The 288,358-nt window shown below is 38.6% G+C and overlaps 1 protein-coding gene across 3 annotated transcripts; it reads left to right on the top strand.

The window, feature by feature from the left end:
* The first annotated feature begins 48,955 nt into the window (after positions 1-48,955).
* On the top strand, positions 48,956-214,541 carry LOC130682132 (probable ubiquitin carboxyl-terminal hydrolase FAF-X). Of its 3 annotated transcripts, none has more exons than XM_057496272.1 (45): positions 48,956-49,051; positions 58,440-58,585; positions 60,298-60,377; positions 62,361-62,473; positions 63,776-63,994; positions 71,393-71,508; positions 71,672-71,923; positions 71,998-72,136; positions 73,948-74,100; positions 84,513-84,617; positions 94,867-95,073; positions 97,377-97,512; positions 99,075-99,224; positions 104,056-104,143; positions 106,243-106,585; positions 107,824-107,919; positions 108,392-108,603; positions 110,078-110,318; positions 110,649-110,798; positions 111,601-111,721; positions 122,148-122,278; positions 122,498-122,756; positions 134,858-134,877; positions 135,411-135,536; positions 136,520-136,648; positions 138,052-138,221; positions 167,014-167,122; positions 167,621-167,767; positions 168,558-168,704; positions 169,396-169,618; positions 171,599-171,819; positions 173,640-173,830; positions 195,480-195,653; positions 198,074-198,215; positions 199,064-199,802; positions 200,200-200,323; positions 200,933-201,158; positions 201,626-201,755; positions 209,164-209,349; positions 209,761-209,981; positions 210,070-210,158; positions 212,305-212,461; positions 212,584-212,799; positions 213,195-213,290; positions 214,268-214,541. In XM_057496272.1, the coding sequence occupies exons 1-45, from the start codon at positions 48,956-48,958 to the stop codon at positions 214,406-214,408; spliced, it is 7,677 nt and encodes a 2,558-aa protein (XP_057352255.1). In that variant the 3' UTR covers positions 214,409-214,541. The 3 variants fall into 3 exon arrangements, with proteins under 3 accessions (XP_057352255.1, XP_057352257.1, XP_057352254.1); XM_057496274.1 differs by having other exon boundaries at positions 97,377-97,513; positions 99,091-99,224; XM_057496271.1 differs by lacking the exon at positions 134,858-134,877 and having other exon boundaries at positions 97,377-97,513; positions 99,091-99,224; positions 122,498-122,776.
* The last annotated feature ends 73,817 nt before the right edge of the window (positions 214,542-288,358 follow it).

Genomic DNA, 288,358 nt, shown 5'->3' with positions numbered 1-288,358 from the left:
CTCTACCTCAAAAAGACCTCATGTCCCACATCAGGAAACCACCATTGTTGATACTCTCATTGACAGACCCACTGTAAATATCACCCACTGTACCAACACTGAGAAAAATATGTCTCTGTCTGTTCTGGTTCTGAGACTTTCCCTCATTTTCATAACCTCAGGTTATTAAGAGTCCAGAGATTTCCTGCATCATCATGTGCAGACCTGTCTTCTCCCTGATCTCATAGGGACGCTCTCAATGTTTCACCATTGCAGTAACTGTAGGTTTGTTGTGTATGGCCATTAGCTCAGTTATGTTCTGTCTGTACCCAGTTTGTTGAGGGTTTATATCATGAGTATATATTTTATTTCATCACATGCTCTTTCTGCATCTATTATGTGATGCTTTTTATCTTTAATTCTATTAATGTCATGCATCATATACTGATCTGCGCATGTCGAACCATCCTGACCTCTTTGTGATAAGTGTCAGTTTGTCATGGGGTGTAACGTTTAAAGTGTCCTTCAATTGCATTTACTACGATTTTTAGAATTTTTAAATCTATTTTCATCAGGAATATTGTCCTATAGTTTTGTTTTCCTGTAGAGTCTTACCTATATTCATTGCAGGGTAATACTGGACCCTTAGAATAAATTTGGAAGTGTTCTGCACTCTTCAATTTTCAGAAGATTTTGAGAATGATGATTGGCTTTAATTATTCTTTACCAGTTTGGTAGAGCTCATCACTGCTGCCGTGTGGTCCTGCGCACTTGTGTGCAGTCAGCATGCTTACAAACTGTCCTTAGAGTGGTGTACATTTAGCAATGTGGTGGAGACTCTTGTATATATTTCCTTAGGTTTATATTAATGAGCTTCTCACTTTGGGAATATTCATGTCAGCGGTATTTTGTTTGGAAATTCAGTCTCCATTTGCTCTTGGCTGAGGTGCAGCCATGTGACTGATGTGTGTGCAGTAGCTCGGTGTCTGCTCAACTCACCACGATGGCTCTTCACGGCCAGGTGTCTGTTCTTGCTGATTTTTTTGTTTTCTTTCCATAGACAGTCGTGTCCTCTGTGAAGAAATACAGGTGTTTCTCTTCTTTCCCAGTATTCATACCTTTCATTCCCTTTCCTTGGTTCGGTGCACAGCTGGAACCCCCAGTATGATGTGGAGGAGTGCTGTGGCAGGACATCCTTGCCCTTTTCCTCATCTTACCAGGAAAGCTCCATGTTTCTCACCTCTAAGGGTAATGTTATCTGTAGGTTTCTTGTCGATATTATTTAGCTGTTTTGGAAGGACATCCCCATCTTTTCCTGGATTACTGAGAGTTTTTATCGTGATGGTGTTGGATTGCACTGTTTTTCTGCATCTGTAGCTCTGGTCATGCAGTTTTCCTTTACAAAGGCTGTTGTGATGGATCACATTGACTTATCGATCGTCAGCCAGGATTGTATACCTGGGATAAATCCCCCTTGTCCAGGATGTATAATTTTTCCATATGATGTTGGTCTCAATTTACAAGTATTGGTTGAGGAATTTGGTGTCTCTGTTCATGAGGTATGTTCGTAGTGTTCTTCTGGTAGCCTTGTCTGGTTTTGATGTTAAGATAATGCCATCCCAATATGATGAGTTGAGAATTCCCTCTGTTTCTAATGTGTGAGAGATACAGTAAAATACTGGCTTATTTCTTCCTTGTTTGATCTTGTTTGATGTTGGAAGGCGTTAGTCTTAAGGAAGCAGTCTGTTCATCAATGTTTGGAAGTCTGTGGGCAGAGTAATCCTGATATTATTTCACTGTTGCCTTTAGTGTCCATGGGACATCTAGAGGGATGTCCTCTCTTTCATTTCTGCTATTGGTAATTTGTGTGCACACTTTTAGCCTGGCTAGAGGCATATTGATTTCACTGACATGTTCAAAAAAATCAACTTTTGGCTTTATGGTTTCCTATTTTCAATTTCATTTACTTCTACTTGATATATTACTACTATTTACTTTGGATTTAATTTGCCATTCTGTTACTAAGTATCCTAAGGTGGGAACTTTGATTAGTGATTTGAGATCTTTCTTTTTCTCTAATGTGCATTTAATCAGTGCTGTACATTTTGCTCAAATCCCTGGTTTTACTGGATGCCACAAATTTTATAATCACATCTTCAGTTTAATTCAGTGTGTGGTGTTTTTTAATTTCTTTAGATTTCTGCTTTGGCTCATGTGTTACTTAGAAGTATGTTGTTAACATCGTTTAATTTGGGATTTTCCCATTACCTGTCTGTTATTAATTTCTAGTTTGATTCCATCCTATGTGGGGAGTGACCCTGCAGCCAGCATCCATTCCATTTTCCCTTATGCAGGGGCCTTTTTGGTATGTGTGAAATGCAGCATGTGTTTCACACACATTTTTTCACTGAAAAATTGCTCAACAGATGATGCGAAATTCCACCATTCTTAGAAATGCCCATTATCCATGTAACTTTATACTGTAAACCATGCACTGTATGTGTGCAAAATAAATTCCCTAAATGAATACTGTTTTAGGTAATACAGACAAATGTCATTCTTAGAAACAACTTTTACACATGTTCATTATAAAATGTTTTTAGGATTGTCAGTGTGGTGAATATATACTTTCAATGAAATAACATTTTCATTATCACATGTACAGCCAGAATTCTGAGAAATATCTCTTATATATAAACATCTCCACAGAGTGCTCTAAATGTAACACAGGTGAATAACATACTTTCACCAAAATACAATTCTCTGGGTTCAAAGTAATTTTGTTAATTTTGTTACATGTGATAAAGGAGCCATGGGAATTCAATGGGGGAAACGACAGCCTCTTCAACAGCTGATGTTGGCAAAACTGGGCAGCTCGATATGTAAGAAAATGAAACTGAATCATTGTCTAACTCCATACACAAAATAAATTCATAATGGAGTCAAGACTTGAGTGTAAGTCATGAAATCATAAAATTCTTAGAAGAAAACATAGGCAAAATTCTCTCAACTATAAATATGAGCAACTTCTTCATGAACATGTCCCCCCGGGCAAGGGAAACAAAAGTAAAAATGAACAAGTTGGATTATATCAAACTAAAAACCTCTGTACATCAAAGGACGCCATCAGTAGAACACAGAAGCATTCTACAGTATTGGAGAATATATTCATAAATGACATACGTGATAAGGGGCAGACATTCAAAATTTACAAAGAGCTCATGAAGCTCAACAAACAGAAAAAAAATAAGCCACTTAAATAATGGTCAGAGGAGCTGAAAGACAGTTCTCCAAAGGAGAAATTCAGGTTGCCAACAGGCACATGAAAAGATGCTCTACATCACTAGTCGTCAGAGAAATGCAAATTAAAACCGCAATGAGGTATCACCTCACACCAGTAAGGATGGCCAGCATCCAAAAAAGAAACAACAACAAATGCTGGTGGCAAGGAGGTGGAGAACGGGGAACCCTCCCACACTGCTTATGGGAATGGAAATTAGTTCCACCACTGTGGAAAGCAGTGTGGAGGTTCCTTAAAAATTTCAAAATGGGGGAGGGGCGGAAGATGGCGTGAGTAGAGAAGCGGAAATCTCCTCCCAAAACCACATATATCTATGAAAATATAACAAAGACAACCCTTCCTAGAATAAAGACCAGAGGTCACAGGACAATATCAGGACCACATCCGCACCTGAGAGAACCCAGCGCCTTGCGAAGGGGGTAAGATAGAAGCCCTGGCCAGGGGGGAGCTGAGCGCCCATCCCCCCAGCTCCCGGCAGGAGAAGAGCAGGCAGAGCGGGAGGGAGACGGAGCCCAGGACTGCCAAACACCCAGCCCCCGCCATCCAGGCCCAGACACAGTACGTGCCCAGGGGGCCATGGATACTAAGAATACAGGGCAGCAAGAACAGTGAGCGGGCACCGGAGGCTGGGCGCCAGAGGTCATAAGAAAAGCACGCAACCAATTTTATTTTTTCTCTTTTGTTTTGGCAAGCGCTTTTTGGTAGTCTAAAAGGGATAGGGACCCCAATACCAGGGAAACAGGGCAGCAGCACCAGTGATCAGAGGCCTGAGGCTGGCACTAGAGAATAAAGAAAAACGAGAGGCCACCTTTTTTTTTAATTAAAAAAAATTTTTTTTTTTTGGTCGTCTTTGTTTTGTTTTGGCGGTGCTTTTGGAAGTCTTAAAGGGGCAAGGCAGGACACTTAATCCAGAGGTAGGGTATCCGGAGATCTCTGGGCACCCTAACCCCTGGGCTGCAGGGAGCAGGGAGGCCCCTTACAGAGATAAACAGCCTCCCAGCCGCTCCCGATCCAACGCGACTCCACCACATTGGAGGAGATGCCTGAGCCAGGCCACGCCCACAGCAACAGCGGAGATTAACTCCATAGCAGCCGGGCAGGAAGCAGAAACCCTGTCTGCGCGCAGCTGCGCAGCACAAGCCACTAGAGGTCGCTGTTCTCCCAGGAGAGGAGGGCCACAAACCAACAAGAAGGGAAGTTCTTCCAGCCGTCACTCGTCCCAGTTCTGCAGACTATTCCTATCACCATGAAAAGGCAAAGATACAGGCAGACAAAGATCACAGAGACAACACCAGAGAAGGAGACAGACCTAACCAGTCTTCCTGAAAAAGAATTCAAAATAAGTATCATAAACATGCTGACAGAGACGCAGAGAAATACGCAAGAGAAATGGGATGAAGTCTGGAGGGAGATCACAGATGCCAGAAAGGAGATCGCAGAAATGAAACAAACTCTGGAAGGGTTTATAAGCAGAATGGATAGGATGCAAGAGGCCATTGATGGAATTGAAATCAGAACAGGAACGCATAGAAGCTGACAGAGAGAGAGACAAAAGCTTCTCCAGGAATGAAACAATATTAAGAGAACTGTGTGACCAATCCAAAAGGAACAATATCCATATTATAGGGGTCCCAGAAAAAGAAGAGAGAGGAAAAGAGATGGAAAGTATCTTAGAAGAAATAATTCCTGAAAACTTCCCCAAACTGGGGGAGGAAATAATCGAACAGACCACGGAAATACACAGAACCCCCAACAGAAAGGATCCAAGGAGGACAACACCAAGACACATAATAATTAAAATGTTAAAGATCAAGGACAAGGAAAGAGTGTTAAAGGCAGCTAGAAACAAAAATGTCACCTATAAAGGAAAACCCATCAGGCTAACATCAGATTTTTCAACAGAAACCCTACAGGCCAGAAGAGAATGGCATGATATATTTAATGCAATGAAAGAGAAGGGCCTTGAACCAAGGATTCTGTATCCAGTACGATTATCATTCAATTATGATGGTTGGATTAAACAATTCACAGACAAACAAAAGCTGAGGGAATTTGCTTTCCACAAACCACCTCTACAGAACATCTTACAGGGACTGCTCTAGATGGGAGCACTCCTAGAAAGAGCACAGCACAAAACACCCAACATATGAAGAATCGAGGAGGAGGAACAAGAAGGGAGAGAAGAAAAGAATCTGCAGACAGTGTATATAACAGCTCAATAAGCGATCTAAGTTAGGCAGTAAGATACTAAAGAGGCTAACCTTGAACCTTTGGTAACCACGAATTTAAAGCCTGCAATGGCAATAAGTACATATCTTTCAATAGTCACCCTAAATGTTAATGGGTTGAATGCACCAATCAAAAGACACAGAGTAACAGAATGGATAAAAAAGCAAGACCCATCTATATGCTGCTTACAAGAAACTCACCTCAAACCCAAAGACATGAACGGACTAAAAGTCAATTGATGGAAAAACATATTTCAAGTAAACAACAGTGAGAAGAAAATAGGGGTTGCAGTACTAATATCAGACAAAATAGACTTCAAAACTAAGAAAGTAACAAGAGATAAAGGACACTACATAATGATAAAGGGCTCAATCCAACAAAAGGATATAACCATTCTAAATATATATGCACCCAACACAGGAGCACCAGCAAATGTGAAACAAATGCTAACAGAACTAAAGGGGGACATAGACTGCAATGCATTCATTCTAGGAGACTTCAACACACCACTCACCCCAAAGGATAGATCCACCAGGCAGAAAATAAGTAAGGACACGGAAACACTGAACAACACAGTAGAGCAGATGGAACTAATAGACATCTACAGAACTCTACATCCAAAAGCAAAAGGATATACATTCTTCTCCATTGCACATGGAACATTCTCCAGAATAGACCACATACAAGCCCACAAAAAGAGCCTCAGAAAATTCCAAATATTGAAATCCTACCAACAAACTACTCAGACCACAAAGGCATAAAACTAGAAATAAACTGTACAAAGAAAGCAAAGAGGCTCATAAACATATGGAGGCTTAACAACATGCTCCTAAATAATCAATGGAGCAATGACCAAATCAAAACGGAGATCCAGCAATATATGGAAACAAATGACAACAACAACACTAAGCCCCAACTTCTGTGGGACACAGCAAAAGCAGTCTTAAGAGGAAAGTATATAGCAATCCAAGCATATTTAAAAAAGGAAAAGTAACCCTAAATGAATGGTCTAATATCACAATTATCGAAATTGGAAAAAGAAGAACAGATGAGGCCTAAGGTCAGCAGAAGGAGGGACATAATAAAGATCAGAGAAGAAATAAATAAAATTGAGAAGAATAAAACAATAGCAAAAATCAATGAAACCAAGAGCTGGTTCTTCGAGAAAATAAACAAAATAGATAAGCCTCTAGCCAGACTTATTAAGAGGAAAAGAGAGTCAACACAAATCAACAGTATCAGAAATGAGAAAGGAAAAATCACGACGGACCCCACAGAAATACAAAGAATGATTAGAGAATACTAAGGAAACCTATGTGCTAACAAGCTGGGAAACCTAGGAGAAATGGACAACTTCCTAGAAAAATACAACCTTCCAAGATTGACCCAGAAAGAAACAGAAAATCTAAACAGACCACTTACCAGCAACGAAATTGAAGCAGTAATCAAAAAACTACCAAAGAACAAAACCCTCTGGCCAGATGGATTTACCTCGGAATTTTATCAGACGTACAGGGAAGACATAAAACCCATTCTCCTTAAAGCTTTCCAAAAAATAGAGGAGGAGGGGATACTCCCAAACTACTTCTATTAAGCTAACATCACCCTAATACCAAAACCAGGCAAAGACCCCACCAAAAAAGAAAACCACAGACCAATATCCCTGATGAAGATAGATGCAAAAATACTCAACAAAATATTAGCAAACCAAATTCAAAAATACATCAAAAGGATCATACACCATGACCAAGTGGGATTCATCCCAGGTATGCAAGGATGGTACAACATTCGAAAGTCCATCAACATCATCCACCACATCAACAAAAAGAAAGACAAAAACCACATGAACATCTCCATACGTGCTGAAAAAGCATTTGACAAAGTTCAACATCCATTCATGATAAAAACTCTCAGCAAAATGGGAATAGAGGGCAAGTACCTCAACATAATAAAGGCCATCTATGATAAACCTACAGCCAACGTTATATTGAACAGCGAGAAGCGGAAATCATTTCTTCTGAGATCGGGATCTAGACAGGAATGCCCACTCTCTCCACTGTTATTTAGCATATTACTGGAAATCCTGGCGACGGCAAATCTGACAAAACAAAGAAATACAAGGAATCTAGATTGGTAAAAAAGAAGTTAAACTGTCACTAATTGCAGATGACATGATACTGTACATAAAGAACCCTAAGACTCCACCCCAAAACTACTAGAACTGATATCGGAATACAGCAAAGTTGCAGGATACAATATCAACACACAGAAATCTGTGGCTTTCCTATATACTAACAGTGAACCAACAGAAAGAGAAATCAGGAAAACAACTCCATTCACAATTGCATTAAAAAAAAAATACCTAGGAATAAACCTAACCAAAGAAGTGAAAGACTTATACTCTGAAAACTACAAGTCACTCTTAAGAGAAATTAAAGAGGATACTAACAGATGGAAACTTATCTCATGCTCATGGCTAGGAAGAATTAATATCGTCAAAATGGCCATCCTGCCCAAAGCAATATACAGATTTGATGCAATCCCTATGAAACTACCAGCAATGTTCTTCAATGAACTGGAACAAATAATTCAAAAATTCATATGGAAACACCAAAGACCCCGAATAGCCAAAGCACTCCTGAGAAAGAAAAATAAAGTAGAGGGGATCTCACTCCCCAACTTCAAGCTCTACTATAAAGCCATAGTAATCAAGACAATTTGGTACTGGCACAAGAGCAGAGCCACAGACCAATGGAACAGACTAGAGAATCCAGACATTAACCCAGACATATACGGTCAATTAATATTTGATAAAGGAGCCATGGACATACAAAGGCAAAATGAGAGTCTCTTCAACAGATGGTGCTGGCAAAGCTCGACAGCTACATGTAGGAGAATGAAACTGGTCCATTGTCTAACCCCATATACAAAAGTAAACTCCAAATAGATCAAAGACCTGAATGTAAGTCATGAAACCATTAAACTCTTGGAAGAAAACATAGGCAAAAACCTCTTAGACATAAACATGAGTGACCTCTTCTTGAACATATCTCCCCGGGCAAGGAAAACAACAGCAAAAATGAGTAAGTGGGACTATATTAAGCTGAAAAGCTTCTGTACAGCAAAATACATCATCAATAGAACAAAAAGGATCCCAACAGTATGGGAGAATATATTTCAAAATGACACATCCGATAAAGGCTTGACGTCCAGTATATATAAAGAGCTCACACGCCTCTACAAACAAAAAACAAATAACCCAATTAAAAAATGGGCAGAGGAACTGAACAGACAGTTCTACAGAAAAGAAATACAGATGGCCAACAGACACATGAAAAGATGCTCCACATCACTAATTATCAGAGAAATGCAAATTAAAACTACAATGAGGTATCATCTCACACCAGTAAGGATGGCTGCCATCCAAAAGACAAACAACAACAAATGTTGGCGTGTCTGTGGAGAAAGGGCAGCCCTCCTACACTGCTGTGGGAATGTAAGTTAGTTCAGCCATTGTGGAAAGCAGTATGGAGGTACATCAGAATGCTCAAAACCGACTTATCATTTGACCCAGGAATTGCACTCCTAGGAATTTACCCTAAGAATGCAGCAATCAAGTTTGAGTAACACCAATGAACCCCTTTGTATATTGCAGCACTATTTACAATAGACAAGAATTGGAAGCAACCTAAATGTCCATCGATAGATGAATGGATAAAGAAGATGTGGTACATATACACAATGGAATACTACTCAGCCACAAGAAAAGTGCAAATCCTACCATTTGCAGCAACATGGATGGAGCTGGAGGGTATTATGCTCAGTGAACAAGCCAAGCGGAGAAAGAGAAATACCAAATGATTTCACTTATCTGTGGAATATAAGAACAAAGGAAAAACTGAAGGAACAAAATAGCAGCAGAATCACAGAACTCAAGAATGGACTAACAGGTACCAAAGGGAAAGGGACTGGGGAGGATGGGTGGGTAGGGAGGGATAAGGGGGGGAGAAGTAGGGGGGTGTTAAGATTAGCATGCTTGGGGGTAGGAGAAAAGGGAGGGCTGTACAACACAGAGAAGGCAAGTAGTGATTCTACAACATTTTGCTATGCTGATGGACAGAGACAGTAAAGGGGTTAATAGGGGAGACCTGGTATAGGGGAGAGCCTAGTAAACATAATATTCGTCATGTAAGTGTAGATTAGTGATACCAAAAACAACAAAACAAAACAAAAAGGCAGTTCCTGTGTGGTAACCTCCAATGAGTTCTACACAAGAGTATAAAGGGCATATAAAAGTGTAGCCAAAAGGTCTGTTTGTGTTTATACAGAGGATCAAAGCCTAATTCGGCTACCCCGAAAATGAACTAAGATACAATATGAAAAAGAACTTCGAACTTCAGCACTCTTGGGAAGACTCATGCCAGAAGGTGATCATCAAAAAACCCCAACAAAGATCCACACACTGCTACAGCTGCACTCATCCCACCAGCTCCTGGACTTGCCATGGGAATGAAGGAGATATCTAAGCTGGCCTGTGCATACAGTAAAACAACAAATTTGACTGGATCTATACTCAATCAAGAATTAGGAGAAGTGCAAATTGTAGCACTTCAAAATCTTACAACTACAGACTATTTACTGTTAAAAGAACATAAGGGATGTAAACATTCCCTAGAAATGGGTTGTTTTAATTTGTCCGATTTCTCTCAGACGGTTCAACTTCCGTTGAACAATATCCACCATATCATAGATTAGTTTTCACAAATGCCTAAGGTGTCTAACTGGTTTTCTTGGTTTCACTGGAGATGGCTAGTAATTACAGATATGCTTTGGTTATGTAACTATACTCCTATTATGTTAATGTGTGTGTGCAATTTAAGTAGTAGCTTAAAACCTATACATACTGAAGTTACTCTACAAGAAGATATGTCAAAGAAGTAATCAATCTTCCCATGTTTTCTTCCGCCTGCTACTTCTATAGCTTTCCTTCTTCCTTCCTAATTACAACCCTTAAATAGAATTCGTGCCTCATATCAAATTTACCGAGTATCATAATTCTTCCAAGTGGTAAAGGTGCCTCAAGACAAATGCTGGGCATAGAAGCTACAGGGCATAAATATGCAAAGAAATAAAAAGCTAACAATTTCAAACAATGAGGCTTCTCTCTCACTTACCAAGTCTACACTTCCCTGCATGGCCCCGGAAGATGACTGGTTAGCCAGAGACGGGTAAGATTCCTCAAGGGAGGAACAACCTAAGACAGGCACAGTCGCAGGGGGGTCATCAGGTGAGAAATTGGGGATCAACAGAGGTGAGGCTTAAAACCTCACCCCCCCTGTTCTGAGAGAAATCTTCTGCATACATGGATGTTTTATTGCCCTGGTCTAGCTTGGATTAACACATAGTCTACAGGCACACACCTGATCATCTACATTTGCTCTCTTACAACACTAAACTATGTTTTCTACCTTTATCTTGTATCTACCTACCACTTCAGCATTTTATTAAAAATAATAATAATAATAAAGAGAGAAATGTGGTATCCACATATAAATCATGTATAAAAACCAAATGAGTATTCATATTTGAACTGACTGTTTATAGTTCATAATGCATGAGCAAAACTGAAAGTTTCTGTGATGACTGCCCTTGTATTGTTCACTATGTAACTTATTCATTATGTAAGAATTTGTTCTCCATGTAAGATCTTGTTTGTTATGCCTCAGAAGATTGGAGACTGATGAAAATTAGGCTTGGGGTGGATTAATGATTGTGCATTGAGCATTGACTCCCCTATACAGAATTTTATTGTCGTTAACAGCCATTTGATCAATAAATATGAGAGATGCCCTCACAAAAAAAAAAAAAAATGGACAGACTTCCAATGGTAAAATAAATAAGTAACCGGGATGTAATGTATAGCATCAGGAATATAGTCAAGATATTGTAACAGCATGGTAGGGGGATAGCTGGAACCTAGAATTATGTATATAAATGTTTTATCCCTGTGTTGTACACCTGAAACTAATGTAATGTAATACTGTGCGTCAACTACCCTTCAATAAAAAATAATTACAAAAAAAAAAAAATCCAGGCAGAGGTCTGCAGAGAGACATTAGAAGAGTCAGATCTCAGGTTAACTCCTAAATGTAAGAAGCCACATTGCTTATGGGCATTTCTCACCCACCCCCCATTATCTATTAATTCTTCAGGTTCTACTCACTTTATGCATTAAACAGGATTTTTTTCTCATCCAGGGTATGAAGTAATGAATCAGTTATAGGCTTAAGCTTTTTCAGATTCAAGCCTTTAAAACATCTTCCTCCATCAGAGGTGGTGGGTGACTTGGTCTCATGATATCTGTGTGGTATAGTTCATATAGATCTGTTGTTAATCACAAGATAATATAATTGCCCATTTGCTATCCTTCATTTAAATAAAAATGTATCTTATTGAAAAAAAATTTCAAAATAGAAATACCATTTGACACAGGCATTCCACTCCTAGGAATTTACCCTAAGAATGCAGGAGCCCATTTTGACAAAGACATATGCACGCTTATGCTTTCTGCAGCACTATTTACAATAGCCAAGAAATGGAAGCAACCTAAATGTCCATCAGTAGATGAATAAATAAAGAAGATATGGTACATATACATATGGAATATTATTCAGCCATAAGAAGGAAACCTTTTGCAACAACATGGATAGAGCTAGAGGGTATTATGGTCAGTGAAATAAGCCAGGCAGAGAAAGACAAGTATCAAATAATTTCACTCATCTGTGTAATATAAGAACAGAAAAACCCTGAAGGAACAAAACGTCAGCAGACTCACAGAACCCAAGAATGGACTAACAGTTACCAAAGGGAAAGGGACTGGGGAGGATGGGTAGGAAGGGAAGAAGAAGAGGAAAATTGGGCATTATGATTAGCCCACATAACATATGGGGCACGGGAGAGGTAGTATATACAGAGAAGTCAAGTAGTGTGATTCTATAGCATCTTACTATGCTGATGGACAGTGACTGTAATCAGGTACGTGCTGGGGACTTGATAATTTGGGGAATCTAGTAACCACAATGGTGTTCATGTAAGTGTATATTAATGACACCAAAAATATATATACTTTCTTTACTCCTAGAAGCATTTATTTTATGTGCCAAATTATGCAATGTAGTGTATCCAACAAAAGAGGTGAGGGCTCCTGGCAGTGAAATAGCGTGGAGTTTATGTGCATACTCAACCAGCATTCTTCACATTAGCTTTTGTACCTGAGTTTCAGAGTATAAAAAAGCTTCATGAGTCAGGAAAACAGTCTTTCTCCTGACATAACACTGTTTACCTATAAAACCTTTGTTATTAGAAACAACTTCTATACATAGCATTTCTAGAGTGTATTGCATGCAGCACATGGTTATCACAGATTAAGTAATATAATGAACAGCCCTGTTCTTTTTACATTTATACATGTAGCTTTGTATTTGTACTAAATTCATCCCATTGTGACACATACACATATATAAGTAACATTGCTAGAAATCTCTCTTCTCACTGTGTCTTTATGTTGTACTGAATGTAGTCCAGTGTGGTGAGCACATCTTCCTCAGAAGTAATATCTGGATAGAAGACAATGCTATTACCCTTAGAAACATCCTTCAGACACGTGACTGCACCGTGGATTCCACATGCCACACACCGGTGAACACATGCTTCCAGTTATAGAACTCTTCAGTTATTCACATGTACACTTATTATCCTTAGAGATACCTTTCATACCTGTATCTTCTCAGCATATTAAATGCAGCACATTGTGTTGAACATATTTATCCACTGAAGTAACCCTCCATGTACACTCTTAGAAACACAGATGCAGTACTCTTAGAAATGTCTTTCATTCACATACTTTTTCATAATGTCTTAAATGTGGCATGATGTGAATATATTCATTCCTGGAATAACACCATAATTATGAGGAAAGCTACCATACATAGAAATGAATGGCTTTTTTGTACATATGACATTTTAAAGCATGTTATATGGAGCACTGTGTTGTGAACATGGCCTCACTGAAATACCAGGGCACATACTCATACATTAAGTCTAGCTTTCAGGAATATCTTCAATGCACATGTTATTACATAGTATGTTAAATGCAACACTGTGGTGAACAAAATCTTCCACTAAACTGCATTACCCAGGAACCATTAAATTATATTACTCTTACACACATATTTACGCATGTGGCTACACATAGAATATAACATGAAGCAATGCATGGAGAATGTATGCTTGCAATTAAATAACAGGTTACAAAGTCAGACCATTTAATACAGTCTGTGAGCCATCCTTATGTGGTTGCCTTTAGATAGCATTGTTACTTCGGCATTCATAGGGGAACACATTCCTCCACTGTGAGGACCCAGAACCAGTCACACACATAGCTGCATCTTAGAGACATCATTTATGTAAGTACCTTTAAAAAGATATACTAAATGTGGCACAATGTGGTAAATAAATTCATTCACTGAGGTAACCTTATCCAGAATTCTAAAACATGGATAATTCTATATCTTCAAGCAAAATTATGTATCCTTTTGAACCATCTTTTATGCATATGTTTACGTATTTAATTCCATGAATCAAAACAGTCTTTCACTGACGTAACATTATGTGGATGCCACAAAATTCTTTCTACCTTGAAAATATCTTTTATACCTGAGACTACAGAGAGTACTTCGTCCACTGCAAGCTGGAGTACACATGCCTACAGTGAAAATCGCTGTGCTCAGTCACACTTTCAGAGAGCATTCATAGCAGCATCTTTAATACACAGGATGTTACAGAGTTTCTTAAGTGCATCTCAGTGTGATGAACATATTCATTCACTGAAATTACTGTATTTGCATATGCCAGCACTGTTCTTAGAAGCATCTTTGTATATGTGATTTTTTAAAATGTACTAAATATAGTGTATTTTACTGAACATATCATTTCAGTGAAGTAATATTACTAATGGACATACTATTTTATAACTCTTAGAAACATCTTTGCATATGTGAGTTTTTGTTCCTTTTCAAGAACCTTTTACGCTTAATCCACTAGTTCAGTGAAAGTGAATGCACACATCCACATAGTCTGAAATAAGTATTAGAAACCCCTTTTATACATGTGTATTTAGGGTGCCTTCCAAATGTAGTAGCACTGAAGCCAACACCCACTGTTTCACATATCTTTCCAGAAACACCTGTCATGCCTGGGCATTTCCAGAGAGCATGAACTGCACACACTGCTTCCAAGACACTCATCTACTAAGTTAATCTTGTCCTTCCTTACCTATGTAGGCTTCCTTTTCAGAAATAGGTTTTATGAGTTATCACAAAATGTATTAAAGCATCAGTGTGCTGTAACATGTCTGAAACCCTTGTCTGAAGTACTATGAGATATCACAAAAATCTATGACAATTAGAAGCAACTTTTACACATTGCTAATGTGTAATGAACATTCTTTCAATGATATACTGTACATAAGTCACACATTCCTAAAACCCTTAGGAGACATTTATCCTTGTGCCTTTACAGAGCATGTGAAATCATTCGTGTGAGGGGAATGTGCTTATTTACTAAAATCCCAGGATGCTCACTCACCTGTGTAATCTGTATTCTAAGAAACATCATTTTGACATGTGCTTGTACAGAATATGTTACAAGCAACACAGTGTTTTGAAGACACTCATTCACTGAAGATAAACTAGCTGTTCTCAGGCAAAACTTCCATCCTCAGAGGTGTCTGTGATGTGTGTGCCATTACAGAGCATATTGAACAGCACCTAGTGGCACATGCATCATTTCACTGCAACAATGTGACCTGAACACATCAGTTTCATACATGTGACTTTTCATAGTGTGGTCTGGGAACCACAGGAAGGCTCTCACATTTTAGTTATGAAACCAACTATCATAAATACAAAAAACTGTAATTCTTAAAAAATTGTCTATATGTGTATTTTTACAGACTAGAGAACAAAAAACAATGTGTTACATACATTGATTCACTGCAGTAACACTATACTTCTTCACATATACAAGCAGTTTTCTTAGAAACTTGCATTCTGATGTGCCTTTCCAGAAGGTGTCAGCTGCAGCACAATGTTCTTGGCACATCCGCTCACTGCAGTGACACTGTATTTATAAACATAGACATTAGCACTCTAACAATTAACATAGACATCGAGTACTCCAATAAACATGGTGTGTTCCCAAGCCTTTACAGCATGTGTGAAATGCAGCCCATTCAGTGAACACTTATGCCTGTGAAATAACACTAACCAGCAGCAACAGGCTTCCACCACTCTCAGGTTTACTGCTCACTCACTGGGTTTTCAGAATGAATTTCCTGCTGCAGTGTGTGTGCAGTGCCACCTCTTATGACAGGACTGTACTTAGAGGCACTGTGAGATGCTTACACAGATTGTGTGTCACGTGTACCTTTACGGAGGGCATTCATTATGGCACAGTGTGGGGGATGTACACCTCCAGGCAGACCAGGCACATGGAAGGAAGTTCTAGTAACATAAACACCTTTTGTGCATATGACTCCAAAGAGTGTATCCCATGCCTCAGTGCAGTGTGAACACATTCTCTCTGTGAAGTAACTACATTTACTCATAAGCTCAACCAATATTCTGAGAATCATTATTACATGTGTCTGTATCCTACGGATTATCTGTAGTAGTTTGCTAAACCCATTCATTCACTGTCATACCTAGTGCTTATTTATATATATAACCTGCATTTTTAGAATCATCTTGCATGCATGTTGCTTCCCAGTGTGCTGAATACAGCATTGCATGGTGAACACATTCTCTCACAGAAAAAATACTGCTTTGAACTAATGAAATTTTATCTCTTAAACTCTTTGAATATGTCATTTTACACAGTGTATTCCATGCACCACGGTGTGTAAACATTATTCAAATGTAATAATAGTTTACATAAGAACTTACAACTAGCATTGCTAGAATCTTCTTTTCCACCTCTGTTCACCGAACCTATTCCATTCATAGGAGTAACTTTTTCACATTTGCTTTTATAAAATGTATTAAATGCAGTGCAGTGTATACCTTCATTCACAAAGTTACAATATATGTTCATACGAACTGCTGTTATTTTGCGAAGCATCTTTCATACAAGTGCCATTAAGGTGTGTCTTACATATTTATTTTTATTAGGGTATCACTATAATACACTCTCATGAAGGTTTCATGTGGTTACTACATTCACCCATAGTACCAAGTCCACCCCAAACCCCATTGCAGTCACTGTCCATCAGCGTAGTAAGATGCCACAGATTCATTACTTGTCTAATCTGTGCTACACTGCCTTCCCCATGATCCCCACCACACCATGTGTACTAATCATAACATCCCTCAATCTCCTTCTCTCTCCCACCCCACCCACTGTCCCCCACCCCTCCACTTTGGTAACCGCTACTCCTTTCTTGGAGTCTGTGACTCTGATGCTGTTCTGTTCCTTCAGTTTTGCTTTGTTGTTTTATTACACAAATGAGGGAAATCACTTGGTATTTGTCTTTTTCTGCCTGACCTATTTCATGGATCATAATGACCTCTAGGTCCATCCACATTGTTGCAAATGGTAGGATTTGTTTTCATCTTTTGGCTAAACAATATTCCATTGTGTATATGTACCACATATTCTTTATCTGCTCATCTACTGATGGACACGGGTTGCTTCCATATCTTGGCTATTGTAAATAGTGCTGTGATAAACATAGGGGTGCACATGTCTTTTCGAATCTGGGCTCTTGCTTCCTTTGGGTAAGTTCTTAGGAGTGGAATTCCTGGGTCGAATAATATTTCTATATTTAGTTTTCTGAGGAAAATCCATATTGCTTTTCACAATGGTTGAATTAATTTACTTTCCCACCAGCAGTGAAGGAGGGTACCCCTTTGTCTGCATCCTTACCAGGGTTTGTTGTTCCTTGTCTTTTGGATGGTGGTGATACTTACTGGTGTGAGGAGATATCTCATTGTGATTTTAATTTACATTTCCCTGATGATGAGCGATGTGGTGCATCTTTTCATGTGCCTGTTGGCCATCTGAGATTCTTCTTTAGAGAAGTGTCTATTCATATACTCCACCCATTTTTTATCATGATATATGCTTTTTGGGTGTTGAGACATGTGAGTTCATTATATATTTTTTATGTTAGCCTCTTGTCAGATATGTCATTTTTCAATACATTCCCCCACACTGTAGGATGCATTTTTCTTCTGCTTATGGTGTCCTTTACTGTACAGAAGATTTTTAGCTTGATGCAGTTACATGTTCATTTTTTATTTTGTTTCCCTTGCCTGAGGAGATGCATTCAGGAAAAACTTACTCATGTCTATATTCAAGAGATTTTTGCCTATGTTTTCTTCGGAGAGTTTTATGGTTTCATGAGTTACTTTCAGGTCTTTGATCCATTTTGAATTTATTTTGTATATGGGGTTAGACAATAAACCAGTTTCATTCTCGTTCATCTAGCTGTCCACTTTTGCCAACACCAGTTGCTGAAGAGGCTGTCATTTCTCTATTGTATGTCCATGGCTCCTTTATTGTATATCAATTGTCCATAGAAGCCTGGGTTTATATATGGGCTCACCATTCCATTCCATTGATCTATGGCTCCGTTCTGGTGCCAGTACCAACTTGTCTTGATTACTGTGGCTTTGAAGTAGAGTTTGAAGTTGAGGTGTGTAAAAACACCCAGCTTTATTTGTCCTTCTCAGGATTGTTGTGGCTATTTTGGGTATTTTGTGGTTCCATATGAATTGTAGAACTATTTGGTCTAGTTTATTGAAAAATGCGGCTGGTATTTTTGATAGGGATTACCTTGAATCTGTATATTGCTTTAGGCAGGATGTCCGTTTTGACAATATTGATTCTTCCTATCTATGAGCATGGGCTCTATTTCATTTCTTGATGTCTTCTTTAATTTTTCTCATGCCTATCTTGTAGTTGTCAGGGTATAGGTATTTCACCTCCTTACTTAGGTTTATTCCTAGGCATTGTATTCTTTTTGATTGAATTGTTTTCCTGATTTCTCTTTCTGCTAGTTCATCCTATAGGAATGCAACAGGTTTCTAGTTCATCATATAGGAATGCAACAGGTTTCTGTGTATTAATTTTATATCCTGCAACATTGCCAAACTCAGTTCCTGTACATAGTAGTTTTGTGGTGGATTCTTTAGCCAGTATGCTTTACTGGCCTTATTGTCTTTCTACCCCACTCATATCTGTGTTCCTGACTGACAATTCTACTCTCATTTTCCTAAGATATTTGTTTGCCAACATCCGTTCAGGCTGTGGACACAGTGTAGTTAGGGGGGTGTTGTTTATTTTCCTTGGTTCATGTCCCCAACAAAACAAATAATTGAAGGGCAGAGACACAGTAGGGAAGCAGAGTAAAAGTTTTATTTAAATTACGCAGTTCAGATGAGAAAAAGTATGGGAGACCTCAGAGAGAGGTGCACCATGAAAGGTTGAGAGAAAGTTTTATTGAAGGTTATGCACTTAGAAAGTGCAGGCAACCTCAGAGAGAGGTGTGCTGAGAGGTTAGGTGTTGTTCCCTTTTAAGGATTTTTCAGGAATGTGACAAAGGGCTAGGGGTGTGGACCTGCCAAGTGGTCTCAAGGTGTTTATCTCTGATGAGAGACATTAAATCTCTTCTCTTCTATTATCAGTCTTCTATGCAATTTGGCAAAATTAAGGTAACAAAAGAAATTTACTGATCCAGTTTCTCCCCAGGATAGCAGCTTCCTTCTGGGGGTATATCAATCAAGACCACCACCTGCCCTGCCCCCACGATGGCCTGAGTTATTGTCTGTTTGCTAAAGAATATGTGAAGAATGTTACTCATTAACTTCCTGAGTTTCAAAATGCAATCTTACCTTTAAGATGGAATCTTTCCTGTGTGTACTATGCTGTTTAGAGCTGGGCTTGTTGCTAAATTAATCATGATGCTCATCTCCTGCCCAGGTCGGAAATTTCTTGATTAGCTGACAGAGGAGGAGAAAAACAGAATGCAGGTTAAGTTACAGAATAAGCTGGGCTTCTTATCAGGCTAAAGTAAATCTTCCTTTTAGGCAGGAAATTAGATATGAGTGGAGTGGAAGAGAATAAGGCCAGTAAAGCCCACTACAAGGGACTCGTAGTCAACCAAAAAAGACCCAGAGTTAATAAATTATCAGTTAAAGCTCAAAAGGTTGGTAACAACTTGCCTGGGAATGTTTGAATATTCCCAGATAAAGGAGGGTAACTCAGCATAGCCCATGTCTTTATTGTGTTAATCATTGCTGGCCCAGCTCACATTTTTAACTTTACCTGTATGCTGTTTTTCCTACTTGAGCCCTTATCAGGTAATTTGCAACCTGGGCAGCTAATTTAGCAAGCAGGCCCAGCTGTGAACAACATTGTAAAAGGCAGGAAGGATTCTATATTAAAGACAGGCCCATGTCTTCCTTGTGTCATTTAAATCATGCCATATTAAGATCTAGCTTCCTACTGCAGACCGTAGTCTCCCCAGGGCTTTCTGATGATGGTGGAGTTTTTGTTCATGGAGTCAAAGAATGAACTTTTCAAATACTCAAAGTAGGAAAGCAAGTTACAGGCTTTGTTTAGAGATAAAGAAGAGGAGAGAGCTCCTGGCTTTCACCAGGCGGGAACAAGTGAGTCCAGGGTGATGCATTGTCTAGGGAATTTATAGGCAGTTGAGACATTTATAGGCAGTTGAGAGAAAAAGGACCTACCAGATGGTCCCATAATGTTTATTTTTTAGGAGATACTGGTTCTTATCGGGATTATTTTGCAAAGTTAGCTTAACACAAGAAATGTCCTGCTCTAATTCTTTCACAGAACAGCAGCTTTTTGATCTGGGTGCATATCAATTAAGACTGCCTGCCATAGTGACTCTGTAGCATCTTACTACAATAATGGGGTATATAGTGGGGATTTGCTAATGGGGGAAATCCAGTAATCACAGTGTTGCTCATGTGATTGTATATTAATGATGCCAAGAAAAAGGACTGCGTGGTTTGCTTCCAAGATGCAATGAGTTTTTGTTTGTTTGATTAAAATGCAATCTCTAAGAGAGAATTTTTCCTAAATAAGCTGGGCCATTGAGCAGGCTAAAGTAAATCTTTGCACATGTTCTAAGTGACGCAGTGAAAACATAGGCTATGCTGAGATGCTTTCTTTTATCTGAGGAGTATCCAAACTTCTAGGCCTAGTTGCGCCTGGCTTTTTAGTTTTAAGTAATCTCACTGAAGAATGCTTTTATTCCTAGTTTGATATTTTTACTTTAGAGAATTAATGCATCTCTGGCTTTGCTTAATTGTTTAAAATGGGGTTTTGGTAGGGGTCTTCTTCTGGAGACCCTCACCCTACTCTGTCTAAACCCATAGCCTGTCTCACTGGGGTATATTAGACTGATTAGATGCCTTACATGTCTCAACCTTCTTTCCAGTCCATTCCAGAATTCTCTGAGCTGAAGTGAACCTTTATCCAGTGCACTGGCCACAGGCCCTTTTTCTGACTGCTCAATAGTGAAACTCCAGGGGCAGCTTAGATCCAGTCACATCCTTATGCCCCATGTCCCCATTACTGCCAAGGGTGAGGAAGAGCTATGTGCTTGCTCTGCACAAAGAGCATTAGGACAATTCCCTGTGCCCCTTTCCCACACTGCATAGGGCAGCCCCTTATCAGGACTCCACTACTTGTTATTGGCCCATAACCTCACTCTGGATGGGACCCAGACCTGCTGAGGAGCTCAGGGCACAAATGGGGTGGTGAGTTACCACAGGTAAGCCTTATTCCCAGGCATGGCTGTGGTGAGAGAGAGGCCCAGGTCAAGCCTCTGCACCCCCTTTGAGAAAGGGACCAGGCGTTTAGACAGAGTAGAGTGAGGGCCTCCTAAAAAAGCAACACAAGGTTGAGTGTTTGCTAAGTTCATTTTTCAGCCTTTGCTGTTATTATTCACACCTGGGCCAATACAGATGGTCAGAGCAATGTAACAATGTGCAAAGACACCCCCTACCAAAACTCTGTGTTAAACATTAAGCTCTACCACCATTCTTTAGAGAGATCACTTCATATACCCCATATAAAGGAAAGCATTACAGCATACCCCATGTTTTATTAGTGTGTTAATCATGCCTTTGTGACATTCACTTTAGCATGCTTAAAGACCCAGATCTGAATGCTGTTTTTCCTCCTTCAGACCTAATGAAGTAATTTGCATCCTGGGCAACGTATACAGCAGGAAAGCCCAGCCACAAACAATATAGTAAAAGCTAGAAAGATTCCATCTTAAAGATGATTGCCTTTTAAAACCCAAGAAGTTAAGTACTGTTCTTAAACTCTTTAGCAAACAGACAATAACTCAACCTACCTTGAGGGCAGGGCAGGTAGTCTTGATTGCTATGCTCCCAGACCAAGAAGCTGCTATTCTGAGAAAGAATCTGCAGTAAATTTCATAATGTAAATTTTCAGAATTACCTGGAAGACTGATGAGAAAAGAGACTTAATGTCTCATCAAGGGTGAACATTCTAGGACCACTTAACAAGTCCACACCCCTAGCCCCTTATCATATTCCTAAAATCGTCAACTACCTGTAAATCCCCTAGAAAATGCACAAGTACTGGCTCCCTTGATCCCTCCTGGCATGAGCCAGGATCTCTTTTCTTCTCACTTTATCTCTAAATAGAAGGCTGTCCCTGGCTCTCCTACTTTGAGTGTTTCCTAAGTTCATTGTTCAGTTCTGCAAACAAGAACCCCAGCATCATCTTTAGGCTCTCTCTGCACTGGCTGCCTTGGGTGGGGGCACCACAGTCCTGATTATCTGGGAGAGGAGACTGAATGGGGGGAGGACACACAGAACCAACATTTGTTAATTTGTTACAGGGTGTGTGTGTGGGGAGAGTGTGTTAGAGAAGAAACAGACCATGGAGGCAGGCCTGCAGCATGGCACACCAGGGGAGGGCCACCCTCCAGCAGCACAGCCTGAGTGCCAGAGCCTTAGAATAAATCTGGCCAAGGAACAGGCACATGCAGGACTCACCCAAAGTTAAGGGAGAACTTTTAATTCTTCAACGAACAGTGACCATGACAACACCCAAGGGAGGGGTGATAGTCCTCTTTTGGATGAATGGCCACAGAAGTACATCAACTCCAAACGTGTAGCATGGGCTCTGTGAGGGTGGGAAAGTCTCAGCTGTGGAGCTGTGACTGCACTCCAGGATCAAGGTTAGGCTGTGGCACCACACTGCTACTCCTGTGGGCATGCTCCCAGAAGATAGCGGGGTAGTTTCTGAAAAAAGAACATGACAGACTAAATGACGTAATTTGGAATACGGCCTGTCTCATGACAAGGGGTCATTGTGAGTAGTTTTTCTTAATATCATTGACAGAACCTGGTCCACTGTCATCATCAGTCATTGTGACCATCAGCCTCATCATAGTCCCCATGGATGACTGGGGCCCCCAAAGCCAGGGGACTACTGAACAGGCTCCTCCTGGGGTTGAAAGGCTCAGGGTCAAAGATTGAAAGTCTGCCTCCTCCTTCCTGGGCTCCCACCAGGCTCCCCATGGGCTCAGTGATAGAAAATGGAGAGAGGCCCCTCCTGTATTCACAAGACTGCTGAGGAACAGAAATGGGCCAGTGAGAACAGAGTGCACACATGGGGAACACCATGAGCGTTTGCTGTTATTATTCACACCTGGACCAATACTGACGGTCTGCAACTGGTAAGTGGACCAAAGGGCAAGATTCCAAGGTGCTTTGGGCACATCAGTGAGCTGTTCTATGGCAACCTCAGCCATTTCTTTGCACCTGTTGTCTGTAATATAGGTCCCTCCACTTGAATATGTCATAATCCCTTTCTTAAATTTAATTTAAATTTTTATTGAAGTATCATTGATACACAACCTTCTACTGTTTTCTAGTACAAAACACAGTGGTTCAACAATTTATCCACATTATTAAAACTTCACCCACACTAGAGCAGTTGCTGTCTGAAGATGTCACAGAATAATTGGATATATTCCTCATATTTCACTTTCATCCTCATGACTAATATATTATTATTGATATTTTCGTTCCCCTTTATCCACCTCACCCTCCCCAGCCATTCACCCGAATGGCTCCTCCATGGTAACCACCAGTTATTTTTCAGTGTCTGTGAGTCTACTGTTGCTCACATTTGCTTGGTTTTTCTTGGAAGATTTCACAAATAAGTGAAATCATGCAGTATTTGTATTTCTACACTTGGTATGTTTCACTTAGTATAATACCCTCTAGGTCCATGTATGTTTTTGCAAATGGGTGGATTTCTTTCTTATGGCTGAATAATATTCCATTGTGTATGCCTAGCATGTGTTTATCTATTCATCTACTGATGAACACAGGTTCCTTCCATAACTTGGCTATGGTAAATAATGCTGCAATAAACATAGGGTGCATCTATCTTTTTGCATCAAGGACTTTGTTTTCTTAAGGTGAAGTCCTACAAGTGGAACTACTGGGTTTTATGGTATTTCTATTTTTTGGTTTTTGAGTAACGTCCACACTGCTTTTCACAGTGGCTTCACCAATTTACATTCCCACCAACAGTGTAGGAGGGTTCCCTTTTCTCCACGTCCTCACCCACATTTGTAATTTCATGTCTTTTAGATAGTGGCCATTCTGAGTGGTGTGGGGTGCTATCTCACTGTGGTTTTGATTTGCATTTCCTTGATGATTAGTGATGTGATACGTTTTTTCATATGCCTGATGGTCATGTGTATTTCTTTGTAAAAATATCTGTTCATGTCCTGTAGAAGTTTTAACCCAATAAGTGATAATAAACTTAAGATAGAAGCAGCAATACAAAGCCAATGTCACCTTATCTTCTACAGATAATGCGTTGAGAATTTCATGATGCAATATGTTGAGCACAATAAAAAATAAAGCAGCCACAACACCACAATGAGGGCAAAAGCAAGAGGTCAACAGCAGCCTGAGACCCTGTTGGATCCTGTCATCTCCAGACTTCTCAGGGCAGGGATCTGCTGGAGAATGTTGAAATGAGAAAGATGACTGTTGAGAAAGTGAAGGTTCCTATGGCCAGGATTCTCACCTGACCCTGGTCAGCCATGTCACTGCGCATGTGAGGGCAATATGTTGTTATTGAGTCCATAGAAACAGCTCTGCCCAGTGATCTGGGATGCAGGCTGCAGGTGAGCAGGGCAGAGGCTGGAGTGGTGGCAGCACGAAGGACAGAGACTGAGATGGCTGCAGGGGAAGAGAGGCCCAGAGTCAGAGACCAGGTTGCTGCATGCAGACTTGGTCTGAGAGGATGGGATTCTAAGATTTGACTTGCCACCTTGGGAACAAAGTTGGGTATAAGCTCTTTCACCCCAAAAGTGTTCCATTGTCCTTATTCAGTCTCACTAAATCCATAGTGAACTTACCCGGGGCTGAAACCCTTTGGCATGACAATGACCTACTGGTCTCTCATCCCCAATTTACGGTAGAAGCCAGAAGTCTGCATTATTGACAGTTTACGAGTTGGCCCCCATGATATCCAATCCCTTTTGCCACTCCCTTGGCTATGATATGCTTCCTGGCAAAAGGGGTGTTACAGGTGTAACTAGAGTTACCAATCAGTTGACCTAAGAATGATGTGACGTGGGTGAATCTAATCAAATCATGAGCTCCCTTAAAAGCAACATATCTGTCAGGAATCAGATGGGGAAGACAGTGAGCATTCAAGTGTGAGGTGGACTCGTCCTTGGATGAAATAATGAACAAAAGTAAGACACAGAGTGGGAACTATGAATTGTGAAGTAAAGACAACTTTCCGGAATTGAAGGGGCCAAAAAAGAATTCCTTGATGAATACATTCCTTACAGTAATAGGCTACAAGAGTAAAGGAAAATTGGAACACAAGGGAGTATTTTAAAGATTTGGTGGTTTCAAAAGTATTTTTTGTGTTTGTTTTTATATGAACTGGGTTCCAGGACATCTGTTGAGAAGGTAGGTGGGGGAATCTTGGTGCTGTGAATATCTGTAATGATTTGGCAGATGACCACAGAGTTGACTACGGGAAAAGTTATGCAAGTCATGGGTCCTCAGAGTACAGACAGGATGCAGAACCTTGTTTTCAAACTGTGTACTAATGAATAGCATGCTTTCAGGTTTTTCAGACATTGCAGAACCATAAAAACATCTCATGATGTGTAGTAACTGTAATTCCAACATCCCTATCTAGTGAACTACAACCACACTAATGTGCTTGTGTACTGTCAGTTACTGATTGAACTGTTAAAGGAAATTCCAGTAGTTGTCAGAGAAACATAAGGCCTGAAAGTACAAAATACTTGTTATCTGATAATTCATGGAAAAGGTTTGGTCATGCATGATGTAAGTTCTAAGAAGCAGGACACTGTCTAATCTTCACACTGATATATTCTAACTGTACAAAGGCAGAAGAGTTTTGTGGAATTAGTGAATTATTTCCGTGGATTAACTGGGTTTGACCATTACTTGTAATTTTTTTTGTTTTGTTATCATTAACCTACAATTACATGAAGAACATTATGTTTACTAAGCTCTCTTGTACCACAAGTCCCCCCCGCAAACCCCATTACAGTCACTGTCCATCAGCATAGTAATATGCTGTAGAATTACTATTTGTCTTACCTGTGTTCCAAAGCCCTCCCCTTTCCACCTGCCCCCACATTATACACGCTAATCATAATACCCCTTTCCTTTTTCCCCACCCTTATCCCTCCCTACCCTGCCATTCCCACAGTCTCTATAACATTGGTAACTCTTAGTCCATTCTTGGTTTCTGTGATTCTGCTGCTGTTTTGTTCCTTCAGTTTTTCTTTTCTTCTTATACTCCACAGATGAGTGAAATCATTTGGTATTTGTCTTTCTCTGCTTGACTTATTTCACTGAGCATAATAACCTCTAGTTCCATCCATGTTGTAACAAATGGTAGGATTTGTTTTCTTCTTCTGGCTGAATAATATTCCATTGTGTATATGTACCACCTCTTCTTTATCCATTCATCTACTGATGGACACTTAGTTGCTTCCATTTCTTGGCTATTGTAAATTCTTCTGCGATAAACATAGGGGTGCATCTGTCTTTTTCAAACTGGAGTGCTGCATTATTAGGGTAAATTCTAGAAGTGGAATTCCTGGGTAAAATTGTAAGTCTGTTTTGAGCATTTTGAGGAACCTCCATATTGCTTTCCACAATCGTTGAACTTATTTACATTTCCACCAGCAGTGTAGGAGGGTACCCCGTTCTCCACAACCCTACCAACATTTGTTGTTGTTTGTCTTTTGGATGGTAGCCTTCCTTACTGGTGTGAGGTGATATCTCATTGTGGTTTTAATTCACATTTTTCTGATAACTAGCGATGTGGAGCATCTTTTCATGTGTCTGTTGGCCATCTGAATTTCTTCTTTGGAGAACTGTCTGTCCAGCTCCACTGCCCATTTTTAAATTGGATTGTTTGCTTTTTGTTTGCTGAGGTGCGTGAGCTCTTTATATATTTTGGATGTCAAGCCTTCACCGGATGTGAAATTTACGAATATATTCTCCCATATTGTAGGATACCTTTTTGTTCTACTGATGGTGTCCTTGGCTGTATAGAAGCTTTTCAGCTTGATATAGTCACACTTGTTCGTTTTTGCTTTCCTTTTCCTTGCCTGGGGAGATATGTTCATGAAGTAGTGACTCACGTTTATGTCCAGGAGATTTTTGCCTAAGTTTTTTTCTAAGAGTTTTATTGTTTCATGACTTACATGCAGGTCTTTGATCCACCTTGAATTTACTTTTGTGTATGGGGTTAGACAGTGATCCAGTTTCACTATCTTACATGTAGCTATCCAGTTTTGCCAGCACCAGCTGTTAAAGAGACTGTCGTTTCACCATTGTATGTCCATGGCTCCTTTATTGTATATTGATTGACCATACATGTTTGAGCTAATGTCTGGAGTCTCTATTCTGTTCCACTTGTCTGTGGCTCTGTTCTTGTGGCAGTACCAAATTATCTTGATTACTGTGACTTTGTAGTAGAGCTTGAAGTTTTGGAGCGAGATCCCCCCACTTTATTCTTCCCTCTCAGGATTGCTTTGGCTGTTCGGGGTCTTTGGTGTTTCCATATGAATTTTGGAACTATTCGTTCCAGTTCTTTGAAGAATGTTGTTTGTAATTTGATAGGGACTGTATCAAATCTGTATATTGCTTGGCAGGATGGCCGTTTTGACAATATTACTTCTTCCTAGCCAAGAGCATGGGATGAGTTTCCATTTGTTAGTGTCCCCTATAATTTCTCTTAACAGTGTCTTATAGTTTTCAGGGTACAGGTCTTTCACTTCTTTGGTTAGGTTCACTCCTAGGTATTTTATTCCTTTTGATGCAATTGTGAATGAAATTGTTTTCCTGATTTCTCTTTCTATTGGCTCATTGTTAGTGTATAGGAAAGCCAAAGGTTTCGGTGTGTTAATTTTGTATCCTGCAACTTTACTGTATTCCGGTATCAGTTCTAGTAGTTTTGGGGTGGAGTCTTTAGGGTTTTTTATGTACAATATCATGTCATCTGCAAATAGTGACAGTTTCACTTCTTCTTTACCAATCTGGATTACTTGTATTTCTTTGTTTTGTCTAATTGCCGTGGCTAGGACCTCCAGTACTATGTTAAATAACAGTGGGGAGAGTGGGCATCCCTGTCTTGTTCCTGACCTTAGAGGAAAAACTTTCAACTTCTCACTATTCAGTATGATGTTGGCTGTGGGTTTATCATAGATGGCCTTTATTATGTTGAGGTACTTGCCCTCTATTCCCACTTTGCTGAGAGTTTTTATCATGAATGGATGTTGAATTTTGTCGAATGCTTTTTCAGCATCTATGCAGATGATCATGTGGTTTTTGTCTTTCTTTTTGTTGATGTGGTAGATGATGTTGATGGATTTTCGAATGTTGTACCATCCTTTTATCCCTGGGATGAATCCCACTTGGTCGTGGTATAAGATCCTTTTCATATATTTTTGAATTTGGTTTGCTAATATTTTATTGAGTATTTTTGCATCTACGTTCATTGGGAATATTGGTCTGTAATTTTCTTTCTTGGTGGGGTCTTTGCCTCGTTTTGGTATTAGGGTGATGTTAGCTTCATAGAATGTATTTGGGAGTATTTTCCTCCTCTTCTATTTTTTGGAAAACGTTTAGGAGAATGGGTTTTACATGTTCTCTGTATGTGTGATAAAATTCCGAAGTAAATCCATCTGGTCCGTGTGAATTTTTCTTTGGTAGTTTTTTGATTACCGTTTCAATTTCTTTGCTGTTAATTGGTTTGTTTAAATTTTGTGTTTCTTCCTTGGTCCGTTTTGGAAGGTTGTATTTTTCTAGGAAGTTGTCCATTTCTTCTAGGTGTTCCAGCTTCTTAGCATATAGGTTTCCATAGTAGTCTCTAATAATTATTTGTATTTCTGTTGGGTCCGTCCTTGTGTTTCTTTTCTCATTTCTGATTCTGTTGATGTGTGCTGATTCTCTTTTTCTCTTTATATGTCTGGCTAGAGGCTTATCTATTTTGTTTATTTTCTCAAAGAACCAGCTCTTGGTTTCATTGATTTTTTTTTCTATTTTATTCTTCTCAATTTCATTTATTTCTTCTCTGATCTTTATTATGGCCCTTCCTTCTACTGACTTTAGGCCTCATTTGTTCTTCTTTTTCCAATTTTGATATTGTGACATTAGAGTATTCATTTGGGTTTCCTCTTCCTTCTTTAAATATGTCTGATTGCTATATACTTTCCTCTTAAGACTGCTTTCACTGTGTCCCACAGAAGTTGGGACTTTGTGTTGTTGTTGTCATTTGTTTCCATATATTGCTGGATCTCCATTTTAATTTGCTCATTGATCCATTGACTATTTAGAAGCGTGTTGTTAAGCCTCCATGTGTTTGTGAGCCTTTTTGCTTTCTTTGTACAATTTATTTCTAGTTTTTTACCTTTGTGGTCTTAAAAGTTGGTTGGTAGGATTTCAATCTTTTTGAATTTTACTAAGTCTCTTTTTGTGGCCTAGTATGTGGTCTATTCTGGAGAATGTTCCATGTGCACTTGAGAAGAATGTGTATCCTGTTGGTCTTGGATGTAGAGTTCTATAGATGTTTGTTAGGTCCATCTGTTCTAGTGTGGATTGTTCAGTGCCTCTGTGTCCTTACTTATTTTCTGTCTGGTGGATCTGTCCTTTGGAGTGAATGGTGTGTTGAAGTCTCCTAAAATGAGTGCATTTCAGTCTATTTCCTCCTTTAGTTCTGTTAGTATTTTTGTCACATATGCTGGTGCTCCTGTGTTGGGTTCTTATATATTTATAATGGTTATATCCTTTTTTTCTTGGATTGAGCCCTTTATAATTATGTAATGTCCTTTTTACCTCTTGTTGCTTTCTTTGTTTTGAAGTCTATTTTGCCTGATACTGGTACTGCACCATCTTTTTTCTACCTGTCGTGCATGAAATATCTTTTTCCAGCCCTTGACTTTTAGTCCGTGCATGTCTGGGTTTGAGATGAATCTCTTGTAAGCTGCATATAGATGGGTCTTGTTATTTATCCATTCAGTGACTCTATGTCTTTCGATTGGTGCATTCAGTCCATTTACATTTAGGGTGATTATCAATAGGTATGTACTTATTGCCATTTTAGGCTTTAGATTCGTGGTTACCTAAGGTTCCAGGTACTTTCCTTACTATCTAATAGCCTCACTTAACTCACTTAGTATGCTGTTACAAACAATCTAACGGTTCTTTTCTATTTCTCCTCCTTTTACTTCCTCCTACATTCTTTTTATACTAGGTATCAAATTCTGCACTTTTTGTCTATCCCTTGATTGGCGTTGGGGTTAGTCAATTTAATTTTGCATTTGCCTCGCAATCAGCTGCTCCACCTTCCATACCATGATTTTACTACCTCTGGTGACAGCTGTCCACCCCTAGGAACACTTCCATCTATAGTATTTCCTCCAAAGTAGGCTGCAGAGATGGTTTGTGGGAGGTAAACTCTCTCAGATTTTACTTATCTGGAAATTGTTTAATCCCTCCTTCAAATTTAAATGATAATCTTGCCGGATAAAGTAAGGTTGGTTCCAGGCCCTTCTGCTTCATGGCATTTAATACATCATGCCACTCCCTTCTGGCCTGTAAGGTTTCTGCTGAGAAGTCTGATGTTAGTCTGATGGGCTTTCCTCTGTATGTGATCTTATTTCTGCCTCTGGCTGCTTTTAACAGTCTGCCCTTATCCTTGATCTTTCCCATTTTAATTACTATGTGTCTTGCTGTTGTCTTCCTTGGGTCCCCTGTGTTGGGGGATCTGTGGATCTCCATGGCCTGACAGATTATGTCCTTCCCCAGATTGGGGAAGTTTTCAGCAACTACCTTCTCAAAGACACTTTCTGTCCCTTTCTCTCTCTCTTTTCTTCTTCTGTTATCCCTTTAATGCGAATATTGTTCCGCTTGGATTGGTCACACAGGTCTCTCCATGTTCTTTCATTTTTAGAGATCCTTTTTTCTCTCTGTGTCTCAACTTCGTTGTATTCCTCTTCACTAGTTTCTATTTCATTTATTGTCTCCTCCACCATATGCAACCTGCTTTTACTACCCTCCATCATTTGGATGGATTGGATCTCTGACCTGAATTCATTCCTGAGTTCTTGGATATCTTTCCGTCCCTCCATTAGGATGTTGATTATTTTTATTTTGAAATCCCATGCAAGAAGAGTCATGTGGACCATATCATTTAAATCTTTCTCTGGAGTTGTATTAACAATTTACTCTGGACAAGGTTCCTTTGGCATGTCATGTTTGTATATGGTGTCCAGAAGCTCTATTCTGGAGCCGCTGAGCTCCTGAAGCAATGTCAGGTGTCGCAGGGGAGACGTACTGGTGCCTGGGGGTAGGAAAGAGCTGTTCCCCACCTCCTGGCTCCTGTGCCTGTCTCCACTGCCTGAGCCAGTGGGCAGGTCACACAGGTATAAGTTTTTGTCCCAGAGCAGCCAAATATGGATCCCTGCTTTCCACAAGCAGCCGGAATCCCAGTCTCCCCAGGAACTCTGTCTGTATTAACTTTCCTACCCAGTAGTCATGCGAGTCTCATGAAAGCACCATGAAATGTAAGTTTGTGCTCCCAGAGCAGATCTCCGGAGCTAGGTATTCAGCAGTCCCAAGCCTTCCACTCCCTCCCTGCTCCGTTTGTCTTCCTCCCATCGGAGAGCTGGTGTTGGGGAGGGGCTTGGGTCCCGCGGAGCCACAGCTCTGGTACGTTACCCTGTTCGCTGAGGTCTGCTCCTTTTTCGAGGTGTGTGCAGTGTGATGCTGTCCTCTTTCCTATTGCTCTCTCAGGATTAGTTGCGCCAATTAAATTTTTAATTGTATCCAGCTTTAGGAGGAAGCCTCTGTCTCTCCTGTCATGCCACCATCTTTAATCCCAGAACCGATTACTTCTAAGATTTAAGTTTATGTTATATTCTTAGCTTATGGTAGCTTAATAAAAAGTTTGGTGCTTAGTCCAACAGATCTCAGCTACATGGGAGAAAGCTGATTTCAGACAGGAAGAGGAGATTCACCAGGGAAAACTGACCCAGTTGAAAGGGGAGCGCACATATGTGGCTGATGGAGTGGGGGCCTGTGAACTCAACCAGAGGGGATACCAAAGTCTGCTGACAAGGAAAGGCTCATGTGCCATCTACCAGCTCTGGGCTTAGAAGGGTATCCAGCAGGGAGGGGTGAGTCAGTGCAGAGACTTAAAGTTCAACATAGGCAGGGCACAGGTGTGGACATGGAGCCCAGCCTTCCACACCCGGGATCCCACCTGCCAACTCCGCGGCCACATCCCTGAAGGCTGCCGTGTCAGTCAGTGATTGCACCCAGGACTAGGGTCCGGATTGCTTCCCAGGCCCACGTGAGGCTGGGGACTGTTCTAAGTCTTCTCTGGCACCCTAGACAGGCTAATGCTGTCCTGGAAGACACTGAGAGGATGGCCTGTCAGTCCCAGCATGCACAGCATGTTCTGAGTCCTCCAGGGAGCCCTGAAACCTGTCGTCATTTACCTGTCTTACCTCCTGTGTGGCAGAGAACATGGAAAATGACACCCTCCAACGTTCTGGGATCCAAGATGTGAGAACCCAGATTTTTCCAGGTCCTTGAAGGTCCCAAATGAGCACGTAAGAGAAGGTCAGCCCGGCTGAGGGGGCTGAGATGGTGCCAGATGCTTAATGTCTGTCACAAAAATGGCTTCTGCATGCCTAAGGAGAGGGCATTGGTTTGCAGGCCTATCTTCCTTGCAAGGAGCCCCATACCTTGGCCAGCTGGAGCTCTGAATCCTGGTGGGTGTGGAGCTGCTGTTGGTTCCCAGAGCCCTGGGTTCCTGTGGCCTGAAAATGGAGGTGTCCACTCTCCAGGTGTGCATGTGAGACCCCTAATCAATCCGGAGCCCTACCATGCTATGCTCTTCCATCTGATTATCTCTGACTGCTTGGAATACATGATGCAAACTTTGAGCTCTGACTTCCAAGTGCCAAGGACACCTGCCTCCTCTGAGGGGGATAAGGACCCTATTTCCCCATCCCCTTAGGTTCATTATCTTCATTATGATTATTACTATTTATGTCATTAGGAACATTATTACTGAGTATCATTTGTATTACTGTTGTTGACATTTTAGATAATTTTTAGTGTTGTTTCATAACACTGAATAGTTTCTCCAGTCCAAAAGGGGGTCCAACTTATTGCATGTGATTATGGATGGTTCTCCTACAGATATACAGAGCCATTCCCAGACTCCCACTGTGCTGTTGCTACATTACCAAACAGCATCTTGAAATACCCACCATAAGCATGGATGTGCCAGTCCTGGCAGAAGAGCCTCAGGAGGGTGCTCCTGACCTGCCAGATTATGGAAACCTGAACGTCTCCATGGGGCCAGGAACTGCTTGTGTGGCCTGGTAGATGTAGTATGTCATTGTACTGCCACAGCCACCACGGAGTGATCTAAGTGATCTCAGGCCCACACGCCACTGTTGCCTGTCTGAAAAAGCTGATGAAGGAACAGGCAGCCTCCCAAACCTAAGGTGAATATTCTAGGGCACCTTATGGATGTGGGCATCTAGGACCCTTGCTGGAAGTGGACACAGACTACTTCTAGGTCCGCTTGAGATGCTGGGTTTGTTCTATGTCCCCTTGGGTGCCTAAGAAAGGCTGGTGTCATCCTGGTAGTCATGGAGAGGGACAGCCCCTGCCTGAGCCAGTGTGGAACATTCTCAATCATCCAGGAAGACTGGAAAATTCATTTTGCTGCCCTGTGTTGCTCTTTGCTGGCCAGAGAATAAGGACACCATTCAACATGCCAGGACCTGAATATGGGTAAAGAGATAACTGGGCTTTGAGGAACCTGTGTAGAATAAGTATCAGAAGGGTAACCACATGCTGATAGGTGAGAAAATGGGGTCCCCATGCCCATCCAGGTGGGAAGTTAGTGCACCCAGCAGGGGTTTCTGGACAAGGGGCCGTGACTTCCTTGCAAAGGGCTCTTCCCCACAGCCACCTGGCAGAATTCCTGAAATATGGGGGCTGTTTTGAAGCAAGTGGGACTAGGATAAAACATCGCAGTCTCTGCCCTTTGGCCTCTCCTCCCAAGCTGGGCACAGGTTTATCCCCAAGTTCAACCATACCTTCCTCCAGGTTTATTTTATTTTTTCTTGCTACCCATCTTTGTCTGCAGAGAACACATTTCATGATGAAAACCTAGGACACTTTGTACAACTTCCCTATGAGGCCTGATCACAGTATCTTGTTATTGATTTAGGAGTCTGTACACTAATCTCACGCTTCTCAAAACAATCTCATTATATTCTGAGTTTGACAGGGTACTGGTGAACTGCTGTCCCAGCCATCTCCCCATTGTGGGTCTTGAGCATGGAGAATCAGGCCCTCCAAAGTCCTCAGGCTGAGATATGCATACTGGTGCTGGATCTTCAGGGTTCCTGGGTGATCAGTGTCAAAAATGGAAACCAGGCAAAGAGGGCTGAGATGGAGCTGGGAGTTTAATGCACATCCTACGTGGGGCTTCTGCTCTGTGTGTGTGGCTCTGCATCCTTTCATCCTTGCATGGATCACAGTCACAACAGCCAGCTCTTTAACTGTGGAAAGCAGGTGAGTATTAAGCAATGGGAAAGCTTCTGACTGGAAGGCCCCTCTACCTTCACCCTGTAGGATTCCCTTCTGGGTGTTGGTCAACCAGTTCCCCATTCTCCCATGCTGTCCCCTGCGTTTATTGGCTTCCATGCTGCTGCTCATATTTGTCTTCTAGATCATATTTCATTATGCGATCCTGGACTCTGAATGCAACTCCATGAGATCCACTATCTACCTTGTCAGTCACAGAGGGAAGTCTGTTCTCGTTCTATCATCTATATTCTTATGCTCTATCCCCTTATGTTTATCATTAGTAGTAGTAGTAATATCTGATGGCCATCAGTATTATTGTTACTAATCATTACTTTTGATATTACGTTTATTACTATGAGTTGTTTCTGTGGCTATTGCCTCACAACATTGTGTAGATTTGCTCTGTGCAGATAGAGTATATGATTTACTGTAGATTATTATGGAGGTTTCTTCAAGGGACATACATACATGTGTCCACCCCAAGCCTACTGAAAATTTCGCATGTCACTCAGGAGCCTGGGAACCACCACTGGTGCCACTTGAGTCTCAAGGAGGTGATCTTAGGCCAACCTGGATTCTGGATATATTATACGTTGACTCAGAGTACTTTTAAAAACTGGTATTTTACTGGAAAACCTGGAGTGACCAGTCAGCCTGTAGCATTGTTACAGAAAATACTGATAAAAAGGCCTGGACTGGATCACCGACGGAAAAACCAAGCGGCACTTGGAGGTCTTTGAGTGTTGAGGCTTTATTTCACACTGGCATGCTCAGAGGGGAGCAAAAGCCCCACCGAAAAAGAAAACTACAGACCAATAACCGTGATGAACATACATGCAAAAATTCTCAACAAAATATTAGCAAACCGAATTAAAAAATACATCAGGAGTTCCATACACCATGATCAACAGGGGTACATCTCACGGACGCACGGACAGTACAACATTCGAAAATCTATCGACAACATCCACCCCGTCAACAAAAAGAAGGACAAAAACCACCTGATCATCTGCTCAGATGCTGAGAAAGCATTTGACCAAGTTTAACATCCATTCATGATAAAAACTCTCAACGAAATGGTTAGAGAGGGCGAGTAGCTCAACATAATACAGTACATATATGACAAACCCATAGAAAACATCATACTTAGTGAGAGGCTGAAAGCATTACACCTAAGACCGGGAACAAGACAGGGATGCTCACTCTCCCCACTGCTATTCAATACAGTGCTGGAGTTCCCAGCAGTGGCAATGAGACAAAACAAAGAAATTAAAGGTATCCTGATTGGTAAAGACAAAAGAGAAACTTTCACTGTTTGCAGATGACATGATATTGCACATAAAAACCCAGAAGACTCCATTCCAAAACTAGTAGAACTAATATCTGATTTCAGCACAGTTGCAGGTTACAAAATTAATCCACAGAAATCTGTTGTTTTCCTCTACACTAATGATGAACTAGCCGAAAGAGAATCAGGAAAACAATTCCATTCACAAATGCAGCCAAAGGGATAAAATACCTAGGAATAAACATAACCAAGCAAGCAAAAGACCTATACACTGAAAAGTACAAGACACTCTTAAGAGAAATTAAAGAGGACACAAACGAGTGGAAACTCATCCCATGCTCCTGGCTAGGAAGAGTGAATATCATCTAAATGGACATCCTGCCTAAAGCAATATACAGATTCAATGCAATCCCTATCAAAATACCAACAGCCTCCTTCAACGAACTGGAACAAGTAGGGTTAAAATTCATAGGCAGACACCAAAGACCCCGAACAGTAGAGGCAATCCAGAAAAGGAAGAGTAAACTGCGAGGGATCTCGCTTCCCAACTTCAAGTCCCACTACCAATCCACAGTAATCAAGACAATATGGCACTGGTACAAGAACAGACCCACAGACCAGTGGAAAGGGATACAGAGTCCAGACGTTAACCCAAACGCATATGGTCAACTAATGTATGATAAAGGAGCCATGGAGATACAATGGGGAAATAGCCTCTTCAACAGACAGTGTTGGCAAAACTGCCCAGTTACATGCAAGAGAATGAAACTGGATCATTGTGTAACCCCATACACAATAGTAAACTTGAAATGGATCAGAGACCTGTATGTAAGTAGGTGAAACCATAAAACCTTTAAGAAAACACAGGCAAAAATCTCTTGGACGTGTACATGAGCAACTTCTTTGTGAACATGTCTCCCTGGGCAACGTTAACAAAAGTAAACATGAACAAGTGGGACTATACCAAGCCGAAAAGCTTCTGTTCAGCAAGGACAAGATCAATAGAACAAAAAGGCAACCTACGGTATGGGAGAATATGTTCATGAATGACAGACCCGATAAAAGGTTGACATCCAAAATACATAAAGAGCTCACGTGCCTCAACACCCAAAAAGCAAACAATCCAATTAAAACTGGGCACAGGATCTGAACAGACCCTTCTCCAAAGAAGAAATTCAGAGGGCCAACAGGCACATGAAAAGATGCTCCACATCGCTAATCATCAGAGAAATGCAAACTAAAGCTCCAGTGAGATATCACCTCACCCCAGTAAGGATGGCCACCATCCAAGAGGCAAACAACAACAAATGCCGGCGAGGGTGCGGAGAAAGGGGAACCCTCCTACACTGTTATTCGTAATGTAAATTAGTTCAACAGCTGTGGAAAGCAGTATGGAGGTTCCTCAAAAAACGAAAAGTAGAAATAACACTGGACCCAGGAATTCCACTCCTATGAATTTACCCTAAGAATGCAGCATCCCAGTTTGTAAAGACATACGACCCCCTATGTTTATCGCAGCACTACTTACAATAGCCAAGAAAGGGAAGCAACGGAAGTGTCCATCAGCAGATGAATGCATGAAGAAGATGTGGTACATGGTACATGTACACAATTAAATATTATTCAGCCGTAAGAAGAAAATATATTCTACCGTTTGCAACAGCATGAATGTAGCTAGAGGGTATTCTGCTCAGTGTAATAAGCCAGGCGGAAAAAGAGAAGTATCAAATGATTTCACTTTGATAAGAACAAAGAAAAAAACTGAAGGAACAAAACAGCAGCTGACTCACAGAACTCAAGAATGGACTGACAGTTGCCAAGGGAAAGGGACTGGGGAGGAAGGGTCGGAAGGGACGGATAAGGGCAAAAAGAGGGCCATTACTATTAGCAGACATAACGTAGGGTGGCACATGTGGAGGGCTGTACAGCACAGAGAAGACTAGTGATTCTATAGCATCTTACTACGCTGATGGACAGTCAGTGTACTGGGCTATGTGGTGGGGACTTGATGGGGGGCAGTCTAGTAAACATAATGTTTCACATGTAACTGTAGATTAATGAAAGCAAAATAAAAAAAGACTTAGAAGACATCAAAAAATCATTGCACTCATTTATTCAGCGGTTATACTGTTTAATGTAAACAGGAAAAATATTCAGAAAACCATTATGTATTATAATAGCAAAAAAAACTATAAAGTTGTTTATACTGAGTTGCTATGCTGTCCTTAAAACTGAAATTAGAAAAATAAGAAGACTTCCGTTTTTCACTTAGCATTCTTGTCATCTTTGGCACTTAAATTACCCTTTTTAAAACACGGCAGGAAAATCAAGAATGGCAATATATATAAGGACATCTCATTAACGTCCGTTTCATTAGCAAACGTGCCATTGTGCTTGGATGGATGCCCGTATGTTTACACAAAAGACGAACACATATAGTAACAAACTGAATCCTGCAATATATAAAAAACATTCTACATCATGATAAAGTGTTATTTGTTGCAGGAATGCATATGTTTTAACATATGAAAATCAACCAACGAAATATACCATGTTATCAGATAGTATAAAACCCACACACGGTCGGCTCCAGATGTTTCGCCAATGGATAACAGGCTTTCCTCTTATTCGCTAGGAAGATGACCTGACCTTCTCGATCCTGAACAGTCGACCACTTCCTCCCACCTTGGAACTCCAAAGAAGGGCCTCAAAAAGGCAGGAAAGGGCGGTGTGTAGAGTTGCGTCCATTCACGCGGCAGGGCAGTTAAATGAGGACGCACTCAGCATCTGCTCTCCAGGGCCACCTTTTCTCTCTCCTTCCCCCATTCAGGAAACATTTAAGGCCGGGTGACATTATCATACCGGTTCGTCAGCCAGGCAGATTCCCAAAGCATCAAAACCAGCGATGTAAGTTGAGCTGTCAAAAATGTCGCTGTTTCAATCGTCGCGATTAATCTTTTTCACGAAATACATACTCATCTGAGTTGCCGCTTTACTTGTTCCGGCAGATTCTCAGTCTCAATACTTCTCTTTTTCCTTATTGTCCCCAGTCCTCGATCTAGCTCAATCCCTAAATTGCTCCAGAACCGAAAGAGGATTAGAGAGACAAGATCTTCCTCAGCCCTGCTACCGGTAGGTGCCCCACAGCCAAGCATACCTTGGGCTACCTTTACCGCATGATCTTCCCCGCCTCTGTCCAAGTCCTTCTGGATCAAGGAGACTCAGTCAGGGCTCAGCTTCCGGCTTCGGGCGCAAATTCCTTCTCCTTTACGGGATAGTGAAGAGGTGGGGGAGGGTAGAGGGATAAAGGAAGAAGAGGCTGAGGGGGAAAGGGGCTGGGCTAGAGTAAGGGGGAGGGCCTAGGGGCGGGATTTGAAGGAGGCGGAAGTGCTCTAGGGTGTGGGTGGCGCTGGGGCTGCTGGGAGTCGGGGCTGCTGGGAGTCCGCGCCGCTGCAGTTGCCCCTGCGCTCGGTGTTTTTTTTTTTTTTTTTTTTCCGCGTTTGCCTGATTCGCCATGTTGGGGAGGACACCCTAGGGGACTGCTAGAACACCAGTCTCCCGGCGCCGAGCACTTTCGGGGCCCTCTTAAGGCCAGGCCTTTCCACCCTCAACTGTCTTCTAGACCTTTCTGGAGATTATCCAAGGTTCTGCCTCTTCCTGAAGGGAGGTGACCTCCTCAGCGCCTGGTGTTGGTGTCGGCGTCGGGAGCTAGGGGTGACTCGGCAAAGACACCTGGCCCGGAACGCCAAGCAGGAGAAGATAAAGCCACAGGTCCAGGAGGGCCACGAGGGTTGACGCGGCCCTTGGAGTCCATATAAGCTCACCGAGAGTCCCAAAACCGACGGAACAAAAGAGGTAAGGAGGACGGAGTGGGCGCGCTTCCTTTTTCCCTTCGCCCGCAGCCGCCAGCCTGGCCTGTGACGACCGGTATCTTGCCGGACTTGAAACGGAGAGTGGCCTTTGTGTCCCTCCTTTGCGTATTCAGCTTTTGGTGTAAAGGCATGATTGCTATGAAACGAGTAGCAACACCTGAGAGACGTTAGCATGTCGAGGGGCTTATGTTCCATTCTACCGCCAGGCCAAGAACTGGTCGCCCCTCACATCGCCCTCTCCACTCCTCAGCGCACAAATAGGTGTCAGCTATCGATCTCAGGAGCACGTCCGTGCTTTGAATTACAGCGAAAATGCCTGACGGTTCTGTCACCCTGCCATCTCCCGCGAGCCACTGCCTGTGCGTGAGGGTTAACCGCTCCAGTTTACGAGCCTTGCCTCACAGCCTTCCTGGGGCCCTAGGCGCGTCTCCTTGCTTTTGACAACAAATGGCATCACTGAGGTGTAATTTCGAACAGAGCTAGGCCCTAGGTATTCCTGGTTATCGGGTTTGACTTTTGACCACCCTCCTGCGATAGACTGAGAGACTGCACAATTGTTTTTCCCTTCCATATCTCAGCAAAATGCTGAGGGCTAGGGAGCAGTTAAAGGTGATTTTAATGTCGATTCCATACTAGCTTTTACCTGTTTTTCTGTGATTCTGTAGAAGTACTAGCGTCTGTGTTGGTAAAATCTCATTCTTGTGAGGTGAGGCACTGCGTTTGGTAAGTATTTTTCATTATAATGTGTTAATTTAGAGATGAGCAGATATTTTAATTACTTGGAATTCTGTGGAAACTAGAATTTACATAGGGATTTTAATAATAAAATAATTTTTGTTCTGTGGACTTCCGTTATAATGGACTTGAATATTCCACTTGTGCATTTTCCCCAACTCGTGTTTGAATAATTTCTTAAGATACTTTTCGAACTCAGTTTCACAAATTGTAGGTGTAGGCTAAATATTTGTGCTATAGTTTTTAAAGGGGATGCTTTGGACAATTTTCTTACGGTCAAAAATTTTTTTAATGCACATAATTCACTATTTTGGCTTTTGGGGTGTTTGGTTAAGAAACTTGGAAATGTTTTCTTGGGAGTTAATACTAGGATTATTCCTAAGAACTACTTAATGATAAGGTGGATATCTTAAGCCATATTTTAAAATTAAAACAATAAATCACTACAATTTTTTTTGCCTCTACTAGCAACTGCCATTTTATCATCCGCAGATGAAGACAGTTTAAAGACTTGTTTACCAAGGGGCCAGAATTTGTTTTTTCAATTTGAAAACTAGTGTTTGAAACTTAGATGTCCCCTCGTTTGTGAAAATCTAGCTTAAGGTATTTGCAACTAGTGTTTCAAGGGGCAACATCGACTATATTTTAACTTCACTGATTTAAAGATAGGGTGTTTAGAGTTCTTCCCTTTTCCTATACAAGTTTTGTTTAAACTATGATTAGCTCCTTTTGTTGGTTGGCTCTAATCATATCTGATATGTCTTTAAAACTTGGAAATAATTTCTATAGCAACTAAGCAGAAAAACTTTAAGAATCCTAAATTACTGAAGAAATTATTTCAAGAGATTTTCCCTTAAGATTTTGCATCGGTGGTTTTTCTCCTAGGGACTGGAAATGCATTTTCAGTGTATCAGAAAGACACTTTTCATGAATCTCTCTTAAGAAATATCCTTTGGCGAGGTATTTATAATGCACCACTGATTTTAAAACTGGATGTTTGTGATGAAATTTCAGTGCACACCCTTCTTTGAGCTTTTTAATCTTTTTACATTTGTTTTAGCATTTTAATATGGAAACCACCCTTTCCTCAAGCCAAATTTAAGAAAATTACTTCAAACACAGACTTTCTGATGTGTGTGCATTAAAAGGATTTTATTTTAAACTGGAAATACAGTTAAGTATTCTGGTTAACAGTTGGTAATATTTCACAGCTTTGAGGTGTAATTTTTACATGTAGAAAAATTTACTCACTTTATATACACAGTTAAACAATTTTTAGTAAATTTAGCATTGTGAAAACAGTATCCCAATGCAGTTTTTTAATATTTACATCACTCGAGTTACTTCTGCTGCTTTGTTGTGATTTCAAGGACTTTCGCTCTAGGCCCAGGCAATTGTAATCTGTTTTCTGCCTCTTTAGGTCTTCTATCCTGACAGTTTCACAGAAATAAAATGATCACGGAGTCTTTCTATTTGGCTTCTTTCACTTAAATAATTTTCTTGAGGTTCATTCATACTGTAATGTGGATCCATAAAACTGTTGGTTTTCCTGTTACTCTTTCTGACTTTTGGGTTATACCATTCTAAGGTGAACAGTGTTGTTCAGTGGTTTTATTTTGCACATACTATTGATGGAGCGCACACTTTGCTGTGCTTATTGGCTGTTGCGCATCTTTGAAGAAATGTCTGTTTAGATAACCCATTTTTAAAGTTAGTCTTTTTAATTTTTTAATTGTATTTATTTTGGTAACATTAATCTACAGTTACGTGAGGAACATTATGTCTACTAGACTACCCTCTTCACCATGTCCCCCCACCCAAACCCCATTACAGATAGTGTCCATCAGCGTAGTGAGATGCTGTAGAATCCCGACTTGTTTTCTCTGTTGCACAGCCCATCCTGTGCCACCTGTGCCACATTATACATGCTAATCACAATGCGGGCTTTCTTCCCACCCCCCCTTATTCCTCCATTCCCACCTAACCACCCCAGTCCCTTTCCCTTTTTTCCCTTTGGTAACTTTTAGTCCATTCCTGGGTTCTATGAGTCTGCTGCTGTTTTGTTTCTTCAGTTTTTTCTTTGTTCTTACACTCCACGTATGAGTGAAATCATTTGATTCTTGTCTTTCCCTGCCTGGCTTTTTTCACTGAGCATAATACCCTCTAGCTCCATCCATGTTGTTGCAAATTGTAGCATTTGTTTTCTTCTTATCGCTGAATAATATTCCATTTTGTATATGTACCGCCTCTTCTTTATCCATTCATCTAGTGATGGACACTTAGGTTGCTTCCATATCTTGGCTATTGTAAATAGTGCTGCGATAAACATACAGATTCCACTGTCTTTTTCAAACTGGGCTGCTGCATTCTTAGGGTAAATTCCTAGAAGTGGAATTCCTTGGTCAAATGGTATGTCTGCTTTGAGCTTTTTGGGGAACCTCCATACTGCTTTCCACAGTGATCAAACTATTACATTCCTACCAGCAGTGTAGGATGGTTCCCGTTTCTCCACAACCTCGCCAACATTTGTTGTTGTTTGTCTTTTGGATGATGTTGGCATTCCTTACTGGTGTGAGGTGATACCTTATTGTGGTTTTAATTTGCATTTCTCTGGTGACTAGCGATGTGGAGCATCTTTTCATGTGTCTGTTGGCCATCTGCACTTCTTCTTTGGAGAATTGTATGTTCAGCTCCTCTGCCCATTTTTTAATTGGATTATTTGCTTTTTGTTTCTTGAGGTGCATGACCTGTTTATGTATTTTGGATGTCATCCCTTTATCGGATTGGTCATTTATAGATATATTCTCCAGTGCTGTAGGGTACCTTTTTGTTCTATTGATGGTGTCCTTTGCTGTACAGAAGCTCGTCAACTTGATATAGTCCCACTTGTTCATTTTTGCTTTTGTTTCCCTTGCCCAGGGTGATATGTTCATGAAGAAGTTGCTCATGTTTATGTCCAAAAGATTTTTTCCTATGTTCTTTTCTAGGAGTTTTACGGTTTCATGACTTACATTCAGGTCTTTGGTCCATTTCGAGTTTGCTTTTGTGTATGGGGTTAGACAGTGATCCAGTTTCACTCTCTTACATGTAGCTATCCAGTTTTGCCAGCACCAGCTGTTAAAGAGACTGTCGTTTCGCCATTGTATGTCCATGGCTCCTTTATTGTATATTGATTGACCATACATGTTTGAGCTAATGTCTGGAGTCTCTATTCTGTTCCACTTGTCTGTGGCTCTGTTCTTGTGGCAGTACCAAATTATCTTGATTACTGTGACTTTGTAGTAGAGCTTGAAGTTTTGGAGCGAGATCCCCCCACTTTATTCTTCCCTCTCAGGATTGCTTTGGCTGTTCGGGGTCTTTGGTGTTTCCATATGAATTTTGGAACTATTCGTTCCAGTTCTTTGAAGAATGTTGTTTGTAATTTGATAGGGACTGTATCAAATCTGTATATTGCTTGGCAGGATGGCCGTTTTGACAATATTACTTCTTCCTAGCCAAGAGCATGGGATGAGTTTCCATTTGTTAGTGTCCCCTATAATTTCTCTTAACAGTGTCTTATAGTTTTCAGGGTACAGGTCTTTCACTTCTTTGGTTAGGTTCACTCCTAGGTATTTTACTCCTTTTGATGCAATTGTGAATGAAATTGTTTTCCTGATTTCTCTTTCTATTGGCTCATTGTTAGTGTATAGGAAAGCCAAAGGTTTCGGTGTGTTAATTTTGTATCCTGCAACTTTACTGTATTCCGGTTATCAGTTCTAGTAGTTTTGGGGTGGAGTCTTTAGGGTTTTTTATGTACAATATCATGTCATCTGCAAATAGTGACAGTTTCACTTCTTCTTTACCAATCTGGATTACTTGTATTTCTTTGTTTTGTCTAATTGCCGTGGCTAGGACCTCCAGTACTATGTTGAATAACAGTGCGGAGAGTGGGCATCCCTGTCTTGTTCCTGACCTTAGAGGAAAACCTTTCAGCTTCTCGCTGTTTGGTATCATGTTGGCTGTGGGCTTATCATATATGGCCTTTATTATGTTGAGGTACTTGTCATGTATACCCATTTTTGCTGAGAGTTTTTATCATGAATGGGTGTTGAATTTTGTCGAATGCTTTTTCAGCGTCTGGAGATGTTCATGTGGTTTTTGTCTTTCTTTTTGTTTCTGTGGTGGATGATGTTGATGAATTTTCGAATGTTCTGCCAACCTTGCATCCCAGGGATGAATCCCACTTGGTCATGGTATATGATCCTTTGATGTATTTTTGAATTCAGTTTGCTTTTATTTTGTTGAGTATTTTTGCATCTACGTTCATCAGGAATATTGGTCTGTAATTTTCTTTTTTGGTGGGGTCTTTGCCTGGTTGTGGTATTCGGTGAAGTTGGCTTCATAGAATGAGTTTGGGAGTATTCCGCCGTCTTGTATTTGTTGTAAATCTTTAAGGAGAATGGGTATTATGTCTTCTCTGTACGTCTGATCAAATTCCGATGTAAGTCCATCTGCCCCGGGGGTTTTGTTCCTTGGTAGTTTTTTGATTACTGCTTCAATTTCTATGCTGGTAATTGGTTTGTTTAGATTTTGTGTTTCTTCCATGGTCATTTTGGGAGGTTGCATTTTTGTAGGAAGTTGTCCATTTCCTCTAGGTTTTCCAGCGTGTTAGAATATAGGTTTTCATGGTATTCTCTAATAATTCTTTCTATATCTGTGGGGTCTGTCGTGATTTTTTCTTCTCGTTTCTGTTTCTGTTGACGTGTGTTGATTCTCTTTTTCTCTTAATAAGTCTGTCTAGAGGCTTATATATTTTGTTTATACTCTCAGAGAACCAGCTCTTGGTTTCATTGATTTTTTTTTTCTATTTTTTCTCCTCAATTTTATTTATTTATTTATTTCTTCTCTGATTTTTATTATGTCCCTCCTTCTACTGACTTTAGGCCTCATTTGTTCTTCTTTTTCCAATTTCCATGATTGTGACATTATACTATTCATTTGGGATTGTTCTCCCTTCTTTAAATATGCCTGGATTACTATATAGTTTCCTCTTAAGACTGCTTTTTGCTGTGTGCCACAGAAGTTGGAGCTTTGTGTTGTTGTTGTCCTTTGTTTCCATATATTGCTTGATCTCTATTTTAATTTTGTCATTGATCCATTCATTATTTAAGAGCATATTGTTAAGCCTTCATGTGTTCGTGGTCCTTTTGTTTTCTTTGTACAATTTATTTCTAGTGTTATTCCTTTGTGGTCTCAAAAGTTGGTTGGTAGAATTTCAGTCTTTTTGAATTAACTGAGGCTCTTTTTGTGTCCGAGTTTGTGGTCTGTTCTGGAGAATGTTCCATGTGCACTTGAGAAGAATGTGTATCTGGTTGCTTTTGGATGTAGAGGTCTATAGATGTCTATTAGGTCCATCTGTTCTTGTGTGTTGTTCAGTGCCTCTGTGTCCTTATTTTTAGTTTAGTGGATCTATCCTTTGGAATGAGTGGTGTGTTGAAGTCTCCTAAAATGAATGCATTGCATTCTGTTTCCTCCTTAAGTTCTCTTAGTATTTGTTTCACATATGCTTGTGCTCCTGTGTTGGGTGCATATATATTTGTAATGGTTATATCCTCTTGTTGGACTGAGCCCTTTATCATTCTGTAATGTCCTTCTTTATCGCTTGTTACTTTCTTTGTTTTGAAGTTTATTTTGTCTGATACTAGTAGTGCAACACCTGCTTTTTTCTCTGTATTGTTTACATGAAATATCTTTTTCCATCCCTTGACTTTTAGTCTGTGCATGTCTTTGGGTTTGAGGTGGATCTCTTGTAAGCAGCATATGGATGGGTCTTGCTTTTTTTCCATTCTGTTACTCTGTGTCTTTTGATTGGTGTATTCATTCATTTATATTTAGGGTGATTATTGAAAGATATATACTTCTTTCCATTGCAGGCTTTAGGTTCGTGGTTAGGAAAGGTTCAAGGGTCGCTTTTTTACTATCTTACTGCCTAAATTAACTCGCTTATTGAGCTTTTATAGGTACTGTCTGGTGATTCTTTATTTCTCTCCCTTCTTATTCCTCCTTCTCCATTCTTTATATGTTGGGTGTTTCATTTTGTGCTGTTTTGTGTTTCCTTTAACTGCTTTTGTGGGTAGTTGATTTTATTTTTTCCTTTATTTAGTATTTGGTTGGTCTGCTTTCTTTGCTGTGATTTTATTTTGTCTGGTGACATCCCTTTAGCCTTAGGAATGCTCCCATCTTGAGCAGTCCCTCTAAAATACCCCATAGAGGTGGTTTGTGGGAGGCAAATTCCCTCAACTTTTCTTATCTGGGAATTGTTTAATCCCTCCTTCATATTTAAATGATAATCGTGCTGGATACAGTATTCCTGGTTCAAGGCCCTTCTGTTTCATTGCATTAAATATATCATGCCATTCTCTTCTGGCCGGTAAGGTTTCTGTTGAGAAGTCTGATGATAGCCTGATGGGTTTTCCTTTGTAGGTGACCTTTTACCTCTCTCTAGCTGCCTTTAAAACTCTGTCCTTGTCCTTGATCTTTGCCATTTTAATTATTATATGTCTTGGTGTTGTCCTCCTTGGGTCCCTTCTGTTGGGAGTTCTGTGCACTTCTGTGGTCTGAACGATTATTTCCTCCCCCAGTTTGGAGAAGTTTTCAGGAATTATTTTTTCAAAGACACTTTATCCCTTTTTCTCTCTCTTCTTCTTCTGGTACCCCTAAAATGCGGATATTGTTCCTTTAGGATTGGTCACCCAGTTCTCTTAATATTGTTTGATTCCTCGAGATCCTTTTATCTCTCTCTGCGTCAGCTTCTATGTGTTCCTGTTCTCTGGTTTCTATTCAGTCAATGGCCTCTTGCATCTTATCCATTCTGCTTATAAATCCTTCCATAGATTGTTTTATTTCTGTAGTTTCCCTCCCTACTTTGTTGGTTAGCTCTTGTATTTTTCTCTGCGGCTGCATCAGCATGGTTATGACCGTTATTTTGAATTCTTTTTCAGGGAGATTGGTTAGGTCTCTCTCCCAAGATTCCTTCTCAGGGGAGGATGTCTGGGTTAGTCTGGTCTGTATCAAATTCTTCTGCCTTTTCATGGCGATAGAGGTAGTTGTGGGGAGCTGGCACGTGTGTCGGCTGGGAGAACGACCCTTCTTACTGGTTTGTGGCCTTCCTCTCCTGGGAGAACCGCAACCCCTAGCGGCTTGTGCTGGGCAGCTGTGCGCAGATGGGACTTCAAATTCTTGCCGGGCCGCTGTGAAAGTAGCTCTGCCCTGCTGCTGTGGTCATGGCCTGTCTCAGGCTGCTGCTCCACTATGGCAGAGCCGTGTCAGATGGCAAATGGGCGGGAGGCTGTTTATCGCCGGGAGGGGCCTCCGAGCCGCGCTGCCACCCAGGGCGTTAGGGCTCCTGGAGTTCCCTGGGATTCCCAGCTGCTGGGCTAAGTGTCCCGGGATGCTTCCGTCCAGCTGTGGGTTCCCTGTCCCTTTAAGACTTTATAAAAGCACTCGCTTTTCTCTGTCCCAGGGGCGCCGGCTGCAGGGACCCGCTCACAGGTTTTACTGTCCTGTTTCCTTGGCATCCAGCATGCGGTGTGTGTCTGCACTCCCTATGCAGTTGGCTAGGGTTGGCTATTTAGCAGTCCCGGGCTCCCTCTCCCTCCCCGCTCCGACTCCTCTCTCCTGCCGGGAGCTGGGGTGAGGGGTGCTCAGGTCCACTGGGCCGGGGCTTGTATCTTACACCCTCCGTGAGGCGCTGGGTTTTCGCAGGTGTGGATGTAGCCTGGCTGTTGTTCTGTATCTTCTGGTCTCTCTTTTATGGATAGTTGTGTTTGTTGTATTTTCAAAAATATATATGGTTTTGGGAGGGGATTTCCGCTGCTCTCCTCATGCCGCCATCTTGGCTCCTCCCCTCTGTGTAGTTTTTATGTTTTCTTGTTTATTATGTTGTAAGTGCTGGTACAATGATGTGACTATTAAGTTGAGTAATAGTACTAAAATTTTGCCTTTTCAATTTAGATTTCATTTTTATAGTCATCTGTTACTGACTGTAAAGACTGCTATTAACTACACATTAAAATTAGAATGATTCATTATTTACCTTCTTGATGGTTAAAACAAGTATACCTTCTTTCCTTCTACTTTTAGGTCATGAGATCGTCTGTGTGAGCGGTCTGTCATTGAATTGGAGTTTTTTAAAGCTGACATACAGCTGGGACTTATCTCCTATAAGTGGACTACAAATTCTTCTCTTACAACAACTACGTAAAGAGACAAAATAGCAAAGATCTGTCCTCCGACAAGTATGACCGCCACCCCTCATGGACATCCTGGAGGAGGGAGTGACAGCCATGGCCAGGCTCCTGATGGGCAGTCTCAGCCCCCCTTTCAACAGAATCAGGTAGGATGTTTAGGCTACATTGTTCTGGGCACTATGGAAAGCTAAGCAGTGCCATCTGTACTGAATAATTTGTAAAGAAATCGTAAAAGCTATTATTTTAAATTAAACTTTAAGAAAAGTTGCTGATATTTAGTAATAGGAATGCTATTATATATGCTTTAGAATATACTTATATATTTTTTTGTATGTAAGGCCCTGTGTATATCTAAGGGCAAAGGCATTAACTAAGTCAGTCATTTTACCCTTTAGTGATAAGTGTAGGCTCTAAGCAGTTGTTGTTCAAACCCCATCTTTGAACCACGTTAACCTTATAGTGCAGTTAAGTAATGTTTCCAATCCTTCATTTTCCTTCTTTGAAATGAGAGTAAATGAAGTAATGTTTATTGAAAGCTTGACATACTTTAATATCAAAGGTTTGTGCTGGTCTACATTCAAAGAATTGTCTTTTGTCTGGAAATAATTTGTCATAAGTGGAAAAGTATTTGTAAAAGTCTAAACATTTTTTCATTTTTTATTTCTGATGTTGGTAATTGTATTTCCTTTCTCTTGCCTAGTTTTACTGCCTTTCATTAAACTGTAAAGTAAAATTTTGCAAAGCATTGGGTTTTGTTTTTTGCCCCATTTGTATATATTGTTATTTTCATTTGTTCATCTTGTTTTCTTTGGGTTTACTTTACTGGTCCTTTTCTGATTTCTTAATATGGAAATTTATATAGTTACTGTCAACTTGTCTTTCAGTTCTTCTGTTTTCTGAAACATGCCGTTCTTAGACTATAAATTTTCTGAAACTCATTCCCATGATTTTAGATGTATTGACACCTACTGTAATTCACTAAGCATGTTTTAAGATTTTTTGTGGTGGTTTGATGTGAGAATAGTTTTAGAAACATGCTGCTTCATTTTCAAGTATTTAGAGGTTTTCTCATTAACTTCTCGTTATTTTTTGTAGCTTGATTCCTCTGTGTGTAGAGAGTATGTTCTCAATGATGTCACTGCTTGGGGGGTTTATTGAGGCTTTGTGTGTTCCCTGGCATGTGGTCCATTTCAATTCTATGAGTACTTCACAAGTACTGTTAATGCTATACTCTATGCTTTAGTGTTCATTATACACGTCCAGTACTTCCAGTTTGCTCATTATGCTCTTTCGATGTTCTGTATAGCCTTTTCTTTGTTGTTTTGTTGGTCAGCTGGTTTTCCTACGAGTTGAGAAGTCTGTTAATTTCTACCTGGGATTATGCCATTTTACCTTTTTTTTGCTCTGTCAATTTCATCTAGAAATATATGCTAGATATAGTTTGAGCTTGTAAGATGCATACAGTGATTTTTCCTACTCCTAAGTGAACAATTTGTACAAAATAACAAAAGCAGTGGTTATAGTATCGCATATACATAAAAGCTGGTTATAGTTTACAGGTAAATGAAAGAAGTGACAGGAATGATAGAAAGGAGCAAAGGAAGGAAGTTTGGAATAATTTGTTGTTATATGCTACCCATGAAGCTGTGTAGTGTGTATGTATACATACATAGATGCCTTTGGAACCATATATATATTTCTCTCTATATATATTTATTTAGTATGTATTTTATATATATATATAACATATATCATATATTTTACTGAAATAAAGTTGATACATAACCTCATATTTGTTTCAGGTATACAACACAGTAGTTCAGGTACCCACATATTAAATCCTAACTGCACTAAGTGTGGTTACTATGTGTCAACACAGAAAGTTGTTACAGAATCGCTGACTACATTCTCCATGCTGCACTTCCACCCGTGACCAACTTATATTATGATTGAGTGTTATCCCCCTCATTTTCCCACTCACCTGCCCCAACCCCTACCCCATGGTAATCTCAAATCACTTCTTAGTGTCTATAAATCTACTGTTCTTTTTTTGTCTTAAGAATTCACAAATAAGTAAAATCATACATCTAATGCTTTTCCTTTCTGGATTAAAGTTCAAGTCCTGACCTACATAATTTTTCTTATATCTGAAGAACTTTTTTTTGCAAGGCAGATCTACTGACAAAAAAATTACCTCAATTTTTGCTTGTGTATAGTATATAATACACTTCCCTTTGAAGTATAAGTTTTCAGGATAGGGAATTTTGAATTGGTTGTGATTTTCTCTCAGCCCTGTTGCATTTTCTTGTTTGTGTGGTTTCTGAGGAAAAGTCTGCTATAATTGCTACCCTTGCTTCTTGATAGGTCCTGTGCTTTTATCCCACTTCCCTGCAGTTTGAATATGATGCCTAAATGTCGTTTTTTGACATCTACCTTGCTTGGTGTTCTGTAAGCTTCCTGGAACTGTGCTTTGGTGTCTGCCATTAATTTGGGAGGAATTCTCAGTTCTATCTACTTCCAGTATTGTCTCTTCTTCTCTTTGCATCCTGACCATATGTTTTATAGTTGGCCTAGAGTTCTTGGGCATTTTAAAAAAATTAAGTATCATTGCTACACAACCTTGTGCTCAGGTTTCACATGAGGAACATTGTGGTTACTACATTCCCCGTATTATCAAGTCCCCAGCACATACCCCACTAGAGTCACTGTTCCATCAGGGTAGTAAGATGCTGTAAGTAGAGGCACTATGTGTTTTCTCTGTGCTATACTACCTTCTCCGTGCCACCCCTATTTATGTGTGCTAATCATAATGCCCCTTAATCCCCATATACATCCCTCCCCACCCGCCCCCCTGAGCCCCTTTCCCTTTGATAAATGTTAGTCCATTCTTTGGTTCTGTGAGTCTGCCGCTGTTTTGTTTCTTCAGTTTTTGCTTTGTTCTTATGCTTCACAGATAAGTGAAATGATTTTGTACTGGTCTTTCTCCACCTAGTTTATTTCACTGAGCTGAGCATAATACCCTGTAGCTCCATCCATGGTGCTGCAAATGGTAGGATTTGTTTTCTTCTTAACGGCTGAAAAATATTCCATCGTGTATATGTATCCATTCCCTCTACTGATGGACACTTAGGTTTCATCTTTATCTTGGCTATTGTCAATAGTGCTGCAATAAATATAGGGGTGCACATGTCTTTTTGAATCTGCAAAGTTGTTTTCTTTGGGTAAATTCCTAGCAGTGGACTTCCTAGGTCAACTGGTAGTTCTATATTTAGTTTTTTGAGGAACGTCCATACTACTTACCATCATGTTTCAACTAATTTACATTCCCACCAGCAGTGTGGGAGGGTTCACCTTTCTCCACATCCTCACCAGGATTTGTGGTTGTCTGTCTTTTGGATGTTGGCCATCCTAACTGGTGTAAGGTGATCGCTCATTGTGTTTTGAATTTGCGTATCTCTGATGATTAGCAATGTGGACCATCTCTTCATGTGCCTGTTGGCCATCTGAATCTCCTCTTTGGAGAATTGTCTGTTCATATCCTCCACCCATCTTTTAATTGGTCTATTTGCTTTTTGGGTGTTGACGTGTGTGAGTTCTTTACATATTTTGGATGGTAACCTTACCTTGTCAGATAGGTCATTTATGAATATATTCTCCGATGCTGTAGGATGCCTTTTTGTTCTGTTGGTGGTGTCCTTTCCTGTATAGAAGCTTTTCAGCTTGATTTAGTGTCACTTATTCATTTTTGCTTTTGTTTCCCGTGCCCGGGGAGATATGTTCATGAAGAAGTTGCTCATATATATATAGATTTTTGCCTATGTTTGTTTCTAAGAGGTTTATGGTTTGTTTGATCCATTCTGAATTTACTTCTGTGTATGGGGTTAGACAATGATCCAATTTAATTGTCTTACATTTAGCTGTCCATTTTTGCCAACACCAGCTGTTGAAGAGGCCGTCATTTCCCCATTGTATGTCCATGGCTCCTTTATCGTATAGTAGTTGACCATACATGTTTGAGTTAATAGCTGGACTCTCTGTTCTGTTCCACTGGTCTGCTCTTATGCCAGTACCACTTTGTCTTGTGTACTGTGGCTTTGTAGTAGAGCGTGAAGTTGGAAAGCAAGATCTCCCACACTCATTCTTCCTTTGCAGGATTGCTTTGGTTAGGTTTATTCCTAGGTATTTTAATATTTTGATGTAATTGTGAATAGAATTGTTTTCCTGATTTCTTCTGGTGGTTTGTCATTAGAGCATAGGAAAGCAGCAGGTTTCTGTGTATTAGTTTTGTATCCTGCAACTTTGCTGAATTCAGATATTAGTTGTAGTTTTGGAGTGGAGCCTTAAGGGTTTTTTATGTATAATATGTCGTCTGCAAATAGTGACAGTTTGACTTCTTCTTTACCCATCTGGATGCGTTTTATTTCTTTGTTTTATCTGATTGCTGTGGCTAGGACCTCCCAGTACGACGTTGACTAGCAGTGGGGAGAGTGGGCTTCCCTGTCTTGTTCCCGATCTTAGAGGAAATCGTTCAGCTTCTCGCTGTTAAGTACAGTGTTGGCTGTGGGCTTGTCATATATGGCGTCTGTTATGTTGAGGTACTTGGCCTCTATATCCATTTTGTTGTGAATATTTATCATGAGTGAATCAGTGTCTGGAGATGGTCATGTGGATTTGTCCTTTTTGTTAATGTGGTGAATGATGTTGATAGATTTGCAATGTTGTACCGTCCTTGCATCCCTGAGATGAATCCCACTAGATCATGGTGTACGATCCTCTTGATGTATTTTTGAATTTGAATTGCTAATATTTTGGGGAGTATTTTTGAATCTATGTTCATCATGGCTATTGGTCTGTAATTTTCTTTTATGGTCGGGTCTTTGCCTGGTTTTGGTGTTTGAGTGATGCTGGCTGACTTCATAGAATGAGTTTGGAAGTAGTGCGTCCCTCTTCTATTTTTTGGAAAACTTTGTGGAGAATGGGTATTATGTTTTCTCCATGTGTCTGATAAAATTCACGGGTAAATCCATCTGGCCCGGGTGTTTTGTTGTTGAGTCGTTTTTTGATTACCAATTTAATTTCTTTGCTGTTAATTGGTCTGTTTAGATGATCTGTTTCTTCCTTGGTCAGTCTTGGAAGGTTGTACTTTTCCAGGATGTTGTCCATTTCTTCCAGTTTCTCCAGCTTGTTATCATATAGATTTTCATTGTATTGTCTAATAATTTTTTGTATTTCTGGGGGGTCCGTCATGACTTTTCCATTCTCGTTTATGATTCTGTTGATGTATATAGATTCTCTTTTTATCTTAATAAGTCTGGCTAGGGGTTTTTCTATTTTGTTTATTTTCTAAAGGAACCAGCTCTTGCTTTCATTTATTTTTTCTATTGTTTTATTCCCTCTATTTTATTTATTTCTTCTCTGATCTTTTCTGTGTACCTCCTTCTGCTGAGTTTCGGCCTCATTCGTTCTTCTTTTTCCAATTTCAGTAATTGTTCCTTTAGACTATTCATTTGGGATTGTTCTTCCTGCTTTAAATAGGCCTGGTTTACTATATACTTTCCTCTTAATACTGCCTTCACTTTGTCTCTCAGAAGTTGGGGCTTTGTGCTGTGTTTGCCATTTGTCTCCATGTATTGCTTGATCTGTTTTAATTTGGTCGTTAATCCATTAATTACTTAGAAGCATGTTGTCATGCGTCCATGTGTGTTTGTTTTCTTTTTAAGGTTTATTTCTGGTCTTAGCTATAGCTTTGTCATCTGAGAAGTTGGCTGGTAGAATTTCAATCTTTAGGAATTTACTGAGGCTCTTTTTGTGGCCTAGTATGTAGTCTATTCTGGAAAATGTTCCATGTGCACTTGAGAAGAATGTGTATCCTGCTGCTTTTGGGTGTACTGTTCTGCAGATGTCTGTTAGGTCTGTCTGTTCTAATGTGTTGTTCAGTGCCTGTGTGTCGTTACGCATTTTCTGTCTTGTAGATCTGCCCTTTGAAGAGAGTGGTGTGTTGAAGTCTCCTAGATTGAGTGCATTGCATTCTATTTCCTCCTTAAGTTCTGTTACTATTTGTTTCCTCTATGTCGGTTCTCCGGTATTGGGTGCATATATATTTGTAATGGTTGTATCCTGTTGTTAGACTGACCCCTTTTTTCATTATGAAATGTGCTTCTTTGTCTCTTGTTACTTTCTTTGTTTTGAAATCTATTTTGTCTTTTACAAGTACTGCATCACCAGCTTTTCTCTCCGTGTTGTTTGCATGAAGTATCTTTTTCCATCCCTTCACTTTCTGTCCATGTATGTGTTTGGTTTTGAGGTGAGTCTCTTTGAGCGGCATATAGATGGGTGTTGCTATTTTATGCATTCTGTTATTGCTCTGTGTCTTTTGATTGGTCCATCCAGTCCATTTACCTTTAGGGTCATTATCCAAAAATATGTTCTTACTGCCATTGCAGGCCTTCTATGTGTGGTTAGCCAGTGTTCAAGTGTATCTTCTTTACTATCTAACCGTCTAACTTAACTCACTTATTAAGCTATTGTAAACATAGTGTAATGATTCCTTAATCGATGTCTCCCTTCTTATTGTTCCTTCTCCATTCTTTATATATTAGGTGTTTTAATCTGTACTCTTCTGTGTTTCCTTTAACTGCTTATGTGAGGAGTTGATTTTATTTTTTCCTGTAGTTAGTATTTGGTTGGTCTGATTTTTCGTGTGATTTTATTTTCTCTGGTGACATCTGTTTAGATTTATGAGTGCTTCCATCTAGAGCATTGCCTTTAAAATGTCCTGTAAAGGTGGTTTGTTTGAAGCAAATTCCCTCAACGTTTGCTTGTCTGGGTATTATTTAATCTCTCCTTCATACTTAAATGACAGTCATGCTGGATACAGTATTCTTGGTTCATGGCCCTTCTGTTTCATTGTGTTGCATATACCATGCCATTCCCTTCTGACCTGTAAGGTTTCTGTTGAGAAGTGTGATGATAGCCTGATGGGTTTTCCTTTGTAGATGACCTTTTCTCTCTCTGGCTGCCTTTAATACTCTGTCCTTGTCTTTGATCTTTGTCATTTTAATTATGATATGTCTTGTTGTTGTCCTCCTTTTGTCCCTTGTGTTGGGAGTTCTGTGGGCTTCCATGGTCTGAGAGACTATTTCCTCCCCCAGTTTGGTGAAGTTTTCAGCAGTTATTTCTTCAAAGACAGTTTCTATCCCTTTTTCTCTCTCTTCTACTTCTGGTACCCCTACAATGCGAATATTGTTCCATTTGGATTGGTCACACATTTTTCTTAATAGTTTTTCATTTCTGGAGATCCTTTTATCTCTTTCTGCCTCAGCTTCTCTGTATTCCTGTTCCCTGATTTCTATTCCATTAGCAGTCTCCGCACCTCATCCAGTCTGCTCTTCAGTCATTCCAGGGATTGTTTCATTTCTGTAATCTCCCTCCGGACTTCATCCCTTAGCTGTTACATATTTCTCTGCAGGTCCATCAGTACGGTTATCACCTTTATTTTGAATTCTTTTTCAGGAATATTGGTGATACATATCTCCCCAGGCCCTCTCTCAGTGGTTGTCTGGGTGATTCTTGACTGTACCAGATTCTTCCTCCTTTTCATGGTGCTAGAGTTAGTCGTAGGCTGGTAGCGCATATGTCAGGTGGGGGAACAGAGTCCGTTCCTGCTTGCTGTTCGCCTTGCCCTTCTGCATTGACTGTGTAGGTTACCCGCACACTGGGAGCAGCCTCTTGGTTAATGTCCTTCACGACTCCTTGTGGGGCAGCCCTCGGGATAGCCCAGAGCCCTGTGGGAGTCGCAGGTGTACTGGGTGTGCTCTCCTGCACGATCGGCACCCCTTCGTGCTTTCTGAACCTTGTTCTCGTTTGCTCTGTGTGTGCCGGGTAGGTGCACACTGGCGGCAGCCTCTTTCTGTGGCTCGGTTAACTGCGTGCTGGGAGGAGAATCTGGGCTCTTGCTGTGGGTGGGACTGCTCTCAGCCTGCTCAGCTGCTGTGTTTGGGCACCGCCAGCTGGGGAGAACAAATGGCAGGCTGCTTATTGCCATGAGGGGCTTCAGAGCTGCATTGCCACCAAGGGGGTTAGGGCATATGAAGGTCCTTAGGATTCCCAGCCTGCTGGGCTTAGTGTGCCAGTATGCTTCTGTCCAGAGGTTAAGCCCTTCTCCCTTTAAGACTTTCAAAAAGTACTTGCTTTTCTTTTGTCCTAGAGGAGCTGGCTGTGGGGACATGCTCACAGGTTTTATTTTTCCATTTCCCTAATATCCAGCACACCATGCCATGTGTGTCTTTTCTCCCAGTGCGTATTACTAGGGCTGGTTATTTAGCAGTCCTGTGCTTCCACTTCCTCCCCACTGTGACTCCTTTCCTCCTGCCAGTGAGCTGGACTCGGGGAGTGCTCAGGTCCTGCCGGGTTGTGGCTTTGTAGCTTACCTTTTCGTGAGATGCTGAGTTCTTACACATGTAGATGTTGTCTGCCTGTTGTACTATGTCTTCTGGTCTCTCTTTTAGGCATAGTTGTATTTGTTCTATTTTCAAATATATACATGGTTTTGGGAGGAGATTTCCATTGCCCTTCTCAAGCCTCCATGTTGGCTCATCCGTTCCCTGTTTTCTTTTGAATACTGATGTGTGGGGTTTATCTGTCCTCTTGATTTCATTTTTTTTTGAACTCTTGGATTATGAAATAGTTGTTTCTTTACCTTTGTACTCTTTAGGTATATATTTGTTAATGCTTGTAGTTATTACTTTAGGAATGATAACATGTTTTATGTAACCTATTAAGCAAGTTTTGTCACTTAACAATAAAGTAACTTAGGTTGTTACTGTGTGATATAACAATTACTTCACAGTTACTGTTCAATAAGAATGTAGGAGTGACTTTTGAGTGGTTCAGGCAGAGTGTCTCTTATGTTGTGTTTAGCATGTCAGCCACGGTTACAGTACTCCGATGGCTTGACTCTGGCGTTGGGGAATACATTTCCACAATTGCTCACTCACATAGCAGGAATGTCACTTCCTCACCACATGGGCCCGTGAGTAGGGTTTCTTTAGAATCTCTCAGGCATGGAACTTCATTTCTTCCTGAAAGATTTCTCTAAGGAGAAAGAAGGCATGGTTATTCTTACGGTTTAGCCTCAGAAATTCATGCATCATTTCCAAAGTTTTGTGTAAATATTTGTGGTTAAGAAGTTTCATTGCCTGTCAACAATGATTCAGTTTTAAAAAGGTTCATTACAGCTTTTATTTGTACTAAACATTGTAAAAACTAATGTTCTCTAATTTCAACTTACTTAAATTCATGCAGTATGATTAGGCCATTATTTTTTAGAAGATTCTTAAATCACAAGTATAAAAATGTGAAAAAATAATCACAGATTGGCCAAAATCTTAAGTATTCTGATCCCACCTTATTAAATATTTACAGCTACATACAGACAGTTATAGATTTGTAATATTTTCACTTAACTGTGTTGGTATCTGAATTGAGAAACGTACATATGTTATAGACTTAAGTCCAGAATATTTAATTTTTAAGATATTATCATCTGATTCCTCCAATGAGAATTCCTCAGCAACTCCTCCAGATGAACAGGGTCAAGGTGATGCTCCACCACAGCATGAAGATAAAGAACCTGCATTTCCACATACTGACCTGGCAGAGTTGGATGACATGATCAACAGGTAAATTTGACGGGAAAAACAAACTACGACCAGCATTTTAACTGGTACTGGAAGAGAAAAAGAGTGGACTGCAGTGTCAAAATAGTCTTACTGTCCATTAAATAGCCTTAACATTTTAGTCATTACCAAGTACCTCATAATTTATCGGTCTTAGTGCATGCATTTGTATGGGTTTTTAACAACTGGGTAATAATGAATAAAGCTTGAAAATGTTCTTTAATATTTTAGTTGGTATGTTTCTGGCTTAGAAGTACAGACAGGAATTTCCTTTTAAGCATTTATGAAATGTGTTTCTTCTTGATACACATAGATTGCTTGAGTTGCTAGATGACTTTCCTTATATTGTCCATTTTAAACAGCAGAGATATTTCAACAGTTTATTTTTCTTTTATTTTGTCTGGTGGTTGCTGATTTGTTCATAAGAGTTTACTTCTGATTAGAACTGAGTTACAAAAAATTCCTAATGCCAGGAAAATAAAGATGCTTTTTAGTGTAACTGAAAAGAACAAAAAAATGTACCAATTTATATCTAGCAGATGGCTTGTAATAAGTATTTTTTTATCAAAATGATGCAGGTGATAAAGGGATGCAGGCAGATAAGAATTCAGGACCCCAGTCATTTCAAGGCCTTTTTAAGTTTCAAGAAGCTTCAGGGCCCTTGTAAGTTGCAGAAAGCTCCAGTCCAACTCAGCCAGCCATTCAGAAGTACACTTAGATACATGGACCTCAACTCTAATTGATTTGCCCTGTACTAATAAAGCATCGTACTTTCAGCCAATCAAGAATGAGTTGTAATGTCATTATTTCAATGTTTTGTTTGGTCCAGGGAGGGGGGAAGTTCTCCTCTCAGGAGGCAGTATAAAACCACAGCCACTACAGCACTAACATCATCCTCCCTTGACGACTGTCCTGAGTAGCAGGAATGTTCTGTTTACTCATTGAAAGAGCTTTGCTCGTTGCTGCTCCATACTCTTTTCCCTGCTGGCTCCATTCTTTGTCTCCTCCAAGATATGTTCCTGGGGAAAACATCATCTCAGCCAGTAACACAAATACAGTATTTGGGATTTCTGCTGTCCTTTAGTAAATAATTAAGGGACAGATGGAAGGAAGTTCTTTCTGGGATAGTGGGTTAATTTCGGGTACATTCCTAGATGCCTGACATTTTCATGAAGCTAGGGAAAATACTGGCTTCTGCGTTGCTTTTTGATCTAGGGGTGTACTTACAAGGCCATAAGTGCTTGGGACTCTAGAAATCATGTAATCTGTAAGAAAAATTGTTAACTGTTCTATAAAGGTGATTTTTGAGGGAGAAATCAGCCATTTGTCTCTCTCTTTTGTGTTTCTGAAGATAATCACAAGAAAAAAGGGTCATTGTGTTGTGCCTTACCAGTAAAACAACCTCAGAGGAACACTTTCTTTCTTACTAACAATGGGTTTACATCTAATTGGTTTTTGATTAGTTTTAGTTGTCTATGAAAGTTCTTAAATGAAGTCTTCCCTTATTGTTGTATTAAAATTATATGTGGGTTCAATAAATACCTTAGGTTCACAAAGCAGATTTAAGAAGGTTTTTTACTTTTATAGTGAATATATATTATCAGAGATTTTTACATACTTTCCTAGCAAAAGTAATTGTAGTATGTAAGTTGTTTATAGTATTTCATTTTGTGCACAATGAATATGGCATCTTTTCATTTCATAAAAATTCTTATGCCTAGTTGGATGGTTCCAGTTTGGCCCAAAGGGGAATTAGAAGTGCTTTTAGAAGCTGCTATTGATCTTAGTAAGAAAGGTGAGTTTATATTTTACTGTGTGATCCGTAATGTATTCAAGTGTGTATACTTCCACATTGTTCTTGATAGCTTTGTTTTTCTCTGTTACCCAATTCTTGTGTCTTCTTAGACTGCACTTTCTCACTAAACTTCCTGGAAGGACTTTATAATATGTAGAGCAAAGACTCATAGAAACCTTTGGACAGCCCTTAATGACACCTGAGTCCTTTAAAATGTTATGCAGAATTTTGTATGTGTATTCATAATCCTACGGATAGGATCTATTGTGTCATTGTATTTTCAAAGGGGTAGTTACTTAAAAGTTAAAAACATTTTTTAAATATAAAAGACTTTGAAAATCTGTTGCATGAAATAGTGTAAGTAGTATACATTCAAGTATATATTTTACAAATTAAAAAATACTATATGACCATATGGCTTGACATTATTAACTGTTTTTTTGTACTTAAGTCATTTGTAATTGAGAAAAACTAATTAGCAAAAATTTCAGACAAAGCATTTAAACTTGACATTTGAATGATTGACTGGAAAGTCATGAATCAAAGTGCATGCTAATAGAAACCCCATCTGTTATATTTAAATGGAAATTGGTGTTTCATTAGTATCATTTTTATAATAGACTAACAATTTTGATGTTAAAAACTTTTTTTCTGGAAGAGAGAAAAGTTTTGAAAATGAATTTTTTAGTTTTGTTTTGGGGTTTTGTTCTTGTTTAGCAACCAATAAAGAAAATCTAGTATTACTGCTACCAAGAATGAACTTTTATATTGGAATAGATCATCTTTAAATGACTTGTTCTAATGTTAGGTTCAGCTGAATTCTTGCAAATCACTAATTTTGATAATAGTATTTGGTTAAAGATTTGAAGGCTTAAAGAAAGGGCTGAAGCATTTTCTGGGCCATTTAAAAATGAATGGAAGTGGAGTAGCCACAGGTACATGTATTGTCAGTGTCCTTAATCAGTTTTTAACATCTATCTTTGGTTTCCTGTGAAGTCTGTCTTACTCTTTGGCCAAGGTAATAATTTTATTTAACAGTAATTATCCTACCATCATCTAAAGAGTGTTTACCTTTTATTTACCTATTAAAATATTTTTTCTGATTATACGTTTCTCAACACTCAAATTTCTTTTGTTAGTTTGAGCATTTATTCCTTAATTGAAGGGTTTAGGTATTTAGCGTGTTCTAGGTCCTAACAGTACAAGATGAACAAACATTAAAATGCTACTTTGCTAGAATTGCATTCAGAATATGCAGAGGATTATTCCCTTATTTATTTATTTTTTTGTAATCATGGTTACTGTGAGGCAGAAGTCCTGGGTTTAAGTGACATATCAATAACTATATAAACAAAACCAAAATATACTTTTTTATGCAAATTTGATATTTCCTGGGTATTTTTGAGGAGATAAGAAGGTTTTTTTTTAGATGAAGACATATGAGTGTACTACTTTCCTTAAATCAGATGAAATTAAAAAGAAGTAAAGATGCTTAGGTGCCAAGTGAAAGGACTTATTTAGGAAAGCAAGACCAGATTCTTTAAAATACTTTAATAATCAGATAATTTACAACAAGATGAATTTTTTAAAGTCACTTATACAAAGCTTTTATTTCAGTGAGTAAAATGCTGTGATATGTTTGATTCTGTGTAGTAATTGTTGTGTTTAAAGTCCAGTATCATGTTTCGAAGCATATCGGTTAATCATTATATTACCGGATTTGACATAGATTCATACAACTCAGTGTTTCTAAAATTCACTGGATATAGTATTACATTTTTCTGAATTCCACATTTTCAGTGTAAATAAATTACCCTTTAGCCCTTTATGATAATGCGTCTTCTTGTTTCAAAATCTACTGTGCTGTATGTGTGTTGGAAACCTGAAACAATTTTTAACAATGTATTATCTTTAATTATACAATTGGTCAGAGAAATGTTGTCTTCACATTAAGTGTATTGTAATTTTTCCATCTTGTCTTAGGTCTTGATGTTAAAAGCGAAGCATGTCAACGTTTTTTCCGAGATGGACTGACAGTATCTTTCACTAAAATCCTTATGGATGAGACAGTGAGTGACTGGAAGTTTGAAGTTCATGTGAGTCTTTTTAATTATGTTGGAGACAAAGAGTTACATGGTGATCCATGTGGATTTGTGTCTGGAAAGCATTACTCTTAAGTCCTTTGATAACGTTTGACAAAATTGAAGGCCTTTGAGAGCTGTATTTTAGAGTGAGCATGAGATTTGAAGTTATGAAACCTCATTTTAATGCTGTCACCTGAATCCCAAGTTCCTGTGACCTTATGCAAAACAGAGTATATCTTCTAATGTATCAGGTTATTGATTGTGGAAGTATGCAGTTTTATGTAGTGGTAAGAAACATTCCCAAGATGGGGAATATAATAGAAGACTTCAGTATAGCTGAGGTACCAAAGGAAATGATTTCATTGCAATGCAGTATGTAAATAAACACAGCATGAATGACAGAGAATCTTGGCAACCTTGTCCTTGTCAGTTTGTAGAAAAGGAAAGTTTTCCTTGGAAAACTAGTACTCCCCAAAGTTTCTGATCTGAATTCAGACTACAGTTTTAATGATAAAAAAAAAATCAAAACAGAACTTAAAATGTTCTCAGATTGGTAGTATTTTCAAGTGACGGGCTGTAGAAAATACAAGTACTCTCAAGGAAATTTCTTTGGTCTGGGACAAAAGTAATGCATTGATCCCGTGATACCTTCATATTGCAAAGATTTTGAAAACAAACAAACAAAAGTACTGTGAGAATCATTGAATTTCTGTAATTACTCCAAACCTCTGGTCCTAATTTATAAAGTGGAATTAGTCAAAAGTTACGAAGCAAACTTCCACTTGTTTGTGGACTGCAGCATTAGAAAATGTAAATGGGACCTTTCCTACAAATGACAATGGCATATAAAACCCAACATTTCCGATTTGGTAAGTGATAGACGGCTTTGGACGTGATCTGTGACTTTTGAGGTTTGGATGACGTATCTCCCAATTTGGGATAATTGACTACTTTAAATGTTTAAATTTTAGAATGAACTGTCTCCATGGTACAAATTTCAAGAGAAGAGAATGGTGATTTGCATGTGTCCTGTAGACATAAGACTGAAATAGACATCCAGTAAAGTCTGCTTCATTGCAGCCATTCTTAGATAGCTTTTGAAATTAGGTGTAATACAACTGTGAAATAAGTAAATACTTACTTTCAAAGATACATCAGTTTGATCACAATATCTGTGAAATAAATGAAGCAGAATTCAGGCTACCAGGATAGAAACGTGGAGACAGATCATTACTAATAAGAATTGAAATGTTTTTGTTTAGGAAATTGGATTGTTTTTTCTTCTAACTCACCTTCCTCCCCTTAACGTAACAGAGGTGTATTATTAACAATGCTCATCGCCTAGTGGAACTTTGTGTGACCAAGTTGTCCCAAGACTCGTTTCCACTTCTGGAACTTCTCTCCATGGCCTTAAATCCTCATTGCAAATTCCATGTCTACAACGGTACACGTCTAAGTGAATCAGTTTCCCCAGGTGCTCAGTTGCCTGAAGACGAACTGTTTGCTCATTCCTCAGATCCACGATCACCAAAAGTATGTTGGTTTGTTCTCAGAATTAAATAGTAAAATGACTTTGTCTAAAAACTTTAGTGACATGAACCATCTTTTAACACGATAAGCACACAACGCTGTTGTATGTAGGTTTCTGTTTACAGACACATTATGTAAGTATTGTTCATTCATTAACGATGAACTCCTGGCCACTACCACTGTAACTCCTACCTGAACAAAGATTAGTATGTGTTGATTGGTTGTTGAATATGTTTGTTGGGATCTAACTTTGTATTTCACCTAGACGCAGTGATTCAGTATTTGTTCCTTCTGTGTTTAGAGTGACTTTAGAGAATATAATTACTGCAAATAAGGAGCATCAGTTGTTTGTACATATATATTTAACAGCAGGAAGCAGATTTATTTACAGACTGTAAACAGATTTTTAAATTTTATTCTTTGCTTTCATTACATACTATTGTTATTTTGATTTTTTTATTAGAAACCCTTAGTGCTGATCAAGATCTTAGTCTTGGGTCAAGTAAATAATCTCAGTCTGTTATTAACCCAAAGGATAATTAATTGCATGGAAGCAAGGCTTAAGAAAACGGGAACCAAGGGTACAGACCAAACTAAAAAACGAGCCAGAAGCACTGAGTAGCAGACCAGGCTATGGAAAAGGCTCCTGGTTCTATGTACATTCCTTCTACTGTTTTGCTGGCTTAATTTATCATGCTACTGAAGTTTTAATAGTAAAGTCTATTTTATTTTTATACTCATTTTGGTTAAATATTTTAAACACATGGAAAAATGTAAACCAACAGTAGAAACAGAAAGCAGAACATAACTTTAGTGTGTGTGCATGCTAATGAATACCAAAAACACTGTTCTCTGTGTTTAGAAACCTCTCCTTTCTTTTTCCTTCCTAATATTCTCTGCTTAACACTTCAGTAGTGTGAATAGATTGGGTTAATGCAAGCATCTTTGTCTTAATTCTGATCTTCAAGGGAAAGTTTTCAATTTTTTAATCATTGACTTTGATGTTGGCTGTGGGTTTGTGAGGTGCCCTTAATTGTGTCAAGGTAGATTCTTTTTATTCTTGTTTTTTATTATGTTAGGTTGTTGAATTTTGCCCAGTCCTTTTTCTGCATCAGTTGAGATGATCATATCAAATTTTCTTTCCTTTATTCTGTTAATGTGGTATATTAATTTGATTTTTTAAAATTGAAACCTGGCATCCCAGTGGACATATATCCCACGTACTTGTGTGTATACTTACTTTGCTGATGAGTTTGGTTGCCAGTATATTGTTGAGGGATTTTTACATCAAATATTCAGCATAGATACAGTCTTTAGTTTCCATTTGTCTTTGGTACTAGAGAAATGCCGGCCTCTTAAAGTGAGTTTGGACATGTTCCTTCCTCTTCTGCTTTTGGAAAGATTGAGGATTGGTGTATATGTTCTTTAATATTTGGTAGAACTCTACAATGAAACCAACCATCTGGTACTTGATTTTCTTTTGCTGGTTTTGTTTGCTGATTCAATCGCCTTATTAATTATAGGTCTTTTCAGATTTTCTGTTCCTGATACAGTTGTAGCATAGGTGGGTTGTTCTTGAAATGTGTCAGTTTCATCTAGGTTATCCATATGTTGACATAAATTTTTTATAATTATTACTAATATTTCTTATAAATCTATGATGGGTCTTCTCTTTCGTTTACAGTTTTAGTTACTTGAGTCTTGCTCTCTTCTTTTTCCTGTAGCTGACCTAAGGGCTTCTCATCTCACAGGTAAATTTTATGAAACAGTTCTTGATTTTACTGATTTTTTTCTCTCTCTCTGTTGTTTTTCTCTTTCTCTGTTTTGTTTATCCTTGTTCTAGTGTCTTCTTGCCAAAATACTAGTTTTGAGATTAATTGGATAGGATAATTTTTTTCTTGCTTCCTAGGAGAAGTTAGGTTGTCAAACTGAGAGCTTTCTTTAAAAATAAGAAATGTTTTAAACTATAAATTTTTCTCTTACAACTGATTCTTCTTTTCACTAGTTGGATGAGTTGTTCTCTATTTATTTTGGGTTTTCCAGGTTTTCTTCTATTAATTGATGTCCAGCTTCATTGTATTGTGATGGGAAAATAGGCTATGATTTAAATCCTTTGAAAAGACTTGTTCCCACACAGTGTTCTGTGTGCCCTTATAAAAGTGTGTGTTCTCCCATTGTTGGGCAAAGTGTTCTGTGTATCTAAGCAAGATTCAGTTGTTCTTTATTATTATATAAAACTATGTTCCTCCACCCCCAAAAAAACATAGTGCTTTCATTTTTTTCTTTATTGAAGTATCGTTAATATACACTTACATTGCTTTCAGATATATACAGCACAGTGATTCAGCAATCCCTACATTATTAAGCCTCTCCCACTCTCTGGTGCAGTTACTATTGGTCAACATAGAAAGATGTTACCGAATCATTGACTATATTGTCCCTGTGACCAGCTTATATTATGATTGAAATTTTCTGTTTGCACTTTATCCCCCACACCCATTGTAACCACCCATTCAAACCCCTTCCCCATGGTAACCACTAGTCACTTTTGAGTTTCTGTGAGTCTACTGTGGTTTTGTTAATTCTCTTCTACTTTATTATTATGATGAAATCGTATGGAATTTGTCTTTCTCCACCTGGCCTATTCGACTTAACATAATACCCTCTAGGTCTATCCGTGTTGTTGCAAATGGCAGAACTTTTCTTAATGGCTGAATAATATTCCATTGTGTATATTTATGTGCCACATCTTCCTTACCCATTTATGTGTTGGTGGACATTTTGGTTACTTCCATTTCTTGACTATTGTAAACAATGCCACGATCAACATAGAGGTGACATATCTTCAAATTAGAGATTTTGTTTTCTTTGGGTACTTTCCTACACACGGAATTACTATTTCTAGTGTTTGTTTCTTGAGGAATCCCCATATTGCTTCCCACAACAGTTGTACCACCTGTTGACATTTCCACCAAGAGTGAAGGAGGTTCCCATTTTTCCACATAATCGCCAACACTTGTTACTTCTTGTCTTTTGGAGAGTGCCCGTTCTAATTGGTGTAAGGTGATATCTCATTGTGGTTTTTATTAGCGTTTCCCATATGTTTAGTGATGTGGAGCATCTTTTTCTTGTGCCTGTTGGTGAAGTGCCAGCTCGGTTCTTCAACCAGTTTTTTGATCAGGGTATTTGTTTTTTGGTTGTTGAAGCATGTGAATAATGTGTTAGTCCCTTATTGGATGAAACATTTATGAATATAGTCTCTCCGTACTGTAGGTTGCCTTTTCTACTAATGGTGTCCTTTGCTGTATAGAAGCTTTTTAGTTTGATATGTTGTCCCATTTATTCATTTTTTCTTTTGTTTCCCTTGCCTGAGGAGGTGTGCTCAGAAAAAAGTTGGTCATGTGTATATTCAAGAGATTTTTACCTATGATTTCTTGTATGAGTGTTATAGTTTCATGACTTATATCCAGGTCTCTGATCCATTTCGAGATTAGTTTTGTGTATGAGTTAGACAGTAATCAGGTTTCATCCTCCTACATGTAGTTCTCCAGTTTTGCCAACACCAGTTGTTGAAGAGGCTGCCATTTCCCTATTATCTATCAAAGGCTCCTTTATCATTTATTTATTGGGCATGTATGTGTGGATTTATATGTGGACTCTCTATTCTGTCCCATTGATCTATGGGTCTGTTCTTGTGCCAGTACCAAATTGTCTTAATTACTGTGGCTTTGTAGTAGAGCTTGAAATTGGGGAGTGTAATCCCTCCCCCCAAATTTATTCTTTCTCCTCAGGATTCTTTTGGCTATTTGGGGTCTTTTGTGGTTCCCTGTGAATTTTAGAACTAGTTTGTTATATTTGTTGAAGAATTCTGTTGGTATTTTGATGGTGATTACATTGAATCTGAGATTGCTTTAGGCAGGATGGCCATCTTGACAATATTAATTCTTCTTATCCATGAGCATGGGATGCATTTCCATTTACTGCTATTTAAAGAAGTTTAATTTCTCTCAAGAGTGTCTTATAGTTATCAGGGTGTAGGTCTTTAACCTCCTTGGTTAGGTTTATTCCTAGGTATTTTATTGATGCTGCTGTAAATGGAGTTGATTTCCTGATTTCTTTTTCTGCTCGTTCATTGTTAGTAGTACACAGGAGTGCAGCAGATTTCTGTGTATTAATTTTGTATCCTGCAACTTTGCTGAATTCAGTTAATTCTAGTAGTTTTGGAATAGAGTCTTTAGGGTTTTTTATGTACGCTGTCATGTCATCTGCAGACAGTGACAGTTAAACTTCTTGATCTGTCCCTTGGAGTGAGTGGTGTGTTGAAGTCTCCTAGAATGAATGCATTGCATTCTATTTCACAGGACCTTTAATTCTGTTAGTATTTGTCTGACATACGTAGATACTCCTGCGATGGGTGCATAGATGTTTATCATGGTTACATCCTGTTGTTGGACTGCCCCCTTTATCATTATGTAATGACCTTCTTTGTCTCTTGCTACGGTCTTGGTTTTGAAGTCAATTTTGTCTGATACAAGTACTGCAACTACTGCTTTTTCCTCCCTATTCGTTGCATGAAATACCTTTTGCCATCCCTTCACTTTCAGTCTGTATGGCTTTGAGTTTGAAGTGAGTCTCTTGTAGGCAGCATATAGACAGGTCTTTTTTTTTTTCTCTATTCAGTGACTTAGTGTCTATTGATTGGTGCATTCAGAACATTTACAGTTACGGTGATTATTAGTAGGTATGTACTCTTTGCCATTGCAGGCTTTAAATTCATGGTTATCAAAGGTTCAGGGGTAGCCTCTTTAATATGTAACAGTCTAACAACTTAACTTGCTTATTATGCCATAACAAACACAGTCTAAAAGTTGTTTTTCTTTTTCTCCCTTCTCTTTCTTCCTCCTCTACACTTTATGTATTAGGATTCTGTACACTCTGTGTGTAACCTTTGACCAGCTTTGTGGGCAGTTGATTTAATTTTGCATTGGCTTAGTAATTAATGATCTACTGCCATTACTGTGGTTTTATTTTCCCTGGTAACAGCTATTTAGCCTTAGCGGTACTTCCATCTAGAGCAGTGCCTCCAAAATACACTGTAGAGATGGTTTGTAGGAGGTACATTCCCTCAACTTCTGCTAATCTAAAGATTGCTGGATCCCTGCTTCAAATTTAAATGATAATCTTGCCAGGTAGAGTATTCTTGGTTAGAGGCTTGGCTGTTTTATTGCCTTAAATATGCGATGCCATTCCCTTCTGGCCTGAAAAGTTTCTATTGAGAAGCCTGATGATGGCCTGATGGATTTTCCTTTGTATGTGATCTTTTGTCTCTCTCTGGCTGCGTTTAATACTCTGTCCTTATTCTTGATCGTTGCCATTTTAATTATATGCTTTGGTGTTGTCTTCCTTGGGTGCCTTGGTTGGGACATCTGTGCACTCCCATGGCCTGAGAGACTGTTCTTCCCCAGACTGGAGAGTTTTTAAGCAGTTATTTCCTCAAAGTTATTCTTTTGGTACCCCTGAAATGCGAATATTACTTGATTGGTCGCACAGATCTCTTCGTATTCTTTCATTCCGAGAGGTCCCTTCTTTCTGTTTTTGGATTCATTGTTTTCCTGTTCTCTGATTTCTATTTCATTTACCATTTTCTCTGCCTCATCTGATCTTCTTTTCAACCCCATTGTATGTTTGATTTCAGATACTGTATTTTTTCAAAGTTTCTGTGTCTTCCTTGACGTGTTGCCTGAGGTCTTGAGTATTTTTCTGTAGCTCTGTGTGCATGTTGATGATTTTTATTTTGAAAACTTTACCAAGAATATTCGTGATTTCAGTTTCATTTATCCCTCTTTCTGGTGTTTGCGGGATTTTGGTTTGTACAAGGATCTTTTGCCACTTCATATTTCTGACAAATAATAGGGAAGAAAAACTATGTATATGCCCTGTCCTCTAGTGTCCCGAAGCTCTAGTCTGTGGAGCTGCCCAGGATCTGGAGTGTTGGCCGGGCTTGAGGTGATCAAGCCAGTGCCTGCCGGGAGGTAAGAGCTCTTTTCTGCTTCCCAGCTGCGGTGCCTGCCTGCACTGCCAGGGCCAGTGGGAAGAGCACTCTGGGAGCATCTTTGCGTTATACCCCTGTAGCTGTTAAGGCCTCCGGCTGGCCTGGCATGACGGCAGGGGCTACAGGTTCGCAAACCAAAGCCCAGAGGAAGGAGCATCAGGCTGTGTATCAGAGTGGGGGCCTCAGCACTGCATTGCCAGCCAGGCGGATGGAGCTGGTGAAGCTCCTAAAAGTCCCCAACCTGCTGGGCTGAGTGTGCTGGGACTATTTTGTTCACTTCTCCTTTCTCCTGTACAGTAAGCTCTGTGCAATCATTGCCCCTTTAGCAGCCCTCCCGCTGTTGGGACATCTTTCTAAGTGCCTGCCTTTCTTTTGCTTCAGAGTGGTCTGTTTGGGTACCTGTTCTCCACAAGTGGCTAGAATCTCAGTGTCTCTAAGTATTCCACCTCTGTTTGCTTTCCAACCCCACTAAATCTCCAGAGCTCCTTGTGATGGGTGTTCACGCTCCCAGGAGAGATCTCCAGGGGTGGATATTTAGCAGTCCTGGGCTTCTACTCCCTGCCCCATTTTTTTTTTCCTCCCACCTGTGAGCTGGGGTGGGGGATGGGCTTGGATCCTGCCATATAACAACTTTGCTACTTTACCTTTCCTTAAGGTCCCCTTTTTTTCCCCAGTTGGAGGGCCATCAGTTGCAGTCTTTGTTCTGATCTCTCTTTTCAGAATTAGTTGTTATTTGCTGTATTTCTGTGTTACATGTGGTTTTACAGGGAGGTTTTTGCCTAACTTCTCTCACCACCTTTTCCCCTTTCTCAGATAAAGGCTTCCTTCCCTTCAATTCTTTTTGTTTTTAAGGGTGGAAATTATTTCTGCTTAAGATTGGTAATAAAATGCTTATGTTCCCTTTTTTTCTTTTTATTTCCTCCTAAAACCTGGCTTTTTAGAAGATAAGACTTAAAACATCTTTTAGGGGCACCTATGTATTCGATTTTTATTTTTATATACCTTTAAAATTCACTTACATTCTTACACATGGAAACATGTTCAACTGAACACCCTTTCCTAATTTCTTTTCAGCAGATATACAGGGTAAATAACAAATAGTATCCGTGTCCCTATGAACTACTATGTATTTGCAACCTGTGTTGCTTCTGGCTTAAGGGAAAGAAAGAAAATACACTAGGAAAACAATAAATCTTTGAAAATATATGTTTGTTTTGTACTCTATTTAAACATTCTTTCAAACAGTTTACTGAACTTCCTTTTTTTGACTGACTTCAAACACATTTCAATAGCACGTTTGAAATTTTTTTCTGATGGAAAGAACTAACTTATCATTACCTGCATTACAGGGTTGGCTAGTGGACCTCATCAATAAATTTGGCACATTAAATGGATTCCAGATTTTGCATGATCGTTTTATTAGTGGAGCAACATTAAATGTTCAAATAATTGCAGCTCTTATTAAGTAAGTTATTTTAAAAGTAGTAATCATTGTAGTGTAAAGATTTTACTGCTTTAAAAACTGACTCAGTTTTCTAGTTCCTTCTTATTTTTAACTGGTAAGTTAATGTTTATTTAAGCATTGAACTTGTGGATATTGCAAAAGTTGTGTGTTTTTCCTTATTTAGACCATTTGGACAGTGCTGTGAGTTTCTCAGTCAGCGTACAGTGAAAAAGTACTTCATTCCAGTTATAGAAAGAGTTCCACAGTTTTTAGAAAATTTAACTGATGAAGAACTGAAAAAAGAAGCAAAGAATAAAACCAAAAATGATGCCCTTTCAGTGATTATTAAGTCTCTGAGGAATTTAGCTTCAAGGATTCCAGGAGAAGAGGAAACTGTAAAAAATTTAGATATTTTTAGGTTGAGAATGATACTCAGGTAAGATGCTCTCCCTTTAAATAATCATTTGCTTGATTTCTCATAGTAATACTTCTTCCAAATTTCTCTTGCAGACAGTTGGAGATATGTTCTTTTAATGGAAAGATGAATGCCCTGGATGAAATTAACAAGGTCATATCTAGTGTGATATATTACAGTGGCCGACATTGTAATCCTGAGGAGGAAGAGTGGCTGACTGCTGAGAGAATGGCAGTAAGCTCCTTTGCTTTTTTTATAAGTAAGAATCTATTGAAGGAAAATTAGTACCAGTTAATTCTAGGAGCAACAATAACAAAAACTTTAAAATTGGAAGATTGATTCATGACCATTATATCCTAAAACTTACCTTGTAATAGTAGTAAAAAATGATTTGTTTGAAGTGATACAGTAATGCCCTGCGTCTTCAGTAACTATATCATCCTAAGTACAGATGGTCATTGTTCTTCTAGTTTAGTGTTTTGTTAGATATTAAATAAATAAGAGGTAATATTTATAGGGATTAAATCTGGAATCTGGTGAATGAATTGGCATGATGGTAATATGCCAATTTAGAAGTTTTAAATTGGAGGTTATACTAAAGAAGTAATGTTTTATATAATACTAAGAACTTCTCAAACCATTTACATTTTGATATTGAAAGGAAATTATTTACCATATAGATCATTATACATGTTGGTGTTGAAAAATGTATAACATACGGTAGTAGGTTACTCAGTAATTTCTTTCTCGTGTGTCTTGTATGCCAGCCTTGTGGGTGCCTCTATGAAGAATAATTTCTGCCTTAATGGAGTCTTCAGTTTAATGGTGGAAATGACCAAACATAAAAAGCATTTTGAGGAAACTCGGTTGATACTGAGAAAATAGTCAATAACCTACACCTAGGCTCTGACTCAGTGTTGGTGGTCAGGGTTACATGTATGCAGTTTGCCCACTTTGTGGAATGTCAGGCAAAGAACTACTCAAAAATGCCTGCTAGTCCTTGACAGAAAATAGTGTTCAGACAATTTTTAACCAATTTGTATTGTTGTGGCTTTTTTACAAAAGAATCTCGTAGGACAGATTCACATACAACATGGTTCTCTACAGATAGTTTGAGATGTTACTGCAGTAATATGGGGACATGTTTGTATCTGAAAAATTAACTTTTGTGTAACAGTTTATTGTAATGTTTATTTATTTTTGCATTAAAAAATAAGCACATCAAATTGGTTTATAATTTATAAAATATAGCACATCATAGGAGCATTAATGTGCAAATTAGAATTCTGTGTAATTACTGTAAATTGAATGCTTTTCTCTAAAACAACATTTAAACACATAGTTGTCCCTAGAATAATGCTGGATTTCGCTTTTGATTGCAGAACTTAATTTTGAATAGCCCTTCTCAATAACAAACACATATGTTAGGTTATGATTAACACATACTTTAAGTGTTTTTTCAAATTATCACAGGTCTCTAGAATATTTTCAGCATGTTAATTGAAAAAAATCTGCATATCAGTGGATGCAGTTAGTTCAAATCCGTGTTGTTCATGGGTTAACTATATTTTAGTTATAATGTATGAACATAAATGTAATTTGAGCTTTTGAATTTCCATTGATGTTTCTTAGAAGTCTGAATTACTCAGTTTTCTATTCATTGAGATGTATTTGACGTAATAGCACTATATTAGTTACTCAACATAAGGTGTGCAGCGACGGTTTGATTTTCATACATTTTCATATGATTACCACAAGTTTAGTTAATAACATTCATTATCTCATAGATACAAAAAGAGAAAAATGTTTTTTCCTTGTGATGAGAGAAGTGTAAGAATCTGTTGTATTAAAGATTTTCAAATATTTCATACAGCAGTGTTAACTACAGTGAGCAATCTGTACTTTACATTCTCACTACTTATTTATCTTATAACAGGAAGTTCGTACCTTTTAACACATTTATTCAATTCCCCCATCCTCATAGTTTGCGTTTTATAAAAGCTTTTCAGTTTCTGTTATGAAACAAATTTTTATATTATATTTAGGAATGGATACAACAGAACAATATTTTATCCATAGTTTTGCGAGATAGTCTTCATCAGCCTCAGTATGTAGAAAAGCTAGAGAAGATTCTGCGTTTTGTGACAAAAGAAAAGGCTCTTACCTTGCAGGATCTTGATAATATCTGGGCCACACAGGTAAGGAATTTAAGAGGATAGCTATTTTATTGTTGTAAGGAAAATACTAAAAGTTTACTCCCTATAGTAGTCATTACGCAGTAGTCTGTTAATTTGTATTACTTTAGTTTAAACTCTTGATCTATACAGAAATCCTGCCAATAATTGAAATACAGTTTTGCTGGAGTCCAGCTCCAGTGAGTCCAGGAGTCCCTGAAGGATGGACGGCATCGGTGACTAACGGAAATAAATGACACAGGCACTAGCAAAAGCTGAGCCTGGCCTTTACTGACAAGTAGCACTTTGATCATATACTCTTTGATTACATAAAGTACAGATATTAATCATTTAATTGACACACAGCACGGTGACATGCGTTTGGAGACTGAGATTACATCATGTGGCAGGTCTTAGCAGTTAACTTGTTTCTGCGTAAGCTTTGTTCTTAGTTATTGTGGCCAGAAAATCTTAACAAAGATCAGGTAGGTGCCAGACTCTTGGTTTCTTCACAGATGACTACCTAAAGGTCACTATTCTCTTATTTTTATGTAGGGCCTTCATTCTTCTGTACATATACTCCCATTCTTCATCTCTGGTAGGAAAGAAGGAGGCTCTTTCTAAAAGAACACGACTTTTTTTGGCAGGCAGGGACAAAGTTTATGGACTGTGTGTCTCAGACCCATTTTCAGTAAGACCTACAGTGGAGATTTTTCTGATGTGGAGTTAGGTGATGCGCTGTTCTCATTTGTTTTGTAGCTTGCCAGGTTGTTCTCTGGCTGGCTCACCACAGAATATCATTTGTTCTCTGTACCCAGCTGTTGCCATTAATCTTTGAATATGTTATTTGGAGGCCACATAGGGGTGGGGGAAGGAACCTCAACCCAGGTAAATTTCCCATATCTTTTTCCCATAAACTTGGGTTCAGTTCTCGTGGGGTCTCACTTTCCCATCATCGGGGGTAGTCACAGGGACAGTAGTGGTTTTTTCCTATTTCCTTTAGGGCCAGTACCTAAAATTTTCAGGGAGAATTAGATATGGCCTCTTCCCTGAAGGGGCAGTTTGAATTAAAACCATAATAAACAAATTTATTAGGAGAGGGACATTTTCAGCAGGAGGGATATTGGGTTGCTCCTCTGGGAAGGCCACTGTGCAGTCCCTTCCATCCGACTTCTTGGACTGTGTCATCAGACTGGCGGTTCGGACCGCCTCCCAGTACAGTTTATGTAACAATTATATTAGTTTGAGATGAACACCTTAGAGATTCATCAGTTATCTGCATTACTCAATGCTCACAGTGTTAAGTGTAGCTTTTACCCCACAAAGATACTGTAATATTATTGGCTACGTAGTACTTAACGCTAATACCTTCATCATGATTAATTTTATAACTGGAAGGTTGCACCTCTTTTTTTGATTGAAGTTCATTCATAATAAAGTTTTGAGTCAGTTTCTGGTGTACTGTATAGTAATTTGATAGTTAAATACATTATTAAATGGTCGTTCCCAATAAGTGAGTTGATATCTGTCAACATAGATACTGCAGTATTATTGACTATATTCTGTGTGCTGAGTGTTCATCCTCATCACTCAAATACATTGTAATTGAGATGATGGAGATTTTGTGTCTCTCTATCCCCTTCACCTCTTTCACCCAACACCATTTATTCAAGAGACTGATGGTCTTTTCCTTTCTGAATACACTTGTCATATATTAATTGACCACATTACTGTTGATTTATATCTGGACTCTCCGTTTGCCTGTAAACGTATTCTTGTCCCAGTAGAAAAGTGTATTCATTACTCTAGTTTTGTGGAAGAGTTTGAAATCAGGAAGCGTGACACCTCCGACTTTGTTCTTCTTCTCCAAGGTTTCATTGGCTATTCAGGGATTTTTGTAGTTCCATGCAAATTTAGGATTATTTCCTCTAGTTTCATGAAAAATACCATTGGTATTTTGATAAGGATTGTGTTGGAAATACTGCTTTGGGCAGGACTTTTACAGTATTCTTTCTGTGCACATGGACTAGCTTTCCATTTATTTGTGTTGTCTTCATTTTCTTACATCAGTGTTTTATAACTTCATAACTTTTAGCTTCATGGGTAGACTTATTACTAGGTATTTAATTCTTTTGGATGCATTGATATTTGGGATTTTAATTTCTCTTTCTGCTATTTTGTCATTTGTATATAGAAACTCAACAGATTTCTATATGTTAATTGTGTATCCTGTGACATTACTGAAATTATTTATTAATAAGCTAGTAGTTTTATGGTAGGGTTGGGGTATTTACAAGCTTCAGTATACAGAGTAATGTCATCTGCAAATATTGACAGTTTTACTTTTTCCTTATCTATTTGGATGCCTTTAATATCTTCTTGTCTAATTGACATGGCTACAGTTCCAGTACTATGTTGAATAAAAGTGGTGAGAGTGGGCATCCTTGTCCTCGATATGTGGATATCGAACCCTCCAGCATGCCTTGGATAACCTGTACATGATGGTGGTAGATGACCTTCTTAATGTATTTTTTTTTTGCTATCATTAATCTACAATTACATGAGGAACATTCTGTTTACTAGGCTCCCTTCTTCACCAAGTTGCCCCACACAAACCCCATTACAGTCACTGTCCATCAGCGTAGTAAGATGCTGTAGAACCACTACTTGTTGCACAGCCCTCCCCGTGCCCTGACCGTCACATTATACATGCTATTCGTAATGCCCCCTGTCTTTCCCCTCCCAGTCATTCCTCTCTTCCTACCCACACTCCCCAGTCCCTTTCCCTTTGGTAACTGTTAGTCAATTCTTGGGTTCTGTGTTTCTGCTGTTGTTTTGTTCCTTCTTTTTTTCTTTGGTCTTAAACTCCACAGATGAGTGAAATGTTTTGATACTTGTCTTTCTCTGCCTGGCTTATTTCACTGAGCATAATACCCTCCAGCTCCATCCATGTTGTTGCAAATGGCAGGATTTGTTTTCTTGTTATGGCTGTATAATATTGCATTGTGTATATGTACCACATCTTTATCCGTTCATCTACTGGTGGAAACTTAGGTTGCTTCCATTTCTTCACTGTTGTAAATAGAGCTCTGATAAAAATAGGGGTGCATATGTCTTTTTCAGACTGGGCTGCTACATTCTTAGGATAAATTCCTAAGAGTGGAATTTCTGGGTCAAAGGGTATTTCTATTTTGAATCTTTTTGAGTTATCTCCATACTGCCTTCCACAATGGTTGAACTAAATTACATTGCCAGCAGCAGTGCAGGACGGTTCCCCTTTCTCCACAACCTCGCCAACATTCGTTGTTGTTGGTTTTTAGGATGGTAGTCATCGTAACTGGTGTGAGGTGATGATATTTCATTGTGGTTTTAATTTGCATTTCTCTGGTGACTAGCGATGTGGAGCATCTTTTCACGTGTCTGTTGGCCCTCTGAGTTTCTGCTTTGGAGACCTGTTCAGATCCTCTGCCCATTTTTTATTGGATTATTTGCTTTTCGTTGTGGTGCGTGAGCTCATTATATCTTTTGGATGTCAACCCTTTATCAGATCTGTCATTTATGAATATATTTTCCCATACTTCTCAGCTTGATATAGTCCCACTTGTTCATTTTTGCTTTTGTTTCCCTTTCCGGGGAGATATGTTCATGAAAAAGTTGCTCACTTTTATGCCCAAGAGATTTCTGCCTGTGTTTTTTTCTTAGAGTTCTATGGTTTTATGGCTTACATTCAGGTCTTTAATCCATTCCGAATTTACTTTTATGTATGGGGTTAGACAGTGATCCAGTTTCATTCCCTTACATGTAGCTGTTCAGCTTTGCCAACACCAGCTGTTGAAGAGGCTGTCATCTCCCCATTGTATGTCCATGGCTCCTTTATCTTATATTAATTGACAATGTATGTTTGGGGTAATCTCTGTAGTCTGTATCCCGTTCCATTTGGGAAGCAAGATCCCCCCCCACACACACTTATTTTTTCTTCTCAGGATTGCTTTGGCTATCTGGGGACTTTTGTGCTTCCATATGAATTTTAGAACTATTTGTTCCAGTTCGTTGAAGAAGGCTGTTGGTTTTTTGATAGGGATTGCATTGAATCTGTATGTTGCTTTAGGCAGGATGGCCATTTTGACAATATTAATCTTTCCTAGACAAGTGCATGGGATGAGGTTCCATTGTTAATTTCTCTGAAGAGTGTCCTGTAGTTTTCATGCTATAGGTCTTTCACTTCCTTGGTTAAGTTTATACCTAGGTAAATTTTTTCTTTTTGATGCAATTGTGAATGGAATTGTTTTCCTGATTTCTGTTTCTGCTATTTCATTATTAGTGTATAGGAAAGCAACAGATTATTTTGTGTCCTGCAACTTTGCTGAATTCAGATATTAGTTGTAGTAGTTCTGGAGTGGAGTTTTTAGGGGTTTTTATTTACAATATCATGTCATCTGCAAATAGTGACAGTTTGTCTCCTTCTTTCCCAATCTGGATTCTTTGTATTTCTTTGTTTTGTCTGATTGTTATGGCCAGGACCTCCAGTACTGTGTTGAATGTCAGTGGGTAAAGTGGGCATCCCTGTGTTGTTGCCCATCTTAGAGGAAAAACTTTCAGCTTTTCACTGTTAAGTATGATGTTGGCTGTGGGCTTATCATATATGGCTTTTATTGTGTTGAGGAACTTGCCCTGTTATACCGATTTTCTTGAGAGTTTTTGTCGTGAATGGATGTTGAGTTTTGTCAAATGCTCTTTCAGCTTCTATCAAAATGATCATGCTTTTTATCCTTCTTTTTGTTTCTGTGGTGGATGATGTTGATAGACTTTCGAACGTTGTACCATCCTTGCATCCCTGAGATGATTCCCACTTGGTCGTGCTGTATGATCCTCTCGATGTATTTTTGAATTCTATTTGGTAATATTTTGTTGAGTATTTTTGCAGGTATGTTCATTGGGGATATGGTGTATAATTTTCTTCTTCTTTGCGGTGTTTGCTTGGTTGTGTGATTAGAGTGATTCGGTCTTCACAGACTGAGTTTGGAAGTATTCTGTCCTCTTCTATTTTTGGGAAAACTTTAAGGGGAATGGGTATTATGACTTCTCTGCATGTCTGATAAACTTGCGAGGTAAATCTATCTGGCCCAGGGGTTTTGTTCTTGGGTCGTTTTTTTGATGGCTGTTTCAATTTCTTTGCTGGTAAGTGGTCTGTTTAGACTTTCTCTTTCTTCCTTGGTCAGTCTTGGAAGGTTGTATTTTTCTAGGAAGTTGTCCATTTTTCTAGCTTTTCCAGCTTGTTAACATATAGATAGATTCTCATAGTATCCTCTAATGATTCTTTGTATTTCTGTGGGATCCGTCATGATTTTTCCTTTCTTGTTTCTGATTCTGTTTATATGTGTAGATTCTCTTTTTCTCTTAATAAGGCTGGCTAGGGGCTTACCTATTTTGTTTATTTTCTCAAAGAACCAGCCTTGGTTTCATTGATTTTTTTTCCTATTGTTTTTATTCTTCTCAATTTTATTTATTTCTTCTCTGATCTTTATTATGTCACTCCTTCTGCTGACTTTGGGCCTCATTTGTTCTTCTTTTTCCAATTTTAATAATTGTTACTTTCAACTATTCATTTGGGATTGTTTTTCCTTCTTTAAAGTGGCCTGGATTGCTATATTATTTCCTCTTAGAACTGCCTTCTGTTTGTCCCACAGAAATTGAGGCTTTGTGCTGTTTTTTGTCATTTGTCTCCATACATTACTTGATCTCTATTTTAATTTGGTCATTGATCCAGTGATTACTTAGGAGCATGTTGTTAAGCCTTCATGTGTTTGTGAGCCTTTTTGTTTTCTTTGTGCAGTTTATTTCTAGTTGTATACCTTTGTTGTCTGACAAGTTGGTTGTTAGAATTTCAGTCTTTTTTAATGTACTTTGGCTCTTTTTGTGGCCTAGTATGTGGTCTATTCTGGTAAATGTTCCATGAGAAGAATGTGTATCCTGCTGCTTTTGAGTGTAGCGTTCTGTAGACGTCTGTTAGGTCTATCAGCTGTTCTAGTGTGTTGTTCAGCACCTCTGTGTCCTACTTATTTTCTGTCTGGTGGAACTGTCCTTTGGAGTGAGTGGTGTGTTGAAGTCTCCTCAAATGAATGCATTGCATTCTATTTCCTCCCTTAATTCTGTTAGTATTTGTTTCACATATGTTTGTGGTCCTCTATTGGGTGCATGTATGTTTATAATGGTTATATCCTCTTGATGGAGTGCCCCCTTTATCATTACGTAATGTCCTTCTTTATCTCTTGTTACTTTCTTTGTTTTGAGGTCTATTTTGTGTGATACTGTACTGCAATACCTGTTTTGTTCTCCCTGTTGTTTGTATGAAATATCTTCTTCCATCCCTTGACTTTTAGTCTGTGTATGTCTTTGGGTTTTCAGGGGAGTCTCATAAGCAGTATGTAGATGGGTCTGGCTGTTTTATCCATTCTCTTACTCTTTGTCTTTTGATTGGTGCACTCAGTCAATTAATATTTAGGGTCATTACTGAAAGACATGTACTTATAGCCATTGTAGGCTTTAGATCTGTGGTTACCAAAGGTTCAAGGGTAGCTTCTTTGCTATCTACCTGTCTGCCTTAACTTGCTTATTAAGCTGTTATAGACATAGTCTGATGGTTCTTGATTCCTCTCCCTTCTTACTCCTCATCCTCCATTCTTTATGTGTTAGGTGTTTTATTCTGTACTCTATTGTATTTCCTTTGCCTGCATTTGTGAGTCGATGATTTTATCTTTTGCCTTTACTTAGTATTTGTTTGGTGTACTTTCTTTGCTGTGATTTTATTTTCTCTGGTGACATCTTGTTAGCCTTAGGAGTGCTTCCATCGAGAGCAGTCCCTTTAAAATATCCTGTAGACGTGGTTTCAGCAGGCAGATTCCCTCAGCTTTTTCTTGTCTGGGAATTGTTTAATCCGTCCTTCATATTTAAATGATAATCGTGCTGGATACAGTATTCTTGACTCTAGGCCATTCTGTTTCATTACACTACATGTATCATGCCATTCTCTTCTGGCCGGTAAGGTTTCTGTTGAAAAGTCTGATGATGGCCTGATGGGTTTTCCTTTGTAGGTGACCTTTTTTCTCTCTCTGGCTGCCTTTAATACTCTGTCCTTGTCCTTGATCTTTGCCATTTTAATTATTATGTGTCTTGGTGTTGTCTCTCTTGGGTCCCTTGTTTTGGGAGTTCTCTGTGCTTCCATGCTCTCAGAGACTATTTTGTCTCCCAGTTTGGGGAAGTTCTCAGCAATTATTTCTTCAAAGACACTTTATTTCCCTTTTCTCTCTCTGCGTCTTTGGGTACCCCTTTAATGCAAACATTGTTCCGTTTGGCTTGATCACACAGGTCTCTTAATGTTCTTTCATTCCTGGAGATCCTTTTATCTCTCTCAGCCTCACCTTCTCTGTCTTCCTGTCCTCTGATTTCTATTCCATTAATGGCCTCTTGCACCTCATTCACTCTACTCTGAAGTCCTCCCAGAGATTCTTTTATTTCCGTATTCTACCTCCTAACGTGATCCTTTAGCTCCTGCATATTTCTCTACAGCTCCATCAGCATGGTTATGACCTTTATTTTGAATTCTTCTTCAGGAAGATTTGTTAAATCTATGTCCCCAGGCTCCCTCTCAGGGGTCGTCTTGGTAATTCTGGACTGGATCAAATTATTCTGCCTTTTCATGGCGGTTGAGGTAGTCATAGGCAGTTGGCGTGTTTGTGAGCTGGGAGAACAACGTCCCTTTCTGCGTCTTGCCGTCCTCCGCTGCCTGTGCCAGTTACCCGCACACGGGAAGCAGCTTCCAGTTTTATTTCCTGAGCCGCTGTGGGCGGGGCAGCTTTCAGTGCAGCCGTGATCCCCGCGGGGAGAGGCAGGCCCGCTGGGTGTGCTCTCCTGCAAGAACGGCGACCCTTCGCATCCTGTCCCGGCTTCCTCTGTGCTGGGCTGCCAAGCACAGGTGTGGCCTCTGAGTCTGGCTCGGGCAGCTGCAGGGGAGGGTCTGGGCATTTTCTGTGGGCGCGGCTGCTCCCAAGCCGCGCTCCTGCTGTGGTGCAGCCGCGCAGGGGGGTAATGGTCAGGAGGGTCTTTATCAGCATGAGGGGCTACAGAGCTTCACTGCCACCCAGGGGTTTAGGGCGCCTGGAGTTCCCTGGGATTCCCAGCTGGTGGTCTGAGTGCTGGGATGCTTCTGTCCAGCTGTGAGGCCCCTGTTTGTTTAAGACTTTCAAAAAGCACTCGCTTTTCTTTTGTCCCAGTGGCGCCAGCTGTGGGGACCTGCTCGCAGCTTTTCCTCTTTCGTTTTGCTAATACCCAGAACACCATTCAGTGTGTGTCTGCCCTCCCAATGTGGCTGACTAGGGCTGGGTGTTTAGCAGGCCTTGTCTTCCACCCCCTTCCCGCTCCGACTCCTCTCCTTCCGCCGGTGGGCTGGCGTGGGGAGAGCGCTCGTGTCCCGCCGGGCCGCGACTTGTGTCTTACCCCTTTCATGAGGTGCTGAGTTCTCGCAGATGTAGATGTAGCCTGACTGTGGTACTGTATCTTCTCGTCTCTCTTTTAGGATTAGTTATATTTGTTGTATTTTCAAAAACGTGTACGGTTTTTGGGAGGAGATTTCTGCTGCCCTATTCACGCTGCCTTCTTGGCTTCGACACTCATTTGGTTCTTTTTTATCTTGTTGTTTTGTTTCAAGCCTATTCTTTATCTCCTCATTCAGATTTCACTGTCTGTGTTTGGTTCTGAGTTAATAGAAAGCATCTCCAGTTGCAGGATAGTCCTCGTGCAGGGAAGGTCCCCTGAGTAAACTGCGGGTGCCTAGTGGTTTTAACTGTCTGGCTGTAGGCCTACTGAGCATGAGATGGGGGTGTCCTGATGTCAGGACTCTCAGTGCTTGTTGGAGGAGAACATGGTTGGAGGGGTCCAATCAGAGGGCTTCCTTAGTAGCTCCTGATGGAGTTCACTCTTTCAGGCCCAGGTACAGTCTCCCAGAAAGCCCTGCCTCTAGCTACTATTTCCTTGCATTGGGTGGAGCAGTGGCATGGCCATGTTCTCCATGGGTTTGTGGTGACTGGCCCACTCTGCTAGTGCAATCTCAAGTCCAGGTATGGCCTCCAGGGAAGCCTCACTTCTGTGGCTACTGGCTTTAGAGTTTTCATTCATCAGCATTGAGCACACAGAGGTAAGTGGCTCTAGGGAAGCCTCGCTTCTGCAGTTACCGTGGCAGCGCCCACAGTGCAGCCCTGGCAAGATGCACTCTCCACTGCGTCTGGGTGTGGGTAGGGTCTGGGAAACCACCTAGACTGAATCTTGAAACTGTGCATGCCCCAGCCCTACTCCCCCACACCACTTTTGATGTGGGGAAGCAGTGCTAACAGTGACACTCACCAGATCTGATCCAGAGAGAATTTCACGCATTCTTCCACCAAACAGCAGGTGCTTTTCGTTCACTGGATTGGGGTTTTTTTTGCTTATCCTCTAGATGAACTTGAAATGTGACATCTTTCTGTGCCTCAGGACAGGGTTTGTGCCCAGTCCTCTGCGGGTCATTGCCATGGGGTGAGGTTCCCTGCGTTACCATGTGTTCCTCTCTCCCGCTGTTTGTATTTGATTTTTCTGCCCCTGTTGTGGTGAAGCTGCTCACTTAGCCAGTCCTCCATACTTCCTGAAATTGAACCGCTCTGTATGTAGGTGAAGATTCAGTGTGAAGGTAGAAGAAGTAGATTCAAGGTCTCTCTGTGACACTATCTTCCCAGAAATCACTACAAAGAGTATTTTTAAGTGAAATGAATTTCCTCCATCCTGACACTCATCGTTAAAGGCTTAAGGAATGTATGTAGTATATATAGATTATAGCAATTACAAAGTGGTTATTTTTCTATTACAGTCCTGGAGTGAGAATACTGCTGTATTATAAATACTTACAGATTTTAACTTTTCACATGAACAGATAACCTTTGTTTTCAGAACTGCTAATGCATATTTATTTATCTTAATGGCAGGTGTTTTGGTGCATTGCTGATGAACTATGATTAAGCTATAGGTTAAAAAGCTTTTTATTTTTTTAAGTAAAACCAATTAAATATTCTTGCCCTTATTTAACAGTTTTAAGTGTTCAGCTTATGTCAGTGCATTATTTTGCCTTATTGTCTCTTAATTTTTAAAAAAGGAGTCTATAATAAACTCTTACCTGAATTCTTAAAGTACATTGCTCTTCATATGAAGAAATTGAGTATATAAGGAGTAGAAGAGACAGCTCTGAAGCATTAAAAATACTAGAAATTCTGTTAAAATCTCACATGAAAGAGTTACAAATACTTCATTAATTAGTAGACATTAACACAGTAAAGCTCCTATTGGTTTTATTGGAATTCAAGTGTTACACTATTTGTTTGCCTTTACTTATCGTGGTTTTGTTTTTTCAATAGGCAGGGAAACATGAAGCCATTGTGAAGAATGTACATGACCTACTGTCAAAGTTGGCTGGGAATTTTTCTCCAGAACAACTTGATCATCTTTTTGATTGCTTTAAGGTTGTAGTTTTAAATAATGAAGAAATACCATATAATTTTAAGTAGAATTCATTAAGCAGACATATCGTGTGTTTAGTTAAACCAATAATCTCTCGTGAAGACTTGGTTGTTGTGTATTACCAGCACAAAGACAGAATCATAAACATTTTTCATTCAGGTTACTTTAAATTCTTACGGCAATGATTCATTTTTACTTTTGATTAAAATAAACTGTAGAAAAACATGGAAATGTTTCTTTTAGTGGAAAGGAACATCTGATACAAATACAGAGTGAGGCAGAATGGTCTTTGGGGTAATGTACTCAGGCATATAGAGGCCAGAGTCAGAAAAAAGTCCAAGAGTCTCTGAGGTCACATTTGCATTGATATAAGGGGCCAATAGCCTTTTCTTTTTTTAAATTTTAACTCTTTTTTAACTCTCTCTGATTGTTAAGATTTGGACAATTTGTGGATCAAGAACATAAAATTATATGTCATTGCTCATGAATCTCTGTAACCGTAGGCATTAGAATCACTATGATTTTTGTTGAAATAACAATTACATTGCTGTTGGCAATTTAAGTTTGTGCAGTCACATGAGAAAAGTTTGGCATTATCTCTTAGCATGTATGTTCTTGTGTCCTATTACAAAACTGTTAGATTTCTGAATATATACCTTGATGAACTTACATTATATGTACCAGAGTACATGTTCAGTAGTTTCTATCGGTGAGTTTTTTGTATGAACCCCAAAATGAAAGGAACTCAGATGTCTGTAAGTAATGATATAGTGTAATGTAATAATGGAATGCTACCAACCATGAAAATTAATACTGAATAGCAACTCAGCAAATGAAAGAATCTTAGTACATGTGATGAAATCTGTACATATATTTTAATCCACTGGGGTTTATGATAGGTAGGCAAGGAAATCAGTATTGGAAGTTATTGTGTAACTCTAAATGTTAATTTCTGAGATAACTTCTGAAATGGTGTATCAGTAATGGCCATAAGGACAGAAGGAGTGAGTGGTGGCAAGTCCTCCTCTTTGTATGTCAGAAATTCTCAAGATGGTATAAGTATAACCTTAATAAAAATTCCATTATCTGTTCATGCCCTTTTGTCTTACCAATTGTTGAACACGTATTATTAAGTAAGCATCATATTTTTTTGATATCGTTAATGTACAATTACTTGAACATTATGGTTGCTAGACTCCCCCTATTATCAAGTCCCCCCCACATACCCCATTACAGTCACTGTCCATCAGCGTAGTAGGATGCTAGAGAATCACTACTTGTCTTCTCTGTATATACTGCCTTTCCCTTGTCCCCCCTGCTACATTATGTGTAAGCATTTTATTTTTAAGTGTTGATAAATCTGGTGATTCATACTACCAAATAAATGTTTTATTGTGTAGATACGACACATCTTACCCATTCATCAGCTGATCAATATTTGGGTATTTTCCATTTTTTGGTAATTATAAAGAATGGTGTGAATGTTACTGTACACATTTTTGTGTGGACATAGGTCCTCAGTTCTCTTGGAGATATAATAGTAGAATTGCTAGATCATGTAGTAACTAAACAGAATATTTTTGAGGAATTGCTAAGCTCTTTTCCAAGCTGTTGGTCTCATTTTACATTCCCAACAGTGTATGACGGTTTCAGTTTTTTCTCATCATTGACAATGCTTGTTATTGTCGTTTTTATTTTTACCATCCTCATGAAGTAGAACAGCTACCTCATTGTAGTTTAGATTTGCTTTTCGTTAAAGGCTGGTGATGTTAAATATATTATGTGTTTATTAGTTATTTGAAAGTCATCTCTGACAAATTCCAGTCCAAATCATTTAGTTATTTCTTTTTATTTTTTATTCAAAACAATCCTTTATACATTCTGTATACAAATCCCTTATATCATGATTTGCGATATTATCCTTTACAGGTTAGGTTACAAAGTGTCTTTCCACTTTCTTTATGTTCTTTTCATTACATAAGTTAAAACTTCTTTTTCAGGTGAATTTCACGTAACATAAACTTAACCATTTTAAAATGTACAATTCAGTATAATTTAGTACATTCAGTGTTGTGTGAGCACTCTTCTTTTGTCAAGTTCTAAAATGTTTTCATCACCCCAGCCATTTATCTTTCCACCCTTTCTTTTCCTGCTCATGGAAAAAAAGCAATCTGCTTTCCATCACTGAAAATAGAACGTTTTCATTTTCATGAAAACGAATTAAATTTCTTTTCAATCTGTATTTTTTTGGTCACTTGTGCTTTAGTTTCATATTTAAGATGCCATTGCCTATAGCTTCACAGACTTTAAAAGGTGTTTTCTAATAAGTGGTTTTAGCTTTTACATTTAGGTCTATATTCCATTTTTAATTAATTTCTTGGATATGTCATGTGAATATCCTTTTGCATGTGAATATATTCAGGTATCCCAGCAACATTTGTTTAAACAGACTATTCTTACAAGAACTTCCCATCTAAAGTCAGTTAATCATAGTTACAAGGGTTTTATTTCTGGGTTTTTTTGTTATGTTTTTTCTGTTTTTTCTTATTCTATTTTAACACTAATCTCTGTGTTATGATTTTAGCACCACACTGATTCAGTTACATAACTGTAGAACGTTTTCAAGGTAGGAAGTGTTTCTTCTCTTTATTCAAGTTTATTCTCATGAATAAAACATTAAAAGAAACGAGTAAATGATTTTGGATAGGAACTTTTTCAGAGATGACACTCAAACTTTTCCTTTTTAAGTCCATTTTGCCTAGTGTAGGTCTTTTGACTTTGTATTTTTTTAAATTAGCTTGTCAACTTCTGCACAGAGGTTAGGTGGGATATTTAGAATAAGATTTTTGGCAATTAGCTTGCATTGTATTGCCATTGTAGTAATAGTAGTCTTCCAGCTCATGAATATGCACAATTTTTGCATTTATTTAGAGGTGTTTTTCCATTTACTTAGGACTTCAATTTCTTTCAGCAATGCCTTTTTAGAATTCACCCCATTTTTGTTAAATTTCTAGTGAAGTAATTTACTGTTTTTGATGTTACCTGTAAGTGGAAGTAGTTTCTTCAGTCTTAAACTGTTCTTACTCTGTATATAGAAAACACACCCCTTACAAAGAAATATTGTTGATTTTTTAAAAATTCATTTTGTGTCCTGCAACCATTATATTTACTACTTCTGATAGATTTTTTTTGAATGGATTCCCTAGATTTTCAATGTGCAAGATCAAATCATTAGCGAATAGAAAGTTTTACTCCCTCCTTTCCAGTCTGGGCACCCTTTTGTTTTCCCTTGCCTGATTATCCTGACTAGAACATAATAGCACATTGTTGAAAGAAGTAGCAAAGTGGGCGTTCTTGATGTTAGTCAGAAAGCTGACAGTCTTTTGCCGTTAGTTATAATGTTAGTTGTGGGGGCTTTGTAGATGTCATTTATCAGATTTAGGAAATTCCCTTCTGTACCTAATTTATTATTTTAATCATGAAAAAGTGTTGCATTTAGTCAGTTGCCTTTCTGTATCTACTGTGATGTATGGACTTTTTGTCTTTGTCCTATGTTTACATTGATCTTTGTATATTCAAAGTGTTACACTTCTGGAATAAATCTTACTTGTTGTGATGCATAATCCTCTTCTGTGTTGGTGGATTTAATTTGTGAGTAATTTATTGAGGGCATATTTAGATTTTTAAGAAACTGTCAAACTGTTCAGCAGAGTAGCTATAATATCCCACCCATATTATGAATGATCCATTTTCTCCACATCTTTCTGAGAATTTGAGGTTGTCGCCCTTTTTTTCTTTATTCTCATAGATGAGTTAGAAATGTCATAGTTAAATTATATTTCCTTAATGGCCAGTATGTTAAAATACTTCCTTACTGTGTGCTGAATCTTTAGTGAAATACTTCTGCATGTCATTTTCCTGTTTTCTAATTGGGTTGCTTGTTTACTCACTGTTGAATTTACAGAGGTCTTATTCTATTCCAAGGCCTAGTTGTTCATTAGATACCTGGTATGCAAATATTTTTTCGCAGTCCTTAGGTTGTGTTTTCATCCTCAAGATCTTTTTCCAGCAAAAGTTCTTAATTTTAAGGAAGTTTAATTTATATCCCCTTACGTTATGTTAGAGGATCACACTTCTGGTGTCACAACTAAGAATTTACAGCCTTCCTGTAAATACCAAAGAATTTCCCCTATGTTGTTTTTCCTGAAAGTATTGCCGTTTTACAGTTTAATATGATTGATTATGAACTGGTTTTGTTTATATGTAAGACTTAGGTTGCAGTTCATTTTGTTAGTCCCCTATGTATCTGTAGTTGTTATAGTACCATTTAGTGAAAAGCTTTCATTGCACCTGTGTTTATTTACCTGTGCACCTTTGTCAAATGTTAACTGAGCGTGTTTGTATGGAACTATTTCTGGGTTCTTTGTTTTGTTTCATTCGTCTGTCTCCATACCACGTGGGTCCTGTACAATGTTAAAGGGAAGTAGGTAAAGCAGACGTCTTTTTTGTCTTAGGGAGATTGAAAGCATTGGTGTTTCACTATTGAAAATAATGTTAGCTGTATTTTTTTATGGATGCCTTTCATCAGATTGAGGAAGTTCCCATCCATTTGTATTTTATGAGAGTTTTTGTCATGAGCGGTTTTGTCAGATTTCTTTTTTCTACATTGATAGAAGTGATTGTATCATTTTTTTATTTTCGCTGCTAATGCAGTGGATTGTACTAATTGTTTTTCAATTATGGAATCAGTATTGCATCCCTGGAATAAGCCACTCTTGGTCATGCTGCATTATTTTTATATGTTGTTGAATTCTGTTTACTAACATTTTGTTATGGACTTTTACATGTGTATTCATGAGAGGCACAGTCTGTAGTTTTCTTTTTTTGTGTTTAAGTGAAGAAGTGTTTTTTTCCTCTTACATTTCTGGGAGAAATTATGAGCAACAGTGTTACTTCTTTAAGTGTCAAGTAGAATTTTTCAGTAGAGCTACCTGTTACTGGTGATTTTGTTTCCGGGAGTTTTAAAATCATGCATTTAATTTCCTTAGTAGTGCTAGTTCTACAGTTGTCTTGTATTGGTTGATATGTCGTAACTGTGTTTTCCAGTGATGTGATTGATTTCATGTAAATTGACAGTTACAGTTGTTGGGTTCTTTCCAGCACTCACTCCCTATTATCTTACCATATCTGCCAAAGTCTATAGGGGCATATCTCTTGTTTCATTCTTGATTTTGTTACTTGTGTTATCTCTGTTTTTTACTTTGTTTTTTACCTTTGTTCACCATGCTAGAAGTTTGTCAGATTATTGATCCTTTCAGAGAACCAAGTCTTTATTTCATTAGTTTTCTCAATTTTTATTTTCAACTCTATTCGTTTTTGTTCTCCTCTTTTACATTTCCTTCCTACTTCTTGTTTCAGGTTTTATTTTGTTCTTTTCCAGTGTTCTTAAAGTGGCTTTGATTATTCATTTAAGCATTTCCTGTGTTCTCATATATGGATTTAATTCTATATGTTTCCCCCTTGCCACTGCTTTCATAATTGCATATATTTTATGTAAATTTTGCTGCATTTGATTTTCACTTATAGTTTATTATGTTTTTAAACTCTATTAAGGCATCTCTTGAACAACACAGAACTATGTTAGTTTCAAGTATTAGAATATTTTTCTGTCATCTTTTCGTTTATTGAGTTATAGTTTGATTCCAGTGTGGATGGAGACACAGTTTTACTTCCATTCTGTTAAGTTTGTTAGTGTTTGTTTTATCACCCAGGATATCATCTGTCTTGGTATGTTTCCTGTGGGTACTTTGAAAAGAAGTTGTATTCTACTATGGATGAGTGCAGTGTTTCTGTATATGTCAAGTAAATCCTGTTGGTGGATGGGTTTTTTAGTTCTTAAGTATTTTTGCTGATATTCTGTCTAGTAGTTGTGTCAGTCACTTAGAAAGGGAAGTTAATTTTCTGCCTCTCATTATGAATTTGCCTGTCATTTCCTTTGAATTATGTCAGGTTTTGCTTCACATATTTTGCATCATACACATATTTGGTAATTACACATTTAGGTTTGCCGTGTCTTATTGGTGCACTGACCCATTTCCAATAGATACGTGTCCCGTGCATTCTCTTGATAATTTTTTTACTCTAAAACATGTTTGATACTGATATAGCCACTCCTGCTCTCCTTTAATATTTAAGTATCTTTTTCCAATCTTTTACTTTGAGCTTGCCTCAGAATCTTTTCATTTTACAAAATAAAGAACCTCTGTTAATCTTTGCCGTAGACCATGTGTACTTCCTAGTGATGGATGAATTGTGAGGGCTTAAGCTTATTTTTGGTCTTCTGTGTCCTCTGTTATTCATTTCATCTTTATAGTCCACCCATCCTGAGTTAAGTATCCATTTTTTAAATTTCCGTTATGTTTTGTTTTTTTTCTCGATGGCCTTGCAGAATTTGTATGGCTGCTTTAACATCTTTAATAATTGTAACATCTTGTCACTTCACTTTAACATGTGTTATTCACCTTTTTTTCATTCAGTTTAACATCTTCCTGATTCTTGTTATGTTGAGTAACTTAGAACCGAAAGTGAAAGTTTTTTTTCCTCTAATGAGACTACGAGGACATTTAAACCTTCTGTTTTAACTGTTTTTTTTTTCTGATACCACCAAGGCAGGGGAAGAGGAGAAATTCCCTTTTGTTACTGTCTGTCAGATAGAGCTCTGAGTTCCTCTCTCATCCTCCCTGTTTCTTAGGTCGACCATTCCTTGCTCCTGGGCCAGAAGGAAGTTCAGACTCCCTGTGTGTTCCATGGTGGGGGTGTTCTTATTACTGCTGAGCCACAGTAAATGTCCTGACTGTCCACCAGGCCTTCTTTGACATCACTCAAAAGTAAGGGCTTCTTGTTACTTTTGGCTGGCAGAAGAAATTCTCCCTACTTGGGCTTCTCTTTTATTACTCAGGTGTTGGGATACTTTGTTTAAAGTCTTATGAAGTGTAGGTTCCCCACTCAACTTTTTGTGGTGTAGGTGGGTAATGGTCATAATTTTTTCTGTATCATTTGTCGGGATAGGATATTTGTTTTCTATCATACCGTGTTGCCCCTTTCTTGGTTCTTTGACTATACAGGTGTCTTGTGGCGGGGAGGTGCCAGTGGCGGTGGGGGGCTCTTACATCATCTGCATGCATCAGTGTTTCCATATTGCTGGCTTCTTCCAACTTCAAGACCATGGTATTTGAAACAAAAGAAAATCCAGGGAAGTCAACGACCTTGTTCCTCAGATTTTGAAGTCCTAACTATTCTGCTTGCTTTTCTCTGGTTTACAGATTATATTTGTTTATGTATAATTCCCAGATTTTTAAGTTGTGTTTAGTGGGAGAATATTTTGTTTTCTCCAACACAAAAGTATTTTTTTTCTGGGGGGGGTCATTTTAAAGATTATTCTTGGTCAACAATTTAGAATTTTTCAAACTTCTTTTCTTCATGTTCGCTTTTGTTAAAAAAGTTTAAAAAGTTCATGAACATGTCTCTCCAGGCAAGGGAAACAAAAGCAAAAATGAACAAGTGGGACTATATCAAGCTGAAAAGCTTCTGTACAGCAAAGGATACCATCAGTAGAACAAGAAGACATCCTAGAGTATGGAAGAATATATTCATAAATGATGTATCCAATAAGGAGTTGACATCCAAATGATGTAAACAGCTCACACAACTCAGCAAACAAAAAACAAATAATCCAATTTAAAAATGGGCAGAAGCAAGAATGGACTAACAGTTACCAAAGGGAGAGGGAATGGGGAGGATGGATGGGAAGGGATGGATCAGGGGGAGCATTACAATTAGCATACATAGTGTAGCAGGAGGGGACACATAAAAGGCAGACAGTACATACAGAGAAGACAAGTAATGACGCTATAGCATCTTACTATGCTCATGGACAGTGACCGTAATGGGGAATGTGGGGGGGCCTTGATAATAGAGGGAGTCTAGTAACCATAATGTTGTTCAAGTAATTGTACATTAATGATACCAAAAAAAATGTAGGCAGAGGATCTGAACAGAAACTTCTCCAAAGAAGAAATTCAGGTGGCCAACAGGCACATGAAAAGATGCTCCACATGGCTAATAATCAGAGAAATGCAAATTAAAACCACAATGAGATACCACTTCACACCAGTTAGGATGGCCAACACAGAAAAGACTAGGAACAACAAATGCTGGCAAGAATGCAAACAAAGGGTTACCCTGCTACACTGCTGGTGGTAATGTAAATTAGTTCAGCCATTGTGGAAAGCAGTATATATGGTGGTTCCTCCAAAAACTCAAAATAGAAATAACCATTTGACCATGAATTCCACTCCTAGGCACTTACCCTAAGAATGCCGCAGTGCAGTTTGAAAAAGAGAGATGCACCCCTATGTTTATCGCAGCACTATTTACAATAGCCAAGAAATGGAGGCAACCCCTACGTGTCCATCAGTAGATAAATGGATAAAGAAGATGTGGTACATATACACACAATAGAATATTATTCAGCCATAAGAAGAAAACAAATCCTACCATTTCAACAAGATGGATGGAGCTAGAGGGTATTATGCTCAGTGAAAAAAGCCAGGCGGAGAAAGACAAGTACCAAATGGTTTCACTCATCTGTGGAGTATAAGAACAAAGAAAAAATTGAAGTAACAAAACAGCAGCAGGCTCACAGAACCCAATAATGAACTAACAGTTGCCAAAGGGAAAGAGACAGGAGGATGGGTGGGAAGGAAAGGATAAGGGGGAAAAAGAGGGCATTACGATTAGCATGCATAATTTAATTCGGAAGGGACACGGGGAAGGCAGTGTAACGCAAAGACAAGTAATGATTCTGTAGCGTCTTACTGCACTGATGGACAGTGACTGTCATGGGGTATGTGCTGGGGACTTAATAATAGGGGGAGTCTAGCAACCACACTGTTGCTCATGTAACTGTGCATTAATGATTCCAAAATAAATAAAAGTTTAAAAGGCCTATTGCTTTATGGGTCCACCCTGTTTCTCAACACAAACTTTTCCCAGTTTATTTTCATTGTAAAATACATATGCCATAAACTTCACCATCTTAAACATTTAATGTACAGTTCATTTGTAAATATGTTCATAATGCTGTAAATACGTTCATAGTGTTACGCAACCATTACCACCATCCATCTCTGTGGCTCTTTTCATCCAGTTAAACTGATTATTTTATTCATTAAATTAATGTTAATGCACCAATTTCACTCTCACTATGCTTTGACAGCCCTCTGGTTTGACTATATGATTTTGACTTCTGTAATAAGTACCTCATGTAAGTAGAATTACACAGTATTTATTTTTGTGGATGGCTTATTTCACTGAGCATGATGTCCACAAGTTTGACCCATGTTTGTAGCACATACGAGAATTTCCTCCCATTCAAAGTGATTAATATTCAATTTATGGATATGCCACATTTTGCATATCCAATATTCTCTTGATGGATACCATGTTTTAGTCGCTGTGCATAAAAAATCCTGCTGTTCAACACTGGTGTAAAGATGTTTCCTTGAGACCCTGCTTTCCATACTTTTGGTTGTTTACACAGATTTGGAATTGCTGGGTCATAACATAATAGTTTCTAATTTTTTGAGGAACTATACTGTCTTCTATACCACTGCCATTTTACATTCCCACCAACAGTGGCCAAGAGTTCTATTTCCTCCACATCGTTGAAAACACTTGTTTTCTGTTTGTTTTCTTTAATAGTAGCCCGGCTGATGGGTGTAAGGTAATATCTCATTGTAAGTTTGATTTGCATTTCCCTAATGATCAGTGATTTTAAGCGTCTTTTCATCTGCTTATGAGCCTTTTGTGTATCTTTGGAGAAATGTCTGTTAAGTCCTCTGCCTGGTTGTGTTTATCAATCGGTTTATGTTTTTTGTTGCTGAATTTTAAGACTCCTAAACATTTTGTATCAGGTATTCTTTTTCATCCTTTCAATGTGCAGTTTTGAAGTTAGTAGTTATAAGAGTTTAAGTTGTAAATAGAGATCTTCTTTTTTTTCCTGGAAGTTCGATCCTTCTGTCCCATGAGTACTGTCCTGAAGAGACTTGGGTAGTGTTCAGTTATACACTTAATTTGTTTTTGGATGTTATGAATTCAGTATACTTTATTGAAAGCCATGTAATTAAAGCAGTGTTGATATAAATATATGCATGAATTTGATATTTATGTAATTCAAGTATTTTCTTCTAGGCAAGTTGGATAAATGCAAGTAAAAAGCAACGTGAAAAGCTACTTGAGCTGATAAGTCGTCTTGCAGAGCACGGTGAAGATGACATGTTGGCACAGAAGGTGTTGAACCTTCTTTGGAATCTGGCCCACAGTGATGATGTGCCTCTAGACATCATGGACCTTGCTCTTAGTGCCCACATAAAAATACTAGATTATAGTTCTTCCCAGGTATGGGAGTGTTTTCTTTGCTCATTTTTTTTCTGACTTTCTTCCCTCCCAGTTAGGATGACTTCTTGAGAGGATAGTGCCATTAATTTTGTTCCTAAAATAATTTTGAAGAATTAACATTTATCATAAACGTCTGGCTTCCTCTCACTTTTTCAGTAAGTTTTTTATCATTCACTAAGTGTGTATCACTTTGCTAAATGGATCTGTGTAGATAAAACAACTGTATAAGTTGTTTTAAATGTACGATGGTGAACTAGAATCATGAAGTGGTAGTCAGTAGTGACTTTGGAGGTAAGGTAGATTATGGCTGAAAAGAAGTCCATAAAATTAACGGAACTCCAAATAGAGCTTTTTCCCTATGGGCAAATCACAACAGCTTTATGCCTTTTTTTTTTTTTTTTTGCTGATTTTATGTGTTTTTATACTAATTTTACTTACATTCTTTGACTTTCTCCTGGATTTCTATCTGTGGTTTTCCATCCTACTAACAGGTGGTTTAAATAATTTAGTAAAGATGATATGTTCCCTTAAAAAAAAAAACGACTGGGCAGAGTTCTCTGCTTTCAGTTGGACTTGAATTTAATCATGGTCAAGATACAGTTCTCGGGTTTTGAAAACCGGATAGTTGTGAGGGTTCAGAAGTATTTCCTGAACTGAATGACTTAATCAGAAATATGTCATACGTACACACGCACATATAGACATAGATAGGTGAATAAACTCAAAGAATAGCTTTACCTGGCATATTAAAATCCCTTAAGATGTCACTTACAGTTTGTGGGCCAGTAAGTCCTGTTGATATAAACAAATTTATTTCAGTTCTGAAGATACAAACTAAAATTTACCAACTTGTCCTTTACAGATAGATTAAAAACAGGGAGCTTCATAGTTGTCAGCAATACATTGTATTATTTGCAATAATTCATGTAGAGTTTCAAATTTTTCGAAGGAAAAAAATTCAATCGTTTCATCAGATGATAGTGTTAACACTGTACTTGATTTACACTGTTTATGAATGTGAATCAAAGCAAAATACTTGGTATAAACCCTGAACTGTTACTTCCTCCTTACATTTCTTATTCGTATCATTGCCTTAACACGGTGCCTTACACATTGCCCCATTATTAAGTACTGGGTTTCATGGAATTTAATAAAAGTGTTTTGCTTTTTTCATCTTCAGCCTTCATTCGTCTTTGTTACGGAAAACCAATAAATACATCGTTCTCTTTGCTATCAAGCCCAAGATGCTTTTAAGAGCCATGACAAATTTAATATTCATGTATAAATATTTTTAAATTCATAAAGATGTGCAGAATTCAACTCCACTCAGTATTTTCACATCCAGATGTTTTTCTCTGGGAAATGGTGTGAAGACACCACAATATTTGTGGACGTAGACATTCTTTACTGTTCATACAGTGAAAAATGGAAACCACCTAAAATCATGAATTGTACTCTGTAGTATATATTGTGGCCGTTAAAATGACTATTGATGTCCATAGTATTTAATGAAAACACTTATAGTATGGACCTTATTTTGTTTCTAAAAACAGACGTACAAGTGTTTGTAAAATATTCTTCCAGCGAAGGTGTTAAATGAACATACAGAACTGTCTTTTCCCCCACGCATGTATGCACAAAAACAGAATCATTACAGTTAAAATTTTGTTAGGTACTGAAATCTGAATTTCTGATTACTAGTGATCTTAGGTAAAAATCTGGAAGGAGGTAAATAAACCATGGCAGAATATTAGAAATGAACTTAGTCTTTTAATATTCTTAGTTTTTCTTTAGGTGATTACTTACACTTATTTTCTCTAACATTGTTTGTATATTGGTTTGTTTTTATTTTAATGATTTTTTTCCTTGCAAAATTATACTGTGACTTTATTGATGAAATACACATTTCACTGATCTTTGTTCTTTTTAGGAAAACAGGCTAACGCCAATATACATGTTTTTGCTCAGTTTTATGAGTAAAAATGATATATCCACATTTTACGATTTGTTTTCAAAATCAAATTTCTTGTTAATGTGCCTAAATTCTTGGGATTTATGTTTTGGTAGATAGATTTCTGAATTCATGGATCACTGAATTTGTATAGTAGTGTTTTACATTGTGGAAGTTGAGTGAAAGTTTCAAAATAAGAACATACTTAAAGCGTTCTGTTGGAACCAACATCATAATTTTTGTGATGCTTAGCCGAGAGGTTTTTCTACTTTGTAACTCTCAGAGTAATTTGAAATTAGAGTTATGTTAAATACTGGTCCATATAATCATAACTTTTTGTTTGTTGTATAAGGATCGAGACACACAGAAGTTGCAGTGGATAGATCGCTTCATAGAAGAACTTCGCACAAATGACAAGTGGGTGATACCCGCACTGAAACAAATACGAGAAATTTGTAGTTTATTTGGTGAAGCCCCTAAAAATTTGAGGTAAGACTTTTCATACAGAAAATTTTCTGAATTTTTATGTTCTGTTGAAACAGATATTAGTGAAAACAAATTTTAAGGAAGCAAGTGTAGGAAAACAAGAAACTTAATGAAGGTTTGAAACAAAACAACAGTTCTTGATTGTGTTCATTTTTGTATTTTATGCCACAAAAGTGACATACTCAGGTTACATAACAATTCAGTATCAGAGTCAAGATTTCGCCGTGGACTCTTCATTCAAATTGTCTTGAACTTCCAGCAGTTAATGCCATACATTGTTTTTGTATGGGTTGTATTCATCTCGACTCCTCATTTCATATTAACATTTCTCCCAGTTTTCTTTCCTTGGCCCAGTACGCATTCTTAGCCCACATGAAAGTATTTCACACAGTCCCTTATTATTCTTTAATTGGTCTACTCTTCTTGTATTTCTCAACATTTTTTATTAACTTTAATTTCATACTAGGGAAGAGGGGTGATAACCTTTATTTCAATTTAAAAGTTAATTTTTTAAGATAAGACTATAACAGAAATAATGAAAGACGGTAAAACTTTAATGACATATTTTACTTTTTGTTTAGCTGTTTTTTTCTTGAACACCTTAATGTGATTTATTTGGTCTTTATGCTAAATGGTGGTTATTGTAATAATTTATGCTTTTATAATCTTGTGATATCTTTGGAACTCTTGACATTCAAAGAAAAAACTTGGTGTTAGTATAAGAGTATCCAAAATGTAATTATGAGTTAATGAACCCCAGTTTTGTCTGACTGGGTGTAATCTTAGAAAGACTCTCTAACCTTGTAGAAACATTTTTCTTGTGTCTAAGACAATTAAACTGTTGCCAAGATTCTTTACAGCTCTAGATTGATATGGTCATACATGTAAACAGAATTCCTGTTTAACAAAATTACACAGTGTCACCGTTAATGGTTTTGTCATGTTGAATTATGCTTCTTTTTTTCTAGTGCTGGAAAGAGTTCATGAAATTGGGAAATTGCATGGAGATAAATACTGGGAAAACTCCTGTAATAATCTGTTAATACCTTTTTGTGAAGGATGTATTTTCATTATGCTTGACCCACTACATATGTTTTGTCATATCTCAAACTCATCAACTTTCCGCTTGCACTTGTACAGGAAATACTGTATATGGTCTTCCAAGGCTGGTGATTTGATAACCAGTAAACTAATAATGACATGAGTTTTGATTTGTTACATTACTGAAAATGGCAAACGGGAAGGGAGCCTAGATATCTTTCAAGTGCCCTCCACGGCAAAATTGGCCTCAGTGTTCCAGAGTGAACCTTTAATGATTAATATCCTTGATGAAGTAAACTTGCGTATGTGCTTTGATACTAGTACAGTATGAGTATAATGGATAATATTGGAATAAATATTTGTTTTGAGACATTCTTTTAAGTTGCTTGGTATTTTATTAAAAGGAGGATTATTCAGCTTGTATTATGAATGTAAAACCTTTTAAATTTGTAAAGTACTAGGTAGAATATAGTCTGTAAACTCTTAGTCATAACAGTGTTCACTGGCCTAATTAAACTGTTCGGCTGTTCTCATTTTAGTAAGACTCAGCAAAGTCCTCGTGCGTTTTATCGTCATGATTTAATCAGTCAACTTCAGCACAGTCATACCTTAGTTGCTCTGGTAGCAGAAAACCTTGCAGCATACATGAATAGCATGCGGCTGTATGTTAAAGGTATGTATTATAACCTAAAATGAATTACTACGAATGAACACGGTCGTCCTTCCATGTTTTAATTACATCAGAATGACAGTATGTTTATTTTTAAGAGGACCAAGAAATGGAATTGAATTAGTTTTATGACTTGTATTCATTTATGTGTCCACCGTGGCCTTCCAGATCTCACACAATATAAAGTTTAGGCCAGCTTTTCAAGGCACTGTATAAGGCTGTGTCTCTGTTTATTTCATTGGATTGATTTTTTTTTTATCTTCCCATATCTGGAAAGTCTGTCTGCTTTTACCTGTATTTGTTGCTACTCTTTTGGACATGCACAACTCTCTTTGAACCTTTGCTTTCTTACTGCCACAACTTTTAACTGCCTTTCAAGAAAACTGGATGCTAATTCTCCTGTTGTTAATTCTGCCAAAGTCTGATCTTTCATAATGTTGTAATCACTTCTAATAACCCTGAATTAATGTTTTCCGTTGTTCACAGAAACGTAGTAAAAATCACTACATTAGTAGTCACCAAATATTCTCACCAGTTCTCAGAATCTGAAATTGTTTAAACATATTATAAATATTTGTAATCCTCAGTATTTGGCTAGAACAGTGGATTCTGTGTATGAGCTTGTACCTTTAGTGGTTGTGGTACGGTATAGTTGAGTAATAAGTTACTTACAAAAATCCTCACTTCTTTACTAACACACACGTACCCATATAAACGTTAAAGAAATGTAGTGATAATATTAGCAACTCTTCAGATACTCCTAGTGATCTAATTATATCCTGTTACTCTTATTTTTACCCATTCTGTATACTCTGGTCTTACAGCTAAGTATCAGGTGCTATAATTATTCCCATTTCAGTACTACCAATTGGAATCCAAGATTCCTTCTTAGCCAGACAGTTAGATAGGGAAGGCAGGATAGGCATAAAACTTGATTAATTTTCTCTAGCTTGAGCAGCCAAAATAAATAAGCCTGAAGTTTGTACGTACTTCTCTCAACTTTTCTATGCTATCAAGCTTTCCTGGTGGTACAGAGCCCCCCTACCTACAGTTAAGACCCTTTTCCAAAAGTCGAGTCAGATACTTAAGTCTGTGATCATTTTTATTTACCTCATTTTTGCATGATTTAATGTTACTTTCAATGTCATAGTTCATAAAGACCAAATGGCCAAGGCAGTCAGTTGGGAGCACAAGTTGTATTTGTGTTCCTGCTTTATCTCACTCATGATCACAGGAAGGTCAGCGTTCTTCATTTCTACCTTTATATTGCTTTTTTGCAAGCTTAGAAATACAAATGCATGCTGTATAGTTAAACTGCCTAGATTTAAAGCCTAGCTCCAACCCTTAATAGCTGTATAACTTGCACGTTATTTAAGTTTGCTGTGATTAGTATTTGCCAACATACCAAGGACTTGAATGTTTATTTTATTGAGTTCATCTGAATTCATTTATTTCGTATTACTTGTTTCTTTTACCCATAAACTTTTCCTCCTCAGTAGAATATTTTCCAAGTCTGACTAATGTTGCTTAATTAGTTGGTTTTCAATGTAGGGATAATGTTAATTCTCCCAACTAAAACTTGTAACATTAAATGTATTCTGTGACATAGAAGTAACAATGACACAAATTATGGTGATTGCATCTCTGTAAGAAGCATGTTGCATAAATCTCTTCAAGATAAAGTAAGATTCTTCCAGTTCACTGATGTTTTCCTCAGTTTTATTTAATCAGTATTATGCATTTGCCATGATTATATTCCATTTCTACTGTCATCTTTGATTTTGGAAAAATTATTTGCCCACTGGCAGCAAAACAACTCTGTTTTCATGTTATCTTAGAGCAGCTGAATAAAATGCCTCTTGAGTTTTACATGTGGCAAAACCAAGTTCTGTTGACTCCTTAGTGAATTCGTTCACTAACCACAATTTTTCATCCTGAATCATTTTTAAAACTTTCTTAAATGGTGCACCAATAAACTATAATACAATTTTGTTTCTTTCTTCTCAAAGTGTTAGTTGCCATTTTCTTCTCAAAGTGTTAGTTGCCAGATTCCTGAAAAAGCTTTATAGGACATACTAATTATTTTAACTTGTGTTTTGTAAGGACTGCCCGTTCCCATTACTCTTCCTGTTCTTTTCATTATGACATTTGATTATTTTCAGGACCGTTCACTAACATAAAAAGAATTCTTTATATGTGTGATTCAACAACAGTGCAGTATCAGAATACATAAATATCCTGACATTGACTTATGCTAATTCACTTGGTAGACCTATTTCATTTCTACTTGGCAACTGTAAAGTATTTTTAAATATTGTGGGTTCTTATAATTTAAAATATATTTATAACTAGTATTCATTTTATTAAGTTAATAGCTCTTTGGGAAAGTGAATTATATTCAGGCTTATCTCAGGCAGGTTTTACGATGAGACTTGGACATTTTAGGTAAGAAAGCAAAATTTATTTAGACAATATATAAGCATGTCCAAAGGATAATAGGTGTCATATCTCACCAGCCAAATCTATGACAATTTATCATCAAAATAGTGATGCTCTGGATTATAACCTTTCCAGTTTATAGGTCCTCAAGTCAATCGTTACATGAGTAGATAAGCTGAGGAAAGTGTCGACTAATAATGTAGGAAAAATAATGGATTATAAAACTATTCAGTGAAAGTTTGATGAGTACCAGAGTATGGACATAGTACCAGCGCATCTTCCGACAAATTATTAATTACAAAGGGAAGAGTAAGAACTCTTTAGTGGAGAAACTTGTTGGGAACATCTTGAGTGATCTAAATTAACATTTTAAGTATGGGGACAGACCGGTAGCATATAACAGTGTAAGGGAGTTAATGGTATTATTTTATGAAAGGTCCATAACCTGAATAGAACTAGAGATAATATGAAGGAAACCCAAACTGAGTGGCCTTTGACAAAGAGCTTTACTTTTTAAAATAATCAAGGTAAGAAACAAACAGATAAATTAAAATTCTGGGTTTAAGAGGACAGTTACATTCAGTGTGTGTGAACTTAGATTTGATTGATTATAGACTGAGAGAAGGGAAAGCCTAAGAACATTATTGGGATAGTTAATGAAACCTGAATATAAGCAGTGGATCAGACATGTTTAAAATCGAACATACTATGGTTATGTCCTTGTTATTTGGAAATAAACCTAGTTGTGAGGAGTAGAGTGTCATGTTTTCAGTTTATTGTCAACATAGTTACATTGACAAAATTGATGTAAACGAATATAAATGTACTGATAAAACAAATTGGCAAAATGTAAATAATTGGTATACCTGGCTAAAGAATAGTTCCTTGTGTCATGTTTGTGCCTTGTGTATAACTCTGAAATTATATCAAAAAAGAATGTTACGTCATGCTCTTCCTTTCTCACCACCCCCAATCCTGCTTAAGTAAGCAGACAGAGAAAGTTTTTAGATAAAAGGTTTTAAAGGGGTAAAATAGCAGGTAAAGTGGTAGTCCAAAGTTTAGTAGGTGCTTCAAAATCAGTGTTCTGGAAGAAAAGACAAAACTTTTTTAAGTAGTAGAAAGTCACTTCCTGCAATTTTGGGAGCGTGTGGTTTGGTGTAATTGACAACTTTAAGGAAATAAGCAATATGATTTTAGGGCTGCCAATAGGTGTTCATACATGTGGAAATAGGAAACGGTCATAATGCATGTACCTTTGTTTACCAATCCGAACACATAACCAAATGTTCTGTGTAGTCCGTCTTTCAAGAAATCAAGATTTTATGTCTAGTTGAAGTTTTTCTGAGACGAAAAATGTCATTTTTGAAGACTTGGGTTGCCTTTACCAATTCTAAAAGAAGCTCACAGAAGTAGAATTCCTTGATATCAGTACTGACATACATAATGTTAAAAGATATGTATCTCAGAAATATCAGTACCTTTTGTTGAAGATAATTTCCAAATTCTCCAAAACTTCAAATTTTTGAAATAAATGTTTTTGGTTCTTCAGTGGTTCACAGCCCTTGTTGGAGGCCTTGTGTCTCCTCTGCCACCATAAACAATTTGGTGTTTTCCAGATACCCAGCTTTATCTAATTCTTCTGTGACTTTTATTTTCCTTAATATTGACATAAACAACCAAATGAGAATTTTTTTAAGACAGACTCCTGTGTTGTAAAGTGAGATGTCATCCAGACAAAAATACTACACATAGTACTTTTAGAGCTACGTTCTTTTGACTTTTCCTTTTCCAATAACACACAACTGAGAATTTTTTCACTCAGCGTATAATTTTAACAGAGTAAGTTCAAAGGACTTGCTCATTTTATATTATAAAAATAAAGGATTTCCAGCCTTGGGTAAGCCTAGTTACCAATAATTTATAATCATTATGGGTGTGTAGGTTTTTTGAATATTTGAGACTGTTAACAGATACTCATCTGGTAATTGTACAACAACTTTATCAAATGCATTTGAACTCCTGTCACCCTAAATTGTCTGTGAAAGTACTTAATGTTATTTTCTATACCAGAAAATTTTTTCCTTGCAATAACAGGGTTTAGTAGAAGAAAGAAAAATGAAAAAAACTATAAACTATACTTAGAAATTGCTTCAGTGAATGTGAAGAATAGAAGGGGGATTATGCTGAAGTTATTTGTGATCGCACATTGAGCAGATCATATTTTCCTTCAGATTATGTGAAAAGTGTTGGTTGTTGGTAAATTGGGTATATATAAATACCACTGTTACAGGCTGCCTATTAATGATAAATGCTCATTGCCTTTACTTACTTTGGATAAAGTCAGCAGTGATGTGTATATACATGTGTATAATCCATTGTTTTTGTTATTTTGAAGAACATGAGAACTGTGATCCACAGACTGTGAGATTTGGAAGTCAATACAGTCATGTTCAAGAAGTCCAAGAACGGCTTAACTTCCTTAGGTTGGTTCTAAACAATTAATGTTATCTTTAAGGGACATAAAAGGCGTACTGTGTTAATATTCTCTAGAATTTAGTCTTTTGTTTGATGGACATTACACCCTGCAGATGAATGTTTTACACATAAGAACCATTGCCAAAAAGTGATGTAACATTTCCTGTGTGATCATTACTAAATAGTTTTAATTACTTGAGGGGAATACAGAAATTTTGCCTATCTTTTAAGCCAAAGCTAAATGTAGTCTTGGGCTGAATTTGTCCAGTAATGTCTAGCTTTAACGACATGGATGTGGATATGGATATATAGAAGTTTCTTAGAAATGCAGCTACCTATCATAGCAGAAAAGAATAGATGAATCATAAGTATTATAAGCAAAATTTCCAGGACACAAAATTTTTCATGAAATCTAGTTATTTATTATTTAGGTTAATTCTTGGGAATTTTCTCTTTAAATTATGTACATTGTATATGCTATCAATGAACCGTGTAATCATTGATGGGAAATATTTAGATTTATACATGAAATCTTTTTAAGTCCATAGTTGCTTTAAAGAATCTTACAATCTGCTCAAAAGTTTGATCTGATCTTTTCAGATACAGGTGTTTTACATCAATTCCACTTGAGAAAAATTATCTTACCAAGTTCTATGATGTTTATTTAAACTGCCCTTTTTTAAAACCATCTGGAAAAAAGGACTTGCCTCCACATATTGAGACTCTCCTGTAGTTGATAATTATTTTTGATGAGTGTGTGCTGTATCTCTTAGGTTTTTATTGCAATAGAAACCTTGTTGAGGGATTACTTTATTAAAGTTTAGAATCAGAAGACCTTTTATAGTTCCTGCCTTATAAATACCTAGAACTGCAATTCATCAAAGGGAAACAGAACTAAGAACTTATGCCTACTGTATAATTGATTTTTTACAAATCACCTTATCCTCATAGCAACCCTGTGAGGCAGGTGACATTCCAGTTTGAAATAAGAAAACTGATGATTCAGTTTGGGAAAGTTAACTTCTTTGAAGTCACACAACCAGCATGTAATTGAACTAGACTACCCATACTGTGTGTCTTACTTTAAAATCTGTTCTTTTCTGTGACACAGCGCTTTTTCAAACTTATTTTAGAGCTTAATTTGAAACTACTGCATTTTATTATTCTGGGTCTCATCTTCCTAATTCATAATTGAACATAGGAGGGATTGGGTAGGATTAAAAGCTAAAAGGCTTTTTCATACTCAGACCTAGAAATACAGAGGTATTAGAGACATACAACCGTGACCCAGAAGAAGTAACCCATTAGCATTAAATAATCAACACACTGTTGGATAAGAAGTATTAACATTCTGATAACTAAGAATTAAATTCAATGAAAAATCATTAGTCCAATTAAATTAGCTTCTGTTTCCTCTTACTGTCTTTCATAGAAACAGAGTAGGTGGAGAAGTGCTCCGGGAACCTAGAATCTAACTGAGGGAAGGGATTAATTGAAGAGGAGTCTTCAATTTCAGTACACTTTTTTTTTTAGTGGACAGAACTGATAATCACACAACCAGAAATCCCCAGACTAGAACAGTTTGATTATTGATAAACATGCTAATGACTTCTGACATAGAAAAAAGCTAAAATTTTATGTAGGTTATTTTGTTTATTGTGGCCAGGTACTGAGGTTATATCTTCAGAAGTTTAAATTTTGTAAGCAGCGTGGTTTTTTAACAACATTCAGTTATCCCTGACGGTCACTTAAGGTAATACCTCATTTTCCAGTGAAGCCACCATGTAAGAAGGGAGCTTTAAAACGAGTATCTGGTTTCAAAAGCTAAACTTCTTGAGAGCAAGGGAAAAGAGAAATACTTAGGGTAAGTAACAGAATTGCTAGCACGGTGCAGTTTTCCCATAATACATGCTTGTTGGTAAATGAATGAATATTGGTGCTTATTTTACTACCATAAGTGTCCAAGAAATAAGTTCTTTTTAAAGAATACCTTTTTAGCTGTAATTAAAATGTAGTTGTGACAAATGTATTATTTCAGGCATATAGAAATTGTGTTTGAGGATAAAATTTTATAAAACTAATTACTGATTTCTGAAATTTTTCCAAGATTTTTATTGAAAGATGGCCAACTGTGCCTCTGTGCTCCTCAAGCAAAACAAATATGGAAATGCTTAGCAGAGAATGCAGTTTACCTTTGTGACCGTGAAGCTTGTTTTAAGTGGTATTCCAAGTTAATGGGGGATAAACCAGACTTAGATCCTGATAGTAATAAGGACTTCTTTGAAAGTAGTGTGCTTCAGCTTAATCCTTCGCTGTTAACTGAAAATGGAATAAAATGTTTTGAACGAATCTTTAAAGCTGTTAATTGTCAAGAGGGGAAACTAGTAGCAAAAAGAAGAGCCTACATGATGGATGATTTGGAATTGATAGGATTAGACTACCTTTGGAAGGTAAGTGAGAAGGAGGAACTCTTGTTTGCAAACATTGTGCCTGAGTTGTTTTTTAAAAAAAAAAATAGCTAAAGGGTCATAATTTAACGATTAGGTTATATTTATTTATTCTGCTCTTGTACTTGCCCTAGGAACCTAGGGGGAGTATTTGTTCACCTTCAGCATCCTGTGTCACCTATTTTTGCTAGTGGCTCTTGTGTTTTTTTTTCTCTCTCTTCTTTTACCACCTGCCTTGATGTTTCTTTTGTACTTATTTAGAATCTTTTGAGATATATACAAGTGCACTGATAGTTGTAACTTGCATCTTTCATCCTCCCCTCGTAAGTCATTTTTTCCACTTTTTATGAGGCCATGGTACATTTGATGCCAAAATGACTGATGGACAGAAGAGAGGGCTATTATTTGTAAGGAGTTATTAATAGTTTTACTGACACTGTTTAATTTATGATACATTTTAAGAACTGGAGAGTGAAATTCTATATTCTGTTTAAGGCTAACATTTCTATTTTGATAAGTAAATCCTGTTGCCATCCTTTAAAAATCAAACGTATTACATTGTTGTATTTCATCGTATATTTATTTTCATTGTGGATTTTTTGTTTGCAAATTGTAGATGGACTAAATGTTTGATACGGTGTTTCACCAGAATCAGTGGTGTTCAGACATTTTTAAACAGTTAACCACCGTGAATAAAAAAAATGATATAATGCTAGCTGATAAAGAAATAAAAGCCTGCTTTTTCTCTGCTCAGTCCCCACTAGCTGCTTTCTTTTCCCTCCTTAAATCTTTTAAAGGGTCATCAGCCCTGAAATATTCTTAAAGACTTAGGATTCCAAACATAGTTTAAAACCCAATGATTTAATTGGACAAATTGATAAATGTGCAGAAACTGTGTTTGACAGCATCGCCCTTTTGTTAAATGGTTTTTCTGTGTAAATGCTTTACCTTGTTTGAATTTCTCCTTGAAAATCTCAGTTGACCCACCAAATTGCAGAGTTAAATAACATTGGTTAAAGTGCATTTTGTTCATTTTTAAGCAAACTGCTCTGTGGCAAAAACTTGAAATTTGGTTATATATTAATCCTTAATTTTCAAGTTTACGTAAATTTATGTTATGGTTTTACTTTATCGAAGTTAAATTGCCTAATACTGTATTAAAAATAGTGAGTGAATGAGAGCTTATGTGCCAAAACAAGATACAACTTGAATGCTAATATTACTATAATTCTGGGTTCTAGGTTGTGATTCAGAGTAATGACGACGTTGCCAGCAGAGCTATAGATCTCCTTAAAGAGATGTATACAAAACTTGGGCCCAGATTACAGGTCAATCAGGTAAGATTTGAAATGCATAAAAACTTTTATACAACTAAATTGAAATTAATTTTGTGTTTAGTAGAATCTTTTTAAACTTAGGGTTAATTTTTAAACTAGAAATTAATCTTGTTCAAAATAGGTATTTAGGTATTTAATCCACACCTGCCCCCTACAAAATGGTAACTCAGTTGATTGTTCTTTGGTAATCATTCATTAGGATGTAAGGATTATTTTGAATATAACGTTGTATGTTGAGACAATCAAAAATTGACTGAATTTGACATTTAGTCCTGAAGTTTTTACTTCAATTGGTATATGCTTGCTTATTTTCTTATTACGAGCTTCTTTTTTGTGTTTTATTGTCAAATATGATATGATTGAGTGTTACCAAAAAGTTGAGATTTATTGTCTTTAATTGGACTAATATAATTTTTTATGTTTAAATTTCAAAGCAGTCTGAGCTATTTGGACAATCATTTATAATTTATAGGTAGTTATCCATGAAGACTTCATTCAGTCTTGCTTTAATCGTTTGAAAGCTTCGTATGACACACTGTGTGCTTTGGGTGGCAATGAAGACACAATTAATTTTGCAACGCAGGAAGCCATTCGAATGGTTCGAGTATTAACTGTGTTAAGGGAATACATAAATGAATGTGACGGTGATTATCATGAGAAAAGAACAATTCTACCTATGTCAAGGTTTGTAAGAAATTTATCTAGTAGAGTAAACTTAACAACTGTTATTTTCTTTGCCAGTTTAACCCCATGTATGATACATGGGTTAAAAGGATATTAAAGAAATTTTTCATTTCTGGATTTTGTTGTCATGCCTTTTAAAAATTTACTTGAAAACATTGTTCTCAGCAATGTGCTGAATATGATTGTGGTTTTTTTCTCCTTATTTGAAATTGTTACACGACCTTTTTTTTTTTTTCAGACATTTCAGATATTGTTAATGTACAATTACTTGAACAACATTATGGTTACTAGACTCCCCTTACTTTTTTTTAAATTTTGGTATCATTAATCTACAGCTACGTGAGGAACATTGTGTTTACGAGAGTCCCCCTGTCACCAAATCACCCCCCTATACCCCTTTGCAGTCACTGTCCATCAGCATAGTAAGATGCTGTAGAATCACTACTGGTCTTCTCTGTGTTGTGCAGTCCTTCCTGTGCGAACCCCCTGCCACCCACCACATTGAGCAAGCTAATTATAGTGTCCCCTTTTTTCCCTCCCCCACTGCCCCCTTGTCTCTCCCTTCGCACCCATCCTCCCCAGTCCCTTTCCCTTTGGTAACTGTTAGTCCATTCTTGGATTCTGTGAGTCTGCTGCTGTTTTGTTCAGTTTTTTTCTTTGTTGTTATACTCCACATATGAGTGAAATCATTTGATACTTGTCTTCTCCACCTGACTTATTTCACTGAGCATAATACCCTAAACCTTTTTTTTTTTGAAAGTAGAAAGTTTTGAACTTTATTTTTGTGAGGCATTCATTCTCACTAAGAACAGCTTTCTACTTCTATCTTTTGTAGTTCCATTCTGTTACCACCATTACATGCGGTGCTGGTATTTTGTAGTTGATGTGTTTTTAACGTTCCTTACCCATTTACACTTTTAACACTTAATTCCTAAAAGCTGCTTATTCTGTAGATAAATCAAGTATTTTTAACCGTACATATATACATAACCATAAAATTATATACAAATTCTGAATTACATATATAACAAAGACGTAAGTAAATAAACTCAGTAGTAACAATTTAAATGGCATCTCTAGTTTGGGAGAAGTTTATAGAAAAGGTAACCATCACATTTTTAAAATTGTGATTATTTATAAATGTAAAATTGCTTCTTGAATGTGATTTTTATTTTCCACCTTTGAGAGAAGAAGAAAAATACTTCAGGATGAATTTTGTTACCAGATTTTTTACATTAAATATTTAGTAAAATCATGCATTTTCACAGTTCTGTCCAAACTCTCAAGCTGAAGCTCTTTCCACATTTAAAAAGTTGTTAGTGGATTAAACTTTTGTACCTTAGAAGAAAAATTGTTTGTTTGGTATTTATCTTCCTCTTACTTAATGTGAAAATACTGAATTCCCAGCTTTATGTTCTGGGCACTCTGCTGAATATGATTGTTTTTTGTCCCCTTATTTAAATTTTTTTTCCAGAGCATTCCATGGTAAAGACCTTTTTCTTATAGTTCAATTTCCAAACCATGGCGGACAGGTTGATGACTTGGACATACGGTCCCATACAAACGATACAGTTGGTTCAGTACGGCGATGCATTCTCAATCATATTAAAGCAAATGTGGCCCACACAAATATTGAACTCTTTGTGGGTGGTGAGCTTATAGATTCTGAAGATGACAGAAAGCTAATGGGACAGTTACACTTAAAAGATAAATCAGTAAGTACATATAATTTTCAAATATTTCCCCAAAAGTTAAACAGTTGAAACTTCTCATGTATTTACTGGATGTTTCTTCAGCATCTATTGTGTGCAGTCTTCTTTGTTAGGTGTTTGGGTTATTATCCTGTATAACGTAGGTTATTGTGACAGTAGTGTATTATAGAAAATAAACTTCTCATTGCTTATCTTGGGTAGGATTTTTAAAAAATATATTTCTAAAATTAAAGCATGAATTTTTAAAGTCTTTTTGAATCTACGTATCATTGCCATACTTTGTTGAAGATACTTTCTCTTGTTTTTGCTACTATTTTATACTATGATTTCTAGGTAATTACAGCCAAACTTACACAAGTGAGTTCCAACATGCCTTCAAGCCCTGATAGTTCTTCTGATTCTTCTACTGGATCTCCTAGAAACCATTATAATCACTACAGTGATGGCCCCAGTCCAGAAGTGGAAAGTTGTTTGCCTGGGGTAGTAAGTAGCTGCTATATATATAAGGCATTGCTCTTCTTTGGGAACACAACTATATGTAAAGAATACTTTTTCTGAGGACTTTGTAACTTTATAGATGGGCAAATATCAAATAAAATTACTCTTAACTATTAACTTTTGATGAATTTGTTAATTTTTGAAATTCAAAATGCAATTACCTTATAGTTATTATACCGTTTGCATAGAAATAATCTATTACAGTGGAACAAAAACTACTATTAAACATGCACATGTAGAAAATACTACTGTACCATCAGTCATTTCTCTGGAAATGTTTGTAAAGGTGATCTGCTGTCTTTCTCAAATCTAAAAAACAACTTATGCTTTTCTCATACTCTGTTCCCCTTTCTCCCTTATGAATTGTTACAGGTACAGCAACACCAGCCACTTCATGTCAGGGTGATTTGCGTCTTGTCAGTAACTGTTTTAGCAATCTAGTCAGCAGTAGTTACCCCTGAAGGGGTGAAGTGCCTTCTGCATAGATAGCCTCTGAGGGCTTGGAAGGTCCATAGTTTGTTTACAAAATCAGAACACTTGTCACAAAGAAATTAACCTAATTAGCTTAGAAAGATTAATAAATTGCTAAATTTGCAACTTAAAGATCAGTGGATTTATAAAAGTAAAAAGGTGGGGAATGCAGATAATTTCAGGAATTAAAAATGGCAAACGCAAAAGAAGTGCTGAAGAAATAGGAAATTCATTTAGGGACAGTGAAGAGATTAATTTTGAATAAGAACTTTATGACATAGTTTATAGGTAAATTTTTTTGTATTCTATATTCCAGATAATGTCACTGCATCCCAGATATATCTCTTTCCTTTGGCAAGTTGCAGACTTAGGTAGCAATCTGAATGTGCTACCTCTTAGAGATGGAGCAAGAGTACTTATGAAACTTATGCCTCCAGGTAAGAAAATTGCCTAGATTCCCACTCCCACCCCCTAAATGCTGAGAAGTAGATTAAAAATAGATTACTTCCCATGAGGTATTTTTCATACTAGTCTGTTACAAGGATCACCATGTGAGCCATAAACATTGATAATGCGAAATTTTCCACAGATAGATAAATAATACATAGGAGCATGTAATTTAAGAAAAGAATTTTAATTAACTAATGCATGTATTAAAAATCTAGGATTCTTCAGAGGCTATAATTGAAGAAAATAATATTCTACCTCACCCATCCTCACCCTCCATTTCTTTTTAAAGAGAGAACCATTTTCAACGTGTAGCCTCTACTTACTGCCTATACCACATTTTCTCTAAGTAGTGTTTGTTCATACCATTATTTTTTATGCCATTTAGATATTACTAAATGCTGATTTAGTTTAATGTAGATGGAGATTATTTGTTACATCCTCTCACATCCTTCTGGTCATCTCAGAAAGTTTGCTTAAATATGTATTAATTCACACTGTCAACATTGTGCAAATAGTATGAAAATATTGGGCTTAAAGTATGTTCTCAACATTGAAAAAAGAAAGACTGTATGTTTTAGTATCCTATGTTAGACCTATTTATACTAGATTTTAAAATTCCCTCCACTTTGATTAGCTTGTTTTTCTGTGAATTTTTTACTAAATTTCTCACATCCCTTCTAATAGTTTCTTAAAATAGCATAGCTAGCATGTGTTATATCATGTTTTCATGGTATTTCCTCCTGTTGTTCCTGTCTGGTTGTTCTCTTTGATACAGTTAACTGCTCTGAGACTAATTTATGTAACTTCCCTGTGGTGAATTCTCTGGTGCTCTTTTGTCTTAGGTATTTCTTGAGTCAGTCCTCATCTTGGTGAAGGCACACCCTCCAAAAAATGGGTACATGGGAAGCAGATTTTTTTTAACAGTTTTTCTGAATACAGTTAAACCCTCACTTGTAGTAGTATGGTTTCTTTGTGTTGTGCATAGAGTTGAAGATTGAAAATTTGTTCCATTACAGTTCCTTGGGAAGTGGGAAGTCTGAAGCCATAATTTCCTTTCTGTTTGGGAGCCTTTTTTTTTTTTTTTTGGTATCATTCATCTACAATTACAAGAGGAACATTGTGTTTACTAGATTCCCCCCATCACCACATTCCCCCCATATACCCCTTTACAGTCACTGTCCATCAGTGTGGAAGTCTTTTTTAAAGTGCTTGAATTCTGAAATCTTATGATGGATTTTTGTATGTGTTTTTTCTCTTCTGGGAGAGGCTACTCAACATTGTCAGTCAAAAGACTAACTGCTTCACATGTGAATGTTTGCTTTTTTGGTGTTTTGCTCGTATGTACTTATGCTTCATTTATGCTTTTGAAATTTTTTATACTTGAGAAAGTGCTATTGGGATTAAGTCCATTTTGCATGAAATTTTGCCTTCCCTATTCTACGTTGTTTTTTTTTTTAATTAAGTTGATATAACAACATTTTTTACCTATTTGTTGTAATGTTTTTGTGGTTTTCTCCCCTGTTACTTCACATATGGTTCCGTTTCTTTTTTTTTTTTTTTTTGGACATTTCCAGTGTTCCTGCTGTGATAGGACATTTGTGATCCATTAAACCTCATATTGTTAAAAAAAAAAAAATGCACTCCAGAGCCTGTGTTACAAAGACCAGTAAAATTTTATTGCTGTAAAGTACTGAATTGTTCTGTATTAAGGCGAGTCAAGAGACTCAGACAGATTTTATTTCCAACAAAAATTCATGAAATTAAAGATGGTTACACCCGTACAAGTAAGTGAAATTCACTGTGGACTCTACTGATTGAATACACGTGATAGGGTCAGATTCTTTCCACAGAGTATTTGCTAATTAATAGTACAGTCAGTGAATGACTATATGGTATACACATACCTTATTGCACAAGCTTTGTAAATCTTTCTTCCTCAGTCTTTTTCTGTTTCACATGTACTGTTTCCATGCAAAGTTAACATTTTAGCAGATTCCACTCATGTTGTACTGAAGTAGTGTTTTCTCAACTTCCTTGAAAATATTTACTTACGTAGTTGTTATATGCAGGTTGTATTTTAGTCACTAAAGACTTGACGTTGACTCAGCCTAAGCAACTACTGAGCAGCAGCATTAATCTATCAGCTCATCATGGACCAGGAAAAATGAGTCATTTTTGTTTTTATTTTCTTACTGTGGTAAAAATATGTATGACAGAATCTGCCATTCAGTTACTTATGAATGGATAATTGAGTAGCATTGATTATATGCACAATATTCGACAGTTATATTATGATCACCACTGTTTCTAGTGCCTTTTTTTTTTAACTTACAACATCTCCAATGCTCTCAACTCTGTAATTTTTTCTTGCCAAAAGACTAATACTTTTAAAGAAGTTTATTTTCTGTGTACATATTTCTTCAACTGCTGCAATCGGCCATACTTAATGTCCTTATTAAAGTTAAGTGGCTTTTATTTTTTATCTACCAAATGAACAGATTTCCCTACTCCAGCTCTGGAATCAGCCATTTTTTTGAAACCCAGTTACTACTAGTGTTAAATGATCTGTAGAAGCTAAGTCGTGGGTGCTAAGTGTTCATTGCGTTAACATATATGTTGCTGCTCGCATCTCCTCACAGTAAACAGAAGTAGGAATTACATATATGTATATATACATATGCTCATTTTCTCACCTGCTGTATGAAAGTCTATGTATCTATCTACACAAAAATGATGCGATCACACCAATGCTCCTAAGTACAGTCCAATACTTGAGTCTACTTTTGTTTTCTCTCTTTTTATATTTGAAACTTAACTTCTGGCAGTGACAAACCTCATTCCATCTTATCCTTTCATAGGTATTCTTACTTGATTAATCCTATAATTAATCTTACCTCTCTATTAGCATTCTTCTCCATATTCTCTCACAGAGCCTGACCTGCATCACTTCTTAAGGTTGTCCTTCCACATAAAACAATTGTTTTTAATTTATTTTGATATCATTAATGTACAATTACATGAACAATATTATGATTACTAGACTCCCCCTATTATCATATCCCCCCATATGCCCCATTACAGTCACAGTCCGTCAGCGTACTAAGATGCTAAAGAATCATTACTTGTTTTCTCTGTATATACTACATTTCCCGTGTCCTACCCCCTGCTACATTATGTGTGCTAATCATGATGCCCCGTTTTCTTTCCCTCTTATCCCTCAATTCCCTCCCATCCTTCCCAGTCCCTTTCCTTTTGATAATTGTTAGTCCATTCTTGAGTTCTGTGAGTCTGCCGCTGTTTTGTTCCTTCCGTTTTCACTTTGTTCTTATACTCCACAGATGAGTGAAATCATTTGGTACTTGTCTTTCTCCATCTGACTTATTTCACTGAGTGTAATACCCTCTCACTCCATCCATGTCGTTGCAGATGGTACACTTTGTTTTCTTCTCATGGCTGAGGTACTCCATTGTGTATATGTACCGCATCTTCTTTATCCATTCATCTACTGATGGACACTGACATTGCTTCCATTTCTTGGCTGTTGTAAATAGTGCTGTGATAAACGTAGTAGTGCATATGTCTTTCTCAAGCGGAGCTGTTGCAATCCTAGGGTAAATTCCTAGGAGTGGAATTCCTGGGTCAAATGGTATTTTTACTTTGAGTTTTTAAAGGAGCCTCTGTATTGCTTTCCACAATGGTTGAACTAGTTTACATTCTCACCAGCAGTGTAGGAGGGTTCGCCTTTCTCCACATCCTCGCCAACATTTGTTGTTTGACTTTTGGATGTTGGCCATCGTAACTGGTGTGAGGTGATATCTCATTGTGGTTTTAATTTGCATTTCTCTGATGATTAGCGATGTGGAGCATCTTTTCACGTGCCTGTTGTCCAACTGAATTTCTTCTTTGGAGAAGTGTCTGTTCAGGTCGTCTGCCCATTTTTTAATTGGTTTGTTTGCTTTTTGTTTGTTGAGCTGTGTGAGCTCTTTATGTAATTTGGATGTCAACCCTTTATCAGATATGTCATTTATGAATATATTCTCCCATACTGTAGGATGTCTTTGTGTTCTACTGATGGTGTCCTTTGCTCTACAGAAGCTTTTTAGTTTGGTATAGTCCCACTTTTTCATTTTTGCTTTTGTTTCCCTTGCCCAGGGAGAAATGTTCATGAAGCAGTTGCTCATGTTTATGTCCAATAGATTAGAGTTTTTTGGTTGCACGACTTACATTCAGGTCTTTGATGCATTTTGAGTTTACTTTTGTGTATGGGGTTAGACAGTATTCCAGTTTCATTCTCTTAAATGTACCTGTCCAGTTTTGCCAACACCAGCTGTTGAAGAGGCTGTCCTTTCCCCATGGTATACCCATGGTTCTTTTATCGTATTTTAATTGACCATATATGCTTGGGTTTATATCTGGACTCTGTATCCTGTTTCACTGGTCTATGGGTCTGTTCTTGCGCCAGTACCAAATTGTTTTGATTACAGTGGCTTTGTAGTAGAGCTCGAAGTCAGGAAGCGCAACTCCCCCTGCTTTATTCTTCCGTCTCAGGATTGCTTTGGCTATTCAGGGTCTTTTGTCATTCCAATTGAATTTTAGGACCATTTGCTCTAGTTCATTGAAGAATGCTGTAGGTACTTTGATAGGGATTGCAGTGAATCTGTTTATTGCTTTATGCAGGATGGCCATTTTGACAATATTAATTCTTCCTAGCCAAGAGCATGGAATGAATTTCCATTTATTACTGTCCTCTTTAATTTTTCTTAAGAGTGCCCCGTAGTTTGCAGGTATAGGTCTTTCACTTGCTTGGTTAGGTTTGTTCTTGGGTATTTTATTCTTTTTGATGCAATTGTGAATGGAATTGTTGTCCCGATTTCTCTTTCTGCTATTTCATCATTAGTGTACAGGAAAGCAACAGATTTCTGTGTATTAATTTTGTATCCTGCAACTTTGCTGAATTCAGATTTTAGATCTGGTTGTTTTGGAGTGGATTCTTCAGGGTTTCCTATGTACAGTATCATGTAGTCTGCAGACAGGGACAGTTTAACTTCTTCCTTTCCAATCTGGATGCCTTGTATTTCTTTGTATTGTCTGATTGCCATGGCTGGGACCTCCAAAACTATGTTGAATAAAAGTGGGGAGAGTGGGCGTCCTTGTCTTGTTCCCGATCTTAAAGGAAAAGCTGTGTGTCTGTCATATATGGCCTTCATTGTGTTGAGGCGCTTGCCCTCTGTACCCATTTTGTTGAGAGATTTTATCATGAATGAATGTTGAATTTTGTCGAATGCTTTTCCAGCGTCTACGGAGATGATCATGTGGTTCATGTGGTTTTTGTCCTTCTTTTTGTCGATGGTAGTGGCTGATGATGGATTTTTGGATGCTGTACCATCCTTGCATCCCTGGGATGAATCCCACTTGATCATGGTAGATGATCCTTTTGATGTATTTTTGAATTCTGTTTGCTAATATTTTGTTGAGTATTTTTGCATGTGTGTTCATCAGGGATATTGGTCTGTAATTTTCTTTTTTTGTGGGGTCTTTGTCTGGTTTTGGTATTGGAGTGATGTTGGCTTCCTAAAATGAGTTTGGGAGTATTCCCTCCTCTTCTACTTTTTGGAGAACTTTAAGGAGGATGGGTGTTAGGTCTTCACTAAATGTTTGATAAAATTCAGTGGTGAAGTCATCTGGTCCAGGAGTTTTGTTCTTAGCTAGTTTTTTGGTTACCAGTTCAGTTTCTTTGTTGGTATTTGGTCTATTCAGATTTTCTGTTTCTTCCTTGGTCAGCCTTGGAAGGTTTTATTTTTCCAGAAAGTTGTCCATTTCTTCTATGTTATCCAGTTTGTACCATATAATTTTTCATAGTATTCTCTCATAATTCTTTGTATTTCTGTGTTATCCGTAGTGATTTTTCCTTTCTTATTTCTGATTCTGTTTATGTGTGGAGACTCTCTTTTTTTCTTGATAAGTCTGGCTAGGGTTTATCTTTTTTGTTTATTTTCTTGAAGAATCAGCCCCCCCTTTCATTGATTCTTTCAATTGTTTTATTCTTCTCAAATTTATTTATTTCTGCTTTAATCTTTATTATGTCCCTTCTTCTACTGACTTTGGGCCTCATTTGTTCTTCCTTTTCTAGTTTGATTAATTGTTAGTTTAGAGTGTTCATTTGGGATTGTCCTTCTTTCCTGAGGTTGGCCTGTATTGCAATATATTTCCCTCTTAGCGTTGCCTTTGCTGCGTCCCACAGATTTTGTGTTATTGAATTATGGGTGTCATTTGTCTCTGTATATTGCTTGATCTCTTGTTTTTATTTGGTCACTGATCCATTGATTGATTAGGAGCATGTTATTAAGCCTCCATGTGTTTGTGGGCTTTTTCGTTTTCTTTCTGTAATTTATTTCTAGTTTCATACCTTTGTAATCTGAGAAGCTGGTTGGTACAATTTCAGTGTTTTGGAATTTATTGAGGTTCTTCTTGTGGCCTAGTGTATGATCTGTTCTTGAAAATGTTCCATGTGCAGTTGAGAAGAAAGTGTATCCTGTTGCTTTTGGATTCCTTCCACATAAAATTTAAGCAAAGCACTACTAAAAACTATAATTCGTGTCTTTTAGAGATAACCTGGACTGCCCACTCAGTAATCTCAGTGTACTGTATATGTACTCTTTTGATATGTATTAAACATTTCGAAATGGTAAAAGAGGAATAAATACCATAGAGGTAAGGCCACTGAATGAAAGTGGAAATCTGAAAAAAGGGGGACATAGAAGGAAGTGTGGGTCAAGAGCAATACAAAGATGGGAATAATTTTCTTATGGTAGAGCTGAAAGAGCTTGAACAAGTGTAGCTGTCAAGCTAATGCCTTTTTTTTCTTCTTATTTGAATGTTACTTACGTGTCACTGTTCTGGCTCCCCTTCTTCAGGGAACTCTTATCTGAACAAGCTAAACTTCTGTATTATACTGTCATTATTCCCCTGTTTGCCAATTGAATATGACCTAATTAGTGTTCAGAAGTGTGTTTGTGTACGACAGGCTGTATTACTTGTTTTCTGCTATTATTGATAGGTTTCCTGTTTCGTTCTCTTCCTTACGTGGCCACTTGTTTCCACTGAAATAATTTTTCATTATTACAAAGCCAACTTTTTATATTGTACTAAATTTAAAGCTACATAACATAATACACCTCATTTTGTGTTTCCAGAGAACAAGGATATTCTTTTATGTATCCATAGAAGACTTTATGTAGATCAGAATGTCTAACATCTTTGATACTTTTGAAAACTAACCAGTTGTTTTTTGTACATTCTGTCGAATTGGGCTTTGTATGCTTTCTCGTTATCATGTCATTTAAAAAATATTTTGGTACAATTCACTTTAACAAAAACTTTACTGTCTTAATGTGTTATTTTTTATTAAGTGTATTTCTATTGTGCAGGAAACCTCCAAAACTTTTCCCGCTTAAAAAACTGGAACTCTATACCCATTAAACAAAAATTCTCCATTTATCCTCTTCTCCTAGCTCCTAGCAACCAGTATTCCACTTAATTAATGAGGTTTTAACTTCTCTGGATACCTTATATAAGTGGTCTCATACAGTCTCTCTTTTTATGTGACTAGTGGCTTGTTCATTTCGCCTGATGTCCTTAAAATTCATCCATGTGTAAAGTATGGCCGATTTGATTTCCTTTCTTTTTAAGGCTGAGTCTATTCCACTGTAGGCTTGTAATTTCGGGCTAGCTCCCTGTGCACTAGGGGAAACTTCAAACCGTTCAGGGGAGGGCTCTTGACTTTGAACGGGAAAGAACTCTTGAGCAGGTCAGACAAGTGTAGGTAAGGAAGGAATTCATTAAAACGAGAGCAGCAGCCACACAGGCAGCAGAGAGAAGGAAGAGCAGAGGGAGGACAGGGAAGTTCACTGAACTCCTCTTCCGTTCATGGAAAATCTTTTGCTAACTCCTAAAGCCAGGGTCACCTGGTATCTGGTGTGATCCTGAATCCATATGGCACGAGAACTAAGTCCCTACCACCCCAGGATTTTGGGGAGGCACAGAGCACTGGATGTAGTGAGATTATGTTCTGATAACTTACAAAAGGCAATCAGGAGATTTTCAGGCAGGCTGCTAAAGAGCATGATCATCCAGCTGCAGCCCTGTCCCGGTCACTCAGGTGGCAAGTACCTGCAAGTCAAAATCAGAGATCTCAGTAGTCCCTCTCTACTTGTTTGAAGTAAAAAAAAAGGAGCATGAAGACTTGTACTGAAGTCCAGAAAATAGGATGTGAAATGGCGAAGTGGCAAGAACACTTCTACTGGAAAAGTGAAGAGACAAAACACAGTTAGGTTGAGCAGTAAGAAGTCTTTATTTCAGGCAAAAGTACACACTTGAAGAAAGGGGAGTGCAGGCAACCCCAAAGAGGAGATGCACTTTAAGGCTTAGAATTCGGATTTTTAAGGGTTTCAGGAGTGGGGCAATAGACTATGGGTGGTGGAGGTGCAGGCTTGACAAGTGGTCTCATGAATGTCTGTCTATTGTGGGAGACATTATGTTGTCTGTAGAATGTCCTCTAGATATTCTGTCAGATAAACTTAAAACACAAGGAATTTATTGATCCTGTTCTTCTCTACAATAGTGGTTATTCTCAAGCAGTGGGGACATGTCATTTAGGAGTGCTTGCCTTGCCTTAAAATAGTCTGTTACTGTCTGATTGCCATAAAGTATGTTAGTAATCTAACCCCTTTTACTGACTGGTGTTTAAAATAGAATGAATCAGCCTCAGATGTACTCTCTCTTGTTCTTACTGTACTTTTTATATATCAGTATTTACCTTTATTATTGAGTCCCCCACCATACCCCATTGCAGTCACTGTCCATCAGTGTAGTAAGACTTGCAAAATATATACATTTTTAGGTATAGGCAAAAACAATTAATCATAAAGCTTGTCCCATGTCCCTACCCTACCTCAGCAACAAATTTTTGTTGATCAATTCATCTGTCAGCATATGCCTAATGTTCCCCTGTTTAGGCTATTATTAATAATGCTGGTATGGACAATTTTGCACAAGTTTTGGTCTGGGCATATACTTGCACTTTTCTTGGATGTAGACTTGGGAGAGAAATTGCTGGTCAATAACAGTAATCTTGTGTGTGACATCAGGGAAGTGCCAAATTGTACTTAAAAGTGGGTGCCCCATTTTTCTGTTCTCTCAAGTAAGATACAGGGGTCCTAATTCGTATCACCAGTTTTCACCAATACCTGTCACTGTTTTTAATATCATCATCTTCTCATCATAGTTGTGTTTTTAAGTGGCCTCTCGTTATGGCTTTGATCTGTCCCTGTTGGCTAATGATGCTGAGTATTTTTTCATGTGCTTATGAGCCATATGTGTGTCTTGGAGCAGTATCTAGTCACAGCCTTTGCTTGTATTTTTAATTAGATTATCTGTCTTACTCCATTGTAAATGTTCTTGATACATTCAGATACAAGTCCTCTTTGATTTACGAATACTTCCTCCCATTCTGGGCGTTCTGTTTTCACTCTCCAAGTAGTATCCTCTGATGCACAAAAGACTTAGTTTTGACATAGTCCCTCTTACTTATTTTTCCTCTTGTTACTTGCACTTTGGGCATTGTATGTAAGCAGTAATCTCTAATACAGAATCATTTGTTTTTCCAAGAGGGGATTATCTTTTTATTGTGTCTTCTGATTATGCGTTTGTGGGTTTTTCTATGCCCAATTGTCTCTGTAATATGAAAGGAAATACAAGCTTTTCCTAACTTCTAGGTATACTTTAGGAAACAGTCTCTTACGCTGTTTTGTTTTTAAGTTACATCTTCTCTTGAAAGTTATTTAATTTTATTTCATTAAAGGATCAACAGTTCAAGCATAATGTTACCATAAGAGGCAAATCATTGAGATCTTGGTGGGAGGAGCTTGTGTTATTTGAGTTTCAAAAACGAATTCCTCTTCAGTGTGGGGTTTTTGTTTTCTTTTTCTTTTTCCAGTAGATGAAGCACGTGTTGATTTGAGGTCTCTAGATAGGAAACTGTTGCCTTTGTATTTTGGTTGGTGATTAAAGAGCCCTAGTTGATCATTCGGGAGTCCAGTACTGGTTGTCTTGTAACATTTGATCTCAGAAATGATATTTATTGATGTTCCATATTCAAAATAAACTCTTGAATGTATCAAATGTGAGATGTTAAGAACATATGTATTGCCTTACTACACTGATGGACAGTGACTGCAATGGGGTATGGCGGGGGACTCAGTAATAAAGGTAAATGTAAAAACCACATTGTTTTTCTTGTGGAACCTTCATAAGAGTGCATAATAATGACACCTTAATGAAGAGTTAATTAAATTGTTTTTAAAAGAACATTATATATTGTATTTTACTCTGGGCTGTGTCTGGTTTTTTTGACAGATAGCATAACAATAGGAAAATTAAGAACTGTTTGTTTGGACCATGCAAAACTTGGAGAAAATATCCTTGAACCGTCTCTTGATTCACTTTTCTGTGGTCCTTCTGCCTCCAGAGTGCTATACCTAACAGAGGTTGGTGTTTTTCCTATTCAAAACTATAATTTCTACATCATACAGTGATATGAAGAACATATGTAAGATTTTGAAATAATTTGAATTAGTTAATTGTTTCAAATTATTATGTGAAACAGTGAAGAATTTCTTAGTTTCAATAAAGGAAATGGAAGTTATAGATTCATTTTTTATTACCCTTTAATGCAGTTTTCATCCCACGCCCCCTTTTCTTTCTAGGTAGTTTATGTCCTGTTAATGCCTGCTGGTGCATCTTTGGCAGATGATTCCCCTGACTTTCAGTTTCACTTCTTGAAAAGTGGTGGCTTATCCCTTGTACTGAGTATGCTAACAAGTAATAACTTCCTGCCAAATACAGATACGGAAACTCGGAGAGGTGCTTACTTCAATAGTCTTAAAATAGCTAAACTGTTGTTAACTGCCATTGGCAGTGGCCATGTTCGAGCTATAGCAGAAGCATGTCAGCCAGCTGCAGATGGTGCAGATACCATAAAAACGGTAAATTTTTAAAATCTTTAAAACGAGTTGTGTTTAATACTTAATTTTTTAAAATTTAACTTCTCAGTGGCTCTTTAGAGAATGCAAATTTAAGTCAATATGTTGTTGTATTTGTACTGAAATGTATAGGTATTCTTTAAGGATTATATTAATCTCAGAGGACGCCTCATCCCTTTACATCCTTTTTGAGCTTCAGTTGTTTGCCTCATAAAAACTGTAGCTGAATATTTTAATTCATACCTGAAAGATATTTAAAAAACAGTAATGGTAACAGAAATATTTAATCAGCATGTTGCCCATCTCTCCTCTGCCGTGACTAACATAACCACCACAACTAACAAAGACTCTTGGACATGCATCAAGGTATCATCCTTGATGCATGTCATTGAATTTTCTTAAGATATGCTGAGATTTAATGCGTGGATAGAATGTAGCGTCCAGTTCGCACTAACTTTTGAGTTCTTTTATTTACATTACAAGTGAAAGTTTTATTAAATTACCGGCTGAAGGTAAAATGGTTTGGGGTGAATAATTTTAGAAATGAGCTTGATTCTTAGGGAAATTTGAATAATGGCTACACCTATGATATTTAGAATTTTCATTATTTTACGTAGGATTATAGTGTTGTAGATTTTGTTTCAAAGAAAGAATCATGCTAAGGCATTTCAAATAAAATAAACTGCCTGGGATTTTCTAAAATAATTCTGGGGAGGTAGGCACAGTTAATGTGTATTGATACAGTGAAACAAGTTGGCCTTTTACTGATAATTATTGAAACAAAGTAATGTGTACTTAATGGTTATTCGCACAGTTAACCTTTGAAGAATACAGGGGTTTAGGAGCACTGATACCCCTGCCAGCCCAACACAGTCAAAAATCTGTGTGTAACTTTTGATCCACCAAAAACTTGACTAATAGCCTACTGTTGACTTCCTATTTTGTAAGTCAAAATTAAAATCTAAAAAAATTTTAAAAAGTGTAAATCTGAAGAGGTAAAATAATTTGGTCCAAATAAGAAAAATGACCTCAGAATAGCTCAGTGAGTAAACAGACTGCACCTATTCTTTCTGCTCTTCTAACTTTTTTTTCGGTCTACTTATTCTAGCAATAATTAAGAGTCATGTTAAACATTTCCAACTGTAAAATGGAAGAACACCAGTCCTGAACAGTTGTGAGAGGACTAGAATGGCTTAGCCTATCTGTTACCAACAAGATCATCCACATGGTGCTAAAGACCTATAGTGTGCAGTAAGATAGGAAAAAATGGGGCAGAGATGGTGATTAAAAGGAGGCATAAGGGAGTTTTCTGGAGAACTAGCCTCTTTCTTTATTTGGGTGGTGGTTATATAGGTGTGTTCAGTTTACGAACACTCATAATAAATCTGTACTTCTTACATACATATATTCATGAATAAATAGTTAAAGGATGGAAGAACAGATTAGAAAAATTTTTCCATCTGTAATTGTGGGTTTGTCTATTTTTCCCTTTAGATTTGTCAAATTTCCTTTCATGTATTTTTCAAGTATTGTTTGGTACATCTACATTTATGATTGTTATGTCTTTGTGACAAATTATTTCAACTTGGTGTTCCTTTTTATTTTTTGTAATATTTTTTGTTCTTAAATCTACATAATATGATCTTTTTGTTTTTAATTAAAGCATCAATGATACACAATCTTGTGATGGTTTCAAATTCACAATACATTGCTTCAACATTCACCTATACTATCAGTCCTCACCACCTCCAGTGTGGTCACTGTTCGTCATTGAACTCAGATATTACAGAGTCATTACATCATTACCTGTGTTCTCCATAAGTACTACCGTCCCATGACCAACATGGATCGTGATTGCATTATTGTGCCCCTTAGTCCCCTTCTCTCACCCCCCGCACCCATCCCAGCCCTCCCTTTTGGTAACCACAACTCCCTTCATGGTGTCTATGGTCTAGTGCTGTTCTGTTCCTTCTCTTTTGCTTCCTGCTTATGCTCCACAAATGAGTGAAATAATTTGGTACTTGTCTTTCTCCATCTGGCTTATTTCACTGAGCGTAATACCCTCTAGCTCCATCCGTGTTGTTGCAAATGGTAGGATTTGTTTTCTTCTTATGGCTGAATAGTAATCCATTGTGGATTTGTACCACATCTTCTTTATCCATTCATGTACTGAAGGACACTTAGGTTGCTTCCATATATGGGCTATTGTATACAGTGCAGCAATAAGCATAGGGGTGCATATGTCTTTTTGAATCAGTGGTCTTGATTACTTCAGGTAAATTCCTAGAAGTGGAATTACTGAGTAAAATGGTATCTCTGTTTTAGTTTTTTGAGAAATCTGCATATTACTTTCCACAGTGGTTGAACCAATTTCCATTCCCATGAACAGTGTCAGAAGGCTCCCCTTTCTCCACGTCCTTGCCAGCATTTGTTGTTTCTTGGATAGCATTGTCTGTTGGATAGTGGCTTTCCTAAGTGGTGTGATGTGGTAACTCATTGTGGTTTTATTTTTCATTTCCCTGATGATTAGCAATGTGGAGCATCCTTACATGTGCCTATTGGCCATCTGTATTTCTTTGGAGAAGTATCTGTTCAGATGCTTCACCCAATTTTTCCATCGGGTTATATGTTATGGAGTGTTAAGGCATGTGAAGTCTTTACGTAGTTTGGATATTAACTCCTTATCAGATGAATCATTTAGAAATACATTCTTCCATACTGCAGGATGCCATATTGTTCTGCTGATGGTGTTGTTTGCTGTACAGAAGCTTTTCAGTTTGTCGTAGTCCCAGTTGTTCATTTTTTATTTTGTTCCCTCACCAAGGAGATGTGTTCAGGTAAAGGTTGCTCATGTTTATGTTCAAGAGATTCTCACCTATGTTTCTTTCTGAGAGTTTTATAGCATCATGACTTACATTCAGGTCTTTGATCCATTTTTAGTTTTACTTTTGTGTATAATGGTAGACAATCATCCAGTTCATTCTCTTACATATAGCTGTCCTGTTTTGCCAACACAAGAGGCTGACTTTTCCCCATTGTATATTCATGGCTCCTTTAACATAACTTATAATTGACCATATGTGTGTGGGTTTACTTCTGAGCTCTCTATTCCTTTCCATTCATCTATGGGTCTGTTCTTGTGCCATTACCAAACTGTTTTGATTACTGTGGCTTTGTAGTAGAGCTTGAAATTAGAGAGTGTAATCCCTCCCAGCTTTGTTCTTCCTTCTCAGGATTGTTTTGGCTGTTCAAGTTCTTTTGTGGTTTCACACTTAATTTTATGATTATTCTGTCTAAATCTTGAAAAATGCCATTGGTATTTTCATAGGTATTGCATTGGATCTGTAAATTACTTTGGGCAAGATGGCCATTTTGACGATATTAATTCTTCCTGTCCATGAGCACAGGATAGATTTCTATTTATTGGTGTCTTAATTTCTCTCACGAGTACCTTGTTTTCAGAGTAAAGGTATTTCACCTCCTTGGTTAAGTTTATTCCCAGGTATTTTATTCTTTTTGATGCAGTTGTAAATGGGGTTGTTTTCCTGTTTTTTCTTTCTGCTAATATGTTGCTACTATAAAGGAATGTACCATATTTCTGTGTATTAATTTTATATCCTGTAACTTTGCTGAATTCAGTTATTAGTTGTAACTGTTTTTGGTGGACTAATTAGGGTTCTCTACATATAACACCATGTCATCTACAAATAGTGACAGTTTAACTTCTTCCCTATCAATTTTGATGCCTTTATCTCTTGGTGATTTTTTTTGCTGTGGCTAGGATCTCCAGCCACTTTTATGTTGAACACAAGTGGTCAGAGTGGGCATCCTTGTCTTGTTCCTGATGTTAGAGGAAAACCTTTCAGCGTTTTGCTCTTAAAAGGATTATTTTGACCGTGGGTTTGTTGTGTATGGCCTTAATTATGTTGAGGTATGTACCCTCTATGCCCATTTAATTGAGAGTTTTTCTCATGAATAGATGTTGAGCTGTGTCAAATGCTTTTACAGCATCAATTGAGACGATGGTGTGATTTTTGTCATCCTCCTTGTTGATGTGATGTGTGATACTGATTTACTTTCAAATATTGTATGATCCTTGCCTCCCTGGAAGAAATCTCACTTGGTCATGATGGTTGATCTTTTTGATATGTGTTTGAATTTGGTTTGCTAATAATTTCTTGAGGATTTGTGCATCTGTTCATAATGAATATTTGTCTCTAATTTTCTTTTTTTGTGGTGTCCTTGTCTGGTTTTGGTATCGCAGTGATGCTCGTTTTGTAGAATGAGTTTGGGAGTATTCCTTCCTCTTGTACTTTTTGAAATGCTTTAAGAAGGATGGGTATTAGGTCTTTAAATGTTTGATAAAATTCAGCCATGAAGCCCATCTGGCCGGGAATTTTTGTTCTAGGTATTTCTTTGATTACCGATTCAAGTTCAATCTTAGTATTGGTCTGTTCAGATTTTCTGTTTCTTCTTAGGTCAGTCTTGGAAGGTTGCATTTTTCTAGAATGTCCGTTTCTATTAGGTCATTCAATTTATTGACATACAATTTTTCATAGTATTTTCTAATAATCCCTTGTGTACCCATGGTGTCCTTTCTCATTTCTGATTATATTTATGTGTGTACATTTTCTTTTTTTCTTGGTATATCTGGCTAGGGGTTTATCTTTTTTATTTCCCCAAAGAACCAGCTCCAGATAGGCTCTGTGGTTTGCTCTTCTAGATTTTTATTTGTGCTCTGATCTTTATTATGTCCCTCTCACTGAGTTTGGGCCTTACTTCTTCTTCTTTTCTGGTTGCTTTGTGAGTTTAGACTTCTTATTTGGGATTGTTCTTCTTTCTTGAGGTGAGCCTACATATTGCTGTGTAGTTTCCTCTTAGAACTGCCTTTGCCACATCCCGCAGGTTTTGGGCTGTTTGTTTTCATTTGTCTCCATATATTGTTTGATCTCTTAATTTTATCATCGATCCACTGATTATTTATAAGAATGTTGCTTAGCCTCCATGTGTTTGTAGACTATTTTGTATTCTCTGTGTAATTTATGTCTAGTTTCATACCATTGTGGTCTGAGAGGCTGCTTGATAAAATTTCAGTCTATTGTAATTTATTGAGGGTCTTTTTGTGGCCGCCTCTGTGATCTGTGCTGGGAAATATCCCACGTGGACTTGAGTGTGTGTACGGCTGCTTTTGGGCAGACTGTTCTGTAGATGTCTGTTAGGTCCATCTGTTCTAATGTGGTGTTCAGAGTCTCTGTCTCTTTATTTTCTGTCTAGTTGATCTGTTGGTGTGAGTGCTGTGTTAAAAGTCTCCTGATACAAATTTGTTGCATTCTGTCCACCTGTTTAATTCTGTGGTTCTGTGTTTTACATATTTAGGTGCTCCTCTTTTGAGGGCCTGATTATAATGGTTACATCCTCTTGTTGGACTGACCCCTTTCTCATTATGTAAGGCCCTTTTTGTATCTTGTTACTTGTTTTCTTTTGAAATCTATTTAGTCACGTACTGGTATTGCTACTCCTGCTTTTTTCTGCCTATAATTCGTGTGAACTATCTTTGTCCCTTCCTTCACTTACATTCCATGTAGGTCCTTGAATCTGAGATGAGTTTCTTGTAGATAGCACATAGATGGTTCTTGTTTCTTCCTTTATTTTTGTATCATTAATGTACAGTTACCTGAGCAACATGGTTACTAGACTCCTCCCCATTATCGAGTGCCGACCACAAACCCCATTACAGTCACTCTCCATCAGTGTAGTGATGCAATAGAATCACTACTTGTCCTCTCTGTGTTGTACAGTCTTCCCCATGAGTCCCCCACTATATTGTATCTGCTAATGATAATGCCCTTTTTATCCCCTTATCCCTCCGTTCCCACCCATCCTCCTCAGTCCCTTTCTCTTTGGTAACTTAGTCCAGTTTTGGGTTCTGTGATTCTGCTGCTCTTTTGTTCCTTCAGTTTTTCCTTTCTTTTTATTCACCACACATGAGTGTAATCATTTGATAGTTGTCTTTTTCCACCTGGCTTTTTTCACTGAGCAAAATACCCTCTAGCTCCATCCGTGCTGTTGCAAGTGGTAGGATTTCTTTTCTTCTTATGGCTGAATAATATTACATTGTGTATATTTACCACATCCTCTTTATCCATTCATGTAGTGTTGGACACTTAGGTTGCTTCTGATTCTAGGCATTGTAGGTAGCGCTGTGGTAAGCATAGGGGTGCCTATGTCTTTTTCAAGCAGGGCTGCTGCATTCTTAAGGTAAATTCCTAGGAGTGGAATTCCTGGGTCTAATGGTATTTCTATTTTGAGTTCTTTGAGTAACCTCCTTTCCTGTGGGAAACATACTGCTTTCCACAGTGATTGAAGTAACTTACATTCCCACCAGCAGTGTAGGAGGGTTCCCCTTTCTCCACATTCTCGCCTACATTTTCATAGTTTCTCTTTTGGATGGTGGGCGTCCTGACTGGTGTGAGCTGATAATCGTACTGTGGTTTTAATTTTCATTTGTCTGATGATTAGCGATTTGGAGCACCTTTTCATGTGCCTAGTGGAGGTCTGAATTTGTTTGGAGAAGTGTCTGCTCAGCTCCTCTGCCCATTTTATGATTGGCTTATCTGCATTTTGCGTGTTGAGGTGTGTGAGCTCTTTATATAATTTGGATGTCAACCCTTTATTGGATATGTCATTCTCCCATACTGTAGGTTACCTTTTTGTTCTACTAATGGTGTCCTTTGCTGTACAGAAGCTTTTCGGCTTGAAGTAGTCCCACTTGTTCATGTTTGCTTTAGTTTCTGTTGCCCGGGGAGACATGTTCATGAAGAGGTCACTCATGTCCGTGTCCAAGAGATTTTTGGCTGTCTTTTCCTAAGAGTTTTATGGACAGTTCTCTCGACTTACGTCCAGGTCTTTGATCCATTTCGAGTTTACTATTGTGTATGGGGTTAGACAATAATCCAGTTTCATTCTCTTGCATGTAGCTGGGCAGTTTTGCCAACACCAACTGTTGAAGAGGCCGTCATTTCCCCATTGTATGTCCTTGGCTCCTTTATTGTACGTTAGTTGACCACGTGCGTGTGGATTAATGTCTGGACTCTGTATCCTGTTCCACTGGTCTGTGGGTCTGTTCTTGTGCCAGTGCCAAATTGTCTTGATTACTGTGGCTTTAGTAGTGCTTGAAGTTGGGAAGTGAGGTCCGCCAACTTTACTCCTCCTTCTCTGGATTGCCTCGGCTCTTCGGGGTCTTTGGCCCCGAATTTTAACACTACTTGTTCCAGTTCGTTGAAGGAAGCTGTTGGTATTTTGATAGGGATTGCATTGAATCTGTATATTGCCTTAGGCAGGATGTTCGTTTTGACAGAATTATTCCACCTAGCCAAGAGCATGGGATGAGTTACCACTCGTTAGTGGTTAGTGTCCTCTTTAATTTCTCTTAAGAGTGTCTTGTACTTCTCAGGGTATAGGTCTTTTGCTTGCTTGGTTAGGTTTATTTCTAGGTATTTTATTCTTTTTGATGCAATCATGAATGGAATTGTTTTCCTGATTTCTTTTTCTGCTAGGTCGTCCTTGGTGTATAGGAAATCAACAGATTTGTGTGTAGTGATTTTGTATCCTGGAACCTTGCTGAATTCATATATTAGTTCTAGTAGTTTTGCAGTGGAGTCTTTTAGGTTTTTTCTGTACAGTATCATTTCAGCTGCAAATAGTGACAGTTTGACTTCTTCTTTACCAATCTGGAGTCCTTTTATTTCTTTGTTTTGTCTGATTGCCATGGGTAGGACCTCCAGTACTATGTTGAATAACAGTGGAGAGAGTGGGCGTTCCTGTCTTTTTCCTGATCTTGGGTGAAAAGCTTTGAGCTTCTCCGTGTTGAATATAATGTTGCCTGTGGGTTTGTCATATATTGCCTTTATTATGTTGAGATTCTATGGTTACTAGACTCCCCCCCGTCCTCAAGTCCCCACCCCATACCCCATTACAGTCACTGTCTATCAGCATAGTAAGATGCTATACAATCTCTACTTGTCTTCTCTGTGTTGTAGAGCTGTCCCCATTCCTCCCCCCTACATTATGTCTGCTAATCATAATGCCCCTTTCCCCCCTTTGTCTCTCCCTTCCCAGCCATCCTCCCCAGTCCCTTTCCTGTTAGTCCATTCTTGGTTTCTGTGAGTCTGCTGATGTTTTGCTCCTTCAGTCTTTTTCTTTGTTTCTTATACTCCACATATGAGTTTAATCATCGGGAAGCAGTCTCTGGGATGATCTCCTGAGCTGCGGTAGTCAGGGCCGCCCTCAGGCTAGCCTAGAGGACTGCAGGGGCAGGGCTTCACACCCGTGCTGGTGTGTTCTCCTGAGAACAGCGCCTCTTCCTGCCTTCCAGATCTTGCTCCAGCTTCCGCTGCCTGTCCCAGTTAGCTGCATGCTTGCAGGAGACTCTGCGTGGTTGACGTTGGCGGGGCCACTCTCCGGCTGCTCCACAGCTCTGCCGGGTCAGCCGGTCTCCCTGCAGTGCTGCCCAGGGGGAATGAATGGCATGGTGCTTATCGCCGTGAGGGGCTTCGGGGCTGCTTTACTCCCCAGGGAGTTAGGGGGCCGGAAGTTTCTCAAGATTCCCAGCCTGCTGGGCAGAGTGTACTGGGACAATTTTGTTCCGCCGTTAAGCCCTTGTCCCTTTAAGAGATTTAAAAAGGGCCCGCTTCTCTCTTTTCCCAGGGCAGCTTGCTGTGGGGACCTGCTCGCAGTGTCTGTCTCGGAAGCTACCCTTCTGTTTCTCTAATGTCCAGCACACCATGCAATGTGTGTCTCTGCTCCCTGTGCAGATTACTAGGGCTGGTTATTTAGCAGGCCTGCCCTTCCACTCCCTCCCCACTCCAACTTCTTTTCTCCCACTGGTGAGCCGGGGTCGGGGGAACACTCGTTTCCTGCCGGGCCGCGACTTGTATCTTACCCTTTTCGTGAGATGCTGCGTTCTCGCAGATGTAGGTGTAGCCTGGCTATTGTGCTGTATCTTCTGGTCTCTCTCTCTTTTAGGAATAGTTGTATCTGTCGTAGTTTCAAAAATATGTATGGTTTTTGGAGATTTCCGCAGCCCTACTCTCACCACCATGCTGAGCCATCTCTCAGTTCTGGTTTCTTTATCCATTGTACCACTCTATATCTTTTGCTTGGTGCACTTAGTCCATTTACATTAAAGGTGATTATTGATTGATGTGTACTCATTACCATTGTAGGTTTTAAATCTGTGGTTACCAAAGGCTCAAGGGCAGCTTCTTTACTATCTAACTGTCTGCCTTAAATTGCTGAGTACTCTATTTCAGACACAGTCCAGAGGTACTTTTTTTTTCCTCCCTTCTTCCTCTTTCACACTTACATACTAGGTGTCATATTCCTCACTTTTTGTGTATTCCTTGACTGGTTTTGTGAGTAGTTGATTTAATTTCATATTTGCTGGTAATGAACTGGTCTACTACCTTTACTGTGAGTTTATTTTCACTGGTGACAGCTATTTCGACTTAGGAACATTTTCATCTAGAACAGTCCCTTGAACATATCCTCTAGGGCTGGAGTAGTGGTGGTGTATTCCTCCAACTTTTGTTTATCTGAGTATTGTTGATTTCGTGCTTCAAATTTAAATGATTTTCTTGCCAGGTAGAATGTTCTTGGATGGAAGTCCTTCAGTTTCATTACATTAAACATATCATGCCACTACCTTCTGGCCTGTAAGGTTGCTGCTGAGCAGTGTGCTGAAAGCCTTACTGGATTTCATTTATAAGTTACCTTTTTTCTCTCTGGCTGTTTGCAGTGCTCTGTCCTTGATCCTTGCCATTTTAATTATTATATGTCATGTTGTTGCCTTCCTAAGGATCCTTTTGTTAGGGCTTTTCTTCTCTTCTGTGACCTGAGTGTAATTTCCTTCCCCAGATTGGTGAAGGTTCCAACACTTACTTCTTCAAAGAGAGTTTTTATCCCTTCAGAAAGACTTCTTATCCGTTTGTCTTTTCTCCTTCTGGTACCCCTGTTATGCTAATATTGTTCCGTTTGGTTTTGTCACAAAGCTCTCTTAATAAACTATTCTTTCTTTCCTAGTGATCCTTTTTCCTGTTTTTTGGCTTCACTGTTTACTTGCTCCCTAATTTCCTGATTATTTTTCATTTCTTCATCCTGTGAAAGCCTGCTATTAAATCCCCTTGTTGCATTTTTTTTTCAGATACTGTTTTATTCACCTCTGAGTGACTTTTTTGCAGGTTGTCTTTTTGTTGAGGTGTGCTCCCTTACTTCCTGAATATTTTTCTGTAGAGCCATGAGCATGTTTACAACTTCTACTTTGAAGTCTTTATCCAGAAGATTGGTGATTTCAGTTCCACTCAGCCCTCTTCCTGATGTTAGGTCTTACAGTTTTGTTTGGATCAAATTTCTCTGTCATCTCATATTTTCAGTGTTTCTTATGGAGTAGTAGATTTATGCAGGATGCCTCTAGTGCCCAGAATCTCTAAACAATTTTGCTTTCCGGTGCAGGAGCCCCAACTGTTGGTGTGCAGTAGGCTGGGTTCCTTTCGGTCTAGCTTGTAATGACCTGATTTTAGATGGGTTGTGTGAGCCGTCAGCTCATTGACACACAGTGAGAAGCCATGGGGCTGCTCTGCTGTAGTTGTTGTGTATGGAGCGACCCTTTCCCCAACCTGCAGCAATAGCATGATCTGCCGGCAAGTAGGGCAGGCGCCTCCTGGGAGGAAGGAGCCCCTGGGGCTGGCTGGCCAAAACAGGACTGAGAAAGCTGAGAGCATCTCCCTGTGACTCCCCAGCAGTGAGGTGTGACACCAGTGTCAGGGTAAATGGGCTGTTCACAGACCACATGTGGAGGGAAGAGCCTCAGGACTGCACCAATAGAGCTGCTGTGAGTAGAGCTGCTCTCCACCTGGCCTGCAGCAAAAGCACAGGTCACAGGCAGGTGGAACCAGTGCTTGCCGGGAGGAAGTAGCCTCCAGGGTATGGCTTCTGTGGGCAGATCCTCAGTTGGCCCAGTATAGGACCATGAAACCTGGGAGGGTCTCCCCCTGCCTATCTGGCAGCAAAGTATGACACCACCTCCAAGCCAAGTGGGCCATCCACAGGCCACGTGCTGCAAGGAGGAGCCTCAGGGCTGAGTTACTGGGGAGGGGAACAAAGCCTCCCTGTCTCCCAAGAGTTCCGAAGCTGTTAGGCTGAGGGTGGGCTGGGGAGGTATTTTCCACCTGCCTTTTCCAACCTCAGCAGAGAGCTCTGTGTAACCCTTACCCATCTAGTGCTCCTCTCATTGCTAGGAAGCCTTTCCAACTCCCTCTTTGCTTTTGTCTCAGGGAGACCAGTAGAACATGCCTATCCTCCACAAACAGCTGGAATCACTGCCTTCCAAGTGTTCATTCAGCCTGTCTGTTTTGTCCAGGCCCTCTAATTACTAGAGCACCATGTAATGTGGGTTTCTGCTCCCAGATCTCTAGGGCCCGGTGTTCAGCAATCATGGGTTCCTACACACGCCCGGCTCTGTTCCTCTTCCTCCTGCCTGTGGAGGAGGGCTTAGGTCCCACCATATAATCAGCTTTGCCACTTTCCCCTCTTCTTCCCTTCCTCCCTGATGTGCGTATGTAGTTCTGCAGTCTTCATGTTATTTTCAGGGTTGGTTATATTTGCTATAATTTCATGTTCTCTGTGTTTTTTGCAGGAGGTTTCTGCCTTAATCTTACTACTCCACCATCTTTTTTCCCAGAGTCCTCTATACTATCTTTTTAATTTGAAATCTTACTTAGTAGTAGCTGGCCAGTAGACCCTCAAGTATTGACTGTGAACGATGAAAATCACATGTGTAGAACAGTAAATTAAATGAAAATTTCAGCTTCCCTTAATTGACATTAAAGAGAGTAACTGGAAGGAAGCATTACACCAAATCAGACTTCTACATGATTTGCCAAACTAGTGACAGCAGGAACCACCATCCTAAAGTCTTAAATTCCTTAAAACATGTATTTTTAAGAACTTCTTTAACAAGACTTGATTGTGAAAGAAAGGTAGAGAGGGTGGGTGGTGAATCTGTGCAGACTTTTTAGCAAGTTTGAGGGATAAACATTAGAACACAGGTAGCAAAAGAACCTTTGAACTAAAGTAAGGAACAGCTTAAAGACTGGAGTGACAGAAAGTGAGAGGTATAAATTAAAGATGAGAGGATGAGAAATTGAAAGTCTGTTTATCTGGTACCCTCATTTTGATCAGTCATTTCACAGCAAGCATAGTAATCTTTTGGGAAAGAGGAAAAGGCTTTGCCCAGAGACGTGTAAAAGATGTGTTCAGAGGGCTGTCACCTGCTTCAAGTGAGAGTGAACCCTGTTGTAGGAAGAGTATTGAATTAGTCTGAAATTGGAGTTTACAGAGCAATATTATATTTTAACAGGCAAGTGAGAGAGGGTGTCTATAGTGTTGGGCATCTGGGATACTTTTTATGCAGATCACCATTAATTCTATTGTAAATAAGGAACACTGATGTAGACGGAGAAAGATGACATCCTGAGACAGAGGCAGTGATTAAGTAGCATATTGTTGGGTTGGTTACTGCAGATTTTTGAAATTTAGTTTTGTACAAGTTTATTCCAAGTAAAAAGTTATGTTTTTTCAGATGAACCAAGTTACTCACGATCACATGGTGATACTACAAAATGTCCTTCAGAACATGCCTAATCCGTCATCTGAATACATGCTTAGAAATGTTTCTGTACGTCTTGCTCAGCAAATATCTGGTGAGGTTAGTATCAAAATTTGAAGACTCTGGCATTTTGGGTGGTTTTATTTTGTATTACTGTTGACAGTCTCTTTTTGTTCAAATATATAAAGATGCTGAACTTGAGGTTATTGAGACTGTGTCACTCTAGTGTGAATCTTATTATTTCAGATGAAGTTTCATGTTAATATTATCTAAATACTAGTATTAAGAAAGTGCTTTTTAAAAGTTTTTAAACAGATTTTTTTGAGTTATACTTTCTGTTGTATAAACTAGATCAAAATAAACCATCTGGTGAGTTTTGACAGATGTTTAATGACACACTCAAGGTGAATTTCCATCAGCCCCAATAGTTTTCTCCTCCTGGCTCCACGCAACCACCATTCTGCTTTTTGTTACATGTAAATTTCTTAAGTTTCGTTAAATTTACATCACTGGAATCATATTGTATGCTCTTTTGTGTCTGCATTATTTCCATCAGCATAATTTTGAAATTATCAGTGTTATATTTTGCATCTGTCCTTTATTCCATTTTGAGTAATACTACTTTTTATGGGCTTTCCTCCTGTTGCATTAGTAGACATTTGAATTATACTAGTTTCTGACTTTTGGGAATAGAACTACTTTGAAAATTCATTAAATAAGGGCTTCTGTGGGTGCATCTTCTTTCTGGGTGAAGACATACATAGGAATGAAAGGCTGGATTTTCCCATGTTCTAAAAATTCTTATGAAAAGTATTATAGAGCCCAGATTAGATCTTAGCCTAAAGCATACTTTGTGACTGTAGCTGACAATAATGTTTGTTCTTCATCTACTATATTTTATGACTTGATGTAAAGGTATTTAAAAATGCACCCATTACTACTTTGGACCTTAAGGGTAATGTGAAGCATTCACTTAATTTACAACCACTTATACTACCTCTTTAACAAGGAGAAAGTTTTGTTTTCTGATTATTTCACTTTGATATTCTATCAGCACTTTTAATTACTGGTTTTTTTTTCAGGCTTCAAGATATATGCCTGATACTTGTGTAATTAGAGCTATACAAAAAATCGTCTGGGCATCAGGATGTGGGGCATTAGAGCTAGTCTTTAGCCCAAATGAAGAAATTACTAAAATGTACGAGATGACGGTAAGAATTAGTACAAAAATATATTCCTTGTTTGTTAGTTGTACATATGACCAAAGTTTCGTGTCTGCTGTCTTTTAAGGAAAAAGTCATTCGTATCTAGTAGTTTAAAATGAACTTCTAGATGCAGTTCAGATGAGAATATATATGAGTTATTTTTGAAAATAAAAGACTTCAGGGTTTCTCTATAACGCAGCTTTTTTCTGAAACTTTTTTTTTTTAACTTCCTGGGTTGAAAATATAATGGATTTTCTTTTCCTAGTTCCCTTTAATTCTTTCTCAGTTTTTTTGTCCTGAATGAATTTTGGTAACTGTCTGCTGTGGAATTGACATTTAACAAGTATTTTCTTGGCTCATTTAGAGCACTCAAAAGCAGGAAAAGTGTACCATTTTGGTATTATCCCTAAGCTTTGTTGAATTAAGCAGTTACTTGCAGAAATGAGATTTTGTTTAGCTCTTTGAATCCCCAGTCATATTTACTTGTCTTGGATAGTCACTTCTGTAATATTTAAGAGAGAAAAGTGGGTAGGTAATAGCCTTGTACAGCTTCCCTTTTTGGAATATTTAAATGTTGTTTGCCAGACATAAACTGTACCTATTTTTCGATGAGTAAAGGCAGATTACAAATGATTAGCTGCCTACTTGATTATATTTTTGTTTGGAAATGCCTTCTTGAACATTGGTATAGGGCTAAGTAATTTTTTAAACAAGATTGCATCTTAGTAAGCTGTGTGATAAAAACTACACACTAATCAAAAATACAAACTGCAGGGCCAGAGGGATTGTTTAGGAAGGAATACTGACTGATGCAGAACTTTACCACTCACCCAAGTGACACTTAGTGTTTGTGATCAGACACCTTTAATCCCCTTTGGGGGTATTTTTCTGAGGGTCTCAGAAGTGCAGATGAAGGGACTGAAGACAGGCCACTTTAGAGATTAGGTAAGTTTTAAATGTTAGCTACATTTAAATACAGGTTAGATACAGGTTAAGAATTTTTTCCTGAACCTGCATCACTGGGTAACAATGAAGCAAAACTGAAGGAGTAAAGCAGCAGACTCACAGACTCTAAGAAGGGACTAGCTGCTAACAAAGGGGAGAGGTGGGAAGGGAGGGAGAAGGGGATTAGGGGGTGTTACGATCGGCACACCTGGTGTGGGGAGGATCATGGGAGAGACAGTGTAGCACAGAGAAGACAAGTAGAGAATCTGTGGCATCTTACTACACTGATGGACGGTGAATGCAATGGGGTATGGGGGGAACTCGATAATGTGGGTGAAAGTAGTAACCACGTTATTTTTAATGTGAAACCTTCAGAAGAATGTATATGGATGATACCTTAGTAAAAAAAATGAAAATAAAAAATGTATCACTGGGTAATTTGACTCCTGATTGTAATTTTACAGATCACCAATGCAAGTAATGAGCCAGATACAGAAGATGAACAGGTTTGCTGTGAGGGATTCGAAGTGATGACGCTATGTTTTGCTCTACTTCCAACAGCTTTGGATGCACTTAGTAAAGAAAGAGCCTGGCAAACATTTATCATTGACTTACTATTGCACTGTCCCAGCAAGTAAGTGTTTATTTTTTTCTTTAGGGTTTTGTTTTGTTTTGTGTTTTAGGAAGGAAGGCAGGCCTCATTATTTTGAGCAAAAACAGATTGATAAAAACATCTTTGAAGTCAAATGAGACTTATTCTCGTCTACATGGCACATTGGTGTTTATGAAACCTTCAACATGTCTCACTTAATCTGTGCTACTTTCTTCTTATCTAAACGGCAGTGCTGATATTTTTTTCCTTTTACCGGGCTTTTATTGTTGTGGTGTATATAATCATAACAAGATATTTGGACATTTTAACACCTTCTAAGGGGGCAATTCAGTGGCCTTAAGAACATTTTCAGTGTTGTACAGTCATCATCACTATTTCTTTTTCCTTATTTTATTCTTCTGATAGTTCACTGTTAGTGTATACAAGTGCAACAGATTTCTCTGCTTAATTTTGTATTCTGAAACTATAGTGAATTCACTTATTTTCCTAATAGGTATTGGTGGACTCTTTAGGGTCTTCTCTATATAATATATCATCTGGAAATAGTGACAGTTTTCTTCTTCCCTAGCCATATGAATGCCTTTTTATTTCTTCATCTCGTCTGATTGCTGTGGCTAGAACCTCCAATACTCTGTTGAATAAAAGTGCTAAGAGTCAGGATCCTTGTCTTCATCCTAATCAGTGAGGAAAATTGTATAAGTTGGCAGGTTTTTCACCATTGCTATGTAATCTGTGGGTTTATCTTATATGGCCTTTATTATGTTGAGGTATCTACCCTTTACACTCACTTTGCTGAGAGTTTTTATCATCATCACTATTTCTTAAACTTTTTGTCACCCCAAATTTTTCTAAAGAATTAATTTGTTTTTCTTTAGGAAAATAAGCTTTTCTTGGTTTGAAAAAGCCGTTTCACAAAACCTTCCAGCCCTAGTTAGCTCTAATCCACATTCTATCTAGATGAATTTGCCTACAGTCAATCCCACATATAAATGGAATCACAATATTAGTCTTTTTGTGTTTGGATTGTTTCACATGACATAATGTTCTCAAGGTTTATACGTGTTGCCGCATATTTCAGAATTCTCTTCCTTTTTAAGGCTGAATATATTCAGATGTACAACTATATCATGTTTTTGTTAATGCATTCATTTGTTGGTGGATCCTTAGATTGTTTCTGTTTCTGGCTATTATGAAAAACACTGCTTTGAGCATTGCTATGAACACAAATAACTGTTTGAATGCATTTTCAGTTCCTTTGAGTATATACTTGGATTGAATATGCTAGATTACATGGTAAATCTATGCTTAACTTTTTAAGGACCTGCCAACTTATACATTAGTTTCACCATGGTATACTCACACCAGTCAAGTACCAAAGCTCTACTTTCTCTCCCCTACTTCTTCTTCTCTCTTTTTTTAAATGTAAAAGCCATCCCAGTGATGTGGTATCTCATGGAAGTTTTGATTTTCACTTCCCTAGTGATGAGTGATTCCAAGAATCCTTTCTTGTGCTTCTTGTGCGTCTGCAGAGAAAATTCTATTCATTTTTAAATTCTGTTATTTATATGAACTTTAGGATGGGTTTTTACATTTTGGCAGTCAATACCATTGTAATTTTGGAAGGGATAACATTACATATGTAGACTGTTTGGGTAGAGTGGTAGTATTGACATCTAAATAATACTAAATCTTTCAGTACATGAGTATACATTGTCTTGTTTATTTAGGACTTTAATTGCTTCAAACACTGCTGTGTATCTTACTAATTAGGTTTATCTTTTCCTGAGTATTTTATCCTTTTTGCTGCTCATGTAGGTGGGATTCACTTTTTATGATTTTTATTCATTTTGTACTTTAACAGCTTTGCTGAATTCAGTTCTTTAAGGATTCTTTCTTTTTTTTGATACCATTAGTGTACAGTTACTTGAACAACATTATGGTAACTGCACTCCCCTATTATCAAGTCCCCCACATACCCCATTACATTCACTGTCCGTCAGCATAGTAAGATGCTATAGAATCATTACTTGTCTTCTCTGTATATAGTGCTTTTCCCGTGTCCCCCCATCCGCTACATTATGTGTGCTAATCATAATGCCCATTTACCCACCTTGTCCCTCCCTCCCCACCCATCTCCCCAGCCCCTTTCCCTTTGGTACCTGTTAGTTCATTCTTGGGTTCTGTGAGTCTGCAGCTGTTTTGTTCCTGCAGTTTTTTTGTCTTTGTTCTTATGGTCCACAGATGAGTGAAATAATCTGATACTTGTCTTTCTCTGCATGGCTATTTTCACTGGGCACAATACCCTCTAGCTCCATCCATGTTGTTGCAAATGGTAGGATTTCTTTTCCTCTTATGGCTGAATGTGTACCACATCTTTGTGCATTCATGTACTGTTGCACACTTAGGTTGCTTCTGTGTTCTTTTCATTGTATATAGTGCTGTGATAAGCATACGGGTGCATATGTCTTTCTCAAATGGGACTGCTGCATTCTTAGGGTAAATTCCTAGGAGTGGAATTCCTGGGTCAAGTGGTATTTCTATTTTGAGCTTTTTGAGGAACCTCCATACTGCTTTCCACAATGGTAGTACTAGTTTACTTTCCAACCAGCAGTGGACGAGGGTTCCCCTTTCTCCACATCCTCGCCAACATCTGTTGTTTGTCTTTCGGATGCTGGCCACCCTATTTGATGTGAGGTGATAACTCATTGTGGTTTTAATTTGCATTTCTCTAATGACAAGCGATGTGGAGTGTCTTTTCATTTGTCTGTTTGCCATCTGAATTTCTTCTTTAGAGAAGTGTCTGTTCAGCTCCTCTGCCCATTTTTTAATTGGATTATGTGCTTTTTGATTGTTGAGGTGTGTGAGCTCTTTATATAATTTGGATGACAACCACTTATCGGATATGTCATTCATGAATACATTCTCCCATACTGTAGGATGTCTTTTTGTTCTACTGATGGTGTCCTTTGCTGTACAGAAGCTTTTTAGTTTGATATAGTCCCACTTGTTCATTTTTGCTTTTGTTTCCCTTGCTTGGGGAGATACGTTCATGAAGAAGTTGCTCGTGTTTATGTCCAAGAGATTTTTGTCTGTAGTTTTTTTCTAAGAGTTTTATGGTTTCATGACTCATCATTCAGGTCTTTGATCCATGTTGAGTTTACTTTTCTGTGTAGGTTAGACAATAATCCTGTTTCCTTGTCTTACATGTAGCTGTCCAGTTTTGCCATCACCAGCTGTTGAAGAGGCTGTCATTTCCCCATTGTATATCCATGGCTCCTTTATCGTATATTTACTGACCATATATGTTTGGTTTATATCTTGGCCCTCTGGTCTGTTGCATTGGACTATGGGTCTGTTCTTGTGCCAGTACCAGATTGTCTTGATTACTGTGGCTCTGTGTTAGAGCTTCAATTTCAGAAGAGAGATCCCTCTGATTTCTTCTTCCTTCCCAGGACTGCTTTGGCTAATCGGGGTTTTTTGGTGTTTCCATATGAATTTTAGAACCATTTGTTCCAGTTCATTGAAGACTGCTGTTCGTATTTAGTTAGCGGTTGCTTTGAACCTGTAGATTGCATTAGGCAGGGTGGCCATTTTGACGATATTAATTCTTCCTAGTGAAGAGCATGGGGTGATTTTCCATTGGTTCGTGTCCTCTTTAATTTCTCTTAGGAGAGTCTTGTAGTTTCAGGGTATAGGTCTTTCACTTCCTTGGTTAGGTTTATTCCGAGGTGTTTTATTCTTTTTGATGCAATTGTGAAAAGCATTGTTTTCCTGATTTCTCTTTCTGCTCGCTCATCATTAGTGTATAGGAATGCAACAGATTTCTGTGTATTAATTTTGTAACCTACAACGTTGCTGAGTTCAGACATTAGTTGTAGTAGTTTTGGAGTGTTTTCTTTAGGGTTATTTTCTGTGCAATGTCATGTCATCTGCAAATGGACAGTTTGACTTGTTCCTTACCAGCCTGGATGCCTTTGATTTCTTTGTGTTGTCTGATTGCCATTGCTAGGACCTCCAGTACTATGTTGAATAAAAGTGGGGACAGTGGGCATCCCTGTCTTGTTCACGACCTTAGGGGAAAATCTTGCAGCTTCTCGCCTTTAAGTATAATGTTGCCTGTGGGTTTGTCATATACGGACTTTATTATTTTGAGGTATATGCCCTCTCTACCCATTTTGTTAAGAGTTTTTATCACGAATGGACATTGAATTTTGTATAATGCTTTTTCAGCCTCTATGGAGATGATCATGTGGTTTTTGTGCTTCTTTGTATTGACGTGGTGGGTGATGTTAAAGGATTTTCGAATGTTGTACCATCCTTGCAACCTTGGGATGAATCCCACTTGGTCATGGTGGATGATCCTTTCAGTGTACTTTTGAATTCGGTTTGCTAATATTTTATTGAGTATTTCTGCATCTGTGTTCATCAGTGATATTGGTCTGTAGTTTTCTTTTTGGTGGGGTCTTTGCCTGTTTTTGGTATTACAGTGATGTTGGCCTCACAGAATGAGTATGGAAGTATTCCCTCCTCTTCTCCTTTTTGGAGAACTTTAAAGAGGATTGGTTTTAGGTCTTCACTGAATGTTTGATAAAATTCAGAGGGGGGAAGTCATCTGGTTCAGGGCTTTAGTTGTTAGGTATTTTTGATAACCAGTTCCATTACATTGCTGCCAATTGGTCTGTTAAGATTTTCGTTTCTTCCTGGTTCCATTTCTATTACGTTATCTGGTTTGTTACTATGTAATTTTTCATGATATTTTCTCATAATTCTTTGTATTTTTGTGGTCTCCATAGTTATTTTTCCTTTCTCATTTCTGATTCTGTTTATGTGTGTAGACTCTCATTTTTTCTTGGTAAATCTGCCTATGGGTTTATCTATTTTGTTTATATTCTTGATGGATCAGCTCCTGGTTTCACTGATTCTGTTGTTTTATTCTCCTCTATTTGATTTGTTTCTGCTTCAATCTTTATTATGTCCTTCCTTCTACTGACTTTGTGCCTCACTTTGTTCTTCTTTTTCTAGTTTCAAAAACGGTCTAGTGAGTTTAGACTGTTCATTTCTGACTGTTCTTCTTTCCTGTTGTCAGCCTGTATTGTAATATTTGCAGCTCACACGGCCTTCACTTTGTCCCACAGATTTTTGTGGTATTGAGTTGTTTTTTTCAGTTGTCTCCGTATATTGCTTGATCTCTTCTTATTTGATAATCTATCCATTGATTATTTAGAAGCACGTTATTAAGCCTCCATGTGTTTGTGTGCTTTTTCATTTTCTTTGTGTTAATTTATTTCTAATTTTATACCTTTGGGATCTGAGTAGCTGGTTTGTTCAATTTCAGTCTTTTTGAATTTGCTGAGGTGTTTTTTCTGTGGCCTCGTGTATGGTCTATTCTGGGAAACATTCCATGTGCACTTGAGAAGAATGTGCATTCTGTTGCGTTTGGATGTACTGTTCTGTGTATGTCTGTTAGGTCCGTCTGTTGTAATATGTTGTTCAGTGCCTCCGTCTCTTTACTCATTTTCTGTCTGGTTGATCTATCCTTTGGAGTGAGTGGTGTGTTGAAGTCTCCTAGAATGAGTGCATTGCATTCCATTTCCCTCTTTAGTTCTGTTAGTATTTGTTTCACGTATGTAGATGATCCCCTTTCGGGTGCGTCGATATTTATAATAGTTCTCTCCTCTTGTTGGACTGCCCCCTTTATCATTATGTAATGTCCTCCTTTGTCTCTGGTGAGTTTCTTTGTTTTGAAGTCTATTTTGTCTGATACAAGTACTGCAACTCCTGCTTTTTTCTCCTTATTAGTTGCATGAAATACCATTTTCAATCCCTTTACTTTCAGTCTGTGTATGTCTTTGGGTTCGAAGTGAGTCTTTTGCAGGTAGCATACAGATGGTCTGGTTTTTTAATTCATTCGGTGACTCTGTGTTTTGATTGGTGCCTTCAGAGCCTTTACATTTAGGGTGATTATTGATAGGTATGTACTTACTGCCATTGCAGACTTTAGATTTGTGGTTATGAAAGGTTCAAGGGTAATTCCCTTACTATCTGACAGTCTAATTTAACTCACTTTCTGTGCTAATAAAAACAGAACCTAAAAGTTGTTTTTTGTTTTTTTCTCCTTTTTCTTCCCCCTCCCTTTCTTTATATGTTGGGTGTGATATTCTGAGCTCTTTGTCTATCCCTTGATTGACTTTGGGGGTAGTTGATTTGATTTTGCATCTGTTCAGTGATTAATTGTTCTACTTTGCTGTGGTTTTATTTTGCCTGGTGAAATGTATTTAGCCTTAGGAATACTTCCATGTGTAGTAGTTCCTCCAAAATGCACTGTCGAGGTGGTTTGTAGGAGGTAAATCCTCTCAGCTTTTGCTTATCGGAACATTGTTTAATCTCTCCTTCAAATTTAAATGATCACCTTGGCAGGTAGAGTATTCTTGGTCCTAGGACCTCCTGCATCACTGCATTAAATACATCATGCCACTCCCTTCTGGCCTGTAAGGTTTTTGTTGAGAATTCTGATGATAGCCTGATGGGTTTTCCTTTGTATGTGATCTTTTCTCTCTCTCTAGCTGCTTTTAAAAGTCTGTCCTTATCCTTGATCTTTGCCACTTTATTTTTTATGTCTTGGTGTTGTCTTCCTTGGATCCCTTGTGTTGGGAGGTCTGCCTAACACTTCGATGGCTTGAGAGACTGTCTTCTTTCTCAGATTGGGGAAGTGTTCAGCAATTGCCTCCTCAGTGACACTTTCTGTCCCTTTTTCTTTCACTTCTTCTTCTGGTGCCCCTATTAGGAGAGTAATGTTCCGTTTGGAACTGTCACACGGTCGTCTCAATGATCTTTCATTCTTAGAGATTATTTTTTCTCTCTGTGCCTCATCTTCTTTGTATTCCTCTTCTCTAATTACTATTCCATTTACCGTCTCTTCTACTACATCCAATCTTCTTTTAAATCCCTCACATGTTTCATTTCAGGTACGGAGTGTCTTGATGATTGAATCTCCATCTTAAATTCATCCCTGAGTTCTTGAATATTTTTCTGCCCCTCCGTAAGCATGTTTATAGTTCTTACTTCGAACTCTCTTTCAGGAATACTGGTGAGTTCAGTTTCATTTGGCCAGTTTTGTGTGGTGCCCTCTAGTGTCCAGAAGCTCTAGTCTCTGGAGCTGCTCAGCCACTACGTGAGGATGGGGGTCATAGGGGAGTGGTGCTGGAGCCTGGGAGGAGGAAAGAGCTAAATTGACACTGCTTTCCGGCTGCAGTGCGTCTCCAGCGTCAGAGCCAGTGGGCCAAGCACACAGTTGTAACCCTCCGTGCTTGGCGTCTCTAGGGGCCTCCCTCCGGCTGGCCTGATGCCAGCAGTGACTGCTGGTCTGTGAGCAGGTGCCGGCAGGCCAGGAGAAGGTGCAGCAGTCTGAGTGTCAGTGTGGGGGGCCTCCAAGCTGAGTAGCCAGCTAGGGGGATTGGACCTCCCGAAGCTCCTCAAAGTTCCCAATCTGCTGGGCAGAGCGCCCGCGGACAATCTTGTCTGCCTCTCCCTTCTCCCGCGCAGCAAGCTCCGTGCAAACCCTGCACCTTCAGCAGCCATCTTGCTGCAAGGAAGCCTCTTAGACCACACGCCTTTCCTTTGTCCCAGAGCGGCCAGGTGGGGATTCTTACCCTGCACAAAGGGCCGGAATCTCAGTCTCTCAAGCACTCCACCTGTCCCTGCTCCCCAACCCCACCAACCTCCAGGGCACCATACAATGTAGATTTGTTTTCCAAAGTAGGCCTCCGGGGCTGGGTGTTCAGCAGTTCTGGGCTTCCACCCCCTCCCTGCTCCATTTCTCTTCCTCCTGCTGGTGAACTAGGGTGGTGGAAGGGCTTAGGTCCTGCTGGATCAAGGCTTTGGTACGTTACCCTCTTCCTTGAGGGTCTCTATGCAGTCGGGTGCAGCCTTCTTTCCTGTTGCTGTTCTAGAGTTAGTTGTGTTCGCTATATCTTCATACTATCTGTGGTTTTTGGACTGTCTCACCTCTCGTGCCGCCATCTTGAATCCCCTAGGGGTTCCTTCTTTTAAGGATTTTTCAAAGGGCCAGTGGGTATGAACTTGTAAAGTGGTCTCAAAAATGCTTATCTCTAGTGTGATACACTAAGTCACTTCTGTTATCAGTCCTCTAGGTAATTCTGCAAAATTAACTTAACACAAGTCTAACTTCCTCACAAGGGGAACAGCTCCCCTCTGGGAACCTTAGTCTGGGCTGCCTGCCCTGCCACCAAGGTGGACTGAGTTCTTGTCTGTTTGCTGAAATATGTGGAGATTCTTACTTCCTAACTTCCTGCCTTTTAAAAATGGAATCTTAGCTTTAAGATGGAATCCTTCCTTTCTTACTATGCTAAAAAGTATAAAATAATTTGATTTGCCATTTTAAGTCTCAGGTAAATAGTGTTAGATATATTTACATGGTTGTGCCCTGTAAGTAGAAGAGCTCTAGTACTTTTTCTTGTCATGCAGAACGGAAAGTCTACACCAACGCAACACAAATTTGTCTACCTATCTCAACACCAGTGCTTTCCCGCACTACCTTTGTTAGGGGGGCATTGTGTATTTTCCTTGGTTCTTGTCCCTCCTGGAACAAAGAATTGAAGGGCAGAGACACAGTAGTGAAACAGTGAAAGTTTTAAAGTTACTTACAGAGAGAAAAAATACAGGCAACCTCAGGGAGGGGAGGCGCCCTGAAAGGCTGGGGATTCCTCCTTTTAAGGATTTTTCAGGAATGTGACAGAGAGCTAGAAGGGTGAACTTAAGTGGTCTTCTCCTCAAGATGTTTATCTTTTTGAGACACAGAGTCTCTTACCAGTCCTCTGGGTAATTCTCAAAATTGACATAAGAAGTTTACTGCTCTGGCCCCCTCCCAGGATAGCAGCTTACTGGTTTGGGAGCATATCAATTAAGACTGCCTGCCCTGTGCCCCAAGGTGGGATGAGTTATTGTCTGTTTGCTAAAGAGTTAGTTAAGAATCTTACTTAACTTCTTGGGTATTAAAATACAGTCTTTAAGATAGAATCCTTCTTGCTTTTTACTATGTTGTTTATGGCAGGACCAGCATAGTAAATGAATTGCCTAGGAAACAAACTACTTGATCAGTGGTGAAAGGAGAGAAAAACAGCATGTAGGTAAAGGTAAAAAATAAACTGGGCCCGGATGATTAACATAATAAAGATGGGCTATGCCGAAGTACCTTCCTTTATCTGGGCAATATTCAAACATTCCAGGCCAAGTAGCTCTTGGCTTTTCAAGCTTTAATTCATTAACTCTGGGTCTTTTTAATGGACTTCCCTGGCCTTTTTTTCTCTTTCCACCCTGCCCAGATCTATTTTCCTGCCTAACACTTTCTCCGCACTCCATGCTAGCAAAGTGCTTTTCTGTGCGCCGTTTTCGTGCAGCCACAGCACACTCTGGTTTCCCACCCTCCCCTTCTTGGAAGAACTCTATGAGCCGCTCCTTGGTGATGGCAGGCAGCAGACCAGTTAGGTTCCAGGAACTGAGGGGAGGAGAGAATGGCCATTTTATCTCCACTACTTGCCCAGAACCACCTGAGGCTGCAGCAGTAAACATCCATTCATATGCCAGGCAGTAAATTCTGGAAACTACCATTTACTCCACAATGACCCTTTTTTTTCCCTGATAATTTTCCTTGCTCTCTATTTTGCTCTGAATTATAGCCACTCCAACTTTCTTCTCAAGCAGTTTAATTTTCACTGCATCTTTAAAATTCATTTTTAAGGCATTTAATAAATGCCAGTGTTTAGTTGGGTATTTATGCCCTATGACTGTCGTATCTTTTATTTGGTTGTATTTTGACCTTGGAATTTAAAAGTGATTAATTTTGAATAAATACCAACTGTATTCGTTGCTTTTTTTTTTTTTAATTCTCCATATAGGTTCTTCCCTGTAACTTTTTTTGCGTTCTCTGCTTCTTTTTCCTTTTCCTTTAAGTGCAATCACGTTATTATTAGGTTTCTTTAACAGAGGTTTAACTATACTTGGAATTTTTTCCAAATTTGGCAAAATGGTTACAAGTGCTAAAGTTACCACTACAGAGTAATAAGCTTCTTTGATACGTTCTATTTTTATTACAAAATTTTGAGAAAGCAGATACAGGAATTTTTGTTTGGTTTCCTCTGCCTTACTGAAGTGTCCTTGATAAACTAAAAGGTATATGTACATAAGGTACACAAGGTAATGTTTTAGACACACACGCGTGCACGCACACGTGCGCACGCATTCCTGCTCTGCTGAGACCGAGTAAAGAGAAGAGCAAGTTGTAGGGCTTAAAAACGAGTTTGTACTCTCAAGGCAGTAGGTCTCAGTCTCTCCTGGCTCTGGCGCTGCTTCCCCCTGCTTCCCAGCATGGGCTTAATACTCTCCTAGCGCCAGGGCTCCATCGCTTCCCTCTGACAGACTTTGTTCCCTACTGGCTCTCCAAGCTTCCCTTCTCTGCTCTTGACTGTTCTCCCTTCCCCGCCCCTTGCACCAGGAGCACGTCTGTGGGCTAGCCTCTGTGGTAACTGGCAGTCACCCCAAAATACCCAACCAGTTATGCATCAGGAACTGCGGAGAGGAGAGAACAGTTGTTCCCTCTCCATCTTAACTGATTGAAGTGATATCTTACGGCATTTTTTATTGATATGATGTGAACTCTTAACGAAGGTTTCACAAGAAAAACAGTGTGGTTACTACTTTCACCCTCATATGATTAGCGATGTGGAGCATCTTTTCACCTTCCTGTCAGTTGTCCGAATTTCTTCTTTGGAAAAGACTCTTATTCACATCCTCTGCCCATTTTTTCATCTGGTTGCTTGGTTTTGGGTATTGAAGTGTTTGACTTTGTTACGGAAAATAATGAAAAAACCCGTACCAGACTCCTATCATTGACGGAAGAACCAGGCGGCACTCGGTCGTCTTGGAGTGTTGAGGCTTTACTTCACACCGGCGGGCTCAGAGGGAAGTAATCTCCCAAAAGTCTGAGCCCTGAACAGGGGCAAAGGGAGCAATATATATCTTTCTGCTTCTGTATCTGTAGCATTCCTACATGCACAGCAAGCGAGCAATCGATGAGTGAAGAGTTTGGGGAATGAACCTAGGGAGTGCTCGGCAGAGTGGGGCGTGTAGGGGAGCGGGAAATTAAGGGAGTTTCTGTTGTCTTTGCTAAGAAGAGCAACAGAAGGGAGCCACCTGGACTAGATTGCTGTCTTTGTAAGTTTTTCCCTGTTGACTTCTGTACATATTTTGGGTGTTAAATTAACCCCTTATGGGATAAGTCATTAAGGAATACATTTGTAGGATGCCTTTTTGATCTGCTGATGGTGTCCTTTGCTGAACAGAAGCTTTTTAGTTTGATGTAGTCCCATTTGTTCATTTTTGCTTTTGTTTCCCTTTCCCAAGGACATGTGTTCAGTAAAAGGTTGCTCACATTTATATTCAAGAGATTTTTGCCTTTGTTTTCTTCAAAGAGTTTTACTTTTTGTGACTTACAGAGGTCTTTGATCCATTTTGAGTTTAGTTTTCTAAATGGAGTTAGGCAGTAATCCAGTTTCATTCTCTTACATGTAAGCTGTCCATTTTTGCCAGTATGAATTGTCGAAGAGGCTGTCTTTTCCCCATTTTATACCAATGGCTCCTTTATCATATATGAATTGGCCATATATGTGTGGGTTTACATCAGGGCTCTATTCTGTTCTAATGATCTATGGGTCTGTTCTTGTGCCTGTACCATACTGTCTTGGTTTCTGTAGGGAGCATAATCCCCCAGCTTTGTTCTTCCTTCTCTGGATTGCTTTGGCTCTTCAGGGTCTTCTGTGGTTCCACATGAATTTTAGAACTGTTTGTTGTAGTTTGTTGAAGAATGCCGTTGGTATTTGATAGGGATTGCATGGAAACTGTAGATTGTGTTAGGCATGATGGTCATTTTGACAACATTTATTCTTCCTATCCATGAACAGAGGATAGGTTTCCATTTATTGTTATCTAATTGCTCTATGAGTGTTTTGTAATTTTCAGTGTTTAGGTCTTTCAGCTGCTTGGTTAGGTATTTTTGCTGCAATTGTTAATGGAGTTGTTTTTCTGATTTTCTGTCTGCTAGTTTATGCTTACAATATAGGAAAGCAGCAGATTCTGTGTTAATTTTGTATCCTGGACCTTTGCTGCATTCAGTTTTTTGGTGGAGTCTTTAGGTTTTCTATGTATAATAGCATATCATCTGAAAACCCTGACAAGTTTAACTTCTTCCTTAACACTTAGGAAGCCTTTTATATCTTTGTGTTTGTTGTCTGATTGCCGTGACTAGGACCTCCAGTACTTTGTTGAATAAAAGTGGGGAGATTGAGCATTCTTGTTTTGTTTCTGATCTTAGTGAAATATATTTCAGCTTTTGAGTGAACATTCCTACCTGCACAGCAAGTCAGCAGGCACGGGGGAGTGAACCTGGGGAGTGCTCGGCAGAGTGGGGAGTGTAGGGCTGTGGGTTTTTCATGCATTGCCTTTGCTATGCTGAGTTGCATATCCTCTATGCACTTTTAATTGAGAATTTCTGTCATGGATGAGTGTTGAGTATTGTTGAATGCTTTTTCAGCATCAATTGAGATGATCGTGTTGATTTTTGTCCTCTTTGTCAATGTGTGTGATGTTGATTGATTTTCAGATATTGTACTATCCTTGAATCCCTGGAATAAATCCCATACGGTGATGATGCATGACCTTTTTGATGTAGTTTTTAATCCTGTTTGCTAATATTTTGTTGAGGGTTTTTTGATTACATTCATCAGGGATATTGGTCTGTAATTTTCCCTTTTTTGCACTGTAATGCTGGCCTCATAGAATGAGTTTGGAAGTATTCTCTCCTTTTGTACTTTTTAGAAGACTTTAAGAAGGATGGATATTGGGTCTTTTGTAAGTGTTTGCTAAAAATTCAGCTGTGAAGCACAATATGGATGGTCACAGGGAAGGCAATATAGCACAGAGAAGACAACTGCTAACTCCTGCATCTTACTGTGCTCATGGACAGTGACTGTAGTGGGTTACATGAAGGGAACTTGATAATAGGGAGGAATGTAGTAACCACAATGTTCCTCATGTGAAACCTTCACAAGATTGTATTTTAGTGATACCTTTATAAAAAAATTCAGTATGAGACCATCTGGTCCAGGGGTTTTATTCTTAGGTAATATTTTGATTACCAATTCAATTTCATTGCTAGTATTTGGTCTGTTCAGATTTTCTGGTTTTTCCTGGGCCGGTCTTAAAAGTTGTATTTTTCGAGAAAGTCGTCCATTTCTTAGGTTATCCAGTTTGTTGGTGTATAATTTTTCATATATTCTCTTACAATTTTTGTATTTCCAAGGTGCCTGTCGTGATTTTTCCTTTTTCATTTCTGATGGCATTTACATGTGTATAGTTTATTTTTTTCTTGATGAGTCTGTCTAGGGGTTTATCTGTTTTATTTTCTTGAAGAACCAGCTCATTTCATTGATTCTATTGTTTTATTCTTCTCAGCTTTACTTTTTTATTCTCTGATCTTTATCAAGTCTCTCCTGCTAGTGACTTTGGGCCTCATTTGTTCTTCTTTTTGTAGTTTCATTACTTGAGAGTTTAGACTGTTCATTAGGGATTGTTCTTGTTCATTGGCATAAACCTGTATAGCTGTGTGCTATCCCCTTCAAACTGCGTTTGCTGTGTCCCACAAGTTTTGGGATGTTGAGTTGTTGTCATTTGTCTCCATATACTGTTTGCTGTCTATTTTAATTTGGTCACTGATCGATGTTGTTAAGCCTCCATGTGTTTGTGGGTTTTTAAAATTTACTTACTAATCTCTTTTTGTGGCCTATTCTGGAAAATGTTCCATGTGCACTTGAGAAGAATGTGTTATCCCTTCTGCCTTTGGTGGACTGTTCTGTAGATGTCTGCTGGGTTCAGCTGTTCCTAATGCATTGTTCAGTGCCTCTGTCGGGTTGATCTGGAGTGTGAGGTGTGTTGAAGTCTCCTGAGATAACTGCATTGCATTCTGTTTCTTTTATTATGTTAATATTTGTTTCACATATTTGGGTGCTCCTATGTTGGGTACATAGATATTTATAATGGTTATATACTCTTGTTGGACTCCTGACCACTTTATCATCATGTAATGTCCTTCTTTGTGTCTTGTTACTTAATTTTGAAATGTATTTTTATGATGTAATGACTGCAGCTTCTGCTTTTTTTCCCCCTATTGTTTGCATGAGTATCTTTTTCCACCCCTTTACTTTAAGTCTGTATATGTGTTTGGGTTTGAAGTGAGTCTCTTCTAGGCAGCTTGTACATGGGTCTACATTTTTTGTCCACTCTGCGACTCTTTGTCTTTTCATTGGTGTGTTCAGTCCATTTACAATTGGGGTAATTACTGATAGATATGTATTTACTGCCGTTGTGGGCTTTAAACTTGTAGTTACCAAACTTTCAAAGGCAGCTTTCCTTACTCTCTAAAAGTCTGTCTTACCTCACTTATACTATTTTAAACACAATCTAAAGGTTTTTTTTTTTCTTCCTCCTTTTCCTTCCCTCCTCCACTCTTACATATATTAAGGTGTCATATTCTGTATACACTCTTGTGTGTAGTCCTTGACTGACTTCGTCTTGTGTGTAGTCCTTGACTGACTTGGTGGGCAGTCCAGTTAATTTTGCATTGGTTAGTAATTAATTGGTCTACATCCTTTACTGTGGTTTTATTATTTTCTCTTGTGATGGCTGTTTAGCCATAGGAGTACTTCCATCTGGAGCAGTCTCTTGAAAATTCACTGTAAAGATGGTTTGTGAGTGATGAATTCCCTAAACTTTCGCTTTTATTGAAATCGTCGAATCTCCGCTTCAAATGCAAATTGTAATCTTGCCAAGTAGAGTGTTCCTGGTTTAAGGCCCTTCTGCTTCATTGTACTAAATATATCATGCCATGCCACTCGATTCCTGCCTGTAAGGTTTCTACTGAGAAATCTGCTGACAACATCAGGGTGTCTTTTTTCCCCTCTATGGCCGCTTTCAGTATTCTCTCCCTGATCTTTGCCATATTAATTATTATATGTCTTGGTGGTGTCATCCTAGGGTTCCTTGTGTTGGGGGATCTTTGTATTTCCATGACCTGAGAGACTATTCTCTTCCCCCAATTGGGAGAATTTTCAGCAGTTATTTCCCCAAAGAGTCTTCCTATCCCTTTGTCTCTCTATTGTTCTTGTGGTACCCCTACATTGAGATTATTGTTTCATTTGGATTGTTTGCACAGATCTCTTATGCTTTCATTCCTAGAGGTCCCTTTTTCCTGTTTTCTGGCTTCATTGTTTTCCTGTTTTCTGATTTCTATTTCATTTACAATCTCCCCTACTTCATGTCATCCACTTTGAAATCTCTCCATTGTATGTTTCATTTCAGATACTGTATCTTTCACAGTGTCTTTCTCTTTCTTGAAGTCCTTCCCGACATCTTGAGTATTTCTCTGTAGCTCCATGAGCATGTTTATGACTTGTATTTCGAAATACTTATCAAGAAGACTGTTTCAGGTTCTCTCAACCCTTTTGCATTTTGTCCTGCAGTTTTGTTTGGGCAAAATTTTTCTGCTGATTCATTTTTTTAGTGTTATCAATGGAGTCATAGATTCATGGAGAAACACCTTCTTGTGCCCAGAAACTCAATACACTTCACCTTACTGTGCAGGAGTTCTAGCTGTTGTTGGGCAATGTGTGGGGTGACTTTCTGCCTGTCTTGTGGTACACGGATACCAGCTGAGCTTGTGTGGGCATCGGCTGTTCGCAGGTGCAAAAAGAAAATGCGTCTGCACTGCTGGAGTTGCCGTGAGCGGAGCTTCCTTTCACCTGGCGTACAGCAATGGTGGGGGGCTGCAGGTCCGGCCAGGAGGAAGGAGCTCCCTGGGCTGACTCCCGCAGTATTTCCCCAGCTGAACCAAAAAAAGGCTTCAAAATCTTGGCAGGTGTCGCTCTGTGTTTCTTACTGCAACATCTGCCTCCGTTGCTAGGAAAAGTAGGCCTACTGCAGGTGGCATGTGCAGGGTGGAGCCTCGATGCTTCAGTGCTGGAGCAGTCAAGGCCAGAGCTGCCCTCCACCTGCCCTGCAAAAATGGTGGGGCACAAGCTGGAGGGAACAGATCCTCCTGGGAGGAAAGAACTCCAGGGGCTGGCTCCTGCACATAGTTTCCCAGCTGGCCTGAAACAGGGCTGACAAAGTAAGGAGGGTCTCCCTCTGCCTATATGGGAGCATGTCTGACCGTACTGCTGGCTGGCCACAGGCCACTCGCCTCCAAGGAGCCTCAAGAATGCCTTGTCAGCGAGGGGGTTGGAGCGCCTGTGGCTTCCCAGAATTCCTAACCTGTTGAGCTGAGGGCAGCGAGGGGGTTGGAGCGCCTGTGGCTTCCCGAATTCCAAACCTGTTGACCTGCCTTTTCTTAACAGAGAGTTCTATGTAAATCTTGCCCCTCTGGTGGTCCTTCCACTGCTGGGAAGTCTTTCAAGCTCCTACTTTGCTGTTGTCTTGGGCGGCCGGTATAGGATGCCTGTTCTCCAAAGCAGCTGAAATCTTCAGCCCCCTGGAGTGTTCCACCTATCGTTTTTGTCCAGCCTTAGTAATCACCACAGCACTGTGTAATGTGGGTTTGTGTTCCCAGAGCAGATCTGCAGGGCCAGCTCTTAAGCAGTCCTGGGCTCCTACTTCCTCCCCGCTCTATTCCTCTTCCACCTGTAGGTTGGGGTGGAGGGCATGCTTGGGTCCTGCCAGCTCTTGGCTTTGCCAATTTTACCCTTTTCTGTGAGGTTTTTTTCCTCTTCTTCCCCACGTGTAGTCAGTTGTGCAATCTCCAAGTCGTTTTCACGTTTAGTTTTATTTGCTCTATTTTGGTGTTCTGTGTGATTTGGTGAGGACGTCTCTGCCTTCTCCTTCTTGCTTCACCATCTTTTTCTCCAGTAGTTTTTTTTTTCTCCAATAATTCTTCAGATAAGCCCCTGAGACTCCCAACATGTGTGTGTTGTTGGGATTTTTTGTTCTTGTTATAGTGTCTCATAGATGACCTCTCTTCAAGTTCACACATTGTTCCATGTGGGATAGCCTGCTTTTGAAGCTCTCTAGTGCATTGTTCATTGAATCTGTTGTGTTCTTCAGCTATAGAATCTGGTTCTTTTTAATAATTTTATTGTGATTTACTCGTTTTGTTCTTGTTTTTTAATTCATTGTGTTGCTTATATACTTTTGCAGCTGTCTTACGAAAGTAATTATTTTGCATTCTCTGCCATACAACTTACGGTTCTCCATTTCTGTGGGGTTAGCTAATTGAAATATTATTTTGTTAAGTGATGGTGTCATACTTTCTTGATTTTTCATGTCTCTAGTAGCTCTGTGTGTTGATGTGTCTGCATCTGAAGGAGCAGTCACTTCTTCCAGACTTTACGGAGTGGAAAGACTGTCACCTACACATCGAATGGGTACAAGAGTGCTGGGGTGATGGGGTGTGGTAGCTCCCCTCTCCAAGAGTGTGAGCACTGTGAACTCTAGTGGGTTAAAGTCAGCATTGGGAAAGACAGTTTCTTAAAGCCAAAGCTGTAAATGTTGGGTGGGATCAGCAGGTGACAGCATCTTCTTTACCAGTGGAGCTATAGTGGGTTCCCTCTCTGGTTTCCACAGCTGCTGTGACTTCCCTCTCCGGGCAAGTGTAGTGTGGGTCCAGGCAACATCTTCAGGTGGCTTAGCATTGGTGATGACTTCATTAGTCATTAGTGCCAGAAGTTTCAAGTTTCAGTTGTACAAAGCAGTGACAGGGACTGCTGACTTCCTCCTGTTTTCTTTGTCCCTAAGTGAGGGGGAAATGTAACTGAGTGGTCTCCTGATGTTGAGCTGTGTTTCATTTGTGGACAGGAAAATGTTAGAAATTGGCTTCTATGATATTCTGTGTAGCCATTCTTATTACGGCGCAACCTCATTTCACTCCAGCACACTCTCAGAGCTATTTTCATTGATAGGTAGTTGTCTGCTCACTTGTTTTCATTGGAAGAATAAGCATGGAGACTTCTTAGCCAAAATCAGGTAGACATGGCTCCACTGCTCTGGGGGTTAGTTGAGCATTTATCTCCTTTCATTTTTTTCTCTCCCCTTAATATATCAGTCAACACTACTCTAATTACTTTTACAGTGTGTTTACCTTGTTTTGCAATATGTATTTGAAGCTATTACTAGTCCTCTTCCAGAAGTACTGCAGATTTCTTGTAACATACTGCTCCCAATTCCTCCTTGTCTTTTTAACATTGTTGCAATTTACACATAACTCGTGCTATCCATTTTACTATTCTATTTTTTTTGTAACATTCATCTGCAATTACATGAGCAACATTATGGTTACTAGACTCCCCCCATCATCAGGTTCCCACCATATGCCCTATTACAGTCACTGTCTGTCAGCATAGTAAGATGTTGTAGAATCAATACTTGTCTTCTCAGTCTTCCACAGCCTTCCCTGTGGCCCCCCCCACCTTACATTTTGTCTGCTAATTGTAATGCCCCTTTTCATCCCTTGTCCTTCCCTTCCTACCCATCTTCCCCAGGCCCTTTCCTTTGGTAACTGTTAGTCCATTCTTGGGTTCTGTGAGTCTGCTGCTGTTTTGCTCCTTCAGTTTTTTTTCTTTGTTCTTATACTCCACAGATGAGTGAAATCATCTGATGCTTATATTTCTCCACCTGGCTTTTTTCACTAAGCATAATACCCTCTAGCTCCATCCATATTGTTGCAAATGGTAGGATTTGTTTTCTTCTTATGGCTGAATAATATTCCATTGTGTATATGTACCACATCTTCTTTATCCATTCATCTGCTGCTGCACACTTAGGTTGCTTCCGTTTCTTGGCATTGTATATAGTGCTGTGATAAGCGTACGGGTGCATATGTCTTTTCCAAACTGGGCTCCTTAGGGTAAATTCCTAAGAGTGAAATTCATTAGTCCAATGGTTTTTCTATTTTGAGCTTTTGGAGGAACCTCCATACAGCTTTCCACAATGGTAGAACTAGTTTACATTCCCACCAGCCGTGTACGAGGGTTCCCCTTTCTCCACATCCTCGCCAACAGTTGTTATTGTTTGTCTTTTGCGTGTAGGCGATCCTTATTGGTGTGAGGTGATATCTCATTGTGGTTTTAATTTGCATTTCTCTGATGATTAGCGATGTAGGTCATCTTTTCATGTGTCTGTTGGCCATCTGAAGTTCTTCTGTGGAGAAGTGTCTGTTCAAATCCTCTGCCCATTTTTTAACATGATTATTTACTTTTGGTTTGTTGAGGTGTGTGAGCTCTTTATATATTTTGGGTGTCAATCCTTTGTCATAGACGTCATTTATAAAATATGCTCTCCCATACTGTAGGATACCTTTTTGTTCTATTGATGATGACCTTTGCTGTACAGAGGCCTTTGAGCTTGATATAGTCCCACTTGTTCATCTTTGCTTTTGTTTCCCTTGCCCGGGGAGATATGTTCATGAAGAAGTTGCCTATGTTTATGTCCAAGAGATTTTGCCTATGATTTTTTATAAGACTTTTATGGTTTCATGGCTTACATTCAGGTCGTTGACCCACTTCGAATTTACTTTTGTGTATGGGGTTAGACAGTAATTCAGTTTCATTCCCTTGCATGGAGCTCTCCTGTTTTGCCAGAACCGGCTGTTGAAGAGGCTGTCATTTCCCCATTGTACGTCCGTGGCTCCTTTATCGTATATTAAATGGCCATATATGTTTGGGTTAATATCTGGGCACTCTATCCTGTTCCACTGGTCTGTGGGTCTGTTGTTGTACGAGTACCAAATTGTCTTGATAACTGTGGCTTTGTAGTAGAGCTTGAACTTCAGAAGAGAGATCCCTCCCGCTTTATTCTTCCTTGTCAGGATTGCTTTGGCTCTTTGGGGTCTTTTGTGGTTCCATATGAATTTTAGCACTATTTGTTCCAGTTGTTGAACTATGCTCTTGGTATTTTGATGGGGATTGCTTTGAATCTGTAGATTGCTTTAGTCAGGATAGCCATTTTGACAGTATTAATTCCTCCATGCGAAGAGCATGGGGTGAATTTCCATTTCTCTGTGTCCTCTTTAATTTCTCTTAAGAGTGTCTTGTACTTTTCAGGGTATAGGTCTTTCACTTGCTTGGATAGGTTTATTCCTAGGTACTTTATTCTTTTTGAAGCAATTGTGAATGGAGTTGTTTTTCTGATTTTACTTCCTGCTTGCTCATCGTTAGTGTATGGGAATGCAACAGATTTCTGTGTGTTAATTTTGTATCCTGCCACTTTGCTGAATTCAGGTATTGTAGTAGATTTGGAGTGGAGTCTTTTAGGGTTTGTTTATGTACAGTATCATGTCATCTGTAAATAGTGACCTTTTGAGCTCTTCTTATCAATCTGGATGCCTTTTATTTCTTTGTGTTGTCTGATTTCCGAGGCTAGGACCTCCAGTACTATGTTGAAAAGCAGTGTGGCGAGAGTGTGCGTCCATGACTTGTTCCCGTTCTTAGGTGAAAAGCTTTCAGCTTCTCACTGTTAAGTATGATGTTTGCTGCGGGTTTGTCATATATGACTTTTATAACGTTGAGCTACTTGCCCTCTATACCCATTTTGTTCAGAGTTTTTAACATGAATGGTCGTTGAATTTTGTCAAATGCCTTTTCAGCAGCTATGGAGACGATCATGTGGTTTTTGTCCTTCTTTTTGTTGATGTGGTGGATGATGTGGATGGATTTTTCTAATGGTGTACCATCCTTGCATCCCTGGGATGAATCCCCCTTGATCATGGTGTACTATCCTCTTGATGTATTTTTGAATTCTGTTTGCTAATATTTTGTTGAGTATGTTTGCATCTATGTTCATCAGGGATATTGGTCTGTAATTTTCATTTGTGTTGGGGTGTGTGCCTGGTTTTGGTATTTGAGTGATGGTGGCTTCATAGAAAGTGTTTGGGAGTATTCCCTCGTATTCAATTTTTTGGAAAACTTCAATGAGAATGGGAATTATGTCTTCTCTATATGTCTGGTAAAATTCATCGGTGAATCCGTTTGGACTGGCAGTTTTGTTCTTGGGTTGTTTTCTGATTAATAGTTCAATTTCGTTGCTGGTAATTGGTCTCTTTAGATTTTCTATTTCTTGTTTAGTCACTCTTGGAAGGTTTTATTTTTCTAAGAAGTTAGCCATTTCTTCTGGGTTTTCTAGCTTGTTAGCGTACAGAATTTCATAGTATTCTGTAATAATTCCTTGTATTTGTATGGGGTCCATTGTAATATTTCCTTCCTCACTTCTGATTCCGTGTATGTGTGGAGATTCTTTTTCTCTTAATAAGTCAGGTTAGCAGTTGATCTATTTTGTTTATTTTCTCAAAGCACCAGCTCTTGGTTTCACTGATTTTTTTTTCTATTCTTTTATTCTTCTCAATTTTGTTTTTTTATTCTCTAATCTTTATTATGTCCCTCTTGCTGACTCTGGGCCTCATTTGCTCTTCTATTTCTAGTTTCAATCATTGTGACTTTACACTATTCATTTTGGATTGTTCTCACTTGTTTAAATAGGCCTGGATTGCTATGTACTTTCCTCTTAGAACTGCCTTCGCTGCATCCCACAAAAGTTGGGGCTCTGTGCTGTTTGTTGTCATTTGTCTCTATCTATTACTTGATCTCTGTTTTAATTTGGTTATTGATCCATTGATTATTTAGGAGCATGTTGTTGAGCCTCCATGTGTTTGTGAGCCTTTTTGTTTTCTTTGTACAATTCATTTCTAGTTTTATACCTTTATTATCTGAGAAGTTGGTTGGTAGAATTTCAGTCTTTTTTAATTTACTGAGGTTCTTTTTGTGGCCTAATATGTGGTGTATTCTGGAGAATGTTCTATGTGCACTCGAGAAGAATGTGTATCCTGCCGCTTTTGCGTGTAGAGTTCTGTAGATGTCTGTTAGGTTCTTCTGTTCTAGTGTGTTGTTCAGTGCCACTGTGTCCTTACTTACTGTCTGTCTGGTGGATCTGTCCTTTTGAGTGAGTGGTGTGTTGAAGTCTCCTCAAATGAATGCATTGTATTCTGTATCCTCCTTTAATTCTGTTAGTATTTGTTTCTCACATTTCGGTGCTCCTGTATTGGGTGTGTATATATTTAGAATGGTTATATTGTCTTGTTGGCCTGCCCCCCCTTATCATGTAATGTCGTCCTTTATCTCTTATTACGTTCTTTGCTTTCATGTCTATTTTGTCTAAGTACTGCAACACCTACTTTTTCCTCCCCATTGTTTGCATGAAATATGTTCTACCATCCTTTCACTTTTAGTCTGTGTATATCTTGGGGTTTGAGGTGAGTCTCTTGTAAGCAGCATATAGATGGTTCTTGCTTTTTTATCCATTCTATTACTCTGTGTCTTTTGATTGGTTCATTTAGTCCATTTATATTTAGGGTGATTATCGATAAATATGTACTTGTTGCCATTGCAGGCTTTGGATTTATGGTCACCAGAGGATCAAGGGTAGCTTCTTTACTGTCTAACCATGTAAGTTAACTCCTTTCTTAAGCTGTTGTAAACCCACTCTGATGATTCTTTATTTGTCTCTGTTCTTATTCTTCCTCCTCCATTCTTGATATGTTAGGTGTTTATTCAGTACTCTTTTGTGTTTCCTTTTACTGTTTTTGTGGATAGTTGTTTTTATTTTTTGCCTTTAGTTAGCATTTCGTTGGTCTGCTTTCTTTACTGTGATTTTATTTTCTCTGGTGACATCTATTTATCCTTAGGGGTGCTTCCATCTAGAGCATTCCCTTAAAAATACCCTGTAGAGGTGGTTTGTGGGCGGCAAGTTCCCTTAGCTTTTGCTTGTTTGGGAATTGCTTAATCCGTCCTTCATATTTAAATGATAATCGTGCTGGATGCAGTATCCTTGGTTCAAGGCCCTTCTGTTTCATTGCATTAAATATATCATGCTGTTCTCTTCTGGCCTGTAATGTTTCTGTTGAGAAGTCTGATGATAGCCTGATGGGTTTTCCTTTTGTTAGGTGACCTTTTTTCTCTCTCTGGCTGCCTTTAATACTCTGTCCTTGTCTTTGATTTTTGCCATTTTAATTATTCTATGTCTTGGTGTTGTCCTCCTTGAGTCCCTATGTTGGGAGATCTGTGGGCTTCCATGGTTGAGAGACTCTCCTTCCCTAGCTTGGGGAAGTTTTCAGCAATTATGTCTTCAAAGACACTTTCTGTCCTTTTTTCTCTCTTCTTCTGGTACCCGTTATAATGCAAATATTGTTCTGCTTGGATTGGTCACACAGTTCTCTTAATATTCTTTCATTCTTGAAGATCCTTTTATCTCTCTCTCTGCCTCTGCTTCTCTCTATTTGTGTTCTCTAATTTCTGTTCCATTAACGGCCTCTTGCACCTCTTCCAGTCTCCTCTTAAGGCCTTCTGTGGATTGTTTCATTTGTGTTACCTCCCTCCTGACTTCATCCCTTAGCTCTTGCATGTTTCTCTGCAGTTCCATCAGCATGGTTATGACTTTTATTTTGAATTCTTTTTTCAGGAAGATTGGTTATATCTATCTCAGCAGGCCCTCTCTCTCAGGATGTCTGACTGATGTTTGACTGGACAAGGTTCTTCTGCCTTTTCATGGTGATAGAAGTGGTCGCAGGCAGGTGGCACATCTGTCAGCTGGGAGAACCAAGTCCCTTCCTACTTTTTGGTCACCTTGCCTTCCTCCGCTGCCTGTGCCAGTTCCTCGCACCCCAGGACCAGACTCTGGGACAATCTCCTGAGCTGCCGTGGGCAGTGCCGCCCTCAGGCTAGCCTAGAGCCACTGCAGGGGGTCGCAGCCACGGCGGGTGTGTTCTCCTGCGAGAACGGCTCCCCTTCGTGCCTTCCAGACCTTGCTCTGGCTTCCGCTGCCTGTGCTGGTTTCCTGCGCACCAGCACCAGACTCTGGGACAATCTCCTGAGCTGCCGTGGGCTGAGCCAGCCCTTGGGCTAGCCTAGAGCACTGCAGGGAGTTCAGCTGCGCCGGGTGTCTTCTGTGAGAACGGTGCCCCTTTGCGCCATCCGGACCTTGCTCCGGCTTCTGCCTGTCCCAGTTATCTGGGCGTTGGGAGGAGACTTTGTGCTTGCTGTGAGCAGGGCCGCTCTCCGGCTGCTCCTCAGCTGTGACGGGTCAGCCGGTTTGTTTGTTGTGCCGGCTGGGAGGAACGAATGCCAGGCTGCTTACCACTGTGAGGGTCTTCAGGGCTGCTTCACGCCCAGGGGTTTAGGGGGTCCGAAGTTCCTCAAGATTCCCAGGCTGCTAGGCTGAGGATGCTTGGACGAGTTTTTTCTGCTGTTGAGCCCTTGTGCCTTTAAGAGTTTTAAAAGCACCCACTTCTCTCTTGTTCCAGAGCAGCTGGCTGTGGGGACCGGCTCACAGTCTCCGTCTCAGACCTTACCCTTCCATTTCTCTAATGTCCAGCACACGATGCAATGTGTGTCTGTGCTCCCGGTGCAGAATACTAGCGCTGGTTATTTAATAGAATTGTGCTTCCACTCCCTCCCAACTCTAACTTCTTTCCCTCCCGCAGGCAAGCTGGAGTGGGTGGAGTGCTTGGGTCCTGCCGGGTCACGGCTTTGTATCTTATTGCCTTTGTGAGATGCTTAGTTTTCGGAGATGTAGATGTAGCCTGGCTGTTGTACTGTATTCTGTGGTCTATCTTTTTGAAATAATTGTTTTTGTTGTATTTTCAAAAATATATATGGTTTTGGGAGGAGATTTCTGCCGTCCTACTCATGCTGCCATCTTGAGCCGGAAGTCCAATTCACTGTTCCATTAATATTTTGACAGTATTACCTGTTATGTATGAATAAGAACTATTTTTTTCTTAATGTTTTAATTATCTATAATGCTCTTCCTTTATGTAGATCCAAGTTCCTGAGCTACATCGTTTTCCTTCCTTTAAAGTGTTTCTCAACATTCTCTGCAAGACAAGTCTATCCACAACTAATACCATCAGTTTTTGTTTGAAAACCTTTTTTCGTTCTCACATTTAAGGAAAATTTTTGCTACATAAAGAATTTATGTTGGTGGAGCTTCTTCTTTCCAAACTTTAAATATTTTGCTCTATTCTCTTCTTGTTTTTATGGCTGCAGAAGGGATGCCCAAGGTAAGTAACTCTTATTGCTCCTCTATAGGTAAGGTTTTTTTACTCTTAACGCTTTCAAGATTTTCTTTTTCCTTTGATTTTCTATACTTAATGTGAAGTAGCTACATGTAGATATTTTCATATTACCGTTCTTGGTTTCTGTCAGTTTTTTTGTTCTGTTTTTAATTTTGGACACCTTTCCACTGTTACTGTTTGACTTTTTTGTTTCTTTACCTCCATGAGATATGTATTTCTTATTTTGTACTCGTCTCACATTAACTGTTTCATGTTTGTTTTATCTTTGCATTTCAGTTTTCAGAGCTTCTGCTGACATTTCATCAGTTTCACTGATAGTTTTTTCAGTTACTCAATCTTTTCGATCAGCCCAATACAGCCATTCTTCTGTTACACTGGTTTTGATCTCTAACATTTGCTTGGTTATGTTCTATACTTTCCATTGCTCTGTTTACACTGCTGTGTTTTCACAGGTCTGTTTTATTCATTTGCGTCCTTAGTATAACTATATGTGCTTTAAATTGCTGGTGTGGTAATTTTAACATTTCTGCTGTGCCTGTATTGTTTTATGTTTGCTGTTTTCCTTCCAACTGTTTTGTCCATTTTTTTTTCTTTCAGTGTCTTTTCTTTTTAAGCTGGACATACATCATTTGGGGTAAATGGACCCTTTAATGTAATATTTTACATTTATGTGTTGAGTTTGGCTGTGTTTATTGTCTCCTGGAGATGTTGGTATCAGAGGCTGAGATTTCTCTTGGTGTGTTTGTCTCATAGTTGTCTTAGATTTCTCTGCAGAGCTCTTTAAGGTTTGGGAAGTTTAGTTCTTTAAAGTGATTTCCGTTATTACATAGGAATCCTGTTGGTGTCAGGTACAGAAATGTTCTTAGCTCCGGATTCAGTTGTAAACTCTCAGCTTTTATTTGTCTGGAATGTCTCACCTTCTTCCTTCACATATGAAATACAGTTTTGTCAGGTGTAGAATTTTCAGCACTTTTCATTTGTCAACAGCCTTCTGAAAATCCACTGAAAACTTACTGAGAATGCCATGTACCTAACTAGATCCTTCTCTTCCTCTTTTCAAGATTATCTTTTTGTTTGGCTTTTGATTGTTTGAATGTAGTGTGCTTCATATAAGTGTTTTTGAGTTCACTAAGGTCTTCAAATGTGTGTCCATTTTATTATTTAAATTTGGGGAATTTTCAGCCCCAATTTCCTCTAATAACCTCCTTCCTGCTTTCCTCTTTCCTCTGTGCTTGAATCCCACCAGTGCATATGTTGTTTCACTTGGTGGTGTCCCACAGTGGCCTTTCGGGTCTGTTCACTTTTTACTCATTAATTTTTTTCTCCTGCTCCTGACATCATTACAACTGTTGTGTTTTCATGTTCCCAACTTTTTTTTTAAGTATCAAGTGCTCAAACCTGTTTTTCAGTCCCTGCAGTGTATTTCTCATTTAAGGTCGTGGTCAGATTACATTAAAAAATTTCTGTGGCACAAAGTTTTCCCCTTGGCTTCTTTTTGTTCTCTGTCACTTTACTGATACTTTTATTTTGTTCATCTCTCTTTTCTTGTTCTCAAATTCTTTGAGCATCCTTCAGACAGCCATTTAATTGCTCTGTCTAAAAGTCTGCCACCTGGTTGTTCTTATAGACATATGTTGACTTTTTTTTTATCCATTGAATGGGACCATAGTTTCCTGGCTCTTTGTAGAAAACTAGACATTTGAAATGTATGACATTTTGATTCCAGATACTTCATAGAGTATCTGTTTTAGCTGTGGTTTTGTTGTTTTTCTTGTTACGTTATTGTATGTTGTATATGTTTTTGGGAATCGACTTGAAGTATAAACTGAACGTCTCAGGCTTGTTTTCCAGAATGCTAACAATTTTTAGTGCTTTATGTTTCTGTGGAGGGAAGGAACTTGGAGCCTTCTGCTCTGCCGTTTGGCTTCTCTCATTTTTTGAGCACTGATTAGTGTTTTTCAGAATTTTTCATTTAAGAAGATGATGTTTTAGCCCATTGGGAAAAAAATTTCTGATTAAAATACTTCTAGAACATTAGCCTTCTCAGTTGGCTTCCTAGGTGTTAGGGGTTTTGTTGGTGGTGGGTGGTATTATTCTGGGGTTTTTAGTTTTGTTTTTAAGGATGTTGTCAATTCCTTGTAATTGTCTACAGTTTGGGTTTATGAGGACACTCAGGAAATACTTCACTAATTAGGTGAAACCAACAGGCAGTTTAATACATAGAATTTAAAATCCTTTCTTTTGGACCACACATTTGTTCAGAACTTCAGCAGCTAGCAAGAAGATAGAAACATATTTGTGACGCTCACTCAGTCTTGGACTCTGTTCTTGGTGCTGCAGACTCAACATTAAGTCTGGAATAGCTTGCTTTTGAAAGATTAGTGAGATTACTACTTAATAACTGATATAAAAAGACAAAATGAATTTGTCACTTCAAATAGTAAGGGAGAGCTTTGCCACTTAGGCACAGTCTCTGAGCAAAGCAGGTAGTTTGCGGAGATGGGGCATGGCAGATTTGCACAGTTGTCAGTGGGCTGACATTTTAAGGAGAGGCAAGTGAGACTGGCTGTTGCTGGACCAGGTGTACTCAGTGTTTTCCAAGTAGCTGCCTATTGAAAGAAAGGGTTATCACTATATGTATTGTTTGCAAATGCTTTTCCACTTGTCCTTTACCCATTAAATAGATTTGAAACTGATAGTGTTGCCTTTGTTTTTATCATGATGAGAGGACTCAGTATGTTCCTAAATTTTCAGAAGTTTTAATTTATCATTTTCTAATGGGAGACACAGACCTCTAGCCTGGAAACAGGTAATGTTTACCACTTTGGTAACTTTGTCAACCTCATATCTGTAGGTTCTGGTACCATGGGGGTAAACTCAATATGATATTACAGAGAGATAATATGTTATACAGTCTTTTAAAAACATACAGATAAATACAAATTAGTTGAAGTTCCTGATACTAAGAATAAAACAGATTTTCCCAAACCTTTCCAAAGAGGTGATGTTCTACAATAAAATATTCAGATGATCCTCAAACTTTGCTGTACATCAGAGTCATTGGGATTGCTTAATATAAAATGTAGACAACTGGGTCTCTCCCTGTGAGTTTCTGAATTGAGTATAGAATGTGTAGAATATCAGGACTAGCTTTACCTATATGGAATTTCTACAAGTCGTTTGCTTCACAGCACAGTTCATTAAAAAGAGTTATGTGGGAGGCCAAAAAACGAGATATAGAGTGCTTACTATAAACGTCACCTTTTATGTATCCCTACGTGTATTTCCAGATTGTTCCACGAGGTGTTTTCAAAGATATCTTGCAAATAAAGACCACGTTTCATTCATGTTTGCTTGTCCTTCTCACAGCCCCACCTGATTCACAGTACATTTTAAAGAGTCTGAGAGGTTAAATATTAAGCGACCCGAACCTAGTGATTTGTTACCTAACTTGGTTACCATTTGAGGTTTCATACCGTGAAAAATAGTTAAGGTTTACTGTGCAATAGAGATGTTAAGCTCTAAGGAGGAGTTAATTTATATTTTATTGTTAAATTATCTCCCACTGTTGGAATGATTTATTGTTGTTTTTCTGTATGAAAGTAATACATTAAACAGAAAATGTTTTTATTTCAGAACTGTTCGTCAGTTGGCACAGGAACATTTTTTTTTAATGTGCACCAGATGTTGCATTGGACACAGGCCTCTGCTTTTCTTCATTACTCTGCTCTTTACCGTTCTGGAGGTGAGACATTTTTTAATGGATTTACGAATATAATTCATTCTTAAGATGAGAAACACTCAGGAAATTACAGTTTTCATTTTTATTAAAAGTAAGTCAGCTGTGCTTAATAAATAATGTCATCTTTTCCTGCTTTTTATAAATACTTAAGGATAAAAATGACTTGGGGAAAATATAAATTAAGAAATGTTATTTTATATTACTGATATGAAGTATTGCCACTTAATTTACCAAATCTCTGAGTTTAAAAAGTCAATGTGAGGGCATGTCGGGGAGACTTGGTGGTGGCGGGGTTCTAGTAAACATAATGTTCCTTATGTAATTGTAGATTAATGATCCCAAAATAAAATAATACATAAATAAATAGATACATACATACATAGATACCAAAATAAAATGATACATACATACATACATATTTTTAAAAAAGTCGATGTGAATTCTGAACTTAGTCTTATGAGTTCTTACGAGTTCATATTGTTTCAATTTATTGCCTTTCAGAGCACAGCAGGAGAGGCGGGTAGACACTCAGATGACTATTTCACTCTTCTACAACACCTTCTTAATTATGCTTATAACAGCAATATTAATGTACCCAATGCTGATGTTCTTCTCAACGATGAAATTGTTTGGCTCAAAAGAATTAGGGTAAGTTGTATAATACTCAGTTTATTATTATGTCACTGTTAAATCAACTGCCTTACTAAAAGCGTGTTATAATGAAGTGTATTTTTTAAATCTGTGTTTTTGTACATATGTTAATATGTATAATGATAATGTGTGTTTTATTAAAACTGAACAAAATCCATGCTTTCCACTAATGAATTTAAAAAGTACCACTAGTTTTATACAAGTACCTTGCCATTGTTTGAACCTCCATCTAGGATATATGTAAGTTTCTTATTTAAGTTTGAAGAGTCTGATAGAGTAGAATTTGCATTAGCATTTAACCACATTATACTTTTTATTTATACAGAATATATTTCTGCATATAGTTTTGAAATGTGTAGCTTCTTGGCTCTCAGATTAGCATACTTCTACTGATTTATAAACCTCTAGAATAGTACTTGTCAACCTTCATGTCATTGACATTTTAGCCCAGGTTATTCCTTGCTTTGCAGAATTATGCTATTCATAATAAGATACTGAAGAGCAACTTTGCCTCATCAAGCAGTAGGTGGTTCCTTAGTGAATCAAAAGCATCTCAAGACATTGCCAGGGTCCTCTTGCGGTAGAATTGCTGATTTTATGTGCGGTAGAATGTGCCAAAGATAACATTTAAGTGCTTTCATTACGTTCTCGGTTTGAGACATTTCTGCAGAAGAAATAAACTACCTGAGTGGAGTGGTTTGGGCAGATTACTTCTGAGAAGTCACTGCCCTTTAGCTCTTTTGTTCTTTCTTTTCTGGTTTGGCCTATACTGTTTTTCCCTTTGCAGGATAATGTTAAAAATACAGATGAAACTGGTGTTGAAGAGCCAATCTTGGAAGGCCATCTTGGGGTAACAAAAGAGTTACTGGCCTTTCAAACAACTGAGAAGAAGTATCATATTGGTTGTGAAAAAGGAGGTGCTAATCTCATTAAAGTAAGTTCCACATTCTGGTGCAGAACTTGTTGTTATGACCTTTTAAATGTTTGTTAGCAAGTCTGCCTCATTGAGCTTAGAATTACTTTGTCTTTGAGACATCGTCTTGACCCTTTCTTTATACCTTACAAAAATCTTCATCTCTATAAAAGTTATAGTAATTAAAAAATGTATGCCTCCCTTTCTTCAAGAGATTTTTAAACTAATCAAAATTCAGATACAGTCTTTAGAAAGTTACTAAGCAGCATTTGATTTTACTATTTAGTTAAAGTCTAGGCTTTTTAGTTAAGCAGGTTTTAAAATTCAAGATGTTTCATTTTTTACATATTTCCTTGATGAGATAGATCTTTTTTAGGTATGCCTCGTAATAAAATAAAAATGAGTTTTATTTTTATTCAAAATAAGTATTTCATATTTGACTTAAGGAGTACATTTCTTTAGAATATATATTAAGTTACAATCAGCTCTTTTAAAATACCTCCAAGTATCTGGAAAAGTATGTTTACTATTTAGGGCAAATAGTATTTTGAAGTAGAATTTTATTATTTGAAAATATGAATCATTTTTGCTCTGTAATGAGATATGTAATTCTGTCAGATGATTGTAGAAATAGTTCTTCCCAAGGAATGTTTTATCTTTAAAAAATCTATTATTACTAACTGTATGTGTCTGTTTTTTTCAAACTCTTCAGGAATTAATTGATGATTTCATCTTTACTGCCTCCAAAGTTTACCTGCAATGTATGAGAAATGGGGAACTTCCAGCTAAACAGGCTCTCCCAGTATGTAGTTCACCGGCTACCATCAGTGCTGGTTTTGAACTACTCGTAGCATTAGCTGTTGGCTGTGTAAGAAATCTCAAACAGATAGGAGACTGTTTGACTGAAATGTATTACATAGGCACAGCAATAACTAGTAAGTATTGTAACCTGTAAAGCTGTTTTTCCTGGTTGGTAATATTTCCATGTTTAAAAGTCTGGGTTTTTATCTTTTAGAAAGTGTTTTAACTTAGTAAGATGGTGCTTTAGGACATTAATTCACCGTCTTCTCAGCTGGTTGGCTTTCTGACTAAAATTGTTTTTCTTGTACCACCACCACCACCACCAACAAAGAAGTGTCTAACTTAGGTCTGTATGTTTGTTTGTTCATTTGTTTTTACCAACAAGTAATTAGTTCAGTAATTCTAGTAATCAGATACATAATTAAGACCATTATATGTAGAGAAACTTCATACAGAAAATTTTCACATGTATATTTAAATGCCTTACTGTAGATAGTTCAGGTAACTAGGTAAAATGTTTTATTTCATCTCAGATGAAGTAAAATCCAGTCTCCAGAATAATAAGCCACATTTTATGGTGTAGAATTTAATACTTAAAACTTAAAAATGTCTGCATTGAAAAGATTATGAAGCCTTCATTTACAGATTGCTTAATGTTACTTTAATCTGCATCCTGAGAAAGTTAAATTTTTGAATATCAATGTGCCAAAGATAACATTTAAGTGCTTTCATTACGTTCTCGGTTAATGTCCATGTTAGATTTTAAGAGAACTGAAACTCAAAAGGGAGGGAGTACATTAAAAAAACAGAAAGTAAGAACCTAAAGTCTGTTTAATTTTAAGAGAAAAACCAAGGCTTGAGAATGTAATACACAGTAGTATTTAGTATAAATCTTTAAGAGTACTTGCAGTGCGCATTTGTGGAGTGTAACAACGAAGCAAAACTGAAGGAACAAAACAGCAGCAGACTCACAGACTCCCAAAAAGGGACGAGCAATTACCAAAGGGAGGGGTTTGGGAAAAAAGGGTGGGGAGAGAGGGAGAAGGGCATTAAGGTGCATTGTAATTAGCACTCGCAGTATAGGTGGGTCATGGGCAAGGCAGTATAGCATGTAGAATGCAAGTAATGACTCTGTGGCATCTTACTACTCTAATGGACAGTGATTGCAATGGGGTGTGGTAGGTACTTGATAATATGAGTGAATGTTGAAATCATAATATTGCTCATGGGAAACCTTTAGAAGATTATGTATTAACGATAACCTTAATTTTAAAAAATTATTCAGCTTAATGAATTTTGTGGTTAGATTATTAAAATCTATCAACTTCCAACACATTCAACATTCCTGGTTCAGAATTGTCTCAGTGCAAATTGTACATATGTATGTCTCTTTGTTCAGTGTTTGTCTTTTTAACACAGGAACAGTAATGCACTGTATAGAGTGTTCTTCACTAGTTTTTCACTTAGTAATATATCTATCAGCGCATTAGATGTATTAGTAATAGATCTGTTTATTGGCTACATAATTTGCAGCTCACTGTGCTGTAAATCATGCAATCCATCTTCAAGATAGTGATTGATGGTTGTTTTGGTTTTATGGTAGGCAGAAAGGGATATGAAATGATCTACAGTTTTCACAAAACCTTTCCAATGCACTATACAGTTACATCCTGAGAATAAGACAGTGGGTATAAGCAAAGCAATTTTTCTTTTACTGTTTTATCAGCCGGCAAACAGATTCACTTGGAGGTTTTGACACTGTGATTTGGAATCATAACTAAGACTTAGAAAGCTATATGCCATTTTGATTTATTTTAAAGTTCTGATCCCAACGAATTAAAGGTACTTAAATGAAAAAGAAAACACAAATTTACTACTATACCATCTTAAATGACTTTCTGAGAAGAGTGTCACAGAATTAATAACAGTAAAACCATAGGCTCTGGTAAGGACGTACCTATGTAATGGTTAAGTGTTGAAATAAAAATTTAGAGTACTGTCTCAAAGTGGCTGAGGTAATGATTGAATATCCTAATATCATCATCATCATAGCATAGCTGCAAGTGGACTAAATTACTGCTTTCATGAGAATCCTTTTCTCCTTCTTCGTTAAGCTTGTGAAGCACTTACTAAGTGGGAGTACCTACCACCTGTTAGACCTCGCCCTCCAGAAGGATTTGTGGGCCTCAAAAATGCTGGTACCACTTGTTACATGAATTCTGTGATCCAGCAGTTATACATGATTCCTCCTATCAGGAACAGTATTCTTGCAGTTGAAGGCACTGGTAGTGATATAGATGATGACATGTTCAGTGAAGAGAAGCAGGACAACGAGGTAATTTTAATTATGAATTCTTTTTTATTTCCCTATATTTCAAGACCTTGACACCAGATACAGTTTTTCTCAGAGTATTGTGTTTCTTATAGAGTTTTTTGAATTACATTTGATATTAGGACAGTACTCTTAGCTACTATCTCTGATTTACTATACTTACCATCTTATAAAATGCAGTTGATAATCTTTATCACAACTTCTGTTGCTTTTTTAAAGCAGCAGCATTTCAATGTAATCATGTCTGCAGTCTGGTAGGTATATTTGGTATTTGTAAAATGAAAAACAATCACTTACAAATAATTGAAGTTTATTTTCATTCAACTTTTTAAGGTACATTATTCCATTTAATTTATTAACCTTGTGTATTATCAGTTCCATAGTCTGTGCTTATTCTTAGGATATTCTTAATATTTTTTTCAGATTACAATTTTCTCATAAGGAAGCAAATGCATTCGTTACTTTATATAATGCTACACAGTCTGTTAACAGTATTAGATAATAATAATAATCAGACTACCTACCAAGCATATTCCAGAGTAGAAAAAAGAAACACAAAAGTTAGATTTTCAGTTTTTAGAAGATCAGAGTACATATAACTCATGTGTCTCTTACAAATGGAAAACTTCTGAAGTTTCAGTTGTATTTATGTTGAAACTATTTTTATCTTTTATTTCCTTTATACAAGTTTTTCAGAATTCATAAAGGTGTAGAGAATATTCTAATTGTAGAAATGGTTCTTCCCTTATTCCTGTGTTTCTCTACTTTAATTGTAGTAAGTGGTTCTTCTGTTGTTATTACATTTCTGTAGCCAAAACTAGTTTGTTTCTCAAATTATATAGCTCATCAGTTAGATTCTGAAACACACATCTACTTTCACTCTTTTCAGATTTTATAAATAACACTATCCAGTCATTGGGTTTACCTTTTTAAGAATCTCCATATATGGTGACTATACCAGTACCTGGTTGAGGACCACTATTTGACAAAAAGATTTGAATTTAGATCCTATTTCAGTAGCACAGTTTAGTGCGACGGTACAAGGTTAAGGATAAATAGAGATCTCTCATCCTCTTGGCAAAAGGAGACTAATTCAGACAAAAGATGAAATTCGAAACTAGATATTCCACCTTTGCTACTCGACACCCTGTGCTTTTTGATTCTTCTAGTTGTCTGCCTATTTACTCTTTTTTATGAACTGTGAGCTTCTCAAAGGCAAATGTGATATTTACTTCTGTAAAGAAGGCCTCATAGCAGAGCAGAGATGTTCAGCGCTCTGTAAAGTAGTCAAATTCTGCTTTATAGAGAGGGCTTAAGAGCTTTAGAGCTTCGATTTATGCTGTTTATACCAGCAGTACTCTGAATGGCTGTACTTATCCAGTGTTAACAATTCTAATCATGTCACATAATTTAACTCATATAATCTATGAAGAATGCATTGTCTCTACATGAGAAATGTTGGAGAAAAACTATGGGAAGGTTAAATATTTTTGTTACCGAAAGTTCTATTTTTGTCTCTTTTGTCTGATGAGAAAGCATTCATTTGTCTCCAGTCCATTCTGGTCAACTAAATCTTTGATTGTTACATTATACTACGTCCAGTAGAGCATAACTCTACTGGAGGTAGTATATTTTAATAACTCTATTTTTTAATAACTCATCTGTGAAATTGTGATAAGCACCAATATTAGTAAGTTGAAAGTTCTGTGGTTTAGATATATGAGTACAAAATAATGCAGATCTTCCACTGTTTGTATCTGTCTCAGCTTCGCTCTACTTGTAAATTGAGGTTAGCTAATCAAATTATGTTCTTTGGTTTGTAGAGTAATGTTGATCCGCGAGATGATGTTTTTAGATGTCCTCAACAATATGAAGACAAACCAGCATTAAGTAAGACAGAAGATCAGAAAGAGTACAATATTGGTGTCTTAAGATACCTTCAGGTCATCTTTGGTCATTTAGCTGCTTCTCGTTTACCATACTTTGTGCCCAGAGGATTTTGGAAAGAGTTCAGGTAATTAATGGATAGATGTTAATTGTAGTTTCTCAAAATCTCAATATTTTAAACTCTCTTTTTTGTTTGAATATACTAACTTTAAAATACATGTTCAAACCCTCTTAGACTGTCCTCTTTCCTACAGCATAGAAAAAAATATTTGGATGTATATTTGGAGTTTTTTCTATACAATTACTCCAAAAGGAGGAGGAGAAAATTTTCACAGTAAAGAGAAGCAGTGTTCTTTACTTTAAGATATACTTAACTTTTTAATATGGAAAACCTGTGCATTGCACAAAAACAAAATACTAGAATATAGTCATCTGGATTCAACAGTTCTAAAGCAGATGTTAGACATTGTTTTTTATTCTTCATTGATGAGTGTAAGGTGCTTTTTTTTTTCTTTTTTTTTGATATCATTAATGTACATTTTCCTGAACAACATTGTAGTTTACTAGACTTCCCCTATTATCAACTGCTCACCAAATAACCCTTTACAGTCACCGTCCATCAGCATAGTAAGATGCTATAGAATCACTACTTGTCTTCCCTGTGTTATACTGCCTTCCCTGTGTCCCTCCCACTACATTACACATGCTAATCTTAGTGACCCTTTTTCCACCTTATCCCTCCCATCCCACCCATCCATCCCAGTCCCTTTCCGTTTGATAACTGTTAGTCCATTCTTGGGTTAGGTGAGTGTTGCTGCTCTGTTCCTTCAGTTTTTACTTTGTTCTGAGTATAAGGTTTTTTTAATAAGCATACCATAATATTGTTATCACACCTCAATAAAAATTCCTTAATATCACTGCACCCACGTCACTGAAATAAATTTACAGGATTGTTTAATTTTTTTTTTCTTAACACTATATTTACAAGCAGGCCCACGGTCCATTTATGGCAGGCAGTTGGCCAAAGTATTTTTGTTTTTTCTTTTGGTATCTTTAATCTACAATTACGTGAGGAACATTCTGTTTACTACACAGCTCCCTTCACCACGTCCCCCCCCACACCCCATTAAACTCTCTGTCCATCAGCGTACTGACATGCTATAGAGTCACTACTTTTCTTCTCTGTGTTGTACAGCCCTCCCCATGCCCCACCTCACATATTATAAATGCTAATCATAATCCCCCCTTATCCCTCCCTTCCCACCCATCCTCCCCAGTCCCTTTCCCTTTGGTAACTGTTAGGCCGTTTCTGGGTTCTGTGAGTCTGTTTCTGTATTTTGTTCCTTCAGGTTTTTCTTTGTTCTTATACTCCACAGATGAGTGAAGTCATTTGATACTTGTCATTCTCCGCCTGGCTTATTTCACAGAGCATAATACCCTCTAGCTCCATCCATGTTGTTGCAAATGGCAGGATTTGTTTTCTTCTTATGGCTGAATAATATTCCATTGTGCATATATGTACCACGTCTTCTTTATCCATTCCCTAGTGATGGACACTTAGGTTGCTTCCGTTTCTTAGCTACTGTAAATAGTGCTGCAATAAACATAGGGATGCATATGTCTTTTTCAAACTGGGATGCTGCACTCTTCGGGTAAATTCCTAGGAGTGGAATTCCTAGCTCAAATGGTATTTCTATGTTGAGTTTTGTGAGGAAACTCAACACTGCTCTCCACAATTGTTGAACTAATTTATATTCCCACCAGCTGTGTAGGAGGGTTCCCTTTACTCCACAAAGTCATCCACATTTGTTGTTGTTTGTCTTTTGGATGGTGGTGATCCTTACTGGTGTGAGGTGATACCTCATTGTGGTTTTAATTTGCTTTTTTCCTATGACTAGTGATGTGGAGCATCTTTTCATGTCTGTTGGCCATCTGAATTTCTTCTTTGGAGAACTGTCTGGCTCCTCTGAGATTGTTTTTTGATTGGATTATTTGCTTTTTGTTTGTTGACATGTGTGAGCTCTGTGTATGTTTTGGATGTCAACCCTTTATCGGATCTGTCATTTATGATGTTATTCTCCCATACTGTAGGATGCCTTTTTGTTCTATTGGTGGTGTCCTTTGCTGTACAGAAGCTTTACAGCTTGATACAGTCCCGCTTGTTCATTTTTGCTTTTGTTAACCTAGCCCGAGGAGATGTGTTCATGAAGAAGTTGTTCATGTTTATGTCGACGAGATTTTTGCCTATGTTTTTTCCTAAGAGTTTTATGGTTTTATGACTTACATTCAGGTCTTTAATCCATTTCCAATTTACTTTTGTGTATGGGGTTAGACAAGAATCCAGTTTCATTCTCTCACATGTAGCTGTCCAGTTTTGCCAACACCAGCTGTTGAAGAGGCTGTCATCTCCCCATTGTATGTCCATGGCTCCTTTATCGTATATTAATTGGCCACATATCCTTTTGGGTTATTATCTGGACCCTCTGTTCTGTTCCACTGGTCTGTAGGTCTGTTCCTGTGCCAGTGCCAAATTGTCTTGATTACTGTGGCTTCGTAGTAGAGCTTGCAGTTGGGGAGCGAGTTCCCCCCTCCTTTATTCTTCCTTCTCAGGATTGCTTTGGCTATTCAGGGACTTTTGTGGTTCCATATGAGTTTTAGAACTATTTCTTCCAGTTCGTTTTAGAATTCTTTTGGTATTTTGATAGGCATTGCATTGAATCTGTAGATTGCTTTAGGCAGAATGTCCATTTTGACCATATTCTTCCTAGCCAAGAGCATGGGATGAGTTTCCATTTGTTAGTGTCCTCTTTAATTTCTCTTAGGAGTGTCTTGTAGTTTTCAGGGTATAGGTCTTTCACGTCCTTGGATAGGTTTATTCGTGGGTATTTTGTTCTTTTTGATGCAATTGTGAATGGAATTGTTTTCCTGATTTCTCTTTCTGCTAGTTTGTCATTGGTGTATAGGAAAGCAACAGATTTGTGTGTAGTAATTTTGTATCCCGGAGCCTTGCTGAATTCATATATTAGTTCTAATAGTTTTGGAGTGGAGTCTTCAGGGTTTTTCACGTACAATATCATGTCATCTGCAAAGAGTCACAGTTTGACCTCTTTACCATTCTAAACACCGTGTATTTTTTTTGTTTTGTCTGATTGCCCTCAGCGAGGACGTCCGGAACTATGTTGAATAGCGGGGTAGAGTGGGCATCCCTGTCCTGTTCCCGATCTCCAAGGGAAGCCTTTCAGCTTCTCACTGTTACGTATGATGTTGGCTGTGGGTTTGTCATATGTGGACTGTATTATGTTGATCTACTTGCCCTCTCTACCCATTTTATTGAGAGTTTTATCGTGAATGGATGTTGAACTTCGTCATATGCTTTCTCAGCATGTATGGAGATGATTATGTGGTTTTTGTCCTGTTTGTTGATGTGGTGCATGATGTTGATGGATTTTCAAATGTTGTACCATCCTTGCATTGCTGTGATGAATCCCACTTGGTCATGGTGTATGATCAGCTTGGTGTATTTTTGAATTCGGTTTGCTAATATTTTGTTGAGTATTTTTGCATCTATGTTCATCAGGGATATTGGTCTGTAATTTTCTGTTTTAGTGGGGTCTTTGCTTGGTTTTGGTATGAGAGTGATCCTGGCTTCATAGAAAGAGTTTGGAAGTATTCCGTCCTCTTGTCTTTTTTGGAAAACTTTAAGGAGAATGGGTATTATGCCTTCCCTGTATGTCTGATAAAATTCTGCGGTGCATCCATCTGCCCCGGGGGTTTTGCTCTTGGGTAATTTTGATTACTGATTAAATTTCATTGCTGGTGATTAGTTTGTTTAGATTTTCCATTTCTTCCGTGGTCAGTCTTGGAAGGTTGTATTTTTCTAGGAAGTTGTCCATTTCTTCGAGGTTTTCTACCTTGTTATTGTATAGATCTTCATAGTATTCTTTAATAATTCTTTGTATTTCTGTGGGGTTGGGGTCCATTGTTATATTTCCTTCCTCATTTCTGATTCTGTTTATATGTGGAGATTCTCTTTTTCTCTTAAAAAGTCAGGTTAGCAGTTGATATTTTGTTTATTTTCTCAAAGAACCAGCTCTTGTTTTCATTGATTTTTCTATCCTTTTATTCTTCTCAGTTTTATTTCCTCTCTGTACTTTATTATGTCCCTCCTGCTGATTTTGGGCCTCATTTGTTCTTTTTCCAATTTCAATAATAGTGACTTTAGACTATTCACTTTGGATTGTTCTTCCTTCTTTAAACAGGCCTGGATTGTTACGTACTTTCCTCTTAGAACTGCCGTCGCTGCATCTCACAGAATTTGGGTCCTTGTGTTGTTGTCATTTGTCTCCATATATTGCTTGATCTCTATTTTAGTTTGGTCATTGATCCATTGATTATTTAGGAGCATGTTGTTTGGCCTCCATGTGTTGGTGGCCTTTTTGTTTTCTTTGTTCAATTTATGTCTAGTTTTATACCTTTGTGGTCTTATGAAGTTGTTTGGTAGAATTTCAGTCTTTTTGAGTTTACTGAGGCTCTTTTTGTGGCCTAGTATGTGGTCTGTTCTGTAAAATGTTCCATGTGCACTTGAGAAAAACATGTATCCTGCTGCTTTTGGGTGTAGAGTTCTGTAATGTCTATTAGGTCCGTCTGTTCTAGTGTGTTGTTCAGTGCCACTATGTCCTTACTTAATTTTTGTGTGGTGGAACTGTCCTTTGAAGGGAGTGGTGTGTTGACGTCTCCTAGAAAGAACGCATTGCATTCTATTTCCTCCATTAACTCTGTTAGTATTTCTTTCACACATGTTGGTGCTCCTGTATTGAGTGCATATATATTTATAATGGATATATATCCTCTTGTTGGACTGACCCGTTTACCGTTACGTAATGTCCTTCTTTATCTCTTGGTACTTTCTTTGTTTTGATGTCTATTTTGTCTGATACAAGTACTGCAACACCTGCTTTTTTCTCCCTGTTGTTTGCATGAAATATCTTTTTCCATCCCTTGACTTTTAGTCTGAGTATGTCTTTGGGTTTGAGGTGAGTCTCTTGTAAGCAGCATATAGATGGGTCCTGTATTTTTATCCATTCTATTACTCTGTGTCTTGACTGGTGCATTCAGTCTGTTTATATTTTGGTGCTTGTCAAAAGGTATGTACTTACTGCCATTGCTGGCATTAGATTCGTGGTTACCAAAGTTCAGGGGTAGCTTCTTCACTATCTTATCGTCTAACTTAACTCACTTATTAAGCTCTTATAAACACAGTCTGATAATTCTTTATTTCGCTCCCTTCTCATTCCTACTTCTCCATTCTTTACATGTTAGGTGTTTTAATGTGTACTGTTTTATGTTTCCTTTGACTGCATTTGTGCATAGTTGATTTTATTTTTTGCCTTTAGTTAGTATTTGGTTGGTCTGCTTTCCTTGGTGTGATTTTATTTTCTCTGGTGACATCTGTTTAGCCTTAGGAGTGCTTCCATCTAGAGCCGTCCCTTTAAAATACCCTGCAGATGTGGTTTGTGGGAGGCAAATTCTCTCAGCTTTTGCTTGATTGGCAATTGTTTAATCCCTCCTTCATATTTAAATGATAATCGAGCTGGATGCAGTATTCTTCGTTCAAGGACCTTCTGTTTCACTGCATTAAATATATCATGCCATTCTCTCCTGGCCTGTAAGGTTTCTGTTGAGATGTCTGATGATAGCCTGATGGCTTTCCTTTGTAGGTGACCTTTTCTGTCTCTCTGGCTGCCTTTAAAACTCTGTCCTTGTCCATGATCTTTGCCATTTTAATTATTATGTGTCTTGGTGTTGTCTCCGTTGGGTCACTTGCTTTTGGAGTTCTGTGGGCTTCCAGGGTTGGAGAGCCTATTTCGTCCCCCAGTTTGGGGAAGTTTTCAGCAATTACTTCTTCAAAGACACTTTCTTTCCCTTTTTCTCTCTTCTTCCTCTTCTGGTACCCCCCTTGTAATGCGAGTATTTTTCCGCTTGGATTGGTCACACAGTTCTCTTAATATTCTTTCATTCCTGGAGATCCTTTTATCTCTCTCTGTCTCTGCTACTCTGTATTCATGTTCTCTGCTTTCTGTTCCATTAATGGCCTCTTGCACCTCACCTAGTCTCCTCTTAAGGCCTCTATCGATTGTTTCATTTCTGTTATCTCCCTCCGGACTTCATCCCTTAGCTCTTGCATGTTTCTCTGCAGGTCCATCAGCATGGTTATGGCTTTTATTTTGAATTCTTTTTCAGGATGATTTGTTATATCTATCTCAGCAGGCCCTCTCAGGTTGTCTGACTGACTTTTGACTGGACAAGGTTCTTCTGCCTTTTCATGGTGATAAAAGTGGTCACAGGCAGGTGACACATGTGTCACCTGGGAGAAAACCAGGTCCCTTACTGCTTGCTGGTTGCCCTTCCCTCCTCTGCTGCCTGTGACAGTTATCCACACACTGGGAACAGGCTACAGGTTACTCCCCTGAGCCGCGGCGGGCAGGGCATCCCACAGCCCTGTTGGGGAGAGGCAGGCGAGCTGGGTGTGCTCTCATGCGAGTACGGCGCCCCTTTGCGCCTCTGCTTGCACCGGGCATCTGCTCGCCAGCTGCGGACCCTGGTCTGGCCTGCATGGCTGTGTGCTGGGAGGATGTTCTGGGTGGCTGCTGTAGGCGTGGTCACCTCCCAGCCTGCTCTGCCAGGCCCTCACATGAGGGGGAGTGCATGGCAGGCTGCTTATCGCCATGAGGGACTTTGGAGCTGCATTGCCACCCAGGGGTGAGGGTACCTGAAGTTCCCTGGGGTTCCCAGATGCTGGGCTGAGTGTGCGGAGATGATTCCATCCAGCTGTGAAGCTCCTGTCCCTTTCAAAAAGCACTCTTTTCTTTTGTCCCAGGAGTTCGGGCTGCGGGGAACCACTCGCAGATTTTACTTTTCTGTTCTCCTAATATCCAGCACAGCATGCAATGTGTGTCTGTGCTCGTGGTGTGGATTACCAAGGCTGGTTATTTAGCAATCCTGTGCTTCCACTCTGTCCAAACTCTGACCCCTTTCCTCCCGCTGGTGGGCTGGGGTCGGGGGAGCGCTTGGGTTCCATCCGGCCACGGCTTGTATCTCTCCCCCTGTTGTATTTTCAAATATATATATGGTTTTGGGAAGGGTTCTGCTGCCCTACTCACGCTGTCATCTTCCTCTCGAATCCAGAAGTTTTTTTTTTTATTATACAGATTTCTTTTTCCTTTCTTGTGTTGGTGCTGCAGCTTGGTTAGTTGGGATTTGAGTGTGGACTTTTGTTTGTTTGTTTGTTTGTTTTTGGTTCATTCTGTTGCTTTCGAGCTGTTTTGCAATTATCAATAAGGAAATCAGGTAGTTTGCCCTGGAAACTCTCTCACAGTCTGGATTTTCCTAATTGTAGTGCTCTGGTGTTCTGTATTATTTTATCTTTGCTCTGTTCCTGTATTTATTAGCTTTGCAGATAAAACATTCTGTCACAAATTTAACTCTGCCGCAGTAACAAGAAAGCAGCTATAGATAATATGTAAGTAAGTGAGGTATGGCTGTGTTTCAATAAAACTTTGTTCATGGACTTTGGAATTTGAATTCATACGATTTTCATTTGTCATGAAATAGTACCAGTTTGGCTTATTTTCAACCATTTGAACCTATATATAATACTATTCTTAGGTCTTGGGTGATTGTGGGCTTTATTTGGTTCAAAAGCTGTAGTTTTCATAGCCAGCCAATATCAAGATGCTTGACCACTTAAAGTATCATTTTATTTCCCATTTGGAATGGGCAAGAGTGCTTAATAGGTGGTGATTTTACTCTCTTGGAGAGATACAAAATGTCTTTTTGTGGTTTTGAGTCATTTAGTTACAGTTAGGTCCCCATTATTTTTTTCATTATGGTCAGAAATTGACATTGATTATCATCCGTGTATTAGATTGAATCTATAAGAGAAGCTTGCTGTCATCATTTACCCTTACTATGTAAATGTATAAGAACCAGGATACTTTTTAAGTCTTATTTTGTAAGTTTGTTAAGTAATCAAACACTGTTCTAGCATCCTCCTAAAATGACCAATAAAATTTTCTCTGTTTTTAGGTTTTTAAGCCTAAAAATCTTGACCTGGTTTCCTTTCTCTTGCAAATTTTGTCAACTCCTATCATGTGTCATGTCCAACTGTAACTACCAACTACCTAAGACTAAGAGCGTTACTGTAACTAGGAGAGCTATCTCTTCTTACTATATAAAAAAGGGCTACAGTCATTCACAGGAATTCAGAATGCTTTCTGCAGAATTACGATTGCAAGTGGATAAACGAAGGGATCAGCTGACATCTGGGGTCACGCTTTCTGTTGGATTCAGAGCAATACCCCTAATATATATACATAGATGTGAGCATTGTCACTTAAAGTTCTTTTGAACATCACAGATTTAGAAGTACAATGACCCCTATTCTCATCATTCGTTTCTATATTCCACAAGATGAACTATCAGTGTACATTTTAAGGATAATTTACATATATACAATGCTTCCTTCCAGATACAGGCCTTTCTGCTTCCAGTTCTGTCACCTGGTATAGACCTTTCTGTCTTTATCCTGTTTGTCTTGTCTCTGACTCAGGACTTTCTTCAGCATATTCCAGTCAACATTTCTGTTGTTGTTCTTCCAAATTGGTATACTATGAGATTTTATCTTAAACTCTTTCACGCGATTATGTGCATGTATTTAGATAGTAATTAGATAGTAATTAGATAGTAGAACCATAAATGCATGTTTGTATTTGTATCTTCATATGTCTACTTATAACTGGATATATAGATAAGTATAATTATGCTCCTGCCGAATCTTCATGTTTGTACTTAAATATATGTAGTTTTTTTGTCTCACAGATATTCTCTCCATATAAATGATGGCACTCACAATTTGTCTAGCACTTTTATATTACCTGCAATCCACTCACATAATAGCCTCTTCAGGGTTTTTTTCTTGTAACTCTTTAAAAGTATACAATAGTGGTGCAGGCTACATTCAAAATGTTTGTGTCATCATTACTGTCCAGTTTTAGAGTACTTTCATCACCCAAGAGAAGTCCCACAAGCCTGTTAAAAAGTTACTCTCCAATTCTCCCCTTTTTCCAACTTTGATAAAAGAAAGCTTAGTTTTCTCTATATATGAGTGAAAGAGAGAATATTGAAAGGCCCTGGAGACTGAGGCATCATGTTGAGAGAAACAAAGTGTCTATCTGAATATTTCATATAGAGCCACATAATATGTGGGCATTTTGGGGCCTGACCTCTTTGACTAAGCATGTTTATAGGGTGCCTCAACTTTCTGACATATATCAGAGCATCATTTCATGGCCAAATGATACCCATTGTATGGGTACCTCACATTTTGGTGATTCCTTCATCAGTTGATGGACACTTGGACGGTTTTTAGTGATTGTGAATAGTACATATGTCAGCATTCAGGATGTGTAGGTTTTTGTGTGGACTTAAGTTTACATTTGTCTCAGGAGTCAAGTTGCAGGGCCATATAGTAATTCTTTAACTTTTTGAGGAACCACCAAACTCTTCCATGTCCTCTGTATCATTTTACTTTCCCACCATCAAAGTATGAGGGTTGCATTTTTTTCAGCCAATATTAATACTATTCATATTTTTTCCCTTTTTTCATTCCCTGCTCTTGCCTTTCATATTATCCTTCTTTATAGATGTGAAGAGGTCTCACTGTGGTTTTAGTTTACAGTTTCCTAATGATTAACATAGTTGAACATCTTGTGTTTATTGGCTACTTAGTTTTGTTGTTGTTTTTAAGGGAAATACCTATTCACATACTTTCCCATCGTCTTTTTGTTACATTGTGAGAGATTTTGGGGCACTTATCATAATAGGCCCTAATAGATAAGTGATTTACAAATACTCTCTCACATTCTGTAGATGGTCTTTTCACTGTCTTAATGTACTTTAATGCACAAAGATTTTAAATATTGATGAAGTCTTTCTTATCAGTTTTTCTCTTGGTTTTATAATCTAACTCACTAATATTTTTGATAATCAACTGTATGTAACATAAACCTTGCTGTTTTCAGAAAGTGTTTTTAGGTGTACCGTTCAGTGACATTAAGCACATTCACATTTTGTTCTCCATCACCCATCTTCCTTCACAACATTTATTATCATCCAAAATTGAAACTCAGTGTGCATTAATAATAATCGCTCCCTTCACTGTGACTTTTATGTGTTGATTTTTGTTTCCTAAAACTTAGCTGAATTTGTTGCTGAATGAACAGGTTTTTTCGATCTTCAGGATTTCCAGTTTGAATGCCTTTATTCTTCTCTTGACAAAATAGTCTAGGTAAAAGTCCAGTGCTGTGCAGATACAAGGGAAGAAAGAAAGCAGGTCATCCTTGCCTTATTCCTGCTCTTAGAGAAAATCTTTCAGTGTTTTACCATTAGATCTTTACCTCACAACATGTCTATTAACACTGACTCAAACTGGATTAAATACCTAAACATGAGAGACAAAATTATAAAACTTTTAGAAGAGAACCTAGGGGAAAAGCTTTGTGACACTGAATTTGACTGATTTCTTGGTATGACACTAAAGGCACAGGAAACGACAGAAAGAAATAGTTGAAGAATCAAACATACATATCCCCTGAAAATGTTCTTCGACAGTGAAAGGGAAATAAGTACATTCTAAAGTAAATAGGAATTTGTGTGGAATTTCTCCACAACTCCTGCTCTAGAATTCTCAAAGGTCTGGTGACAGGGAAAATATTGCCAAGAGAAACTTGGAATTTCAAGAATATAGGAAGAGCCACAGATAGGTGAATTACTGGGTTTTTATAGAAGTCTACTTTGTTCTCAGATTTAACTTCTATAAATATTGCAACCAAAAATAACACCAGGTAAAGAAATCACTGAGTATGTATTGAAAAACCTTAGACATTTGTAATATAAAGGAAAAATTAAGGCAGTTTTATGGCTTTGAGGCTCTGTGTGTTACTTGAATATCAGAAGATAACCTCTGTGGAAAACCTAGAAGAAATGGACAACTTCCTAGAAAACTAAAGCCTTCCAACGCTGACCAAGGAAGAAACAGAAAATCTAAACAGACCAATTAACAGCAAAGAAATTGAATCGGTAATCAAAAAAATACACAAGAACAAAACACCTGGGCCAGATAGATTCACTGCGGGATTTTATCAGACATATGCATATAGAGAAGACATGATACCCATTCAAATTAAGGTTTTCCAAAAAACAAAAGGAGGGACTACTTCCAAACTCATTCTTTGAATCCAGCATCACTCTAGTACCAAAACCAGGCAAAGACACCACCAAAACAGAAAATTACAGACCAATATCCTTAATGAACATAGATGCAAAAGTACTCAAGAAAATAAGAGCAAACCAAATTCAAAAATACATCAAGATGGTCATACACCATGATCAAGAGGGATTCATCGCAGGGATGCAAGGATGGTACAACATTCAGAAATCCACGAACGTTCTCCACCACATGATAAAAAGAAGGACAAAAACCACATAATCATCTCCATAGATGCCGAAAAAGCATTTCACATCTATTCATGATAAAAACTCTCCACAAAATGGGTATAGAGGGCAAGTACCTCAACATAATAAAGGCCATATAGGACAAGCCCACAGCCACTATCATAGTTAACAGCGAGAAGCTGAAAGTGTTTCCTCTAAGATGAGGAACAAGACAGGGATGCCCACTCTCCCACTGTTATTCAACATAGTACTGTAGGTCCTAGCCATGGCAATCAGACAAAGCAAAGAAATTTAATGCATCCAAATAGGTAAAGAAGAAGTCAAACTGTCACTCTTTGCAGATGACATGATATTGTATATAAAAAAGCCATAACGACTACACTCCAAAACTACTAGAACAAATATCTGAATTCAGCAAAGTTGCAGAATACAAAATTAACACACAGAAATCTATTGCTTTCCTAGACAGTAATGATGAGCGAGCAGAAAATCAGGAAAACAATTCCATTCACAATTGAATGAAAAAGAAGAAAATGCCTAGGAATAAACCTAACCAAGGAAGTGAAAGACTTATACCCTGAAAACTGCAAGATGCTCTTGGCTAGGAAGAATTAATATTGTCAAAATGGACATCCTGCCCAAAGCAATATACAGATTCAGTGCAATCCCTATCCAAATACCAATAGCCAGCCTCCTTCAACAAACTGGAAGCAGTAGTGTTAAAATTCATAGGCAGCCACCAAAGACCCCGAATAGCTGAGGCAATCCGTAGAAGGAAGAGTGAAGTGGGAGGGATCTCGCTTCCCAACTTCAAGCTCTACTACAAAGCCACAGTAATCAAGACAATTTGGCACTGGCACAAGAACAGACCCACAGACCAGTGGAACAGGATACAGAGTCCAGACGTTAACCCAAACGCATGTGGTCAACTAGTGTATGATAAAGGAGCCATGGACATACAATGGGGGAAATGACAGCCTCTTCAATAGCTGGTGTTGGCAAAACTGGACAGCTACATGTAAGAGAATGAAACTGGATCACTGTCGAAGCGCATACACAAAAGCAAATTCGAAATGGTTTAAAGACTTGAACGTAAGTCATGAAACAGAAAAAAACAAAAGCAAAAATCTCTTGGACAAAAACAGGAGCAACTTCTTCATGTACATATCTCCCCAGGCAAGGGAAACAAGCAAAAATGAACAAGTGGGACTATATCAAGCTGAAAAGCTTCTGAACAGCAAAGGACACCACCAGTAGAACAAAAAGGCATCCTACAGAATGGGAAAACATATTCATGAATGACAGATCTGATAAAGGGTTGACATCCAAAATATATAGAGAGCTCACGCGCTTCAACAAAAAGCAAACAATCCAATTAAGAAATGGGCACAGGATCTAAACAGACAGTTCTCCAAAGCAGAAATTCAGATGGCCAACTGACACATGAAAAGATGCTCCACATCGCTAGTCATCAGAGAAATGCAAATTAAAACCACGATGCGATATCACCTCACACCAGTAAGGGTCACCACCATCCAAAAGACAAAGAACATCAAATGTTGGTGAGGTTATGAAGAAAGGGGAACCCTCCTACACTGCTGATGGGAATGTAAGTTAGTTCAACCATGTGGAAAGCAGTATGGAGATGACTCGAAAAGCTCAAAATAGAAATACCATTTGACCCAGGAATCCCACTAATAGGAATGCTGCAACCCAGTTTGAAAAAGACAGATGCACCCCTATGTTTATTGCAGCACTATTTACAATAGCCAAGAAATGGAAGCAACCTAAGTGTCCCATCAGGAGATGAATGGATAAAGAAATGGGGTACATACACACAATGGAATATCATTCAGCTGTAAGAAGAAAACAAATCCTACCATTTGCAAAAACGTGGATGGAGCTAGAGGGTATTGTGCTCACTGCAATAAGCCAGGCGGAGAAAGACAGGTACCAAATGATTTCACTCATCTGTGGAGTATAAGAACAAAGAAAAAAAACTGGAGAGCAAAACAGCAGCAGACTCACAGAACCCAAAAATGTACTAACAGTTACCAAAGGGAAAGGGACTGGGGAGGATGGTTGGGAAGAGAGGTATACGGGGGGAAAAAGAACAAAAGGGGGCACTATGATTAGCATGTATAATGTGAGGGTGCATGGGGAGGGCTGTACAACACAGAAGACAAGTAGTGATTCTCCAGCATCTTACTACGCTAATGGACAGTCACTGTAATGGGGTAGGTGGTGGGGTACTTGGTGAAGGGGGAGCCCAGTAAACATAATGTTCCTCATGTAATTGTAGGTTAGTGATAGCAATAGTAACAAAAAACAAAATCCCTCAGCCAGGTTGATCAGTATTCTGATTATTCTGAGCTCTATCACCATAGGTTCATTCTACATGTTTTAGAATTTCATAGAAAGGATCATATAATATGTACTTCTTGTGATTTACTTATTTGGCTTTTGTAGGTTTTTAAAGCAGCTTTTATTGTATTATAAAATACACAACATAAAATTTAGCATTTTAGCCATAAAAAAAAGATACCGTCTGTATATGTTCTAAAAATAATTCTTAAGGCTGCCATATTTAAAAATCAAACAGAAAGATACATAGGCAAAAAGCCAACAGATGCATTGAAACTGAATGTTAAAATATAATTAATACATAAAAGGGCAGAAAGAAAAATTCCTCATCTACAAACAGCAAAAGAATGACATGTGCTTAAATTCGGTTAAATCAGTACTATGTAAAATGTAAATTAGTCCAATTGAAAGACATTGATTGTCCAGATTAGATTAAAAATAATTTCTGTGCTCTCTCCATGAGACCCCGTTTAAATAGAATGCTATAGATTAAACGTTAAAGGGATTAAAGCACACAATGCATATCACAACACACACATCGGATTGATAATATTTAAAAAATGACAATACCAAATGTTGGGTAGGATGTAGAAAATCTCGGACACCTGTTGTGGGTGTGAGTAGAAAATACCATAGCCACTCTGGAAAGCAGTATTTTACAAAATTGAATATTCACTAAGTATACAATACAGCAATTGCAGTTATTAAGATTTATGCCAGAGAAAACAATACTTAGGCTCACACCAAAATTTCTACATGAATGTTCATACAGTTCTGAATAGATGAACAGGCTGGAAACAATTATGTTCTTCTACAACTCAGGTTAGTCAAACTGGTGTAATGGTGTTACATTGAAAAGGTTCAGTGGATTTCAGCAATATGCTTATGCTGAGTAAAAAGAACTAACTACAAAAGTCATATACTCTGTAATAGTCCTTTTTTTTTTTTTTACTGACGTCTAGTGGGTATACAATCTTGTATTAGATTCAAGTATACGACACAGTGGTTCACCAGTTACCCACATGATTAAATTGTTTACCCCACCAGTGTGGCTACTATCTGTCTACCTAGAAAGACATCGCAGAATCATTAGCTGTATTCACCATGCTCTTCTACCATCCCTGTGACCAGCTTGTGTTATGATTGAGAATTGTTGTGTCCCTTTATCTCCTTCACCTTCCTCACTCACCTACCCCAACCCCTCCCCCATGGTAAACACCAGTCACTTCTTACTGTGAGTCTACTGCTGTTCTCGTAATTTTGTTTTGGTTTTAGATTGAGCAAGTAAGTGAAATCATATGATAGTTATCTTACTTTGCCTAGCTTATTTCACTGAGCATAACATCCTCTAGGTCCAGCCATATTCTCGCAAATGACCCAAATTATTGCAGGATTTCTTTCTTTTTGAATGGCTGAATGTGTTCATGGACACTTTGGTAGCTTACATACACATCTTGGCTGTTGTAAGTAATGTGGCAGTAAACATAGGGGCTCGTATGTCTTTCCAAATCAGGGTTTTTGTTTTCCTTGGGTAAATTCCTATATTTGGAATTCCTGGGTTAAATGGTATTTCTGTTTTAGTTTTCTCAGGAAACTCCACACTGCTTTCCTGCACTAACTGACATTTCACCAACAGTATAGAAGAATTCCCTTTTCTCTGCATCTCACCAACACTTGTCATTTCTTGTCTTTTGGTTAGTGGCCATTCTGAGTGGTGTGACGTAGTTCTCATTGTGGTTTTGAGCGCATTTCACAGATGATTAACTAAAAATATAGAGCATCTTTTCATATACCTGTTAGCCATCTTTATTTTTTGTTGGGGAAATGTCTATTCGTGTCTGCATTTTTTTTATTGGGTTATTTGATTTTTTGTCTTCTTCTGGTACCCCTATAATGCAGGTATTGTTCTGTTTCAATTGGTCACACAGTTCTCTTAGTATTCTTTCATTCCTGGAGATCCTTTTATCTCTCTCTGCATCAGCTTCTCTGTGTTCCTGTTCTCTGTTTTCTAGTTCATTGATGGTCTCTTGCATCTCGTCCATTCTGCTTTGAAGTCCTTCCAGAGACTGTTTTATTTCTGTATTCTCCCTCCGTAGTTCTTGCATATTTCTCTGCAAGTCCATCAGCATGGTTATGACTTTTGTTTTGAATTCTTTTTCAGTTAGATAGGTTAAATCTATCTCCCCAGGTTCCCTCTCAGGGGAAGAAGTCTAAGATGTCTGGGTTAGTCTTGTCTGGATCGAGTTTTTTTGCCTTTTCATGTTGATAGGCACAGTGGTTATGCTATTGACTCGACTGTCAGCTGGGAGAGCCAAGAATCTTTCCACTCGCTCCTGGCCTTTCTTTACTGGGACAACTGCGACCCCTAGTGGCTTGTGTTGGGCAATTGCGTGTAGACTGGGTCTCTGTATCTTGCCCGGCCCGTATGGAGAAAGCTCCCTTGCTGTGGGCGTGGCCAGCCTCAGGCCGCTGCTCTGCTATGGCGGGGCCTCGGAGGGGTAGTGGACGGGGGGCTGTTTGGCTGTTTACCTTCGTGAAGGGTCTCAGAGCTGTTGCCCAGGGGCTTAGTGCGCCCGGAGTTCCTTCGCTTTTCTTTGTCCCAGGGGTGCCGGCTGCAGGACCCGCTCACAGGTCTTACTGTCCTGCTTCCCTAGTTTACAGCACCCCACGCATGCACTGTATGTCTGCACTCTGGTGCGGATGGCTGGGGCTGGGTGCGTAGCAGTCCTGGACTCCCTCTCGCTCCCCGCTCCAACTCCTCTCCTCCCGCCGGGAGCTGGGGTGAGGGGCCTGAGGTCCCGCCGGGCTGCGTCTTGTATCTTACCCCTTTCCCCAGGCGCTGGGTTCTCGCAGGTGTGGTTGTAGTCTGGCTGTTGTCCTGTGTCTTCTGGTCTCTCTTTTAGGGATAGTTGTATTTGTTGTATTTTCAAAAATATATATGTTTTTGGGAGGAGATTCCCACTGTCATACTCACACCGCCATCTTGGCTCCTCCTCTCTATTTGATTTTTTTGGTGTTGAACCTTATGAGTTCTTTATATATTTTGGATGTTAACCCCTTATTGTTTGGATTGTTTCTGAATCTGCTCCCCCATATTGTAAGCTGCCTTTTTTGTTCTGCTGTTGGAGTCATTTGCTATACAGAAGCTACCAGATGGCTCAGCAGAAATTTTACAGGCCAGAAGGCAGTAGCATGAAACATCCAGTTATTAAAACAGAGAACCTTCAACCAAGAGTCCTCTCTCCTGCAATGCTATCGTTCAGAATTAAAGCACGGATTAAATATTTCCTAGATAAATGAAGTTGAAAGAATTCATCACCACTAAACTGGCCTTAACAGAGTATGTCAAAGGGACTTTTTATAGATACAAGTGTTCTGAAGGCTAAGTATTTTTATCTAAACTCGTAATAAAGGTAGTAGACCCATTACTATCCAAGCAAGTCTGAAATGAAAAAGAAAAAAGGAAAACCCAAAAGTAGTAAAATCTAGAATATGTAATATCAGTCAAGGGATACACAAAAAATGCAGATGACAACATCTAATATATAAAATGTAAAGGGAGGAGGAAGAAAAAAGTACTTTTAGAATATGTTTCATACAGAGCACTCATGAACTTAATGTAAACCATTACACAGTTAGGAAGCTACCCTTGAACCTCTGGTAATCACAAACCTAAAGCCTGTAATAGTTACAGAAAAGATTACAAAAGAGAAATACAGTCACCACACCAAGGAAAACCATCAAATAACAAGAGAACAGTATAAGAGAGAAAAAAGGAACAGAGAGGAGGTATGAAAACAACTAGAGAACAGTTACTAAAATGGCAGTAAAAATTCAAAGAGTGCGTAAGAGAGAAAGAAACAAGAGCTGTTTATATGCTGCCTACCGGAGACCCATCTCAGACCCAAAGGCAGACTGAAAGTGAAGGGATGGAAAAAGATACATCACAGAGAAAAAAGCAGGAGTGGCAGTACTTGTATCAGACTAAGTAGATTTCAAGACCAAAAAAGTAGCAGACAAAGAAGAACATTGCATAATGATAAAGGGCTCAGTCCAACAGCATATAACCATTATAAATATGTATGCACTATTCAGCCATAAGAAAGAAAGAAATCCTGCCGTTTGCAACAACATGGATGGAGCTGGAGGACATTATGCTCAGTGAAATAAGCCAGGTGGGAAAAGAAGTGCCAGATGATTTTCCTCATTTACGGAGTATAGCAACGAAGCAAAACTGAAGGAACAAAAAATAGGTTACCAAAGGGGGGAGGGGTGTGGGAGGGCTGGTGGGGAGGGAGGGAGAAGGAGATTCAGGGGTATTATGTTTAGTACACGTGGTGTGGGGGATCACGGGGAAAACAGCGTAGCACAGAGCAGGCAAATAGTGATTCTGTGGTATCTTACTACACTCATGGACAGTGACTGCATTGGGGTAAGGGGGGACTTGCTAATAAGGGTAAATGTAGTAACCACATTGTTTTTCATGTGAAACCTTTGTAAGAGAGTATATCAATAAAACCTTAATAAAAAATTTAAATAAGTAAATAATAAATATGCACCAAATACAGGAGCGCCTAAATATTTTTTAAAATACTAACAGATATAAGGGGGATATAGATCATAACACTTCATCTTAGGAGACTTTAACATATCACTCACATCAATAGATAAACTAAACAGAATGAATAAGGACATAGAGGCACTGAACAACACACTTGATCAGATGGACTTAGCAGATACTTACATAATATTCCACCCAAAGGAGCAAGATACACATTTTTGTCAAGTGTACAAGGAATGCTCTTGAGAAAATACCACATAGTAGGCCACAAAAAGAACCTTTATACATTCAGAAAGTTTTAAATTTTATCAAGCAGCTTCATAGCCCACAATGGTATGAAACTAGAAATAAATTACACAACAAAGACAAGCCCACAAACACATGGGGGCTAAACAGCATACTTCAGAGTAATCATGGTTCAGTGAACAAATTTAAACAAATCAACTGCAAGACATAGTAACTGCACTAGTCAGGGTGCAAATTAATAATATGGGTAACTCTTCAGCCACTGTGTTGTATACTTAAAACCAATATAAGATTTGTGCCAACTGAACTTCAAAAAAAAATACAAAAAGCAAATGACAAATATGGGCAGAAGTTCTGTAGGCCCTTTTTGCAGCATGGGGATCTCTTGTCATCTTGTCGTATGTGTGATGGGTCAAAATATTTAGTATGAGAAAGAGGGTTTGGAGTGCTTGAAACATAAACTTTCAGTTTTTAATATCCCATCTCTTGTCAGTCTTAATAAGATTTCTTCCTCTTCACTGGTTATATTTTTGTCTTCTCTGTGCCAGCAGGTATTGGCCCACAGTGTTACTACAGGCAGCACTGTAGATGTTCTAGCCACCTATTCATAAGCGGCTGGAAAGGACAAAAAAATCTGCTCACTGAGCTTATTTTTCAAAAAACATCGATATATAATCAGGTGATTCAAACAGCTATTTTGCAACAAGTACTACCGATTGATAACATTTATGGAATACTTAACTATATGCCAAACTTTGCTCCAAACACTTCTGTGTATTAATTCACTAAATTGTTACAGCGCAGTGAAGTAGATGTTGTTAATATGTCCATTCTGTAGGTTAGGAAATTAATATGTCCATTCTGTAGGTTAGGTACTGAGAACTTAAGTACATTCTCAATTAAGAGGTTGAGAAATGTCAAATGGAGCAAAGTTTCAGATCAACAGGAGAACTCCCTTAATTCCATCTGCTATGCTGTACTGTTTTGCCTATTTTAATACCTTGACAAGCCTGGTTCTTTCCCTAGACTGGATATCCTAGGCTTTCTGAGCTGAAAAGGAATTTATAAAGCTGAGCCACAGTGTCAGCTCATTGATTTGGAATTTGGGGCTCAGAGAGCTGAGGTGACTTTCCCAAGATTTCACAACTTTTTGAATGCAGACCTAAGCTCTGCATCCTTTCTCTTAATCAGGCTGTGTTTTTCATGTCACTTTTCATTTCCAAAGTAACATAAAATCATAGTGTTGATATCTCCTTCCATTTTACAGAAGAGAAAACTTTTTTTTTTTACTTGATCCCATGTCCTTGTTAAGTCCTTATTGCTAGAATTGGCTGCTCTGGGATTTGTGCTTTTGGAGGCCTGCAACTTTGTTTGCCCGTAGTATCTGGCTACACCTTGATATAGGTAACAGCTGTTATCAGCTATTCGTATTTTCAGTCACTAGGGTATTTGGCTGTAGTTACTTCCTGAGCTCATGGAGACAACCTTGACTGAATCACTTACGACACATTCTAATCACAACAAAGCACCTTATTCTACCAAAGTCATTCCTTTTGAAAGTGTTCCAGCTTTATCAGCAGACAGGCATCAAATGGCAATAGAAAAACTGGAAACAGACATCATAATTAGACTGGTAAATTGAAAGAACAGAGTGATTTAGCAGTGATGGAATATTTGGCAAATAATTTTTCATCTGGCCTCATCCCAACTCTTGCAAGTGAAGAATCTTCTGAGAACTGTTTGAAATGGTGGAACCGCAATTAAGCCCTTGGTCATTCACAGATAGGAAGCAGAAACAAGTACAGTTGCTAGAAAGGCACTAAGGGATTGCAGTGGAAACAAACCTGTTAAAAACCGCATAAAATGAGCACTTGAAGTACAAAAGAAGGAAGATAACCGTCACTCCAGCCTTCTGAGCCTTTTGTTAAAGTGAGAATTCGGTCTCCTAAGAAAAAGTCTTCCAGTAATCACTTCAGGAAGCCCCATTACTACAGTGTGGATGGCTAATAAGAAAAACAAAGCAATTTTTTCTTGCCACATTATTCTAGCAGGTACAGTTCCATTTTAAACAAGAAGCCACTGTTGTTTTCAGGAGTCATCGATGACTTAGACCATGAAGGGCTAGTTCTGCTGGGGTAGGGATGGGGGAAATCAGGTTGCTACTTTTCACGTTAGCCTTCGGATCCAGTAGCTCTCATCATCTTCACGTTTATGACTAGCACCCCCAAGAAGTTTACGCAGGTTTCAAAAGGAGAGCGATTTCCTTACTATAAATATTTCAAATCCTCCAAACCTGGAAGAAAATTTAGTTATTATGTGGTACTATAGCTCTTTCTAAGTAAAGTTATTTTTCAGATAAGTGTGGTGGGAAAAGAGATGCAATCACTCGTACAAGAAAAACTGGAAGAACTAAGTTAAATATCTTTGAAAGCACTATTTTGACTGGATACTGTAAAGGTTTAAAAAACAGTTGGTTTTAAGAAATTAAAGAATACGGAATGCTCTGACTACTGACATGGTATAGTAAATTTGGCAGGATGAACTGAGATATATGGTTTGGCGTCTTCCTTGTAGTGACCATTATACAACTGTCTTCATTTGGTGAAAGTGACATACTAGATCGCATACTGTGCTCCAAAAAGATTGAATGTTACTGTATGTAAATTGTAAGTTAATTTTTTTAATAAGCAGGTTTTAGGATTATGAAGGCACATTATGCACACACAGTCAATAAACCTTAGTAAACTCAACATTTTGCTATGTCTTTTGCTAAAAATATAGTTCTAGTTCTATTCTTGTATTCTGTAAATATTAAACATGAACATAAAATATAAAATGTTACTAATACCTCCAGTATGACCGGGTTTTTTTTAGCAGCACTCATTTTCATTTTGTGTACACACACGTGGTATTGTTTTTCAGTATTGGTTGGCCTAAGTTTCAAATCCACTCACTCTAGAATCAGATGTACCTGTCTCTCTCAATTTGAAAAAAATCACTCTGTTTATATCATTGTCATTTTCATTGTTAATGAAAAGTAAAATATGAATATTCTGGGGATGTAAAGTGCTGTTTTATTCCATCTTCTTCTTAGGCTTTGGGGTAAACTTATTAATCTACGTGAACAATATGACGCCGTAGAGTTTCTTCATTGTTTGGTGGATAGTTTAGATGAAGCTTTAAAAGCTTTAGGACATCCAGCTATGTTAAGTCAAGTCCTAGGAGGTTCCTTTGCTGATCAGAAGATTTGCCAAGGCTGTCCACATAGGTAAGTGCTAATTAACATTTTTAGTATGTGCTTTTTATTGTAGTCTTTAATAAAATTTTTACTAGTTCTTAACTGTATGAAAGCAGGCTATGGCAATTATCACTAACTGCCTAGGACTGTGAATGAATTACATCTCTGTGTTTTAATTTTTAGCACTCTGTTCTTTGTTTCTTCCTTTTCAGTAACATTTGCTTCTGTTTTCTAAGGAGGTTCATTGACTTTTTAACTACTTTATCATATGTTCTTATTTGCCTTGTCATATCCTAGTGTATAACATAGCATTTTCCATAAATCTGCAGTTATTACTTATAACTATATTTCCCTGTTGTGTTATATTAAAACTATAATTGAAATATCTTAAATACAGTATGTGTAGAAAATAACTGGCATGTCTGGAGCATAATTTCTGGTAGCAATTTAAAAGTCAACTTTTTAAATTACAAAAAATTTCTATGTATTCTTGTCATTCTTGAGATGGTTGGATATGTTTGCATCAAAAAATTTAGCAAGAGTTGAGAAGACATTCTGTGTTTTGGAGTAAATAGAGAATTCGGTTCACTAATCATTGCTAATAAAAAATAAATAAATTAAATAAATAAATAAATGTAACTCAGTAATAAGAGTCCCGTTCACAGAGTTCATTGGTGGACAGACACTTTTATTGTGTAGAAGTTTTATTGTTAAACAAAGTAATAGAGAAATCGGTTCACTAATCATTCCTAATGAAAATAAATAAATAAATAAAATAAATAAAAATAAAAATAAATAAAGAAATACATGTAACTCAGTTATAAGAGTCCCGTTCACAGAGTTCATTGGTGGACAGACACTTGTATTGTGTAGAAGTTTTACTTTGGCACTTGTTATGTTCATACAATGTTTTGAAATCCTTCTCATGAAAATAACCACAAAAGTATGGTGTCTTCTACAACCCAGTAGAAGTAATGTTGAGTCATCCTTTTTACTTTATAGACATTAGTTGGGTGTGAGTGGAAGAGCGAGTTCTTTTGAAGATGTAGAAATGATTTTGGGAAAAATAATACTACATAAATGAAAATTCTTTATCATGTTAGTTAACATTCATTTGGAAGATGGGAGACTCACTCACCTAATTTGACCAACTTTTGGTCCTTACGAAAGATATTTTGCATTAGGTGGACAATAAAAACTATCCAACTCTTTGTCCCCTTATCCTATTAGTAGTCAGTTTTTTATTCAATTGTCAAATTACTTCTAAATTTTTATTGCTTTACTCTGCTAAGTGAAAATACTCAAACTATAAATTACATACACTTCCAGCTAAACTTTTCTTACTTTAGGATTATACAAGATTCCCATGTTTTTTAATGTAACAGAGCATTGATGTGTTTTTCTAGAGCACCCTTTAAGTTTTATAGAAGAAACCGTCAATCCCATTTATCTTTTAAGACTTCCTTTTCCTCCTCTGGGCTGGTTTCTGTCATAGTAACAGTATGTATAATATGCCATTCAAAAATAGTTCTATTAGTATACTTTTTTCTTTTTCTCTTTCTGAATTACAATGTTTGTAATCTAGGTTACATACTATAAATCTTTATAAATGGGAAGTGCTATGTCAAACATGTAATATCCCTTACGTTTTATACACAGTAGGCACTTGGTATATTTTTTTGATACATGAATTTAATGAGTGAGACTGTATTGTATTCTCTACCTCCCATTTTCTGAGTTTATTAGCATGTGCCATCAGAAGTTTTTCAAAATCCCCATTATAAAAAATCACCTCAATATGGGATGTTGACTGTCTATTTCACATTACTTTTCTCTTCCAATGGTTGTGACTCCAGAACACAACACTAGAAGCAAATGTTGGTCGGATTTTTGAATGTGTACAGTAGGTTAGAATCTGGCATATAAATGCCATGAATACTAGCTGCTATTGCATTATCTATTAGAGAAATGCAGGAACAATTAAAAACTCACTTCATGAATAGTCTCTTCTTTTTTAAATTTGATAAATCCTTAACTTTGTCACAAATTACTACCCACACAGATAACAGTATGAGAGAATATAAAGAACTTACATAATGAGACCAGACAAGGCTGTCTTCAAATCACTACTCTGCCTTGTAAACTATACTAAATTAGTCTTTGGCACCTTCTTCCCACTCCCGCCCAGTTTGCCTGTCTTTTTGATAGGGATAGATATGTATCTCTTAACAGGTTTTAATGAAGATGACTGAACGATAGTGTGTGCAAAGAATCGAATACATTGTCCAGAACAAAGTGTTCAGTAAAAGATAACTGTAAACTTACGACATAGTAAATATCCAATTTGAGACGTAGTAAATACTGCAAACATTTTTAGCAATGTTTGCAACTAAAGATAATGTTTAGAAACTTAAGGAATAAATCCATTTGATTGTTTTACGTATCTTTAGATATGAATGTGAAGAATCTTTTACAACTCTGAATGTAGACATTAGAAATCACCAAAACCTGCTTGATTCTTTGGAACAGTATATCAAAGGAGATTTATTAGAAGGTGCAAATGCATATCGATGTGAAAAATGTGATAAAAAAGTGGGTATTGTATAGTTTTTTTAAATAAATATGATTGTATTTGAAAGAACTAAAAAAATGTCAAGTTGTATTAACCTCAAATTTTACTTCTGCTCTATCTATGCTTTGTTAATGGTGGTAGCAGGGAGGTACTCAAAGCGATAAATGATTTAAAGATTTATCAGAGAAACAATACTATAAATGCTGCCAGTTGTCAAGAAAAACCATTTCAATTGAACGATTAATTTTAGAAGTCAAAATTACCAGTGAACTCAAACCTGAAGAGTTGGTATTAGTAGTTTCCCCTTTCGTTCTTCAGGTTACTCTTGAACTTTAAAAGAACTGACATGATTTTATTTGGTTACATAACATTTTCACACCCACTTAAGCTTTAAACCCAGGTCTGATTTTTAGACCCAGCCAACTAATTTTATAGAGCAACTTAACCAGTTTGTAGGATCAGTCCATAACATGTCTTTGAATATACAGGTATGATAAATAATAAATGTCTTTCCCGGTATTTCTTCAGTTGCTCATAGCAGATCCTATTCATTGTCGTAAAGGTAAAACATCAAAAATGTAACATGATCCAACAGCAGTATGCATCGGACAGATAGTAACATTAAGGAACCAGGTGCTAATTGGTTTCTGTGTCACATAATTTTTGTAGTTCTCAGCAAATGAGAGACTAGGTATTTTTAGTTTTAGTATAAATGTTTTGAGTAAGTCACTGTGACAGGTGGCTTTGTGTTCATCATCATTTAGTCATCTATTTGTAAATGTAGATAGATGGTGAAGTTTTAAATTCTGTTGTTTAGTTATTATTTGGATTATGAAAACATGCATGTATATTCCTTGTTTCTTTGTAGGTTGATACAGTAAAGCGCTTGCTAATTAAAAAATTACCTCCTGTTCTTGCTATCCAATTGAAACGATTTGGCTATGACTGGGAAAGAGACTGTCCAGTTAAATTCAATGATTATTTTGAATTTCCACGAGAACTGGATATGGAACCTTACACAGTACCAGGTGTTGCAAAGCTGGAAAGAGATAATGTAAACCCAGACAGTCAATTGATAAAACAGGACGTGCAGTCTGAAAGTGAGACAGCAGTAAGCGCAAAATACAGACTAGTGGGTGTGCTTGTGCACAGTGGTCAAGCAAGTGTTGGACATTATTATTCTTACATCATTCAAAGGAATGATAAAGATGAGAGAAATCGCTGGTATAAATTTGATGATGGAGATGTAACAGAGTGTAAAATGGATGATGATGAAGAAATGAAAAATGAGTGCTTTGGTGGAGAATATGTGAGACAAGTATTTGATCGTATGACGAAGTGCGTGTCATACCTGCAGCAGCAAAGGTGGTGGAATGCTTATATACTTTTTTATGAACGAATGGACACAATAGACCAAGATGATGAAATGATAAGATATATATCAGAGCTCACAAGATCCCATCAGATTATGTCACCAGCCATTGGGAGAAGTGTATGGAAAGAAAATGTGCAATTCATGCATAACCAAATGCAGTACACTGTAGAGTATTTTCAGTTTATGAAAAAACTACTTACATGTAATGGTATTTACTTAAGCCCTGCTCCAGGTAAGTCTGGCATTTAGCTTCTTACTAGTAAAGGATACTTTTTATTTCACTTTTAGGATTTCTTGCCGGGTTTCAATATGTGTTTAATATTTTTCTCTTTCCTTGTACCTTTTTTCCCATAAAATCATTAGTCTCATTTTCATCTTGAATATGTGAGCATGTTCAGTTCATTACTTCAGAGTCAAATATTTAAGCTGCCATACCTTTGAATTGTGTCTGTCAGTATCTACAAATGTAAAAGAGCTTTTATTTGTAATAGTTATTTTTGTTACAGAAGCATTGCTTTGAAATATGATCTGGTGAAGTGCTAAGATAAGTACAAAATTTTAGCTAAGTTGTTTTAAACATGGAGCATTTTTAAACAAAAATTTGTTTGTATATGTGTGCTGTGTTTAAGGACAAGATCACTTGTTGCCTGAAGCAGAAGAAATAAGTATGACTAGTATTCAACTTGCAGCTAAATTCCTCTTCACCACTGGATTTCACACAAAGAAAATAGTCCGTGGCCCTGCCAGTGATTGGTATATAGCTATTCATTTTATTCATATTAAACTTAAGAGTTGGTTTGGTTCATTACTGTGGTGCTTTACTTTTCCCTATTGTTGGAATCCTTTTTCAAATTTCCAATATAGAATAAAAATCTTAGTAGGAATGTTGAGAGAAAAATCAAAATACAATTGCTTGATGTGCTTCTAATATTCAGAAATTGACTCCTGTTTCCATTTCATTTTTTGTGTATTTTATCATGAAAGCATTATGCTTTAATCTTTGTAGATGGAATTCTGTATTTAATAGAGATTTAAAAAAAATAGTTACACTATTCAGGTTAAGGTTCTGATTGTAAAAATGATGGGGACATTAGAATACCTTGATTTCAGAACTATTTTCAGCGTCATTCAGAATACTTGTTTAGGAAATATCACTGAATCAGGAAGAGTCTGATTATAGATTTGCATCTACCTACACAAGTTCTCATTTATTCATTTTTGTAATTGAGGAACTAGACCAAGTCTCAGGCCTAATTAATTGTAAAGAACATCTTTTTTGGTTCATAGAAACCTGTTGGTTCACTGGAGCCATCGAAATAGAAGCACGTCAATAAAATTGATACTCGTATATTTTTCTCTTAGGTATGATGCACTGTGCATTCTACTCCATCACTGCAAGAATGTACGTTTTTGGTTTGCTCAAAATGTTCTTTTTAATGTTCCAAATCGCTTCTCTGAATATCTTCTGGAGTGCCCTAGTGCCGAAGTGAGGGATGCGTTTGCAAAACTTATAGTATTTATTGCACATTTTTCATTGCAAGATGGGCCTTGCCCTTCATCTTTTACATCTCTGGGGCCTTCCAGTCAGGTAATTGAAAGCTTTTCACTAATAATGCAAAAAGAATAAAGTTTCTTTTTATCAAGATCAAAGAAGTAAACATATTCATTTGTGTAACATAATTAATACATGCCTGCATTACTGAGTTGATTGAAAGTATTTCATATTAATGAATAATGATTATTGGGCAACTTAAAACATAAGGAAACTTTCTTCTGTTTATTCAGTTACTTGCAGTTATATAGTAGGCTTCCGATTGTATGTTCAGTTAAGGTTTATTTTTACGATGGCTAATTTTAAATCTTCAAGTAACCTTTTTATCTACATGGGTTGTTTTTTTTGCAGTAACAACATCATAGAGCTTCTATAGTGAAATCCTCAGTTCTTCATTCCCTCTCTGAGACAACTATATTTAATAATTTTTCTCTTGACATGTCTAAGTGATGCAGCTTTACATATATGAGCTTGTTGCCAATAAAATATTTTGTCTTTTACAGGCCTGTGAAAACTTAAGCTTGAGTGACCACTTACTAAGGGCAGTCTTAAATCTCCTGAGAAGGGAAGTTTCAGAGCATGGCCATCATTTACAGCAGTATTTCAGTCTGTTTGTAATGTATGCCAGTTTAGGTAAGCACTTCTCATAATTCTGTTTGCTGTATTATTTCATATTTGATGAAAGCATTTTAATTGAAGTAATGAGATCTAATATCTTCTAGACAGAAGTAGTATTCCGTACTTAAAATTTTAAAACCCACTTCAGACTTTCTGTATAACTCTTTAATGGCACTTCTCATCTTGTACAGTAAAGTATTTTTGTGTACTTGTTCTGTTGATAATTGATCTAACCTTAGTTCAGAAACTGTCTTACTCATATTTTTATCTCTTAATGCTGTTTTAAAAACTACTGATTCCCAGGCCACATCCCACACCTATGAATCAAAATTCCTAGGGCTCGGGAAAGATACGTGTATTTTTTATTCTGCTATTTTTATTTTTATTTTGGTATCAGTAATCCACAACTACATGAAGAACATTATGTTTACTAGGCTTCCCCCTTCACCAAGTCCCCCCCACAAAGCCCATTATAGTCACTGTCATCAGCACAGTAAGATGCTGCAGAAGCCCTACTCGTCTTCTCTGTGTTGTACAGGCCTCCCCGTGTCCCCCACAAGTTAAACATGCTAATCGTAGTGCCCGCTTTCTTTTTCCGCACCCTTATCCCTCCCTTCCCACCCATCCTCCTCAGTCCCTTTCCCTTTGGTGACTGTTAGTCCATTCTTGGGTTCTGTGATTCTGCTGCTGTTTTGTTCCTTCAGTTTTTCTTTGTTGTTCTTACACTCTACACATGGGTGAAATGGTTTGGTACTAGTGTCTCTCCACCGGGCTTATTTCACCGAGCATAATACCCTTTAGCTCCATCCATGTTGTTGCAAATGATAGGATTTCTTTTCTTATGGCTGAATAATGTTCCATTGTGTATATATGTACCACATCTTCTTCATCCATTCACCTACTGATGAACACTTAGGTTGCTTCCATTACTTGGCTATTGTAAATAGTGCTGCAATAAACATAGGGGTGCATCTGTTTTTTTCAAATCGGGCTACTGCATTCTTAGGGTAAATTCCTGGAAGTGGAATTCCTGGCTCAAATGGTATTTCTATTTTGAGCATTTTGAGGAATCTCCATACTGCTTTCTGCAATGGTTGAACACATTTACATTCCCACCCGCAATGTAGGAGGGTTCCCCGATTTCCACAACCTTGCCAACATTTGTTGTTCTTTGTCTTTTGGATGGTGGTGATCCTTTCTTGTGTGAGGTGATATCCCATTGCAGTTTTAATTTGCATTTCTCTGATGATTAGCGATGTGGAGAATCTTTTCACGTGTCTGTTGGCCATCTGAACTTCTGCTTTGGAGAACTGTCTGTTCAGATCCTGTGCCCATTTTTTAATTGGATTATTTGCTTTTTGTTTGTTGAGGTGTGTGAGCTCTTTGTATATTTCGGATGTCAGCCCTTTATTGGATCTGTCATTTATGAATATATTCTCCCATACTGTAGGATACCTTTTTGTTCTATTGATGGTGTCCTTTGCTGTACAGAAGCTTTTCAGCTTCTTATGCTCCCACTTGTTCATTTTTACTTTTGTTTCCCTTGCCTGGGGAGATACGTTCATGAAGAAGTCACTCATGTTTATGTCTGAGAGATTTTTGCCTATCTTTTCTTCTAAGAGTTTTAAGGTTTCGTGACTTACATTCAGGCTTTGGTCCATTTCAAATTTACTTTTGTGTATGGGGTTAGACAGTGATCCAGTTTCATTCTCTTACACATTGCTGTCGAGTTTTGCCAGCACCATCTGTTGAAGAGAGTGTCATTTCCCCATTGTATGTTCATGGCTCCTTTATCAAATATTAATTGACCATATATGTTTAGGTTAATGTTTGGAGTCTCTATTCTGTTCCACTGGTCTGTGGCTCTGTTCTTGTGCCAGTACCAAATTGTCTTGATTACTGTGCTCTTGTAGTAGGGCTTGAGGTTGGGCAGCGAGATCCCCCCCCCTTTACTCTTCCTTCTCAGGATCGCTTTGGGTCTTCTGGGTCTTTGGTTGTTCCATATGAATTTTAGAACTATTTGTTCCAGTTCATTGAAGAATGCTCTTGGAAATTTGATAGGGATTGCATCGAATCTGTATATTGCTTTGGGCAGGATGGCCATTTTGACAATATTAATTCTCCCTAGCCAGGAGCATGGTGTGAGTTTCATGCCATCTCGGCTCCATCTGAGGATATATGTATTTTTTAAAGGATCCTACTTGTTGGTACTTGTCATTTAAGAAGTTGGCCTGTACATATGTTTTGCTAAAATTAAGATAAAATCATGGATAATATTACACACATTATTCACTTCAATTCTCCTGTTGGGAACACTATCAGTTAATAATTTTAATTTTCAAAAATAGCATATTACGGGATCCTGCTTTTTCTCACAGCATCGGTGCATTTCTTCTCTATGGTTTCACATGCTTACCTAAAAAGTTACACTGTGTTACTGTGTTATGCTGTGTACCGTTGTATTTTGGTAGTTTTAGGTATTACTGTCTTCCTCTCCAACTAGACTGCAAATTTCTGTGTTCAGGAGTCGGCATAGTGGTACTCAGTCACAGTTGAATGAATGGATGGATAGCCACAAGTGTACATAAGAAATTCTGTAGTATTTTCAGTGTTGTTTTAAGTTATTCTTAATTTATTAAGAAGGGAAAGAATGAATTTGTTATAGTTGAGTTATAAATTTAAATGTCAGTGATTTAGGTGTTGGTGTACCAGCAATTCAGAGTTCCTAATTTTTCTGGTGTAGTCTAGATATGAGTTTTGCAATACATATTTTTAGGTTTTTATGAGAAATTGATTCAAATAATTAGCGTATTGTTTGAAATTTGTTGAAATTTCGAAGAATTAGCATATAATTGAAACACAAACCAAATATAAATAACATCCTTGTTTTAATCCTTTTTTATGCAAAACTACAAATTTAAGGACTACAGAAATCCTATTTTACTCCGTTTCCATTTTAGATACTGCTTCCTAAGCTGCTCACAGCTGACCCATGATATAATCTAATGCCAATTTTCACTGCCATAAATGAGTGTAGATTGTCCATCTTAATCTTAAATTCTTATGGCTAGATACGGGTTTAGGTTTCAGAATTTTTTTTTAATTAATTAATTTTGTTGTCATTAATCTACAATTACATGAAGAGCACTATGCTTACCAGGGTCCCCCCCCACCACCAAATCCCCCTCACAAACCCCACCACAGTACCGTCCATCAGCGCAGTAAGATGTTGTAAAATGACTACTTATCTTCTCTGCGTTGCACAGCCCTCCTCGTGCTCCCCCACATTATATATGCTAATCGTCATGTCCCCTTTCTTTTTCCCCACCCTCATCCCTCCCTTCCTGCCCTTTCTCCCCAGTCCCTTTCCCTTTGGTAGCTGTTAGTCCATTCTTAGGTTCTATGATTCTGCTGCTGTTTGGTTCCTTCAGTCGTTCTTTGTTCCTATAGTCTTTGGGTTTGAGGTGAGTCTCTTGTAAGCAGCATAGAGATGGGTCTTGCTTTTTTATCCATTCTATTATTCTGTGTCTTTTGATTGGTGCATTCAGACCATTTACATTTAAATTGATTATTGAAAGATACGTACTTATTGCCATTATAGGCTTTAGATTCGTGGCTGCCAAAGGTTCAAGGTTTGCTTCTTTAATATCTTACTGTCTAATTTAACTCACTTATTGAGGTATTTTAAACACTGTCTGGTCATTCTTTGTTTTTCCTCCCTTCTTATTCCTCCTTCTCCGTTCTTTATATGTTGGTTATTTAATTCTGTGCTCTTTTGTGCTTCCTTTAACTGCTTTTGTGGGTAGTTGATTTTATTTTTTGCCTTTAGTTAGTATTTGGTTGGTCTGCTTTCTTTGCTGTTATTTTATTTTCTCTGGTGGCATCTGTTTAGTCTTTGAAGTGCCCCCATCTAGAGCAGTCCCTCTAAAATACCCTGTAGAGGTGGTTTGTGGGAGGCAAATTCCCTCAACTTTTGCTTGTCCAGAAATTGTTTAATCCCTCCTTCATATTTAAATGATAGTCATGCTGGATTCAAGGCCCTTCTCTTTCATTGCATTAAATATATGATGCCATTCTCTTCTGGCCTGTAAGGTTTCTGTTGAGAAGTCTGATGATAGCCTGATGGGTTTCCCTTTGTAGGTGACCTTTTCCCTCTCTCTCACTGCCTTTAAAACTCTGTCCTTGTCTTTGATCTTTGCCATTTTAATTATTATGTGTCTTGGTGTTGTGTCCTCCTTGGGTCCTTTCTGTTGGGAGTTCTGTACACTTCCATGGTCTTGTGGATTATTTCCTCCCCAGTTTGGGGAAGTTTTCAGCAATTATTTCTTCAAATAGTCTTTCTATCTCTTTCTCTCTCTTCTTCTTCTGGTACCCCTATAATGCGGATATTGTTCCTTTTGGATCGGTCACCCAGTTCTCTTAATATTGTTTCATTCCTGGAGATCCTTTTCTCTCTCTCTGCGTCAGCTTCTATGCATTCCTGTTCTCTGGTTTCTATTCCATCAATGGCCTCTTCCATTCTGCTTATAAATCCTTCCAGAGATTGTTTCATTTCTGTAATCTCCCTCCGGACTTCATCCCTTACCTCTTGCATACTTCTCTGCAGCTCCATCAGCATGGTTATGAGCTTTATTTTTAATTCTTTTTCAGGAAGACTGGTTAGGTCTATCTCCTTCTCAGGGTTTGCCTCTGTGATCTTGGTCTGTATCAATTTCTTCTGCCTTTTCATGGTGATAGATGTATTTGTGGGGAGCTGGCGTGTGTGTTGGGTAAGAGAAAGTCCCTTCTTGCCAGTTTAAGGCCTTCCTCTCCTGGGAGAACAGTGGCCTCTAGCGGCTTGTGCTGGGCAGCTGTGTGCAGATGGGGCTTCTGATCTAGCCCAGCATCTATGGAGTTTATTTAGCCCTGCAGTTGCTGTGGGCATGGCCTGCCTCGGGCTGCTGCTCCAATGAGGAGGAGCCGCGTCAGAGGTGGAACAGGCGGGAGGCTGTTTACCACGGTGAGGGGCCTCCGAGCTGCGCTGCAGGGGGTCAGGTGCCCAAAGTTCCCTGGGATTCGCAGCTGCTTGACTAGCTGTCCCAGGGCGCTTCCGTCCAGCTGTGGGGTCCCTGTCCCTATAAGACTTTCAAAAAGCACTCGCTTTTCTTTGTCCCGGGTGCGCCGCCTGTGGGGACCCGCTCACAGGCCTTAACTGTCCTGTTTCCCTAGTTTCCAGCACCCGAAGCATGCACTGTGTGTCTGCGCTCCAGTGCAGATGGCTAGGGCTGGGTGTTTAGCAGTCCTGGGCTCCCTCTCGCTCCCCGCTCCGACTCTCCTCCTCCCGCCGGGAGCTGAGGTGTGGGATGCTCGGGTCCCGCCGGGCCACAACTTGTATCTTGCCCCCTTCACGAGGCGCTGGGTTCTCGCAGGTGTGGATGTAGTCTGGCCGTTGTCCTGTGTCTTCTGGTCTCTCTTTTAGGATTAGTTGTATTTGTTGTATTTTCAAAAATATATATGGTTTTGGGAGGAGATTGCTGCTGCTCTACTCACGCCGCCATCTTGGTTCTCTCTGAGGTTTCAGAATTTTTTAGATTTTAAAAAAGGTGAAACAGTGCATTTGCCATACTTGTGACATCCCCCAAGGAAGTATGTGTCAGCACCCTACAGTCAATCATATAAATATTTCTGTGATATATAATGAATTTTAATTCCTGGGCAATCAGTGGGTAATGGATAAAGGAAAAGATAACACATGTCTAATCAAGGTAGGTTTTTGCCAGAAATGCCATAACACCAACCTTACAAAAAACTTCATAGAACTTTTTGAGTGTCAAATAAGAATTTGTGAACTCTTTTTGTGGTCCTGGGAATACAGCAATGTATGAAGAATATTAATGGATTACAAGTATTACATGATGCAACAGAAAATGCAAAGTGCTGTGAAATACAAGCCAGGAATATCTGAACTATGCTTAGAGAGTAAGAAAAGGCTTGTTAGAGAAGGTGGTATAGGAATTGGTTGGTAAACAGAGTAAATGGTAGATGGAAAGACCTGGGTCATTGGATATTGAAAGCCACTTTGTGACTTAAAATAGCAGAAGGGACTCGCAAAATGCTATAATCATGCTCTCTCGGCAAGTCTTGTTAGACAGTCTGTGCTTTACCATGAGGGCATCGAGAACCACTATAGCATACACTGGTTGCCCATTATCTGTGGTTTTGAAAACTTTCTGCAATTTCAGTTACCAGAAGCCAACCTCAGCCAGGGAAGCATGTGATTTGATCCTCCTCCTGACGTAGCATCAGAAGGTCAATGGGAAGCATAACACTATGTCATGGGCCTACATCATTCACCTTCATTTCATATCACACACGCATTTCATTATCTCATATCAAAAGGAGAATGAAGAGTACAGTAAAATACTTTGAGAGACCATATTATACAGCTTTTATTACAGTACGATTGTTATGTCCTATTACTGTTATTTTACTATGTCTAATTTACAAATTAAACTTCCTCATAGATATGCCTGTATACTTTATACACAGGCGCGCGCGTGTGCACAGACACATACGCGCGCGCACACACACACACACAGATGCCACACTTTGGTTTTTTCTTCAGTATATCCACAGTTTCAAGCACCCACTGAGTGTCTTACAATGTAACCACCAAGGATGAAAGGGCTACTGTACTAATGAGGTTTATCAAGTCCAAGATGTGACTTGAAGATTAGCAGGTTAAATTTTGACAGTGTTGGACATCTAAGAAGACCACAAAACAGTGTGATATCCAAAATTTGAAACCCGCATAAAGATACACATTACTGTAGATTGGAAGTAAGAAGTTTTCAAAAGAGAGGTAGAAATAAAATGAGGGCAAGGGAATACAAAGCTAAAGCGTTTCAAGAAGAGTAAGGTAGTTAAGTGTGAGAGCTGTTCCTGCATTTCAAACCAACAAGTTTGGGACAAATTAAATGGGCATGAGGAAGGGGAAAATAAGGAAAGTAGGAACAGCCAATCTAGATGCTTTTTTTCCTCAAGAAGTTTTTTTGATATGAAGGAAGGTGGGGGAGGAGGCAGGTTTACAAAATATTTTTCTCATTTTATTTAGTTTATTTTTATCATCTTACCTTTCTTTGTTGAGATTTGCTATCTTAGCCCCCTACTCTCAGTCCTAAAAAAGCTACTTTTCCCTTAGGGCTCTGTAATTGGAATGCCAGAGTCATGATCACTACTCCATAGTTAGACTAAGTCAATGTATTTTCTGTTTTTTCTGCATTCCATCTGTATTTCTGCAGTCTAAATAAATGGGATGAGCTTTAATCATAAAAATAGTATGTGGCTATATTAATTACTTTTTCAATAATGCAGCACTTGTCGTTTTAATTGTTTTGGTTTCTCTGTTTTTCCTACACATTACTTTTCTCCTTTTTTTTTATAGGTATGACAGAAAAGACACAGCTCTTGAAATTGGATGTACCTGCTACCTTTATGCTTGTGTCTTTAGATGAAGGGCCAGGTCCTCCAATCAAGTATCAATATGCTGAATTAGGCGAGTTATACTCAGTAGTAGCTCAGCTGATCCGCTGTTGCAATGTCTCATCAAGGATGCAGTCTTCAATCAATGGTAAAGTGGAATGTTCCATCCATTCTTCAGTAGTTCAAAAATAATGCTACTTTCCTATATAGCACTTAGTTAAAATTCTGAACATTTATAAAAACAAAAAACAGTGAAGATCCATGCTTTGGGTATATTATATCTTAAACCATTAATTTTCTCACATGTTTAAAAGAGAACCTTTTATAATTTACTACGATAAAAATTCCTTATTTGTGAAATGGTTGCATTAAGAATCGTAACTAGGTTTTTTTCCTTCAATGTCAGCATTTAGTTATGCGTCTTTATCATCTTAACTCTGTCTGATCATTTTATTGTGCTTAGAAATTTAATTTAACTTGCCAGTTTAGAAATAAAATTCAGTATTGTAAGTTTGCAAAGAAGTCAGTTGGCTTTTCATTGATGACAAATCTGTTCTAGGTAATCCTCCTCTTCCAAATCCTTTTGGTGACCCTAATTTATCACAGCCTATAATGCCAATTCAGCAGAATGTGGCGGACATTTTATTTGTGAGAACAAGTTACGTGAAGAAAATTATTGAAGATTGTAGTGACTCAGAGGAAACCATCAGCTTGCTTCATTTTTGCTGCTGGGAGAATCCTCAGTTCTCATCTACTGTCCTCAGTGAACTTCTCTGGCAGGTTAAAGGAAAATAAACATTCAGATGTCTACAATTTGATTCACTGTTCCTTTAAATAAGTAATTCAACTATACTTTACCTATGTTTAGGTTGCCTCCTCAGACACCTATGAACTTCAGCCATATTTGGATATGCTTTTGCAGATTTTACTGATTGAGGATTCCTGGCAGACTGTCAGGTACATACTCTGTCTGCTACCAGAATAAGTACATTTTTTATGATTCTAGAAATGAATGGAATTGCCAGTAGAAAAATACATTCTTACTCCTTGAAGCTCTATTAAATGTTTTACCTTTAAAAACATACGATGATGTCATAAAAATGAAGGAGCAGTTGCACCCATCTCAATATAGGTCCATTTTTTATTCTTTTCTCTTAGTCGTTTCATACTTAATACTAGTTTTTTTCTTTAATTTATTTAAAGAAAATGAATTGGTTTTTTTTGTAAGTATTTAAGTTCTATTAATATTGTAGATTACATTGCACTCATTTTCTTAATTGGTTATACTAGGTAATACTGTTTTCTAAAAATAATCCCCAGCATATTAGTTCTCTTATTAGTATATGGGGAGTTAATATGAGTTTTTAGAACTGTTAGCTTCCTAAAAGGCCTCAGACTTCCTTCTAGAATTCCTCCTATGTGTGTTCATTGTGCTAAAATTCAGCCTGCAAGTTTCACTGATGAAACTAGTTTAATATAGGAAGTAAATAGTTTCATATAGGAAACAAATATGTATACATACTGTCACATTAGTTATTAGGAAAAACTAAAGTTTGTATAAGAACACAGTGCTTAAAAGATAGATCACTAAATTTCAGGGGGACTGAAAATACAAGATTCTTGAATTAATTAGTTTTCAAATTGTCACCTAATTCACCATCATAGATTTCAAACAAATCAGTTTTGTCAAAATAGCATTAACCAAAACTAGTTGCCATGAAACTAAAATTTAAAATTTCTAAGCTACCACTATATATTACTCAGTAACTATTTCAGTGTTATGAGACAGTTTGATAAGTCTTAAGGGATATATTTTAATGAGCTCTTTTATTTTTTTTAAAGAGCTTCTAAACTTACGTTGTTTACTGTGTAATTTATGTATGTCTTAAAACTCATCAGTCACACCTGGTTTTCTTTTTTCTACCAAGGAAGTGATCGTAAAAGTATAAATACTGGGTTAATGTGGGAAATGGTGGGCTTTTGGGTACAAATTGACAGGGAATTATGAGCACAAGCTTGAAATAAATGTTTTGTATGATGAACATGTATTTTATTCAGTAGACATTATTTAAGAGATATTTACAAAGTATCTACTATGTGCCAGACACTGTTACAGGCAACAGAACAAGAAGGGAAAGGCAGTATTTGATTACAAGGTATATGAAAGCAGTTGCACTGATGATACTATGTCAGAAATAGTGAGTTGTCAACTTCATTATCATTTAAAACATGAATGAAAAAACTATATACTACACGTGTTTCAAAATAAACAGTGCCTATGCATGTTACATTTTTTTGTCTGAAATGATTAGGTTGAAAAACCACTGACATTATAAACATGTTTGTGGCAAACAAGCCTACACATGCATATACACACATGTTTGGTTTTGATTGGGAATACAATTATACTCTATTCAGTAAAATTAAAGGATTTTTTTTTTTTAGAAAACTTTCTCCAGGTACTGTTGCAAAGCGAAAAGTTGTGTTTTTCCCATAACTGATTTTTAAATTGCCAAGGTAAATGTTATGTTGAGATTTGGCTGGAACTGAGGTTCAATCATTTGTCAATAGCAAATGAATCAGATTTTACTCTTGCCAGTGAAAATTGCTTTACCCACCATATGTGTATTCTAAGGAAGAGAATTCTAGTTAATTTTGTATTGTCAAGTGATATCACTTTGTAGTCGCTAGAACCTCACTTTGCACTCCAAGATACAATTTTTAAAAATGATCTGATTCAAAGCAAAACAATTCTCTAGTCATGAAGATAAGACATACTTGTAGATAACTGCAATAAAAACAATGCAGCATTGGTATTCTTATAGCAAAAGCATTTTGGATTGATGACAGTTTGTTAAGACTTCAAATTCTCAGGTCGGACTGGTAGCCAACTTCCCAACTTGAGTATAAGTCTGGGATATGTGGCTGCTTTTTTATTTCTGTACTTGTTTTCTCAAGAAGTAAATGAGTTTACCGAAGCTTAAGAGAGTTAACTAGATTAGATCAACACTTCAAAAAAAAAACGTGTGCTGAACGGTGCACAGTAGGCTTCAAATGTTTACTACCTGTCACAAATTTTTATATCTTCTTTCTTCTTTTTTAGAATTTGTAATGCTCTTAAAGGAATCCCAGATGATCGAGATGGATTGTTTATAATAATCCATTGCTCTAAAAATCACTATCAAAAAAGAGCGTATCAGTGTATAAAATGTGTTGTAGCTCTGTTTAGCAGTTGTCCTGTTGCTTACCAAATATTAAAGGTGAGAGTCTTTTCTTAAGTTTTGTAGTAACTGGAATCATGGAAATTTGGAATTTGCATTTTAAATTAACACAGAAATTATTCCAAATTCTTTTGCTTGAATAGTTTTATTTTCTTTTGAAGGGTAATGGAGATCTTATAAGAAAGTGGATCTGTGCAGTGGAATGGCTTGCATGTGAACTTGAAAAAATACCGTACACTGGCAACCCTCAATGCAGTGATAACAATTGGTCTTCTCCAGTGCAAAGCAGTAAAACATCATCACGTTCTTATTTATTACGGAGGTCACATAGTGCTAGGATGACACTCGAAAAAGCTTGTGAATTCTGTCCAGAGGAGGTAAAAAATAAATAAAAGCCATCAATGGACAGCAAATAGAAATGGAAGAAAGAAAAGTAATTTTTTATAGGCCATGTTACTGTGTAAAGAATATGTGTTGCAGTTTGTTTGTTTTAGTGTTTAGTGCTGATTGATTTTTTTTTAAGTCATCAACAGAGCTTAACCTCCTCTGTTCTCTATATTTTGGAGAAATTGCTGTGAAACTGTCTAAGAATATATTTAGGATAATCTAAAAGTTTTTCTCTAACTGCAAGTTATTTTATCACAGTAAATGAAAAAACATTAAACATGGCAGCTTTTTAGATTTTTTTTAACTGTCTCACTGGTAGAATAAAAATAAATTTAAGTTGCTTTTATAATCAAACTTCTAATCTCTTTTAAATATTTAAAACTAGCATCCAGAAGACCAAGATACCCCAGATGAGCATCAGTCCTCTGCAGCAGAAGATGCCCCATTATATACTAATTCATCTGGATCTCACTATCAGCAGGTAAATAGGAGTCGGAGTATTTTTGTTTTTAATTTTTATCCCCTAAACCAATTCTTTGTGCTTTACTTAAAAGCATTTATTTGTCTTAAATGTTTTGTAACTTACTAGTTGTAATGTTATGTAGTAACAGTTTATCTAGAATAGCTTGCCAAGATGATGAGGAGTTACTGGGTTGAAAGAGCATGTTTCTGTCTGCCCATGTGGTATTTCCTCTGCCAACTACACAGGCCTTAATTAATAAAAATGGGTGATGTTTTACATTAACATAAAATTCATAACTATCAAAGAAATGTTAAGGAAGTCTTGATTGGTTTTGCTGCAGGACTGATTTTCACTAATAATGTATTTTTTATTAAGTTTTTGATTTTTTAATAGATGGTTCACTGAGAAACACAGATGATCAACTGTTCATTCCCAAATAAAATTTTGGGGATAAGTTTTAGGAGGATGGTCCTGAGTTTAAACCACAAACATGACCAATTCAGATCTTTTAAGACAGTAGGTATTCCTGAGAATCACCTAAAGGCTTTGTTAGAAATAGACGTTGCTATGTCCCACCTTCAGAATTTTTTATTCAGTTGGCGTGAGTGTGGTGCAACACTTTTCATTTCTAACAAGTTTCCCACTGATTTTGGTAGGGCTGATCAAGGACCACACTTAGAGGAACCAATTCTGTTATCAGAGGCATTGGTGAAAAAACAGTGTCAAAACACTTTCTTGGTGAGAGGAAAAATAATATTCTGTCATAACCTCACAGATTCATGTGTAGCTTTTTCTCAAAACATTGTTTGTCATAGTGGTACTTGTAGCAATTCAGGAATAGACTTCTAAGTTACTTAACTACTGCATGAGCAGTATTTTTTAAAGATAAATTCCTAGAAATAGACATATCTGCTTTTATACAAACTTCAGCTCACGTCTTTTTATTTGATTGTGATATGTGAAAAGTTTAACCTACAGGTCTCTTTCACCCTCAGAGTAATCATGTGCATGGTCAGCCATATACAGGGCCTGCAGCACATCCCTTGAACAGCTACCAGCAAACTGGTCAACAAGCACAAGAAAATTATGAAGGAGGCAATGAAGAAGTATCCCTGTCTCAAATAAAGGATCAGTGAAACACCCGTATTTAACTGGTTCCTTTAACCACACACTCAGGCCTTACAGTCCAGACTTTTTCTGTGTCTGGCTTGTATTTAAAACTAGAAAAATCATTTACTATAGAAAGTATATTCACTGTTTTATTTTCAGAAATTTGCTGTCAATATATAAGCCACCTGTAGGAAAAGTGTGCAGTCTTTTTTAATAAATGGCTGGTACTAATATGTAAAGGGTATATAGTATATTAATGTGTGTGAACTCTTAAGCAAGAAAAAATTTTGGATTAGGAGTCAGCTACAAACAAGAATTTTTCTTAGGTCTGCTGCATTCTGCAAGCAGTATATCTTCATAGCAATTGGATCAAAAGAGCCCATCCATTATCAATCATACCAGTAGTATCTTGTTGATTTTTAGTTATAGCAGCTTTGTTAAGGCTAATAAGTAGCCTTTGAATTAATATGGATAATGCTGGAAAAACGGGTATATAACATTGTTCCTGGGTATTTTTCATTGCCCTATTATTCTGTCACTACTTCAGTCATTCTAAAATGTGTAGTTATGCTAATGGCAACATTAGCATGTCGCGCTGTAAGTTTGTGTAGCCACTGAGGACAAAATTACCTGAATGACAGCAATTAACCCCCAAAAGAGCTGTTTGCCAAGCGTTTTTATGTCTTACAGAAGAAAAAAGTATAATCAGGGGAGATATGTAACAAACAAGCAGTTTTTAGTTACAGATATTCTTTATTTTCAATGTTTGTCAGTTCATTCTTTTGATGGGATTTGAAAATGTGAAAGTTTTAAAAATAGAAATTTTAAGATATTAAAATAACTATGCAAAACTTTGCTATGCCAGAATGTATGGAACTTAATAAGAGACTATATTTGATGTGTTTTCTTTCTGATAGAGTTTATTAGGTGAAGGTTCTAAAATTTTGTCTCTACAGGAGACCAGTGAAGGGGATGTCATCAGAATTCCAGTGTTTGGAAGTAACATTGCACCAAGATGTCTGGCTGATTTTCTAGTCAGTCACAATTTGCTTGAGGGCAAGAATTGTCCCAGATCCTTTTCCATTCCAAAACTCAATTGTTGTGAAGTTTAAAACATAAACTTCTCATAAGTGTAATTCTGAAGTGCTGTTTTAGAATAAACATTTGCTTCGGAAATCCAAGAAACTTGAGTTAATACTATATTTGAAAAGAATTGATAACTTGTGAATGTGTGTAATATTTTGGAACCAGTTTATAACACAAATGTCCCTGCAAAAAAGATCCCTGCGAAAAATACAGATCCTGTTCTATACTATTTAATATTTTGCTGTTTTGTTTTATAGAAATTGTTTTGCTTAATTCACAACTAGAATTTGGTTTAAGAATGGTTTTGTCCTGTGGTGTGTTTTTGGTTCTGGTTATTCTTTTGTTCTTAAGGACTACACGTTAAAATTAATTATTTTGAAAATATGCCATGGCATAATGGTGAGTTCATTATTTCAAATACATTGCGCTGTTGTACTAAGAACTGATTCACCCTTTCCCATGTGTATAAGGATTTAGAGGAAAGAAAACTAAGCATTGACCCTTCAAAAATTTCCCACATTAAACAGACGCATACTTTTGGCACATTCTTTTAGGCAGTTCTTGTTATTTACATTAGTTATATTCTATAAAGTCATTGTGCACACTGAGTTAGCAAATAATTGAACCAGTGCTCCTAGGGGAAATGCAGGGTTAGGGCCTATAAACCTCTGATCATATTTTCATCAACCTATTATTATACTAACTGGTCTTATATCCATATCTGTATAAAGACACCTTACTTCTTATCCATTATTAATCCACATTGAACTCAAGGCTACCAGCCTTTTGACTCATCCTTAGTCAATGCTTATCTAAAATGTAATTTCTCCATTAGGCATGTCAGAGACTTCCTATGCTTCAGAATACTAGACAGCACTTAGTATTTTGCTTGGGGGCCATTAATAGCAAAGATGCAACAAGAAGTAGGAAAAAAAGGAGTAGAAGTGGCACTCACTAGGAAAAATACGTATATTTGTAGGTCATTTTCACCTTGCTTAGCTTTCTCTGAGAACATTCATACCAGGCAAGTAAAAATTTTTGCTGTTATGTGCACATCAGTGAATGGCCACACAGTATCGATTGTGAGATTACAAGTGAATTTTACTAACCAGACATATTAGTAAATACAGAATATACAAATGTTGACTGTATTTGTGTGAATTTGATGTTATTTTAACGGACAAGAAAGTCTGGGGTTTTTTTGACAAACAGCATGTGAACTGAAAAGTAGAAATACAAATGTAAATGGAAGGTATTCTTTCCACTCTATATAATCACTACTCTACATAACAAATCTCTTATTTAGGGTTTCCTTTTTTACTACAGAAATGTACTTTTATTTAATGCATGTGATTAAAAATGTATTTTATTGGGTTATAATATGTCAAAAGCTGTATTTACTTAACTGTTCAAGTCAGTGACTTTTGGATTAAGTATACACCTGTGAAAACATCACCATCAAGGACATAGATTATATCCATCACCGCCCCTAGTATCCTACCACAGTTTTTTTTTTTTTTTTGGTATTAATCTATAGTTACGTGAGGAACAAACATGTTCACTAGGCTCCCCATCACCAAGTCCCCCCACAAACCCCATTGCAGTCAGTGTCCAGTGTAGCAAGATGCTGTAGAATCTGCTTGTCTTCTCTGTATTGCAACAGCCCTCCCCGTGCCCCACTCCACACATTATACATGCCAGTCGTAATGCCCCTTTTCTTCCCCCACCTCCACTCCCCCTTATCCCTCCCTTCCCACCCGTCCTCCCCAGTCCCTCTCCCTTTGGTAACTGTTAGACCATTCTTGGGTTCTGTGATCCTGCTGCTGTTATGTTCCTTCAGATTTTGCTTTGTTCTTATGCTCCACATATGAGTGAAATTCATTTGGTACTTGACTTTCTCTGCCTGGCTTATTTCACTGAGCATAATACCCTCTACCTCCATCCATGTTGCAAATGGTAGGATTTGTTTTCTTCTTATGGCTGAATAATATTCCGTTGTGTATGTGTAGAACATCTTTATCCATTCATCTACTGATGGGACACTTAGGTTTCTTCCATCTCTTCGCTGTTGTAAATAGTGCTGCAATAAACATAGGGGTGCATATGTCTTTCTCAAACTGGGCTGCTGCATTCTTAGGGTAAATTTTTACGAGTGGAATTCCTGGATCTAATGATATTTCTGTTTTGAGCTTTTGGAGGTACACACTTCATTCCACAATGGTTGAATAAGTTTACATTCCCACCAGCAGTGTAGGAGGGTTCCCCTTTCTCCACAACCTCGCCAACATTTGTTGTTGTTTTCTTTTGGGTGGTGGTGATCCTTGCTAGTGTGAGGTGATATCATTGTGGTTTGAATTTGTATTTCTCTGATGACTAGTGATGTGGAGCATCTTTTCATGTCCATCTAAATTTCTTCTTTGGAGAACTGTCTGTTCAGCTGCTCTGCCCATTTTTTGATTGGATTGCACTTTGATTGTTGAGGCATGTGAGCTTTTTATATTTTGGATGTCAATCCTTTATTGGATCTGTCAGTTATGAATATATTCTCCCATACTGTAGGATGAGTGTTTGTTGTATTGATGGTGCACTTTGCTGTACAGAAGCATTTCAGCTTGATATAGTCCCACTTGTTCATGTTTGCTTTTGTTTCCCTTCCCCGGGGAGATAGGTTCATGAAGAGGTTGCTCGTGTTTATGTCCAAGAGTCTTTCGACTATGTTCTTTTCTAAGAGTTTTACGGTTTCATGACTTACATTCAGGTCTTGGATCCATTTCGAATTTACTTTTGTGTATGGGGTTAGACAGTGATCCAGTTTCATTGTCTTACATGTAGTTGTCCAGTTTTGCCAACACCAGCGGTTAAAATTGCTGTCATTTCCGCTTTGTATGGCCATGGCTCCTTTATCATATATTAATTGACTGTATATGTTTGGGTTAATATCTGGACTCTCCAATCTGTTCCACTGGTCTGTGGTTCTGTTCTTGTGCCAGTGCCAAATTATCTTGATTACTGTGGCTTTGAAGTAGAGCTTGAAGTTGGGAAGTGAGATGGCTCCTGCTTTTATTCTTCCCTCTCAGGATTGCGTTGTCTATTTGTGATGTATTGTGTTTTCATATAAATTTTAAAACTATTTGTTCCAGTTCGTTGAAGAATGCTGTTGCTATTTTAATAGGCATTGCATTGAATCTGTAGATTGCTTTAGGCAGGATGGCCGTTTTGACGATATTAGTTCTTCCTAGACAAGAGCATGGGATGTTTCCATTTGTTGGTGTCCTCTTTTAACTTCTGTTAAGAGTGTCTTGTAGTTTTCAGAGTATAGGTATTTAGAGTATTTTTATGAGCAATATCATGTCATCTGATAAGGGACCATTGCACTTCTTCCTTGCCAATCTGGATGCCTTTTCTCCCTTTTTGTTGTCTGACTGCAGTGGCTAGGACCTCCAGTATTACGTTGAATAGAAGTGGGGGGAGTGGGCATCTTTGTCTTGTTCCTCTTCTTAAAGGAAAAGCTTTCAGCTCGTTGTGTTGTCTGTGGGCTTGTCATATATGTCATTTAATTAAGTTAAGGTTCGTGCCCTCTATATGCATTTTGATGGGAGTTTTTATCATGAGTGGATATTAAATTTCATCAAATGCTTTTTCAGAATCTATTGAGAGGATGATTTATTTTCTCTTAGCTGAGTAGTGTTCCATTGTGTATGTGTACCACATCTTCTTTATCCATTCAGCCACTACTAGACACTGAGACTCTGTTTTTTAACTTCATTACGTTTACATTGATAAAGCTGAGAAAATGTTCTGTATTGTAGGAGATTCAAATTGGCACTTACTTACAGTATTCCAGAAGAATGAGCTATATAGTTTAAACACAACCATAGGGGTGTGATTTTCATATTTGTTGTGCTTAATGAAAAGTTTAGTGGCATTGTTAGCTTTTAAAGACTTGCCAGTTTTCTTACAGAAAGGATTCAGCTGGGTTCTTTGAAATAATGAGCCTCCTTATTATGCCCATGTGAAGATTAACTTCTTCCCTCAGTTTGAGGACTGTGATCTCAGTGAAAAATTCAAGTGAAAGACTTGTATGGTATGCAGAACCCTTTGTGAATGTAACTATTAGATACTCATTAATGTAGAAATTGAATACTTAGGAGGTATGTTTATTCTAGAAGCAGGATAGGGAATTTGAAACCTTTTTATATAGCATGGCACACACATTGTGATTTCAGGACTCCACATCATATAAATACTGTTTCTCCATCAACTGATTTCTTAAGCAATGTATATGGTACTTTAAGGGTTTATTGAGACATCAGAAGACTCAGTTAAAAAGTATTTCAGAATTCTAAATGGCAATATTATAAGTATTCTGCTTTGTAGAATACGTTAATGCAACTGCTTAATATATTGCACTGGTGAAGTGTTAGCAAGGGTTTTGCCCTGTGGAAGCTGAAGTATTTGTTTGCTTATCTTGATAAAAAATGTACTGTTTCTCGTCTATGATTTCTCCACCAACCAAATTTTCCTGAAAACATGGATGAGACAGACACACATAGGAACCTAATAATTGTTTAAGAGTAATTGTCCAACATTCTTCAACCAAGTGGAACAAATATTTTTAAAATTCATATTGAATCACAAAAGACCACAAAGAGGCGAAGCAAACCTGAGAAGAAAGAATAAAATGGGAGGGGATCTTGCTTCCCAACTTCAAGCTCGACTACAAAGTCACAGTGATCAAGACAATTTAGTACTGGCCAGAGAACACAGTCACAGACCAGTGGAACAGACTAGAGAGTCCAGATATTAACCCAAACATACAAGGTCAATTAATATACAATAAAGGAGTCATGGGCATACGATGCGAAAATGACAGCCTCTACAACAGCTGGTGTTGGCAAAACTGCACAGCTACATGCAAGAGAATGAAACTGGATCATTGTCTAACCCCATACACAATACTAAAGCTGAAATGGATCAAAGACCTGAATGTAAGTCATGAAAACATAAAATTTATGGGAAAAAAAACAGGCAAAAATCTCTTGGACATGGACATGAGTGAATTTTTCATGGACATGTGTCCCCGGGCAAGGGAAACAAAATCAAACTTGAGCAAGTGGGAGTATATCAAGCCAAAAGCCTTCTGTACAGCAAAGGGCACCATCAATAGAACAAAAGGTAACCTACAGTATGGGAGAATATATTCATAAATGACAGATCCAATAAAGGACTGACATCCAAAATATATAAAAAGCTCATGTCCCTCAACACCCAAAAAGCAAATAAATCAATTTAAAAAATGGGCAGAGGATCTGAAAAGACCCTTCTCCAAAGTAGAGATTCAAATGGCCAACAGGCACATGAAAAGATGCTCCACGTCGCTAATAATCAGACAAATTCATAGTAAAGCCACAGTGAGATATCACCTCACACCTGTAAGAATGGCCACCATACAAAAGGCAAACAACAACAAAGTCTGGCAAGGATGCGGAGAAAGAGGAATGCTCCTACTCTTCTGGTGGGAATGTAAATTAGTACAACTGCTGTGGAAAGCAGTATGGAGGTTCCTCAAAAAACTGAAAGTAGAAATATCACTTGACCCAGGAATTCCACTCCTAGGAATTTACCCTAAGAATGCAGGAGCCTAGTTTTAAAAAGACATACACACCCCTATGTTTATTGCAGCACTTTACAAAAGCCATGAAATGGAAGTAACCATAGTGTCCATCAGCAGATGACTGCATAAAGAAGATGTGGTGCATATATACAATGGGATATTATTCAGACATAAGAAGAAAACAAATTGTACCATTTGCAACAGTGTGAATGGAGCTGGAGAGTATTCTCACTAAAATAAGCCAGGTGGAGGAAGACAAGTACCAAATGATTTCACTCATCTGTGGGGTATTAGAACAAAGAAAACTGAAGGAACGAAGCAGCAGCATAGTCACAGAAACCAAGAAAAGATTAACAGTTACCCTAGGGAAAGGAACCGTAGAGGATGGGTGAGTAGGGAGGTATAATGGCAAAAAAAGGGCCATTACTATTAGCAGACAAAACATAAGGATGTGGCATGGGTCGGACTATGCTACATAGAGAAGAGAAGTAGTGATTCTATAGCATCTTAGTACACTGATGGACAGTGACTGTGATGGTGTATGTGGGGGGCGAGCCTGGGGGAGCAGGGGACTGGCTGATGGGGGGAGTCTAGTAAACATAATGTTACTCATGTAATTGTAGATTAATGATATACCAAAATATAATAAAAAGAAAAAAGTAACTTAATAGGCCTCTGTCAACTAGAACTGAGTCGCTTCATGCATCCATTATAGGTGAACCTTTTATGAGGATGATATTGTGACAGCCAGGGGGACAGAGTGGTAAAACTACCAGTCTTACAAAAACTTTATATGCTAACAAATTCGTCCCATAAATATAAAAAAAACAGCATTGTATATTGTAAACTTATACAGTGACATACGTCAGGGATTTCTCAGTAAAACTGGGAATCAAAGAAGACACTAGTATAGGCAAGGACGTGGTGTTGCCCTCCGAGGGAGGTGTCAGGGAGCAGGGTGACAGTCTTGCACCTGCACCTTAGCCGTGCAGGCCTAGGACCCCCCGGGGCCAATGCGAGAGCAATGACCTCCCGGATGTACATCACAAAGCGTGCTCCTTGATCAGTGGGGGAATGAGGGGCCGGTCCATGGTCACTAGGATATGGAGTCTGGTCCTGAGCTGAGTACCTACTGTCTTGAGAGTTTGGGGCCAACTGGAGTACTGTACAGCATTGCACCACATCTCATTGCAATGCATCCCACCACACCAGACCGCACCTCGTCAGGCCACACTCCTCTGCAATGCAGTGCTAGGGTGGTCAGAAAAATTGCACACAATATCCAACATGCCGCCCCGCAAGAGACCTTGAGCATCTCCTGGCCATAGGATGACACGCTCTCGCACTGACCAAGCAGAGTTCTCCGTGAGCCATGTGGAACGCATCCTGCGGGATGGCCACTATGGCCAGTGCGTGAGACCTTCCACACCAGTCTTCCTAGGTGCAGTCATCTAGGAGCTGCAGGAAATTCCCAGACAGTAAGCGCATCACACCCCCGGTCGTGGAAACGGTGCTCCACAGCAACCCACTGCTCAGCATCCTTTTCAGACTGGCTTCTCACACGTGGCCCCGACCAGGGAGTAGTTTGCTCAATATGAGTTGGGTCCCTATGTCTGGGCCTAGTAGCTCCAGGTCCATTCACCTGGCAAAGTCCTGGACAGGCTGATGCCTTGGGCAAAGTCACTGACATTCAATAATGTGCTTTAAGAAAAATAAACAAAATTTTTAAAGTAATATGTATTCCATGTTCATTTTGATGTTAAGTGCTATTTAGCATTGCTAAGATGGCAATATTTCCCAAATTTATCTACAAGTTCAATATAATCTCTACCAAACTTCCAGATATAGATGGCTTCTTTGCAGAAATTGCTGGCATATCCAAAATTTACACCAAGACCAGGAGACCCAGAGCAGCTAAAACTGATGAAATTAAAAAAACCAAAGTTGAAGTCTCACACATGCTGATTTCAAAACTTATTCCAAATCTATGGTAGTTAAGGCAGTGTGATACTGGCATAAGGATGGACTTGCAGGTCAATGGAATAGAACTGACAGCCTTGAAATAAACCCACACATTTGTGGTCCATTGTTTTTTGACAAGAGTGTCAGGACCATTTAGGGGGCAGAAGATAGTCTTTCCAACAAATGATGCAGGGATAACTGGATGTCCACATGCAAACTGAAGAATCTGGACCCTTGCCTTGGGCACATAATAACATATTGATACAGTTAAAAGGAAATTAACTCAAAGTGGACCAAAGGTTACATACATGTAAGGGCCCAAACTGTAAAAATCTTAGGAGTACACATAGGTAAAAATCTTGGGACTTTGGACCAGGCAATGGTTTCTTATCTAATGCATCAAAACTGTAAAAAAAAAAAAGAAAAATTAAAATTGCAGATAATTAAAATGAAAAATGTCAGTGCTTCAGAGGACACCATGAGGAAATAGAAAAGACAGACCATAGAATGGGAGAAAATATTTAGAAATCACCGATTTTTATACGGCTGAGACCCAGAGTACAAAAGGAACACCTACAACTCAATAATACAAGGACAAACAGCCCAATTAAACAATGGCAAAGATTCTGAATAGACATTTTTCAAATAATATGTACAAATAGCCATTAAGCACATAGAGAAATGCTCAACATAATTATCCTTCAGAGGAATGCAAATCAAAAGTAAAATGAGATATCACTTCACACCCAATAGAGTGGAAAGTAATCAAGAGAGCAGATCTCACGGACGAAGAGATCGGAATCGTGGTTACCAGAGGGCAGGGGCAGGGTGAGGGCTGAGGGAAGGAGAAACGGGAGGCAGGTGGTCAAAAGATACACACTTCCAGTTATGTTAAATCAGTACCAGGGATGAAATGTACAGCACGATGACTATAGTTAATAACACCACTGAACGATACACAAGTTGTTAATAGTATATCCTTATGGAGAATATCTTATGGAGAAAGACGTTTTTCTTTTCACCGTTTCTCTATGAGATGATTGGTATTAACTACACGTAAAGTGGTAATCATTTCCACCATGTATGTAAATCAAACCATCATGTTGGGAGAGAGAGGCTCAAGATGGCGGTGTGAGTAGGGTGGTGGAAATAATAGCTTAATAAGAGAGTAAAGTTAGACAGATAGTAAAGAAGCTACCCTTGACCCTTTGCTAACCATGAATCCAGAGCCTGCAATGGCAGTAAGTGCCTATCTTTTGACAGGGAACATAATATAAATGGACTGAATGCACCAATCAGAAGACACAGTAAAAGAATGGATAAGAAATGCAGGACCCATCTACATGCTGCTTACAAGAGACTCACCTCAAACCAAAAGACGTACAGACTGAAAGTGAAGGGATGAAATCAGATGTTTCATGCAAACAATAGGGAGGAAAAAGCAGGGCTGCGGTACTTGTATCAGACAAAAGGGACCTTAAAGAAAGTAACAAGAGACAAGGATATTACATAATGGCAAACAGGGCAGCCCAACAAGAGGATGTAGCCTTTGTAAACATGCATGCACCCAACACAGGAGCACTGACATGTGAAACAAATACAGACAGAATTAAATGAGGAAACCAAGCACAATGCATTCATTCTAGGAGACTTCAACACACCACTCATTCCAAAGGACACATGCACCAGCGTGAAAATAAGTAAGGACACAGAGGCACTGAACCACACACTAGAACATATGGACCTAACACATAATACCTTACAGGTATTTCATCTTAGATGGTTGTAAGCAGCAATAGTTTGCAATAGAGGTAAAAATGTCAGCATCATGTTTTGATTTTTGAAACCTGATTCATGAATTTTGCATAGTTTAATCATATGACAAATCGATGCTGGTGTTCTTGTTCACAGAGTTGAAAAAACTTTGGAAACACTGAAAGTGGGAGGGTAAGGGACAGGCTTTTATTTAGAGATAAAGTGAGAGAACAGAGCTCCTGGCAAGAGTGTCTGTGGCTGTGTAGTGTCTAAGGATTTTATAACACGATAAGGGTCTAAGGGTCCTAGAATGTTCATACTTGAGGAGACATTAAGTCTCTTTTTCTATCAGTCTTCCAGATAATTCTGCAAAATTAACATAAGAAATTTACTGCCCATTTCTTTCCCAGAATAAAAAAACATTTTGGTCTGGGAGCATATCAATCATCAATCAAGACTGCCTGTCCTGTCCTCAAGTTGGTCTGTGTGCTAAAGAGTTAAAAAGACAATCTAAGATGGAATCTCTTGCTTTTACTATGCTGTTTATGGCTGAGCTTGCTTGCCATTATTAATTTCCCAAGTTGCAAATCTCCTGATCAGGTCTGAAGGAGGAAAAACAGCACATAGGCCTGGGCCTTTCAGCATGCTAAAGTGAACCTTACGCAAAATTACAAATGATTAGGTTAACAAAAAACATGGTCTACTTTCCTTTACCTGAGGAATATTAACTGATCTCACTGAAGAATGACTCTAGAGCTTAATGTTTAACCTGGAGTTTTGGGAGGGGTTTTCCTTGAATGTTGTTACACTGCTCTGACTGTAATTATCATGCCTTGCCTTTTCTGGAGGCCCTCACCCTACTGTGTCTAAACCCACCATCCCTGTCTCAAAAAGAGGCTGTTCCTTGATTCATTAACAAAGAAAACTGATTCACACTGAAGTCCAGCAAAGAACATGTTAGTAAAATAAAAAGCAATTAAAAATTGTGTTCATCAGTAGCTCATGAAAAAAGGTAAAAATAGTGATAATGCCATCTGAAAATGAGGTGAGCTGCAGGAGACATTAAAATATTATTAGTAAGTTAGTTTCCTAAAATCCAGGCATGTGACTGTTAGGTTGCAGTAGAGCTTCTTTTCCTCCATTCTTGTCCTGCCACAACAAATAACTTAAGGGCAGAGACACAGTACTGAAGGAGAGGAAACTTTAGTTTTAAGTTGATATTGGTGTTTTGTTCACAGAGTCAAAACTGAACCTCACAAATGCTCAAGGTATGCAAACGGGAGAAAATATTTTAATTCAGAGAAAAATACTGAACTCCCTGTGCACCCCAGGAGAGGCAAGGATGCTGCTTAGGGGCTCAGGTTGTAGTGTCTGTGAGGGGCTTTATGCCTGTTGCTGTGATGAGGGAGATAAGTTATTTGTTGTCTCTAGGTTTACTCCAGATTGCTGGCTCTGTTTTCACGAATCACATTAAAGGTCACTTGTATTTTAAACTCACATGTCTATGTGACTATGGTCAACAAACTCTTCCAATATACTGGGTTTTGGGTGGAATTTATCTATACATTGTTTCAACCGCAAGCATCCTGTGTTCTTTTAAATTCCTGAAGCCTCAACAAGGTTTTGCCTTTTTCTGTGGGCCTATAACCTACTCGAACTGGATAGGGGCTGCCCCCTATCACTTCTCTGTCTCAAAGTTACACACTTAACCTACTCCAACTGGATAGGGACTGACCCCTGTCACTTCTCTGTCTCAAAGTTACACACTTAAAGAGAGAAGGTGTGGGTACCCTCAGAGAGGAGGAGCCCTGATAGTTTAGGGGGCACTTTTTATTGATTTTTCAAAGGGAAGGGCTTGTAGACTTAAGTGGTCTCAACATGTTTTTCTTCGATGAGAGAGAGACATTAAGTTTCTTCTCTTCTATGCTCAGTCATCCAGGTAATTCTTCAAAATTAACACAAGAAATTTACTGATCTAGTTCCTCCCTAGGATAGTGGCTTCCCTCTGGAAACATATCAGTCAAAACTGCCTGCCCAGTCCCCAAGGTGAGCCGAGTTATTGTCTGTTTGCCAACGAATATATTAGGACTACATCCAAGTGAAAATCTTCCATACAGCAAAGGACACCAACAATAAAGTGAAAAGTCAGCCTACAGTATGGGAGACTATATTCATAAATGACAGATCAAATAATGTGTTGGCATGCAAAACTTATAAGGAGCTCATGTACCTCAACAAACAAAAAGCAAATAATCGAATAAAAAATGGTCAGTGCAACTGAACAGTTTTCCAAGAAAGAAATTCAGATGGACAACAGACACCTGAAAAGATACTCCACATAACTAGTCATCAGAGAAATGCAAATTAAAACCTCTATGCGATATCACATCACACCGGTAAGGATCACCACCATTCAAAAGACCAACAACAACAAATGTTGGTGAGGATGTGGAGAAAGGGGAACCCTCCTACACTGATGGTGGAAGTGTAAATTACTTCAACCATTCTGGAAAGCAGTATGTAGATTCCTCATAAAAATTCCAAATAGAAATAACATTTGACTCAGGAATTCCACTTCTAGGAATTTACCCAAAGAATGCATTAGTTCAGTTTGAAAAATACATATGCACCCCTGTGTTTAATGCAGCACAATTTACAATAGCCAAGAAATGGGAACAACCTAAGTGTCCATCAGGAGATGAATGGATAAACAAGAGGTGTTACATATACACAATGCAATATTATTCAGCCATGAGAAGAATAAAAACCCTACCATTTGCAACAACATGGACGGAGCTAGAGGGTATGCTGCTCGGTGAAATAAGCCAGGCAGAGTAAAACAAGTACCAAATGATTTCACTCATCTGTGTAGTATAAGAACAAAGCAAAAGCTGAAGGAACAAAACAGCAGCAGACTCACAGAACCCAAGAATGGACTAACAGTTACCAAAGGGAAAGAGACCAGGGAGGATGGGTGGGAAGGGAGAGATAAGCGGGTGGGGGGAGAAATAAAGGGGATATTATGTTTAGCATACATAATGTGGACGGGCACAGGGAGGGCTGTACAACACAGAGAAGACAGTGATTCTACAGCATCTTACTATGCTGATGGACAGTGACTGCAATGGGGTATGTGGGGGGACCTTGTTGATGGGGAGAATCTAGTAAACATGTTCCTCATGTAGATTAATGATTCCAAAATAAATAATAAATAAATAAATAGTACAAGATATATCAGGATTCTCTACTCCTAAATTCTTGGCTTCTAAAATGCAATTTCACATTTAAGATGGAATATTTCCTCTTCTGAATATTCTGCTCATGTGCAGGCTTGTTTGGAAATTAACAATGATGCTTGTCTCCTGCCTTGGTATCAAAGTATCTGATTGGGGGCTGGAGGGGGAAATGACAGCATATAGGTTAAATTAAACAATAAGCTCGGCCTTTTAGCCGACTAAAGTAAATCTCACAATGGCATGATCTAACTGACACAATGAAGACACGGGCTGTGCTCAGATACTTTTCTTTCGGGAATATTTGAACATTCCAAGTCACTCCTGGCCTTTGGAGGTTCAACTGATACTCATTAACTCTGAGTTCCTTCTGGCTCTCTAGTTTTATCTGGTTAACCCCTTTAGTATCTTTCAGTGGGCTTTATTGGCCTTATTCTCTCTCCACCCCACTCATATCTATTATTCTGAATAACATTAAAGTTAGCAAATGCAGGTTTTGACATCCATAGACTATTAGAACTGAAAATTACCAGAATTTTAACACCTTTAATTACATTTTAGTATTTTTTTTACTTTATTGTAGCAAACAAATTAAAAGAGTGAAAGAATATGCTGGGATGCACCCTGTTTTCCAAGGGCTCAGCCTCTAGGGAACACCAGATGGCCTCAATGTTTTTATATTAATTTCATGGCTGTATAAATGTGTCCCTCTATCTGAAACTGAATTAGGAATTTTTCCCTAAAATAATTGCAAAATATATGATACAGGATGATGTGAATTCAACCCTTAAAACCTCTCAGTGAATTAGTAACTTCACAAATTAATGCTTCATAAAATATCATATGTGAAAATACAAAATGAAGCACTTTGAAACATTCTAGAAAAGGAAAGTTTCTGTCCTCACACTGCACAAAAATATTCTGGAGGAACTGTGGCAAAGCCCTCCCAGAGCCATCAGAACCTGAGACAGGAGTGCCTTTTCTTCCTGGTGGGCCTTGGCTCTAAGTTATAGCCAAGTCCTGGCAGGGTCCTGTTTAAATGAGGCTCAGGCCTTGTCTCTGACTAAGATACTAGTGAGCAGAGGAGGAGCACATGTGAGCCCTCAGTGGACCAGAACCCACTGATTCAGGCACTCTGCTGGTCAACTAACACTCAAAGCTACTTGGTAGTGGTGGCTTTGCCCCTTCTTGCATTCCTGGTCAATGGCTGGAGTGGGTAAAATTGCAATATTTTCAGAATTTCTTCCCTGGCTTTGCTGCAGCTCTGTACCGTAGGTGTTTCCAAGGGATGGGGTGGAGACCAACTCCATGTCAATAGACAATTACAAGGGCAATCAGTGCTTATCTGAACCAGAGAGGTTTGGTGAGGTCCTCCACAGCTGAGTCGTGAGAGACACAGGGAGCAGAAATGGACTGCTTGTAACAAGTAAATGAGTTTTTCCTACTTTATTTCCCCCTTTGACTGATTTCAGTTTCAAAGGTATTTTGCCTCAGATCTTCCTTCTGGAGTTACATCTGGAAGTAGTCAGCAGGACTTCTGAACCCAAAATCTGTCTTCGTGGGTGTGACCCTTGGGCAGGCTGCCCTCAGAGATGCCCAGAAACCCCCTGTGGATGGCAGGGAGGCTCCAGTGGCTGCAGTGGTAGAGAATGCACCTTCACCTGAAGCCCCCTAACTGTGGGACTTCCAACTGGGGAGGCCCTAGTGGGGAACTGGTCTAGGGTAAAGCACCTCCCAGAGGGGTGAGGCTTCCCCCAGAACTGGGGAAGTGTGGAAATACTATAAGCCGTGGAATTAAACCTCTATGAGATAGAAGACTCATTAGAGGCCCTGGGTCGCTGTGTAGCAGCTGGGATTGTGGGATCTCTTTTCCTCAAGACAGTGAAAAGGGTTATCCAGGAGAGAGAGAGGGTTTTATCTAGGAGGAGAGAAACTTCAGTAGGAGACAGACACACTTCAGCATTGCTTGGAAGAGCTTGACAGTGACCTGTGGGATGATCTTTAGGAAGAAAAACAGTTATTGAGAATATGAGTCATGCTCCTGGAAGAAGCATTAGCAGAAGTGAGGGAGAAAGCCGCAGGAGAAGCAATGCTACACGAGGTCCTTGGGGAAGAGGAGGAAAGAGCAGTGTTTTCAGCACCTGAGATCCTGAGATGGTAGAGGAGATGCTGCGAGAGGATGAGGGGGTGGGACTGAGGGCTACTCTGCTGTCAAGGCCACCGCCCAAGGCACCAGCCTTTCCTTTATTAAGGGCCCACCCACTTGTAATTAAGAAAATAAAAATGAAGAATACAAGGGTTACTCAGGAGGGGTATTCTCTCCCTCCCAGGTTCTGGAGCCCTTCATGCTCAGCTCCCAACCCAGGATGAGCTGGGGGCTATGAGCATCTGGTATAGGCAGAGAAGCCACTGGAACCTCTGCCTACATGGCTTTCGCATCTCTGGGATATGGGAGTGGAAAACATTGTTATGTCACATTCTGAAATTATTAGACTCGCTTCCCTGATGAATGTCCCTTCCCTCAAGCAGTGGTTGCAAAGCACCCATGATGCCTCAGGGAATCAGGCACTTCTGGACTGGCAGACAGCAGCCATCAGGGGGCAGTGTGGCCTAATCAGGGTGACTTTGCCTACCATGCTTACCCGCTAGCTGGGAAATGTATGCAGAGCTACAGCTGGTATTAAGAGAATCGGGCATGAAATATATAATCTTATAATATGGACCCCCCAAGACCCCAGGGAGGAGCTGTTCATGGAAGGAATGAGAAATCTGCTGCAAACAGCTTCCTCATCTTCCTTTGGGTCCCTACTCACTATTATTTCCCCCCACATGGGGTAACCCATAAGTAAGGCTACTTGTACCTTAGACGATCTGGGGGAGGTTGAAACAATAACATGGAAGGAAGCGTGGGCTGCAACTGAAAGGAGAGGTGCTGCAAACAGGCAGCCCAATAGGACCATGTTAGAACTGTGGCACCAATTAGAGCCAGGGCAGCAATCGAACTGCTGATGTCCAGGACACAGAAGCCAGAGGCAAAGTCCATGTCTGGGCTGTGTCCCTGCCAGAGTTCCTGGGGGTACAGTACTCAGGCTCTGCCTGGGCCCTCACCCCTACTGGATGATGATTTGCCCTCATGGTTTGACTGAGGGGGAGTCAAGTCCTCACCTTGGGGCATGTGGTGGGGAGCACATACAGAATTAGCAGTTCATTGGTCCCCTGTGAATGTACAACATGTCCTCATGCTGATGGATACAGGAGCTGAATGTTTTCTGATTTATGGCAACCCTGAGCATTTTCCCAGGACCACTGCTGTGATTAGATGGCTATAGGGGTAAGGCAGTTAGAGTGAAGAAAGCCAAAATCCCATTGGGGATAGGGCATTAACCCCCAGAGGAGTATACTATCTACATTTATGCCATCCCCCTGAATATATTTTGAGGTCAGACATCCTGCAGGGCCTGTGGTTACCGACCATTGCAGTTGAGTTCAGACTGAGGGTACATGTGGTAAAGGCAGTTCTGAGGGGACATGCTAACCACCAAAATGCAGCTCTGCCTGTACCTGGGCAGATGACAAATACTAAATGTTATAAGTTGCTTGGGGGCACAAGGAAATTGGAGAAACTCTACAGTAGTTGGAGAAGGTGGGCATCGTATTCTTTGTAATTCTGCAGTGTGGCCAGTGAAAAAGCCAGACAGCTCCTGGCATATGACCATGGACTACAGGGAACCAAATAATGTCACGTCCCCTTTGCATGCTTCTGTCCCCTCTATAGCAGACATTCTGGACACCCTCAGGCATGAGCTGGGAACATGTTATGCAGTAGACTTTACTAGTGATTTCATCTCTATTGACATAGCACAGGAAAGTCAGGAACAGTTTGCCTTAACATGGGAAGGCTGGCAGTGGACATGCACTTCCACAGGGATATCTCTGCAGTCCCACCATCTGTCCCGGACTTGTAACCCAGGCCTTGGCCACATGGAAGAAATGGCAAATGGACAAGCTGTGTCACTACAGTAATTATATTATGCTCACATATGATTCTCCTACAGATTTAGAAGTGAAAATTCCTAGACTGCTGCAACATCTATAGGAGAAAGGAAGAGCTGTGAATAGCACCAAGGTAGAGACACCTGGTTTGTCTGTGAAGTAACTGGGAATTGTCTGGTCAGGTAGAAGTAAAGCAGTCATAGACAAGGTCCAGGCCTTTCCCAGCCCTACCCCTTTGGCCGTATTAGAAGAGCTTCTTTTGGGCCCCTGGAGAGTGTTTATCCTGCACTGACACAAATTCTGAAGCCCTCATACCAATTGGCATGAAAAAGCATCAGGTAGGACTGCGATGAAACATGTGCAGCTGTTTTTACTGCTCCCTAAGTGGGCAGCCAAGACTCTGCAGACCTTCAGTGTAAAGGACTCATCAATGCCCTGTGAACTAGATGTTCACATAATGGAAGATGGTTATGAATGGGGCATCTGGCAGCAGCTTGAATGGACATGCCAAACTATTGGATTCTGGTCACAATCATGAAAAGGAGCAGGGGTCTGATATACCTTGAAAGAGAAGCAACTGGATGCTCTGAACCACACACTGCTGGCTGTGGAGCTAACCACTGGAACAGCTCCAACCAAGGTAATAACCTCCTATCCCCTCATGGGGTGGGTGTGAGGCTAGACCCGAAGGCCATGGAGTGGTGTGGTACAGATGCCTACAATGGACAAATGGGGTTCATGTATTCAGCAGTGTAGCACACTCTCCACTGGCTCCTTAAGTGGAGAACTCCAATGTTTATTGGGGCCAATGATGTACCGTAGTGGAAAATAGGAAGAATTCACGTTTTTGATTCATTTATCTACAATTACATGAGGAACATTCTATTTACTAGACTCCCCACATCACCAAGACCCCCACGCATACCCCATTACAGTCACTGTCCATCAGTGTAGTAAGATGCTGTAGAATCACTACTTGTCTTCTCTGTGTTGTACAGGCCTCCCCTTGAAAATTCTTTTTTTTTTTTTGTGAGGGCATCTCTCATATTTATTGATCAAATGGTTGTTAACGACAATAAAATTCTGTATAGGGGAGTCAATGCTCAATGCACAATCATTAATCCACCCCAAGACTAATTTTCATCAGTCTCCAGTCTTCTGAGGCATAACAAACAAGTTCTTACATGGAGAACAAATTCTTACACAATGAATAAGTTACATAGTGAACAGTACAAGGGCAGTCATCACAGAAACTTTTGGTTTTGCTCATGCATTATGAACTATAAACAGTCAGTTCAAATATGAATACTCATTTGGTTTTTATACTTGATTTATATGTGGATACCACATTTCTCTCTTTAATATTATTATTTTTAATAAAATGCTGAAGTGGTAGGTAGATACAAGATAAAGGTAGAAAACATAGTTTAGTGTTGTAAGAGAGCAAATGTAGATGATCAGGTGTGTGCCTGTAGACTATGTGTTAATCCAAGCTAGACAAGGGCAATAAAACATCCACGTATGCAGAAGATTTCTCTCAGAACAGAGTTGTGAGGTTCTAAGTCTCACCTCTGTTGATCTCCAATTTCTCACCTGATGGCCCCCCTGCGACTGTGCCTGTCTTAGGTTGTTCCTCCCTTGAGGAATCTTACCTGTCTTTGGCTAACCAGTCATCTTCCGGGGCCATACAGGGAAATGTAAAGTTGGTAATTGAGAGAGAAGCCTTATTGTTTGAAAAGGTTAGCTTTTTACTTCTTTGCATATTTAAGCCCTGTAGCTTCTATGCCCAGCATTTGTCTTGAGGTATCGTTACCACTTGGAAGAATTATGATACTCGGTAAATTTGATATGAGGCACAAATTCTATTTAAGGGTTGTAATTAGGAAGGAAGTAGAAAAGCTATAGAAGTAGCAGATGGAAGAAAACATGGGAAGATTGATTATTTCTTTGACATATCTTCTTGTAGAGTAACTTCAGTATGTATAGGTTTTAACCTACTACTTAAATTGCGCATACACATTAACATAATAGGAGTATAGTTACATAACCAAAGCATATCTGTAATTACCAGCCATCTCCAGTGAAACCAAGAAAACCTGTAGGCACCTTAGGCATTTGTGAAAACTTATCTATGATATGGTGGATATTGTCCAACTGAACTTGAACAGCCTGAGAGAAATCAGACAAATTAAAACAACCTATTCCTGGGGAATGTTTACATCCCTTATGTTCTTTTAACAGTAAATAGTCTGTAGTTGTAATATTTTGGAGCGCTACAATTTGCACTTTTCCTAATTCTTGGTTGAGTTCCAACAGTATAGATCCAGTCAAATTTGTTGTTTTACTGTATACAGGCCAGCTTAGATATCTCCTTCCTCATTCCCATTTCAAGTCCAGGAACTGGTGGGATGAGTGCATCTACAGCTGTAGCAGTGCATGGATCTTTGTTGGGGTTTTTTGATGATCATCTTCTGGCATGAGTCTTCCAGAGAGTGCTGATGTTGGAAGTTCTCTTTCATATCGTATCTTAGTTCATTTTCAGGGTAGCCCAAGTAGGCTTTGATCCTCTGTATAAACACAAAAAGACCCTTTGCCTACACTTTTATATGCCCTTTATACTCTTGTGTAGACCTCATTGGAGGTTACCACACAGGAACTGCCCTCTTTTTTTTTTTGTTGTTCGGTTTTGTTTTGCTTTGTTTTTGGTATCACTAATCTACACTCACATGACGAATATTATGTTTACTAGGCTCTCCCCTATACCATGTCTCCCCTATAAACCTCTTTACAGTCACTATCCATCAGCATAGCAAAATGTTGTAGAATCACTACTTGCCTTCTCTGTGTTGTACAGCCCTCCTTTTCTCCTACCCCCCCATGCATGTTAATCTTAATACCCCCCTACTTCTCCCCCCCTTATCCCTCCCTACCCACCCATCCTCCCCAGTCCCTTTCCCTTTGGTACCTGTTAGTCCATTCTTGAGTTCTGTGATTCTGGTGGTGTTTTGTTCCTGCAGCTTTTCCTTTGTTCTTATATTCCACAGGTAAGTGAAATTATTTGGTATTTCTCTTTCTCCGCTTGGCTTGTTTCACTGAGCATAATACCCTTCAGCTCCATCCATGTTGCTGCAAATGATTGGATTTGCCCTTTTCTTATGGCTGAGTAGTATTCCATTGTGTATATGTACCACTCTTCTTTATCCATTCATCTATCGATGGACATTTAGGTTGCTTCCAATTCTTGGCTATTGTAAATAGTGCTGCAATAAACATAGGAGTGCATTGGTCTTTCTCATACTTGATTGCTGCATTCTTAGGGTAAATTCCTAGGAGTGCAATTCCTGGGTCAAATGGTATGTCTGTTTTGAGCATTTTGATGAACCTCCATACTGCTTTCCACAATGGTTGAACTAACTTACATTCCCACCAGCAGTGTAGGAGGGTTCCCCTTTCTCCACAGCCTCGCCAACATTTGTTGTTGTTTGTCTTTTGGATGGCAGCCATCCTTACTGGTGTGAGGTGATACCTCATTGTAGTTTTAATTTGCATTTCTCTGATAATTAGCGATATGGAGCATCTTTTCATGTGTCTGTTGGCCATCTGTATTTTTTTTTTGGAGAACTGTCTGTTCCGTTCCTCTGCCCATTTTTTAATTGGGTTATTTGTTTTTTGTTTGTATAGGCGTGTGAGCTCTTTATGTATACTGGACGTCAAGCCTTTATCGGATGTGTCATTTTGAAATATATTCTCCCATACTGTAGGGATCCTTTTTGTTCTATTGATGGTGTTTTGTGCTGTACAGAAGCTTTTCAGCTTAATATAGTCCCACTTACTCATTTTTGCTGTTGTTTTCCTTGCCCGGGGAGATATGTTCAAGAAGAGGTCACTCATGTTTATGTCTAAGAGGTTTTTGCCTATGTTTTCTTCCAAGAGTTTAATGGTTTCATGGCTTAAATTCAGGTCTTTCATCCATTTTGAGTTTACTTTTGTATATGGGTTTAGACAATGGTCCAGTTTCATTCTCCTACATGTAGCTGTCCAGTTTTGCCAGCACCACCTGTTGAAGAGACTGTCATTTCGCCATTGTATGTACAAGGCTCCTTTATCAAATATTAATTGACCATATATGTCTTGGTTAATGTCTGGATTCTCTAGTCTGTTCCATTGGTCTGTGGCTCTGCTCTTGTACCAGTACCAAATTGTCTTGATTACTATTGCTTTATAGTAGAGATTGAAGTTGGGGAGTGAGATCCCCCCTACTTTATTGTTCTTTCTCAGGATTGCTTTGGCTATTCGGGTCTTTGGTGTTTCCATATGAATTTTTGAATTATTTGTTCCAGTTCATTGAAGAATGTTGCTGGTAGTTTCATAGCGATTGCATCAAATCTGTATATTGCTTTGGGCAGGATGGCCATTTTGACGATATTGATTCCTCCTAGCCACGAGCATGGGATGAGTTTCCATCTGTTAGTGTCCCCTTTAATTTCTCTTAAGAGTGACTTGTAGTTTTCAGAGTATAAGTCTTTCACTTCTTTGGTTAGGTTTATTCCTAGGTATTTTATTTTTTTTGATGCAATTGTGAATGGAGTTGTTTTCCTGATTTCTCTTTCTGTTGGTTCATTGTTAGTATATAGGAAAGCCACAGATTTCTGTGTGTTGATTTTTTATCCTGCAACTTTGCTGTATTCCGATATCAGTTCTAGTAGTTTTGGGGTGGAGTCTTAGGGTTTTTTATGTACAGTATCATGTCATCTGCAAATAGTGACAGTTTAACTTCTTCTTTACAATCTGGATTCTTGTATTTCTTTGTTTTGTCTGATTGCCGTGGCTAGGACCTCCAGTACTATGCTAAATAACAGTGGAGAGAATGGGTAACCCTGTCTAGTTCCCGATCTCAGAGGAAATGCTTTCAGCTTCTCGCTGTTCAATATAATGTTGGCTGTGGGTTTATCATAGATGGCCTTTATTATGTTGAGGTACTTGCCCTCTATTCCCATTTTGCTGAGAGTTTTTAGCATGAATGGATGTTGAACTTTGTCACATGCTTTTTCAGCATCTATGGAGATGATCATGTGGTTTTTGTCTTTCTTTTTGTTGACGTGGTGGATGATGTTGATGGACTTTGGAATGTTGTACCATCCTTGCATCCCTGGGATGAATCCCACTTGATCATGGTGTATGATCCTTTTGATGTATTTTTGAATTCAGTTTGCTAATATTTTGTTCAGTATTTTTGCATCTATGTTCATCAAGGATATTGGTCTGTAGTTTTCTTTTTTGGTGGGGTCTTTGCCTGGTTTTGGTATTAGAGTGATGTTAGCTTTATAGAATGAGTTTGGGAGTATGCCCTCCTCCTCTATTTTTTGGAAAACTTTAAGGGGAATGGGTATTATGTCTTCCCTGTATGTCTGATAAAATTCCGAGGTAAATCCATCTGGCCCGGGGGTTTTGTTCTTCGGTAGTTTTTGATTACCGCTTCAATTTCTTTGCTGGTAATTGGACTGTTTAGATTTTCTGTTTCTTCGTGGGTCAATCTTGGAAGGTTGTATTTTTCTAGGAAGTTGTCCATTTCTCCTAGGTTTCCCAGCTTGTTAGCACATAGGTTTTCATAGTATTCTCCAATAATTCTTTGCATTTCCGTGGGGTCCGTCGTGATTTTTCCTTTCTCGTTTCTGATACTGTTGATTTGTGTTGACTCTCTTTTCTTCTTAATAAGTCTGGCTAGAGGCTTATCTATTTTGTTTATTTTCTCGAAGAACCAGCTCTTGGTTTCATTGATATTTGCTATTGTTTTATTCTTCTCAATTTTATTTATTTCTTCTCTGATCTTTATTATGTCCCTCCTTCTGCTGACCTTAGGCCTCATCTGTTCTTCTTTTTCCAATTTCGATAATTGTGACATTAGACCATTCATTTGGGATTGCTCTTCCTTTTATAATATGCTTGGATTGCTATATACTTTCCTCTTAAGACTGCTTTTGCTGTGTCCCACAGAAGTTGGGGCTTAGTGTTGTTGTTGTCATTTGTTTCCGTATATTGCTGGATCTCCATTTTGATTTGGTCATTGATCCATTGATTATTTAGGAGCGTGTTGTTAAGCCTACATGTGTTTGTGAGCCTCTGCTTTCTTTGAACAGTTTATTTCTTGTTTTATGCCTTTGTGGTCTGAAAAGTTGGTTGGTAGGATTTCAATCTTTTGGAATTTCTGAGGCTCTTTTTGTGGCCTAGTATGTGGTCTATTCTGGAGAATGTTCCATGTGCACTTGAGATGAATGTATATCCCGCTGCTTTTGGATGTAGAGTTCTATAGATGTCTATGAGGTCCATCTCCTTTACTGTGTTGTTCAGTGCTTCCGTGTCCTTACTTATTTTCTGCCCAGTGGATCTATCCTTTGGGGTGAGTGGTGTGTTGAAGTCTCCTAGAATGAATGCATTGTAGTCTATATCCCCCTTTAATTCTGTTAGTATTTGTTCCACATATGCTGGTGCTCCTGTGTTGGGTGCATATATATTTAGAATGGTTATATCCTCTTGTTTAACTGAGCCCTTTATCATTATGTAATGTCCTTCTTTATCTCTTGTTACTTTCTTTGTTTTGAAGTCTATTTTGTCTGATATTAGTACTGCAACCCCTGCTTTCTTCTCACTGTTGTTTGCTTGAAATATGTTTTTCCATCCCTTGACTTTTAGTCTGTACATGTCTTTGTGTTTGAGTTGAGTTTCTTGTAAGCAGCATATAGATGGGTCTTGCTTTTTTATCCATTCTGTTACTCTGTGTCTTTTGATTGGTGCATTGAACCCATTAACATTTAGGGTGACTATTGAAAGATATGTACTTATTGCCATTGCAGGCTTTAAATTCGTGGTTACCAAAGGTTCAAGGTTAGCCTCTTTAGTATCTTACTGCCTAACTTAGCTCGCTTATTGAGCTGTTATATACACTGTCTGGAGATTCTTTTCTTCTCTCCCTTGTTGTTCCTCCTCCTCGATTCTTCATATGTTGGGTGTTTTGTGCTGTGCTCCTTCTAGGAATGCTCCCATCTAAAGCAGTCCCTGTAAGATGTTCTGTAGAGGTGGTTTGTGGAAAGCAAATTCCCTCACCTTTTGTTTGTCTGGGAATTGTTTAATCCCACCGTCATATTTGAATAATAGTCATGCTGGATACAGTATCCTTGGTTCAAGGCCCTTCTGTTTCATTTTATTAAATATATCATGCCATTCTCTTCTGGCCTGTAGGGTTTCTGTTGAGAAGTCTGATGTTAGCCTGATGGTTTTCCCTTTATAGGTGACCTTTTTCTCTCTAGTTGCCTTTAACACTGTTCCCTTGTCCTTGGTCTTTGCCATTTTAATTATTATGTGTCTTGGTATTGCCCTTCTTGGATCCTTTCTGTTGGGGGTTCAGTGTATTTCCGTTGTCTGTTCGATTACTTCCTCCCCCAGTGTGGGGAAGTTTTCAGCAATTATTTCTTCTAAGATACTTTCCATCTCTTTTCCTCTCTCTTCTTCTTCTGGGACCCCTATAATACGGATATTGCTCCTTTTGGATTGGTCACACAGTTCTCTTTATATTGTTTCATTCCTGGAGATCCTTTTGTCTCTCTCTATGTCAGCTTCTATGCGTTCCTGTTCTCTGATTTCAATTCCATCAATGGCCTCTTGCATTCTATCCATTCTGCTTATAAACCCTTCCAGAGTTTGTTTCATTTCTGCGATCTCCTTTCTGGCATCTGTGATCTCCTTCCGGACTTCATCCCATATCTCTTGCGTATTTCTCTGCATCTCTGTCAGCATGTTTATGATTCTTATTTTGAATTCTTTTTCAGGGAAACTGGTTAGGTCAGTCTCCTTCTCTGGGGTTGTCTCTGTGATCTTTGTCGGCCTGTATCTTTGCCTTTTCATGGTGATAGGAATAGTCTGCAGAGCTGGGACGAGTGACGGCTGGAAGGACTTCCTTTCTTGTTGGTTTGTGGCCCTCCTCTCCTGGGAGAACAGCGGCCTCTAGTGGCTTGTGCTGCGCAGCTGCGCGCAGACAGGGTTTCTGCTTCCTGCCCGGCTGCTATGGAGTTAATCTCCGCTGTTGCTGTGGGCGTGGCCTGGTGCGCGCAGCTGCTCCAAAGTGGTGGAGTCCCGTTGGAGCAGGAGCGGCTGGGAGGCTATTTATCTCCGTAAGGGGCCTCCCTGCTCCCTGCAGCCAAGGGTTTAGGGTGCCCAGAGATCCCCGGATTTCCTACCTCTAGATTAAGTGACCCGCCCTGTCCCTTTAAGACTTCCAAAAAGCACCCGCCAAAACAAAGCAACGACCACCAAAAAAAAAAAAAAAGAAAAAAATTTTTAAATTAAAAAAAAAAAAGATGGTGGTCGCTCGTTTCTCTTTATTCTCCAGAGCCAGCCTCAGGCCTCTGCTCACCGGTCTTGCTGCCCTGTTTCCCTAGTATTGGGGTCCCTATCACTTTAAGACTTCCAAAAATCGCTCGCCAAAACACAACAGCAAAAAAGCAAAAAAAAAAAATCGTGCCGCGCTTTTCTTATGTCCGCCTGAACACGGCCTCCAGTGCCCGCTCACTGTTCTTGCTGCCCTGTTTTCCTAGTATCCAGGGCCCTGCACTCTGTCCCGGATGGCTGGGGCTGGGTGTTCGGCAGCCCTGGGCTCCGTCTCCCTCCCGCTCTGCCTATTCTTCTCCCGCCAGGAGCTGGGGGGAGGGGCGCTCGGGTCCCGCCGGGCTGGGGCTTGTATCTTACCCCCTTTGCGAGGCGCTGGGTTCTATCAGGTGCGGATGTGGTCTGCATATTGTCTTGTGTCCTCTGGTCTTTATTCTAGGACGGGTTGTCTTTGTTATATTTTCATAGATATATGTTGTTTTGGGAGGAGATTTCCGCTGCTCTACTCACGCCGCCATCTTCCGCCACTCCTCCCCTGACACAAATTATGAAGCCCTCATACCGATTGGCATGAAAAAGCATCAGGTAGGACTGCGATGAAACATGTGCAGCTTCTTTTACTGCTCCCTAAGTGGGCAGCCAAGACTCTGCAGACCTTCAGTGTAAAGGACTCATCAAGGCCCTGTGAACTAGATGTTCACATAATGGAAGATGGTTATGAATGGGGCTTCTGGCAGCAGCTTGAATGGACATGCCAAACTATTGGATTCTGGTCACAATCATGAAAAGGAGCAGGGGTCTGATATACCTTGATAGAGAAGCAACTGGATGCTCTGTACCACACACTGCTGGCTGTGGAGCTAACCACTGGAACAGCTCCAACCAAGGTAATAACCTCCTATCCCCTCATGGGGTGGGTGTGAGGCTAGACCCGAAGGCCATGGAGTGGTGTGGTACAGATGCCTACAATGGACAAATGTGGTTCATGTATTCAGCAGTGTAGCACACTCTCCACTGGCTCCTTAAGTGAAGAACTCCAATGTTTATTGGGGCCAATGATGTACCGTAGTGGAAAATAGGAAGAATTCACGTTTTTGTTTCATTAATCTACAATTACATGAGGAACATTCTATTTACTAGACTCCCCACATCACCAAGTCCCCCATGCATACCCCATTACAGTCACTGTCCATCAGTGTAGTAAGATGCTGTAGAATCACTACTTGTCTTCTCTGTGTTGTACAGGCCTCCCCGTGCCCCCCAACATTATGACTGATAATAGTAATGCCCCATTTTTCCCTTATCACTCCCTTCCTACCCATCCTCTCCAGTCCCTTTCCCTTCGTTAACTGTTCATGGGTTCTGTGAGTCTACTGCTGTTTTCTTACTTCCATTTTTTTCTTTGTTCTTGTACTCCACAGGTGAGTGAAATCATTTGAGACTTGTCTTTTTCCATCTGGTCTATTTCACTGAACATAATATCCTCTAGCTCCATCCATGTTGTTGCAAATGGCAGGATTTGTTTTCTTCTTATTGCTGAACAATATTTCATTGTGTATGTGTACCACATCTTCTTTATTCATCCATTTACCAATAGACACTTAGGTTGCTTCTATTTCTTGGCTATTGTAAACAGTGCTGCAAAAAAACCTAGGGGTGATTATGTCTTTTTCAAACTGGGCTCCTGCATCCTTAGCATAAATTCCCAGAAGTGGAGTTCCTTGGTCAAATGGAATTACAATTTTGAGTTTTTGAGGAATGTCCATACTGTTTTCCACAATGGTTGAACTACGTTACAAGCCCACCAGCAGTGTAGGAGGTGAGCCCTTTCTCCGCAACCACACCAACATTTCTTGTTTGTGTTTTGGATGGTGGTGATCCTTACTGGTGTGAGGTGATATCCCATGGTTTTAATTTGCATTTCTCTGATGACTAGAGATGTGGTGCAACTTTTCATGTGCCTGTTGGCCATCTGAAATTCTTCTTTGGAGAAGTACTGTTCAGCTCCTTTGCCCATTTTTTATTTGGATTTTTTGCTTTTTGCTTGTTGAGGTGTGTGAGCCCTTTATATATTTTGGATGTAATGTTTAATTTGATCTTTCATTTATGAATATATTTTCCATATTGTAGGTTGCCTTTTTGTTCTATTGGTCATGTCCTTGGTTTATAGTAGCTTTTCAGCTTGAAATAGTATAACCTGTTTATTTTTGCTTTTGTTTCCCTTGTACAGGGAGATATGTTCAAGAAGAGGTCAGTCAAGTTTATGTCCAATAGATTTTTGCCAAGGTATTTTTCTAAGAGTTTACGATTTAATGACTTACACTCATGTCTTTGATCCATTTCAAATTTACTTTTTTGTATGGGGATAGACAATGATCCAGTTTCATTCTCTCACATGTAGCTGTCCAGTTTTGCCAACACCAGCTGTTGAAGACGCTGTCATTTCCCACTGTATGTCTGTGGCTCCTTTATTACATATTAATTGACTGTATATATGTGGGTTAACATCTGGATTCTGTATCCTGTTTCAAAGGCCTCTGGGTCTGTTTGGTCCCAGTAACAAATTGTCTTGATTACTGTGGCATGCTAGTAGAGCTTGAAGTTGGAAAGCTAGATTCGCCCCCGGCCCCCCCCCCCCCACTTTATTCTTCCTCCTCAGGATTGCTTTGGCAATTCAGGGTCTTTGTTGGTTCCACAGGAATTTTAGAACTATTTGTTCCAGTTCGTTGAAGAAGGCTGTTGGTATTTTGATAGGGATTTCATCTGTGTATTGCTTTAGGCAGGGTGTTCATTTGGATAACATTAATTCTTCCTAGCCCAGAGCATGGGACGAGTTTGCATTTGTTAGTGTCCTCTTTAATTCTCCTAAGAGTGTCTTGTACTTTTCAGGGTATAGGTCTTTTGCTTGCTTGGTTAGATTTATTCCTAGGTATTTTATTCTTTTAGATGCAATTGTGAATAGAATTGCTTTCCTGATTTCTCTTTCTGCTAGTTGTTCGTTAGTGTATAGGAGCGCAACAGATTTCTGTGTATTAATTTTGTATCCTGTAACTTTGCTGAATTCAGATGTTAGTTGTAGAAGTTTTGGAATGGAGTCTTGAGGGTTTTTTATGTACAATATCATGTCATCTGCAAATAGTGACAGTTTGATTTCTTTACCAAACTGGATGCCTTGTATTTCTTTTTTGGTCTGATTGCCATACCTAGGTTCTCCAGTACTTTGTTAAATATCAGTGGGGAGACTGGGAATCCCTGTCTTCTCCCCTATTATAGAGGAAAGGCTTTCAGATTCTCACTGTTAAGTATGATGTTGGCTGTGGGTTTGTCATATATGGCCTTTATTGTTTTGAGGTACTTGCCCTCTATACTCATTTTGGGAAGAATTCAGTTTTGACTCATTTTTAGCCAAAGTTCTTATCAGGAGGGAAACCCCTATACCAGAATGTACTTGGTATACAGACAGCTCCAGGTGTGGGCAGCTGCTGAAGTGGAAGGCTGTGGCTTTCCATCCTGTGACTGAAACCCTGGATGGAGAATTGAGAGGGGAAGAGCACCCAGTGGGTTGATATGTGGGGAAGTATGGCTAATGGTCACCTAGGAACCCTCACCTCTAGTTGTCTGCACTTACAGCAGGGCAATCTCTTGGGGCTTGACCCTTGGCTACTGTCATGGTGCCATGCCAACTGGATGGTTCTTCCTCAGCCCCTTTGGGGGCAAGAGTTTTGGCAAGGCCTATGGGACTCTGGTCAGATTAAGATGGTTACCATATAACGGGTAAATGTCCATTTTCCCTTGGCTTCCCCAGAGAATGATGAAGCAAACACATTGGGCCAGGTGCACTGGCTGGAAGGAAAGCCTGCCTCTGATGTGATCCAATAGTTACATCACCATTTGTTGCATGCAGCACAAAATATAATGTGAGCTGTAGCCCAGTGGTGGGTCTTGCCATGACCTTTGAAGAAGTCAGCCAAGCCTAGGAGTACCTTGTGTGCTCTAATATGGACTTACACCAAGTCCCACAGCAACATGGGACAATAGTAATGGAGATAATACCCCTTGTGAGGAAGCAGATAGACTATGTTGCACTCTTGTCCATATCAGAAGGATATCGGGATGCCATGATTTATGTGGACACAGTTACTGGCCTGTTGGATGCTTTTCCTGCATGTCACGAAGATGAGAAACCACTAAAAGGGGCCAAGAACATCTCTTTGCAGCCTATGGCTGGATGCAGGTTATTGAGAGCAATCAAGGCACCCACTTTACTAGACATGCATTACATAAATGGGTGCAGCAATGTTGCCATGGGGAAACAGTGTAGATCAGAGAAGACAAATAGGGACTCTGTGGCATGTTACTACACTGATGGATAATGACTGCAATGGGGCATGGGGAGACTCAATAACAAGGGTGAATGTAATAACCACATTGTTTTTCTTGTGAAACTTTCATAATAGTGAATAACAATGATACCTTAAATAAATAAATAAATAAATAAATACATAGGTGCAGCAATTAGGAATAAAATTGAAGTTTCATGTGCCATATAACCGTACAAGCGCAGGCATGAAAAAGGGATACAATGGTTTGTTGAAATCTGGCCTGAAGTCAGACACTAGAGTTCTTCGGGGCTGATCAGTTCATTTATGGGCTGTGCTATGGCATTTAAATGAGAAACCCCAAAAATGAGCCTTGTGCCCTGTGGATATATTAACACACATTGCTGCCTCTCCTGTACAGCTGTATGTGCAAACTAAAGAGGAGTTATTGAAGCCAGGGTATGGCCAGCAGAGCAACATCCTGTTGCCATCCCCAACTGCATTAAGCCCTGGAGACACTGTTACGTTGAAGTGTCCATGGACAGTTTGCCACATGGATCAGCAGTGGATGGCCCTTCTGGCACCTTGCGGAAAAGGCCTGGAAGCAAGCCCCATGTGTATTCCTAGAATGACAGTAGAATGGCCCTCAAAGATCACACTAGTCTAACCAAAATGTCAGGGGTTAAGAGCATCTTACAGAGAAGTTTTATTTTCTCTTTATGTTTGGTGCATGTACCTCCTGGAAACTTATATATTGAGCCATCAGTAACTCCCACAGGAAGGGGAGTGAAGGTCTAGTATACCAGACCAGGATGAGATCCATTCCTGACACTGTCCAATCACAGGACCACTTTCTTGCATGCATCCTATGTGATGGACAAGATTTGCCTACGCTGGTGTCATTAAAACAGGTATACTATTGCCCTTAGAGTTATTTTCTACTACAGTCTGTGAGGCCCAGATGCACCCCTTGACTGCAGCTGCCACATGGGCTTTGCTCTGAACTCTCTAGCTGTTCAGTGGCTGACTGCCTGTGGAATGGGTGAGCTATGGCCTTAAGACTTTGAACTTAGATGAATCCTCTGGCTTGAGAAATATCATGGTTTTATTGCCTTTTGCTGTTGCATGTTATTAATCTGGCTACAGTGGGTATAGTTTTCTCACCCAGGAGCAATTGCAGAAGGTGGGTAATGAGTAGATTGTAAGGTGAGATTTATGGAGGGGTGGGCTGAGGATAAAATTGCAATGTTTCCAGAATCTCTTGCCTGGCTTTAGTGCACCTCCATACAATAGGTGTTTCCAAGGGGTGGAGAGATGTAGTCCATCTCCATATGAATAGGTCATTGCAAGGGAAGAGAGGGCTTATCTGGCTGAAGAGGTTGGGTGGGCGCCTCTTCTTCGGCAGCTCTATCATGAGAGGCACGTGGGAGCAGAAACGAACTGCTTGTAAGAAATAAGAGTACCTCCCACTTCATTTCTCCCTTTGACTGAATCAAGTTTCAATGGTATTTTGCCCTGGAATTTTCCCTCTGTCTTTACATCTGAGAATTTTCCTTATCATATGGATTCATAGGAAATAAATTTAGCTTGATTGAAAGAACACTCACGATGTTGAGTAATTTTTATGAGAACAGTCAGATCTGCCTCATTCCCTCCTCTAATAGTGAGCAGACCGTGTTCCTCCCAGTGTGGCCTCCTCACTCACTGGGGAAACGGAGCAGCTCCCAGTGCAGTCTGAGCGGCTCTGCTCCGGGCCTCGCTGTTGGGGAGGCGGGGTTTTCAGCCCGGACTGTCCTTATCTGGCTGCATGTGCAAAGGCTCAATAAGCTCTTTTATTTCAGAGATGCCTGGGTCTCTAGAGTTTTCGGCTTGTCAGGCTGCGGGGCAACAGATGAGAGACAGGGAGCAGGCGCCAGGGTGTACATGAGGCAGCAAGCGATGATGGCCGCCTGCGTGTGCTGCCAGCTCAAGGTTGGCCAGGAGCAAAGAAACTGAACATATAAATGCAGAATTACTTTTAAGGAATAAGAAAATCCAGGAAAAGTAGATTGATAAGGTAAAATATGTTATACACATTTTTGTATTTCACATAAATTTTAATGAAGTCATTAAGTACTTATGTAGGCTTGAAGCAGTAATATTAATAGATTCCAGCCTGATGCCCCCTTCCATCTGCAAAGAGATTCTCATCTACCACCAAACCTGTAGCTTTCTCCCTGCTTTAACGGAGACCTGGTGCTGTTTTGTTTCAGAGATGGAAAAAAATTATGAGATTCTGTTATTTTCATTTCTTTGACCATTATCAGACTTAATAAACACTCTCACTCACATGATAAGGTGCTCCACATCGCAAGTCATCAAAGAAATGTAAATTACAACAACAATAAGTATCACCTCACACCAGTTATGATGGCCAACATCCAAAAGACGAACAAGAAATGTTGGAAAGGATGTGGAGAAATGGGAGCCCTTCTACTCTGCAGGTGGGAATGTAAACTAGTTCAACCATTGTAGAAAGCAGTATGGATGTCCCCTTAGAAAATCAAGTTAGAAATACCATTTGATCCTTGAATTCCACTCCTAAGAATTTACCCTAGGAATGCAGGCCCAGTTTGAAAAAGACATAAGCATCCCTATGTTTATGGCACCACTATGTAGCCAAGAAAAGGAAGCAACCTAAGTGTCCATCGGCAGATGAATGGATAAACAAGAGGTGGTATATGTACATATACACAATGCAATATTACTCAGCCATGAGAACAAATCAAATCCTACCATTTACAACAACATGGATGGAGCTAGAGGGCATTGTGCTCAGTAAATAAGCTGGTGGAGAAAGACCATTATCAAATGATTTCACTCATCTGTGGAGTATAAGAACAAAGAAAAAAACTGAAGGAACAAAAATGCAGCATATCACAGAACACAAGAATGGACTAACAGTTACCTAAGGGAAAGGCCTGTGGAGGGTGGGTGGGAAGGGTGAAAAAAGGGCATGATGATCACACAAAATGTAGGGGGGACACGGGGAAGGCACTATAACACAGAGAAGAAGAGTAGCGGTTCTCTACCATCTTCTATGCTGATGGACAGTGAGTGTAACGGGGTTTGTGGAGGGTACATGGTAATAGGGGGAATCTTGTAACCATCATGTGGCTCATGTAATTGTACATCAGTGCTACTAAAATCAAATAAAAATAAATGAATATTTCTATAATAAACAAATAAATAAATAAAAATAAACACTCTTAATTTATAGACCTGCACTTGTAAAATGACATTTCCTATTCAGCTCACTTTTATATGTAGTTTTATATACTTATTTTAATTTTCACATACCTCTGCTGCCAAGGAATGATACACAGATGCAGGCTTAGGTGACCAGGCATGGCTCCCATGCAACTGGATGTTTGCCAGCTTCACTGGTTCCTCTCCCAGGGTCTGGATCTGCTCCCCTGAGGCCCAGCAGCTGTTGGACATGCCTCCATGTTGCTGCCTCCCTATCCTCAGTGGTGACCTGGTCTGCAGCCCAGGTTTCAGGCCAGCTGCAGCTGGGGTCCTACCTGTAGCTTGTCTCTCACTCACAGGGATCTCAGAAACAGGCATCCCTTCCAGTTTGCTACACAATAGCTCCTATTCTGCAGTTTAACCATACACACATGCATACACACACAGAGTGATCAGTATTTGTGCATGTTTCTCTTCTACTTATATTTCTGTAATGAAACATCAAACTTCAATCCATATTCTCTGCCTTTTTGTCTTGCTTGGAGGGCCACTCCTATTTTATTATTAAAATTCATGATGTTCTAGTCCATCATATCATACTATTTAAAATTGTAGCAGCCAGTTAATTTATTTTAAAGTTTGAAAATTACAGGTTCATATCTAACTTGATGCTGTTCCATTTCCTTTAATTTCCAAAGTTATTTTCAATGTGTCCTCACCCAAAATAAAAATTGACTATAGGCAAAATCTCATTTTATATGTGACACCTTATATGTGTCTTTTTTTCTTTTTGGTATCATTAATCTAAAATTACATGAGGAACACAATGTTTACTAGACCCCCCATCACCAAGTCCCACCTGAAAACAGCATTACAGTCACTGTCCATGAGTGCAGTAAGATGCTGTAGTATCACTACTTGTCTTCTCTGTGTTGCACAGCCCTCGCCATGCGCCCCCACATTTTAAATGTTAATCATAAGGCCCACTTTCCTCCCCGCCCTTATCCATCCTTTCACAGCAATCCTCAGTACATTTACCTCTGGTAACTGTTATTCCATTCTTGGGTTCTATGAGTTTGTTACAGTTTTGCTTCTTCAGTTTTTTTCTTTGTTCCTATACTCCACATATGAGTGAAATCATTTGGTACTTGTCTTTCTCCACCTGGCTTATTTCCCTGAGCAGCATACACTCTAGCTACATCCATGTTGTTGCAAATGGTAGGATTTGTTTCTTCTTATGGCTGAATAATATTCCATTGTGTATATGAACCACATCTTCTTTATTCATTCATCTACTGATGGACACTTGGGTTGCTTCCATTTCTTGGCTATTGTAAATAGTGCTGTGATGAACAAAGGGGAGAATCTCTCTTTTCTGAACTGGGCTGTTGTATTCTCAGGTTAAATTCCTAGAAGTGGAATTCCTCAGTCAAATGGCATTTCTATTTTGAGTTTTTGGAGGAACGTCAATACTGCTTTTCCCAATGGTTGAATTAGTTTTCATTCCCACCAGCAGTGTAGGTGGGTTCCCCTTTCTCCACATCCTCACCAACATTTGTTGATGTTTGCCCCTTGGATGGTGGTGATCCTTACTGCTGTGAGGTGATATCTCACTGTAGCTTTACTTTTCATTTCTCTGATGACTAGCAATGTGACGCATCTTTTCATGTGCCTGTTGGCCACCTGAATTTCTTCTTTGGAGAAGTGTCTGTTCAGTTCCTGTGCCCATTTTCTAATTGGATTATTTGCTTTTAGGGTGTCGAGGCATGTGAGATCCTTATTTATATATTTTGGATGTCAACCCTTTATTGGATCTGTCATTTATCAATATGTTCTCCTTTATTGTAGGATAACTTTTTGTTTTATTGGTGGTGTTCTTTGTGGTACAGAAGCTGCTCATCTTGATATACTCCCATTTCTTTATTTTGGTCATTTTTGCTTTGGTTTTCCTTGCCTTTGGAGATATGTTCATGAAGAAATCGCTCATGTTTATGGCTATATTTTTTCTAAGAGTTTTAGGGTTTAATGACTTACATTCAGATCTTTGATCCATTTCAAATTTACTTTTGTATATGGGGTTAGACAATGATACATTTTTGTTCTCTTACATGTAGCTGTCCAGTTTTGCCGACACCAGCTATTGAAGAAGCTGTCCTTTTCCCATTGAATGTCCATGGCTCCTTCATTGGACATTAGTTGACCATATATGTTTGGGTTAACACCTGTACTCTGTATCGTGCCCCACTGCTCTGTGGGTCTGTTCTTGTGCCAGTACCAAACTGTCTTGATTACTGTGGCTTTGTAGTAGAGCTTGAAGTTGGGAAACGAGATCACTCCCACTTTACTCTTCCTTCTCAGGATTGCCTTGCCTTTTCGGGGTCTTTGGTGGCATATGACTTTTAGAACTTGCATATGAATTTTAGAACTATTTGTTCCAGTTTGTTGAAGAAGACTGTTGGTGTTTTGATAGGGATTGCTTTGAATCTGTAGATTGCTTTAGTCAATATGTCCTTTTTGACAATATTAATTCTTCCTTGCCAAGAGCATGGGATGGGTTTCTATTTATTATTGCCCCCTTTAATTTCTCTAAAGAGTGTCTCATACTTTTTAAAAAATTCATTTTATTATCTGCAATTACATAAAGAACATTATGGTTACTAGACTCCCACCTTCACCAAGTCCCCCACCACATACCCCTTTACAGATTCTGTCCATCAGTGTATTAAGATGCTGTAGAATCACTACTTGTCTTCTCTGTGTTGCACAAACCTCCCTATGACCCCGACATTATACATGCTAATCCTAAGACCTCCTTTCTTTTTTACTGCCCTTATCCCTCCTCCCTTCCTATGTCTCCTTCCCAGTCCCTTTCCCTTTGGTAACCGTTCGTCCATTCTTGGGTTCTGTGATTCCGCTGCTGTTTTTTTCCTTATACTCCATATGTGAGTGTAATCATTTGGTACTTGTCTTGCTCTGCCTGGCTTATTTCACTGAGCATAATACCCTCTGCTCCATCCATGTTGTTGAAGATGGTAGGATTTGTTTTTTTCTTATGGCTGAATAATATTCCATTGTGTATATGTACTACATCTTCTGTATACATTCATGTATTGATGGACACTTAGGTTGCTTCCATTTCTTGGCTATTGTAAATAGTGCTATGATAAACATAGCGGTGTATCTCTCTTTTTCAAACTGGACTGCTGCATTCTTAGGATAAATTCCTAGAATGGAATTCCTGGGTCAAATGGTATTTCTATTCTGAACTCCTTGAGGAGCTTCCACACTGCTTTCCACAATGGTTGAACTAATTTGCATCCCCACCAGCAGTGTAGAAGGGTTCACTTTCTCCACAAAGTGTCTTGTACTTTTCAGTGTATAGGTCTTTCACTTGTTGGTTATGTTTATTCCTAGGTATTTTATTCTTTTTGATGCAATTTTGACTGGAATTGTCTTCCTGATTTTTATTTCTGCTAGTTCATCATTAGTGTATAGGAAAGCAACAGATATTTCTGGGTTAATTTTGTGACCTGCAACTTTGCTGAATTCATATAATAGTTCTGGTAGTTTTGGAAAGGTGACTTTATGATTTTTATGTGCAATATGTCATCTGCAAACAGTGACAGTTTGATTTCGTCTTTACCAATCTGTATGCCCTTTATTTCTTTGTTTGGTCTGATTGCCGTGGCTAGGACCTCCACAACTGTACTGATTAGCAGTGGGGAGAGTGTGTAGCCCTGTCTTCTCTCCAATCTTAGGTGAAACGCTTTGAGCTTCTTACAGTTAAGTATGATGTTGGCTGTCAGTTTATCATATGTGGACTCTATTATGCTGAGCTACTTGCCCTGTATACTCATTTTGTTGAGTGTTTTATATCATGAATGGTGTTGAGCATGGTCAAATGCTTTCTCAGCATCTGTGGAGATGATCATGTGGTTCTTGCCCTTTTTTTGTTGACGTGGTGGATGTTGTTGATGGATTTTCGAATGTTGTACTGTTCCTGCATCCCTGAGATGAACCCCACTTGATCATGGTGTATGGTCCTCCCTATTTATTTTTTATTTTGGTTTGCTAATGTTTTGTGGAGTATTTTTGCATGTATGGTCATCATAGATAGTGGTCTGTAGTTTTCTTTTTTGGTGGTCTGTTTGCCAGGTTTTGGTATTAGAGTGATGCTGGCTATCTAGTATGAGTATGGAAGTATTCCCTCCTCTTCTGTTTTTTTGAAAACTTTATGGAGAATGGGTGTTAGGTCTTCTCTGTATGGCTGATAAAGTTCAGTGGTAAATCCTTCTGGTCCATGGGTTTTGTTGTTGGGTTGATTTTGTTTACCAAGTCAATTTCATCGCTGGTATTTTGTCTGTTTAGATTTACTGTTTCTTCCTTGGTCAGTCTTGGAAGGTTGTAAATTTCCAGGAAGTTTTCCATTTCTTGTAGTTTTTCCAGCTTATTAGCATATAGATTCTCATAGTCTTCTCTAGCAATTCATTTTATTTCTGTGGGGTCTGTCATGGTTTTTCCTTTTTCTTTCTGATTCTGCTGATGTATGTAGATACTCGTTTTCACCTAAAGATTATGGCGAGGGGATACCTATTTTGTTTATTTTCTCTTGGAAACAGCTCTTGGTTTCATTGATTTTTTTGTATTGTTTTATTCTCCTCTATTTTATTTATTTCTTCTCTGATTGTTATTATGGCCTTCCTTCTGCTGTCTTTAAACCTGATTTGTTCTTCTTTTACCAATTTCAATAATTGTCACTTTAGATATTCATTTTGGATTTATCTTCCTTCTCTAAATGGGTCTGGATTGCTATATACTGTCCTCTTAGAACTGCTTTCGCTAAGTCCCACATAAGTTGGGGCTTTATTCTGCAGTTGTCATTTGCCTCCATAGATTGCTTGACCTGTATTATATTTTAGTCATTGATCCATTGATTATTTAGGAGCATGTTGTTATGCCTCCATGTGTTTGTGGTCCTCTCATTTTCTTTGTACAGTCTATTTCTAGTTTTATACCTTTGTTGTCTGAGAAGTTGTTTTGTAAAATTTCAATCTTTTTGAATGTACTGAGGCTCTTTTTGTGGACTACTATGTAGTCTATTATTGAAAATGTTCCATGTGCCCTTGAGAATAATGTGTATCCTTTTGCTTTTGGGTGTAGAGTTCTGTAGATGTCTATTAGCTCTGTCTGTTGTAGTGTGTTATTCAGTGTCTCTGTGTCTTCACTTATTTTCTGTCTGGTAGATCTGTTCTTTGGAGTGAGTGATGTGTTGACGTCTCCTAGAACGAATGCATTGTATTCTATTTCCTATGTTAATTCTGTTAATATTTGTTTCACATATATTGGTACTCCTGTATTGGGTGCATGTATGTCATAATGGTTATATCCTGTTGTTGGGCTGACCCCTTTATCATTATGTAATGTCCTTCTTTATCTCTTGTTACTTTCTTTGTTTTGAAGTCTATTTTACTGATACTACTAATGCAACACCTGCTTTTTTGTCCCTATTGTTTGTATTAATTGTCATTTTCCATCCCTTGACTTTTAGTCTGTCTATATCTTTGGGTTTGCGGTGGGTCTCTTGTAAGCAGCATATAGATGGGTCTTGCTTTTTAATCTATTCTATTTCTCTTTGTATTTTGATTGGTGCATTCAGGCCACGTACATTTAGCCTGATTATTGAAAGATATGTACTTATTGCCATTGCAGGCTTTAGATTCGTGGTTACCAAAGGTTTAATGATAGCCTCTTTATATAACTGTCTAACGTAACTCGATTATTAAGCTATTATGAACACAGTCAGATTATTCTTTATTTCTCTCCTTTCTTATTCCTCCCCCATTTTTTATGTTAGTCATTTTATTCTGTATTCTTTAGTGTTTTCTCTGAGTATTTTATTTTATTTTTTGCCTTTAGTAAGGATTTTGCTGGTCTGCTTTCTTTGGTGTGATTTTATTTTCTCTTTTGACATCTATTTAGCTTTAGGAGTGCTTCCATCTAAAGTATTCCCTTTAAAATATCCTATAGAGGTGGCTTGTGGTAGCAAGTACCCTTACCTTTTGCTTGTCTGGGAATTGTTTAATCCCTCCTTCATATTAAACAACAATCATGCTGGAGAGAGTACTCTTAGTTCAAGGCCCTTCTCTTCCATTGCATTAAATGGGTCATGGCATTCTATTTTAGCCTGTAAGATTTCTGTTTAGAAGTCTGATGATAGTCTGATGGGTTTTTCTTTGTAGGTGACCTTTTTTCTCTTTGGCTGCCTTTAGTACTCTGTGCTTGTGCTTGATCTTTGCCATTTTAATTAATATGTGTCTTGGTGTTGTCCGCCTAGATTCCCTTGTGTTTGGAGATCTGTGGGCTTCCATGTTCTGAGACTTTTCCTTCCAAAGATTGGGGAGGATCTCAGCAATTATTTCTTCAGGGACACTTTCTATCCCGTTTTCTCTCTCTTCTTCTTCTGCTACCCATATAATGTGAATATTGTTCCTTTTGGCTTACTCACACAGTTTTCTTAATATTCTTTCATTCCTGGAGATCCTTCTATCTGTCTCTTTCTCAGCTTCTCTGTGTTCCTGCTCTGTGATTTCCATTCCATCAATGGCCTTCTTTCAACTCATCCAGTCTGCTCTTAAGTCCTTCCAGAGATTGGTTTATTTCTGTATTCTCCCTCCTAATTTGTTCATTTAGGTCTTGCATATTTCCCTGCAGGTCCATCTGCGCAGTTATGACCTCTGTTTTGAACACTTTTTCTCAAATACTGGTTAAATATATCTCCCCATGACCCCTCTCCAGTGTTCTCTGGGTAATTGTGGACTGGATAAAATTCTTCTGCCTTTTCATGGCAGTGTAGGTAGTCACAGGCAGTTGGAAGGTGGGTCATCTTGGACAACAACATCCCTTCCTGTACCTGTCCCTTCTCTGATGCCAGTGCCGGTTACCCACACATGGGTAGCACGTTCTGGTTTTATTTCCTGATCCACTGTGTTCAGGGCAGCCATAATGGATCCCAGAGACCTGCAGGGAGAGGCAGGCCTGCCAGGTGTGCACTTCTGCAAGAACGGTGATCCTTCATGCCCTGTCCCTGATTCCTCTGCCTGTGCTGTGCTGCCATGTGCTACAGGGCCTCTGAATCTGGCCTGGGCAGCTGCAGAGGAGGCTCTGGGTGGCTTCTGTTTGTACAGCCACTCTCAGGCTGCTCCCCTGCTGTGTTGGGGCCATGTGGGAGGGGTAATGTGTGGGTTGCCACCCATAGATCATTCTGTTTCTATGGGATTGTTTGCCTTCCTTGTTAACTTTGGTGCATGCCACAACTCACTAAATCTAAACCGAGATCTGTTCCTTGTTATCTTTACCCCCTCATTGCTTGGCGCCATGGGCATCTTTCCCCAGCGACCTGGAGGCAACTGCAATCCTGTGGTAAAGCATGTTAAACATTGTGTCTAGAAACTTGTTAATGCCCTCAAGAATGTGATGGCTGATCAATAAATATGAGAGATGCCTTTCCAACACCACACTTGAGCTGGTATGCCTTGGGTCCCCTGACTGGCCTACTCAGGTCTTTGATTTCTCATTCCATTACCTCCTTTATCTGCAGATCAGTGATGGGGAGGAGGCTGACAAGTGGCACCTGAACAGGGACCTGAAAGACGGTCTAAACTCAGGGCGGAGCACCTAAGCTTGGCAGCACTTGCAATTCAAGGATGGGAGAAATCTCTGAAGATCATTGATATGGTAAGATTCCAGGTAAAGCTTACATAGGGAACAGGATTGAGACATCAGGGACACTATAATGGGCCAACATGAAACTAAAGCAGATAAAATGGAGGATTACTTAAAATTACTCCATGCTCTCCTGAAACCAGGAGTGAATACGTCTAAAAAGAACTTTGCTCAACCTCATCAATATATTAAAAAGTATTGTTATCAGTTGTCTCCACAGGGAACCCTCAAACAAACTGATGGGAGTAATGCATTAAGAGATTTCAAAGAGGCTCACAGACAGGGAAACATTATCCCTGTGCCTGTTTGGGTGGATCAGTAGCCCCTTAGTAAGGAAAGAGTGACATCCTTACACAAGTTAAAGGGAAGCTTCAGGTAGATAGATTAGAATTTTCCAACAGCCTGTGGAATTCCACTGTTATTTGTTATAAAAAAGAAGTCAGAAAATTACAGACTCTTACATGACTTAAGGCAAATTAATATGGTTCTAAAACCTGTGAGACCTTTACAACAAGGCCTCCCTTTTCTGGCTATGATTCCAAAAGACTGGAATATGGCTATATTGACCTTCAAGGTTGCTTTATTACCTCACTCCCCATTCAAAGCAGTCCTCTTAGGCCTGCGTTACTCTCTCCTGTGTAATGTAAATAGAGCCTGTAAAATAATCAAGCTGAACCCTCAGATCAACATGTAAATAGCTCCATTCTATTAACTGCTTTCCTTAGAGGCTGTCGTCCTGGAGCTAAGCATTTCCTTGTCTACAGCCCCAGAGAAGCAAAACAAGCTTGTGACTCAGATCAAGGCTCTACTAGCGAAAAGCCACACAGTCCCTGCACTTATGAGACAGGCAGGGGCCTCTCGAGGAATGATTAAAGCTCAGGGAAGATAAAACTAGGAAAACTAACTGGGAGCAATTCAATCCCTAAACTCTAAAAAAAGAAGTATCTTACCTTCTTCACACAAACCTGGCCCCAGTACAAACCCTCTGATTAGAGAGGCTTGGCCCCTGAAACAAATATGCAATATAAAGTTATGCAGCTAAATGTATTTTGCCATAAGGGAAGAAAATAATCAAAAGTTCCATGAACTACTGCAATATAGAGCTAGTTTTCTAAAGTTTTTTAGTGAAATCTATTTTCCTTATTGGGTTCATCATTATCTTTGAAAATTGAGAAGTCTTAAACTAGACTCTCTGAGATAAAAGAAATTTATCTTCTGCCATACAGCCTGGATTTAAATGACTGGAGCTAGAATTGTACTTGCATTTCATTTCCAGCTCCCTGGACACACGCAGTCCCTATTAGTTCAGAGCCTTCATCGGCCTTGTTAGTCACAGCCATCTAAACCTTAACCCATTCATGTAAACTGCTTGCCCTTAGAGTGTATTCTTGAAAACTGAAGTACTTTTAATCAAGTAAGCTAAATGGAAAGAAGGCAATTAAATATTAGTAACTCAAATCTTTATATCAGTTTGTCTGTGTACATGTTTTTACAGGAAAATGTTGCTAACTGTAGTCATTATGTCTCAATCTGTATGTTTGTGTGTTTAAGTGTGTAAATGAAAAATATTTTCTACCTCCGGATCATATTAATAAAAATTTATTGAAAAACAAGTGCTTGTGAAAATGGGCATTCTAAAACTTGCAGAAATTCTAATAAAAAATATTAAGCATTAATGTTAATTGAAGTTTAACTGAAATGGACATGTCCTTATAGTTATCACCTGCCTAAGTTTACTTAAAGTCATTTAAGTTGATGTTACCTGTTAAACATTTCAAGAAGATGCTTAAAGTAAAGCTTGATTTTGTGTAATGTTTGGTAAAAGTTTTGCAAGTAGTCTAGCTTGGTTGCTAAAAATAAGTAAACAAGTGTAGGAAATAAACATCTTCATAATAATACTGTATTACTGTATTAATGTATAACAGTGTATATATATGCGAACAGCCTGAGAATTTTTGTAGTGGCCAAAATTCTTAAAGTCTGCTAAGTTATATTGATATATTTTGTGCCTAATAAGAAATTGTGCTGTAAAGCACAGTTCCAAAAATGATAATATACAATCATAGATGTATCAATCTGAAGAATGCTAGTTTAACAGTTTACAGTGACCTATTTTTCAGTGTTCACTGAAAGTTAAAGTGTCAAATACTTTTAAATTCTAATGAAGACTACTTATTATAATAAGGAAAATATTGCTGTATGCTAAAGATGTGTGTTTTAATAAGAGAAAGTATAAAGAATGGGAATTGGTTTCGTTGAGGGTAAAAGAAAGTAATTGTTCTAAAGTACAGCTATTTACTTGAAGAGTGAGAACACTGAATGTAGAAAGAAAGTTGTAGAATGCTTGTGAAAAAACTGATATAGTCATGCTATGTGAAATTATAGCAAGTGAGTCTTGACACAAAGTACACAGCAAAATTAGAGTTTTGTTTTCAGTTAATAAGACAAAGTTTTCTTAAACTGTTGGTCTGTTCTTAATGTTGAAAGATCGCAAAAAGTTTTCTAATTCTTTAATCAAAAAAGTTGCTCGTGCTTAAAGTCTCAATGAACTGTCTGAGTATTTAAGAAAATTGGATCTTAATATTAAAGGACTAAAAGTTAAACTTTGCTAAAAACTGTGTAAACTACTGTATCTGCCTTTGAAGTATTTTGTTGTCATTCTAGTTAAATAGATAAGTATTTCTCCATAGCAACCTATAATCTTATTTAAGTAAATGCCAAAGAAACTTTCTTTTGGCAACTTTCCAAAATCAAATTCAAAAAGGTGCTTTTACCTGTAGTTAACTGATATTTTCCAGAGGGCCCCTGGAACATGTCAGAAGAAATTTTCCTCCTCATCGGGAAAAAAATTTGGCTAATTTGGCTTATTTATCTGATACATATTTACCTAGAAAGCACTGTCAAAAGGAATGATGCTAAACTTTGTCACTGAATGCTTTGTTACAGAAATATACACATTTTCTTATATCAACTGTCCTACGTAACCTCTCAAAAAGCCTTTAACCATTGTCATTTGTAAGTCTTTTGTAATTTAAAGTTACTGTTTAATTACTCCTAAACTAGTAAAGAACTAGATTTCAGCAGAACAGGTATTGGTTAAGCAGGATTAAGTAAACTAAGGAAGATGGGAGACCATGGGAAGATGGCGGTGTGAGTAGTTCAGAGGAAATCTCCTCCCCAGAACATACATATTTATGAAAATACAATACATACAACTATTCCTAAAAGACACAAGTGGATGCAGTACAACAGCCAGGATACATCTACATCTGTGAGAAATCAACATCACATGAAGGTGGTAAGATACAAGCTGTGGCCAGGCAGGACCCAAACACTCCCCGACCCCAGAACCCAGTGGTAAGAAAGTACTCAGAACGGGGAGGGAGTGAAAGCCCAGGACTGCTAAACAACCAGGTCTAGAAATCCGCACCCAGAGCGCAGACACAAGGTGCATGGGGTGCTGGATATTAGAGAAACAGAAAAGTAAAACCTGTGGGCAGGTACCTGCAACCGGCACCCCTGAGACAACAGAAAAGCGAGTGCTTTCTTCAAGTCTTAGAGAGACAGGGACCCCATAGCTGGTTGAAGTCATTCCGGCACACTTAGCCAGCAGCTGGGAACCCTGGAGAACCTTAGGTACCCTAAATCACGGGAGGCAGCACAGCTCTGAAGCCCCTCACGACAATAAGGAGCCTGTCAGGTGTTCCTCCAACTGGCATGGAGCCCGACACACTGGCCGAGTAGTGGGAGAGGGGCAGCGCATGTCAGTAATGGCGGTACTGGAAGGGACTGGGAGCGGATTGCGTGTGCCAATGGCACCAGGGTAGACCAGGAGAGGCTTGTGTGAGCCCACATTGGTGGTGACCGAACAGCCATGGTGCTGCTCACCACACTGGTGGCCATGGAGCCAGAGGAGTACAGGAGAGGTCTGTGTAGGAGAGCCTTCTGCACCCCTGCAGAAGAGCCAGAGGGAGCAGGCATGCTACCAGCAGCTCACCGGAATTGCAGCCCAATGCACAGCTACCTGGGCCAGACACAAAGGCTGCTGCCTGCACACAGCTACTCAGCAGGGGTGCTGCTATCATGGAGGAGCGCACCTGGCATGCCTGCTACTCCCTGCAGGGCTCTGTGCTGCTCTGACAGAGACTCCACCGACAGCAGCTTAGGGGATTAACCTTTTGGCTGCTCCAGGAGTGCAGGTAACCAACACAGGCAGCGGATCAGGGCAAGGCATCCAGCAATCAGGACTTTCTTCTCCCAGCTGCACACCCACAACCTGCCTGTAGCCACTGCTATCACCATGAAAAGTCAAAACAATTTAGTCCAGTCCAAGATAGTTCAGACAATACCTGAGAGAGGATCTGCAGAGACAGACCTAGCCAGCCTTCCTGAAAAAGAATTCAAAATAAAAATCATAAACATTCTGGCAGAGCTGCAGAGAAGTATGCAAGAGCTAAGGGATGAAGTCTGGTGGGAGATTACAGATGACCAGAGGTAGATTACAGAAGTGAAACAAACTCTGGAAGGATTTATAAGCAGAATGGATAAGATGCAAAAGGCCATTGATGGAATAGAAACCAGAGATCAGGAATGCATAGAAACTGACACAGAGAGAGATAAAAGGATCTCCAGAAAGGAAACAAGATTAAGAGAACTGTGTGACCAATCATAAAGGAACAATATCTGCATTACAGCGGGTACCAGAAGAAGAAGGGAGAGAAAAGGGATAGAAAGTGTCTTTGTAGAAATAATTGCTGAGAACTTCCCCAAACAGGGGGAGGAAATAGTTGCTCAGACTACAGAAGCACACAGAACTCCTGAGAGACAGGAACCGAAGAGAACAACACCAAGACACATAATAATTAAATGACAAAGATCAAGGACAAGGACAGAGTACTAAAGGCATCCAGAGAGAGAGAGAAAAAAGGTCACGTGAAAAGGAAAACCCATCAGGCTATCATTAGACTTCTCAACATCAACTGTACAGGCCAGAAGAGAATGGCATGATATATTTAATCAATGAAACAGAAGGGCATTGAACCAAGGTTACTGTATATAGCATGATTATCATTTAAATATAAAAGAGGAATTAACCAATTCCCCAAAAAGCAACAACTGAGGGAATTTAACTCCCACAAACCTCCTCTACAGGGTATCTTAGAGGGACTGCTCTAGATGTGACCACTCCTAAAAAGAGAACAGAAAAAAACACCCAATATATGAATAAAGGAGGAGGAGGAATAAGAAGAGAGAGAAATAATCAACAGACTGTGTTTATAATAGCTCAATAAGCAAGTTAAGTGAGACAGTAAGGGAGTAAACAAGCTAACCTTGTACCTTTGTTAACCACGAATCTAAAGCCTGCAATGGCAATAAGTACATATCTTTCAATAATCACACTAAAGGTAAATGGAGTGGATGCACCAATCAAAAGATGCAGAGTAGTAGAATGGATAAAAAAGCAAGACCCATTCATATGCTGCTGACAAGAGACACACCTCAAACCCAGACATGCACAGATTAAAAGTCAAGGGATGGAGAAAGATATTTCATTGAAACAACAGAGAGAAAAAAGCAGGTGTTGCAATAGTAGTATCAGACAAAATAGACTTCAAAGTAAAGAAAGTAACAAGAGATAAAGGACATTACATAATGATAAAGGGCTCGGTCCAACAAGAGGACATAACCATCACAAACATATATGCACAAAATACAGGAGCAACAATATATGTAAAACAAATACTAACATAATTAAAGGAGGAAATAGAATGCAATGAATTCATTTTGGGAGACTTTAACATACCACATAATCCAAAGAAAAGATCCATCAGACAGAAAATAAGTAAGGATACAGGGGAACTGAACAATACACTAGAACAGATGGACCTAACAGACATCTACAGAACTCTACATCCAAAGCAACACAATACACATTCTTCTCAAGTGCACATGGAACACTCTCCAGAATAGACCACATAATAGGGCGCAAAAAGAGGCTCAATAAATACCAAAAGATTGAAATCCTACCAACCAACTTCTCAGACCACAAAAATATAAAACTAAAAATAAATTGTAATAAGAAAGCTAAAAGGCTCACAAACACGTGGAGGCTTAACAACATGCTCCAAAATAATCAATGGATTAACGAACAAATTAAAATGGAGATCCAGCAGTATATGGAAACAAATGACAACAACACAAAGCCCCACATTCTGTGGGACTCAGCAAAAGCAGGCTTAAGAGGAAGTATATAGTAATGCAGGTATATTTAGAGAAGGGAGAACAATAAAAAATTAACACTCTAATGTCACAATTATAAAAATAGAAAAAGAAGGACAAATAAGGCCTAAGGTCAACAGAAGCAGGGACATAATAAAGATCAGAGAAGATATAAATAAAATTGAGAAGAATAAAACAATAGAAAACATAAATGAAAACAGGAGCTGGTTCTTTGAGAAAATAAACAAAATAGATAAGCCTGTAGCCAGACTTATTAAGAGAAAAAGAGAGTCAACACATATCAACAGAATCAGAAACGAGAAGGAAAAATCACGACAGACCCCATACAAATACAAAGAATTATTAGAGAAAACTATGAAAACCTATATGATGACAAGCTGGAAAACCTAGGAGAAATAGGCAACTTCCTAGAAAAATAGAACCTACAAAGACTGACCCAAAAAGAAACAGAAAATCTAAACAGACGAATTACAAGCAATGAAATTGAATCAGTAATCAAAATACGACCCAAGAAAAAAACACTCAGGGCAGATGGATTTACCTCGGAATTTTATCAGACATACAGGGAAGACATAATATCGATTCTCCTTAAGGTGGTCAAAAAAAATAGAAGAGAAGGGAATACTCCCAAACTCATTCTATGAAGCCAACATCACCGTAACACCAAAATGAGGCAAAGACCCCACCAAAAAAGAAAACTACAGACTAATATCCCTGATGAACGTAGATGCAAAAATACTCAACAAAATATTAGCAAACCGAATTCAAAACTACATCAAGAGGATCATACAGCATGACCAAGTGGAATTCGTTCCAGGGATGCAAGGATGGTGCAACATTCGAAAATCCATCAACATCATCCACCACATCAACAAAAAGAAGGATGAAAAGCACATGATCATCTCCATAGATGCTGAAAAAGCATTCGACAAAGTTCAACATCCACTCATGATAAAAATTCTCACCAAAATGGGCATAGAGGGCAAGTACCTCAACATAATAAAGGCCATATATGATAAACCTACTGCTAACATCTTTCTGAAAAGCGAGAGGCTGAAAACTTTTCCTCCGAGATCTGGAGCAAGACAGGGATGCCCACTCTCCCCACTGTTATTCAACATAGTACTGGAGGTCCTAGCCATAGCATTCAGACAAAACAAAGAAATATAAGGAATCCAGATTGGCAAAGAAGAAGTCAAACTGTCACTATTTCCAGATGACATGATATTGTTCAAAAAACCCTAATTACTCCACTGCAAAACTACTAAGACCAATAGCGGAATTCAGCAAAGTTGCAGGATACAAAATTAACACAAAGAAATCTGTAGCTTTCCTATACACAAACAATGAACTAATAGAAAGAGAAATCAGGAAAGCAATTTCATTCACAATAGCATCAAAAAGAATAAAATACCTAGAAATAAACCTAACCAAGGAGGTGAAAGACCTATACCCTGAAAACAACAAGACACTCATGAGAATCTAAAGAGGTCACTAACAAATGGAAACTCATGCCACTCTCCTGGCTAGGAAGAATTAATATAGTAAAAATTGCCACCCTCCCCAAAGCAATATACAGATTCTATGCAATCCCTATCAAATTACCAACAGCATTCTTCAATGAACTGGAACAAATAGTTCAAAAATTCATATGGAATCACCAAAGACCCCGAATAGCCAAAGCAATCCTGAGAAGGAAGAATTAAGTGGGGTGGATCTCACGCCCCAACTTCAAGCTCTACTACAAAGCCACAGCAATCAACACAATTTGGTACTGGCACAAGAACAGAGCCACAGACCAGTGGAAGAGTACAGAGACTCCAGACATTAACCCAAACATATATGGCCGATTAATATATGAAAAAGGAGCCATGGACATACAATGGGGAAATGACAGTCTTTTCAAAATGTGATACTGGCAAAACTGGACAGTTACATGTTAGAGAATGAAACTGGATCACTGTCTAACCCCATACACAAAAGTAAATTCAAAGTGGATCAAAGACTTGAATGTAAGTCATGAAACCATGAAACTCTTAGAAAAAAACATAGGCAAAGATCTCATGGACATAAATATTAGTGACTTCTTCATCAATATATCTCCCCGGGCAAGGGAAACACAGGCAAAAATGATCAAGTGGGATGATATCCAGATGAAAATCTTCTGTACAGCAAGGGACACCACAATAGAACAAAAAGGTATCCTACAGTATGGGAGAATATATTCATAAATGACAGATCCGATAAAAGATTGACATCCAAAACATATAAAGAGCTCACAGACCTCAACAAACAAAAAGCAAATAATCCTATTAAAAAATGGGGAAAGGAGCTGAATAGACAGTTCTCTAAAGAATAAATGCAGATAGATGACGGCATGGGTAGAGCAGCGGAAATCTCCTCCCAAAACCACATATATCTGTGAAAATATAATGAAGACAACTCTTCCTAGAATAAAGACCAGAAGACACAGGACAACATCAAGACCACATCCACAATTGCGAGCACCCAGTGCCTCTTAAAGGGGGTAAGATACAAGCCCCGGCCCCGCGGGACTTGAGCGCCCCTCCCCCCAGCTCCCGGTGGGAGAAGAGTAGGCAGAGCGGGAGGGAGACGGAGCCCAGGACTGCTGAACACCCAGACCCAGCCATCCGGGCCAGAGCGCAGACACAGTGCATGCGCGGGGGGCCCTGGATACTAGGGAAGCAGGGCAGCAAGAACAGTGAGCGGGTACCGGAGGCCTGGTGCCTGAGGACATAAGAAAAGCGAGCGGCCATTTTATTTTATTTTTTGCTGTTTTGTTTTGGCGAGCGCGTTTTGGAAGTCGTAAAGGGATAGGGACCACAATACTAGGGAAACAGGGCAGAAAGACTGGTGAGCAGAGGCCTGAGGCTGGCACCGGAGAATAAAGAAAAACGAGCGGCCATTTTTTATTTTATTTTTTTAATTTTACAAATTTTTTTTTTTTGTCGTTTTGCTTTGGTGGGTTCTTTTTGGAAGTCTTAAAGGGGCAGGGTGTGACACTTAATTAGGAGGTAGAGAATCCTGAGAACTCTGGGCACCCTAATCCCCTGGGCTGCAGGGAGATCAGAGGCCCCTTACGGAGATAGAAGGCCTCCAGGCCGCTCCCCCTAAAACCGGACTCCACCACTTTGGAGTAGCTGCCCGAGGCAGGCCACGCCCACAGCAACAGCGGAGATAAAATCCATAGCAGCCGTACAGGAAGCAGAAGCCCTGTCTGTGGGCAGCTGCCCAGCACAAGCCACTAGAGGTTGCTGTTTTCCAAGGAGAGGAGGGCCGCAAACAAACAAGAAGGGAAGTTCATCCAGCCAACACTCGTCCCAGCTCTGCAAACTATTCCTATCACCATGAAAAGGCAAAGCTACAGGCAGACAAAGATCACAGAGACAACACCAGAGAAGGGGACAGACCTTAACAGTCTTCCTGGAAAAGAATTCAAAATAAGAATCATAAACATGCTGACAGAGATGAAGAGAAATACGCAAGAGAAACGGGATGAAGTCCGGAGGGAGATCACAGATGCCAGAAAGGAGATTACAGAAATGAAACAAACTCTGGAAGGGTTTATAAGCAGAATTAATAGGATGCAATAGGGCATTGATGGAATTGAAACCAGAGAACAGAAACGCATAGAAGCTGACATAGAGAGAGATAAAAGGATCTACAGGAATGAAACAATGTTAAGAGAAATGTATGACCAATCCAAAAAAAACAATATCCATATTACAGGGGTACCAGAAGAAGAAGAGAGAGGAAAAGGGATGGAAAGTATCTTGGAAGAAATAGATGCTGAAAACTTCCCCAATCAGGGGCAGGAAATAATCGAACAGACCACGGGAATACACAGAACCCCCAACAGAAAGGATCCAAGAAGGACAACACCAAGATACATAATAATTAAAATGGCAAAGATCAAGGACAAGGAAAGAGTTTTAAAGGCAGCTAGAGAGAAAAAGTTCACCTATAAAGGAAAACCCATCAGGCTAACATCAGATTTCTCAACAGAAACCGTACAGGCCAGAAGAGAAGGGCATGATACATTAAATGCAATGAAACAGAAGGGCCTTGAACCAAGGATACTGTATCCAGCACGACTATCATTTAAATATGATGGTGGGATTAAACAATTCCCAGACAAACAAAAGCTGAGGGAATTTGCTTCCCACAAACCACCTCTATAGGACATCTTACAGGGACTGCTCTAGATGGGAGCACTCCTAGAAAGAGCACAGAATAAAACACCAAACATATGAAGAATCGAGGAGGAGGAACAAGAAGGGAGAGAAGAAAAGAATCTCCAGACAGTGTACATAAAAGCTCAATAAGCGAGCTAAGTTAGGCAGTAAGATACTAAAGAGGCTAACCTTGAACCTTTGGTAACCACGAACTTAAAGCCTACAATGGCAATAAGTACATATCTTTCAATAGTCACCCTAAATGTTAATGGACTGTATGCACCAATCAAAAGACACAGAGTAATAGAATGGATAAAAAAGCAAGTCCCATCTATGTGCTGCTTACAAGAAACTCAACTCAAACCCAAAGATATGTATAGACTAAAAGTCAAGGGATGGAAAAACATATTTCAGGCAAACAACAGCAAGAAGAAAGCAGGGGTTGCACTACTAATATGAGACAAAATAAACTTCAAAACAAATAGAGTAACAAGAGACAAAGATGGACACTACATAATGATAAAGGGCTCAGACCAACAAGAGGATATAACCATTCTAAATATGTATGCACCCAACACAGGAGCACCAGCATATGTGAAACAAATACTAACAGAACTAAAGAGGGAAATAGACTGCAATGCATTCATTCTAGGAGACTTCAACACACCCCTGTCCCCAAAGGATAGATCCACCAGGCAGCAAATAAGTTAGGACACGGAAGCACTGAACAACACAGAAGCGCAGATGGACCTAATAGACATCTAAAGAACTCTACATACAAAAGCAACAGAATATATATTCTTCTCAAGTGCACATGGAACAGTTTCCAGAATAGACCACATACTAGGCCACAAAAAGATCCTCAGTAAATTCCAAATGATTGAAATAATACCAACCACCTTTTCAGACCACAAAGGCATAAAACTAGAAATAAACTGTACAAAGAAAGCAAAAAGGCTCACAAACACATGGAGGCTTAACAACACTCTCCTAAATAATCAATGGATCAATGACTAAATCAACATGGAGATACAGCAATATATGGAAACAAATGACAACAACAACACTAAGCCCCAACTTCTGTGGGACACAGCAAAAGCAGTCTTAAGAGGAAAGTATATAGCAATCCAAGCATATTTTAAAAAGGAAGAACAATCCCAAATGAATGTTCTAATGTCACACTTAACGAATTTGGAAAAAGAAGAACAAATGAGGCCTAAGGGCAGCAGAACGGGGAACATAACAAAGATCAGAGAATAAATAAATAAAATCGGGAAGAATAAAACAATAGCAAAAATCAATGTAACCAAGAGCTGGTTCTTCGAGAAAATAAACAAAATAGATAAGCCTCTAGCCAGACTTATTAAGAGGAAAAGAGAGTCAACACTAATCAACAGTATCAGAAATGAGAAAGGAAAAATCAGGACGGACCCCAAAGAAATACAAAGAATTATTAGAGAATACTATGAAAACCTATATGCTAATAAGCTGGGAAACCTAGGAGAAATGGACAACTTCCTAGAAAAATACAACCTTCCAAGACTGACGCAGAAAGATACAGAAAATCTAAACAGACCAATTACTAGCAATGAAATTGAAGCAGTAATCAAAAACTACCAAAGAACAAAACCCCGGACCAGATGGATTTACTTCACAATTTTATCAGACAGACAGGGAAGACATAATACCCATTCTCTTTAGAGTTTTCCAAAAAACAGAGGAGGAGGGGATATTCACAAACTCATTCTATGAAGCTAACATCACCCTAATACCAAAATCAGGCAAGAACCCCACCAAAAAAGAAAACTACAGACCAATATCCCTGATGAACGTAGATGCAAAAATACACAACAAAATATTAGCAAAACGAATTCGAAAATACAACAGAAAGGATCATACACCATGACCAAGTGGGATTCATCCCAGGGATGCAAGGATGGTACAACATTCGAAAGTCCATCAACATCATCCACCACATCAACAAAAAGAAGGATGAAAAGCACATGATCATCTCCATAGATGCTGAAAAAGCATTCGACAAAGTTCAACATCCACTCATGATAAAAATTCTCACCAAAATGGGCATAGAGGGCAAGTACCTCAACATAATAAAGGCCATATATGATAAACCTACTGCTAACATCTTTCTGAAAAGCGAGAGGCTGAAAACTTTTCCTCCGAGATCTGGAGCAAGACAGGGATGCCCACTCTCCCCACTGTTATTCAACATAGTACTGGAGGTCCTAGCCATAGCATTCAGACAAAACAAAGAAATATAAGGAATCCAGATTGGCAAAGAAGAAGTCAAACTGTCACTATTTCCAGATGACATGATATTGTTCAAAAAACCCTAATTACTCCACTGCAAAACTACTAAGACCAATAGCGGAATTCAGCAAAGTTGCAGGATACAAAATTAACACAAAGAAATCTGTAGCTTTCCTATACACAAACAATGAACTAATAGAAAGAGAAATCAGGAAAGCAATTTCATTCACAATAGCATCAAAAAGAATAAAATACCTAGAAATAAACCTAACCAAGGAGGTGAAAGACCTATACCCTGAAAACAACAAGACACTCATGAGAATCTAAAGAGGTCACTAACAAATGGAAACTCATGCCACTCTCCTGGCTAGGAAGAATTAATATAGTAAAAATTGCCACCCTCCCCAAAGCAATATACAGATTCTATGCAATCCCTATCAAATTACCAACAGCATTCTTCAATGAACTGGAACAAATAGTTCAAAAATTCATATGGAATCACCAAAGACCCCGAATAGCCAAAGCAATCCTGAGAAGGAAGAATTAAGTGGGGTGGATCTCACGCCCCAACTTCAAGCTCTACTACAAAGCCACAGCAATCAACACAATTTGGTACTGGCACAAGAACAGAGCCACAGACCAGTGGAAGAGTACAGAGACTCCAGACATTAACCCAAACATATATGGCCGATTAATATATGAAAAAGGAGCCATGGACATACAATGGGGAAATGACAGTCTTTTCAAAATGTGATACTGGCAAAACTGGACAGTTACATGTTAGAGAATGAAACTGGATCACTGTCTAACCCCATACACAAAAGTAAATTCAAAGTGGATCAAAGACTTGAATGTAAGTCATGAAACCATGAAACTCTTAGAAAAAAACATAGGCAAAGATCTCATGGACATAAATATTAGTGACTTCTTCATCAATATATCTCCCCGGGCAAGGGAAACACAGGCAAAAATGATCAAGTGGGATGATATCCAGATGAAAATCTTCTGTACAGCAAGGGACACCACAATAGAACAAAAAGGTATCCTACAGTATGGGAGAATATATTCATAAATGACAGATCCGATAAAAGATTGACATCCAAAACATATAAAGAGCTCACAGACCTCAACAAACAAAAAGCAAATAATCCTATTAAAAAATGGGGAAAGGAGCTGAATAGACAGTTCTCTAAAGAATAAATGCAGATAGATGACGGCATGGGTAGAGCAGCGGAAATCTCCTCCCAAAACCACATATATCTGTGAAAATATAATGAAGACAACTCTTCCTAGAATAAAGACCAGAAGACACAGGACAACATCAAGACCACATCCACAATTGCGAGCACCCAGTGCCTCTTAAAGGGGGTAAGATACAAGCCCCGGCCCCGCGGGACTTGAGCGCCCCTCCCCCCAGCTCCCGGTGGGAGAAGAGTAGGCAGAGCGGGAGGGAGACGGAGCCCAGGACTGCTGAACACCCAGACCCAGCCATCCGGGCCAGAGCGCAGACACAGTGCATGCGCGGGGGGCCCTGGATACTAGGGAAGCAGGGCAGCAAGAACAGTGAGCGGGTACCGGAGGCCTGGTGCCTGAGGACATAAGAAAAGCGAGCGGCCATTTTATTTTATTTTTTGCTGTTTTGTTTTGGCGAGCGCGTTTTGGAAGTCGTAAAGGGATAGGGACCACAATACTAGGGAAACAGGGCAGAAAGACTGGTGAGCAGAGGCCTGAGGCTGGCACCGGAGAATAAAGAAAAACGAGCGGCCATTTTTTATTTTATTTTTTTAATTTTACAAATTTTTTTTTTTTGTCGTTTTGCTTTGGTGGGTTCTTTTTGGAAGTCTTAAAGGGGCAGGGTGTGACACTTAATTAGGAGGTAGAGAATCCTGAGAACTCTGGGCACCCTAATCCCCTGGGCTGCAGGGAGATCAGAGGCCCCTTACGGAGATAGAAGGCCTCCAGGCCGCTCCCCCTAAAACCGGACTCCACCACTTTGGAGTAGCTGCCCGAGGCAGGCCACGCCCACAGCAACAGCGGAGATAAAATCCATAGCAGCCGTACAGGAAGCAGAAGCCCTGTCTGTGGGCAGCTGCCCAGCACAAGCCACTAGAGGTTGCTGTTTTCCAAGGAGAGGAGGGCCGCAAACAAACAAGAAGGGAAGTTCATCCAGCCAACACTCGTCCCAGCTCTGCAAACTATTCCTATCACCATGAAAAGGCAAAGCTACAGGCAGACAAAGATCACAGAGACAACACCAGAGAAGGGGACAGACCTTAACAGTCTTCCTGGAAAAGAATTCAAAATAAGAATCATAAACATGCTGACAGAGATGAAGAGAAATACGCAAGAGAAACGGGATGAAGTCCGGAGGGAGATCACAGATGCCAGAAAGGAGATTACAGAAATGAAACAAACTCTGGAAGGGTTTATAAGCAGAATTAATAGGATGCAATAGGGCATTGATGGAATTGAAACCAGAGAACAGAAACGCATAGAAGCTGACATAGAGAGAGATAAAAGGATCTACAGGAATGAAACAATGTTAAGAGAAATGTATGACCAATCCAAAAAAAACAATATCCATATTACAGGGGTACCAGAAGAAGAAGAGAGAGGAAAAGGGATGGAAAGTATCTTGGAAGAAATAGATGCTGAAAACTTCCCCAATCAGGGGCAGGAAATAATCGAACAGACCACGGGAATACACAGAACCCCCAACAGAAAGGATCCAAGAAGGACAACACCAAGATACATAATAATTAAAATGGCAAAGATCAAGGACAAGGAAAGAGTTTTAAAGGCAGCTAGAGAGAAAAAGTTCACCTATAAAGGAAAACCCATCAGGCTAACATCAGATTTCTCAACAGAAACCGTACAGGCCAGAAGAGAAGGGCATGATACATTAAATGCAATGAAACAGAAGGGCCTTGAACCAAGGATACTGTATCCAGCACGACTATCATTTAAATATGATGGTGGGATTAAACAATTCCCAGACAAACAAAAGCTGAGGGAATTTGCTTCCCACAAACCACCTCTATAGGACATCTTACAGGGACTGCTCTAGATGGGAGCACTCCTAGAAAGAGCACAGAATAAAACACCAAACATATGAAGAATCGAGGAGGAGGAACAAGAAGGGAGAGAAGAAAAGAATCTCCAGACAGTGTACATAAAAGCTCAATAAGCGAGCTAAGTTAGGCAGTAAGATACTAAAGAGGCTAACCTTGAACCTTTGGTAACCACGAACTTAAAGCCTACAATGGCAATAAGTACATATCTTTCAATAGTCACCCTAAATGTTAATGGACTGTATGCACCAATCAAAAGACACAGAGTAATAGAATGGATAAAAAAGCAAGTCCCATCTATGTGCTGCTTACAAGAAACTCAACTCAAACCCAAAGATATGTATAGACTAAAAGTCAAGGGATGGAAAAACATATTTCAGGCAAACAACAGCAAGAAGAAAGCAGGGGTTGCACTACTAATATGAGACAAAATAAACTTCAAAACAAATAGAGTAACAAGAGACAAAGATGGACACTACATAATGATAAAGGGCTCAGACCAACAAGAGGATATAACCATTCTAAATATGTATGCACCCAACACAGGAGCACCAGCATATGTGAAACAAATACTAACAGAACTAAAGAGGGAAATAGACTGCAATGCATTCATTCTAGGAGACTTCAACACACCCCTGTCCCCAAAGGATAGATCCACCAGGCAGCAAATAAGTTAGGACACGGAAGCACTGAACAACACAGAAGCGCAGATGGACCTAATAGACATCTAAAGAACTCTACATACAAAAGCAACAGAATATATATTCTTCTCAAGTGCACATGGAACAGTTTCCAGAATAGACCACATACTAGGCCACAAAAAGATCCTCAGTAAATTCCAAATGATTGAAATAATACCAACCACCTTTTCAGACCACAAAGGCATAAAACTAGAAATAAACTGTACAAAGAAAGCAAAAAGGCTCACAAACACATGGAGGCTTAACAACACTCTCCTAAATAATCAATGGATCAATGACTAAATCAACATGGAGATACAGCAATATATGGAAACAAATGACAACAACAACACTAAGCCCCAACTTCTGTGGGACACAGCAAAAGCAGTCTTAAGAGGAAAGTATATAGCAATCCAAGCATATTTTAAAAAGGAAGAACAATCCCAAATGAATGTTCTAATGTCACACTTAACGAATTTGGAAAAAGAAGAACAAATGAGGCCTAAGGGCAGCAGAACGGGGAACATAACAAAGATCAGAGAATAAATAAATAAAATCGGGAAGAATAAAACAATAGCAAAAATCAATGTAACCAAGAGCTGGTTCTTCGAGAAAATAAACAAAATAGATAAGCCTCTAGCCAGACTTATTAAGAGGAAAAGAGAGTCAACACTAATCAACAGTATCAGAAATGAGAAAGGAAAAATCAGGACGGACCCCAAAGAAATACAAAGAATTATTAGAGAATACTATGAAAACCTATATGCTAATAAGCTGGGAAACCTAGGAGAAATGGACAACTTCCTAGAAAAATACAACCTTCCAAGACTGACGCAGAAAGATACAGAAAATCTAAACAGACCAATTACTAGCAATGAAATTGAAGCAGTAATCAAAAACTACCAAAGAACAAAACCCCGGACCAGATGGATTTACTTCACAATTTTATCAGACAGACAGGGAAGACATAATACCCATTCTCTTTAGAGTTTTCCAAAAAACAGAGGAGGAGGGGATATTCACAAACTCATTCTATGAAGCTAACATCACCCTAATACCAAAATCAGGCAAGAACCCCACCAAAAAAGAAAACTACAGACCAATATCCCTGATGAACGTAGATGCAAAAATACACAACAAAATATTAGCAAAACGAATTCGAAAATACAACAGAAAGGATCATACACCATGACCAAGTGGGATTCATCCCAGGGATGCAAGGATGGTACAACATTCGAAAGTCCATCAACATCATCCACCACATCAACAAAAAGAAAGACAAAAACCACATGATCATCTCCATACGTGCTGAAAAAGCATTTGACAAACTTCAACATCCATTCATGATAAAAACTCTCAGCAAAATGGGAATAGAGGGCAAGTACCACAACATAATAAAGGCCATCTATGATAAACCCACAGCCAACGTTATATTGAACAGCGAGAAGCGGAAAGCATTTCCTCAGAGATCGGGATCTAGACAGGAATGCCCACTCTCTCCACTGTTATTTAGCATATTACTGGAAGTCCTGGCGATGGCAATCAGACAAAACAAACAAATACAAGGAATCCAGATTGGTAAAGAAGTTAAACTGTCACTATTTGCAGATGACATGATACTGTTCATAAAAAACCCTAAAGACTCCACAGCAAAACTACTAGAACTGATATCGGAATATAGCAAAGTTGCAGGATACAAAATCAATACACAGAAATCTGTGGCTTTCTTATACACTAGCAATGAACCAACAGAAAGAGAAATCAGGAAAACAACTCCATTCAAAATTGCATCAAAAAAAAAATACCTAGGAATAAAGCTAACCAAAGAAGTGAAAGACTTTTACTCTGAAAACTACAAGTCACTCTTAAGAGAAATTAAAGGGGACACTAACAGATGGAAACTCATCCCATGCTCGTGGCTAGGAAGAATTAATATCGTTAAAATGGCCATCCTGCCCAAAGCAATATACAGATTTGATGCAATACCTATGAAACTACCAGCAACATTCTTCAATGAACTGGAACAAATAATTCAAAAATTCATATGGAAACACCAATGACCCCGAATACCCAAAGCAATCCTGAGAAAGAAGAATAAAGTAGGGGGGATTTCACTCCCCAACTTCAAGCTCTACTATAAAGCCATATTAATCAAGACAATTTGGTACTGGTACAAGAACAGAGCCACAGACCAAAGGAACAGACGAGAGAATCCAGACATTAACCCAGACATATACGGTCAATTAATATTTGATAAAGGAGCCATGGACATACAATGGCGAAATGACAGTCTCTGCAACAGATTGTGCTGGCAAAACTGGACAGCTACATGTAGGAGAATGAAACTGGACCATTGTCTAACCCCATATACAAAAGTAAACTCAAAATGGATCAAAGACCTGAATGTTAAGTCATGAACCCATTAAAATTTTGGAAGAAAACATAGGCAAAAACCTCTAGACATAAACACGAGTGACCTCTTCTTGAATATATCTCCCGGGTCAAAGAAAACAACAGCAAAAATGAACAAGTGGGACTATATTAAGCTGAAAATCTTCTGTGTAGAAAAAGACACTATCAATAGAACAAAAAGGAACCCTACAGCATGGGAGAATATATTTGAAAATGGCAGATCTGATAAAGGCTTGACGTCTAGAATATATAAAGAGCTCACACACCTCAACAAACAAAAAACAAATAACCCAATTAAAAAATGGGCAGAGGAACTGAACAGACAGTTCTCAAAAACAGAAATACAGATGGCCAACAGACACATGAAAAGATGCTCCATGATGCTAATTATCAGAGAAATGCAAATTAAAACTACAATGAGGTATCACCTCACACCAGTAAGGATGGCTTCCATCCAAAAGACAAACAACAACAAATGTTGGCGAGGCCGTGGAGAAAGGTGAACCCTCCTACACTGCTGGTGGGAATGTAAATTAGTTCAACCATTGTGGAAAGCAGTGTGGAGGTTCCTCAAAAAGCTCAAAACAGACTTACCATTTCACACAGGTATTGCACTCCTAGGAATTTACCCTAAGAATGCAGCAATCAAGTTTGAGTAAGGCCAATGCACCCTATGTATATTGCAGCACTATTTACAATAGCCAAGAATTGGAAGCAACCTAAATGTCCATCGATAGATGAATGGATAAAGAAGATGTGGTACATATACACAATGGAATACTACTCAGCCACAAGAAAAGGGAAAATCCTACCATTTGCAGCAACATGGATGGAGCTGGAGGGTATTATGCTCAGTGAAACAAGCCAAGCAGAGAAAGAGAAATATCAAATGATTTCACTCATCTGTGGAATATAAGAACAAAGGAAAAACAGAAGGAACAAAACAGCAGCAGAATAACAGAACTCAAGAATGGACTAACAGGTACCAAAGGGAAAGGGACTGGGGAGGATTGGTGGGTAGGGAGGGGTAAGGGTGGGGAGAAGAAGGGGTGTATTAAGATTAGCATGCATGGGGGGGAGAAAGGGGAAGGTTGTACAACACAGAGAAGGCAAGTAGTGATTCTACAACATTTGCTATGCTGTTGGACTGTGGCTGTAAAGGGGTTCATAGGGTCCTGGTATAGGGGAGAGCCTAGTAAACATAATATTCGTCATGTAAGTGTAGATTAATGATACCAAAAAAAAAAGTCAGTTCCTGTGTGGAGATGTCCAATGAGTTCTACATAAGGGTAAAAAGGGCATATAAAAGTGTAGGCAAAGGGTCTGTTTGTGTTTATACAGAGGATGAAAGCCTAATTGGGCTACCCTGAAAATGAACTAAGATACTACATGAAAGAGAACTTCCAACATCAGCACCCTCTGGAAGACTCATGCCAGAAGATGATCATCAAACAACCCCAACAAAGAACCACACACTGCTACAGCTGTAGATGCACTCATCCCACCGGATCTTGGACTTGCCTTGGAAATGAAGAAGGAGATATCTAAGCTGGCCTCTGCATAGAGTAAAACAGCAAATTTGACTGGCTCTATACTGCTGGAACTCAACTAAGAATTCTGAGAAGTGCAAATTGTAGCGCTCCAAAATGTTACAACTACAGAATATTTACTATTAAAAGAACATATAGGATGTGAACAGTCCCCAGGAATGGGTTGTTTTAATTTGTCTGATTTCTCTCAGACTTCTCAAGTTCTTTTGGACAATGTCCACCATATCATAGATAAGTTTTCACAAATGCCTAAAGTGCCCAACTGGTTTTCTTGGTTTCACTGGAGATGGCTGGTAACTACAGGTATGCTATGTTTATGTAACTATACTCCTATTGTGTTAATGTGTGTGCACAATTTAAGTAGTAACTTAAAACCTATACATGCTGAAGTTACTCTACAAGAAGATATGTCAAAGAAATAATCAATCTTCCCATGTTTTCTTCCGCCTGCTACTTCTATAGCTTTTCTTCTTCCTTCCTAATTACAGCCCTTAAATAGAATTCGTGCCGCATATCAAACTTACCGAGTATCATAATTCTTCCAAGTGGTAAAGATACCTCAAGACAAATGCTGGGCATAGAAGCCACAGGGCATATATATGCAAGGAAGTAAAAACCTAACCTTTTCAAACAATAAGGCTTCTCTCTCACTTAGCAACATTGGATCAAACTGTATGGCCCCAGAAGATGACTGGTTTGCCAAAGACAGGTAAGATTTCTCAAGGGAGGAACAACCTAAGACAGGCACAGTCGCAGGGGGGCCATCAGGTGAGAAATTGGAGATCAACAGAGGTGAGGCTAAGAACCTCACCGCCCCCCCTGTTCTGAGAGAAGTCTTCTGCATACGTGGATGTTTTATTGCCCTTGTCTAACTTGGATTAACACATAGTCTACAGGCACACACCTGATCATCTACATTTGCTCTCTTACAACACTAAACTATGTTTTCTACCTTTATCTTGTATCTACCTACCACTTCAGCATTTTATTAAAAATAATAATAATAAAGAGATAAATGTGGTATCCACATATAAATCAAGTATAAAAATCAAATGAGTATTCATATTTGAACTGTTTATAGTTCATAATGCATAAGCAAAACCAAAAGTTTCTGTGATGACTGCCCTTTTACTGCTCACCATGTAACTTATTCACTATGTAAGAATTTGTTCTCCATGTAAGAACCTGTTCGTTATGCCTCAGAAGATTGGAGACCGATGTAAATTAGGCTTGGGGTGGATTAATGATTGTGCATTGAGCATTGACTCCCCTATACAGAATTTTATTGTTGTTAACAACCATTTGATCAATAAATATGAGATTCCCTCTCACACAAAAAAAGAAGTACATGCATCCAATTGTAAAATAAATAAGTAACCGGGATGTAATGTATAGCATAAGGACTATAGTCAAAATATGGTAACAGCTTGGTATGGTGATAGCCGGTACCTAGAATTATCATGTATATAAATGTGGAATCACTGTGTTGTACAGCTGAAACTAATGTAATGTAATACTGTGTGTCAACTACCCTTCAATAAAAAATAATTATCTACAAAAAAAAAAAAGAATAAATGCAGATGGCCAACAGGCACATGAAAAGATGTTCCACATCGGTAATCATCAGAGAAATGCAAATAAAAAACACAATGAGATATCACCTCACACTAGTAAGTATCGCCATCATCGAAAAGACAAAGAAAACAAATGTTGGCGAGATTGTGGAGAAAGGCGAGCCCTCCTACAGTGCTGGTGGGAATGTAAATTTGTTCAATCATTGTGGAAAGCTGTGTGGAGCTTCCTCATAATGCTCAAAATAGAAATACCATTTGACCCAGGAATTCCAGTTCTAGGAATTTACCCTAAGAGTGCAGCAGTCCAGTTTGAGAAAGACAGATGCACCCCTATGTTTATCACAACACTATTTACAATAGCCAAGGTATGGAAGTAATCTAAAAGTCAATCAGTAGATGAAAGGATAAAGAAGATGTGGTCCATATACACAATGGATTATTACTCAGCCATAAAAAAAAAGATCCAACCATTCGAAACAACATGAGTGGAGCTAGAGGGTATTATTCTCAGTGAAATAAGCCAGGTGGAGAAAGAGAAGTACCAAATGATTTCACTCATATGTGGAGTATAAGAACAAAGGAAAAGTGGAGGAACAAAACAGCAGCAGAATCACAGAACCGAAGAATGGTCCTAAAGTTACCAAAGGGAAAGGGGCTGGGGAGGATGGGTGGGAAGGGAGGGATAAGCATGGGGAAAAAGAAACAGTGCACTACAATTAGCATGTATAGTGTGTGGGGGGAATGGGGAGGGCTTTGCAACACAGAGAAGACAAATAGTGATTTTATAGCATCTTACTATGCAGATGGACAGTGACCGTGAAGGGGTATGTGGGGGGAAATTGGTGAAGGTGGGAGCCTAGTAAACAATGTTCTTCATGTAATCATAGATTACAGATACCAAAGTAAAAATAATAAAATAAAAATAAAATAGTCCTCACAATGTAGAAGAAGGAACCAGGAGGCCAAGGTGGCCACAGTACCCATGCATAAAGGGCAGGCAAGGACATTTATACATATATAATATATGTGATTGCGATTGTAATATACAATTACAACATACAATTTACAATGTAATATACAATTACAATTGTAATATGTAATATAATTGATATATAAAAAAGGAAGACCATTTTGTCCTTTTCTTTTCAAGTATTGCTGACAAAATGTTTTAAGCATTTTCTCTTAAGCTGACTGACAATGCTCCAGTTTACCTCTCCTCTATACTAAAAAATCTTTTTTCAGCTATACAATATCACTCATATAACAGGCATTTCATACAATTCTGTAGGCCAAGCTCTAATTGAACATCACCATCTTACTCTTAAGCATTATTTATTAAAACAAAAAGGGGGATTACTGCCCAATATGATATACTTAATTGCAAATCAATGACTAATACATGCTTTACATATCCTTAATTTTGGTCTTTTAAAGGCTGACAATCAGCTATGGTAGTGTATTTTTCTGATAATATCTCTTTTTCTAAAACAACAGCAGTTCCTTTATGGTGGTCTTCAGTAGGTTCTTCACAATGGCATAAAGGTCTTATTAAGGTGTGGGGCAAAGGGTTTATTTGTGTCATTACAGAGGACCAACGCTTGATCTGGCTGCCTAGAAAGTGGTCCAAGACACGCTATAAAGAAGAACACCCAGCAACATCACCATCTGAGACGGCTGTCCCAGGTGATGTCCCTCAACTGGTTCCATCACTGGAGTGAGCCTTCCTACATGATAATGAAGATTTTTATTTTAATCTCTATACACACATACATAACCCAGGCCTGTACTATTACTCCTAGTATTAGCAGTCCTCCATACTTCAGCAGGGGAATAGTGCTTCATTGCATCTCCACTTGTTCAACTCCTGTAGGCCCAGTGATTTGGAAACAGGATGGTAGTGAAATACACAGACAGAAAGATGGAGGAAAACTTGGTTGGGATAATGCTACTGATCAGTCTAAAAGAGGCAATACCCACTATGATATTTATAGAACAGCTTTAACCCAAAATTATATTGGCAATTCTTCTGAAAAATTCCAGAAGGGAAGCTCTGATCAAATACATAAAAGTCGTTATGTTTATTTGGATATTTCACTAACCCCTGGGAATGAGCATTCTTCACCCAATGTATGGTTGGAATTGGCTAATCAAGGGCTTAATAAGACATCTTTTTGTATAGCAGGCAATTCCTCTATTAGTGGAATCTGAAGGAAGAAGTTGATAGGCATAGGACTCCCTTTTTCAGAGTCTACTAATATTTCTTGAATAAATATTACTTTAGCCGGCAAGAGCCTTACTTGAGAAATTCGATTGGATTTACCAGTTAGCACCACTATAGTTTCTAGTTTTATATGTATCAATTGTACTAATATACCTTCTTACTGTAATTTTACTATGCATGTAAAATGACCATATGGATATAGACTCCCAAATGGCTGGGAGTTTTTGTGTGATAACAAAACCTATCAAGCCTTTCCCTCACATTATCAAGGCATCTGTGGTATAGGACATATTCTCCCAGCCCTTATAGATCATTCTGGATCTTAACACCGAGGAGTGACCCGAGCCCTGCTCCAGATTGTAATGACAACTTGAAATTGTTGGACCCCGTTGCCATTGCAGTTGCAGCATTTTGTGTTGCCTGTACCAGGACTCATTGTAGGAATGCAGAAGGAAATGTCTCAGCTGGCCTCTGCCTACAGCAAAGACTACGAATCTGACTGCTTCCATACTGTCAGAACTTAATCAGGAACTTGGAGAAGTTCGAGTGGCAGTGCTTCAGAATCATACTACCATTGACTATTTGTTGCTGAAAGAATATTTGAGCTGTGAACAATATCCTGGAATGTGTTGTTTTAATATATCTGAATTTTCAGACAATTCAAAACCAGCTGGATGATAGTCACCATATTGTTGATAAGTTTTCACAACTATCTGGATTACCTGATTGGCTCTCTTGCTTTCACTGGCTATGGCCAATACTTGTAGGCCTACTTCTTTTATGCATTTGCCTTCCCGTTTCGGTAGCATGGGTGTGCCACCTGAATGCTGTCTTAGTAAAGCCAATTCATTCGTATGCTATATTTCAGGAAGTAATGACAAAAAAATTAATAATTGCATGTTATTTTCTTGAGAGTCTGTGTGACAGATCACTGTATATTTTTAAATTCCACAGCAATTAAGGGGATGATGAAGTGTTTGCATAAATCTTTTGTATGCATCTTTGCCCTATCACATTTACTCCCTGTATGGCCCCAAGAGTTAGGTGGCTAGCCAGAGATGGGTAAGATTCCTCATGGGAGGAACAACCTAAGACAGACAGACACAGTCACAGGGCCTCATCAAGAGATGAGGGAGTGCACTGAGGTGTGGCTTAGCATCTCACCTGCCCTGATGAGGCATTTCTTGTCACCCCTTTTCTTTATCAAGCTGCAGTGGAATAATGGACTTCTCTTCCTTTTTGATTTAAAAAAGGGGGAAATGTGGGCTGCCACCCATAAATCATTCTATTTCTTTGGGGATTGTTTGCCTTCCTTGTTATCTGTGGTGCATGCTGCAGCTCACTAAATCTAAACTGAGATCTGTTTCTTGTTATCTCTACCCCCTCATTGCCTGGTGCCAGGGAAAACTTGCCCTAGCGACCTGGAGGTAATTACAATCCTGTAGTAAAACATGTTAATCATTGTGTCTAGAAACTTGTTAACCCATTCAATAATGTGATGCCGGATCAATAAATATGAGAGGTGCCTTTCCAGCACCACTCTTGAGCTGGTGTGCCTTGAGTCCCCTGGCTGGCCGATTCAGGTCTTCAATATCTCATCATGTCACCTCCTTTATCTGTGGGTTGGAGATGGGGAGGAGGCTGACAGGAATGGATGGGGGATGTTTATCCCCTTGTGGTGCTTCAGAGTTGAACTACAGACCAGGGGATTGGGACACCCAGATTTTCCTGGGATTCACAGCTGCTGGGCTGAGTCTGCTGGGATGCTTCCATGCAGCTTTGAGGACCCTGTCCCTTTAAGACTTTCCAAGATCACTCGTTTTTCTTTTGTCCCATGGTTGCCAGCCACAGGGACATGCTCTCATGTTTTACTTTTCCATTTCCCTAATATCCAGCACAACAGACAGTGTGTGTCTGCGCTCCTGGTGCTGATTACTAGAGTTGTTTGTTAAGCAGTTCTGGGCTCCCAGTCCCTCCCTGCCCCAACTCCTTTCCTCCCGCTGGTGACCAGGGTGGGGGGTGTGCTTGGGCCTCACTGGGCCATGGCTTGTGTCTTATCCCATTTGTGAGGTGCTGAGTTCTCACAGATGTAGATGTAGCCTCACTGTTGTACTGTATCTTCTGGCCTCTCTTTTAGGAATAGTTGTATTTGTTGCATTTTCCAAAATATGTATGATTTTGGGAGGCTATTTCCACTGACCTACTCACCCTACCATCTTTGCTCCTCCCTCATAGGTGTCTTTCATTTTGGAATTCATCAACGTTCTGGAGCCACAAATTTCTGAAGTTGAATCTCTGAGTCTGAGAAGTTGGTCTGCCAGCCTCTCAGCATGTCAATGCCTTGTCCTCAATAAGTTTTCAAGATTTTTTTAGATAGGACTCTGTAGGTTATTGATGTGGAAAACTTGTATGCTTTTAAATTATTGCTAAATGAGATAATGATTTTAGTATATTCAACATAGATTTGCCTGCTTTACTTCATAGTGCTGTGAGTTGTGATTGTTAAAATAGGTTCTCCTGCTCTTTAGTGTTTGCATGAATTCCCAGATGAGAGAAGCCCTTGCAGCTCTTCAGTCCATTGTTCACATTTGTCCCCTGCCTTCCTTGGTGCATTTCCATAGGGAGGCCAGGGGAACAGCCAGCACTGTTCCCAGCCTCTGTGTGAGGAGCCCTGACTCTGCTGATGGCTGGGCACTGGTTTGCTGGAATTCTTATTAACAAGAATTACAGCCCAACCATTTTCAATATCTTTAAAGGTCTTATGTTTAAAAATCAAACATGTTTCAGGGATTGATGTGACCTGAGTATTTTGATGTGATAATTATTGTATGATAGTAATATTTTTTCTAGTATTGTATTATCCTTTTATTAGTGGTGTGAACCCCAACTAATGATGTGTGCTGTCATTGAAACGCACCAGTGATGGCCAAGGAAGGGACAGAGATGCATGACTAAAAATGTATTAATATTTTTTCATAAATGCACTAATGAAAATCGGAGATGGGCTTCTCAGGCCTTTTTGCCCTGATATGCATTATTGAGCCTATGAGGCTCATGTGCACAGGCTTATTTTATCCATTTACACCAGACAGGAACTCTGTTTCCTGTTGAGAGAATGCTCACAAATCAGTGTTAAAGAATCTGACATACGATTTATATATTAAAACTGATTAGTCAGTATTTACTCCTTATTTCCATGTGTTTATAGCATTTTCTTGAAAAATAATCCATTTGTCCTACCTATACATATTAAAGAATTCTACCATTTTTTTGTATATTTTAAATTATTCCTTTTAAATGAAGAGAAGTTCCACTTTAATTGTGTTACTTTACTGTGGATCCTTTCAATATTTCATTCAGTTGCAAAACTTGTGTAATTGATTGCTATCAAATGTTCATTCTTCCTCCAGTCATTTCTATTTTACTTTTATTGCTATCTTTTTAATTTCTAACAAACTAAAACACCCATCATTTCCCTTTCCTTCTTCCTTCTCTCAGTTTTGAAGAAGATCAGCTGCTATGTTGCTCTGCAAGCTCTCACCCTCTGTGTCACTAATGTTGCACATTTCTTAGTGCCTGCACTCCACGCCCTCTTTCTGTGCTGTCCTATGCTGATTCGTTCCTTGTGTTCCTGACCCGTTTTTCTGGGGAAGCTTTGTGTATTTTCCTCAGATCTGGTCCCAACCACGACAAAGAATTGAAAGGCAGAGGCACAGTAGTGAAGCATAGTAAAAGTTTTATTTAGAGTTAGGGAGAAAAAGTGCAGCAGATGACCTCTGGGAGGAGGGGCACCATGAAAGCTTAAGGTTTTATTGAAAGAAAGTCTATGCACTTAGAAAGTACTGGTGACTTCATGAAGAGGAGGACACTGAAAGGTTCAGAGTTCCCACTTTTAAGGACTTTTCAGAAATGTGACAAAGGGCTGGTGTGCAGACTTGTTAAGACTTAACACAAGAAATTTTCTGCTACATACCGGCATCTTGGTCTCGGAGCTTTCAAACAAGACTGCCTTCCCTGCCCCTGAGGTGGGCTGTTATTGTTTGCTTGCTATTGAGTATGTTAAAAAACTTACTTTTCAACTAATTGAGTTTTAAAATTCAATCTTACCTTTAAGATGGGTGCTTCACATTTTTACCACATTGTTTATGAGTGGGCTTGCTTGCCATATCAATTTCACAGATGGCAAGTCAGTTGATTACAGCAGCATCTGGGTAAATTAAAAACAAATAAGCAGGGTCTTTTTAGCAGGCTAAAGTAAATCTTACAATGGAATGATCTAATTGACACCCTGAAGACATAGGCTGTGCTGAGATACTTGTCTTTATCTGGGGAGTATTCAGTCTTCTAAGTCAAATTGCTCCTGGCATTTCTTTTTAGATTTAACTGATTGACCTATTAACTCTGCGTCTTATTTAGTGGCATTGCTTGTCCTTATTTTCCTTCTGCCCCTTTGATGCCAGTGTTGTTGTTTGCAGAGACAAAGAATGAACTTAGCAAACATTCAAGGTAGGAGAGCCAGGGAGACTTTTATTGAGAGGTACAGTGAGAGGACAGACAGAGCTCCTGGCTCACTCCAGGAGGGGCAAGAGAGACCAGCATGGTGCATTGTCTAGGAGATTTATAGGCAGTTGAGAACTTTTGAAAACTGAGCTTTAGGGTGTGGACTTGCACCAACTGCTCTGCCCCCAGGGTGGTCTGGGTTGTTGTCTGCTTGCCAAGGCTCTTTACAGTGAAGTCACGGGTTATGCTGAGATACCCTTGGGGAACACTCAAACATTCCAGGCCAGGTTGCTCCTGGCCTTTCGGCCTTTAATTGATCTCACTGATGATGTCTATATACCTTGTCTGCTATATTTTCCCTACAGAATTAGTGTGACATTGACTTTGCGTAATGCTGAACACAGATTTTCTATAGGACTTTACTTGTTACATTGCTTTGACTCTATCTTGCCTTGCCTTTTCCAGTGGCCCTCAACCTACTCCATCCCTGTATCATTCCCCCCTCTACAGATAGAGAACCTAGATGCTGCTGGGAAATGGGGAGGCAACCGCTCACTGCTCTGTCTGCTTCATGCTGAGAAGAGGCACAGTAAAAGGTGCAGTTAAGTTTCTATTGATGGTCAGTTGAGACAGCCTCGGAAGATGAGCACTTCTATTCCAGGGTCCATTTCTATTACTATTTGCAGTTTTGTGGATTACAGGCAAGATAGAACAAATTGTGTTATTAGGTTAAACAGCAACATCCAGAGTTGAATTTTCTATTCTGGAAGGACAAACGATGAGATTACAAATGCACGGTGAATATGAGAAGTAGAAATAGTAAAACTTTAGTTGAAATGATGGGAGAAAACTTACACATTTGGAGAGTCATAGCCAGATATTTTCGGGAAACTAGAATTCTGAATCTAGTTTATGTCTCAATGACTAGTATTAGGATTTATTATAGATAAGGCTGCATTATTGAAACAATACTTTTCTCTAACATCACTCTCATTTTTATTAGAAGTAAGCAGTTTAAGAATATAAGTAACATTTGGCTTGATTATTTGCATAAGTGCATCAAGAAGAGCAATTAATTACATAGGCTCTTTTATATGAGCTTTGCTGGTACTTTTATACGGAATTTCAGATTGGACTTTTAAAGGCCTCTCAAAGCCAGAAACCTAAGCTAGACTTGCTATCAGGTTTTGATTGCAGCACCTGTAGATTTGGGTGATTCTTCTCTTCTTGAGGTCCCCAAGACACCCGGAGGTTCCTGCACCAGCCAGGATGTGACTTTCCTTGCTCACCTCGTAAGGCTGCTGGGAACCCTGTAAACAAAGTAACATGTCAGGTTTTCCAAGGCACTTCATTGGCTTTATAAAGTCAACTTTAGTTCCTTAAAGCTGTCTGTTCATACCTGAGTTTTCACACGTGCTTCTCAGGTATAACATTCTACTCAAAGCCTTGGTAATATAACCAGAGTTCTTAATTGGTCCTCTTACAAGGAAATCAGATTCTAATTGAAGTTATGAAAATAAGCATACTGTTATAAAATATAAAAAATAGTCACTTAGGCTTTTTAAGTTCTGGGAGGATCAGGTAGAGAGAAAGAAAAATGTTTCAAGTTTGCTTATAAAGATACTCATTTACTTAACTGTTGTCAGCTTAAGAGAAAATGCTTAAAATACTTAATCAGCAGCATTTGAAACAAAAAGCCACAAAATCATTTTCCATAGTTTACTTAATCTTATGCAACCAATACCTCTTCTGCTTTAATCTAGTTCTTTACTAGTTTAAAAGTAATAAAACAGTGACTATAAATGACCAAAGACTTGCAAATGACAATCGTTAAAGACCCGAAGAGAGCTTACTATAAGAGAGTTGACATATTGAAATTCAGATATTTCTGTACACACAAAACATTAACCATGTTTAACATCATTCCCGTTGACAGAGCTTTCCAGGTAATTAAGCAAGAAATTATATATCATATATATAAGCCAAATTAGACAAATAGTTTCCCTCATCAGAAAAAGTTCCTCTGACATTCCAAAGGCCCTCTGGAACATATCAGAGCTAACAAGAGGTAAAATCACGATTTTGAACTTGATTCTGGGACGCTGTCAGAAGAAAGTTTTTAAGTCACTTGCTGAAATAAGATTATAGGTTGCTGTGAAGCACTATTCATCTATTTAACCAGAATGACAACAAAATACCTCAAAGGCAAATACAGAAGGTTACACAGTACTTAGACCACTCACTGAGACTTTAACCAGGAGAAACTGCTTTGATAAAACAATGGTAAAACCATTTGCAATCTTTCAACATTAAGAGCAGACTCTTTAAGAAAACTTTGTCTTTTTTAATGGAAAACAAAATTCTAATTTGCTGTATACCTGATATCAAGACTTATTTGTTTTAATTGCACATAGTCTGACTATATAAATTTTTCCACACTTTCAAGAACTGGTTTTACATTCACTGTTCTCCCTCTTTAAATAAACAGCTGTACTTTTGAAGAGTTACTTTCTTTTACTCTCAACAAAATGAATTTCTATTCCTTCTGCCTTGTTTTATAAAAACACACATTTCTTTCTAGCAAGCAGATATGTTTTTTTATTACTTTAAGTAGTTTCACTTAGAACTTAAAACTATTAGGAACTTTAATTTTTGGTGAACAATGAGAAGTATGCTATTGTAAACCATTACACTAGCATCCTTTCTATTGACAAATTTATGAATACATTATATAATTTCTGTAACTATGATCTTTACAGCACAATCTCTCACTAAGAAAAAAGTGTGTATCTTTAACTTATCAAAACTTTAAGGTTTTAGGTTATGACAAAGATTCTCAGCCCATTTGTAGGTATACACACTTGAAAGCACAGTAACACACTGTTACTGAGATATTCACTTGCTACAGTTAGTTTACTCATTCTTAACAACTATGCTAGATTACTCACAAAACTTTAACAAAACGTTAGACAAACTTAAGCCTCTAAGCATTTTATTCTTGAAAGATTTAGCAGATAACATCAATTTAAATGCCTTTAGGTAAACTTAGGCAGCTGATAACCATAAGGATATATCCATTTCAGTTCAACTTGAATTAGCATTAATGCTTAATATCTTTTATTAGAATTTTGGAAGTTTTGAAATGCCCAATTTTCACCAGTGCTAGTTTATAATTAATTTTTATCAATATTATCTGGAGGTTTGCTTAACTGGGTAAAGGTTTAGAAGAGTCTAGACTAACAGGGTGGATGAAGGTTCTGTACTGATAGGGACTGTGTGTGTCCAGGTGGCTGGAAATGAAATACAAGTAAATGGATGTAGCACTAGTCATATAAAGCCAGGCTCTATTGTAAAAGACACATTTCTTCCATTTCAGGGAGTCTACTTTAAAAACCTCCTAATTTTTGGAGATAAGAACTCAATAAGCAGAATAGATTTTCACTAAATAATTAGAATACTAGTTGTAGAAGTTCACGGGACTTTTGACAATGTACATTCCTTGTGGCAAAATATATTTAGGTGCATAACTTTATTAGATTGCATACTTACCTCAGGGGCCAAGCCTCTCTAATCAGTGTTTGTATTGAGGCCAGGGCTGTGTGCAGAAGATAAGACACTTCTTTTTCAGTCTGGGGATCAAATATCTCCCAGTTCTGCAGAAGTAATGCCTGGGGCATGTCTTGCCTTAACCTTGAAGAGGAAGCTCCCATCCAGAAGAGAGAGAAACACAAGAGTGTTACACCTGCTGGGCCTTTCTCTGTGAGGGCGTCCCCTTGACTTGGAGCCTGGGTGATGGTGGGCAATCACCTCATCTGCCTGGCATTCTGGACTTAAGCACCCCTTACCTGTGTGTCCTGCACCTTGCCTTGATTCTCCTCTTGCCATTCCACTCAGCAGGAGTCACCTCGGAGCTCTGAATTTAGTGAGACCTTACCAGTGTGCTCGAACTTTACACCTTCTGGGAGTTTGTGTA

Source organism: Manis pentadactyla, chromosome Y, assembly GCF_030020395.1.
Source record: "Manis pentadactyla isolate mManPen7 chromosome Y, mManPen7.hap1, whole genome shotgun sequence".
Classification (NCBI taxonomy): domain Eukaryota; kingdom Metazoa; phylum Chordata; class Mammalia; order Pholidota; family Manidae; genus Manis; species Manis pentadactyla.
The sequence above is the reverse complement of the archived record's forward strand: the minus strand, read 5'-3'. Positions and strand labels throughout refer to the sequence as shown.

Excerpts from the sequence above, each read along its gene's own strand:
- LOC130682132 (XM_057496272.1), top strand. The coding sequence starts at position 48,956 with ATGACCGCCACCCCTCATGGACATCCTGGAGGAGGGAGTGACAGCCAT. Across the intron at positions 106,586-107,823 it reads GATTAGACTACCTTTGGAAG|GTTGTGATTCAGAGTAATGA; the intron begins GTAAGTGAGAAG and ends TCTGGGTTCTAG. Across the intron at positions 169,619-171,598 it reads CATAGGCACAGCAATAACTA|CTTGTGAAGCACTTACTAAG; the intron begins GTAAGTATTGTA and ends TTCTTCGTTAAG.